This window comes from Syngnathus typhle, linkage group LG18, assembly GCF_033458585.1.
Source record: "Syngnathus typhle isolate RoL2023-S1 ecotype Sweden linkage group LG18, RoL_Styp_1.0, whole genome shotgun sequence".
In the NCBI taxonomy this organism is placed as follows: Eukaryota; Metazoa; Chordata; class Actinopteri; order Syngnathiformes; family Syngnathidae; genus Syngnathus; species Syngnathus typhle.
This window is the reverse complement of record NC_083755.1, coordinates 959913-1248270: the sequence shown is the minus strand read 5'-3', so window position 1 is coordinate 1248270 and position 288358 is coordinate 959913. Positions and strand designations below refer to the sequence as shown.

The 288358-nt window shown below is 44.5% G+C and overlaps 3 protein-coding genes across 21 annotated transcripts in view; 2 read left to right on the top strand and 1 right to left on the bottom strand.

The window, feature by feature from the left end:
• The window catches only part of LOC133171424 (protein FAM162B-like), a 69534-nt gene extending 50446 nt beyond the window's left edge, over positions 1-19088 (top strand). Inside the window, exons 4-5 of one of the 2 annotated variants that reach the window (XM_061304788.1) lie at positions 1273-2825; positions 4092-9037. In XM_061304788.1, the coding sequence (XP_061160772.1) occupies positions 1586-2825; positions 4092-4408 (1557 nt within the window). In that variant the 5' untranslated portion in view covers positions 1273-1585 and the 3' untranslated portion in view covers positions 4409-9037. Of the gene's footprint in view, positions 1-1272; positions 2826-4091; positions 9038-18244 lie in introns of those variants that run through there. The other variant, XM_061304789.1, reaches the window with a different exon arrangement.
• A 79976-nt stretch (positions 19089-99064) lies between these two features.
• Positions 99065-265708, bottom strand: trdmt1 (tRNA aspartic acid methyltransferase 1). Of its 18 annotated transcripts, none has more exons than XM_061304625.1 (14): positions 265526-265708; positions 264533-264607; positions 264007-264039; positions 261330-261439; positions 261170-261246; positions 252687-252758; positions 252426-252491; positions 238190-238259; positions 238048-238125; positions 214482-214810; positions 193345-193402; positions 187274-187403; positions 178922-179059; positions 99068-99090 (listed from the first exon to the last, which is right to left on the bottom strand). In XM_061304625.1, the coding sequence occupies exons 2-13, from the start codon at positions 264594-264596 to the stop codon at positions 178953-178955; spliced, it is 1194 nt and encodes a 397-aa protein (XP_061160609.1). In that variant the 5' UTR covers positions 264597-264607; positions 265526-265708; the 3' UTR covers positions 99068-99090; positions 178922-178952. The 18 variants fall into 18 exon arrangements, 10 of the variants coding, with proteins under 10 accessions (XP_061160609.1, XP_061160608.1, XP_061160607.1 ...); XM_061304624.1 differs by lacking the exon at positions 99068-99090 and adding an exon at positions 153215-154465; XM_061304623.1 differs by lacking the exon at positions 99068-99090 and adding an exon at positions 154501-156399.
• LOC133143074 (uncharacterized) lies at positions 109699-125106 on the top strand. Its single transcript, XM_061264828.1, has 7 exons — positions 109699-109807; positions 109889-110033; positions 110130-110243; positions 122804-122948; positions 123020-123168; positions 123252-123391; positions 124699-125106. Exons 1-7 carry the CDS (start codon positions 109708-109710, stop codon positions 124848-124850), a joined length of 945 nt encoding a protein of 314 aa, XP_061120812.1. The 5' UTR covers positions 109699-109707; the 3' UTR covers positions 124851-125106.
• Positions 265709-288358: the final 22650 nt, after the last annotated feature.

Genomic DNA, 288358 nt, shown 5'->3' with positions numbered 1-288358 from the left:
GATCCAACTGTTCACTAGCTGTCAGATCCAAATCTTTGATCGTGTTGAAGAAGGAGGACTTCCATGCTCTGTACGATTCAGGACGATCATCGAAGTTTGATAGGCCCGTGCAAACAAGTTCTTTGCGTGCCAGGTACTTTGCCATGTCCAACATAACTGAAGACTCTGGACTGGTTCGGTACATGTGAGATGTGTCAGAGTACTTTGGGAAAGTTAGCTTGGATGTGGGATTGGTGTTGTAAGTGTCTTTCTCTCTTTTGACTTGGAAATTCTCTTGGGTGTGCGGTTGGACTGATGATTTGGATTCATGTATTGCCTGAGAACTCTGAAGTGATGTTGGTCTCTGTTGAAGTTGAGGTGGGGCTGGCCAAGAATCTTTCATAATATATTCTTCTTCTTTGTGAACATATGGTGTTGGCGCGTTAAGGTGAGGCTCAATAGATCGCTCTGCGGTCTCTGAGAAACTACAGGTTCAGGGAGCTTGTCAAAACGTGTAGTTTGGTCACGAACATATTTGCTTACGCGTTCTTGTGTGTCTTGCTCCACGACAGGGAAGCTCCTTTTGCTACGGAGCTCCTCTTCCTCAATCTCCGCTGCTGCCTCTAAAGCTTCTGCCTGGGCATTAGCAGCTGCAGCTTCTCTTTCCAACTGCAAGGCATCGAGGCTGGCTTCTAGTCTTGCTTTGTTCACCTTGATACTGATTTCACGCTCTGCAAATGCTGCACGTGCACGAGCAGCCTCTGCTTTGGCTCTTGCCTTTGCAGCAGCAGCGCTGACTGATGATTTGGTTGAGCTAGAGCTTTTACGACTGACCGACGATCCACTTTGAGATGACTTGAAGCCTTTTGTTGTAGTAATTTTCTTCTGATCGTTGTCCATGTTCATGTAGTCTGCTGCTGTGTATTGTGTTGCCAGCTGCGTGTCGTCTTTTTACTTTCCTGCTCTCCTTGTGTGTGTTTCTAACACCAATTCAGCAGTAAGCCTAACTCCTGCTAAGGTAGACACTGAGTCAGGGTATAGCTTCCAAAGCTCCTTTTTATTGCAGTGTTCTCCCAAAACATGGAGTAAAACTGAAAAGCGATACGGAAAAAATACGACATAAACATTCATACTTACAATATAGACTCATAAATAATACGAAAATATGATAGAGCTTTAAAGTATAAATGGAAACTTACAGACGATGATGTCTGTTGAGAGATGCTCTCAATTATACATTCTTCTATTGTATGTTTTGTCATATGTTTAAATCGTATTATTTTCTTATGACAGCATCTTGATTTATTGTGATTGGAACCACCTGTGAAGAGCTGTTAAGTGGGCGTGTTTAATAAAAAGCCTTCCTGCATGCTGCACAGTGGGTCCCTACAAGCCAACGCCGCAGTAGAAGCAGTGAATGGTGTCCAACAGAGTTGATCGGCCTCCTCGTCTTTCTTTATTTTATTCCACCGAGTTTGGTGCAATTGGATTCCTCACAAGTACCTGCTGCTGTATGGCTACTCTGCCAACAGGTTATGGGCCCAGGTAAATCCAACACCGCATGTTCCCACCGACGTACTGGTGATGATAGCACGCTGTGAGCACCATGAGCGGACGGGCTGCAGAGAGGAACAGTTTTGCTAGCCGCTGGTCGCGGTTAATGTTCGACGGTGATGAAAAGAATTACGAATTATGGGAGGCAAAGTTTTTGGGCCACCTGCGATTGCAGGATTTGAAAGACGTTATCTTAAACGAGCCCACAACCGAGGAAGAAGACGAACTACAGCAAGACGCTAGAAAGAATGAGGAAGCGTATGCAGAACTCATTCAGTTTTTGGATGATAAAAGTTTGTCGCTGGTGATGCGCGATGCTGCAGATGACGGGCGAGGGGCCCTGCAGATACTAAGAAACTACTATCAAGGCAAAGGCAAGCCACGCATCATAAGTCTCTACACAGAACTGACATCACTACAGAAGTCTGAGAGTGAAAGTGTGACCGAGTATGTGATCCGGGCAGAGACCGCAATCACAGCGCTAAGAAATGCCGGTGAGACATTAAGTGATGGACTATTGGTAGCAATGGTGTTAAAAGGTCTGCCGGAGTCCTTTAAACCATTTGCAATCCATGTCACACAACGTGATGAGACGATGCAGTTCTCTGAATTCAAAACAAAGATGCGCAGTTACGAGGACACAGAGAAGATGCGGGCTGAAGCAGATGACAACGTAATGAACGTACGGCAGAGGAGAGCGAGACCTGACAGACCAGCTGACCGGGGAGCCGAGAGGAGCGCCGCGGAGGTGGTGTGCTTCAAGTGCGGCCTGAAGAGCCACATGGCCAGGGCCTGCCGACGTAAACTGTGGTGCAGTCATTGCAAGAGCAGCACACACCGGGACGCGACCTGCAGGCAGAAGCAGGGCGGCAACCGGGACGACGCACGGAGGGTCCACGGGGTGACGGAAGACCAGGACCGAGACGAGTACTTCTTCCGAGTGAGCGAGGGGGCAGCAAGAGTCGACGTGAGAGGCCTGATGGTTGACTGCGGGGCTACCTCGCACATCATAACAGACCTGGCGAAATTCAAGCGGTTTGATGACGGGTTCCAGGCCGAGACACACTGCGTGGAGCTGGCGGACGGCACGCGGTGCAAGGGCGTCGCGGAGCGCCGAGGTGATGCAGAAGTCTGCCTGATCGACAGCACAGGTAGACACCTGAACGCAACGCTGAGGCAGGCGCTGTACATCCCATCCTACCCACAAGACATCCTATCCGTGAAAGCAGCTACTGCCAGGGGAGCCACTGTGGTCTTCAAGGAGGAGAAGAACGTCCTCATCTACCAAGACGGTACGAAATTCCCCATCCATGTACGTGATAGACTATATTATTTGCATACAGTACATGATGATGATGATTGCGATCATGATCAGTGTAAAGGATGTCATGATATTCAGACGTGGCATGAGATACTGGGACACTGCAACTATAAAGACATTCAGAAATTACAAAATGTTGTTGATGGCATGAAAATTAAGGGGTCAATAAGCAAACCTCAACATTGTGAAGTGTGTACTAAAGGAAAGTTTTTCCAAACCAGGAACAAAGATCCTGATGTGAGGGCTAAGACCCCTCTAGAACTAGTTCACACAGATTTGGCAGGGCCAATCCACCCAGAATCTAAAGAGGGTTACAGATATGCAGTTTCATTTACTGATGATTTTTCCAGCACTGTTTTTGTGTATTTCTTAAAGAACAAAAGTGACACTGTTCAAGCTACAGAAAGGTTTCTGGCAGATGTAGCCCCATATGGCAAAGTAAAATGTATCCGATCTGATAATGGTACTGAATTTACAAGTAAATATTACCAGACTTTGCTCACTAAAAATGTGATTAAACATCAGAAATCAGCACCGTACTCTCCTCATCAAAAGGGTACTGCTGAGCGCAATTGGCGAACACTTTTTGACATGGCGAGGTGTATGCTCATTGATAGTGGTTTGCCAAAACAACTATGGACCTATGCAGTCCAAACTGCTGCTGTGATCCGGAACAGGTGTTTTAACAAAAGAACAGGTTAGACAGCCATCCAGATGTTGACAGGAAGAAGACCAAATTTGTCTAGGATGCAGAGGTTTGGTTCAGAGTGTTATGCCTATAAACAAGACAAGAGAAAGCTTGATCCAAGGTGTGAAAAATGTGTTTTTATTGGGTATGATAAAACCAGTCCTGCATACATTGTATATTCCCCTGTCAGTAAGAAAGTGCAAAAGCACAGATTGGTAAAGTTTGTGGCAAAATCAGGTGTAGAACAACAAACACAGACTGTCACATCTGAGGATGATGACTTTGTAAGAACCAAACCAAGAAGTCCAAATCTTGTGTTCGGAGAACAAAAACCTGAAGTCAGCCACCACCAACCACAACAAGAAAGAGCTGAAGTCAAACGTGAGCCTGATGGTAGCCGTTACCCTACCAGAGAGAGAAGGCAGCCAGACAGATACACAGATTGTAATGTGTCCAAATATGTGTCTGATGATGAAGAGACTGATCAAGTCCAGAGTAACATTGATTACTGTTATCGTGTAATGTTTAACATACCTGTGTCATTTTCAGGAGCTGTAGCCTCAGATAAGGCCAAAGAGTGGGTTAAAGCCATGGATGAGGAAATGCATTCACTTAAAGAAAACAACACATTTACCCTGACCAATTTGCCAGAGGGCAAGAAAGCAGTGGGGGGTAGATGGGTGTATGCCATTAAAACAGATGTTGATGGTTCTGAGAAGTACAAGGCCCGATATGTTGCTAAGGAATATAGCCAGAAGATGGGTGTGGATTATGGGGAGACATTTTCTCCTACAGCTAATATGACCAAGCCTGCAACAAAATTTAAGTTGGAAAAATTTGCTGGATTTATGTTTGGGTCTAACTAAAGGAAAATGGACTTGTTTTCTGACTAAAATGTCAAGGTAATCTTTTCTTTAGGTTTATAATGTGAGAGCAAGTGGGGGTGTTGAGAGATGCTCTCAATTATACATTCTTCTATTGTATGTTTTGTCATATGTTTAAATCGTATTATTTTCTTATGACAGCATCTTGATTTATTGTGATTGGAACCACCTGTGAAGAGCTGTTAAGTGGGCGTGTTTAATAAAAAGCCTTCCTGCATGCTGCACAGTGGGTCCCTACAAGCCAACGCCGCAGTAGAAGCAGTGAATGGTGTCCAACAGAGTTGATCGGCCTCCTCGTCTTTCTTTATTTTATTCCACCGAGTTTGGTGCAATTGGATTCCTCACAAGTACCTGCTGCTGTATGGCTACTCTGCCAACAATGTCGAAGGCACAAACAGAAACGAGGATGACCATGGACCACTTGACTAGCACTAGCTGCACACGGCTTGTTGTGATTACGACAAAAATGGCCGACGGCCGACTTCCTGCTAGACATCGCCTTCAAAATAAAAGTCTATCTGTCGAACGCAATATAAACCAATATAATACAGTCAAACAGACAAGTTTCGGGGCAGAACACCCAATTTTTCTTTTTTAAGTCCCAATGATCGTCACACACGCAGAAAGGCAATGGGTCCCATTTTTATAGTCTTTGGTATGGTCTTAACTAGGCTGGATGTATTTTTTTTTGTTGCCGTTGATTTCTCCGACTGCCCGTAAAGGCACCACCGCGATCAGATGAAAAAAGAGGAAAGTGACGTGCGGACATGTGAAAAAGGCGGCTCTGTATGGGAGAGACGTTGAAGAGGAATAAAAACACCCTTGGAAACCAAAACTTGCCCCTCGTCGTGACTCGGAGCCGCAACAAATGTTCCGGATTTGTGTAGGGTACATTGTGACAGCAAACGAGCAGGTGATCGAGCAAGCGTCTGATACGAGAGCATTGCGTTCGTATGGAGCGTGTTTGAAGTGAACAGCAGAGAAGAAGGAACAAGGCAAAGTGTTGTGAAATAAAATATTACCTGTAATACGGCATTTTCTTATTTGCTGATTGAAACTGCTGATTAAACTGTGAATTGAAACTAATGGGAAGAAAACTGATTTCTCACTCTTTATATAGCTGACGTGTCTTGCGCATCCGTTCTGCGCATCTGTAATGGCGGCCTCCGTATGATATCCGGTTTGCGATGGAGATTAAAAACCAAACAATATTTGACAATAACACACCATCAAGGATTGCACCATCGCATCAAACGATGTGTCGTCGATTATGAATTTTACTCACTAAGTGTGTTGGGCAGGATGGCTGAATGCGATGCGCGATTGACAACAAAGAAGAAAGGTGATTTCAAGTTTTATTTCGAGGGAGATTTGTCATGTCTCGTCCCCAGTTTTTCTATGTGTCTAGGTTGCCATAGTTTCTGTTCGCGTCGCCCCTCCCTTCCTGTGTCACCTCAATCAATGTAACGTGTTTTGTATTTAAGTCCTGTCTGCCCCTCGCTCATCGTCGGATCATTGCATGTGTTACTGTCATGATGTCTGTTTGGTTTCTGTTCCTGTCTTTGGTAATGTCACCCTGTCTTTTTGTTCCACGTCTTTGTCGGTCAGTCCTGTTGTTGGTTTTGTTTTACCATGATTTTCTTAAAAAAAAAAAAAAAAAAATTGTACCCATGTATAATGCGCACCCCAGATTTTAGGACAATAAATTAGTTACATTTTGCGCATTATACACGAAAAAAAAGGTATTTCTATAAAGGCTGGTCCGCAAAAATATTTCTGACGCGTAACCGGTCCGTGGCGCAAAAAAGGTTGGGGACCACTGACGGAGTACGTACCTCCGCCGCCATTGTTTTGTGTGGATTCTGCCACACAGACGTAATATACAGGCACTCGATAAACCAATCAGAGGACATACAATTTTTGATTGATTGATTGGTTGATTGAACTTTATTCATCCCACAGCAGGGAAATTCACTTGTCACAGCAGCGCAAATGAGTGCAAGAATAATACGAGTGCAAGACTAAAACAAGTGCCAAAATTTCAAAAAAGCGAAAATAACAGACAAGGACGTTTGCTCAAGTGCTGCTAGAGAAGAAACACATTAATTTTATCAGGTGCCACGCATGTTGTCTAACAGCAGAGCGAATGAAGGACCTGCAGAACCGATCCTTCCTACACCGAGGGTGCAAAAGTCTGCCGCTAAAGGAGCTGCTCAGGGACCGCACAATCTCATGGAAGGGGTGAGAGGTGTTGTCCATGATGGATTTAAGCTTAATCAACGTCCTCCTCTCCCCCACAACCTCAATGGAGTCCAGGGGACAGCCCAGGACAGAGCTCGCTCTTCTGACCATCTTATTCAGTACTGCCCCCACCCCGGCAGACCACAGCGTAGAGCAGGGTTCACCAACACGGTGCCCGCGGGCACCAGGTCGCCCGTGGGGACCGCATGAGTCGCCCGCAGGACGGTTCTAAAATTTGCTCAAATAGTTGCACTTGTCAGTGAGCTGCATCTATTTATTTTACAGTCAAACCTTGGTTTTCGAACGTCCGGGTTCTCGAAATAATGGGAATTCGACTAAAAAATTTAGACTTTTTTGCCTCGGTTAGCGAACAAAATTCGGAGGCCAAACCTCTCGTGGTGAGCCGGGAGGACCCGAGAAAACCCGACCGCGCGGCCCGGATGCCGACTGACTCCGTTGTTATTGTATTTTCGTAACTTTGAGGATTGTATTAACCCCTAATCATGCCTCCAAAGAAAGCAAGTGGGAGCAGTAAAGCCATCCTAAAACACAAAGACGCTCTTAAAGCAATGAGACAGTGACCGCCTGGTGTGCTGCAGTTGCGCAATCGGATCAAATTAAGCTCCCTGCGCACTGAGGTCCACTTAAAATTTTCAAAGTACATCAAGACTTATTAATATTTAAATATTTAATAAATTTTAGCGACGGCTCTGTCACAATAATGCGACCACCGTGGTGCAGTTGCGCGGTGGGTGACGCGCTACGGTTGTGCGTTCGGCGGTGCGTTGCAGTTGGGCGATCGGACAAAAATGCGCAAACGAAAAAAATGTTTCAAAAAGCGGGATTTTTTTTTCTTGAAACGAACTTATTTTTTCCAACACAGTGGAGCCTTGGTTTTCGAACGTCCCGGTTCTCGAACAAATTGGTATTCGAACAAAAAATTCGAGATTTCTTTGCTTCGGATGTCGGGCAAAATTTGGTTGTCAAACCTCGCGAGATGAGCCGAGAGGACCCGCATGCCAACTGACTCAGTTTGTTATTACGTTCTTGTTACTCTGAGGATTGGAGCAGTGGGAGCAGTAAAGCCATCATAAAACACAAAGATGCTCCTAAAGCAATGCGACAGTGAGCGCGCTGCGGTTGCGCGATCGGACCAAATTAAGCCCTCTGCCCACTGAGGTTCACTTAAATTTGGGAAATTCCATTAGGACTTTAAAAATATTTTCTAAAATTTAGCAACCACTCTGTCACAATAATGCGACCAGCGCGGTGCAGTTGCGCGGTCGGCGGCGCGCCACGGCTGCGCATTTGGCGGTGCGCTGCAGTTGCGCGATTGTACAAAAATGCTCTTTTTTTTTTTGCTTGAAACAGATTTTTTATTCCATTATTTGTAATGGGAAACCATGATTCGGAATTCGAACGATTCACTTCTCGAACAGCCTGGAATGGATTGTGGTCAAAAACCAAAGCTCCACTGTATTTGTAATGGGAAAAATAGATTCGGAATTCGACTGATTCACTTCTGGAACCGCCTTCTGGAACGGATTTTGGTAAAAAATAATAACACATAGTGAAAGCCAAATTGAGCAAATTGCCTATTTCAGAAGTGTGTGTCAAACTGGTAGCCTTTTGCCTTAATCAGTACCCAGGAAGTACCGTATTTTCCGCCCTAAAAGTCGACAGTGCGCCTTATAGTCCGGTGTGCCTTATATATGGATCAATTGATGAATTTGTTGATCCATACTGGTTGTACACAGTGCTCTGCCAAAATGTTTTAGTACGTTTTAGTACGACTAGTAAATTACAAGTTCGCATCGCTTTCCAACATTACGGTAACTAGTCAGGGGGCGTCACCAAATAGCTGTTGTACCCGCGAGGCTATTTCATTTTAAAATAGGCTGCTCCGTTAATGTTTCGAGTAAATCTACGGATTGATATGGAAGGGAAACATAGGTAAGTAGTACCAATGCGTTAGATCGAACTTTAGTCAGTTCTGATCATTTTATAGGAGATCGTTTGAGAAACGCGATTGTTTACACTTTGCTGAGGCTCATGGGAGATTGCGAGCTGAGGCTCATGGGATTTTGCGGATGGCTAATGCTATAACGATAGCTGCTATACGCGCGAGGCTATTTCATGTCAAAATAGGCTGCTCTGTTAATGTTTTGAGTAAATCTTCGGATCAATATGGAAGGGAAACAGGTAAGCGGTACCAATGCGTTAGATCAAACTTTAGTCAGTTCCGATCATTTTATAGGAGATCGTTTGAGAAACGCGATTGTTTACACTTTGCTGAGGCTCATGGGAGATTGCGAGCTGAGGCTCATGGGAAATTGCGGATGGCTAATGATATAACGATAGCTGCTATACGCGCGAGGCTATTTCATGTCAAAGTAGGCTGCTCTGTTAATGTTTCGAGTAAATCTACGGATCGATATGGAAGGGAAACATAGGTAAGTTGTACCAATGCGTTAGATCGAACTTTAGTCAGTTCTGATCATTTTATAGGAGATTGTTTGAGAAACGCGATTGTTTACACTTTGCTGAGGCTCATGGGAGATTGCGAGCTGAGGCTCATGGGAAATTGCGGATAGCTAACGCTATAACGATAGCTGCTATACGCGCGAGGCGGTTTGTTTATTACGGTTTCACTAAATCGCATATTTTTTCTCCAAAATAAAAAAAAATAAAATTCTCAATAAAACTTCTAATTTGGCGAATCATGGCATGAAAATTGCCCACACGCCACCAGAAGGCAGGGATTGCCCACACAATTGCTGTGTGTACACTTGTACCTTTTTATTAAAAAAAATGTTAGAATAATAAGAGTTCTAAAAAAACATTTACAGTGTTGTACCTTGTTATAGAAAAATTCTTATAATAATAAAAGAGTTCTAAAAACATATTTACAGTATGTACACTTGTATCTTGTTATAAAAAATGTTATAATAATAAAAGCTGTTCTAAAAACATATACAGTATGTGTTAAGAATTCTCCATGTTATGTTATTCAGTCGTGCTTTGATTTGAGGTAGGGTGCTTTATTTTGAAGGCCATTTTCAGGCGATCCCACTTCCTGTTTCACGTTCGTGTACATTAGTGATGTGCATTCCAGTTATTTTAGGTGACCTAAATCTTTAGAATCAGTTCACTCAAAAGATTCGTTCGGACGAATCGTTCAATGAATCCCCCCTAATCCTAGCGCCCCCCCAAACACACACACACAGTTATACGTTTTTTTTTTTTACATCCAGTGGAAACAACCCATACACAAACAATACACCTACACAACCCCCCCAAAGTATTATATATAATAATAATTGGCTCGGGTAATTAACACATTTCTTTCTTTAATACAACACTTACACACTGATCCGTTGGCAGCAGGGCAAACAGAGACAAACAACCATACGCACTCCCACTCACACCTAGGGACAATTTGGAGTGCTCAATCGGCCTACCAAGCATGTTTTTGGGATGTGGGAGAAAACCGGAGTGCCCGGACAAAACCCACGCGGGCCCCGGGAGAACATGCAAACTCCACACAGGGAGGGCCGGAGGTGGAATCGAACCCGCACCCTCCTAACTGTGAGGCGGACGTGCTACCCAGTGCACCGCCTGTGCTTGAATAAAAGCTTGAAAAAAAAAAACGTTATGCCGACATTTGTCAATTTTGGGGACACCAACTCATCCATCCATCCATCTTCTTCCGCTTATCCGGGGTCGGGTTGCGGGGGCAGCAGCTTCAGGAGGGACTCCCAAACTTCCCTCTCCCCAGCTACTTCATCTAGCTCATCCCGGGGGATCCCAAGGCGTTCCCAGGCCAGCTGAGAGACATACTCTCTCCAGCGCGTCCTGGGTCGTCCCCGGGGTCTCCTACCAGTGGGACATGCCCGGAACACCTCCCCAGGGAGGCGTCCAGGAGGCATCCTGGTGAAATGCCCGAGCCACCTCATCTGGCTCCTCTCAACGTGGAGGAGTAGCGACTCTACTCCGAGTCCCTCCCGGATGACCGAACTTCTCACCCTATCTCTAAGGGAGAGCCCGGACATCCTGCGGAGAAAACTCATTTCGTCCGCTTGTATCCGGGATCTCGTTCTTTCGGTCACGACCCATAGCTCGTGACCATAGGCGAGGGAAGGAGCGTAAATCAACCGATAAATTGAGAGCTTTGCCTTTTGGCTCAGCTCTCTCTTTACCACGACGGACCGGTACAGAGTCCGCATTACTGCCGACGCTGCACCGATCCGCCTGTCGATCTCGCGCTCCATCTTTCCCTCACTCGTGAACAAGACCCCAAGATACTTAAACTACTCCACTTGGGGCAAGATCTCATCCCCGATCCGGAGAGGGCATTCCACCCTTTTCTGATCGAGGACCATGGACTCGGATTTGGAGGTGCTGACCCTCATCCCGACCGCTTCACACTCCGCTGCGAACCGCTCCAGTGAGAGCTGGAGATCACGGCCTGAAGATGCCAACAGCACCACGTTGTCTGCAAAAAGCAGAGACGCAATGCTGAGGTCCCCAAACCGGACACCCTCAACGCCTCAGCTGCGCCTAGAAATTCTGTCCATAAAAATTATGAACATAATCGGTGACAAAGGGCAGCCCTGGCGGAGTCCAACCGTCACTGGGAACGAATCCGACTTACTGCCGGAAATGCGGACCAAACTCTGCCATCGGTGATACAGGGACTGAACCGCCCTTATCAGTTGGCTCGGTACCCCGTACTCCCGAAGCACCCCCCACAGAACTTCCCGAGGGACACGGTCGAACGCCTTTTCCAAGTCCACAAAACACATGTGGACTGGTTGGGCGAACTCCCATGCACCCTCAAGGATCCTGCTGAAGGTGAAGAGCTGGTCCACTGTTCCACGGCCACGACGGAAGCCACACTGTTCCTCCTGAATCCGAGGTTCGACCTCCCGACGGACCCTCCTCTCCAGCACCCCTGACTAGACCTTACCAGGGAGGGTGAGGAGTGTAATTCCCCTGTAATTGGAACACACCCTCCAGTCCCCCTTCTTAAAGAGGGGAACCACCACACCAATCTGCCAATCCAGAGGCACTATCCCCGATGTCCACGCGATGTTGTAGAGACGTGTCAGCCATGACAGCCCCACAACATCCAGAGCCCTCAAGAAATGCGGGCGGATCTCATCCACCCCCGGGGCCTTGCCACCGAGGAGTTTTTTTAACTACCTCAGTGATTTCGACCTCAGAGATTGGAGAGTCCGCCTCAGAGTCCCCAGGCCCTGCTTCCGCAATGGAAGGCGTGTAGGTGGAATTGAGGAGGTCTTCAAAGTATTCTCCCCACCCACACACGACGTCCCGAGTCGAGGTCAGCAGCACGCCATCTCCACTGTAAACAGTGTTGACGTTGCACTGCTTCCCCCTCCTGAGACGCCGGATGGTGGACCAGAATTTCCTTGAAGCTGTCCGGAAGTCATTCTCCATGGCCTCGCCAAACTCCTCCCACGCCCGGGTTTTTGCCTCAGCAACCGCCGAAGCCGCGTTCCGCTTGGCCACCCGGTACCTGTCAGCTGCCTCCGGAGTCCCGCAGGCCAAAACAGCCTGATAGGACTCCTTCTTCAGCTTGACGGCATCCCTTACCACCGGTGTCCACCAGCGAGTTCGGGGATTGCCGCCACGACAGGCACCAATGACCTTACGGCCACAGCTCCGGTCGGCCGCCTCAGCAATGGACGCGCGGAACAAGGTACACTCCCCCGGGACGTGAAAAAAGCTCTGCCGGAGGTGGGAGTTGAAGCTCTTCCTGACAGGGGATTCCGCCAGACGTTCCCAGCAGACCCTCACAGAGCGTTTGAGTCTGCCAGGTCGGACTGGCATCTTCCCCCACCATCTGAGCCAACCCACCACCAGGTGGTGATCAGTTGACAGCTCTGCCCCTCTCTTCGCCCGAGTGTCCAAAACATGCGGCCGCAAATCCGATGACACGACTACAAAGTCGATCATCGAACTGTGGCCTAGGGTGTCCTAGTGCCAAGTGCACACATGGACACCCTTATGTTTGAACATGGTGTTCATTATAGAAAATCCGTGTCGAGCACAGAAGTTCAACAAAAGAACACCGCTCGAGTTCAGATCGGGGGGGGGGGGGCGTTCCTCCCAATCACGCCCTTCCAGGTCTCACTGTCATTGCCCACGTGAGCATTGAAGTCCCCCAGTAGAACGATGGAGTCCCCAGAAGGAGCGCTCTCCAGCACTTCCTCCAGGGACTCCAAAAAAGGTGGGTACTCTGAGCTGCCGTTTGGTGCATAGACACAAACAGTCAGTCAGGACCCGTCCCCCCACCCGAAGCCGGAGGGAGGCTACCCTCTCGTTCACCGGAGTGAACCCCAATGTGCAGGCGCCCAGCCGGGGGGCAATAAGTATACCCACACCTAAGCGGACGTCAAACCCTGCGCGTTCGCTTCTCTTCGGGTTGCTAATGGGACGTCAAAGGCTGCGCGTTCGCTTCTCTCCCGAATGGGGGGGGGGGGGCTAATCGGATGTCAAACGCTGCATGTTCACTTCTCTTCCGGGGGGGTTTTAATGGGACGTTAAACGCTTTGTGTGGCGGGCTCCATCTAGTGTGGAAACTGAGAAGCTGAGCTCAAGCTTCTTGTGCGGGCCATATTCAATTATGTTTTCAGAATTTTCTACGAGCCAATAAAAACTGGACCGTTAGTTTGGACACCCCTAATTTAGAGCAAAGAACTGTGTAGTCTGCCTGATGCCATTGCCTTTGGTCTTTTCTGTTCCACATGTAGAGTTTTGTAGCTTGTTAAGTCAACCATAATATCGGATCGGTATCGGGTATCGACCGATACGCAAAGTCTCGGTATCGGTATCGAAACTGAAAATGTCGGATCGGTGCATCTCTAATTCAGACCCAAGTTATTTACGGAGAACCAGGTCGTGAGCTTCTGGACCTCCTCCCTATAGGCTGTCTCGTCACCATTCGAGATCATCCCGACCACTGTTGTGTCATCAGCAAATTAGACAATCATGCTGTCACCGTGGCCCGGACTGCAGTCATAGGTATACAGGACTCTCAAAAAATTAGAATATTGTGCTAAAGTTCTTTATTTTCTGTAATGTAATTAAAAAAAAAAAAAGTCAGACATTCTGGATCCATTACAAATCAACTGAAATATTTCAAGCCTTATTATTTTAATATTGCTGATTATGGCATACAGCTTAAGAAAACTCAAATATCCTGTCTCAAAATATTAGAATATCATGAAAAAGTATACTAGTAGGGTATTCAACTAATCACTTGAATCGTCTAATTAACTCAAAACACCTGCAAGGGTTTCCTGAGCCTTGAAAAAACAAGGGTCAGGAGGGTAAGACACAAAAAGAAATGTCTCAAAGAGCAAGCTGTTCACAGAGTGCAGTTTCAAAGCACAGCCACAAAAAATCTGTTGGAAGGGGGAAATGTGGCAGGAAACTCTGCACAACCAAGAGAGATTACCGCAGCCTTAACAGCATTGTGAAGAAGAGTCGCTTCCAGAATTTGGGGGAGCTTCAAAGAGTGGACTGAAGCTGTAGTCCAGGTATCAAAAGCCACTATTCACATGTGTCCGAGAAATGGGCTACAATAGCCGTATTCTCCTGGTCAAGCCACTTCTGAACTCAAGACAACGGAAGAAGCGTCTGACTTGGGTTATGGACAAGAAGCACTGGAGAGTTGTAGAGTAGTCCAAAGTCCTCTTTTCAGACGAAAGCAAGTTTTGTATTTCATTTGGAAGTCAAGGTGCCAGAGTCTGGAGAAAGGCTGGAGAGGAGCAAAATCCAAGTTGCCTGAAATCCAGTGTGAAGTTCCTACAGTCAGCGATGGTTTGGGAAGCCATATCATCTGCTGGTTTTGGGTCCACTGTGTTTCATCAAGTCCAGAGTAAATGCAGATTTTAGAGCATTACATGCTTCCGTCTGCTGAAAAGCTCTATGGAGATGATTTCATTTTCCAGCATGATCTGGCACCTGCCCATAGTGCCAAAACCACCAGTAAATCGTGTACTGACCATGGCATTACTGTCCTTGATTGGCCTGCCAATTCCCCTGACCTGAACCCCATAGATAATTTGTGGGGTATTGTGAAGAAGAAGCTGAAAGACACCAGACCGAACAATGCAAATGAGCTAAAGGCCGCTATTGAAGCATCCTGGGCATCTATAACACCTCAGCAATGCCACAGGCTGATTGCCTCCATGCCACGCCGCATTGATGCAGTAATCCGTACAAAAACATTCCCAACCAAGTACTGAGTGCATTAATGGACATTTTCAAATGTTTGATTTTGTTTTGCTATTATAATTTTTTTTTTACTTGGTCTGAGGAAATATTCTAATATTTTGAGATAGGATATTTGAGCTTTCTTAAGCTGTATGCCATAATCAGCAATAATAAAATAATAAAAGGCTTGCAATATTTCAGTTGATTTGTAATGAATCCAGATTGTATGACATTTTTGTTTTTTTAATTGCATATCAGAAAATAAAGAGCTTCATCACAATATTCAAATTTTCTGAGACTGTCCTGTATACTTTGTAAATAGTTTGAAAGGTAGAAAGGCTGTTTGCGCACGTTATTAAATATATAAATTATTTTTGCCACCATAAACACCTTTTCATTATTTTTGTTCCAGTTTTATTGAAGGGAAGGGCTGTTGAAATGTTTCAGATGTCATTTAACCAAAGAAATGTTTATTTCAAAGTTACTGGTGCCGAAAATAAATGTTTGCACAATTAACTTGTTTTCTCCTTAGTTACACATTATCTGAGATTGCTAGTTTGAGTGAAATCAAGCTATTTTCAAATTGTGAGTACTAAAGAACAGAATGTGGTAGAATAATGTTTGTCACCATCTTGCTCCACGGGAAGGCTGAGGGATTCATTTCTCCCCCATCCCGTGAGACTTTTTAACTCGTCGCGGAAGTTAGGGGTGCGTTCACGGTCACGATCTTGTTTATTTATATATCTCCATTTTCATCTGCTGTTATTTGTTCAATCGTAGGTATCTATTGCATCTACTGCAGATCTGTCCCTGGACGAGTCGATCTTTGTCCTTTATGTAAACAACCGCCGCGCTGCTGACGCGCCGTCGCGCTGCTGACGCGCGACCGCGATGTCACGCGTCACTCGATGGAGCTCTCTTTCACTTCCGTGGATTGAAGTCGGGCGCCGGCGCTCGGCCGGCTGGCTGTCCGAGGACGGTGGATGGGGCTCGGTCATGGCTTTTACGCACGCCCGGTCCTATTCTATGGATCTGTCTTTCACCTCCGTGGATGGAAGTCGAGGGCCGGCGCTCAGCCGGGTGGCTGTCCGAGGACGGTGGATGGGGCTCGGTCATGGCTTTTACGCACGCCCGGTCCTATTCTATGGAGCTCTCTTCCACTTCCGTGGCGGGAAGTCCACGCCGCCACACGCCTGTAAGTTTGTTTTGTTAAATAAAGAGCCGTTTACCAAACCCACGTCTTTCCTTGAACTTTGTTAACGCTACAAATAGTTATATAGTAGATCTGTGGAATAACTACGAGGCTGACGTCAGGGCGCACGCGCGGCGATGTTGACAAAGGACGAGCAATTTGATCGATGGATTTAATGATTTAGAGTGCACAAATGGTTTGATAACATTATTGCTTATATAATAGTTATTTGATATATAATTTATATATCGTTATATGGGTCTGTGGAATATTTTGAAGTGCAAGAGCCGTCAGCGGCGCGCACGCATTGTTGACAAAGGACGATTGATGGATTTAATGAATTGGAGTGACGCAGATGGTTTTATTAACGTGTTATTTATGTAATAGTTTTTTGAATAACTGAATTTTACGTCAGGGCCGTTCTCAGCTCTTAGTGTGTGTTTATGTCACATTAGCATACCTATCGTTTAGCCTGTTGTTGCTCGTTCATGACTGTTCTTGGTGTTGGATTTTGTCGAATAAATTGCCCCCCAAAATGCGACTTATACTCCGGAGCGACTTATATGTTTTTTTTTTCACTTTTTTGCGCATTTTATGGCTAGTGCGACTTATACTCCGGTGCGACTTATAGTCCGAAAATTACGGTATTTATTCATCACTCTTATTTATTCATTGTTTGTGCCTTCTTGTTTTTACTTTTTTGTGTTGTTTACTTGTAGTATGTATATTGTGTCTTGTCCCCGTGGGAACGTAATTTCGATTTCTTTGTGTGTCTTGGCATGTGAGAAGATTTACAATAAAGCAGACTTTGATCTATTTATCTATCTATCTATTTATCTATCTATCCTTCCATCCATTTTCTGTACCGCTTAGTCCCCACGAGGGTCGCGGACGTGCTGGAGCCTATCCCAGCTGTCATCGGGCAGTAGGCGGGGGACATCCTGAACCGGTTGCCGGCCAATCTCAGGGCAAACAGAGACAAACAACCATTCACACTCACACCTTGGGACGATTTGGAGTGCTCAATCAGCCTACCGAGCATGTTTTTGGGATGTGGGGGGAAACCGGAGTGCCCGGAGAAAACCCACGCGGGCCCGGGGAGAACATGCAAACTCCACACAGGGAGGGCCGGAGGTGGAATCTAACCCGCACCCTCCTAACTGTGAGGCGGTCGTGCTACCCAGTGCGCCACCGAGCCGCTCTATCTATCTATCTATCTCATACAATATTCTGTCTGCCTTGAAAGATGAGTGAAAATGCATAAAATGTACTATGTGTCCTCTCTGCATCCATTGCAGCCTGGTCATCCTGGATAAGGGACCTTCCCATCTGTGGTCTCTTCTCAAGGTTTCTCATTTCCCCTAGCTGGAGTTTTGAGTTTTTCCTTGCCCTTTTGGGAGTTTAAGATCAGGGGATGTTTGAGAATATTTTCCATTTTTCACATGTCCTGAGTGTTGTTAGATACCTAAATGTTGAACAGAGGGTGTGATTTACCGAAGTCAAATTTTTTGTTTGGCACGCTCAAACATGGCGAATAAAAAACTCTTGAATCTTGAATAAAATTGTGTGCAATTCTTGGTGTTGTCTTATTGATAACGCTTGGCATTGAAAGAATTAAGAGTGTCAATATCATCTTTGTCTTGTTGGATTTGTGCGAATCTACTGGTACCTTGTTTTTAACAATGAATAATGTACTCAAAACTTGTATTAATCGTTTAGTCACATAGCAATACTATTCTGAACACTATTGTACCATTTTTGTTCCTCTGTGACTGCTGTTTTGCAGTTGCCTTTTTTGTTTTTACAATGACTAAAGAAGTAAGTTTGTTAGCTTCAGGCACTTGCTGCAGAGTGGCATGCTGCCACATGCTTGTCAGCTTGTCTATTTTTTTAAAGTTTCATCTCTTTGTGTTGTAAAACTCTCAATGTTGGTCAGATTTTCGTGAATTAATTTGGATCGTCTGCGATTGCTGCCATACATTTGAGTCATCTGTTGAGAGAATGAAGCCTAGGTGTAGCTTCTTGCACGAGTTTTTTTGCATTATTAGATGATTTCATTGTTGATTGATGAATGATGAGGGGTTTGGATGTTGGCGCTTCCACTGTATTGTACCGTTAAGTCTTCCGTTCTTTTGTTTCAGGCTGCTGGCAGAAATGAGTCCTTGACAGGTCAGAACATGGAGAGGAAGGCCAAATGGAAGGAGGAACTACACAGAGAACAGGAAAGCACCATTGCCTTGCCGGATAAGGCTCAGTGATGCAGGGTGAATGTTGATTCATGAGAATCATCTAACCACCAAAACTAAACTAGACTCAAACAGTCATGTCCCTCTTTAAGCATATTTAAACTGAATAAATGTTCATGTCTCTGTTCAAACATATTCAAACTGAATGAGATGATTTGGATTGAAAATGTGTGCAAAAGCTCTTTTCATAAATACAGTGGAGTCTTGGTTTTCGAACACAATCCGTTCCAGAAGGCTGTTCGAGAAGTGAATCGTTCGAATTCCAAATCATGTTATCCCATTACAAATAACGGGGGAAAAAAAATCCGTTGCCAGCCCAAAAAAACCACGCCTTTAAGCATTTTTTCATTTGCGCATTTTTGTCTTATCGCGCAACTGCAGCGCACCGCCGAACATGCAACCGTAGCACGTCACCGACCGCGCAACTGCCCCGCGCTGGTCGCATTATTGTGACAGACCGTCGCTGAAATTTAGAAAATATTTCTGTCCTGCTGTACTTTCCAAAATTTAAGTTTAAATAAGGTATATTCCCTTACCAGTGTTTCCCAACCTTTTTTCAGTCACGGCACACCTTTTCATTGGAAAGAAATCTCGAAGCACACCACCAACAAAAATCTGTTAAGTGTTACACCAGCTTCTATATTAAAATCAGTTATATTGCAAAGAAAGACATAGACAAGTCCAATTCCTATATATGTATGAAGTCGAATAATTGAATAAAAATAAATACTAAATATTATTTTGATTGTATTTCTTTTTTTAAATAAAAGTGAGTTTTTTAAAAATGTTTAAGCAGGGACGCACTGAACCTTTGGCAGGGCATTCAGACCATCACGGACTACAAGCCCGCGCCGCAGAGCTGTGAAGGCGACATCCGTCTGCTCAATGACCTTAACCGCTTCTTTGCTCGCTTCGACGCTCAGAACAGCACTTGCCCGCTGAAGGCCACTCCCCCTTCACACGAGCTGCCCCTGTGCCTCTCTGCCGACAGCGTGAGGAGGGTGCTTGCCGCTATCTACATCCGTAAGGCGGCGGGCCCTGACAACATCCCGGGTCAAACGCTGAAGCACTGCTTCAAGATAAAAATTGCTCGCGATTGTCCAGTCGTTGGGGGCTTGGCATGCCCACTGGTGGAGGGTGAGCACGATTCTCACCCCCTTCGCAGATCTGCTCCGTCCGGGGAGAACTTGGAAATATCTGCTGCGTGGTCATTGTCTTCAGTGGCTCAGGGTGGACTACCTGGCCACCAAGGGGGAAGAGGATTATTCTGCCTCTGTATGAACTGGGGCGGGGAGTGTTGATGGCTGGTCTGGTTCCTTGCAGGAACCCTTCACTGGGGCGCACTGGGACAGATGATACCACGATCCTCCTTTGCCGGCCAGCTGGACGGCATGTGAGATGCGCTCCACCAATTTATAGGGTCCAGTCGACGCAGGCTCCGTCCCCCTCCTTCTTGGGACCTTCAGCCAGAACGTTCGGGTGATCTGGACCTGGATCCGCCACCGAAAGGACAGCAGCACGTCCGGAAAACAGCAAAAAACAGCACCTTTTCTGCAACCTTTGCATTAGTCATTTGAGATGTTTCTTCTGCTCCTCTCATCACTGTTTTGGTTGCCCTGGTTACAGAGGCGTTGCTACACCAAAGGGAGGGAAGATTGTGTCTGTAGCAACGTTGATTAGCTAAGGAATGTAGTGTGGTGTGAACTAGCACTTCATTGTCGGCCCGTGCCCCCGCAGAGTTTGTCCATCTGTTCTTCTCCAGTTGTTGGCCGAGTTGTCCGCGAGTGAGATCAGATAACTTCAATTGCCACTTTCCTGTGGAACAATGCAACTAGACCTTGGCTAGACTTTATCTACTTAGTAAATTAATACACAATAACAATAAGTAACTCGTCCTAAACACTAAAACAAATGTTAAGTAAATTAAGGTATGCAGTTCCTTAAACAAACATTGAGTAAATATAGGATAACTTGTACGCAACTACTTCAAAGTGTGTTTAACACTTAACAAAGAAAAACAGTTCTGATCAACAACAATCTATGAACCAAACCTACAGTTAACTAAAAGGAATGGAGTTTCTTTCAACCAAATAAGAACATTTTGCCTATGCAAATAAGCTCTGCTCATTGTTAGTGAAGGCCTCTTTCAGGGATCAAAAGACATCCCTGTCACTAAAGAGGAAGAACGTAGATAAAAGGAAAGCCATAAACTCGTAAAGACAAGGCCTACAGGTCTGGCAGGCCAAGGCTTCACTTAAATTATTTCAACATTTCCCTCCTGTTTATCACACATTTGCTAAATTTTTACATTACCAAAAACAACCACTTCTCTTGATTTTCAGTTGTCGGATCACAAGTATGCGCACAAATATTTCCACCAAAGAGGATAAATGTTGCGACATCATTATTCGGAAACACACAGATCTGGGAAAAAGTCTGTAAACTCAAGTGCAAAAACTGCATCATCATCATCGTTATCATCAACATGCTGCTGTTCAGACATTAGGCATACCCGGGCCATCTTATCGTCCATGGGCGAGATTGCTGTAGTGATAAGACGATTAAACAGAGCACGGAGACATGGAATACAACAACATCCACACAAGGTGAGTATAGCAGTAATTGAGGACACAAGGGCTTTATACTTCCCAAAAGCAGTCATCCACTTGTGCTCTTTCATCCTCCTGTTGAGGGATTGCAAGTTTGCAATTATCTTCGTCAGTCTCCCATCAGGGGCGGTGTCATTCTGGATGAAGGTGCAGCATTGTTCCCTGAACATTGCGCAGACCCTTCCTTTCCCAGACAACAACATAACAAGAGCATTGCGGTTCTGGATTGACATTAGGGAAGGCATGGCTAGCTGTTCGTGCACTGCCTCAAGTCCCGCTTGTGTCCGTTTGCCCAATTTCTGCATGTTGCAATGGATGTAATTTATCCTGTCAACGTCCTTGTTCGTCCACCAGCAGCAAATGGAGGACTCCCATCCCGCTTCAATTTGGTCAATTAATTCTTATTAATCAGGAACTCCTCTGGGGACTCTAATTGCATCAATTTCAGTCAGATCATCTTCGCCTCTCAAATTTAAAGACATTATGTTTTTGTTTTGTCCAGCTTTTTCCCAGATCTTGGCATGTCGGTACATATATAATTTTGGTTGACTACAGTCTCTAAAAGCAATGGTTTCTTTTCTTTTTCTTCCATTCAACGGATATTACCGTATTTTCCGGCCTATAAGGCGCACCGGACTATAAGGCGCACCTTCAGTGAATGGCCCATTTTCAAGAGATTCAAGAGATTCAAGAGACTGGCCAGTACTGGGACAACCAATGCCGTCGTCCCCCATCCCCCGCCAACCCAGCAAACAGCTACCCGCAGAGTCCAGAGCCCCACACCTACATCAGTCTCCCCCACAATCAAATTACAATATCAATCACCACAGGCTCCTACACCCTTTTCACACCACAATACCACACTCCCCCCTCCACAGTCCAGTCTAAGTGGAGACAATGGAAGGCAGGAAGGCACAGGTGAGACACCGTAGGAGCAAGCTCCAGCAGTCCTCCCACTAACCAATTACAACAAACAACAAAAGCACAAATCACTTACCGTTTTTTTCCGTGTATAGTGCGCAAAATTTAACGAATTTATTGTCCTAAAATCTGGGGTGCGCATTATACATGGGTACAAAAAAAATTTAATTTCTTTTTTTTTTTTTTTTAGAAAACAAAACCAACAACAGGACTGACCGACAAAGACGTGGAACAAAAAGACAGGGTGACATTACCAACGACAGGAACAGAAAGCAAACAGACATCATGACAGTAACACATGCAATGATCCGACGGTGAGCGAGGGGCAGACAGGACTTAAATACAAAACACGTTACATCGATTGAGGTGACACAGTTAGAGAGGGGCGACGCGAACAGAAACTATGGCAACCTAGACACATAGCAAAACTGGGGACGAGACGTGACAAATGTCCCTCGAAATGAAACTTGAAATCACCAAGTTTTGGTTTCCAAGGGTGTTTTTATTCCTCTTCAACGTCTCTCCCATACAGAGCCGCCTTTTTCACGTCCGCACGCCTCTTTCTCGTGCGAGCACGGAGCGCGGTGGTGCGTTATGGGCAGTCGGAGAAATCAACGCCAACAAAAAAAATTACATCCAGCCTAGTTAAGACCATACCAAAGACTATAAAAATGGGACCCATTGCCTCCCTATGATCATTGGGACTTAAAAAAAAAAAAAAAAAATCATAAAAATTGGGTGCGTATTATACATGGGTACAGGCTTTTTTCCAGCATCAGCATGCCATTTTTAGGGTGCGTATTATACATGGGGGCGCACTATACACGGAAAAAAACGGTATGTCTGTTTGGGAGGATCACAACAGCCAAACGTTACAAATGACAAACCACAAGACGCAGGTCTTGGAACCACATTGACGACCGCCAAACGCAAATGCCGGGTCAAGGACTGTTAAAGCAACCTTTATTTTTCTTTTGTTTGTATTTGAGTTTTTTTTTTTTTTTTTTCCTTCTTTCCTTTCTAGCATCTAACTTACTCAAAGTCGCTCAACTCATTTTCCATAGTATTCTCCAACAACTTCAACCATTCAACCTGTATTTTCCCTTCAGTCGGGCATTCAGTCATCAATGCTCATTTGCATCTCACACACAGTCTCCAAAAAGGAGTCTTACTATCACATTGGTCCCAATTCATCCAAGCACTCCACACAACAGTCACATACCATTTTCAACTCAAGGTTCCTGATAGAACAATCCACCAATCCAAAAAAACCTCAACACAAAAAAAACTGCTGGCAAACTAATCAGGATTTTTTTCATTGTTTTTAAATTTGATGAACTCAATCTCTCAGGTTCAGCTCGCATATAGAAGTTTGTTTAATCTTATAACACAACCAGTCAACTATTTCTACTAAATGTCAATGTCTTAAATTCACAATTTTGATTCTTCCAATTCCTGAAAGCATGTACTGTCGTTTCTTACTTAACATGCACTAGTGTGGATCAATTTTCTGCTCGCAAACAGATTTCTCTCTTTTCCTCTCATTCTTATCTTTCAATTGTTCCTGTTCTGCGGTGTAAATTGGATAGACCACAGTCTAGCAAATTTCTTTATACTAAAAGTTTAGCCAATTTTCATCATTTTAAACCACATGCACAGCTCTCGCGCGCGTAAGGTAGATCCCAGCACCAATGATTCGTCACAGGCTGGCCATTTCCTGTGGTCGATCATGAGCTAGTCCCTCCCACGCACGCGAGGACAGCACATTCTAATTTTTGATTTATCTTCTCGAAGCAAGTTACATTTATTTACCACTTGATTTGCAAATTTTAACTTCAGTGTACACACACAATTTGATCTCTGGTCATTTGTCATTGGGCATACAACAGCATTGCTATATTTCTCGTATGGACAGGAGCTCTAATAATCTAAAAAACGTTCTAATAATCTGACAATGACATGTTCTGCTGTCATAGGACATCTGTTACTTCTTTCTCTGCATGAGCATGAGGGGTCAAAGTGGAGGAAGCTTGTCATGCTGTAAATGTGACTTCTCCTCTGCCCCTTCCCCCACCCCTTGATTGGTTTTGTCTTGCAAAACGACACGCTCTTGCCACGTGTCCTCGTCTCCCACAGTTTCAACAGTTGTCAGAATCTGATGGGGGTTTCAAATTATATGGTGGCCTGCGACCTTGCTGGCCTCTACCTCTTCCTCTGGCCCGCTGGGACCCATGGAAGAACACTGTTGTATCTTCATCTAGGTCATCATCATCATCGTTGCCTAGATGAAATACATCAGAACTTTTGCCTCTTTTGATCACTTTTTCAGCATGTCTGGCCCATTGCATAGTTGTTGTCACACTTGCAACATCTACTTCCACCAAATGTTTTCTCACCCAGTTGCCGATTTCAGGGCGGAAATTCGTAAGGAGCGCATTTTTAAGCTGTTGCTGATAAGCACTCTCAGCTGCATCATTGAATGGGATGCCACTATGCACCCTGAATTCTTTTTCAAATCTTAAGCGAAAATCATCAGTATCTTCCCCAGGCTTCTGTTTAATTCCTGCCAAATGACCATCATGAACATCTCATCCTCTTCAAGAGCTAGGGATTTACCGGTTTTGCTTCCCATCTTAATTTGGTATTTTAGGTTTATACAATTATTTTTTATTTCTTTTTTTTCTTTTCTTTGAGGATCCTCAATGCAGGTTTAAATTGACCACTCACCAAATTCTCTCTGCAGTCAATTTATCCTACCAGTCGCACTCTCTCAACCACACAAACACAATGCTTTTTATACCTAAGCCTATCCAAGATGGGTGTAAAACCCTCCAACACAGCTTGGAAGAATGGACAAAAAAAAGAATCTACGCCCTTCTTCAATTAAGAAAAAGAAGCTCTGTTCTTTTTCTTAGCCCGTTCCTTCCTCTGGGACTTGAACCCAAGCTGTCTCCCGTGCTTTTTATTTCTAGGCCTATCCAAGATGGGTGTAAAACCCTCCAACACAGCTTGGAAGAACGGACAAAAAAAAATAATCTACGCCCTCCTTCAATTAAGAAAAAGAAGCTCTGTTTTTTCTTAGCCCGTTCCTTCCACTGGGACTTGAACCCAAGCTGTTCTTTGGCCGGAAAAACGTACAAAGAAAAATCTACACTCTTCTTTGACTAACAAAAAAGAAGCTCCGTGTTTCTTAGCACGTTCCTTCCACTGGGACTCTAACCCAAGCCAGATCCCTCAGCTTGGAAAAACAGACAAAGAAGAATCTACACACTTCTTCGATGAACGAAAAAGAAGCTCTGCTTTTCTTAGCCTGTTTCTTCCCCTGGGACTTGAACCCAAGCTGTCTCCCGTGCACCTTTTACGCGTTTCACAACAACACAATTGTTTAACTTACCTGACCCCTGGTCCGTTGCATTGCGGGAACCCGTCAATCCACCTCTGGCAGATGAAGGCTGACCTAAGATGCTGGCCCAGCGAAGAAATTCTCTTCCCAGGACTTTCTTTTCCAGGTCCCCCTAAAGGACGCTGGCTTGTCGACAATGCAGCACGTCCTCCTCCGTCAGCCAGATGGCGGGTATGAGGGTCCCGGGTTTCGGCACCAAAATGTTAGGGTGGTGCTCACTCTAACTTATTTTGCAAGAACCACACTGGAGTCAAGTTAGTCATTTTAGACACCTGAAGGCGGAGAGTTCACTCGTCGCTGTGCTTACAGCGATGGTCGAATGAAGTCTGACTCAGGCCTCGTCAGGCGCTTATTTATTGAGAGAAACAGAGTGGGGTTGAAAGTGGGGGTGTGGGAACACACAGGATAAGGTGAAGACGGTCCCCTGCTGATCAAAGCATAGCAGGGGACCTTTTACGACGTTCTGTAAACAAAGCAACTTTGATTGCTTCCTCTGCAGCTAGTCAATAAGTTGAAAAGATCTTACCACTTTGGTCAACTACTTTTGTCTAGACAGGACAAGCTAGTTAAATTATTACAGGTTACATTCCAACATAATCATACGATGAAGATATTCTGCAAACCCTAACAAGCACCTCTCCTTGATTCTTTGTCATCGCCCATTACAACTTCTTTCATCCATTCTCTCACACGGTCTTCCTTTCCTCTGCAAAGGTGCAGCTCCACACAAGGAGCATCAATCCTCTTCATCGAATGAGCAGTTTTTAATGTAACGCACGTCGTTGCTGTACAGATTTTCTATCAATTTCCCTTGATGCCAATCACCGTTAAAATGCCAAATCCCCTCATTCACACTCACTCTAATCCTATCTTTGACAATGGAGCCCGCCTTTATCAAAATTTAGAAAATCTACGTTCTTCCGGTATCCTCACATGCACATCTTAGAAACGCTTTTTGATATTATTTGCTACTATTAACCCTATAGCAGACCTTTAGCATAAACCCTCACTCAGCTCTGTTGTTTTCACTTTGCCATGTCGGTGCAGTCATTATTTGAGCCCAATCGCATTTATCATCTTGGTAACTGTCGCCTTGTTTGACTTCTATGTATAATTGTGTAATGGTCAAAAATTCCTATGGCCGTTACTCCTTGAACATATCCAAATTTCTGACCACGTAACTTCCACCACGGTGTAATTAACTTCTATTGTGTTGGGTAGGTATATTGAGCAACCTAGCTTCCTCTTGACTGAATTCAATTTAGTCAAAATGTCCTATTCTAAAATTTACATGACTAAATTTCTACTTCTTAAGCCTGACAAGCCAAAATATCTGATCCCACTCTTGCTTCCTAGCGTTTTAGCCCCTCTGTTTTATCCAAATCTATTAATCCGCAGGTTATGTTGCCTTTTCTTTGCAACTCTAAACATTATTCAATTTTTATCAAAACTCTTCAGTTATTCAAGATTCAAGAGATTCAAGAGTTTTTTATTCGCCATGTTTGAGCGTGCCAAACAAGGAGTTTGACTTCGGTAAAAACACACCCTCTGTTCAACATTTAGATGACTAACAACATTCAGGACATGTGAATAATGGCAAAAACAGTGTAGACAAATTCAAAAAGGTGTGAAGAGCAGGATGTTATTCCACAGTAATGTCTCTGACACTCTATGAGTGGTGTGAGTTCATCAGAGCAATAGCCTGGGGGAAGAAGCTGTCTCTGTGTCTGCTGGTTTTGGCGTACCGAGCTCTATAACGCCGTCCGGAGGGGAGTAGTTCAAACAGACTGCAACCTGGGTGAGAAGGATCTGTAGAGATGTTCCTTGCCCGATTCCTGGTCCTGGACAGGTACAAGTCTTGGATAGATGGGAGGTTGATTCCAATGATCTTTTCTGCAGTTCTGATTGTCCGTTGTAGTCTGTGATTGTCTTGTTTGGAGGCCGATCCAAACCAGACAGTGATGGAGGTGCAGAGGACAGACTGGATGATGGCAGTGTAGAAGGTCTTCAGAAGCTCTCGCAGCAGGTTGAACTTCTTGAGCTGTCTCAGGAAGTACAGCCTCTGCTGGGCCTTCTTACGGACAGAGTCTATGTGGCCGGTCCATTTCAGGTCCCGAGATATTGTGGTTCCCAGGAACTTGAAGGTGTCTGTGGAGAGAATAGTATTACTGCGGATAGTGAAGGGTAAAAGTGGTGAAGGGTCTCGCCTGAAATCCACTGTCATCTCCACGGTCTTGAGGGGGTTCAGCTCCAGATGGTTTTGACTGCACCAGTGGACCAGCCACTCCACCTCCTGTCTGTACGCAGTCTCATCACCGTCCTCGATCAGTCCGATGAGAGTGGTGTTGTCTGCATACTTCAGGAGCTTCACAGGAGAGTCACCTGAGGAGAAATCATTGCTGTAGAGAGAGAAGAGCAGTGGGGAGAGGACGCACCCCTGAGGGGCTCCAGTGTTGGTGGTCCGGGTGTCAGATGTGATGCCCCCCAGCCTCACACGCTGTCTCCTGCTGGTCAGGAAGCTGGTGATCCACTGACAGGTGGAGGCAGGCAGCGCAAGCTGGATGAGCTTCTGTTGGAGGATGTCAGGGGCGATGGTGTTGAGCGCCAAGCTGAAGTCCACGAACAGGATCCTGGCGTACATTCCTGGGGTGTCCAGGTGGTGCAGGATGTAGTGCAGTCCCATGTTGACCGCGTCATCCACTGACCTGTTTGCCCGGTAGGCAAACTGGAAGGGGTCAAGCAGGGGGCCCGTGACCTCCTTCAGGCTGTTCAGCACTAACCTCTCGAACGATTTCATGACCACAGATGTCAGTGCGACGGGTCTATAGTCATTCAAACCTGTGATGGCGGGCTTCTTGGCCACTGGAACGATGGTGGAGCTCTTGAAGCACGAGGGCACCTCACACAGCTCCAGAGAACGGTTGAAGATCCGTGCAAAGGTGGGCGCCAGCTGCTCAGCGCAGACTTTCAAGCAGGAAGATGACACGCCGTCTGGGCCCGGTGCCTTAATTCTGTCAGGTTTATTTCGCTGACTGAATAAGTGAATAGAAGAGCAACAGCAAACAAACCACAAGTGAGACAGAATATTAAGTCTTTTCTCGCAAGGAGTGCAGTACAGATAGTTCGAGACAATCTCTACACACACTAAAAATCTGTAGGCACTCCCGCTCTTTTTATTTGGATTTGCCCTACCCACAGTGTGAGACACTAGGTGTTTACATACTGATAAGAACATCTGGGAAGAGGAGTTGGAGTGGACTGGATACATAAGAAAAAAAAACTTTGACCTCTAGTTAAAACATAGCAAGGGAAGTTTTACGACATTGTGTAGGATGCAACAAGCTAAGTTATTTATTACTGGTTATATACTTTCCAACCTAATCCTACGATAAAGATAGTTAGGAAAACCCTGACTTTAATGGTCACTTGGAGGTTCATCTGGGGTGCAGGACAGCAATGAGGCATGTTGTCTAACAAAGTGGTCTTTGTTAGAAAGGAACTGTCCTTCTGTGGTACATCATAAAAACAGCAAGGCCAAACAGCAAGCATATATTGCAGTAATATTGCAGTAAGGCATTGATTAGAAAACGCATGATAACATATATATACATTTTTCTAACAATTCCCTCCTGTTTATCATAAGTTCTCAGAGACCATCTTATCACCTAAAAGCGGCCATTTCAAAAAGATTTTCAGCCGTAGGATCACAATTCATAAGAACAAATTTAAACCCGGGAGGAGATCGAACCTTAATAATCAATGTCAGAGTCGGGAAACAAATCGGACAGGTTTACCATAGGAGCTTCACAGATGGAGCCATCGGCAGAGCGACAACCCTCGCCAGTCGCAAAGTCTTCCCCTTGGAGCAACGGAAAAGTCTCAGCTGCTGGAGAGATAGCAGTTGTAATTAACCTGTTAATTAGAGACCGTAGACACGGAATACAACAACATCCACACAAGGTCAAAACAGCAGAAAAAACGGCAAGGGAGACTAGGACCGAGGACACCAGGGTACGGTACTTTCCGAACACGCTTAGCCAGTCGTTCCAAACCTCCGTGTTCACTCCCCTGTGTTCCTTCATTTTCCCATTCAAGGTCCTCAGGCCCTCAAGGGCCTGGGACAGGCTTCCGTCAGTGGCAGTATTATTTGGAATAAATGTGCAGCATTGCTCACCAAACATGGCGCAGACACCACCCTCTTTTGAGAGTAGCATGTCAAGGGCCATTCGGTTTTGGAAAGCCATGAGGGAAGTTGCAGCCAGTTGGGAGTGGACCGCCCTGAAACCCGCCTCGGTCCAATTTCCAAGCCTCTGCACGTTGTAATGGATGTAGTTGATCCTGTCAACATTTTTGTTAAGAGTACACCACCAACACAGGGTGGATTCAAAACCAGCTATCTGATTCACCAGCTTACACTTATCCGGCACTCCTCCGGGAAATCCAATTGCATCAATTTCGGTCAGATCATCATCGGCTGTCAAATTCAATTTTTTTTTTCTTTTCTTTTTCCAGATCTTGGGATGTTGATACATATACAATTTAGCTTGACTACATTCTCTGAAAGCAATGGCTTCTTTTTTCTTTCTTCAATGGATATTACTATATAGAATGCTCTGTCACACATCTTACAATCCAATCGACGTGATAGACTTCACACGATCTTTGATCAATGGTGACGGTAGAACATAAAGCAATGGTCGCAAACCCATACACATGACATATTCAATTGTCTTTACAGCTTGTTTTGCCATTAGCAATCAATTGTTTCGTTTAGCAGTTTATTCTTATACTATTTACTGAAACAAATTATCCACATTCACTTTTAGATATATTCATCCCATTCTTTAACATCTACAGCGGTTGTTGACAAAGTATACATATAAACATCATACTCTCATGGCAGTCCAGATCTGACACAGCAGATCATCCTGCAAAGATCAAATTGATCTTTTAAATTGCTACAATGCAGCATGATTAAAAATTTTTTTTGGAGTGATCAATATAAGTTGTTCACTCATCTCTCCCCTGCTCATTATGACTTAGTTCCCACAAATACCATATTGCTGAAGTTAACAAAGTGGCAACAAAGATAGCCACCTTACATGCAATAACGTCATTGTTCCATTTTCTTGTTCCCGGCATTTCTCTAAGAGGTAAGGCTCCCTTTGGGTCACTTTTTCCCGATTGAACGTTACCTCAAAAGAAATTACCCTTTTGTAATTTGCAAGGACTACCTCAACTGACCTTTCTGCTATTTTAATGGCAGTTGATGTAATTATCAATATTCAATGTGGCCCTTCCCCCTTGGAAGAACACCAGCGTTTTGTTTTCAATGCTCTTAATGAGAACGTGCTTTGTTCTTTTTGCCTTTAAAATATTAATTATAAATATAAAATGTAAATGCCAAATTTGAATCATCCTTAGTTTCCCACTTGGTTTTAAAACATGGTAATCTATATTGTCGCCCAAACAATTTTTCATACGGGGTTAAACCCACAGTACTTGTAATATTTATGTACAGTTTGACCAGGTCTAAACATTTTGTCCATGATCTTCCATTTTTCCCATGCACATTTTCACACTTTATACCAGTTCTGTCACGAGAATTAATTTTCAAAATCCCATATCTCGGTATTATTATTATTATTATTATTATTTTTACATAACGTTTTTGCCACTGTTAAGGCATTCAGTGTTTTTGTTTAAACCAAATCAAACCATTTTGAGAATGCATCTATTATGACCAGGCATTATAACCCTGTGGATTGTGTTTAGCACATGTTAAAAAAGCTCTACAATTGTTTTATTTATTTTTATTTTTTTTAAATGTTTTGAATATGAATCAAATCCGTATGTTGTATAAAGCTGACTGACCTGCCCCACTATCCCTCCTCTTGAGCCATGTGACACGCACTATGGCTCAATATTGCTGCCAATTGGTATAGGTTCTTTGGTAGGATAGGTCTGTCTTCTGGTCATTTATAGATGCCATTCTCTACTCTTGCCCCTCTTTTTGTCCATGATTGAATTTCAGTCTATGGACTTTGTCGCTGCACATCTTTAAAAATGTTTCAGTAATTCAATCCGCTTCTTGTGTGTATAAAATTTGAAGCGTCTTCTGCACCGCAGCTATGCGGTTCCGTCTGCAAGCTTGTTACCTCTTGACACCTAATCAGTCTCGTGCGTGCCCTGCACACGTGCATATAGCTATTTGTCGTGGCAATTGGACTGCTTCCACAACTAGCTTAGTTGTAGTTTCTCATCGTTTATCACAAGAATCTTAGTAATTTGAACAAAAATCAAAAAGTATGTTTTATTTTACTCAATTGTACGATTTAGAGAATCCATATGTAGTAAAGTGTTGTATTACTACATATGATTTCATCTTCATTTAATTTGACACACCTTTCAAAATGCTTTCCAGTGTCCCAGTGCACACGTTTTGCGTGTGTAACTGGCTGTCTCAACCCGTGTTCCACATCCTAATCTTTCCTCCCTCCAGGTGTCAAACCAATCAAGATAAAGATAAAAACTAACAAAATAACCGCCAGTAAATTAATATAATAGACAATTATTGTTGTTTCTTAACTTTAACTAACTCAATCACTCTCTTATCCTCAAATGTAAAAACTTGTGTAGTCTTTACACAACCAATCGACTATTTCTTCTAAATTTAGCTTTGAAATGTTATTTAATAATTTTGCTTCATCCAATTCCAGAAAGCAAGTTCTTTCCATCTCTCAATTTTTGTTTCATCAGGGATAGGCATTAATGCAGTGTGGACCAGTTCCTGCCCACAAAAAATTGCTTGCCTTTCTTTTCTTCTTATTTTCACAAAATTGCTTTTGTTTTGCGGTGCAAATCATATAGACTACAATCTAGCAAATTCTTTTGTGCACCTACATTAGCCAATTTTAACACATAACACTGACAGCACACAGACAACACAAAAACTTACAGCAGAGACACAGCTCACAAACAATACAAACAAACAACACTGCGCTAACGTCATCCTCTCTTTTGACATTTTGGTTATACTTTTGTTTTCTCATCAGTGCCTTTTATCCTTCATGCAAATATTGTCACATCTTCCTTAAGCATCACTCTCTGAGAAAATCACACTGTCCCTGCTTCGCCTGCAGCCACAGCACCGCTCGTGCGAGGGGGGGGGCGCAGCATCAATGTTGATTGGTCACAGGCTGGCCATTTCCTGCAACAACCATGATGCCGGCCCACCGCCCACACGAGCATAGCAAAGGCCCACGCGGACAGCCCCGCCCCGCGACAACGCGCGAGCGCAGGCACGCTTATCAGTTTCACCTTCTCAAAGGGCAGGCCAACTTTGCTGTTGCCCTCCCCCATCATGTTCACCTTCAACATCTTTCAGTCTTCTACACAACATTTGCTGTCTCTTATTCTCGTCCTATCAAGCCACCATTCTAGTCACTGTCTGCCACGCACGTCTTATTTTCTCTACTGCCACACACTGCTCATCTAAGTTTCTCCAACCAACTTAAACACATCATCGTCCACTTCTCAATTTCCCTATTATTGCTCAACAGCCTCCAGAACATTCTCCATTACTGATTTCTTCCATAGAACACACATCCCACTCGCACTCATACACACACCCATTCATGAGGATCCTCTGCGCGCACACACACACACACACCAGCACAAAAGGATGACGCACAACATATAAGAACACATAGAAGCACTAAGAACATCTTTTTGCTCGTATTACTCACTTTTAGAAACTATGTGTAATTCTTTTCTATTTATTTAGCAAATTTTAACTTCAATGTTTCTTTATCTTACTTTATCCTTTTAACATAAATATCTTTTTATATTTAAGCTAATTTCTCCTTAATTTTGGCAGCCAGGTTCCCACTTCATTACATGGAAACCTGATCTGATTTGATTTTGGCCTAGTCATAGTGTTTCTGTTAATTTGTGCAGTCACGTGCCATGTGACCGTTTTCTCCGAAACTCCAGCATTCTATTGGAGGTTGCACAACTCCTCTTCCTCAGCCTCTAAAGCCTTCTCTGTTGGGTATTGCTCGCCCTCTCTGGCCTTTCTGTCCTCTGCCTGCATTTTGGTAAAAGGTGTCACTATCCTGGTCTACCAAAAAAGTGTTTTTTGAAGCTTTCATTTGTTTTCGTTTTTGTTTGTCTATTACTACTCTTGCATGAAGGGCGTGATTTACCGTTTTTTTCCGTGTATAGTGCGCAATATTTTACTAATTTATTGTCCTAAAATCTGGGGTGCGTATTATACATGGGTACAAAGAAAAAAAAATTATTTTTTTTTTTTTTAATTTTTTTTTTTTTTTTAATAAAGTCATGGTACAACAAAACCAACAACAGGACTGACCGACAAAGTCATGGAACAAAAAGACAGGGTGACATTACCAAAGACAGGAACAGAATGATCCAACGGTGAGCGAGGGGCAGACAGGACTTAAATACAAAACACGTTACATCGATTGAGGTGACACAGGAAGAGCGGGGTGACACGAACAGAAACTATGGCAACCTAGACACATAGCAAAACTGGGGACGAGACATGACAAATCTCCCCCGAAATAAAACTCACCTTTCTTCTTGTTTGTTGTCAATCGCGCATCGCATTCAGCCATCCTGCCCAACACACTTAGTAAAATTCATAATTGACGACACATCGTTTGATGCGATGGTGCAATCCTCGATGGTGTGTTATTGTCAAATATTGTTTGTTTTTTAATCTCCATCGCGTACCGGACGTCATACGGAGGCCGCCATTACAGATACGCAGAACGGTTGCGCAAGACACGTCAGCTATATAAAGAGCGAGAGTTCAGTTCTCCACCTATTAGTTTCAATTCACAGTTTAATTAGCAGTTTCAATCAGCAAATAACAAAATGCGTATTACAGGTAATATTTTATTTCACAACACTTTGCCTTGTTCCTTTCGTCTCTGCTGTTCATTTCAAACACGCTCCATACGACCGCAATGCTCTTGTATCAGACGCTCGCTCGATCACCTGCGAGTTTGCCGTCTGTCACAATGTACCCTACACAAATCCGAAACATTTGTTGCGGCTCCGAGTCACGACGAGGGGAAAGTTTTGGTTTCCAAGGTTGTTTTTATTCCTCTTCAACGTCTCTCCCATACAGAGCCGCCTCTTCCCCTGCGCACGGAGCGCGGTGGTGCGTTTAGGGGCAGTCGGAGAAATCACCGCCAACAAAAAAAATGACATCCAGCCTAGTTAAGACCATACCAAAGACTTTAAAAATGGGACCCATTGCCTCCCTGCGTGTGTGACGATCTTTGGGACTTAAAAAAAAAAAAAAAAAAAATTAAAAAAAATTCATAAAAATTGGGTGCGTATTATACATGGGTACAAGCTTTTTTCCAGCATCAGCATGCCATTGTTAGGGGTGCGTACTATACATGGGGGCGCACTATACACGGAAAAAAACGGTATGTATTCCTCCCGCTATGATCTTTAGTTTTGAATTTGTAGCATGTGTTTTCTCTACGTGCTTCTCTACTTTCTCTAGACTTCTCCCTTCTTCTCTAACTCTGTAAATTTTGGTTTTCTCTTGCCTGCCTACTGTTAGGCCCAGTCTCATCATCTTCCTACCTGCAATACAGTGCTTTCTGAGCTCTCTCTTTTTCCCTCTCTCTTTCTCTCTCCGTCTCTCTCTCTTTCTCTCTCTCTTTCTCACTCTCTTTCTCTCTCTCTCTCCCAAAACACTACATCATCAGATGCCTTCTTTAATTTCTTTAAGATTTATTTAGGTTGTTTCGTTTATGGCACCTCAAAGTCCTAATAAGTTGGTTGTCCCTCAAATTTATATCTTTTAACCCATTTATCGAAATCTTTTTTTAATCGGTTGGGATCCTGCCTTTCAATTATTTTCCAATCTTTGCATTTTAGTTCATGTCGGGGTAGGGACTCTCGCTTACTATTTAAGAGGAGCGCTCAAATGAGATCACTCTCAGTCAAACCGTTCACAAGCATACCACGCGCGGTTTCTTTTTTAAGAACAGAGGAGTCTGCCCCTCCTGCTGCGGAATTAAACTAACATAAAACGTTAGGGGGCTCCACATCCACCCCTGCAGAATTTAACTGTTTCTAGTTGTACTTGATAGGGTCTAGAATTCTCAAGTTTTTTTTTTCTTTTTTTTAATAACAGAGGAGTCCGCCCCTCCTGCTGCAGAATTTAACTAGCTTGAAAGCTAGGGGGCTCCACATCCGCCCCTGCGGAATTTAACTGTTTCTATTTAGTAGAATTAATATTCCTACTCACGGTCTGCTGATTTTCTTCCTCGGAAGATCTCGTCAACCCTCCCAGTGTCCAGCCGGACTGATCGAGACAGTCCCGTCAAAGGGCTTTTGTCTACCACGGCCGAGGATTGTCACCTGCGTCGAAGAGCCCGCTGGAACCGTTCAGGGCGTGTTGAGATCCCGGACGAGCCCCCAATTTCTGTCAGGTTTATTTCGCTGACTGAATAAGTGAATAGAAGAGCAACAGCAAACAAACCACAAGTGAGACAGAATATTAAGTCTTTTCTCGCGAGGAGTGCAGTACAGATAGCTTGAGACAATCTCTACACACACTAAAAATCTGTAGGCACTCCCGCTCTTTTTATTTGGATTTGCCCTACCCACAGTGTGAGACACTAGGTGTTTACATACTGATAAGAACATCTGGGAAGAGGAGTTTGAGTGGACCGGATACAAAAGAAAAAAAACCTTTGACCTCTAGTTAAAACATAGCAAGGGAAGTTTTACGACATTGTGTAGGATGCAACAAGCTAAGTTATTTATTACTGGTTATATACATTCCAACCTAATCCTACAATAAAGATAGTTAGGAAAACCCTGACTTTAATGGTCACTTGGAGGTTCATCTGGGGTGCAGGACAGCAATGAGGCATGTTGTCTAACAAAGTGGTCTTTGTTAGAAAGGAACTGTCCTTCTGTGGTACATCATAAAAACAGCAAGGCCAAACAGCAAGCATATATTGCAGTAATATTGCAGTAAGGCATTGATTAGAAAACGCATGATAACATATATATACATTTTTCTAACAGCCTTCCTGGTCTTTTGTCTCCGGAACATCTGGCGCACTTCCTCCTCGCGGACCTGGAGTGCGGGCGCGGCCTCTGCAAGAGAGTGAGTGGGTGACAACGATATTAGAGGTGTGGACAGAGCAGTTGTGGGGAGAAGTGAGTATGTAGATTGTGCTGCAGGAGGTCCCGTTGTGTGGGAGGACCGATCAAACCTGCAGTAGAACTTGTTTAGCTGGTTAGCAAGCCTTGGGCTCTCTACAGGACGGGGGGTTCGTTTCTTGTAGCCCGTGATGCTCTGCAGACCTTTCCACACCGTTGAGGGATCAGGATTGGCAGAGAGGTGTCTCTTCAGGTTCTCCCCGTAACACCTCCTGGCTTTCCTGACCTCTTGGTTCAGTGTGTTTCTGGTCTGCCTGAACAGCTCGCGGTCACCGCTCCTCTAGGCCTCCTCCTTGACTTTGCGCAGCCTCCTGAGGTTCGGTGTAAACCAAGGTTTGTCGTTGTTGTACGTGCAGAAGGTCTTAGTCTGCACACACAGATCCTCACAAAAACTGATGTATGATGTGACAGTGTCAGTGAGTTCATGCAAGTCTGAAGTTGCAGCTTCGAAAGCTCCCCAATCGGTGCAGTCAAAGCAGGCTTGGAGGTCCTGCCTTGACTCCACTGTCCACTTCCTCACAGTCCTCACCACAGGCTTAGAAGTTTTTAGTTTCTGCCTGTAGGCCGGGATTAGATGAACTAGACAGTGGTCCGATAGTCCTAAAGCTGCACGAGCTGCAGAGTGGTATGCATCCTTGATCACGGTGTAGCAGTGGTCCAGAGTCTGTGCCCCTCTGGTGGAACACGTTACGTGCTGTCTGTATCTGGGGAGTTCGTGTGCGAGGTTCGCCCTGTTAAGATCACCCAGAACAATGATTAGTGAGTTTGGTAGAAGTTTCTCCATGTCTGTTACCTGGTCAGCCAGCATCTGCGTGGCTTCACTCGCACGTGCGTGTGGTGCGATGTAAACAGCCGCCATGACGATCGAGGAGAACTCCCGTGGTGAATAGAACGGCCGGCAGTTTATGAAAAGTGTTTCTAGGAGAGGGCTGCAAAACTCTTTCAACACCGTGACATCAGTACACCAACGTTCATTAATGTAGAAACAGACACCACCTCCCTTTGATTTTCCGGAGAGCTCCGCGCTGCGATCTGCTCGCATTAGCCTGAACCCGGCTAGCTCCATGGCGTGGTGGGGGGTTCGTTCGCTAAGCCACGTTTCCACAAAGCACAGCGCGGCGGATCTGCTGAAGTCCGTGTTCCTTGAAGTGAGGAGCAGCAGTTCATCCATCTTGTTCGCCAGGGAGCGGACATTCGCCAGATGAATTGACGGTAGGTCAGAACGGAACCCTTTCTGCCTCAGCCTTACGAGTGCGCCGGCTCGCTTACCGCGCCGCCGTCGTCGCACTAGCTTGTACAGCACCGCCGCTCCGGCTAGAATCTCCGACAAACAGTCTGAATCGGAGAGAACAGGAGAGAAAATACCAGAAGAAGTCTGTCCAATGTTTAACAGAGCTTCTCTGGTAAAAGTGATCCGGGATGGACAGCAGAAGACACAGAAAACACACAAAATAAGACAAATAAACAGAGAGCGACTCACCGTGGCTGCCATCCGCGGCGCCATCATATGAGTTATGTCAAACTCAGTGCCCAAGCAAGCTTCCATCCACTTTGACTCAAGCTCCACCAAGTTTGGGAACGCCTCAGCAAGGAGTGCGGTTTGGTTGTTGGACACTTGATGTCTCATGTGTCTTTAGCAGCACTCCATTATTCAAGATTCAAGAGTTTTTTATTCGCCATGTTTGAGCGTGCCAAACAAAAAATTTGACTTTGGTAAACACACCCTCTGTTCAACATTTAGGTGACTAACAGCACTCAAGACATGTGAAAAATGGCAAATATCCTCAAACATCCCCTGATCTTAAACTCCCAAAAGGGCAAGGAAAAACTCAAAACTCCAGCTAGGGAAAATGAGAAACCTTGAGAAGAGACCACAGATGGGAAGGCCCCTTATCCAGGAGGACCAGGCTGCAATGGACGCAGAGAGGACACATAGTACAAACGGTGTAGACAAATTCAAAAAAGCCTGGGGGAAGAAGCTGTTTCTGTGTCTGCTGGTTTTGGCGTACCGAGCTCTATTACACCGTCCGGAGGGGAGTAGTTCAAACAGACTGCAACCTGGGTGAGAAGGGTCTGTAGAGATGCTCCTTGCACGTTTCCTGGTCCTGGACAGGTACAAGTCTTGGATAGATGGGAGGTTGATTCCAATTATCTTTTCTGCAGTCCTGATAGTCTGTTGCAGTCTGTGCTTGTCTTGTTTGGAGGCCAATCCAAACCAGAGGTGCAGAGGACAGCCTGGATGATGGCCGGTCCATTTCAGGTCCGGAGAGATTGTGGTTCCCAGGAACTTGAAGGTGTCTGTGGAGAGAATCGTATTACTGCAGATAGTGAGGGGTAAAAGTGGTGAAGGGTCACGCCTGAAGTCCACTGTCATCTCCACGGTCTTGAGCGGGTTCAGCTCCAGGTGGTTTTGGCTGCACCAATGGACCAGCAGCTCCACCTTCTGTCTGTACGCAGTCTCGTCATCGTCCTGGATCAGTCCGATGAGAGTGGTGTTGTCAAGGTTTTCCAAAACTATCTTGATCATATGATTATGTTGGAATGTATGTAACCAGTAATGAATAACCTTGGTAGATTAGTTTTATGCTTATGTTGGTGTGTAACCAGTAATAAATAACCTAGCTTGTTCCATCCTACACAATGTCGTAAAACATCCCCTGCCCTGCTAATCTAGAGGTCAAGGGCATTTTTTACTTGTCTATTCAGTCCACTGTCACCCCCACCCTTTTTTTCCTAATAAAGATGGTCTTGTGGGAAGCGAGAGTCAGACGTCATTCGATCATTGCTGTACGCACAGTGACGAATGGACTCTCCGCCTGCAGGTGCCCAAAACGACTAACTTGTCTCTGAGTGGTTCTTGCAAAATAAGTTAGAGTGAGCACCACCCTAACATTTTGGTGCCGAAACCCGGGACCCTCATACCCACCATCTGACTGACGGAGGAAGACGTGCTGCATTGTCGACAAGCCAGCGTCCATTAGGAGGACCTGGAAAAGAAAGTCCTGGGAAGAGAACTTCTTCGCTGGGCCAGCATCTTAGGTCTGCCTTCGTCTGACAGAAGTGGTTTGACGGGACCCGGCGATGCAACGAACCAGGAGACACGTAAGTTAAAAAAAATATATATAAAAAAAATAATAATAATAATAAAATAAAATAATTTTTTTTTTTTAAAAAAAGCGCTGATACAGCTTTGGTTTGTCCGAGCTATGAGATTCAGCTTTGGTTTGTCCGAGCTATGAGATTCAGCTTTGGTTTGTCCGAGCTATGAGATTCAGCTTTGGTTTGTCCGAGCTATGAGATTCAGCTTTGGTTTGTCCGAGCTATGAGATTCAGCTTTGGTTTGTCCGAGCTATGAGATTCAGCTTTGGTTTGTCCGAGCTATGAGATTCAGCTTTGGTTTGTCCGAGCTATGAGATTCAGCTTTGGTTTGTCCGAGCTATGAGATTCAGCTTTGGTTTGTCCGAGCTATGAGATACGGCTTTGGTTTGTCCGAGCTATGAGATACAGCTTTGGTTTTTCCAAGCTAGGAAACAGCTGGGATTCTAGTCCTAGTGGAAGGAACGGGCTAAGAAAAAACAGAGTTTTTTTTCTTAATTGAAGGAGGGCGTAGATTCTCTTTTTGTCCGTTTTTCCAAGCTGTTTGGAAGGGTTTTTCATCCATCCTGGATAGGCCTAAAAATAAAAAGCGCTGGAGTTTGTGTGATTGAGAGTGACTGGTAGGATAAATTGACTAAATAGCAGTTCTAGCATTGATCCACGAAAATAATACAGGCTAGTAATTGTTCAAAGGTCAATTTAAACTTGCATTGAGGATCCTCAAAGAAAAAGAATAAATTAAAAAAAAAAAATTAATAATAATAATAATAATGATAATAATTGTATAAACCTAAAATACCAAATTAAGATGGGAAATAAAAACAGTAGATCCCTAGCTCTTGATGGAGATGAGAAGTACATGGCGAGTAAATTTGTTAATTGTATGCAATACATGCCGAAGTGGAAGAAAAAGTATGGAGTAGAAGGGAAGTTGAAAGTTGAAGTGTGGAAGATAGTGGTTGATGTCTTGGAGGAGAGTGTGAATAGGAAGTCAGAGGGACTGAAAAAGAAAGGAAAAGAGAGAGAGTTGAATTGTGCTAGACTGTGGTTGAAAGCTTCACAAGAGAGAAGAGAATAAATCCAAAAGACAGAAAGTTGAAAAGTGCTGCGACTATGTTTGTCAGGCCGGAAGACAATGAGGCCACAGTGCGCAGGCGCACTGTTCCGGCCACGGCTCCAGCCGCAGCTCAAGCAGAAAAGCAAGAGAGGCATTCCGCTCGTGTGCAAAACTTGTATACAACAACTATGCAGTGGGACAGGCATGCTGAAAAAGTTATCCAAAAAGGCAACTGTTCTGATGTATTTCATCTAGATGATGATAATGATCTAAATGAAGATACAACGATCTTCTTCCAAAGTTCCCAAAGGGGAGAGGAAGAGAGAGAGACCAACAAGGCCGAAGGCCACCATATAATTCAAAACCCCCATCAGATTCTGACAACTGTTGGAACTGTGGGAAACGTGGACACTGGTCAATAGAGTGTTTAAAAAAAATAAAAAAAATAAAAAAAACTGTGCCAGTCAAGGGGCAGAGGAAGAGGCAGAGGAAAAATTTAACATAAAAAATAAAACATTTACAGAATGACAAGCTTCCTCTCCTTTGACCCCTCATGCTAATACAGAGAAAGAAAGAATAGATGCCCATATGACAGCAAAACATGTCATTGTCAGATTATTGGAAAAAAATTTGGATTATTAGAGCTCCTGTCCATGCAAGAAGTATGACAATGCTGTTTGTATGCCCAATGACAAATTACCAGGGATCAAATTGTGTGTGTACACTAAAGTTAGAATTTGCAAATCAAGTGGTAAATGAATGCAACTTGAAGATAAATAAAAAAAATTAAAATGTACCGTCCTTGTGTGCGTGGGAGGGACTAGCTCATGATCGACCACAGGAAATGGCCAGCCTGTGACGAATCATTGGTGCTGGGACCTGCCCTACGCGCGCGAGAGCTGTGCATGTGTGTTAAAATGATGAAGATTGGCTAAACGTTTAGTGTAAAGAAATTTGCTAGACTGTGGTCTATTCAATTTGCACCGCAGAACAGAAATGATTTGGAAAGATGAAAATGAGAGGAAAAAAGAGAAATGTGTTTGCGAGCAGAAAGTGATCCACACTAGTGCATGTTAAGTGTCGAGCCCTCATGAGAAATTTGAAGAAAAAAAACGACAGAACATGCTTTCAGGAATTGGAAGAAGCAAAATTGTGAATTTAAGACATTGCAATGCTACATTTAATAGGAATAATTGATTGATGGTGTTATAAAATTATACAAACTGCTATATGCGAGCTAAATCTGAGAAATTGAGTTCGTTAAATCTAAAAGCAAAGAAAAATTCAGATTAATTTGCCAGTAGTTTTTATGAGTTGAGTTTTTTTTTGGATTGGTGGATTGTTCTATCAGGAACCTTGAGTTGAAAATGGTATATGGATGTTGTGTGGTGAGCTTGGATGAATTGAGACCAATGTGATGGTAAGACTCCTTTTTGGAGACTGTGTGTGAGATGCAAATGAGCATTGATGAATGATTGCCTTGAATGATAGGAAAATACAGGTTGAATGGTTGAAGCTGTTGGCGACTACTATGGAAATTTAGTAGAGCGACTTTGCTGAAAGAGTGGTTTTGAGTTGAATGCTAAAATGAAAAACATAGCTTTTGGATTAATAATTAACTAGAGAAAGAACTGGAGAACCAGTAACACATGCAGAAGATGTGTGAACTGGGAAATTGAGAAGCGTTTTGGAAAGAAAGTCGAATTAAATGATGGAATCATATGTAGTAAAGAACACATTCTCCCAAAAAGTTTGTCAGGGTGTGGGGCGTGGGCGTTGCCAAGCCTCAGACGGAGGGAGTGAATAGGACAGATAGTGGAAGATAATAATAATACAAACCTTTACGACATATGGATTTTCTAATACATTTAGTGTCATACTGTGGTAAAATTCTATTCTGGTATCATGCAATGTATATCTCACTAGTAAGCCTAAGTGTGACCGGGTCATGTTTCGGGTCAGGTTCGTGCGGGATTGTTTGGGCCTTGGTCCATGATCTCATTGGCACGAGACATCTGGTTTCCATTAACAACTGACAAGATATGCACCCGAGTTAGGAAAGGGAGGCTAACTCATAAATAATGAGGAGATATTGGGAGTAATCTGTTGGTCCTTTCTTTAAGACCCTTCCTGGTGCAGATAGGTTAGCAACAAGAGAGATTTAGAGGTTCAACAGAAAGACAGTTAAAAGAAAAAACAACATTATTAATTTGGATAGTTGCGGGCTAACAGGAGCATGAGAAAGAAGAGCTAAGAAGCGGGATCCAATTTGATCAGGGAGATTGGAAATTCACAACACCATATTCTAAGTCACATTTTTGAGCAAGCATGACACAGGTAATAACGTTTGAGAGGTCAAGACATAGATCAGGGCTAGATGTGGAACGCAGACCTCGTTGAGTTAATTTTAAATAATGATACTGAAGACAATGTACTGTCTCATTAAATAGGAACTATAGACGAAACGTAGCTCGAAAATAGGATGAGTTGCAGGACTTACAATATAAAGACGAGATCGCTGTTACTAGGAGAATTTGAAGTTTGGTAAGCAAACGTTACTAGCGAATTGATGGCAGCAGCTACATTTGGTTACAAGTTTGATGTCCCAGTCTGTCACTCTCAGTGCCAGGATCCCTGAAAACTCAATCCCGAGACTCTGCCTGCAGCCATGGACGTCTACAAAACGGTGCCTGGCTTTGAGGCACCTTTGACCTTTGGCAAGGACAAAGAAAGACTGTTGTTGTACTTGTAGGGGGACAAGTACACTCTGGAAAAAAGACGACATCCTCGGGGACGAGAAAAGACAGTGAGAAGTGGAGGAACTCACAATGTTGAAGAAAAAATGGACATTTGAACAATGGACTCATTCGAGAGTGATGGATGTGTTGGCTCTGAAGCAACAACAAAAGAACACCATCTTGAGAGGGTGAGGTGCGGCAAAAGATATGGACTTGAAATGTCCAACGGCCAAATCGCACTCCGTGCTGTGGCGGTGCTGAAACTTCGTGAGGCTTGGGGTAAAGTGGAAAGGAGCTTCGTTGTGCACTGGGTTTGACAGAACTGAGGAGATTTGATAAAAAAATTGAATAATGCGTAGAGCTACAGAGAAACGCATCATAATCGGAGACTGAACAGATTTGGATAGGACAAATAGGCTAAAACGGTAGGAAACAAGAGCGAGATCTGATGTTTTGGCTCATCAGGCATAAGAAGTAGAAATTGAGTTAGATACATTTTAGAATAGGACACTTGGACTAAAGTGAATTCAGTCAAGAGGAAGCTAGGTTGCTCAATGTACCTACTCAATAAAATAGTAAGTTCGTTGCACCACAGTGGAGTTTGGGTGGTCAAAAAGTTGGATACGTTCAATTTTTGACTTTCACACAATCATGCATAGGAGTCGCACAAGGCGACAGTTAACAAGACAATGACTGCAATAGGGATCACTTACAACTGCACCGACATGGAAAAGTAGAAGCAAGGGAGTTGAGTAAGGGATTATATGCAAAACAGTCCGCTATACAGTTACCAATAGGAGCTTCTATCAAAAGAAGCTACATGAGAGATGTATAGAATCCCTTTGTCTGTGTTCTGTGTTTGTGCGTAATCTCTGTAAAGTTGTGTCAGGCTGTTGTCGCTTGTCTGAGCCTTGGGTGCGCGCTCTGTGTGTGTGCGTTTATGTGCACAACCTGTGTGGGTGCGAACGTGTTAGGAAAAAGACGGCATGGATAAGGGAATCTCCTTTAAGACAGGAGGCAATAAATGGGAAAGCCCCGGTCATGAACGGTCTTTGGTTAGGAATCATTAGGATGTGCTCAAACTCTTCTTTCAAACACTCCTATCTGCCTCGTTAAAAAGGGCATTGCAATTGACTACAAGAGTTGCAAAAAGCAGATGAAGAACATAGGTAGCATGATCAGGGCCCTCAGGCTGAAGGATGTGTCAAATGCAAATTTACTGCCGCCTGATCTTTCCTCCTCACAGGTCGACAACCCCATCAATCCAGGAGACTGGGTCTACATCAAGGTCATCAAAAGAAAGAACTGGGCCAGCCATGGTGGGAGGGACCATTCCAAGTCTTGCTGACTACCCCCCTCCGCAGTGAAGATCGCTGAACGACCCAGCTGGATTCACCTTAGCCAATGCAAGCTACAAGGACTGCTGGACCCCTCATTTCGGGACGGTGGCGAAGTCTGCGAACAACAATCCCAACTCCGCTAGGCGGGGGTATGTCTCGGTGTTCCTGTCATCTTAGTTGCAACGGGGCTCCACATGCCAGGTGGATCCTCTGCTGCGTTGTGGTTGGAGCATGCTATAGTCTATGGACACATCTGAACAGACCAAGTGATAATGTTGACCGTGGGAAACGATGGTCACACGATGAGAACTTTGAGGACTGGTCATGAGACCCCAGAAACCCATGCGAAACCAACGCTTGGTACCGGTATGTGAAGGTCACTGTGAGAGCGCACACACAGGTGGGATGTTATGTGTGTGTTCAAAAACTCCCCTTGCTCCACACAAGTTCAATTGGAGGCCAGAGCAATGAATGTCACTGAAGCGAAATGTATGGCATACATGGGAGGAGATTGATATCAACACCGTACTGTCAGTCAGTGACACTACCCCTACCGCCCTGGAATGAATCTGTGATCAAACTATTTTGGATTAATCCCAATGTGACTGTTGGAGGACGACAGATGCCACAAGTGGCCTAAACCAGGACGCTACCTGGAATGGACTACACGTGTTTCATCCAAGAAAACAAGACCCACGGATGCATTCACGACAACTGCTCTCCAGGAGGGAACTGGATGGGAGCTTTGGACATCACCGCTGTGTGCCAGGATGGGAGAGCCATTTCAAGGTGTAAGGGCTCTCCTGCCAACATGGCTGTACCATTGGACGGGTCCTACTTCATTCGGAACGGATCGTGGCTTTATTTATATTTTCTTATTGATAGCATTCTGGTCGCCTAAGGCAGAGGGACCGTGTGAGACTTTTCCTGCGATTTAACATCGGCCAGCAGGTTTTTAGATCACACAATAAATTTAATCTGGAGTATTGAGGAAAGTCCTCATCTTCACTGGAAGTTGTTGCTATCATTGTTTGTTGTTTTTGTCATGTTTCACCCTACACGCTCCCCAGCCCATTTGCTGTCATCTCAGTTTTTTTTATTGATTTTTTTATTATTGTTTTTACTATTCTTCTTTATATTTTCTTACTTATGTTTTATTGATCTGGTTCACATAATCGTATGATAAAACAGGAGGGAGATGTCAGGGTTTTCCAAAACTATCTTGATCATATGATTATGTTGGAATGTATGTAACCAGTAATGAATAACCTTGGTAGATTAGTTTTATGCTTATGTTGTTGTGTAACCAGTAATAAATAACCTAGCTTGTTCCATCCTACATAATGTCGTAAAACATCCCCTGCCCTGCTAATCTAGAGGTCAAGGGCCTTTTTTACTTGTCTATTCAGTCCACTGTCACCCCCACCCTTTTTCTCCTAATAAAGATGGTCTTGTGGGAAGCGAGAGTCAGACGTCATTCGATCATTGCTGTACGCACAGTGACGAATGGACTCTCCGCCTGCAGGTGCCCAAAACGACTAACTTGTCTCCGAGTTGTTCTTGCAAAATAAGTTAGAGTGAGCACCACCCTAACAGGTGTTGTCTGCATACTTCAGGAGCTTTACAGGAGAGTCACCTAAGGAGAAATCGTTGGTGTAGAGAGAGAAGAGCAGTGGGGAGAGGACGCACCCCTGAGAGGCTCCAGTATTGGTGGTCCAGGAGTCAGATGTGATGCCCCCCAGCTTCACACGCTGTTTCCTGTTTGTCAGGAAGCCGGTGATCCACTGACAGGTGGAGGCAGGCACCGCAAGCTAGATGAGCTTCTGTTGGAGGATGTCAGGAGCGATGGTGTTGAACGCCGAGCTGAAGTCCACGAACAGGATCCTGGCGTACGTTCCTGGGGTGTCCAGGTGGTGCAGGATGTAGTGCAGTCCCATGTTGACCGCATCATCCACCGACCTGTTTGCCCGGTAGGCAAACTGGAGGGGGTCAAGCAGGGGGCCCGTGACATCCTTCAGGTGGTTCTGCACTAATCCGAGCAAAGGTGGGCGCCAGCTGCTCAGCGCAGACTTTCAAGCAGGAAGGTGACACGCCGTCTGGGCCCGGTGCCTTCCTGGTCTTTTGTCTCTGGAACATCTCCCGCACTTCCTCCTCGCGGATTTGGAGTCCGGGTGCGGCCTCTGCAAAAGAGAGAGTGGGTGATAACGTTGATAGAGGTGTGGACAGAGCAGTTGTGGGGAGAGGTGAGTATGTAGATTGTGCTGCAGGAAGTCCCGTTGTGTGGGTGGACCGATCAAACCTGCAGTAGAACCTGTTTAGCTGGTTAGCAAGCCTTGGGCTCTCCACAGGACGGGGGGTTCGTTTCTTGTAGCCCGTGATGCTCTGCAGACCTTTCCACACCGTTGAGGGATCAGGATTGGCAGAGAGGTGTCTCTTCAGGTTCTCCCCGTAACACCTCCTGGCTTTCCTGACCTCTCGGTTCAGTGTGTTTCTGGTCTCCTTGAACAGGTCGTGATCGCCGCTCCTGTAGGCCTCCTCCTTGACTTTGCGCAGCCTCCTGAGGTTCGGTGCAAACCAAAGTTTGTCGTTGTTGTACGTGCAGAAGGTCTTAGTCTGCACACACAGATCCTCACAAAAACTGATGTATGATGTGACAGTGTCAGTGAGTTCATGCAGGTCTGAAGTTGCACATTCAAAAACTCCCCAATCGGTGCAGTCAAAGCAGGCTTGGAGGTCCTGCTTTGACTCCACTGTCCACTTCCTCACCGTCCTCACCACAGGCTTGGAAGTTTTTAATTTCTGCCTGTAGGCCGGGATCAGATGAACTAGACAGTGGTCCGAGAGTCCTAAAGCTGCACAAGTCACAGAGTGGTATGCATCCTTTATTACGGTGTAGCAGTGGTCCAGTGTCTGTGCCCCTCTGGTGGGACACGTTATATGCTGTCTGTATTTGGGGAGTTTGTGTGCGAGATTCGTCCTGTTAAAATCACCCAGAACAATGATTAGTGAGTTTGGTAGAAGTTTCTCCATGTCTGGTCAGCCAGCATCTGCGTGGCTTCACTCGCACGTGCGTATGGTGGAATGTAAACAGCCACCATGACGATCGAGGAGAACTCCCGTGGTGAATAGAACATCCGGCAATTTATGAAAAATGTTTCTAGGAGAGGGCTGCAAGACTCTTTCAACACCGTGGCATCAGTACACCAATGTTGATTAATTAAGGAGGTGGAGTAAGGGGGGCCAACTCAAAATAATGAGTGGCCCTGTCAGAAGCAGATAGCACTCCACTAGGCCATCTGGCAACTATCGGGGAGATTAGAAAGCCAAGAGGTAATACGGGAAGAGCCTGGAGAAACACCTCTCTACCAATCCTGATCCCTCAACAGTGTAGAAAGGTCTCATCACGGGCTTCAAGAAACCAACCCCTCCTGTGGAGAACACAAGGCTTGCCAACCAGCGAAAGAGGTTTTACTGCAGGTTTAATCGGTCCAGCCACACAACAGGACCTCCTGCAGCACATTCAACATACTCACCTCCTCCCACAACCGCTCTGTCGACACCTCTATCACCGTTATCACCTACTCTCTCTCTTACAGAAGCCGCACCCGCACTCCAAATCTGCGAGGAGGAAGTGTGCCAGATATTCCGGAGACAAAAGGTCAGGAAGGCGGCGGGCCCAGACGGCGTGTCCCATCACCTCCTCAACCCCAAAAACCAAATACATACAGAATCAACAGTAGAACAATGCAACAGGTTCCTTGTCTTTTTCAAAGACAAGATCACTTCTGTTAGGGTTGATAAATTATCTTGATCGTATGAATATGTTGGAATGTAGACTAGAATTATTAACTTTGTTTAATCCTTTTACCTTTCCTTGATTCTAAAAGTTTAACCATTCAGTTGTTGAAATTTTCCAAATGGTGTAGAAACATTCTTGCTTAGTTAGTCATCTAAGATGCTCCACTAGTTTCTGTTTCCACGACCTTGTAAAACAGTGGTTCTCAAACTTTTTTCAGTGATGTACCCCCTTTGAAATATTTTTTCAGCCAAGTACCACCTGACCAGCGCAACACATTTCTGGTCGAAAAGAAAGAGGTACAGGATTGTTCCATCATTGTTTGATTTATTAAAGTTAAACAACTTGTAGCAATGTACCTGACAGACACAATTATGTTTCAAACATTGCAAATAGAAACAAAAACAAAAAACAGTAAACAGTGACCACTAAGAAGGCATAAACCTTTTCAAAACTCAAATACTGTATGCAGAACACTGTTAATTTATATGAATCTTTCTTGTAATAATCTCTTGCAAGAAAATAAAAATATACATAACTAAAAAAGTGTTCACAAAAATAAATTAACTTAATTATAAATAAATAATATCTTGTTTACAAAATAAATTGATAACTTAATAATAAATAAAGATTTGCTCGTAAAAAATAATTACCGTTTTTTTCCGTGTATAGTGCGCCCCCATGTATAGTACGCACCCCTAACAATGGCATGCTGATGCTGGGAAAAAGCTTGTACCCATGTATAATACGCACCCAATTTTTATGAATTTTTAAAAAAAAAAAAGTTAATTTTTTATTTTTTTTTTTTTTAAGTCCCAAAGATCGTCACACACGCAGGGAGGCAATGGGTCCCATTTTTAAAGTCTTTGGTATGGTCTTAACTAGGCTGGATGTCATTTTTTTTGTTGGCGGTGATTTCTCCGACTGCCCCTAAACGCACCACCGCGCTCCGTGCGCAGGGGAAAGAGGCGGCTCTGTATGGGAGAGACGTTGAAGAGGAATAAAAACAACCTTGGAAACCAAAACTTGCCCCTCGTCGTGACTCGGAGCCGCAACAAATGTTTCGGATTTGTGTAGGGTACATTGTGACAGACGGCAAACTAGCAGGTGATCGAGCGAGCGTCTGATACAAGAGCACTGCGGCCGTATGGAGCGTGTTTGAAGTGAACAGCAGAGACGAAAGGAACAAGGCAAAGTGTTGTGAAATAAAATATTACCTGTAATACGCATTTTGTTATTTGCTGATTGAAACTGCTAATTAAACTGTGAATTGAAACTAATAGGTGGAGAACTGAACTCTCGCTCTTTATATAGCTGACGTGTCTTGCGCAACCGTTCTGCGCATCTGTAATGGCGGCCTCCGTATGACGTCCGGTCCGCGATGGAGATTAAAAAACAAACAATATTTGACAATAACACACCATCAAGGATTGCACCATCGCATCAAACGATGTGTCGTCAATTATGAATTTTACTAAGGATGGCTGAATGCGATGCGCGATTGACAACAAACAAGAAGAAAGGTGAGTTTTATTTCGGGGGAGATTTGTCATGTCTCGTCCCCAGTTTTGCTATGTGTCTAGGTTGCCATAGTTTCTGTTCGTGTCACCCCGCTCTTCCTGTGTCACCTCAATCGATGTAACTTGTTTTGTATTTAAGTCCTGTCTGCCCCTCGCTCACCGTTGGATCATTGCATGTGTTACTGTCATTCTGTTCCTGTCTTTGGTAATGTCCCCCTGTCTTTTTGTTCCACGACTTTGTCGGTCAGTCCTGTTGTTGGTTTTGTTGTACCATGACTTTATTTAAAAAAAAAAAAAAAAAATTTAAAAAAAAAAAAATTAAAATTGTTTTTCTTTGTACCCATGTATAATACGCACCCCAGATTTTAGGACAATAAATTAGTAAAATATTGCGCACTATACACGAAAAAAAACGGTAACTTTACCTCCTTTGGGATAAAAAAAAGAAACTTTTTTTTTTCTTAAAATTGAACTGTTGCATTGAACATTTGATTTTGTTTTGACAAGCATTGAACAAACATTGAATACGTAGTCTTGAAGCTTGAATGAGTCTTTTGCACTCATCCTACATTTTAGTGAGAAACATGGGTTTGTACCTCACTTTGTCATCCTTGGTGCCAGGGAGGCAACTGCTGTGATCAAGTTCTTCTCCAGGCTCAGTCTGTTTCTTTGCTTTGTTTTCATCACAGTCATTGCAGAGAATGAGGTCTAACATAAATATGTGGAGGCAAAGGGCAGCAGCTGCTCCAAAGCTTTCTGTCCCAGCTCAGGGTGCTCCTGCCTCACACACACACAAAACTGTGTGAGAGTAGATGCGCCAAACTTCATCTGCAGGCCACGGTCAGATGCCACTTCCAACTGTTTTTCCTGGTGAGTGACAGGAAGCTTGCTTCTCTTTGCTTCAGACAAAAGAAATGGGTTTCTCACCCAATCCATCTGTGCAGATTTCTCCTCCATGTCAGCAAAGTAGCAATGAAAGACCTTTATCAAGTTACCCAAATGTCCCACTATGACTAACTTCACTGGAGCTGTCTCCACATCTTCATTGGAGGGATAAGCATCCACCTGAGGAAAGCAGGTGAAATCCTCCTGACCGCATGCCCTTTTCCACAGCTCCGTTTTCTTCAGGAAACCACCCACCTTGTCAGACAGGTTCAGGATGCTGGTGTCCTTGCCCTGCAGAGACACATACAGTTTGTTCAGTTTGCTGAATATATCTGCCAGATAGCAAAGCTTTGCAAGCCAGTCCGTGTTCTCGAACAAGGTGGCATGATCTGTCAGAAAGGTGTGTACTTCAGCTCGTAACTCCAACAACCTGTTGAGTATCTTACCTCGAGAGAGCCAGCGCACTTCTAATAATAATAATAATAATTCATTAAATTTGTATCGCGCTTTTCAAAAACCCAAAGACGCTTACAGGGAACAAGGCAAAGACATACAGGAGGGAAGGGGGAGGGGGACGGGGAAGAGACAATGGGATAAAATTAAGAAGAGGAAACCAGTTATGGGTAAGGTTGGTCATAGGCTTGAGAGAAGAGGTACGTTTTTAGACGGGACTTAAATATGGGGAGTGTGGGTGAGTCACAGACAGACTGAGGGAAAGAGTTCCAGAGTCGGGGTGATGTGCAGGAGAAGGCTCTGTCACCGAAGGATTTGAGTTAAGATTTTGGGACCGGAGGGGACGGTTGGGGCAGTAGGGGACAAGGAGGTCGGATAGGTAAGTGGGAGCCAGGTGGTGAAGGGCTTTGAAAGTGACGAGGAGTATCTTGAAGATGATACGCTCCTTAATGGGGAGCCAGTGAAGAGAGTGGAAAACAGGAGTGATGTGTTCACGGGACCCGGTGTCACAGGAGGTGAGACGTGACAGCAGCTGGGAATAATCCAGATAACATGCTAGATGTGGCTAGTAGCTGGTTAGCTAGAAGTTGGTAGGCAGTGAAATGCATGGAAGCAGCAGTGGACCGAGTAGTGATGATGGTCAGCAACAGCTTAAAAATGTGCTCATCACTGGGTGAGGAAACACTTGGTGGAAGTGGACACTGACGGAAACGTTTTGTGATCAAATCTTTCATAACGAGAATGATTTGAGTGAATTGATTTGAATGAATAATTGAGACGAAATTTCAGTTCTGAAGGCTCCTTTTGTCCCAAGCAAAGGGACAGATGGTGGGGAGGGGGGATAAAAATTGTAAAATCAATTCACTCAAATCATTCTCGTTATGAAAGATTTGATCACAAAACGTGTGTGGCTTTTTCTTAAATGAACACGTTTTACATTGCTATTGTGTCAGCTTTTAATTATATTGCGCTGTCATGTTAAAGCAAATTAATAAATGCAACAATATTAATTTGCTTTGAAAATACCTGAGTAATAAAATAAAATGGATGGATGGATGGATGAATGATGATCACAATTAGGTAAAAAGTCTCCTTTGTAATATATACTCCTTGTAGCCTGTACCCAAAAAGAGGAGTTTCTTTGCATCGATGTTAATGCAAAGAGCTCACGTGATTATATTGTTGCGTTTTGGTGAAGTGAATGAGTGTTCCGTCTGTACGACTGGTCTTTGGATGCACCCCGCTTCAATGGCAGAACGCGGATGGCATCAAATGAGAAGAATCCTTTATAAAAATTAAAATTGACTGACGCAAACGTAAGTTCTTCATGTTTTTATTGAAAACAACATAGTGCTGACGCCGTACGACATGGGTTTTTTGCTTTCCAAATAAGGGGTCGTCACTAATTATTTGTGTTTATTAGTTGTGCAAAAATCCGACCGAGTCCACAGCCCTGGTGCCTATGTGTTAAAATGATGAAATTGGCTAAACATTTAGTGCAAAAAAATTGCTAGACTGTGGTATTTTCACAAAACAGAAACAATTTTGAAGAATAAAAAAGAGAAGAAAAGAAAGAAATCTGTTTGTAGGCAGAAACTGGTTCACACGAGTGCTCATTAGTGTCTTGCCCTGATGACAAATTCGAAAGAAAGAAAACACGATTTCAGGAATTTGATTAAGCAAAATTGTGAATTTGAGACATTACAATGCTACATTCATGAGAAATAATAGAAAAAAATAGGATAAGGAACATGAGTTGAGAATGATATACAAATGTCGTGTGGAGAGCTTGGATAAATTGAGACCAATGTGATGGAAAGACTCCTTTTTGGAGACTGTGTGTGAGATGCAAATTAGCAAGGCGAATGATTACCTGAATGAAAAGGAAAATACAGGTTGAATGGTTGTAGTTGTTGGAGACCACTATGGAAAATTAGTAGAACAACTTTGAAGAAAAAGTGATTTTGAGCAAGTTAAATGCTAAGAAAAAAAGTTACTTCTGGAATGATAATTAACTAGAGCAGTGGTCACCAAACTACGGCCCGCGGGCCGGATACGGCCCACGGGACCGTTTAATCTGGCCCGCCAACCCTGAACAAATTGTATTATTAAACTTTTTTTTGTGGTCATTTTGCCTGCAATGACTGCGTTTCCCCAGTAGATGGGGAAGCGCTCGCCTGCGCATTTACTACCGGAAGCCGTGTCAGAAGGCTCGGTGCACACTCACAAGTGCGTGTACGTACTCAGTAGTACGGACATGGCGCACTCGCGCTCTATTTGTATCAGTCCCGAATTTAGAGCGTGGGCTGTGACGAAAAGCAAGGTGGACACAGTGCCGAGCGTTTAAAAGAGAGTGCCCAATTTGGCTAGACGTACGCGACGTGACGTTCAGCCACATGAGCGTCAACATCAACCCGTCACAGATCGAGGTAAACTGACCAACACCTCGGATCTTGCCTAAGAATTGCCACAACAAATTTTACTCCAGACTATGACGCACTAGCAAACTTTAACAAAAAAGACAGCGGTGTCTACAAGCCTACTGGAACCGACAAAAGGATTATAAGGAAGGAACACAAGAACTTTAAGAGACTGCTCATATGTGTCAGAGAGATTCTGCTCTGACAAGTCTGAGCTGAACTTTTATCTGTTAAGATTGTGCATGGCACAACAGAAAGTTAATGTTCCATGGCTTTTTTTTCTATGAAGAACCCAGAGAGAGTTTTTTAGTTATTTATTTCCTGTTTTTTCTGTGAAGAACTCAGAGAGGGTTATTTAGTTATTATTTATTTCATTAATAGTGTTATTATTTGTTTCCTGACTTTTTTTCTGCAAAGAACCTGGAAAGGGTTATTAAATAACCGTTATTTGGTTATGTGTGGCTTTCTGGAAAACAATAAATGTTTTAAGCTCCCCTACGATCGTCACACTCTTTCTGTTACAAACTGACACCGGCCCCCTATCAGAGAAGGGAAAAGTTATGTGGCCCTCACAGGAAAAAGTTTGGGGACCCCTGAACTAGAGGAAAAAAACTGGAGAACCAGTAACACATGCAGAAGATGTGTGAACTGGGAAACTGAGTAGTGTTTTGGAAAGAAAGTCAAATTAAATGATGCTGGAATCATATGTAGTAAAGAACACATCCTTCCAAAAATATTGTCTTAGTGATGCTGGACAAGGTGCGAGGCATGGGCATCGGCAAACGTCATAAGGGAGGGAGTAGGACAGATAGTGAAAGATAGTAATAATACAACACTTGGCTTCTCTAATACATTTGGTGTCATACCATTAATTTAAAATGTTCTCAAACTTTTCAAACTTTTGCTGTAAGCAATCGGAAAATGATTGAAAAGTGACTAAAGAAGCAATGAGGAAGAGGTGTAACTTTTGGAAGGGTACGCGTTTATGCACTTCCTTGATTAATCAAAGTTTTTTTGACTGATAAGGAGTTGGGCAAAGGAACCATCTAGTCCATTCCCCCAGTCCAAATCCAACCAAAATCAGAGAACCTCCTTTAAAACAGGAGGCAATAAATGGCATAGTTGACGGGCAAATACAACATCTCAGGCCTGTCAAATGTGATGATTTTAATGTGCTGCGGAAAGAAGATTGTGATAATGCTGATTAGCTGAACGTATTTTACAGAAACTTGATAAATGGTTTTTCATCAGGAGGAATCATTAGGAAGTCCTCAAACTCTTCTTGCAAACACTCCTATTTGCCTAGTTCTAAAGGGCAATAAAATTGACTGGCGAATGATACAAGATTTGCAAAAAGCAGACGAAGAACAGTCCTTGGCAGATAGCATGATCAAAGCACTCAAACTGAAAGATGTGTATGTTAGGGTGGTGCTCACTCTAACTTATTTTGCAAGAACCACACTTGAGACAAGATGGTTGAATGAGATCTGACTCAGGCCTCATCAGGTGCATATTTATTGAGAGAAACAGAGTGGGGTTGAAAGTGGGGGGGTGGGAAGACAGGATGGGGTCAAGCCCCTGGCCGGCTGATTAAAGCAAAGCAAGGGGTCTTTTACGACGTTGTGTAAACAAAGCAACTTTGATTGCTTCCTCTGCTAGTCAACCAGTTGAAAAGATCTTAGCACTTTGTTCTACTACTTTTGTTAAGACAGGACAAGCTAGGTAAATTATTACAGGTTACATTCCAACATAATCATACGATGAAGATATTCTGTAAACCCTAACAGTGTCATATGCATATTTACTGCCGCCTGATCTTTCTTCCCCACAGGTCAACAACCGCTCCAAGCCAGGAGACTGGAACGACATAAAGGTCGTCAAAAAGGACAAACTGGGCCAGCCACAGTGTGAGGGACCATTCCAAATCTTGCTGACTAACTCCACTGCACTGAAAATTGCTGAAAGGCCCAGCTGGAAAACACTCCTATTTGCCTAGTTCTAAAGGGCAATAAAATTGACTGGCGAATGATACAAGATTTGCAAAAAGCAGACGAAGAACAGTCCTTGGCAGATAGCATGATCAAAGCACTCAAACTGAAAGATGTGTATGTTAGGGTGGTGCTCACTCTAACTTATTTTGCAAGAACCACTGTTAGGGTGGTGCTCACTCTAACTTATTTTGCAAGGACCACACTGGAGACAAGTTAGTCGTTTTAGACACCTGCGGGTGGAGAGTTCACTCGTCGCTGTGCTCTCAGCGATGGTCGAATGAAGTCTGACTCAGGCCTCGTCAGGCGTTTATTTATTGAGAGAAACAGAGTGGGGTTGAAAGTGGGGGTTTGGGAATACACAGGTTGGGCTGGAGACGCCCCCCTGCTGATCAAGGCGTAGCAGGGGGCCTTTTACGACTTTCTGTAAACAAAGCAACTTTGATTGCTTCCTCTGAGTTTAGTCAATCAGTGGTAAACTAATTTTGTCTAGACGGGACAAACTAATTAAATTATTACAGGTTACATTCCAACATAATCATACGATGAAGATTTTCTGCAAACCCTAACATATCCCTCCTGTTTTATCATATGATTATGTCAAACCCGAACAATCAAACATAAGTAAGAAAATGAAATCAATGAAATGAAAACAATAACTTCATGTGAGGTTTTTCCCCCAATACTCCAGTCCAAAGTATGTGCAACTTAAAAACCTGCGGCCAGATTATGTGCAGGAAAAGAGTTACACGGTCCCTCTGCCTTAGGCGACCAGACTGTTATCAATAAAAAAATAAAAAGAAAAACACAGAAACGGTACATCATTGAATCCATCACTTGCAAGGCATTTCCGATGGTCAAATCATCAAGTTTCCGTAAAGCAATGCCGAGTCAAACAGCATCTACGCAATCCACGTTTTGAATTAGGGGTCTAGCACTCCTTGTAGCTTGCAGTGGTTGAGGTGAATCCAGCTGGGCCGTTCAGCGATCTTTACTGCAGTGGGGGTAGTCAGCAAGGCTTGAAATGGTCCCTCCCACCGTGGGCTGGCCCAGTTCTTTCTTTTGATGACTTTGATGTAGACCCAGTCTCCTGGATTGATGGTGTTGTCGACCTGTGAGGATGACAGACCAGGCGGCAGTAAATTTGCATTTGACACCTCTGTCAGTCTGAGCGTTCTGACCATGAAATCTGCCAAAGACTGTTCTTCATCTGCCTTTTGTAAATCTGCATGGAACACAGGTAGTCTATATGGCCTCCCGTGGATGATTTCAAAAGGTGTTAGCCCTTCTGAAGTGGGAGTAATTCTCATATAGAGCTTTACTAAGTCTAGGCACTCCGGCCAAGGTCTGCCTGTTGTTTCCATGCATTTCTTCAACCTGCTTTTGATAGTATAGTTTGCTCGTTCAACCAGGCCAGCGCTGGCAGGGTGATAAGCGCAGTGGTTTTTTAACGTCATCCCAAGGTGTACAGCCATGTTCTGTACCACTTGGTTCACAAAATGTGGACCATTATCACTGTAAATGGTTTGGGGAATGCCATGAGTCGGTATGATGGCTTTGCAAATGGCTTTTGCCACTGTTAAGGCATCTGCATGTTTAGATGGAACTATTTCCACCCATTTGGAAAATGCATCAATCATCACTAGGCAGTATTTGTGAGGTCCACTTTGTGTGAGCTCAATAAAATCCATGTGCATGATTTGAAATGGGTACGACGGTTTTGGAAATGAGCCTCTCTTAGGTCTCATGTTTCCTTGTGAATTATATTTCACACAAACGGGACATGCTTTACACATTTTTTTTAAGTAAACATCCAAACCAAAGGTAGTGAAATGTTGATGTATGATGGACCTCATCCCCTCCTGTCGACACATGGCACGGCCCATGCGTCGCAATTGCTGCTGCCTTAAAAAGTGATTTAGGTAAAACAGGTTTGTCATTGATGCGGAGGATACTATCTGTATCCGCTATCGCACCTTTTGTTGTCCACATTCGTTTTTCCACCATTGGAGCATTGCCCTGCATATCTGTCAGTATAGTCTTATCTATGAGTTGCGTGTCCTCTGAATCTATTAAAAAAAATTCATGGCCATGTTTCCCTGCCGCTGCTTCCTTAGCAATCCTGTCTGCTAACCTGTTTCCATTCGAGGCTTCATCTGTGCCTGTGGTGTGAGCAGCACATTTACACACAGCTAGTTTAGCAGGTAACTGAATGGCCTGTAAGAAGTCTTTTAACAAGGAGGCATGGGTAACCGGCTTACCAGTTGATGTTGTCATCCCCCTGCGCTCCCATTGTTTTGCAAAATAGAACAGAGTAGAAAACGCATACTGACCGTCTGTGTATACAGTGACTTCCTTATCTTCCGCCAATTCACAAGCTCTTGTTAGTGCAATCAGCTCAGCCGCCTGCGCTGAGTTGTTGTATGGAAGCTTCTCTGCTTCAACAATTTGGTCTGGCAATCTCACAATTGCATACCCACTTTGATTGTTCCCTCTAGGATCCTTTGAACATGACCCATCCACAAACCACTTTTCCCCTTTGTCAAGTGGTGTGTCAATTAAATCTTGTCTGGGCAGCTGTAGATGTTCTGTAGCATCCAAACAGTTATGTGGTGTACCATCCCCCCCGGCAACGGAATCAACGTTGCTGGGTTAAGGACTGTGCACCTCTTTATCACAATGTGTGGTTGTGACAGAAGCGTAGCAGTGTAGGATAGGTGTCTGGCGGGTGACAAAAAGTTCATCTTGCTTTGCAGTAGCAACACATCTACAGCATGCGGAACTAGCAACTCCATTTTGTGAAAGAGCACCACATCTGCAGATTGTCTCACTGCAAGCGCTGCCGCGCATACTGCTTGGACACAGTCTGGCAAGGATTGACCCACTGGATCCAATTTTTTCGAATAAAATGCAATTGGTCGTAGTTTGCTGCCATGTCTCTGCAGCAACACTGAGGTCATAAAACCATTCCTGCAGTCTGCTGTTTGTACAAAGGTTTTATTGTAGTCCGGCAAGATAAGAGATGTGGTTTCCATCAGAGCCTGTTTCAGCACTACAAAAGCATCGTCTGCTTCCGGAGTCCACATTAATTTTTCTGTCATTGCCATGGGGACTCTATGCGCAATATCTAACAGCGGTTGCGTCTTTTCCGCATAATGTGGGATCCATGCTCTGCAGTAATTGCAGAGCCCCAAAAATGGCATAATTTGTTTTTTCGTCTCCGGTTTTGGTGCATCTGCAATGATTTGCTTTCTGGTTTTCTGTATCTGTCTTCCAGAAGCTGTCAACGTGTGACCTAAATAGTTCACTTCCTGTCTGACCCATTGGAGTTTGTTCTTGTTCACTTTATTCCCTGTTTTGCAGAGATAGCGTAACAATGCTACGGAGTCTTCCCTGCAAGCAGCTTCAGTTTCAGAGGCCACCAGGAGATCATCTACATAAACTAGAAGTTGGCTTTTGTTTGAAATCTGAAAATCAGCCAAACAGGCCATGATAGCTTGCATGAAAATAGTTGGACTATCAGCAAATCCCTGTGGCAATCTGGTGTACGTATAACTTTGCCCTTTAAAGGTGAACGCAAACCAGAACTGTGAGTCTGGGTGAATTGGCACCGAGAAAAACGCATTGCTAAGATCAATTACCGTGAAAAACTTCTGGGTAGGTTTCAAAGTGTTCAGAAGTGTGTGTGGGTCAGGCACATTAGGTGCTCTTGTCTGTACTGCATCATTCACTGCTCATAAATCTTGTATCATTCGCCAATCAATTTTATTGGCCTTTCGAACTGGAAAAATAGGGGTGTTGCAAGGAGAATCCGAGCATTTCCTAATGATTCCTCCTGACAAAAGATCATTTATAACAGGGGCAATCCCGTTTATTGCCTCCTGTTTTGAAGGATATTGCTTAACTCTTGGACGCCACTCTGATCTTGGTTTGATCTGCACTGGCGGAATGGATGTTAACTGTCCTACATCAGATGGCCCCTTTGTCCACAGCTCGTCACGAAGCCCAGCCAATTCCCCCTCCTCCTTTTCATTCAAACAAATGTTAACTAGTCAGGGACGCGCATACGCGCCTGCCCTACCAACACCTACTTCACACACAGTTCGCGTCCACATGTCACAACTGGTACTGTAGCTCCACCCATCACCTTTATCCTCATAATCAGTGACAGAATCAGCAAGTTTAATCCGGCAACCCACATCTGCCCATGTTATACTGTGAGGTTTAAACAATGTAATGTGGGGTACAGCCGACAACTTGTATTTGTCATCCTGAGGAGCGGGTAGAAGCACAGCAGCAGCTGCAAATGACCTGCGATCAGTGTACAGAGCAGTGATTGTTAAAGTTACTTCTGTGTCACTGAGAAAACTTTCAATATAGTCATCATGTGGGTCAGTGAGGATATTCATGGGGACATGTAATTGATCACAAGGCATTTCTGATTCAGGTCGTGTCAATTGTTTTCGGGCTTCACTCAGCAAATCGCCTGGTAGCTTGGGATTCTGTTCAGCAGAGACGTCAAAGGAACAGAAAATCCGCTCACCTGCTTGTGCAGCATATGAGTCCACATCTCTCACTCTACATGCTCGCATGCCATCTTTTACTGGAATTATTGCAATTCCCAATCTAGTCATCAGATCTCGTCCCAGAAGGTTTATGGGACATTTTGGGGATAGCACAATGGAGACTGAAGCTATGACTCCCGTTTCATCATCTCTCACTACGACTGGATTGGAGATACTCTCCTTGTGTACCTGCCCATCAGCTGATTTTACCCAAATAGTATTTTGGGAGGCCTTAAGATTTGGGACTTTAGTTTTTATTACGGTCTTACACGCTCCGGTATCACACAAAAACTCTACTATACTTCCTCCAATGTTTAAGGTGACATATGGTTTTTCTTTCAATGCATTCAAAATGTCCCATGCTGCATGGACATCTACTATCTCTTCCTCTGTAGGAGGACAAGAGATCACAGGGGGGCAATCTAGTCATGCTGAGAATTTGGCTTTTCCTCTGCCATTTCCTCTGCCATTTCCTCCACCCTTTGATTGGTATTGTTTTGCAAAACGACACGATCTTGCCAAGTGTCCTCGTCTACCACAGTTCCAACAGGTCTCTGAATCTGGTGGGGGTTTTGAATTATATGGAGGCCTGCGACCTTGTTGGCCTCTACCTCTTCCTCTTGCCTGCTGGGACCCATGAAAGAAGACTGTTGTATCTTCATCTAGGTCAACATCATCATCATCGCCTAGATGAAATACATCAGAACTTTTGCCTCTTTTGATCACTTTTTCAGCATGTCTGGCCCATTGCATAGTTGTTGTCACACTTGCAACATCTACTTCCACCAAATGTTTCCTCACCCAGTTGCCGATTTCAGGGCGGAAATTAGTAAGGAGCGCATTTTTAAGTTGTTGCTGATAAGCACTCTCAGCTGCATCATTGAATGGGATGCCACTATGCACCCTGAACTCTTTTTCAAATCTTAAGCGAAAATCATCAGTATCTTCCCCAGGCTTCTGTTTAATTCCTGCCAAATGACCATAATTCGCTCGTCTTCGAAATAGAGTTCTCACTCTTTGCACAAGATCATTCCATTGTGCTGCATACTCCCCTACCAATTGATTTCCCCCACCGGGATAGGGAAAAGGCCCTTGATTATTTCTACCTGTATAATGACCTCTAACCTTTGCCCAGTCTTTTCCCAAAGAAGACATTGCAGCTTCTCCTGCCTCATGTCCATTCAGTCTATAAGAATGTATGATCCCAGCCATGTCTTCTGCCCATTTATCTGGGTCTTCAGCAACAGGGGTAACCCCTTCAACTGCTTTTCTTGCCTCTTCCAAAGTCCATGGCCGAAAAACATACGTATGTGGAGGTTGGCCTTCCCCTACAATAGGGTTTGGCACCTGTATCATTGGGCACACATCAACATTGTCCAAATTTTGGGAAAACCTAGCAGCAGTGGTCAAACTTCTTGTTTGTACAGGACTTCTAGCAATGTGACACTGACTTTTCTTTCTGTTATATGGGGGAGGGTGCAGGTCTGTTAAACCTGGATACAAGTTTTGCATACGAGCGGAAGATCTCTCTTGCTCCGCTTGAGCTGCATTTCCAGCTGCGGCCGGAGCCGTGGCCGGGACAGTGCGCCGGCCTCGTTGTCTTCCGGCCTGACAAACATAGATGCAGCCTCATCACTTCTCAACTTTCTATCTTTTGTCTTTTGGATTTGTTCTCTTCTCTCTTGTGAAGCACTCAACCACATTCTAGCACAAATCAATTCCTTCTCTTTACTACTCTTTTTCAGTCCCTTTGACTTCCTCTTCACACTCTCCTCCAAGACATCAACCACTACCTGCCAGACTTCCACTTTCAACTTTGCTTCTACTCCAAACTTTTTCTTCCACTTTGGCATGTATTGCATACAATTAAGAAATCTACTCGCCATGTACTTCTCATCTCCTTCAAGAGCTAGGGATCTACCGTTCTTATTTCCCATCTTACTTCGGTTTTCTAGGTTTATACAATTTTTTATTTCTTTTTTTTCTTTTCTTTACTTTGAGGATCTTCAATGCAGGTTTAAATTGACCTCTGACCAAATTCTCTCTGCAGTCAATTTATCCTACCAGTCGCACACTCAACCACACAACTTTCATGCAAACAGCTTGGAAAAACAGACAAAAAAAAAAGAGAATCTACGCCCTTCTTCAATTAGGAAAAAGAAACTCCCTTTTCTTAGCCCGTTCCTTCCACTGGGACTAGAATCCCAGCTGTTTCATAGCCCGGACAAACCAAAGCCGTAGCTCATAACTCGGACAAACCGAAGATGTATCTCATAGCTAGGACAAACCAAAGCCGTATCTCATAACTCGGACAAATCGAAGATGTATCTCATAGCTAGGACAAACCAAAGCCGTATCTCATAACTCGGACAAACCAAAGCTGTATCTCATAGCTCGGACAAACCAAAGCTGTATCTCATAGCTCGGACAAACCAAAGCTGTATCTGCGCTCTTTTCTATGACTTACTTGTCTCCCTTGGTCCGCTGCGCTGCCGGGTTCCCGTCAATCCACTTCTGACAGACGAAGGCAGACCTAAGATGCTGCCCCAGCGAAGAACTTCCTTCCCAGGTCTTTCGTTACCAGGTCCTCCAAGGACGCTGGCCCGTCGATGGTGTACAGCGCGTCGTCCTCCGTCAGCCAGATGGCGGGTATGAGGGTCCCGGGTTTCGGCACCAAAAATGTTAGGGTGGTGCTCACTCTAACTTATTTTGCAAGGACCACACTGGAGACAAGTTAGTCGTTTTAGACACCTGCGGGTGGAGAGTTCACTCGTCGCTGTGCTCTCAGCGATGGTCGAATGAAGTCTGACTCAGGCCTCGTCAGGCGTTTATTTATTGAGAGAAATAGAGTGGGGTTGAAAGTGGGGGTTTGGGAATACACAGGTTGAGCTGGAGACGCCCCCCTGCTGATCAAGGCATAGCAGGGGGCCTTTTACGACTTTCTGTAAACAAAGCAACTTTGATTGCTTCCTCTGAGTTTAGTCAATCAGTGGTAAACTAATTTTGTCTAGACAGGACAAACTAATTAAATTATTACAGGTTACATTCCAACATAATCATACGATGAAGATATTCTGCAAACCCTAACAACCACACTTGAGACAAGATGGTCGAATGAGATCTGACTCAGGCCTCATCAGGTGCATATTTATTGAGAGAAACAGAGTGGGGTTGAAAGTGGGGGGGGGTGGGAAGACAGGATGGGGTGAAGCCCCTGGCCGGCTGATTAAAGCAAAGCAAGGGGTCTTTTACGACGTTGTGTAAACAAAGCAACTTTGATTGCTTCCTCTGCTAGTCAATCAGTTGAAAAGATCTTAGCACTTTGTTTTACTACTTTTGTTAAGACAGGGCAAGCAAGGTAAATTATTATAGGTTACATTCCAACATAATCATACGATGAAGATATTCTGTAAACCCTAACAGTGTCATATGCATATTTACTGCCGCCTGATCTTTCTTCCCCACAGGTCAACAACCGCTCCAAGCCAGGAGACTGGGACGACATAAAGGTCGTCAAAAAGGACAAATTGGGCCAGCCACAGTGTGAGGGACCATTCCAAATCTTGCTGACTAACCCCACTGCACTGAAAATTGCTGAAAGGCCCAGCTGGAAAACACTCCTATTTGCCTAGTTCTAAAGGGCAATAAAATTGACTGGCGAATGATACAAGATTTGCAAAAAGCAGACCAAGAACAGTCCTTGGCAGATAGCATGATCAGAGTACTCAAACTGAAAGATGTGACAAATGCAAATTTACTGCCGCCTGATCTTTCTTCCCCACAGGTCAACACCCACTCCAAGCCAGGAGACTGGGATGACATAAAGGTCGTCAAAAAGGACAAACTGGGCCAGCCACAGTGTGAGGGACCATTCCAAGTCTTGCTGACTAACCCCACTGCACTGAAAATTGCTGGATTCACCTCAGCCACTGCAAGTTACAGAGAGTGCTGGACCCTATTTTCGAAGTGGTAGGGAAGCCTGACTACAAAGGGGCCTCGTCATTTAGGGTGGGGCGTCTCAATGTTAATGAGGAATTCAACGATCCCCACTCTGACAGGCAATGGGATATACCGGTGTCTCTGCCATCCTAGTAGCAATGGGGCTCCTTATGCCAGGTGGATCATCTCCTGCGTTGTGGTTGGAGCGTGCTATGGTCTATGGCAGGGGTGGGCAAACTACGGCCTGCGGGCCACATCCGGCCCACGGAACAGTTTAATCCGGCCCGCCAACCCTGAATAAATTGTATCATTAAACATTTCTTTTGGTCATTTTGCCTGCAATGACTGCGTTTCCCCAGTAGATGGGGAACAGCTCGCCTGCGCATTTACTACCGGAAGCCGTGTCAGAAAGCTCGGTGCGCACTCACAAGTGTGTGTACGTACTCAGTAGTACGGACATGGCGCACTCGCGCTCTATTTGTATCAGTCCCGAATTTAGAGCGTGGGCTGTGACGACAGCATTCTTGTAATTTGCACGCTGAGCTTTTAGATACAGTTTTACGCTAAAGCCACCCACAAACCTTCCCCTGGAATCCTTCTATTAAAATGAGTCGCCAAGGAAGAGCAAGGTGGACACAGTGCCGAGTGTTTAAAAAAGAGTGGCCAATTTGGCTCGACGTACGCGACATGACGTTCAGCCACATGAGCATCAACATCAATCCGTCACAGATCGAGGTAAACGGACCAACACCTCGGATCTCTCCTAAGAATTGCCACAACAAATTTTACTCCAGACTATGATGCACTAGCAAAAAAGGGAGACCAACAACACTGTTCCCACTGAAAATGAAGGGAAGGCTCTCAAGTTTGTTGTAAAAAAATGCATTTTGAATATGATTTGTACACATAGCAGGGATTGAAACTAGCGACCATTCTCATTTTCAAACAAGGCAGGATGCTCAAGGACATTGATGCACCACCTGTTTGCGACTATTCTTAACCTGTAAAGTTCTTAAGTTTCCCGTTTCCTCACCTCTGTTACCAGGTGTTTGTGAGTTAAAACTCTGCTCTGATGTTCAGATACCCCTCACTGTGTTGCCGTTTTGATTACTATTTGGAGGTGTGCTTTCACCGATTCTTCAAGATGATATATTTGGTCAGAATGTTTGCCGTTTTATGTGATCTCATAAGATAAACATCTTTCATTAATCTGACCTGCAGGCACTGAAGTGATGGAGACTGATTCATAATAACAGTGTCGTATTTTATGAGAATCACTGACAGCAGTTTTTTTGTGATTTTTTTTTTTTAATGCTGTTAATAAATGCATTTGTTTTCAAAAAACTTGTTTCGAATATCCATGCTTTACTACCTACTAAAAGCCAAAATCTTTTATCCAATGACCTTTACAGGTCGCTTATATTACTTCACACAAACACTACGTCCATCTGCTCCTGGTTCGGCCCTCCGGTCCAAATTTAGAACCCAGTTCGGCCCGCGAGTCAAAAGGTTTGCCCACCCCTGGTCTATGGGCTCATCTGAATAGACCGATTGACAATGTCAACCGAGGAAAAAGATGGTCACATGATGAGAACTTTGAGGACTGGTCATGGGACCCCAGCAACCCATACGAAACCAGCACTTGGTACCAGTATGTAAAGTTCACTGTGAGATCCCACACACAGGAAGGATGCTATGTGTGTTCCAAACTCCCCCCCTTCCTCCACACAAGTTTTTTGGGAGTTGCAGTCTTGGACTTAATGACACTCACGTCAACGACGCCATGAACTCACAGAAGAATTTACAGCAGGCCATGTCGGAGGACAAGGGCCCACATCAGTGAGATTTCTTTTCATGGCTATTTTCTGGCGCCTGGTGGCATCTGCTGTTGAAACTTGTGACTCCTGTTCTTGTTGTGCTGGTATTGTTGTGCTCATTTACAACCTGTGTTATCTCATATTTGAAGTCAGCTGTATCAAGATCTTTGTCTTCTACCGTAGTTGACGTGCAAACACAACATCTCGGGCATGTCGAATTTGATGATGTTAATGTGCTGCGGAAAGAAGGTTGCGATAATGCTGATTAGCTGAACGGGTTTTAAAAAAACTTAATGATTTGACCATTGAAAATGCTTCGCAAGTGTATACAATAATGTACTGTTTGTGTTTCTTTTATTTCTTCATTATATTTTCTTGCATTTGTTTGATTGGTTGGTTGGGTTGACATAATCATATGATAAACAGGAGGGATATGTTAGGGTTGACAAATTATCGTATGATTATGTTGGAATGTAGACTAGAATTATTAACTTTGTTTAAACCTTTTACCTTTCCTTGACTCTGAAAAGTTTAACTATTCAGTTGTTGAAACTTTGCAAATAGGGTAGAAACATTCTTGCTTAGTTAGTCATCTAAAATGCTACACTAGTTTCTGTTTCCACGACCTTGTAAAACAATGAGCTGGGACCATCGACACCGATTAACCAGTTGCTGCGGTGACCACCAAACATGTCCAATCTCACCCCCACCCTGCTTCTTTCAATAAACATGCTCTTGCAAGAATCCAAAGTCAGACTTCGTTCGAACATCGCTGTATGCACAGTGACGAACGATTTCTCCACTTGCAAATGCTCTATGGGCATACTGGCTCCCGTTAGGTTCTTGCAAATAAGTTAGAGTGAGCACCACTCTAAAAACGTTCATCTGATCTCAGCTCTGAGGCTCCCCAGCACCATCTTTTCAATCTGCCTGCCCTCAACCTCCACCTTTCAGCACCTTTGCTGCTGCCATTCAGTCCGAAGTTGAGAGTTCCATCAAAAAAATGAAACCCTCTACCTCCCCCTTGGACCCCATACCTATAACTCTCATAAAATATAACCTGTCTGCCATAAGCCCTCTTATCACACAAATAATAAACCACTCACTAAACTCAGGCCATGTCCCGCCATCACTCAAAACCGCCGTTATCAAGCCTCTCCTGAAAAAACCCAGCCTCGACCCAGAATGTCTTTCCAACTACCGGCCCATCTTTCTTCTTCCATTCCTGTCCAAAGTCCTTGAAAAAGCTGTTGCCACACAGGTCGAGTTTTGGACTTTGATGCGGGGACATTAAAGGAGCTCGGACTGCTACGTCCTGAAGCGTCGCCGGGCTCTTCTGCTATTCCTCCCCCAGTTGGGAAGCGTCGAAAGCTGTGTGCGAGGAGGCTGAAGAGGGCCAGGCTGGCGGCCAACCCTGCTCGTGCCTTCCATTCTTCTGGCGAATGTTCGATCGCTGGACAACAAAATGGATTACATTCGCTTGCTGCGATCTACAAACCGGACAGTGCGGGACTGCTGTGTGCTCGTGTTTACTGAGACTTGGTTGACCGTCAACATTCCGGACTCTGCCGTACATCTGGAGCGGCTAGCGTGCAATCGGGCGGACCGGGCCATTGTACAAGGGGGATAATCTCGTGGTGGTGGAATATGCGTCTACATCCGTGACGAATGATGCCGGGACTCTGTAGTGGTATGCATTACTGCTCGCCACTGGCAGAGTTTGTGATCATTAAGTGCCGTCCTTTTTAACTGCCAAGGGAATTTACCGCGATTCTGCTGGTCGCGGTTTACATCCCGCCTTCCAACATCGAAGGCGACAGGATCACGGCTCTTAGTGAACTGTACCAGGCTGTCAGTGAACAACAGACAACGCACCCTGACGGTTTCACCATCTTCGCTGGGGATTTTAATCATGCAAATCTGAAGTCTGTTTTTCCGAGGCTTCACCAGCATGTTAATTTTCCTACGCGTGGCGACAGCTTCCTGGACCTGGTCTACTCTTCGCATAAAGAAGCTTTCAAAGCCGCCCCCCTCCCCCATCTTGGCCTTTCTGACCATATCACTGTTATGCTTTTGGCCGCATACAGACAAATGGTGAGAGCATCCAGATCGGTTCGAAAGCGGGTACGGGTGTGGCCTAAGGGTGCCTCTGATGCGCTTCGTGACTGCTTTGGCTCTACTGACTGGGACATGTTTAGGAGGGCTGCCACTTGCGACGATCGGACAGACATTGAGGAGTATACTGACTCTGTTTCCTTCTACATCAGGAAGTGCATTGATGATGTGACTCACTCAAAATCCATCGTCACTCGGGCTAACCGGAAGCCATGGCTGACGGGGGCTGTCTTCAGGCTGCTGAGGGCCAGGGACAAAGCCTTTAGAGCGGGGGATGAGGCTGGCTTGAGGACTGCGAGGGCCGACCTGTCCCGGGGCATCAAAGAAGCAAAGAGGGCGTTCTCTTGCAAAATTACCACCCACTTCAAGGACAGCAGGGACGCACGGAGCCTTTGGCAGGGCATTCAGGCCATCACGGACTACAAGCCCGCAACGCGGGAGCTGTGAAGGGGACGTCCGTCTGCTCAATGACCTTAACCGCTTCTTTGCTCGCTTCGACGCTCAGAAGAGCACTTGCCCGCTGAAGGTTACTCCCCCTTCACACGAGCTGCCCCTGTGCCTCTTCGCCGACAGCGTGAGGAGGGCGCTTGCCGCTATCAACAGGCGGCGGGCCCTGACAACATCCCGGGTCGAGCGCTGAAGGACTGCGCTGGTGAGCTGACGGATGTCTTCACAGACATCTTTAACACTTCCCTGGAGCAGGTCGTCCCGTCATGTTTCAAAGCTGCCACCATCGTACCTGTGCAGAAGAAACCCGCTCCGTCCTGCTTCAATGACTACCGCCCCGTGGCATTACTCCCATCATCATGAAGTGCTTTGAGCGGCTTGTCATGGAGCACATCCGATCCGTTCTCCCCCCCACCGTTGACCCCTTCCAGTTTGTGTACCGAGCCAAACGGTCCTCTGAGGATGCTATCTGCTCTGCCCTCCACTCGGCGCTCACCCACCTGGAGAGAAGGGACTCGTATGTGAGATTGCTGTTTGTGGACTTCAGTTCTGCCTTCAACACCATTGTGCCACAACGCCTCAGCAGCAAACTTGACACGCTGGGCCTCAGTACCTACCTCTGCAACTGGCTACTGGACTTCCTCTGTCAGAGGCCACAGGTGGTACGTGTTGGCGACAAGATCTCCGCCAGCATCACGCTGAGCACAAGGTCCCCCCAAGGCTGCGTGCTCAGTCCGCTACTCTTCACCTTCCTGACGCATGACTGCATTGCAACCCACAGCGACAACCGCATAGTGAAGTTTGCTGACGACACGACTCTGGTGGGTCTCATCACCAAGGGAGACAAGACTCAGTACAGGCTGGAGGTTGACCTTCTGACCACGTGGTGCAGGGACAACAACCTCCTGCTGAACGTCGACAAGACTAAGGAGGTTGTTGTTGACTTCCGGAAGGGTCACACTCAACACCTGCCACTGACCATCGACGTGCTGTGGTGGAGAGAGTGAGCAGCGCCAGGTTCCTGGGGGTGCACATCAGTGAGGATCTCTCCTGGTCCACAAACACCGCATCACTGACGAAGAAGGCCCAGCGCCGCCTGTACTTCCTGCGGAAACTCAGGCGAGCGAGCGCTCCTCCGGCCGTCATGACTACATTTTACCGTGGCACCATTGAGAGCGTCCTCTCCAGCTGTATTGCTGTTTGGGGTGGCGGCTGCACTGACTACAACTTGAAGGCCCTGCAGCGCATAGTGAACACGGCTGGTAAGATTATTGGTGCTTCACTCCCCTCCTTGAAAGACATTTACATCTCCCATCTCACCCACAAGGCGACCACGATTGTGAGTGATGTGAGTCACCCCGCTCACTCTTTGTTTGAGCTTCTGCCCTCTGGGAAGAGGTATAGAAGCCTGCGCTCCCGCACCACCAGACTCAACAACAGCTTCATACTCCAGGCTGTTAGGATCCTGAACTCGCTTCCCCTTTCTGCGTAGCGTCCTGTACTTTTGCGCTACGCTTACTGTCTTTTGTATGCACACTGGCTCCGTTTTGCTCTCCTTATTTATTGTGTTATCTGTTTATTTATTATTTATTCATCATTCTTATTATTTATTGTTTGTGCCTTCTTGTTTTATTGTGTCGTTTACTTGTATGTCTATCGTGTAATATGTCTCGTCACCGTGGGATAGAGAAAACGTAATTTCTGTTTCTTTGTGTGTCTTGACATGTGAAGAAATTGACAATAAAGCTGACTTTGACAGGAACACCTTCAACACCACTCACTATTTGAAATCTTCCAGTCTGGTTTCCGCACTGCACATAGCGCAGAGACAGCACCGCAGAGGGTAACCAATGACCTCCTCATCTCCGCTGATTCTGGTTCTCCCTCCCTGCTCATCCTCCTTGATCTTTCAGTAGCCTTTGATACCGTCAACCATCTTCCTTAACCGTCTCCACACCAACATTGGTCTCCATCTCTCCACACTGGACTGGTTCATCTCATACCTCGCTGACAGGACAGAGTACGTCAGCCTGGGCTTCTCCAAGTCAAATACAGCCCCTGTCACGTGTGGTATCCCTCAAGGATCTGTCCTAGGACCCCTCCTTTTTATTCTGTACATGCTCCCCCTGGGTCAGCTCACCAGCCGACATGGCATCTCTTTTCACCGCTATGCCGATGACACCCAGTTATACCTCCGGACTGACCCCAATCCACGCTCCACTCCGGTGCCCTCATCATCACCCACACAGGCCCTTTCCAACTGCCTGGAGAAGATTAGGGCGTGGATGAGTTACAACTTCCTTCAACTGAACAGTTCCAAAACCAAAGCCATACAAATTGGCACCCCTCACCAGATCCAGTCATAACCCATAACCACCATCTCCTTCCATGGTCAAGATAACTCCCTCTCCACCTCTGTTACCAACCTCGGGGTGAAGTTCGACCCACATCTTACCTTTACCAACCACATCAAACATCTGTATAAAACCTGCTTTTTCCATATCAAAAACATTTCTAAACTCCGCCCTTTCCTGACCTTCTTTGATGCAGAAAAGCTCGTCCACGCCCTAATCTCCTCCAGGCTGGACTATTGAAAAAGTTGAAATTTGATATTTTTCACAAGTGGGAAGTTTTGGAATAGGTAGGCATAAGATGAACAGTTAAAGAATTGAAATGGGTTAAGTCAGTGAAAAAAAATTAATTAGAAATTAGAAGGGAATTTTTACCGCAATGTTGAAAGTGAAAATGTGAAATTTTAATCTAGAAAGTGAAAGAAGGTGAATTGGAAAGTGAAAGAAGGTGAATTGGAGGAATTATGTGGAAGAGAATGAGAAATATTGAAAGTGCGTTGAAGAATGAATGGTGAAATATTGGCTTAAAATTTGTAAATTTCTCGAAAACCGTAAATATTTAGAATATTTGGTATGAATATTTGGAATGTGTTAAAAGTGGAATGAAGTGAATCAGATGAATTCGTAGAAGTAGTTAAGTTAAATAAAATGAATAAATAAATAAAAAAGAGGCAGAAGAATGCAGAAGAAGTTGAATAATAATAAAGTCAAGGCAAGTCAAGTTTATTTACATAGCCCACAAGCAAGTCTCAAAGGGCTTCAAATGTACAAAAATTGACAATTTAAAGTACAGGAACAATAAGTGTGAGGGCCACAATGATGATCATGACAGCAAAAACATTTCTAATTGGTCTTGATAGGTACAAAGGGGAATTGTGGAAGAAGGTTTTCAAAATTTGTGATATAGCGTGACTCCATTATCAAGAGTAAGCATTTCCTTTTAATTCTAAGAATTGGCATCAACAAAAATGAGAACGATAATCTTCAAGGTGATAGCGTAAGTGGCAGGAGGAAACTGTGTATATATTTTTTAAACATTATTTTTGTTATCATTATTTTTTTTTAGGAGGGTCAGTTATGCTTGTGAGGAGATGAATGAAGGAACAAGGTAACAGTAAAAGGGAGTGCTCTATAAATTGTTGGTTCTTTGCCAGAGGTAGTTATTTGGAGGGATGAATTTAAACTGAAACCAAAATGGAACTGTTTAGTGGAAGAAATATGGGAAGGTGGAAATATTGAAGTTACAGCTCAACACAAAGTGTCAAATAGTCTAAGTGTGAGCTGTGAGCAAACTAAATGGGGAGTTAAATCATGTTCCAGCATTATGCATATTGGCAAACGATGAGAGGACAGGAGACCAGACAATTAGATATTAACTTTGAATTTAAAATAAAAAAAGGAAATTTTAATTGAGAAGAAAATTTTGCATAGGGAGGGTTCCTTTTACAATTTAATATTGTATGGGGTTTTATGTGTGTGTTAGTGTGTGGATGACAGTTTGTCTGTAATGGTGTATGAATGTCCAGACTGTGCTTGTGGTGTGGTGCTTGTGTATTGTGAATGGTTAACATAATTCAAGGTTGGGGTGATGTGATCACAGCAGAGGATAACATTCCTCTCACCTGAAAAATATAAAGATGCTACAGATTTGAAAAAGCAAGATTTATCAGGGCTAATTTTGTACTACATAAATAGGGGTTTAGGATTATTCAGGGGCACCATCGACAACAAAACAGTGAGATGTAGAAGGCCCATTTCAGTGATATGGTCAGACAAGACAGAACTAGTGTCGAACATCAAGACTTTGGACGATTTGACGTGTGACGACTTTGAGCTCACCCGACGGGGTGACGGACTAGGTGGACAGTGACCAAATGTTTGACGCTTGAGCTTGCTTGCGACAAGAGCACGCTCTGCTTTGTTTTTCTGTGTGACTTTAATTTTTTTATATATTTTTTTGCAGCAACAGCCACCAGCCAAGGAGCGGATTGCGCGCTGCTTGCGTAACTTGTTTTCGTTCTTGCAGGTTGTCGATTGTGTTCGTGGAAGGTTTGTGTTGAATTTACAAGAATATGTTAACCCTTGCCCTTTTGGTTTTTACGATTACCGTTTTTTTCCGTGTATAGTGCGCCCCCATGTATAGTACGCACCCCTAAAAATGGCATGCTGATGCTGGAAAAAAGCTTGTACCCATGTATAATACGCACCCAATTTTTAAAAAATTTTTTTATTATTTTTTATTTATTTTTTAAGTCCCAAAGATCGTCACACACGCAGGGAGGCAATGGGTCCCATTTTTATAGTCTTTGGTATGGTCTTAACTAGGCTGGATGTCATTTTTTTTGTTGGCGTTGATTTCTCCGACTGCCCCTAAACGCACCACCGCGCTCCGTCCGCACACGGGAAAGAGGCGGCTCTGTATGGGAGAGACGTTGAAGAGGAATAAAAACACCCTTGGAAACCAAAACTTGCCCCTCGTCGTGAATCGGAGCCGCAACAAATGTTTCGGATTTGTGTAGGGTACATTGTGACAGACGGCAAACTAGCAGGTGATCGAGCGAGCGTCTGATACAAGAGCATTGCGGTCGTATGGAGCGTGTTTGAAGTGAACAGCAGAGACGAAAGGAACAAGGCAAAGTGTTGTGAAATAAAATATTACCTGTAATACGCATTTTGTTATTTGCTGATTGAAACTGCTAATTAAACTGTGAATTGAAACTAATAGGTGGAGAACTGAACTCTCGCTCTTTATATAGCTGACGTGTCTTGCGCAACCGTTCTGCGCATCTGTAATGGCGGCCTCCGTATGACGTCCGGTCCGCGATGGAGATTAAAAAACAAACAATATTTGACAATAACACACCATCAAGGATTGCACCATCGCATCAAACGATGTGTCGTCAATTATGAATTTTACTAAGTGTGTTGGGCAGGATGGCTGAATGCGATGCGCGATTGACAACAAACAAGAAGAAAGGTGAGTTTTATTTCGGGGGAGATTTGTCATGTCTCGTCCCCAGTTTTGCTATGTGTCTAGGTTGCCATAGTTTCTGTTCGTGTCACCCCGCTCTTCCTGTGTCACCTCAATCGATGTAACGTGTTTTGTATTTAAGTCCTGTCTGCCCCTCGCTCACCGTTGGATCATTGCATGTGTTACTGTCATTCTGTTCCTGTCTTTGGTAATGTCACCCTGTCTTTTTGTTCCACGACTTTGTCGGTCAGTCCTGTTGTTGGTTTTGTTGTACCATGACTTTCTTTAAAAAAAAAAAAAAAAAATTTAAAAAAAAAAATTAAAATTTTTTTTTTGTACCCATGTATAATACGCACCCCAGATTTTAGGACAATAAATTAGTAAAATATTGCGCACTATACACGGAAAAAAACGGTAACTTGTTGATGACATGGTTTTCAGGACATGATCCGCGGGCGCCAGGATTCATTTTATGACTTTTCTAATTTTGATACTTGATGTCTGTTTTTGTGTGTACAAATGTCCGCTGTCAGCAGGGATATAAGCTCACTGACAGGAGTGCGATGATTTTTGTTTGTGTTGCCGAGTGTGTGGTAGACAGTCAGGTTTTAGGAACTTGGAGTGACGGTCCCGGGGCCCAGATGGGAGCTAGAGGTTCCGTGGGCCTGGCTACAATGAGTGTGGTGATGAGAGGGGACGCTTTGCAGGTTCCTTTTGATACGTAATAACACATTGGGTGAATGTGTAAAAAGGGGGAGTGGTAAAATAGAAATGGGTGAGTAGGTTGTAAAATAAAAATGGGTGAGTAGGTTGTAAAATAAAAATGGGTGAGTAGGTTTCAAATATGTAATTGTTATATACAAAGTTTTTTTTCCCCAAATTCACTTGTTTTTAAGCTTTAACAGGACATGCCAGAATTCAACTAGCAGTGATGGAAGGAGCAGAGGAAGACCAGTGACACCTGGTTGTGGTGTGGTGACAACAAATTATATGATCGCTTGCCGAAGGATGCATCAGGGATCTGTGCCCTCGTGTCTTTGATAATGCCTGTGGTGGTTGTCCCCATTGAAATACAGAATCTCAATTGGAACATGGAGTCCCCACTGGCAGGGCTCCTGAAGCGAGCCAAAACAGACCTTTTGCCCCCATGGTTGAGCGACAACGATCCAACATACGTATATTGATGCCATAGGATGCCCCGGGGTGTGCCAGATAAGTATAAACTCGTTAATCAAGTGTCCTCGGGATTCGAAAGAATTTTCCTATAGATCACCCCCAATAAAAATGTTGACCGTATTAATTACGTTCATTACAATGTCCAACGACTGGGTAATTATACAGCTAAATCATTTGCAGCGGTCCATGAACAATTGGCTGCGACGTCATTGATGTCGTTCCAAAATAGAATTGCGTTGGACATGCTATTGGCTAAGGAACATGATGTGTGCGGAATGTTTGGTGATGCATGCTGTACTTTCATCCCGAACACGGCACCAGGGGGCCGACTGACCCAGGCGTTGGAAGGACTAAGGACACTGAATAAAAAGATGAAAGATCATTCAGGTGTACACACCGATATTTGGTCAGATTGGATGAAAACGTTCGGAAGCTTGAAAGGCCCCGGTTGTTGCTGTATTTCATGTATTAGATCACTCACTGTCCGGTTGATCGAGAAAGCCGTTGGCCTGTTGTCACAGAATAGCCAATATACCCTGGTGACTAAACATGAGCCGCGGGGAGGGGAGAAAGGACCGACAGTGTGGTCGCTGCTTGCTAGAGTATGAGGTCATGAGAGGGAATAAAGGGAAATGTACTTTCGGCAGTTTGCAAACATATTTGATTAAGGCTGCGTTAGACATATATAATCATATCAATATAATTTCTAGTAGTAGTGTGGTCGCATAATAAGTGGGAAGGAATGTGCAGGCAACTGTATGAACTTTTTTCTACAAAGTATTGTGGAACAGAAGGTCCAGACAGGGAGGACATCTCAAGGCCGGTGAGGAACGCAAATAACAACTCGTCATGGTGGTCCAGACCCAACCGCCCACAACTGAGACCAGACACCTGCACTGAGCAGCGAATGACCATCGACCAATCACCACACTATATTTTGCATGCTTGAATATTCATATTGTGATTCTTTAAAACTGGGCAACCCGGAAGAATGTGTTGTCTCTTGATGGTCAGAAGAAAACACGAGCTTTAGTGTGTGAGGGACCCGGGGGACTCAAGCGCCTGTATTAGCTTGCTTTGTCAGGATTAAACAATTGGTAAATTCGGCCTAATTGATCTGCTGGTCTTCTCTTTGACAGAACAAACTCGCAAAATTGTTAGGTGCGGGAGTGTGTGGATTTGGACATAACTCTTGTGTTAAGTGTTGATCGCAATTTGGAGTCAGATCAATAACTAAAATCCGTAGCCTAACAATATGCAAACAAACAATTTTCAACTATGGATTTTCGGTCGAAGCAGGAGGTCATCAATAAAGGAAGACCAACTCCGGAGTTAAAAGGTTTGATTCGGACAATGGGACTTCGGAGCATGTCTTTTGAAACGGAGTGGTACGCACGATCAAAAACAAGTTTTTGATTCTATGTGCTTTATTGAGTGTTTTTATGTGTGAAGACTGCCGATATGGGGTTTTAATTAAAGCACTTCAAATTAAATAATAAATAAGCTACTCTAGAGCAGCGTTCCCCAACCTTTTTTTTTTACGCTATTAGGTGTCGGACAAATTTTCCCTGGGGGGGGTAAAGTCAGTGCCTCCTCAGTCATGAACCTCACCGCACGTCACTGGTTTGTGGGTACACTATTTTCAGCTACCCGTCAAGTGTATACACGCTAAGCTCCTTGCATCCTAAGAAGCAAGCAGACTGGCTGGGACCTGCCCACCTTAAGGGGGCAGTAGTTAATCAGTGGGACACGAAGGTCCCTCCCACTGTCGGCGGCACCACTAAACAAGAGCCACAACAACGCGCTACTCATTCACGGAAAAAAAAACTCGGCCAAGACAGACTTCAAGCCGAAACAACAATAGGCTCCACCTTGTCGCCAGTTTGTTATAACTTGGGGTACAGCGATTTAGCCCAGAATGAAGACACTGGAGGTGACCATCCGTACTCACAAGCTTGTATTGTAGTCCAACAACACACTTCAACAGCACACGTCATCATCCAACATTACCCAGCACCATGGCACTTTGCTAAGAAATGTTAGCAATCAACACGCAACAAATAGTTTGCTCAATTGTAAGCTACTTGAAAGCCAATCGCTTCCGTTTTGCCATTTTCTCTCACTGTCTAACTTCTTCCTCCATAACTGTACAACTTCATTCTTCGTTCTCCCATGTGGGGTGGGCTTACAGTTTACGTCACCTCGCTGAGCCAGCAAGAGCAACTCTGCCATCAAGTGGTCAGTTAAAAACTACAATGCCCTATAGATTTGATTTTGTTAGGTTTGTTCCCAGTTCTTTATCTTTAATACCCGCTATGCTAACAGTACTAGACTTCCTCTGTCAGAGGCCACAGGTAGTACGTGTTGGCGACAAAATCTCCGTCAGCATCACGCTGAGCACGGGGGCCCCTCAAGGCTGTGTGCTCAGTCCGCTGCTCTTCACCCTCCCGACGCATGACTGCACTGCAACCTACAGCGACAACCGTATAGTGAAGTTTGCTGACGACACGACTCTGGTGGGTCTCATCACCAAGGGAGACTAGACTCAATACAGGCTGGAGGTCGACCTTCTGACCACGTGGTGCAGGGACAACAACCTCCTGCTGAACGTCGACAAGACCAAGGAGATTGTTGTGGACTTCAGGAAGGGTCACACCCAACACCTGCCGCTGACCATCGACGGTGCTGTGGTGGAGAGAGTGAGCAGCGCCAAGTTCCTGGGGGTGCACATCAGTGAGGATCTCTCCTGGTCCACCAACACCGCATCACTGACTAAGAAAGCCCAGCGCCGCCTGTACTTCCTGCGGAAACTCAGGCGAGTGAGCGCCCCTCCGGCCGTCATGACTACATTTTACCGCGGCACCATTGAGAGCGTCCTCTCCAGCTGTATTGCTGTTTGGGGTGGCGGCTGCACTGACTACAACTTGAAGGCCCTGCAGCGCATAGTGAACACGGCTGGTAAGATTATTGGTGCTTCGCTCCCCTCCTTGAAGGAGATTTACACCTCCCATCTCACCCGCAAGGCGACCACGATTGTGAGTGATGTGAGTCACCCCGCTCACTCTTTATTCGAGCTTTTGCCCTCTGGGAAGAGGTACAGAAGCCTGCGCTCCCGCACCACCAGACTCTCAAACAGCTTCATACTCCAGGCTGTCAGGATCCTGAACTCGCTTCCCCGTTCTGCGTAGCGTCCTGTACTTTTACTGTCTGTGTGCACACTGGCTTTTATTCGTTGTGTTATCTATTTATTTATTATTTATTGTTACTCTTATTATTTATTGTTTGTGCCTTCTTGTTTTTTATATTTCGTTGTTTAATTGTATGTCTATCGTGTAATATGTTTTGTCACCGTGGGATAGGGAAAACGTAATTTCGATCTCTTTGTGTGTCTCGGCATGTGAAGATGTTGACAATAAAGCAGACTTTGACTTTGACTTTGAGTAATTACAAAGAGGCAGCTTTCACAGTTTAACTATTTAATGTATGCCAGAATGATCGATTTACAGCTGTGGAGTTTTCTCTGCGAGATGCAGAAGAAGGTCTAACTCCCACCACCAAGGTTCCTGCTCTTATACTACTCTGGGCCACCCTCCTGAAAGGATGCGACTCTGCCTAGCCTGTATGATAATGTGTGACCCTGAACAAATCTTAACGGAGAGTGACTTCTACGTACGTGCAAAGAGTCTCATAAAGAAGAAAAAGATAATGAAGCAAGAGAAGGGTTACAGCGATATAACGGCATAGCCCAAGCTACCTAGCTAATCAATTGGGCCAAAGAGGCCTATTCTAACAATTTTAAGTGAAAAGGTGACCGGGAGTCTTATCTACCCATTTATAAAATAAAACCAAGTTGACAAGAATACTCGACAGGGTCCTGCATCATTAATGTCAATGACGAGTATTCTCATCGCTGGCATACAAAGAGTTGATATCAAGCGTATAAAGCATTGCAGTGGTTAACTGTGACCACTTGAGGGAAGAGTTGTTCATGCTGGCTCATAAAGAGATGACATAAGCGGTGACCCAGCTCAAATACAACAATAGTGAGTGGTTGTGGAGTTTCGGAGGAAGAAGTCCAAGAGTAAGAGAACATGGCAAAACAGAAGTGATCAGCTCTCAAGCCGCTTACAATCGAGCAATCTGTTGCTCATTGTAAATGTGGAAGAGTAATATGATAGAGTGAATTTAGAGGAGGTGGCTATGACGACGTGACTGACACGGAGGTCCGCTTTAAAAGCCACCGGCTCGGGCAGACACTTAGTGATTGGCAGTTGTTTGTCCCACAGTTTGGATGAATCGCCGTCATCTGACGAATATTCTGATGCGGGATACAGCGACGCACAAATACATCCTTTGTAAATAGCAAAACACACACACACGTGAGCACACATGCAATAACATCTCTGTAAATAGCCCCAAATGTCATGACTCGTCCCCGGACGCCCTACTACGTGTCCATGTTGTCATGTTTTTTGTCCGCGTCTCTGTGTACTCTCCCCTTCCCTCCTGTCTGTGTCTGCCCACGATCAGTGTAATCACAGTCACCTGCTTCTCGTTACCTGTCGCGTATTTATTTCCTGTCTGCCTCTAACTCCCCTGTCGGATTATTCTCGTCGTTTATGACTTTCTGTTCATGTCTCTGTCTTTCTGTTCTGTGTCTGTTAGCCAGCCCTGTCGGTCGGTCGGTCCCGTTGTTTTGTTAGGAAATTAAGTTAGTTTGCCCGTTGTCCCTTCATCGTCCCTTCTAACTCATCTCAGTGGCCTAGTGGTAGAGTGTCCGCCCTGAGACTGGAAGGTCGTGGCCTCAAACCCCGGCCGGGTCATACCAAAGACTATAAAAATGGGACCCATTGCCTCCCTGCTTGGCACAGCATTAAGGGTTGGAATTGAAAAAGCTGTATTTGGTCATCCTGGCTCCATTTCCATCCGTGACACCAAATTTGTAAATAGGTTGTCAAATGTTAAAATAAATCAAATTTTCCCATTACAATTAATGGAAAAAAATTGAATCCGTTCCAAAACTTGAAAAAATGCCTTTTTAAAGCATTTTTTCAGTTGCGCATTTTGTTCCGATCGCACAACTGGAGCGCACCACCAAACGCGCAACCGTAAGGCGCCGCCGACCACGCAACTGCATCACGCTGGTCGCATTATCGTGACAGAGCCGTCGCTGAAATTTAGAAAGTATTTTTAAAGTCCTGATGTACTTTCCAAAATTGAAGTGGACCTCAGTGCGCAAGGAGATTAATTTGGTCCGATTGCGCAACCGCAACCGGGCGCTCACTGTTGCTTTAAGAGTGTCTTTGTGTTTTAGGATGGCTTTACTGCTCCCACTTGCTTTCTTTGGAGGCATGATTAAGGGTTAACACAATCCTCAAAGTAACGAAAATACAATAACGAACGGAGTCAGTCGGCATCCGGGCCGCGCGGTCGGGTTTTCTCGGGTCCTTTTGGCTCATCTCGAAAACCGAGGTTTGACTGTATGTATTGTAAACTCCGGACTATAAGCTGCAACCTTTTTTCCAAAATTTTGAACCCTGCAGTTTATACTCAGGTGCGGCTTATATAAGGATTTTATCGTGATTTTTGTGATGACTTGATCACTTAAAGATTCAAGATTCAAGAGTTTTTTATTCGCCATGTTTGAGCGTGGCGGCTCGGTGGCGCACTGGGTAGCACGTCCCTGTGTGGAGTTTGCATGTTCTCCCCGGGCCCGCATGGGTTTTCTCCGGGCACTCCGGTTTCCTCCCACATCCCAAAAACATGCTTGGTAGGCCGATTGAAGACTCCAAATTGTCCCTAGGTATGAGTGCGAGTGCAAATGGTTGTTTGTCTCTGTGTGCCCTGCGATTGGCTGGCAACCGATTCAGGGTGTCCCCCGCTTACTGCCCGATGACGGCTGGGATAGGCTCCAGCACGCCCGCGACCCCCGTGGGGACTAAGCGGTTCAGAAAATGGATGGATGGATGTTTGAGCATGCCAAACAAGTTATTTGACTTCGATAAAACACACCCTCTGTTCAACATTTAGGTGACTAACAACACTCAGGACATGTGAAAAATGGCAAAAAAAAACAAAAAACGTTTCACTTTTATACACTGCGGTATCTTGAAGAAAAGAACAACAACAAAAATACTATTTTGAAACACTACTATGGCTGCTGCTTATTCTGGCTGTGTTGCTTGTGACTATTATGAGCTTTAGTAGGAATGTACGCTGGGTGACCTGCGTCAAAGGGCTCTAAACCCTTTCTCTTACTCTGCCATGTGACTCAGAGATTACACAAAGCAGTGGTGCTGTTTGGACCATTAAAACCCAATCAATCAGCATTTAAAGTCAATTCTTCTGACAATTTGCTCACAAAAAACAAGTTGTACTTTTAATGCATTTTATTCAGAAGGTTACTTTGAACCCCGAGGCTTAAATGGCGCCGTTGTAGTGGGTTGACATAATTCACCCGGAACCTAAGTTCACGTTACAGAGTTCCGGTGGGACAGTTTACACGTGTGGGATTTTCCTGTTTAGAATAGGGTGTGTTAGGATCGTAAAGGGAAAAGAGTTTTTTACGGCCTCCGGGGCGCTCTAGCAGGAAGCAAGAGCGAGACAGACGAAGAAGAGATAATGCGGCGAAGAAGGCGTGCTAGTTTGTCAACACGGTTGCGTCACCTTTGTCTTTATTTCGTGGTCCCGTCGACTCTGGAGCGAAACGTGTCACTCGCTAGTTTAATGTAATTTAGCGCTTCCTGCATGAATAAAATTACCATGAACAGACCCTCATCACACTCGAAGAAATGCATAAAAGCGACGACGAAAAAGAGACTGAGTGAGGCGAAGGATATCTAACGCTATTCCAATCGGACGCTGAAGAGGAAGGCTTCGCCATTGCACAGGAGGAAGATGAACACGATGAAGCTCTTTTTTTTACATTTACTGGTATGTTTTTTAACGAGCCCTGTTGGTGCTGTACTACCGTGTTACCGCCGCGTCTCAGTGACTTTTACCGGGTATGTTTTCTTTAATCCAGCCCCATTAGTCTTGTGTTAAATGTTAAGGTATGTTATTAAAACTTTAAAAAAGCTTTCTGTGTCCAGTCTTTCTTTGTTAATAACTCGCGTTGGAAAGAAATGTTAAGGTATGTTATTAAAACTTTAAAAAAGCTTTCTGTGTCCAGTCTTTCTTTGTTAATAACTCGCGTGCACACTTCCTTGTTGCTGCGGTACTACTGCTGTGTCACAGGCAATGTTTAGAAAGACATGTTAAAGTATGTTATTAAAACTTTAAAAAGGCTATCTGTGAACAGTCTTTCTTTGTAAAAAACGCTTGTGGACGTGCGGCTTATAGTCCGGTGCGGCTTTTATAAGAAAAAAACTAAAATATCCCCCAATTTTAGCTGGTGCGGTTTATAATCCGGTGCGGCTAATAGTCCGGAATTTACGGTATTTCTCAAATGCATCTATCGTTTTGATCATTACTAGTCTTAATGTAGATTTTACAATGTTTCGTCCAAGTGCTTTGTATTTTTCCTTGATTTTTCAGTTGGTGAGCTCTCCATGCAATGTTGGTGATTTGCTTGTTTAGATTTTCAGTTATGTAGAGGATTGCCTCTTCGATTATTTTCTCAGTTTTAGTATAGCAACTTTGTGCTTGATATTTATAATCTCAATAGTACCACAGGATTTTCACTCACCCAACCTCCAGTTGCCATCATTTTGGGAATAAATCAGCAGAAATCCACAGTTGTCTTGTTGTGAGGAAATCCACCACTTGCTGGATTAATTTTCTACCTCATCTTCACCATTGGGCCCATTTTGATGTCTAGGCGAGATCTTGAGCCCAAAGATGATCACAACATTAATTTTATATTGTTGGTTGATATCTTTTACTCTGTCTTTCGGGTCTTTTTGGAATTCTCATCTTTGACAAATGCAATTTCTTGCATCTTGTTTTCTAATCCAATCAATTTCCATAATACTCTTAATATCTCTGGTCTCCCCCCAGTCTCTTGAAGAGTGTCCAGAGGTCTTTGATTTTTTTTAATTTCAGAGTTTCCAGCAGATATTTGATTTCTTCCAAAGCATCGGCCATTCCCTAATCCTTTTTTAACCCCATCACTCAAAACGACAACAAAAAATACTTCTGCTTTTCCCTTGTGCAAGTAAAGCTATTTTAAGTTAAGTACCATATTTTCTGCACCATAAGGCGCTTCGGGTTATAAAGCTCAATTCCGGGGGCTTTTCTGTATTTAATCCACACATAGGATATTATAGGACGCATACATGTAATGAATTGCGGTTAAAAAAAAAGTCACAGGAGTAAGGCAGTCAGTTTCATTGTACTTTATTCTACTATTTAATCATGTATTGTAGACTACTCACATTGTTAATCAATATTATTACGCAAAGCCATCAAAGTCCTCATCTTCTGCATTCAAATTAAACAGTTGGGAGAGTTCGCTATTAAACATGCCAAGTTCCCTCTCGTCATTGTCTCGTTGTCACGTTGCTCTTCTGTAATGATCCTGGCTTTTCAGGAAGCTCTAAATGTGCCTCATAAGAGGCCTAGTGGTAGAGTGTCCGCCCTGAGACTGGAAGGTTGTGGGATCAAACCCCGGCCGGGTCATACCAAAGACTATAAAAATGGGACCCATTGCCTCCCTGCTTGGCACTCAGCATTAAGGTTTGGAATTGGGGGGTTAGATCACCAACTGATTCCCGAGCGCGGCACCGCTGCTGCTCACTGCTCCCCTCTCCCCCAGGGGATGGATTAAAATCACACGGGGATGGGTTAAATGCAGAGGACAAATTTCACCACACCCAGGTGTGTGTGTGACGATCATTGGGACTTTAATCTTTAATAAGCATGTCTCTGTCGATGCCATTTGAGAGGGTCCTAATGCTGCTAGAGTTGCACCTACTATTAGTTATTTATCAATGGCAGCGGAGGTATGTACTCTACGTCAGCGGTCCCCAACCACCGGGCCGCGGACTGGTACCGGTCCATGGGTCACTTGGTACCGGGCCGTCAAGCCGCACATAAAAAAATTATAGATATATATTTTATCGACGATCAATTAATTCAAGTCAAGACGCTCGTCCCAGTCACGTGACATGTTTCCGCAGTAGAGCGTGCAAAGCTAGTAAAAACTAGTAATTTATTTTGAAAAATGTAAAAAATGGAGTGATTCTCTCCCAATTACATCCGTCGGTGCAGCTGTGTTTCTTGACACAGGTTAATTCAGGTCAAGACGCTCGGTCACGTGACATGTCACCCCAGTCGAGCTAGCAAAGCAAGCAAAAATGAGCAAGAAACAGAGATGTTTGGAAAGCTTCTTCGGAAAGGGAAAAAAGCCCAATGAGGAGACGGAAGAAGAAGAGGCTATGACTTCTACGAAAAGGAAAGCTGTATCTAAAAGAAAGTTTCTAACCCTAACCCTACTTTAAATATGGATGTATTGCCACAGGTGACTGACGCGCCAAGCCCACTTGGCATAATATGTGGCGACAAGCTAGCTAACGAGGCAATGAAGCCTTCAAAACTGCTTCGGCACATGGAGACCAAGAAACAGAGATGTTTGGAAAGCATTAAAAGACAAACTTGTAAATTTTGGAAAGAAAAAAATGTGAACAACAGCACACTTCAGGTGTAATTTTCTCAGATTACGCCAAAATGGGACCAGCTCGTTTCTGAGAGACATGCTCAATGCTAATTCAACGTAATGGTGAGTTTCTTTTTTATGTGATTTATATTTGTTTTTATGCCAGTCGTATCATTCTATTTCACCGTTTTTATATCCTGTATTTATTCTAATAATCGCGTGTGTTAGCGATGACATAAATAAAAAACATTGATACCTCTAATTATCGCCCATGCTACTAAGAATTCCCCCCCAAATTTACGTTTTCCTCCGCGACCGCATGCCGACGTCATTGCGCAAGTTTAAATATGACTGATTTGACAGCACGTCGAATGTTCCTTTTAAATTGTTTTTCTCCATAAACTATGATACAATTACTCGTCACTCCGCTACAATCTCCTCACACAATTACGTTACCGGGGCGTGCGCTCGAACAAGACGATCGCGATAACATGACGTGCGCGACATGTGATGTGCGACGGTCGCGTGTCTCATCGATGGAGCGTCAATTGACGCACCCGGCTGTTAGAGGTAGATCAAAACAGCCGCTGTTCTAGTGTTAAGAACACCAGTGAGAAACAGGTATTGCATACTAGATAAGGAAAATATACATATCGCCCATTTCAGTGCCCCTTGGCGATCGGACAAAAAGTGTTCTCTATTAATCGTCCACCCCCCTGTTGGACATAAACCAGAGATGGGCAAACTACGGCCCGCGGGCCACATCCGGCCCACGGGACCGTTTAATCCGGCCCGCCAACCCTGAATAAATTGTATTAAACTTTTTTTTTTTGGTCATTTTGCCTGCAATGACTGCGTTTCCCCAGTAGATGGGGAAACGCTCGCCTGCGCATTTACTACCGGAAGCCGTGTCAGAAAGCTCAGTGCACACTCACAAGTGCGTGTACGTACATGGCGCACTCGCGCTCTATTTGTATCAGTCCCGAATTTAGAGCGTGGGCTGTGACGACAGCATTCTTGTAATTCGCGCGCTGAGCTTTCAGATACAGTATTACGCTAAAGCCACCCACAAACCTTCCCCTGCAATCCTTCTATTAAAATGAGTCGCCCAAGGAAAAGCAAGGTGGACACAGCGCCGAGCGTTTAAAAAAGAGTGGCCAATTTGGCTCGACGTACGCGACGTGACGTTCAGCCACATGAACGTCAACATCACAGATCGAGGTAAACGGACCAACACCTCGGATCTCTCCTAAGAATTGCCACAACAAATTTTACTCCAGACTATAACGCACTAGCAAAAAAGGGAGACCAACAACACTGTTCCCACTGAAAATCACTGTGTTGCCGTTTTGATTACTTTATTTGGATGTATGCTTTCGCCGATTCTTCAAGATGATATATTTGGTCAGAATGTTTGCTGTTTGATGTGATCTCATGAGATAAACATCTTGCATTAATCTGACCTGCAGGCACTGAAGTGATGGAGACTGTTATTCATAATAACTGTCGTATTTTATGAGAATCACTGATAGCAGTTTTTTAGTGTTTTTTTTTTAATGCTGTTAATAAATGCATTTGTTTTCAAAAAACTCATTTGGAATATCTATGCTTTACTACCTACTAAAGGCCAAAATATTTTATGCAATGGCCTTTACAGGTCGCTTTTATTACTTCACACAAACACTACGTCCATCTGCTCCTGGTTCGGCCCTCCGGTCCAAATTTAGAACCCAGTTCGGCCCGCGAGTCAAAAGGTTTGCCCACCCCTGACATAAACCTTCTCTAATTATCGCCCTGGGCGATAATTAGACTACGGTATTTATTATAAATGTACTATTTATTTATATTAAGGCCGGTCCGTGAAAATATTTCTGACACGTAACCGGTCCGTGGCGCAAAAAAGGTTGGGGACCACTGCTCTACTTGTCACGTACAGTCCTCTGATTGATTTACCGCCCAGAACTACGTAAAACGTATTGTCATCGGTTCATCGGGTCTACATCTTACACCTGTATATTACGGAAGTCACACAAAACAACTTTATAAATTTTGGAATTTGGTCCACACGAAAGGCGGAGTTTATTAAAAGGCGCACCTTCGCCTTTTGAGAAAATTAAAGGCTTTTAAGTGCGCCTGGAGAGGAAAATACGGAAATGTATATTTTGCATGTGTGTATGGCGTTGCATCTCAGATTGCAAAAATAACCTTGAGAGGAAAACGAAAACGACTATTCTCTTGGCAGCCTAAACTGAACTTTTACCAATACACTGAGTGAATCCAAGTCCTTTACCAGTGTTGCACAAAGATATACTGAAGAGTGCTGTTTCCTTTACCATGTGAGCGTTTTGACGTGCTGATACGAGTGGCTGTTCTCCAGTGGCTGTGCATTCTGGAGGGGGAGGGGCTTCGCCTGGTGACGACAGTTTTGTGCCGGATGCTAGCGTTTTACCACAAGCAAACACACGAAAGAAAGCCGCTGCCAGACGCTTCTTGCATGTCAGCGAGTTCATTTTTTATGTACGAGTTGTGCAAACATCCATTTTTCTGTCAAAACCCCTCTATTGTGTTGATGAAAAAAATATACAGTTCAACAGCAGTTCCCTGCTCACAATTCTCCAAGCCAGCTCCCAATTACTTTTGTCCTTGATTTCTTACATGGATGTGTTGTGCCAATTTTTTCCATGTATAATGCGCAAAATTTACCGGGTTTTTTTTATGTATAATGCGCAAAATGTAACTAATTTATTGTCCTAAAATCTGGGGTGCGCATTATACATGTGTACAATTTATTTTTATTTTATTTTTTTTGAAGAAAATCATGGTACAACAATTTCTGAAGAAAATCTTCTCACGGATGGAGTCTGGAAAGGAGCGGGGCGACCAATTGCAGCTTGGACCAGGGTTTATTGGAGAACCTCAAAACACAGACTTGGTAAACTAATTGTGATAAATAACTGGAACATCACTCAAATATTGGTGATCCCGTTGAGTCTCACATATTTTTCGCTATCGAGTTTGCTACTGCATGCGCAGTGATACTGACCGGCAGAATAATCTTTTTTCTGAAATAATTTTACGTTTACGGACTTAAGTAGGAGTCAAAATTTGGGTGCGTATTATACATGGGTACAGGCTTTTTTCCAGCATCGACATGCCATTTTTAGGGTGCGTATTAGGGGTGTAACGATACATCGATACACATCGATTAATCGATATAATGCTCTACGATTTATTGGCATCGATGCTAAACGTAAACATCGATTTATATCGCCGTGTTTGACCTCGGACATTAGACGCAACTTTATTTTGAAATCCAGGTCATTGTTGCTTGCTTCCTCTTTCCGGGAGCAGTGTGCGCAGCGTTGTTGTGTTGTGAGCAGAGCAGGCACGTGAAAGGGGAGTCGACAACTAGTACGCGGCTCCTGGGCTGGTGCTATGGCTAGTGTCCAAAAAGACGAGGAAATTTGCTCCCCTTTAGGCTTCAAGTCATTCGTTTGGAAGCACTTTGGATTCCAAAGAAAAGATGGCTCAACGGACAAGACACGTGCAGTTTGTAAATCCTGCCATGCGGTGATCAAATATTCAGGGAGCACAAATCTCGCCGCACATTTAAAGAAAAAACACAACATCAAAGTTCAGTGTTAAAATAAGCACTTTGTATACTACAATACTCTTGTAATTTCCTAAATAAAGAGTTTGCAGTACCTTGTTGATTTTGCGTATGAATTGTTATAAATCAGATTATTGTTCTATATTTTTTATTTTAAAAAAAATATCGATCGTAGAGCACTATATCGCGATATATCGTGAATGAATCGCAGCAGGCTTTAAGATATCGGCAAATATCGTATCGTAGTTCTTTGTATCGATATTATATCGTATCGTGACAAACCCGCAATTTACACCCGTAGTGCGTATTATACATGGGGGCGCATTATACATGGAAAAAAACGGTCGTCCTCGGGCAGATCATCTTTTTCTGAATTTCTTTAAAACTCTTTGCTGGCATTTGGTTCTCTCCTTCCCCACATGGGTCACGCTGTACGTTCCTGAAGCTGATTGGTGTGAGGCGTAGCACAAAAAAGTTATCTTCACTGAATATGCAGCGGAGAGGCGGAATGAGCATTTTTGCATTGTACGTCCCTCACGCCAAACGCACCGCTCTGCACTCAAACATGCCCACACACAGGAACTTAATATTGTGATTGAAGCGCGTCTCCTCAAATGCAAGCAACATAATTGGTGTTAATGTATTCAGTCCCAAAGCCGCAATTACATTGTCCTAATGGTTTAATTTCACCAACCATCGCAAAAGTAGGCTAACTTTCACACAAATGTGTGCACACTCACTATCATGCATGCATGCACATGCACGCGTACATTAGTATGCACACGCATACACAATGTCACAAAAGGACACGAATGAGTCCACACAGTGTACGGCACCTCTAACCAACACCAAATATTGATTCACCAAACTCATTAGGTTTGACATGCACATGTGAAGTAATAATAGCACATACTCCTGTATTACTCACCTTTGACTTTGAACAAATCGATTCTGTTGAAATCTTTGCCATCAGGAAGTAACGCAGTCCTGAATTTGGGATCCCAACCTTAATTTTAGAATATAATCAGAAAATATGTACAAAACAAGCAGGCAGCTGAGGTTCTTCTTACACTTGTGGGAGAAACCATCACCTCCTGGAAAATGTAGCCACATTCCATCAGAATTTGGACAAAATACTGCCTGCAAAAACAGAAAATCACCACATTTTTACCTGTTTAACTACTGTATATTCCAGAATATAAACCACACCTAATTATAAACCGCTCCTAATTTTAAACCGCAGCAGATGAAATGATGAGGGGAGAATGTTTTTTTTTTCCCATATATAAGCTTTAGAGGACTATAAGCCGCAGGTGTTTTAAGGTTTAAATGCCATTTGTAAGAGAATATACAGAAAGAGGATTCTCAGGAAGATGATTTAGCATATTGTTTATTAACATTTTGTCAAATATTTTATTGGTACATATCTTCAGAACTTAATTAAGTATAACTACTAATTAAAAGGAAGTACAAAATGTGTATGAAAATAACCGACAGCATACCAGAAAAATATGATGAAAATAAAAAAAAACGCGTGTGCACGTGCGGCTTATAGTCCGGTGCGTCTTATATAAGAAAAAAACTAAAATATCCCCCAATTTTAGCTGGTGCGGTTTATAATCCGATGCGGCTAATAGTCCGGATTTTACGGTATATAAATATTTTTGCCATCAAAAATACATTTTTATATGACCAAATTTTCATAGGTCAAGGTGAAACGTGAAACCAGGACTGTTGCATTTGCTACTAGGGCCTTAATGATTTCTACAAAAACAATAGTAACCTCACTGCGGGACGACCACCCCGCCCAAAAAAAACAACCCTACAGAAGTTTCCCATTTAGCAAAATAGTCATTGAGATTTATTTATCAACTTTTGATAGTGTTTTTTTTTCCCAATAAACAAAGGTGGCTAAAGTTTGCCTGGATTTTTTTCACTTGTTTAAACACAATTATGTTAACACACGTATATCCACTATCGTCCTTCTCATCAATCAACTTTAATGAGTGATATATATTGATGGAAGGTGAAAAGGTCGGTATGTTATGTTTGACAACCCTTTTATGAGTGAGTTGCAGATATGTAAGGTACATGTGACTTTTGCCATTGTCGTAAACAAGCTAATCCATAAAATAGACCTTCTGCTATCTGCACTACAGTACAAGCCCAAAGTAGGGACGGCGAAAGGTATGCTTTATTTGACTTAACATATTTTGTGTGACAATTAATACTATTTTCTCAAGGGTTGTTTCTTATGATAGATATAGATAGATAGATAGATAGATAGATAGATAGATAGATAGATAGATAGATAGATAGATAGATAGATAGATAGATAGATAGATAGATAGATAGATAGATAGATAGATAGATAGATAGATAGATAGATAGATAGATAGATAGATAGATAGAGATAGATAGATAGAAATGTTGTTGTTTAAGATGGTGTGTTATTTATTATTTGAACAATTTATTATTTAATAAATAATTTATTTAAATAACAGTTGGATATAAATGTGATGAGTCATGAGAAATTAATTACAATGTATTTCATTACGTTTTTGTTTAAATAATAAGGATCAGAATCACAACCGCCTTCATTGTCATTGAATGAAGTGGTACAGGTGAGTCTAGCCACTGTTTCCTTTTGGGAATGGGGAAGAAGGTTGAGGTTTTCAGAAGGCCTCAATATTGCTCTGAGACAAGGAGTGTTTGAAGATTGAGATGAAGTGGGTTCCAGTACTCCATCGGGGCCTGCTGCCTTCCTGGGGCTCACCATGTTTGGCAGACATTTCAATCAAATTTTAGAGCCAATACTTGTTGAACTTCTACTATAGAATTTCTTTAATGAAAAGCACCTATACAAGGCAGATGAGCATGCTAATGGTTAACGTAGGTTGAACTTCTACGATAGAATTGCTGTAATCAAAATCACCTACATAAGTCAGATGGGCAATGCTAATGATTAACGTAGGTACTGTGTGTAGGCGTTGTTCCGATAATGTTATCTCACTAAGGCACTGGTGTCAAAGTCCGGTCCTGGAGGGCCGATAACCTGCTTGTTTTACATATTTCATTTTTCCAATACACCTGATTCAGTTTATCAGCTTGATGGAAAATTCAAAGGGAGTGCGCCAATTGCATCCCGCGGCATATAACTTACTCAATGCATGTTTGTTTTTCTTCTGTTTAAGGAAGGTATTCACACAGACATATTACACGATAGACATACAAGTAAACGACACAATATAAAAACAAGAAGGCACAAACAATAAATAATAAGAGTGATGAATAAATAATAAATAAACAGATAACACAATAAATAAGAGGAGCAAAATTGAGGCAGTGTGCATACAGCAAAGAGTATGCGTAGCGCAAAAGTACAGGACGCTACGCAGAATGGGGAAGCGAGTTCAGGATCCTAACAGCCTGGAGTATGAAGCTGTTGTTGAGTCTGGTGGTGCGGGAGCGCAGGCTCCTATACCTCTTCCCAGAGGGCAGAAGCTCAAACAAAGAGTGAGCGGGGTGACTCACATCATTCACAATCGTGGTCGCCTTGCGGGTGAGATGGGAGATGTAAATGTCTTTCAAGGAGGGGAGTGAAGCACCAATAATCTTACCAGCCGTGTTCACTATGCGCTGCAGGGCTTTCAAGTTGTAGTCAGTGCAGCCGCCACCCCAAACAGCAATACAGCCGGAGAGGACGCTCTCAATGGTGCCACAGTAAAATGTAGTCGGAGGAGCGCTCGCTCGCCTGAGTTTCCGCAGGAAGTACCGGCGGCGCTGGGCCTTCTTCGCCAGTGATGCAATGTTGGTGGACCAGGAGAGATCCTCATTGATGTGCACCCCCAGGAACCTGGCGCTGCTCACTCTCTCCACCACAGCACCGTCGATGGTCAGCGGCAGGTGTTGGGTGTGACCCTTCCGGAAGTCAACAACAACCTCCTTGGTCTTGTCGACGTTCAGCAGGAGGTTCTTGTCCCTGCACCACGTGGTCAGAAGGTCAACCTCTAGCCTGTACTGAGTCTCATCTCCCTTTGTGATGAGACCCACCAGAGTCGTGTCGTCAGCAAACTTCACTATGCGGTTGTCGCTGTGGGTTGCAATGCAGTCATGCGTCAGGAGGGTGAAGAGTAGCGGACTGAGCACGCAGCCTTGGGGGGCTCCTGTGCTCAGCGTGATGCTGGCGGAGATTTTGTCGCCAACACGTACCACCTGTGGCCTCTGACAGAGGAAGTCCAGTAGCCAGTTGCAAAGATAGGTACTGAGGCCCAGCTTGTCAAGTTTGCTGATGAGACGTTGTGGCACAATGGTCTTGAAGGCAGAACTGAAGTCCACAAACAGCAATCTCACATACGAGTCCCTTCTCTCCAGGTGGGTTAGGGCCGAGTGGAGGGCAGAGCAGATGGCATCCTCAGAGGACCGCTTGGCTCGGTACGCAAACTGGAAGGGGTCAATGGTGGGGTGGAGAACGGAACGGATGTGGTCCATGACAAGCCGCTCAAAGCACTTCATGATGATGGGTGTAAGTGCCACGGGGCAGTAGTCATTGAAGCAGGACGGAGCAGGTTTCTTCGGCACAGGTACGATGGTGGCAGCTTTGAAACACGACGGGACGATGGCCTGCTGCAGGGAAGTGTTAAAGATGTCTGTGAAGACATCCGTCAGCTCACCAGCGCAGTCCTTCAGCGCTCGACCCGGGATGTTGTCAGGGCCCGCCGCCTTACGGATGTTGATAGCGGCAAGCGACCTCCTCACGCTGTCGGCGGAGAGGCACAGGGGCAGCTCGTGTGAAGGGGGAGTGGTCTTCAGCGGGCAAGTGCTGTCCTGAGCGTCGAAGCGAGCAAAGAAGCGGTTAAGGTCATTGAGCAGACGGACGTTCCCTTCACAGCTCTGCGGTGCGGGCTTGGTAACAGAGGTGGAGAGGGAGTTATCTTGACCATGGAAGGAGATGGTGGTTATGGGTTATGACTGGATCTGGTGAGGGGTGCCAATTTGTATGGCTTTGGTTTTGGAACTGTTCAGTTGAAGGAAGTTGTAACTCATCCACGCCCTAATCTTCTCCAGGCAGTTGGAAAGGGCCTGTGTGGGTGATGATGAGGGCACCGGAGTGGAGCGTGGATTGGGGTCAGTCCGGAGGTATAACTGGGTGTCATCGGCATAGCGGTGAAAAGAGATGCCATGTCGGCTGGTGACCTGACCCAGGGGGAGCATGTACAGAATAAAAAGGAGGGGTCCTAGGACAGATCCTTGAGGGATACCACACGTGACAGGGGCTGTATTTGACTTGGAGAAGCCCAGGCTGACGTACTCTGTCCTGTCAGCGAGGTATGAGATGAACCAGTCCAGTGTGGAGAGATGGAGACCAACGTTGGTGTGGAGACGGTTAAGGAGGATGGTTGACGGTATCAAAGGCTACTGAAAGATCAAGGAGGATGAGCAGGGAGGGAGAACCAGAATCGGCGGAGATGAGGAGGTCATTGGTTACCCTCTGCGGTGCTGTCTCTGCGCTATGTGCAGTGCGGAAACCAGACTGGAAGATTTCAAATAGTGAGTGGTGTTGAAGGTGTTCCTGTCAAAGTCAGCTTTATTGTCAATCTCTTCACATGTCAAGACACACAAAGAAACCGAAATTACGTTTTCTCTATCCCACGGTGGCGAGACATATTACACGATAGACATACAAGTACCGTATTTTCCGCCCTATAAGGCGCACCTAAAAACCTAAATTTTTCTCAAAAACCAACAGTGCGCCTTATAGCCCAGTGCGCCTTATATATGGACCAAATTCCTAAATTTAAACTGGCCCAAAGCATTGTGTCATGAAATCAATCATAAGTGGCCCGCTGAAGACTATGAATCATGACTTAAAAAGACTATGGATCATTATTTTATGATTATAGAGTAATTTGTTTCCGTCTGAAGTTGAAATAAAAAAGATAAAATGGAGAATGATTTGATTTGGATTAAAAATCTGACATGATGCATTAATGGTGCGCCTTATAGTCCGGTGCGCCTTATATAAGGATAAAGTTTTAAAATGGGCCATTCATTGAAGGTGCGCCTTATAGTCCGGTGCGCCTTATAGGCCGGAAAATACGGTAAACGACACAATAAAACAAGAAGGCACAAACAATAAATAATAAGAATGATGAATAAATAATAAATAAACAGATAAGACAATAAATAAGGAGAGCAAAACGGAGCCAGTGTGCATACAAAAGACAGTAAGCGTAGCGCAAATGTACAGGACGCTACGCAGAAAGGGGAAGCGAGTTCAGGATCCTAACAGCCTGGAGTATGAAGCTGTTGTTGAGTCTGGTGGTGCGGGAGCGCAGGCTCCTATACCTCTTCCCAGAGGGCAGAAGCTCAAACAAAGAGTGAGCGGGGTGACTCACATCACTCACAATCGTGGTCGCCTTGCGGGTGAGATGGGAGATGTAAATGTCTTTCAAGGAGGGGAGTGAAGCACCAATAATCTTACCAGACGTGTTCACTATGCGCTGCAGGGCCTTCAAGTTGTAGTCAGTGCAGCCGCCACCCCAAACAGCAATACAGCTGGAGAGGACGCTCTCAATGGTGCCACGGTAAAATGTAGTCATGACGGCCGGAGGAGCGCTCGCTCGCCTGAGTTTCCGCAGAAAGTACAGGCGGCGCTGGGCCTTCTTCGTCAGTGATGCGGTGTTTGTGGACCAGGAGAGATCCTCACTGATGTGCACCCCCAGGAACCTGGCGCTGCTCACTCTCTCCACCACAGCACGTCGATGGTCAGTGGCAGGTGTTGAGTGTGACCCTTCCGGAAGTCAACAACAACCTCCTTGGTCTTGTCGACGTTCAGCAGGAGGTTGTTGTCCCTGCACCACGTGGTCAGAAGGTCAACCTCCAGCCTGTACTGAGTCTTGTCTCCCTTGGTGATGAGACCCACCAGAGTCGTGTCGTCAGCAAACTTCACTATGCGGTTGTCGCTGTGGGTTGCAATGCAGTCATGCGTCAGGAGGGTGAAGAGTAGCGGACTGAGCACGCAGCCTTGGGGGGGACCTTGTGCTCAGCATGATGCTGGCGGAGATCTTGTCGCCAACACGTACCACCTGTGGCCTCTGACAGAGGAAGTACAGTAGCCAGTTGCAGAGATAGGTACTGAAGCCCAGCTTGTTAAGTTTGCTGATGAGACGTTGTGGCACAATGGTGTTTAAGGCAGAACTGAAGTCCACAAACAGCAATCTCACATACGAGTCCCTTCTCTCCAGGTGGGTGAGGGCCGATTGGAGGCCAGAGCAGATGGCATCCTCAGAGGACCGCTTGGCTCGATACGCAAACTGGAAGGGGTCAATGGTGGGGGGGAGAACGGAACGGATGTGCTCCATGACAAGCCGCTCAAAGCACTTCATGATGATGGGCGTAAGTGCCACGGGGCGGTAGTCATTGAAGCAGGACGGAGCAGGTTTCTTCGGCACAGGTACGATGGTGACAGCTTTGAAACACGACGGGACAATGGCCTGCTGCAGGGAAGTGTTAAAGATGTCTGTGAAGACATCCGTCAGCTCACCAGCGCAGTCCTTCAGCGCTCGACCCGGGATGTTGTCAGGGCCCGCCGCCTTACAGATGTCGATCGCGGCAAGCGCCCTCCTCACGCTGTCGGTGGAGAGGCACAGGGGCAGCTCGTGTGAAGGGGGAGTGGCCTTCAGCGGGCAAGTGCTCTTCTGAGCGTCGAAGCGAGCAAAGAAGCGGTTAAGGTCATTGAGCAGACGGACGTCCCCTTCACAGCTCCCGCGTTGCGGGCTTGTAGTCCGTGATGGCCTGAATGCCCTGCCAAAGGCTCCATGCGTCCCTGCTGTCCTTGAAGTGGGCGGTAATTTTTCAAGAGAACGCCCTCTTTGCTTCTTTGATGCCCCGGGACAGGTCAGCCCTCGCAGTCCTCAAGCCAGCCTCACCCCCCGCTCTAAAGACTTTGTCCCTGGCCCTCAGCATTCTGAAGACAGTTAGCCATGGCTTCCGGTTAGCCCGAGTGACAATGGATTTTGAGTGACTCACATCATCAATGCACTTCCTGATGTAAAAGGAAACAGAGTCAGTATACTCCTCAATGTCTGTCTGATCGTTGCAAGTGGCAGCCCTCCTAAACATGTCCCAGTCAGTAGAGCCAAAGCAGTCACGAAGCGCATCAGAGGCACCCTCAGGCCACACCCGTACCTGCTTTCGAACTGGTCTGGAAACTCTCACCATTTGTCTGTATGCGGGCAAAAGCATAACAGTGATATGGTCAGAAAGGCCAAGATGGGGGATGATGAAAAGCTCCTTTATGCGAAGAGTAGACCAAGTCCAGAAAGCTGTCGCCACGCGTAGGAAAATTAACATGCTGGTGAAGCCTCGGAAAAACAGACTTCAGATTTGCATGATTAAAATCCCCAGCGAAGATGGTGAAACCGTCAGGATGCGCTGTCTGTTGTTCACTGACAGCCTGGTACAGTTCACTAAGAGCCGCGATCCTGTCGCCTTCGATGTTGGAAGGCGGGATGTAAACCGTGACCAGCAGAATCCAGAATTGGCAGGTAAAAAGGACGGCACTTAATGATCACAAACTCTGCCAGTGGCGAGCAGTGCTTGCATACCACTACAGAGTCCCGGCACCATTCGTCACGGATGTGACGCATATTCCACCACCACGAGATTTTCCCCCCTGTGCAATGGCCCGGTCCGCCCGATAACACGCTAGCCGCTCCAGATGTACGGCAGAGTCCGAAATGTTGACGGTCAACCGAGTCTCAGTGAACACGAGCACACAGCAGTCCCGCACTGTCCGGTTTGTAGATCGCAGTAAGCGAATGAAATCCATTTTGTTGTCCAGCGATCGAACATTCGCCAGAAGAATGGAAGGCACGGCCAGGCGAGCAGGGTTGGCCGCCAGCCTGGCCCGGACGCCCCTGCGCTTGCCCCTCTTCAGCCTCCTCGCACACCGCTTTCGACGCTTTCCAACCGGGGGAGGAATAGCAGACGAGCCCGGCGACGCTTCAGGACGTAGCAGTCCGAGCTCCTTTAATGTCCCCACATCAAAGTCCAGAACTCGACAAAACTCGCTTTCGCCGATGTCAAGCAGAACCTGCCTGCCGTACTTGTAGCACGACTCAGTACGACGAGGCGAACAAAAAAAAAATGCCGGACAAACACTCATTAGACGGACAAAACACCGTTCGGGCGGGACAGAGAGAGGTACCTGCGTATGCACGCGCCGCCATCTTGGAATCTTGATTTACAGTATGTATACTTGTACCTTGTTCTAAAAAGTTGTTATAATGAAACTGTTCTAAAAACATATTCACAGTTTCAAACTTAAGGCCCGGGGGGCCAGTTATGGCCTGCCACATCTTTTTATATGGCTCGCAAAGACAAATTGGGTATGGACTACATGTTACAATACTAAAAATTGTATTCACTTTGAAAAAAAATTGAAATTGCTAGCAATTCGTATTACTATTCATCTTTTTAGTTAATTTTTTACTAGTTTTGACTCGTCTATGATTTCAAAACTTGTTATTCATCAGTTTGGTGTGTAGCCTATACTGTATATAATGTAAGGTGTTGACAGTCGTAATGACCCTCCGAAGGAAACTATGACTATGATGCGGCCCGCGACACAAATGAGTTTGACACCCCTGATGTATACTTTAGCTACATCTACATATGTTACACACACACGTACGCACACACACACACACACACAACATATTTATATTATTTATACATTATTTTCTGTATGTCATTTATACTGAATACATTTATTTGAAACTATTATATAATGTTCTGATGATGACATATGCACTTATATGGTTTAATATACACTTATTGATGCACAAACAATGTACCGTTTATTTCGGGCTATAAGCCGCACCGTACTATAAGCTGCACCAGCTAAAACTCTGGATTTCTTAATATTTATATGTATATAATCCGCACGAGACTATACGCCGCACGTGAGCACGAGTTATTTACAAATAAAGACAGTACACAGAAAGCCTTTTTAAAGTTTTAATCGCATTAATATTTTGTTGTAAACACGGAAGTAATAGCACTAGCTGGGCTAAAGTTTCAACAGCATTAACATTTTGTTGTAAACACTGAAGTAACAGCACTAGCTCGGCTAAAGTATTTATAACATTAGCATTTTGTTGAAAACACGGAAGTAACAGCACTAATTAGGCGGGTAACCCTAACCCTAACGCTGCTCTAGAGTAGCTTATTCATTATTTAATTTGAACTATTATAATTGAAATCCCATATCATTAGTCTTCACACATACAAACACTCAATAAAGCACATGGAATCAAAAACTTGTTTTCGATCGTGCGTACAACTCCGTTTGAAAAGACATGCTCCGAAGTCCTGTTGTCCGAATAAAACCTTTTTACTCCAGAGTTGGTCTTCTTTTACCAATGACCTCCTGCTGCGACCGAAAATCCATCGTGGAAAATTGTTTGAGTTTGCATATGTAATGCTCCATTGTAAAACGAAATGTAAAATGTAAAAACGAAAAAAAATAAAATAAATGGATGACTGCTCCTCATTTGTTCACTGTAAATTTGAACTGGAGATCACTTATTCTCCAGCTGGGTGCATGAAGCATCCCGGGATCACTTGCACCCCCTGCCGTAAGGCCGTAGCCTTTTTTTCATCGCCTCCGTAAGGTCTCTTTTCGAAGCCGTTTTGTTCATCTAAAGAAACACGATGTTACAGACAGATGACAAAAAACACGAGATCATCAGCTTAACTACGGAAATTAGTTAATATAGCCACAGTGTTTGAACACTTAAACAGCGACATAGAAACAGACAGCAGTTCAGCCAAACTGCATAGCCTGTCAGCATAGACAGTTGTATGATTACGCAATTCTCAGAGGAGGCAAGGCAGGAAGTTGGCTTCTCCGAGCGAATCGTCTTAGGTTTTAAAATAACTAGAAATTCACAATTTTGGTTCAAAATGACACAAAACTACTGAAATTAAAAGGAAAATGACTTTATAATAAAAACAATTGAATTTGTTTTTCCCCTTTTCATGATGGCAGGGGAGGGACGGCCTCCCTTGCCTCTGTGGTGAATGGTCTTTGTTGTTTCGCTGGTCTCCAAAAAAAAACACTCGGTGGACAATGGCTGTCCCGGCAAAGCATTCCAGTGACTCACGGCTGATTAGGAAAAGATTTTTATTCAACCAATGTCAAAGTGATGTCTCTTCAAAAGTTTGAGTTTTCTTCAAAGATGTTTTAGCTCTCGACGACACAGATGTTCGCCCCAAAAAAGCCCTCGCGCTACTTGCTCTTGCCCCTTGCGCCCTCTCTCTATCTGTTCTCCCCCATCATTTGTACCTCGTAAGACAACAGCTGCGGTGCGAGTCTATCTATCTATATATATGTATATATATATATATCCATCCATTTTCTGAACCGCTTAGTCCCCACGGGGGTCGCGGGAGTGCTGGAGCCTATCTCAGGCAGTAGGCGGGGGACACCCTGAACCGGATGCCAGCCGATCGCAGGGCACACGGAGACAAACAACCATTCGCACTTGCACTCACACCTAGGGACAATTTTGGAGTCTTCAATCAGCCTACCAAGCATGTTTTTTGGAATGTGGGAGGAAACCGGAGTGCCCGGAGAAAACCCACGCGGGCCCGGGGAGAACATGCAAACTCCACACAGGGAGGGCCGGAGGTGGAATCAAACCCGCACCCTCCTGACTGTGAGGCGGACGTGCTACCCAGCGCGCCACCGAGCCGCCCTATATATATATATTAGGGGTGTAACGATACATCGATACACATCGATTAATCGATATAATGCTCTACGATTTATTGGCATCAATGCTAAAGGTAAACATCGATTTATATCGCCGTGTTTGACCTCGGACATTAGACGCGACTTTATTTTGAAATCCAGTTCATTGTTGCTTGCTTCCTCTCTCCGGGAGCAGTGCGCCCGGCGTTGTTGTGTTGTGAGCAGAGCACGCACGTAAAAGGGGAGGCGACAACTAGTATGCGTCTCCTGGGCTGGTGCTATGGCTAGTGTCCAAAGAGACGAGGAAATTTGCTCCCCTTTAGGCTTCAAGTCATTTGTTTGGAAGCACTATGGATTCCAAAGAAAAGATGGCTTAACGGACAAGACACGTGTAGTTTGTAAATCCTGCCACGCGGTGATCAAATATTCAGGGAGCACAAATCTCGCCGCACATTTAAAGAAAAAACACGACATCAAAGTTCAGTGTTAAAGTAAGCAATTTGTATACTACAATACTCTTGTAATTTCCTAAATAAAGAGTTTGCAGTACCTTGTTGATTTTGCGTATGAATTGTTATAAATCAGGATATTGTTCTATATTTTTTATTAAAAAAAAAAATCGATCGTAGAGCACTATATCGCGATATATCGTGAATGAATCGCAGCAGGCTTTAAGATATCGGCAAATATCGTATCGTAGTTCTTTATATCGATATTATATCGTATCGTGACAAAACCCGCGATTTACACCCCTAATATATATATATATATATATATGTATATATGCCGTAATTTTCGGACTATAAGTTACTCCGGAGTACAAGTCGCATCAGCCATTAAATGCCCCAGGATGGGAAAAAAACATATATAATATTAATAATAATAATAATTTTTATTTGTTCAGCACTTTTCATACAAGAAATGCGCTTTACAACAATGAAAGAAAAACATGAATACATAAAAAAAAATATTAATGTATGCATACACAATTAATAAAGTGAGTTTAAAATAGGAGCACGCTTTAATAAAATAAATAATATATCTTTAAAAAAAGGTAAAAAATTAAATAAAGATAAAGATAAAATTAGGCTTAAAATGAAATTTACAAAACGTAATTAGTTAAATGCTCGTGTAAAGAAATGAGTTTTAAGTTTTGTTTTGAAAATATCTAGCGACCTGGCCTCCCTGGTACCTACCTTAGGTGTGTTCCATAGTTTGGGGGCGTAATTAAAAAAGGCTGCATCACCGACCTTCTTTCTGCTGTTGCTGGGAGCCTCCAATAAACCAGCAGCAGATGATCGCAGGGTTCTTGGAGGTATATAGCTAACAAGAGAGTTTGCAATGTAGCTTGGTCCCTGCCCGTTGAGGGCTTTGTATAGAAGGAGAAGGATTTTAAAACTCTCTTGGTTTGCCTAACATTGCTATTGTTTAACCATGGGGAGATTCTGTCAGTACTTTTCCTTTTGACCTTTAGCGATGCAACAGTATTCCGAGCGGACAACAAGATACCATTGAAATGTTCAACTATGTCATTTAGAGAGCAGTCACAGTTGTATGGCTCAAATGACCTCATAATATCAGAAAACTCTGCTTCAGCCTGCTCATCTAGGAATCGCTTTTGAACTAAAATTTCCCTTTTAGTCTGGGTTAAGGTTAGCTTTACATTATAAAATACACAGTGATGGTCAGAGATAGGCAATTCACATACAGAGATATTATCAATGTCTATTCCTGTTGTTATTACTAAGTCCAAAGTGTTACCATGCTGGTGAGTGGCTTCATTAATGTGTTGGGTAAGATTAAAACTGTTTAGTAGGTTTACTAGTTCTAGGTTTGGAGTCTTCTAGGTTTGGAGTCGTTCTTTTTATTAATATGTATATTTAGGTCTCAATTCAGAATTAATCTGTCATAGTTAGTGATTCCAAGTGAAATCAGCTCTGAGAATTCCTGTAGAAATAATGATGAGTATTTTGGTGGCCGATATAATGTGATAATGAGTACTGGTAATTTTGTTTTAAGTTCAAGAGCAAGATATTCAAATGATGAGAATTCACCAAGGTCGATGTTATTACCCACAAACTGTGTAGAGAAAAGAGCTGCTATGCCCCCGCCCCTTTTTTCATGTCTGACAGACTGATGGAACTTGTAGTTTGGAGGACAAGCTTCCATAAGTGTTGCTACACCATTGTTATTGTTTAGTCAGGTCTCAACCAAACATATACAGTGCAGATTCCTTTCAATGATCAGATCATTTACCAAAAAAGATTTGTTAACCAAAGATCTAACATTCAAAAGAGCTAATTTCAGTTGTTGTGTTTCAATAACAGGGACTGGTTTTGGCTGGACATTAAGACATGTAAGGTTACTGAGACGAGTACCAGATGGTCTATGGTTACTGCGATGTGTTTAACCATACCACCGGCTGTTTAATATTACCGGTATGTTTAAAGAGGTGGCATGGGGTCTGTCTCATCTTTGTCTTATACCTGAGCGTCTGTTGTTGCTGCTGTTTAGTAGTCCATCAGTTTGACTGGCAGCTTTAACCAGTTCCTTAATTTGTGATTGTGGTGTGTGTGTGTGTGTGGGGGGGGATTTGTGATTGAGGGGGAGGTGGGCAGGGGGATCGTTGGGTCCTCGATAGGCACAGAGATCCTTTGATTGCCTTGGGTGATCTGGAGCAGTGGGTCTGGTGAGGTGGGATGTGATGGAGGGGGGGGTGCAGGAGGGGGGGAGTGTGTGCTGTCCTTGATGGCCCACGTGGGAGAGGGGGAAAGGAATCCTGTGAGGGGGGATGATTGCGTGCTGACGTCTTCGGTGGGCTATCCTTTGTGCGTCGCCAGCTGTCTTCTCATATCTTTGATATGGTGTCCCAACGGCGTAACAAATGTTGGTACTGAGTAGCCTGGATCCGTAGATGTTTGGATGTATCCCATCTGGCTGGAAGTGGTCTTTACAATTCCAAAAGATATTGAAATGATCAATAAACTGTATTCCATGTTTGAAGCACTCCGATGTCAGCCATGTATTTAGGCCAAGAAGTCTACTGAAAGATTCCGTTCCTTTGTTTAAGGTTGGAATGGGGCCAGAGATGTACACACACTGTGACTGATGGTCATCCAGTATGTTTAGCAACAGGGTCAAGTATTTTTTCAGAATCTCAGACCCAGTTTTCATTTGTAGAATGTCAAAAGACCCGGTGTGGATAATGATTCTCATAATTCTTGGGCATGTATTTAAGATAACTGGAAACAGTTCTGAAATTTCAGATAGTCGTGTTATCCATGCTAATGTTTTCAGTCTTTGGCATTTTAACAAATTTAGTTACGGAGTCTCCAATCAAGGGAGTGTGTGGTTCAGTTCTGGAGTTAGCAAAGATTCTTCTGGCCCTCGGCCTGTCCATGGCTTGGGGACTGTTCCTGGGGTTGTGATTAGCCTTAGCGCTAGCAGCGTGATTAGTATATGCGGCTTCATTACAGTTATTATCCAACATTTCATCCCTTGCCAATAGTTCATACCTGTTATGTAGTGGGAGATCAGGTGTAGGAGTGAGTGTTGATGCTTTCATATCTAATCTCTTGCCCGGTTTGCCTCTCGGGCTGACAGCTGGTGTTGATGTTTTTGGCCTGGCTCCATTGTGATGCTAGTAAGCGGTTGTCGTCGGAGCTTCTGCAGCTAATCCAGGGTTACGGACAACATCAGAGAGCATCCTGGGAGTTTCCACCACTAGTTCAGTAGTGTTAGGACATATCCAGGGAAGTGTGTCGGTCAGATCTGTAGCGGGAGCCTCCACGTTGATAGCCCCGTCTATAACAATCTGTGTCTGTCCGTTAGCATTTGGTGCTACTTTGGCTACATGATAAGCGTCAATGAGCTGCTCCACAGCTGCTACCGAGTCCGTGAATTTGTCATTTTCACATATCTGATGTAGTGTTTCAATCTGTATTCTAAGATGCGTTTCAAACTGGAATAACCCTCTGATTAAGTCGCTTACACTCCGTGCAGTTTACCGGTTTTGATGGCATTGAAGACATGTTGGAGAGATTTGAGGACACTCCTTCTGTAGGCTGCAGTAGCCTGGTGGCCTTTGCAGTCTGGGGGTAGCTAGTGTAGGCTACTGGTAGTAGAAGGGCTTCTGTAGTCCGAAGTTAAATACTGTAGTCTACAGCACCTTGGTGGTAGCTGGGCTTCTGTGGTCTGGTGGTAGCTACTGCAGGCTGCAGTAGCCTGGTGATAGCTATAGGCTGCAGGCTGCAGTAGCCTGGTGGTAGCTGGGCCTCTGTAGTCTGGTAATAGCTACTGTAGGCTGCAGTAGCCAGATGGTAGGTGGGCTGCTGTGTAGGCTGATGGTGGCTAGCACGGCTAACAGGTAGCAAGGCTAGCAAAGCTGGCTAGTGCTAGCAAGGCTGCTAGCATACCAGAGCACATGCTCCATAAAAGAGAATAGTCCACAGATAAAACAAAATTGGTTTTCTAACTAACCTTTACAATGATGGTACACTAGCATTTGGTAAAAGGTTAGAAAGTTCTCAAAAAAACACTAAAAACACTCTGGAATTGCAGGCAAGACTAGGAGCAAACAATACCGGCAGCCATCTGGAAAATGTTCAATATATAAGTCGCTCCGGAGTATAAATCACATTTTGGGGGGCAATTTATTCGACAAAATCCAACACCAAGAACAGTCATGGACGAGCAACAACAGGCTAAACGATAGGTATGCTAACGTGACATAAACACAAACGAAGAGCTGAGAACGGCCCTGACGTAACTTTCAGAGTTATTAAAAAAACTATTACATCAATAACACGTTTATAAAACCATCTGTGTCACTCCAAATCATTAGACCCATCGATCGTTCTTTGTCAACAATGGGTGCGCGCAGCTGACGGCGCTTGCACTTCAAAATTTTCCACAGGCCCATATAACGATATATAAATTAGATATCAAATAACGATTATATAAGCAATAGTATTATCAAGCCATCTGTGCACTCTAAATCATTAAATCCATCGATCAAATTCCTCGTCCTTCGTCCGTGCACCCTGACGTCAGCCTCGTCGTTATTCCACAGATCTACTATATAACTATATTGTAGTGTTAATAACGTTCAAGGAAAGACGTGGGTTTGTTAAACGGCTCTTTATTTAACAAAACAAACTTACAGGCGTGTGGCGGCGTGGACTTCCAGCCACGGAAGTGGAAGAGAATCCATAGAATAGGACCAGGCGTGCGTGAAAGCCATGACCGAGCCCCATCCACCGTCCCCGGACAGCAGCCCGGCCGAGCGCCGGCCCTCGACTTCCACCCACGGAGGTGAAAGAGAACTTGGTAGAATAGGACCGGGCGTGCGTAAAAGCCATGTCTGAGCCCCATCCACCGTCCCTGGACAGCCACCCGGCCGAGCGCCGGCCCCTGACTTCAATCCATGGAGGTGAAAGAGAGCTCTGGAGAGTAGGACCGGGCGTGGATAAGGGCCATAATAGTTTTTCAAACCTTCTGTGTCACTCCAAATCCTTAAATCCTTCAAACTCTTCGTCTGCCGTGTCACTTAGAAACAAAGCCGCTAATGATGCCGGTAGTACGTGGGGCCCTTCGTCATCTTAGTCATCCCGTGTTCAATCTTTGTCCATTATGTAAACAACCGCCGCGCCGCGTCGCGCTGCTGACGTCACTTGAAATTCAATTTACAGTAATCCCTTGCTACATCGCGGTTCGTTTATCGCAGTTTCAGACATACAAGTCGCTCCGTATTATAAGTCGCCCCCCCACCCACACTATGAAAAAAACGCGATATCTATCTATCTATCTATCTATCTATCTATCTATCTATCTATCTATCTATCTATCTATCTATCTATCTATCTATCTATCTATCTATCTATCTATCTATCTATCTATCTATCTATCTATCTATCTATCTATCTATCTATCTATCTATCTATCTATCTATCTATCTATCTATCTATCTATCTATCTATCTATCTATCTATCTATCTATCTATCTATCTATCTATATACCTATATCTATCTATATATGTATACACACACACACACGTATACACACATATATATACTGTTTTTTTCCGTGTATAATGCGCGAAATTTAACTAATTTATTGTCCTAAAATCTGGGGTGCGCATTATACATGGGTACCATTTAATTTTTAAATTAAAAATAAAAAATTCTTTTTTTTTTTCTTTTTAAGAAAATCATGGTACAACAAAACCAACAACAGGACTGACCGACAAAGACGTGGAACAAAAAGACAGGGTGACATTACCAAAGACAGGAACAGAAACCAAACAGACATGACATCATCCGACGGTGAGCAAGGGGCAGACAGGACTTAAATACAAAACACGTTACATTGATTGAGGTGACACAGGAAGGGAGGGGCGACGTGAACAGAAACTATGGCAACCTAGACACATAGCAAAACTGGGGACGAGACATGACAAATCTCCCTCGAAATAAAACTTGAAATCACCTTTCTTCTTGTTTGTTGTCAATCGCGCATCGCATTCAGCCATCCTGCCCAACACACTTAGTCAGTAAAATTCATAATTGACGACACATCGTCTTTCCGTCTCTGCTGTTCACTTCAAACACGCTCCATACGACCGCAATTCTCTCGTATCAGACGCTTGCTCGATCACCTGCTCGTTTGCTGTCACAATGTACCCTACACAAACCGAAACATTTGTTGCGGCTCCGAGTCACGACGAGGGGCAAGTTTTGGTTTCCAAGGGTGTTTTTATTCCTCTTCAACGTCTCTCCCATACAGAGCCGCCTTTTTCACGTCCGCACGCCTTTTTCACATGTCCGCACGGATCGCGGTGGTGCCTTTATGGGCAGTCGGGGAAATCAACGCCAACAAGAAAATTTACATCCAGCCTAGTTAAGACCATACCAAAGACTATAAAAATGGGACCGATTGCCTCCCTGCGTGTGTGACGATCATTGGGACTTAAAAAAAAAATAAAAATTGGGTGCGTATTATTATTATTATTATTATTTTTTTTTCAAAGTCTGCTTTATTGTCAACATCTTCACATGGTGACAAAACATATTACACAATAGACATACAAGTAAACAACGCAATATAAAAAACAAGAAGGCACAAACAATAAATAATAACAGTAACAATAAATAATAAATAAATAGATAACACAACGAATAAAAGCCAGTGTGCATACAGACAGTAAAAGTACAGGGCGCTACGCAGAATGGGGAAGCGAGTTCAGGATCCTGACAGCCTGGAGTATGAAGCTGTTTGAGAGTCTGGTGGTGCGGGAGCGCAGGCTTCTGTACCTCTTCCCAGAGGGCAGAAGGTCGAACAAAGAGTGAGCGGGGTGACTCACATCACTCACAATCGTGGTTGCCTTGCGGGTAAGATGGGAGGTGTAAATGTCCTTCAAGGAGGGGAGCGAAGCACCAATAATCTTACCAGCCGTGTTCACTATGCGCTGCAGGGCCTTCAAGTTGTAGTCAGTGCAGCCGCCACCCCAAACAGCAATACAGCTGGAGAGGACGCTCTCAATGGTGCCGCGGTAAAATGTAGTCATGACGGCCGGAGGGGCGCTCGCTCGCCTGAGTTTAGTACAGGCGGCGCTGGGCTTTCTTAGTCAGTGATGCGGTGTTGGTGGACCAGGAGATATCCTCACTGATGTGCACCCCCAGGAACTTGGCGCTGCTCACTCTCTCCACCACAGCACCGTCAACGGTCAGCGGCAGGTGTTGGGTGTGACCCTTCCGGAAGTCCACAACAATCTCCTTGGTCTTGTCGACGTTCAGCAGGAGGTTGTTGCCCCTGCACCACGTGGTCAGAAGGTCAACCTCCAGCCTGTATTGAGTCTCGTCTCCCTTGGTGATGAGACCCACCAGAGTCGTGTCGTCAGCAAACTTCACTATACGGTTGTCGCTGTAGGTTGCAGTGCAGTCATGCGTCAGGAGGGTGAAGAGCAGCGGACTGAGCACACAGCCTTGGGGGGCCCCCGTGCTTAGCGTGATGCTGGCGGAGATTTCGTCGCCAACACGTACTACCTGTGGCCTCTGACAGAGGAACTTTAGTAGCCAGTTGCAGAGATAGGCACTGAGGCCCAGCGTGTCAAGTTTGCTGATGAGGCGTTGTCGCACAATGGTGTTGAAGGCAGAACTGAAGTCCACAAACAGCAATCTCACATACGAGTCCCTTCTCTCCAGGTGGGTGAGGGCCGAGTGGAGCGGAGAGCAGATGGCATCCTCAGAAGACCGTTTGGCTCGGTACGCAAACTGGAAGGGGTCAATGGTGGGGGGAGAACGGATCGGATGTGCTCCATGACAAGCCGCTCAAAGCACTTCATGATGATGGGCGTAAGTGCCACGGGGCGGTAGTCATTGAAGCAGGACGGAGCGGGTTTCTTCGGCACAGGTACGATGGTGGCAGCTTTGAAACATGACGGGACGATGGCCTGCTGCAGGGAAGTGTTAAAGATATCTGTGAAGACATCCGTCAGCTCACCAGCGCAGTCCTTCAGCGCTCGACCTGGGATGTTGTCAGGGCCCGCCGCCTTACAGATGTCGATCGCGGCAAGCGCCCTCCTCACGCTGTCGGCGGAGAGGCACAGGGGCAGCTCGTGTGAAGGGGGAGTGGCCTTCAGCGGGCAAGTGCTGTTCCGAGCGTCAAAGCGAGCAAAGAAGCGGCTGAGGTCATTGAGCACAGCACAGCTCTGCGGCGCGGGCTTGTAATCCGTGATGGTCTGAATGCCCTGCCAAAGGCTCCGTGCGTCCCTGCTGTCCTTGAAGTGGGCGGTAATTTTGCACAAGAACGCCCTCTTTGCATCTTTGATGCCCCGGGACAGGTCAGCCCTCGCAGTCCTCAAGCCAGCCTCATCCCCCGCTCTAAAGGCTTTGTCCCTGGCCCTCAGCAGCCTGAAGACAGCCCCCGTCAGCCATGGCTTCCGGTTAGCCCGAGTGACGATGGATTTTGAGTGAGTCACATCATCAATGCACTTCCTGATGTAGAAGGAAACAGAGTCAGTATACTCCTCAATGTCTGTCCGATCGTCGCAAGTGGCAGCCCTCCTAAACATGTCCCAGTCAGTAGAGCCAAAGCAGTCACGCAGTGCATCAGAGGAACCCTCAGGCCACACTCGTACCTGCTTGCGAACTGGCCTGGACGCTCTCACCATTTGTCTGTATGCGGGCAAAAGCATAACAGTGATATGGTCAGAAAGTCCAAGATGGGGGCGGCTTTGAAAGCTCCTTTATGCGAAGAGTAGACCAGGTCCAGGAAGCTGTCGCCACGCGTACATGGGTACAGGCTTTTTTCCAGCATCAACATGCCATTTTTAGGGTGCGTATTATACATGGGGAGCATTATACACGGAAAAAACGGTACATACAAATATATACATACATACACACATACACACGCACACACACACACGTCTACAGTATATGAACTATGAACTGAAGAAGTGCATTAAAAATTGTGACGTGAACTTTGAACTACTAAATAAACTAGTAAATAAACTTTCCTAACACTGGTTATGTGTATTTTATTTTGAAGCAGTTGCCAACAATGGGGAAACACAATGCTGGACGCCTTGTTGCCATATTGTTGTCTATCGTGATCTATAGTGTCACTTTGGTGGTCAACGCTCTTTCTGTTATGGGAGTAGGTAAGCAAAAGCAAACACGACGTGGGATAAAGCTCATGTGACCGTTGCATTTGATGAACACTGCACCTCTAATTTGTACAGGACCCTTCAGTACCACCACAGGCAACGTGTCTGATGTTTTTGTGACGGAGGTCACCCCGTCGGGATGGACCTTCAGTATATGGAGCGTTATCTACGTGTGGTTGACATTCGTGATTATCTACTTCCTGGCTAACCTTTGCAGAAAGTACAAACATTTCAAAAATTTATTTACCAAAAGGCCATCTTGTCTTCACTATATTAAACATTTGTTGTTGTTGTTAATATTTTGTGTTTCTCACAGGAATGCTTATGGCTATGTTTACTGCAGTCCCCCAGTCTTTCCTTACGGATTCTTTATTTGCTGGTGTCTCAATCTGTGCTTCAATATCGCCTGGCTGCTTGTTTGGGACCGAGCGTAAGTTTTTTATAATGTGCAATTACATGAGCATGACTTCCAAGATGTTGTTGATGACATTACATTTGCAAGTTACAATGTGCTTTTCTCATGTTATATAGAAGTGATTATAATTACATTAAATCAAACATCTACCGTAATTTTCTGACTAAAAGTCGCACCGGAGTATAAGTCGCACCAGCCATAAAATGCCAAAAAAAGCGAAAAAAAGCATATGTAAGTCGCTCCGGAGTATAAGTCGCATTTTGGGGGGCAATTTATTCGACAAAATCCAAAACCAAGAACAGTCATGAACGAGCAACAACAGGCTAAACCAGGGATGGGCAAACATTTTGACTCGCGGGCCGAACTGGGTTCTAAATTTGGACCGGAGGGCCGAACCAGGAGCAGATGGACGTAGTGTTTGTGTGAAGTAATATAAGCGACCTGTAAAGGTCATTGCATAAAAGATTTTGGCATTTGGTAGGTAGTAAAGCATGGATATTCCAAACAAGTTTTTTGAAAACAAATGCATTTATTAACATCCATCCATCCATTTTCTGAACCGCTTAGTTCCCACGGGGGTCGCGGGCGTGCTGGAGCCCAGCCGTCATCGGGCAGTAGGCGCGGGACACCCTGAACCGGTTGCCAGCCAATCGCAGGGCACACAGAGACAAACAACCATTTGCACTCGCACTCATACCTAGGAAAAATTTGGAGTCTTCAATCGGCCTACCAAGCATGTTTTTGGGATGTGGGAGGAAACCGGAGTGCCCGGAGAAAACCCACGCGGGCCCGGGGAGAACATGCAAACTCCACACAGGGAGGGCCGGAGGTGGAATCGAACCCACACCCTCCTGACTGTGAGGCAGACTTGCTACCCAGTGTTCCACCGAGCCACCCATTTATTAACAGCATTATAAAAAAAAAAAAATTCACTAAAAAATTGCTATCAGTGATTCTCATTAAATACAACAGTCTCCATCACTTCAGTGCCTGCATCTCAGATTAATGAAAGATGTTTATCTTATGAGATCACATCAAACGGCAAACATTCTGACCAAGTTAATCATCTTGAAGAATCGGTGAAAGCATACATCCAAATAATCAAAACTGCAACACGGTGAGGGGTATCTGAAAATCAGAGCAGAGTTTTAACTCTCAAACACCTGGTAACAGAGGTGAGGAAACGTGAAACACTTCCTTAAAGTAAGCCTTAAGAACTTTACAGGTTAAGATTAGTCGCAAACAGGTAGTGGGTCAATGTCCTTGAGCATCCTGCATTGTTTGAAAATGAGAATGGTCCCTGCTATGTGTACAAATCATATTCAAAATGCCTCCCCTTCATTTTCAGTGGGAACAGTGTTGTTGGTCTCCCTTTTTTGCTAGTGCGTCATAGTCTGGAGTAAAATTTGTTGTGGCAATTCTTAGGAGAGATCCGAGGTGTTGGTCCGTTTACCTCGATCTGTGACGGGTTGATGTTGACGTTCATGTGGCTGAACGTCACGTCGCGTACGTCGAGCCAAATTGGCCACTCTCTTTAAAACACTCGGCACTCAGTGTCCACCTTGCGTTTCCTTGGGCGACTCATTTTAATGGAAGGATTCCAGGGGAAGGTTTGTGGGTGGCTTTAGCGTAAAACTGTATCTGAAAGCTCAGCGCGAATCACAAGAATGCCGTCGTCACAGCCCACGCTCTAAATTCGGGACTGATACAAATAGAGCGCGAGTGCGCCATGTCCGTACTACTGAGTACGTACACGCACTTGTGAGTGGGCACCGAGCTTTCTGACACGGCTTCCGGTAGTAAATGCGCAGGCGAGCGCTTCCCCATCTACTGGGGAAACGCAGTCATTGCAGGCAAAATGACCAAAAAAAAAGGTTAATAATACAATTTGTTCAGGGTTGGCGGGCCGGATTAAACGGTCCCGTGGGCCGGATGTGGCCCGCTGGCCGTAGTTTGCCCACCCCTGCTCTAGCTCCACCCCTAGGGTAAACGATAGGTATGCTAATGTGACATAAACACAAACTAAGAGCTCAGAACGGCCCTGACGTAAAATTCAGACTTATTCAAAAAACTGTTACATAAATAACACGTTAATAAAACCATCTGCGTCACTCCAATTCATTAAATCCATCAATCAACAATGCGTGCGCACCGCTGACGGCTCTTGCACTTCAAAATATTCCACAGGCCCATATAACGATATATAAATTATATATCAAATAACTATTATATAAGCAATAATGTTATCAAACCATCTGTGCACTCTAAATCATTAAATCCATCAATCAAATTCCTCGTCCTTTGTCAACATCGCCGCGCGTGCGCCCTGACGTCAGCCTCGTCGTTATTCCACAGATCTACTATATAACTATATTGTAGCGTTGACAAAGTTCAAGGAAAGACGTGGGTTTGGTAAACGGCTCTTTATTTAACAAAACAAACTTACAGGCGTGTGGCGGCGTGGACTTCCAGCCACGGAAGTGGGAGAGCTCCCTAGAATAGGACCGGGCGTGCGCAAAAGCCATCTTTGTCCTTTATGTAAACAACCGCCGCGCTGCTGACGCGACGTTGTGTCGCGCTGCTGACGTCAGCATGACCATTTCCCGTGACTCCCGGTTCAAGATGGTGGACAGGTCTGCACGTCGTCAATCAGCTAAAGCGATCATCTAGTGTTTCTATGTATCTCTATGAAGCCAAATCCCAAAGTAGTAGTAGAAGAAGAAGCACATGTGATTGGCGCTTTGCTGAAGGGCTGCTGACATCAGCAGCGCGACGTCGCGCGTCACTCGACGAAGCTCTCTTTTTCTCGTCAGCGTGTTGTTGCGACGCTGTGTCAGCAGTGCGGCGGTTGCTTACATAAAGGACAAACACTGACTCGACAGCTGCTGCTAACGCGACGTTGCGCTGCTGTCATCACTTGAAATTCAAATTACAGTAGTCCCTTGCTACATTGCGGTTCGTTTATCGCGTTTTTTATTTTTAAAAATATTTGAAAAAAACCCCATATATAAGTCGCTCCTGAGTATAAGTCGCCCCCCCACCCAAACTATGAAAAAAAACGCGATTTATAGTCCGAAAATTACGGTAAAACAATTCTAAAAAGGTTCACCAAGACAAATATACAAAAGCCTAAAAACCACAGCTTACAAGAAAACAAACAGAGTTGTTTCTACACTGGGATGGTTCTGTATAAACTGATTAACCAACCTGTATAGACAACCAAAAATAGGAGCATTATTAAAATAATTATGAACATTTTTAAACATTGTAATAGGGAGAAAATCAACATCAAAGTATTTACCAAATGATTTTATGAACAACAACGCAATGATTAACATGGATAGAGTGTTCAACAAATTCGATTTTTTTTTCAGTGGCAAACAATATTTAACAAACTCAGGGACAAAGAAAATTTGCTGAAAAGGAGTAACAGGTCAATACAGTCAACGTTTTAAGGCAAGGTGAAGGAGAATAAAATACTTCTAAATGTATGAAAACAACAACAAAATAGACAATCTGATTCAATGACTACCACCCCCGTGGCACTTACGCCCATCATCATGAAGTGCTTTGAGCGGCTTGTCATGGAGCACATCCGATCCGTTCTCCCCCCCACCATTGACCCCTTCCAGTTTGCGTATCGAGCCAAACGGTCTTCTGAGGATGCCATCTGCTCTGCCCTCCACTCGGCCCTCACCCACCTGGAGAGGAGGGACTCGTATGTGAGATTGCTGTTTGTGGACTTCAGTTCTGCCTTCAACACCATTGTGCCACAACGCCTCATCAGCAAACTTGACGCGCTGGGCCTCAGTACCTACCTCTGCAACTGGCTACTGGACTTCCTCTGTCAGAGGCCACAGGTAGTACGTGTTGGCGACAAAATCTCCGCCAGCATCACGCTGAGCACGGGAGCCCCCCAAGGCTGCGTGCTCAGTCCGCTGCTCTTTACCCTCCTGACGCATGACTGCACTGCAACCTACAGCGACAACAGTATAGTGAAGTTTGCTGACGACACGACTCTGGTGGGTCTCATCACCAAGGGAGACGAGACTCAATACAGGCTGGAGGTTGACCTTCTGACCACGTGGTGCAGGGACAACAACCTCCTGCTGAACGTCGACAAGACCAAGGAGATTGTTGTGGACTTCCGGAAGGGTCACACCCAACACCTGCCGCTGACCGTTGACGGTGCTGTGGTGGAGAGAGTGAGCAGCGCCAAGTTCCTGGGGGTGCACATCAGTGAGGATCTCTCCTGGTCCACCAACACCGCATCACTGGCAAAGAAAGCCCAGCGCCGCCTGTACTTCCTGCGGAAACTCAGGCGAGCGAGCGCTCCTCCGGCCGTCATGACTGCATTTTACCGCGGCACCATTGAAAGCGTCCTCTCCAGCTGTATTGCTGTTTGGGGTGGCGGCTGCACTGACTACAACTTGAAGGCCCTGCAGCGCATAGTGAACACGGCTGGTAAGATTGCTGGTGCTTCGCTCCCCTCCTTGAAGGACATTTACACCTCCCATCTCACCCGCAAGGCGACCACGATTGTGAGTGATGTGAGTCACCCCGCTCACTCTTTGTTCGAGCTTCTGCCCTCTGGGAAGAGGTACAGAAGCCTGCGCTCCCGCACCACCAGACTCTCAAACAGCTTCATACTCCAGGCTGTTAGGATCCTGAACTCGCTTCCCCGTTCTGCGTAGCGTCCTGTACTTTTACTGTCTGTATGCACACTGGCTTTTATTGTGTGAAGGCGAAGGCCTTCACACATATGTTATTCTACACCATTCACTTAATTATTATATTTTATTCCCGCCACTTTTTTGTCCCGCTTCTTCTTCCACATTTTTCCTCCGATTCACTCCATTCCACTTTTCACGTATTCCAAATATTCACGACATGAGCGCTTGTATTTTTCTCGTTCCGAAAATTTTCAGATTCCGCAAAATTCCCCAAATTCCGACAAATTTTTCCCCATTCATTCTCAATGGCACATTTGACATTTCACATTTACGTCGTTCCAATTTGAAATTCACATCATTCAGCACATTCTAATCACATTCGGAAGGATTTTCGACATTCCCAAAATTCCCAAATTCAAAAATTTCACGTTTTCACGTTAAAAATTCAGACAAATTTTCACAAAATTTCGTTTTTCACCTCTAACTTCTACATTTTTCAACCGATTCAACTCGTTCCAACTTTCAACTGTTCATCTTTTGCCTACCTATTCCCCGACGTCCCACTTACCAAAAACTTCACATCTTTTATTTTGAAATTCAACCAAAATTCTCTAAAATTTCGTTTTTCTACTCTAATTTCTACATTTTTTGACCGATTCAACCCATTCCAACTTTCAACTGTTCATTATTTTTCTACCGATTCCACAACTTCCCACAAGCTTCACATCTTTTATTTTGAAATTCACACCCAATTCCTTTTCCCTTCTCATTTCTACATTTTTCAACCGATTCAACCCATTCCAACTTTCAACTGTTCATCATTTTTCTACCTATTACACAATTTCCCACTTACCAAAAACTTTACATCTTTTATTTTGAAATTCACACCCAATTCCTTTTTCCCCTTCTCATTTCTACATTTTTCAACCGATTCAACCCATTCCAACTTTCAACTGTTCATCATTTTTCTACCTATTCCACAACTTCCCACGTCCCAAAAACTTCACATCTTTTATTTTGAAATTCACACCCAATTCCTTTTTCCCTTCTCATTTCTACATTTTTCAACCGATTCAACCCATTCCAACTTTTAACTGTTCATCATTTTTCTACCTATTCCACAACTTCCCACTTACCAAAAACTTCACATCTTTTATTTTGAAATTCACACCCAATTCCTTTTTCCCTTCTCATTTTACATTTTTCAACCGATTCAATCCATTCCAACTTTCAACTGTTCATCATTTTTCTACCTATTCCACAACTTACCAAAAACTTCACATCTTTTATTTTGAAATTCACCACAAATTCTCCAAATTTTCTACATTTCTCAAGTAATTCAACACGTTTCAACATCATTCGGCAGCATTCCCCGAAGAAGTTATTCATACATTTCGCCTTCACACGCAATTTCTCCAGAAATTGCAAAATTCTAGTTTATTATTACTCTTATTATTTATTGTTTGTGCCTTTTTGTTGATGATGTTTTTTACTTTTGCACTATGCTGGCTGGCTCCGTTTTGCTCCTCTTATTTATTGTGTTATCTGTTTATTTATTATTTATTTCACTCTTACTATTGATTGTTTGAATTTTTGCCTTCTTGTTTTTATATTGTGTCGCGTACTTGTATGTCTATCGTGTTATGTGTCTCGTCACCGTGGGATAGAGCAAAACGTAATTTCGGTCTCTTTGTGTGTTGTGACATATGGAGAGATTGACAATAAAGCTGACTTTGACTTTGACTAATTGACTCCATATAAAAATGCTAAACTTACTATTGATTACATACTGTGTTATATAATATATATACTGACTACAATCTATTTATAGCAGGGGGTTTTCCAGAGCAAATAAAACAGCCAATCCCTCTTTGAATCAGTATAATTGCTGTCACTTTTCCTGAAGGAATAAATGTTCAAAAATGTGCAAGTTTGATTGAAAGCAATTAAGTGAATGAGAGTTGGTTTGGTTATTGAACTAATAGAGGTACAATTTTAGCATTAATAAAAATATCAAATCAGAACAGCAAATGACATGAATAAATAAAGTATATGTACAAATAGTAGAGTCATTGATTTGAAAAAGGCATTTGACATGAAGATAAACCATTGAAATTTAAAACTCCAAATTGAGTAGGCTGAAGTTACTGATGGTGTGCCTGACTTGTGATTGGGCAGCGTGAGATCGATTCCCAATCAGTGGCGGTATGTGGGTGTGATTAGTTGTTGCGGTGTATATGTGCCCCGCAACACCAGTTCGAAGCATTGTTTGCCTTTCGCCCAATGTCAGCTGGGATATACTCCAGCACCCCCTGTGACGCTGAACAGGATAATCGGTGTTGAAATTGGATGGATGGAAGGATGGATGGATGGATGGTTAATCCGCATAAATACATCAAAGAACAAAATACTTATTTCCTGTAGCCAGCAGGGGGTGCAATCACTATAATGAAAAATAAGTGCATGGATGTCTTCAAGCCTGTACTGTTATCAAAACTTCGACAGGATGAGATCATGTTACTGCAGCTTTTAAAATCAAAGCTATGTTAAATTTCAAAGTACCGTATTTTTCCGTGTATAATGCGCCCCCATGTATAATACGCACCCTAAAAATGGCATGGTGATGCTGGAAAAAAGCCTGTACCCATGTATAATACGCACCCAATTTGTTTTATTTTTTTGTGTGTTTGTTTTTTTAAGTCCCAATGATCGTCACACACGCAGGGAGGCAATGGGTCCCATTTTTATAGTCTTTGGTATGGTCTTAACTAGGCTGGATGTATTTTTTTTTGTTGGCGTTGATTTCTCCGACTGCCCGTAAAGGCACCACCGCGATCAGTGCGGACATGTGAAAAAGGCGGCTCTGTATGGGAGAGAAGTTGAAGAGGAATAAAAACACCCTTGGAAACCAAAACTTGCCCCTCGTCGTGACTCGGAGCCGCAACAAATATTTCGAATTTGTGTAGGGTACATTGTGACAGCAAGCAAGCAGGTGATCGAGCAAGCGTCTGATACGAGAGCATTGCGTTCGTATGGAGCGTGTTTGAAGTGAACAGCAGAGATGAAAGGAACAAGGCAAAGTGTTGTGGAATAAAATATTACCTGGAATACGCATTTCCTTTTTTTGCTGATTGAAACTGCTAATTAAACTGTGAATTGAAACTAATAGGAAGAAAACAACTCTCGCTCTTTATATAGCTGACGTGTCTTGCGCATCCGTTCTGCGCATCGGATCCATAGTGCGCATGTGCAGTGATACTGCCTCCGTATGACGTCCGGTCCGCGATGGAGATTAAAAATCAAACAATATTTAACAATAACACACCAAGGATTGCACCATCGCATCAAACGATGTGTCGTCAATTATGAATTTTACTGACTAAGTGTGTTGGGCAGGATGGCTGAATGCGATGCGCGATTTACAACAAACAAGAAGAATGGTGATTTCAAGTTTTATTTCGAGGGAGATTTGTCATGTCTCGTCCCCAGTTTTGCTATGTGTCTAGGTTGCCATAGTTTCTGTTCACGTCGCCCCTCCCTTCCTGTGTCACCTCAATCAATGTAAAGTGTTTTGTATATAAATCCTGTCTGCCCCTCGCTCATCGTCGGATCATTGCATGTGTTACTGTCATGATGTCTGTTTGGTTTCTGTTCCTGTCTTTGGTAATGTCACCCTGTCTTTTTGTTCCACGACTTTGTCGGTCAGTCCTGTTGTTGGTTTTGTTGTACCATGATTTTCTTAAAAAAATAAATAAATAAAAATAAAAAGAATTTAATTTCAAAAATTTTTTACCCATGTATAATGCACACCCCAAATTTTAGGACAATAAATTAGTTATACACGGAAAAAAACGGTAAATTTAAAAAAACTGACTTTCTGTTGGATTATAGTTCCAAGAATCTTTTTACAGGAGTTTTTTGTTGTTGTGTTTTTAAATGAACACATGAGAGTAAAAGATACTTTTAAAAAAAATGACCTCAATAAAAGGCCAAAAGTGAGACAAAATCGCATAGGAAACAGAAAATGGTGGACTTCTTGTTGAGTTTAGATAAGAGCCCCAGAGACATTTTGTAGGTTTGGGCTGTATGTATCCAATTTTTGGTGGACCTTGGTGAAATTTGTAGAGGGCGCAACAAATCAATTTATTTTTTAAGGTGCAACAAACTCAGTGATATTTTTTAGTATGTGACCTCTATCAAAGGTCAATCAATTATTGAATTATCCAAATTACTTTAGTCTGCATTTAAAACACTTATTTGCTTATATACGGCAAGTGTTATCCAACACATCTTGTAACTTCATGTGTTACCAGCAAGTTGCACATATTTTTCCCTTCATAAGCGTTGAGTCAAAAGGTACAACATATTTGTGTAACTTCACTTTGTAACCAGTTCAGTGGCCTAGTGGTTATAGTGTCCGCCGGGTCATACCAAAGACTGTAAAAATGGGACCCATTGCCTCCCTGCGTGGCAGTCAGCATTAAGGGTTGGAATTGGGGGTTAGAAGGAAGGGAGCTCTTTACAAGCTTTGTCTCCCTCCTTGCACAGTTATTGATATAAAATGATGTGCTAAACAATAAACTAACTAACATACATTTCCATTATTACCTAACCTTTGCTACATATGAATCGAAGTGACAACAATTCTTAATCCGTGGGGTTTACAGTGTTGGTCCGTTTTGCATAAAAACAGCTACAGCTTTGGCCTTCCACAGTTGCTTCCCAAAATATCTACCGTTTTTTTCCGTGTATAATGCGCGAAATTTAACTAATTTATTGTCCTAAAATCTGGGGTGCGCATTACGTATACATGGGCACAAATTTATTATTATTATTTTTTTAAGAAAATCATGGTACAACAAAACCAACAGCAGGACTGACCGACAAAGTCGTGGAACAAAAAGACAGGGTGACATTACCAAAGACAGGAACAGAAACCAAACAGACATCATCATGACAGTAACACATGCAATGATCTGACAGTGAGCGAAGGGCAGACAGGACTAAAATACAAAACACGTCACATTGATTGAGGTGACACAGGAAGGGAGGGGCGACGCGAACAGAAACTATAGCAACCTAGACACATAGCAAAACTGGGGACGAGACATGACAAATCTCCCTCGAAATAAAACTTGAAATCACCTTTCTTCTTGTTTGTTGTCAATCGCGCATTGCATTCAGCCATCCTGCCCAACACACTTAGTCAGTAAAATTCATAATTGACGACACATCGTTTGATGCGATGGTGCAATCCTTGGTGTGTTATTGTTAAATATTGTTTGATTTTTAATCTCCATCGCGGACCGGACGTCATACGGAGGCAGTATCACTGCACATGCGCACTATGGATCCGATGCGCAGAACGGATGCGCAAGACACGTCAGCTATATAAAGAGCGAGAGTTGTTTTCTTCCTATTAGTTTCAATTCACAGTTTAATTAGCAGTTTCAATCAGCAATCACCTGCTCGTTTCCTGTCACAATGTACCCTACACAAATCCGAAACATTTGTTGCGGCTCCGAGTCACGACGAGGGGCAAGTTTTGGTTTCCAAGGGTGTTTTTATTCCTCTTCAACGTCTCTCCCATACAGAGGCGCCTTTTTCACGTCCGCACGCTTTTTTCACATGTCCGCACTGAACGCGGTGGTGCCTTCACGGGCAGTCGGAGAAATCAACGCCAACAAAAATAAATACATCCAGCTTAGTTAAGACCATACCAAAGACTGTAAAAATGGGACCTATTGCCTCCCTGCGTGTGTGATGATCATTGGGACGTAAAAAAAAAAAAAAAAGAAAATAAAAAAAAATTGGGTGCGTATTATACATGGGTACAGGCTTTTTTCCAGCATCAACATGCCATTTTTAGGGTGCGTATTTTACATGGGGCGCATTATACACGGAAAAAAACGGTAAGTCATTTTAAGGGAATTTCTGACCATTTGTCTTTAAGTTTATTGGTGAAGTTACACTGATGTTGGACGAGGGGACCTGGGTCTCAATCTGTGCTATAATTAATCCCAGAGGTTTTCTTTCGGGTTGAGATCAAGAGTCTGTGCAGGTAAATCAAGTTCATTTATTCATCTATCCATCCATATCTTTATGGCTCTTGTATTGTGCATTGATGCACAGTCACATTGGAACAAGAATCGTTCCCACAAAATTGAGAGCATTAAATTTTCCATAATATAGAGCGCATGGCATTTTCCAAAATTGTTAGTTCCTATTAGTTCCAATGAAAAGAACTTTGTCAGAAAGTCTTGGGATGCTCTGTTTATGTTCCATTCAGACATATAGACATGAATAAGAGTTTTGTGTGGCTGAATTTGACTATCCTACACTAAATCCTGACCTCAACCAAAAAGCACATATTTTGCCTGATTTGGATCCGATTTAGAGCTGGCCTTCTTGTCCAACATCAGTTCAACATCAGTGTGTGACCTCACAAACACCCTTCTGGAAAAATGTTAAAATAGTCATATATATTACCGTAATTTTCGGACTATAAGTCGCGTTCTTTTTCATAGTTTGGGTGGGGGGGCGACTTATAATGAGGAGCGACTTATCTGTGAATTTTTTCAAATTGAACCGCGATTTAGCAAGGGATTACTGTAATTTGAATTTCAAGTGACGTCAGCAGCGCGGCGCGGCACGGCGATTGTTTACAAAAAGGACAAAGATTGATCACAGGATGACAAAGATGACGAAGGGCCCCACATACTACCAGCATGATTAGCGGCTTTGTTTCTAAGTGACACGGAGGACGAAGAGTTTGAAGGATTTAAGGATTTGGAGTCTACGGAGCTCTCTTTCACCTCCGTGGATAGAAGTCAGGGGCCGACGCTCTGCCGGGTGGCTGTCCGGGGACGGTAGATGGGGCTCGATCGTGGCTTTTACGCACGCCCGGTCCTATTCTATGGATCTCTCTTTTACCTCCGCGGCTGGAAGTCCACGCCGCCACACGCCTGGAAGTTTGTTTTGTTAAATAAACAGCCGTTTACCAAACGCACGTCTTTCCTTGTACTTTGTTAACGCTACAATATACGTAGTTATATACTAGATCTGTGGAATAACGATGCGGCTGACGTCAGGGCGCACGCGCGGCGTTGCTGACAAAGGACGAGGAATTTGATCGATGGATTTAGAGTGCACAGATGGTTTGATAATATTATTGCTTATATAATAGTTATTTGATATCTAATTTAAAAAAATAGATTAAGCTTTTATATCTTTATGTTTGAAGCCTGAAATGTCGCGAAATGTTCAAGGGGGCCGAATACTTTCGCAAGGCACTGTATATATTGTTATTTGGGCCTGTGGAATATTTTGAAGTGCAAGAGCCGTCAGCGGCGCGCACCCATCGTTGACAAAGGACGATCGATGGATGTAATGAATTGGAGTGACACAGATGGTTTTATAAACGTGTTATTTATGTCATAGTTTTTTTTAATAACTCTGAATGTTACGTCAGGCCTGTTCTCAGCTTTTCGTTTGTGTTTATGTCACTTTAGCGTACCTATCGTTTAGCCTGTTGTTGCTCGTTCATGTCTGTTCTTGGTGTTGGATTTTGTCGAATAAATTTCCCCCCAAAATGCGATTTATACTCCGGAGCGACTTATATATGTTTTTCTTTACGTTATTGTGCATTTTATGGCTAATGCAACCTATATTCCGGAGCGACTTTTAGTCCGAAAATTACGGTACATACTCCTAAACTTTGTGGAAAGCCTTTCCAGAACAGTTGAAGCTTTTATAGCTGCAAAGAGTGGATCAACAACATGTTAAGGAGCAGAATGTCACTTACATTCATATGCGAGTCAAAGCATTTTAGTTAAGTATTGAATGTTTGACATTAGAATTGAACATTGGTTCTGATTACATGTTTTTGACACATTTCCAAAGGTGGATGATTGCCGCGCTTGTTTTCCTAATTCTGGTTGCTGGCACAAACTATGGCATGATCTCTTTTGCCTGTCATGGTCTTCACGTTTATGGAGCCTGGCTCAAGGAATACCACAAAGTGGACCTGTTGCTCATTCGCATACTGGTTCGTGGAACCTACATCGATCACATTCATTAAGGTAAATCACTAAATGTGACATTCTGATATGACTCCAGGTTCAAAATGGTGTGATGATCTACACAGCATGGACAACCATTGCCACGCTCATCAACTTGGCCATTGTGCTGACCTATACAGCAAATGTGTCTCCCACAAATGCTGCCACAGTGTGCTATTGTATTTTGACTTTCATGCTACTTGCTTGGTATGCATGATATACACAAACACACCACATACTATGTCTATTTGCTTTATGTTCTTCAAAAAGGATTTAAACAATTCTTTTAGGTTTTTCCTTCAGAATGTATTCCTTGACAAGCACATGCGCTACGTCCTCATTGACTACCCAGTTGTTATCTGGGCGCTGGCAGGAAATCTTGATAAAAACTACATTGCCGAATCCCCGAGCCGTAGTGGCATCTTCATTGGTAAGACAGTGTTTCACAATTACTCAGCATTATATTTATTAAGCGTTACGTGCCCATCTGGGGGAAAAAATGCAGTAATATGTAAATTTCTGGAATGGTGGCGCACTGTGTCCACCTCACACTTCAGAGGTGCATGATGTGATTTAGGCTCCGGCGTTCCTATGTAGGGTCTGCATGTTATCTCCGTGCCTCCGTGGGTTTTCACTGGGTACTCCGGTTTAATCCCACATTGCAAAAATATGCATGGTGGGCCAGCTCTATCTGAGAGATCCCAAGGCGTTCCCAAACCAGCAGGGAGACATAGTCTCTTCAGCATGTCCTGGGTTGTACCCAGGGCCTAACTCCCCGAACACCTCACCAGGGAGAAGTCCAGGAGGCATCCTAACCAGATGCCCTCGTGGATGACTGAGCTTCTCTCTATGCGAGAGCCCGGACCCTGCGGAGGAAATGCATTATGGCTGCTTGTATCTGGACATCTCGTTCTTCCGGTCATGACCCACAGCTTGTGACCATAGGTGAGGGTAAAAATGGAGACCAACTGGTAAATAGAGAGCTTTCCCTTTCAGCTCAGCTCCTTCACCACGACAAAATTTCAACTAAGCAGCGCTAGTTGTACGTTTCACCTAGATCTACGAATATTTGGTGGCACTGTTTACCTAACAGCCTAAGGTCTCTTGGAGCCATTTACTGGATCTAAAAATGTCAGTCAGCCATTTTGAATCAACTAGAGATGTTCAAGATACAAAATGCAAGCAAAGCTTTTCATTTTGGCCAACACTGTTGCCGTGGCAACACGGTGTTTGCAAAGAAAACTACATTGGTTTTGAGAAAACATACACAACTTACACATTACACTTAGGGAAATAATCATTATTTTACGAGTTTATTGTGTGAGGTGAAAAATTGCATTTTCGTGCCTTTTACACAGTTTGAACAAAACACTCCCGGTTGACAGTTTCACCAAAATCTATCCAAATTTGGAGTACATGCAACAACCCGAACTATAAGATTTCTCTGGAACTCTACAGGAATTTGGCCATTTTTTGCCACAATTACATTTTGCCACATTTTTTTAAATTTAATGTACTTTCTGATGTATTTTCACAAAATTCAAATTCAGGTGAGCCAGCATCCCAATGTGCCAGTACCCCAACGTTGCCAGGAATGCGGGTGCCCTTTATAGCTCCTCGCAGCTTTATTATTATTATTATTACTATTATTATTATTATTATATGAGCATGTGCTAAAACATTTAAATTTATGATTCTGAGGTTTGATGGATGACCTGTAATTCCTCCTACTTGTAGTTGTGCTGCTAGCAGCAGCGGTGTTGCTATACATCATCCGCCTTGTCCTGGTGATTTGGAGGCACTGCAAGCAGCCGCTGTACAATGGCATCAGCCTGGAATCCATGGACCCAATGGATATTAACCAGCAGCAAAAAAGGGCATTGAGATGAATTCCTTCTCATGTTGTGTATTTTTTTTACTAAAATTTACCACTGCTATCTGTTGTTGTTTTTTTACACACAGTTGGCCTCATGTACAAATGATGTTATGATGTAAATGATGATACGGAGTTAAAAATGTACACAAAATGATGATTCCATTAACTGACAGTATCTGTTAATATCCCTGGTTGATCTCTCACGGACTAACTAACTAACTGAAGCTTTTACAGTTCCTGCCTGCTGATAACAATATCCACAGACAATAAAGGTGTTGATGCCATCATATTCCAGCATTCCACATTTCTTGTGTGTGTATATTTATCAGGAAAAAAGAATATGCATGCAACAAACTTTTTAAAGTGCATTTTTTGGTGAAACGTAAAGAAAGACAATACTACATAGAGGACATAATACAATACGGACATAGAGGAGTATACTGACTCCGTTTCCTCTTACATCGCGAAGCGCATTGATGATGTGACCCACTCGAAATCCATCGTCACTCGAGCTAACTGGAAGCCATGGCTGACAGGGGCTGTCCTCAGGCTGCTGAGGGCCAGGGACGAAGCCTTCAGAGCGGGGGATGAGGCTGGCTTGAGGAGAGCGAGGGCCAACCTGTCTCGGGGCATCAAGGAAGCGAAAAGGGCGTTCTCTTGCAAGATTACCACCCACTTCAAGGACAGCAAGGACGCACTGAGCCTTTGGCAGGACATTCAGACCATCACAGACTACAAGCGCGCGCTGCAAAGCTGTGAGGGCGACATTCGTCTGCTCAACGATGTCAACCGCTTTTTTGCTCGCTTCGACGCTCAGAACAGCACTTGCCCGCTGAAGACCGCTCTCCCTCCACACGAGCAGCCCCTGTGCCTCTCTGCCGACAGCGTGAGGAGGGCGCTCGCCGCTATAAACACCCGTAAGGCGGCGGGCCCTGACAACATCCCAGGTCTGGTTCTGAAAGACTATGCTGGGGAGCTGATGGGTGTCTTCACGGACATCTTTAACATTTCCCTGCAGCAGGCCATCGTCCCTTCGTGTTTCAAGGCTGCCACCATCGTACCTGTGCCGAAGAAACCTGCTCCGTTCTGCTTCCATCATCATGAAGTGCTTTGAGCGGCTTGTCACGGAGCACATCAGATCCATTCTTCCCCCCACCATAGACCACTTCCAGTTTGCATACCGAGGCAAACGGTCCTCTGAGGATACCATCTGCTCTGCCCTCCACTCGGCCCTCACCCACCTGGAGAGGAGGGACTCGTATGTGAGATTGCTGTTTGTGGACTTCAGTTCTGCCTTCAACACCATTGTGCCGCAACGCCTCATCTGCAAACTCGACAAGCTGGGCCTCAGTACCTACCTCTGCAACTGGCTACTGGACTTCCTCTGTCAGAGGCCTCAGGTGGTACATATTCTGCCTTTTGTAATAAGTTTAAGTAGAAACACGTTTTACATGTAGCGCTTTACCTCCCTCTAAAGGTTGCAGTGGGAAGTTGTTTTTGAGAGCAAATACCGAATGGCAGCAAGCATTGTCGACTCGTGTGCATGTGTTGAAAGCTGATGTTTAAACCTTTATGTTGTGCCTTGGACAAGATTTGTCTGTGAGTATTATTCGAATTTTGAAACAATATTTTATTTTGGTTATATGTGATGTTTAATGCAAACCTATTCACCGTAAATGTGATGTAGCTTGTACGTGTTCAGCTAACGCACAATTTTACTTGTATTTTCTCCTAGTTTTACGACGGTCTTAAGAGGGCAATGGTTTGAGGCCATTCTACAAATAAATCAGCTAAAAGAAACCAAGTCTTATTATTTGGAGCGTCGTTAACTCGCTGTCTAGCTGGTGAAAAACTAGATGCTTCAGAGTCAGGACAGCACAGTAAAAAGACACTAGCGCGGCGGGCACAACCACGAGGAGCTACATCCAGCAAGATAACCATGAGCCTATGGTCAGGAAAGCTGTATCACCCAGGTCTACCAGAAGAAGATCTAATGCCAGACCCTACAGAATCAGGACAAGTGCACAACACAGACGATGTGGACAGCACGGAGAACAAGGGTAACGCAAGCTACACAGACACAAAGGTCAAGTCTTCACGCTCGCATACATCCAAACGTTCATCCGTAAGTTCTGCAGCGCTAAAAGCACGTGCACAAGCAGTTGCTGCACGAGCACAGCTGGAGTATTCATTCAAAGAAGCAGCCATAATGAAACAGAAAACTGAACTTGAGGCTAGTTTACATGTTTTGAGTAGTCAAAAAGCTGTTGCAGTTGCCGAAGCAGAGGCTGCTGTTTATGAAGAAGAGGAGGATCTCTCAAAGACTGAACTGAGTCATGTGTTTGTAAAACCACCTGCTAATCCAATGCAACGCACAGCAGAGTATATTCAGCAACACACAGACATTTGCCATGAAGGATTCACATTACGAGTTGATCCTCTCGCTTGCCACAATGCTGCACGTGAACAATGTAAAATGGCTCTGAATACAAAGATAGACAATAAAGGCATGTACAGCGTGGAAAAAACGGATGTTAAAGTAGAGCACGAAACACAGCAAGAACAGACGAATTCCCCCAAAATGTATCCGTACGACACTCCTCCGACATCAGTAGAAATAAGGGGTGTACAGGACATCGCAAGGTACCTAACAAGGAGAGAACTGTTAAGTACAGGACTTTTGCAGTTTGACGATCACCCAGAAAACTACTGGGCGTGGAAGGCTTCGTTTCAAAACACCATATAAGACTTGCATGCTACAGCGCAGGAAGAACTAGATTTAATGATAAAATGGCTTGGGGTTGAGTCTGGTCAGCAAGCTAAAAGAATTCGCTCAGTCTATGTTTTCAATCCAATCGCTGCTCTCAGCCTTGTGTGGCAAAGACTCGAGGAATGTTACGGGTCTCCTGAAGTAGTGGAAAATGCACTGTTGAAGAAGATCGAGGAGTTTCCCAAACTCAGCAACAGAGACAGCACAAAGTTAAGAGAGCTAGGTGACATTCTACAAGAAATCGAATGTGCAAAGGATGGAGGATACTTACCAGGCCTCTCATATTTGGACACAGCACGCGGAGTGAACCCCATTGTGGACAAACTACCCTACGCGTTACAAGAAAAATGGATTGCAACAGGAGCAAAGTATAAAGAGCAATACAAAGGCTGCTTTCCCCCTTTCAGCGTCTTTTCAAGATTTGTGAGACAACAAGCCAAAATAAGAAACGACCCAAGCTTTGTCATCACACCTCCAGCTAGCACAAGCTTCAAGAAAGACCAAGGTTTTAAAGGTAATTCCAGGCAAGTGATAACTGTGAACAAAACAGACATTCCCGCAGACAGTAGTTTTTCTCAGAACAGATACAGTCAGTTGCCAGAAAGCCCCGACGAGCTATGCCCAATACATAAGAAGCCTCATCCACTAAAAAAGTGCAAAAGCTTTAGAGCAAAACCCATAGAGGAGCGCAAGTCCTTTCTTAAAGAGAATAGAGTCTGTTTTAAGTGTTGTGGCTCTACTCAGCATTTAGCGAAAGACTGCAAGGTACAAATAAAGTGCACAGACTGTGGCAGTGACAGACATTTATCAGCGCTACATCCAGGTCCACCTCCTGTTCCAGCTGATAGCCCTGAAGCCGACAAAGAGGATGGCGGGGAGACAGAGGACAGTGCAACAATTTCAGTGGTCTCTAAATGCACAGAAATCTGCGGTAATGCAGACAGTCCACATTCATGCTCAAAGATAAGTCCGGTGTTAGTCTATCCAGATGGCAAAAGACAACAAGCACAAAAGATGTACGCAGTGTTTGACGAACAAAGTAACAAGTCTCTTGCTAAGTCACAGTTTTTTGAGCTCTTTAATATTAAGACACGCTCAGACGCTTACAAGCTCAGAACATGCTCCGGACTGTCAGATAATGTTAGCAGAACAGCATCAAACTTTGTGATTGAGTCAATGGATGGTAGAGTAAAACTCCCACTCCCAAATCTGATCGAATGTGACATGATTCCAGACGATAGGAGTGAGATACCGTCTCCACAAGTTGCTATGCAGTTCCCACACTTACAGACGATAGTTGACAAAATACCTCCTGTTGAAATACAAGTACCTGTCCTTCTACTCTTGGGAAGAGATATTATACAGGTACACAAAGTCAGAGAGAGAATCAACGGGCCGCACAATACACCCTATGCGCAGCGCCTAGACCTAGGGTGGGTAATTGTTGGTGAAGCCTGCCTAGGAAAGACACACAAACCCTCGAATGTGAATGTCCTAAAAACACATGTTCTTCAGAATGGCCGTGCTTCTTACCTCAGCCCATGTCCCAACATCTTTCAAGTAAAGGAGTCGAGTGGTTGCAGCTTCCAACCAAACACCACACCCGCTCTTCAAAAGGGCAGTGAAGATAAAAATTCTGATTTGCTGGGACAAACTGTTTTTGAGAAAACAAAAGATGACGACAAACCAGCGCTGTCGGTAGAAGATAAAGACTTTATTGACATTATGGAAAAAGAAGTGTTTCAAAACAAAGCCAACAGCTGGGTGGCACCGTTGCCATTCCGCTCACCCAGACCAAAACTTCCAAGTAACAGGGAGCAAGCATTCAAACGTCTTCAGTCACTCAGGAAAACACTGGACCGCAACCCTGAAATGAAAAGACAATACACAGAGTTCATACAAAACCTGCTGAACAATGACCATGCGGAGCTCGCTCTACCTCTGGACTCGGACAAAGAACACTGGTACTTACCATCTTTCGGTGTGTACCATCCTCAAAAACCCGACCAGCTGAGAGTAGTTTTTGACTCAAGTGCAGAGTTTCAAGGGCAGTCCCTTAACAAAGTCTTGTTAAGCGGACCTGACCTCAACAACACACTACTAGGTGTTCTTATGCGCTTTAGGAAAGAGCCAGTAGCATTTTCGACTGATGTGCAGCAAATGTTTTATTGCTTTGAAGTGAGAGAGGATCACAGGGATTATCTAAGATTCCTTTGGTATGAAAATAATGATCCGGATAAAGATATTTGTTGAATATAGAATGAAAGTCCACGTTTTCGGAAATAGTCCCTCCCCGGCCGTGGCTATTTACTGTATGAGGCGTGCTGCAGTCGAAGGAGAGGAAGAGCATGGACAAGATGCAAAGCAGTTCATTAAGAGGCATTTTTATGTGGATGACGTTCTTGCATCCACAACAACCTCAGAAGAAGCTGTTGAGATACTCACAAACGCACAAAACATGTTGGCACAATCCAACTTAAAGCTACACAAAATAGCCTCTAACAACCACAAGGTAGTGAAAGCATTTCCTGCTGCTGAAAGAGCAAAAGATCTGAAAGACTTGGATTTAGAGCCGGGCGACATACCTCTGCAGAGGAGCCTAGGGGTGCTCTGGAATCTTGAAACTGACAGTTTTACCTTTCATGTCGCCACCGAACTAAAGCCATACACCAGGAGAGGTGTGTTGGCCACAGTTAACAGTTTGTACGATCCACTAGGTTTTGTATCACCCGTCACAATGCAAGGAAAAGCACTTCTACGTGAACTGTCCACAGAACAAAAGGATTGGGATGAACCACTTCCTGTGGAAAGAGAAGAGGAATGGAACAAATGGAGATACTCATTAAAAGATCTTGAGCAGCTACAGATACCAAGATGCTACCTCCCATTCTCCCAATCTACAGTTGTGAGGAAAGAACTGCGCATATTCTCAGATGCCTCCACCATGGCCATAGGAGCAGTAGCGTATCTGAGAGCACTTGACAGTGAAGGTCAGTGGCACACGGGTTTTATCATGGGGAAGTCAAAAGTGGCCCCCCGTCCTGCCCACACGGTCCCGAGACTAGAGTTATGTGCAGCAGTTTTAGCTGTTGAAATGTACGAACTCATTAGGGATGAGATGGACATTGAAGTAGACACTGTCAGATTTTTTACAGATAGTAAAATCGTTCTTGGCTACATACATAACAACACAAAGAGATTCTACACTTATGTAGCTAATCGAGTGACCAGGATCAGAAAGTCCACACATCCTGCACAGTGGTGTTACATAGCTACTTGTGACAATCCAGCAGACAATGCAACCAGATCCATAGCAGCTTCTACACTAGCTCACACAAACTGGTTTAGTGGTCCTTCCTTTTTAACACAGCCCAATAAAGAGTCGACGCATTCAGATGATTTCAATCTGATTGACCCTGATACAGATACTGAGATCAGGCCTGAGGTGAAAAGTTTTGTCACTAAAACCTCAACTACGCAGTTAGAGTCAAGTCGCTTTGAAAGATTCTCTCAGTGGACGAGTTTGTATCAAACTATTGCATCACTAAAACGTGTCGCAGCATCATTCAAGAAAAAAAACTTGGGAAACAAAGGCTGGAAGTGTTTTAAAAACACCATCACTACCGATGAATTGTATAAAGCAGGGAAATTCATCATTCAAACTGTGCAACATGAAACATTCAAAGAAGAGTTCCGGTGCATAAAAGCTAACCAGCTACTACCAAAACAGAGCTGTCTTAAAAAGCTAAACCCTGTTATTGATGAAGATGGTCTTCTGAGAATAGGAGGACGCTTGGCAGCTGCTAATCTCACTAAGGAAGAGAAACATCCACTCATTATCCCACACGCTCATCACGTAGCAGTCCTACTTGTCAGGTACCATCACGAGAAGGTAGCGCATCAGGGGCGCCACATAACAGAAGGAGCGCTCAGAGCAGCCGGATTTTGGATTATCGGCAGTAAACGGCTTGTCTCTTCTGTCATTCACAAATGTGTTCTCTGTCGTAAGCTCAGAGGGCAATTTCAAACTCAAAAGATGGCGGATTTACCTGTTGATAGACTGTTGCCTATGCCACCATTCACCAGTGTTGGAATGGACATCTTCGGTCCTTGGACGGTTACCACACGTCGCACCAGAGGAGGAAGTGCAGACAGTAAACGCTGGGCTGTACTTTTCACCTGTATGTCCATGAGAGCTGTGCACATTGAGCTCATCGAATCAATGTTGACATCCAGCTTTATCAATGCGCTGAGAAGGTTTTTCAGCATTCGTGGACCCGCACAGATACTCCGCTCGGATAGAGGTACCAATTTTATTGGAGCATGCAACGAACTGAAAATTGATCACAAGGACACAGAATTGAACTCTTACCTGCAGGAAAAAGGATGTACGTGGCTGTTCAACTCCCCACACTCCTCACACATGGGTGGGTTGTGGGAGAGACTCATTGGAATTGCAAGACGTATTTTGGATGGTATTCTTTTGAAAGTCATACATATCCAACTCACACATGAGGTGTTAAGTACTTTCATGGCGGAAGTGATGGCAATAATGAATGCAAGACCACTCGTGGCGGTGTCAACAGATCCCGACAGACCAAATCTTCTCACCCCAGCAATGCTTCTTACCCAAAAGACCAATGCCTTATCTGCACCAACAGGAACCTTTGCACCTCCAGACCTCTATTCAAAGCAATGGAAGCAAGTACAGAGTCTGGCGGACACCTTTTGGAAAGAGTGGAAGAGTGAATATCTTTCAACTCTACAGCAAAGGCGAAAATGGACTGATGAAAAAATGAATGTAAAAGTCGGTGACATTGTATTACTGAAAGACGTGCTTGCACACAGAAATGACTGGTCCATGGGAAGAGTTGTGAAAACGTTTGAGAGTAAGGACAAAAAGGTTCGAAAAGCAGAAGTGAAGACTGCAAAAGATGGAAATGTGAAAGTGTTTTTGAGACCTATTACAGACATGGTTTTGCTGTTATCAGAAAAGTGAATGTTGCATTTTTTGTTATTTACATGTTCTAAAGTTTGATTTGTAGTGGCACAATTGTATTGTACCAGGCGGGGAGTATTCTGCCTTTTGTAATAAGTTTAAGTAGAAACACGTTTTACATGTAGCGCTTTACCTCCCTCTAAAGGTTGCAGTGGGAAGTTGTTTTTGAGAGCAAATACCGAATGGCAGCAAGCAATGTCGACTCGTGTGCATGTGTTAAAAGCTGATGTTTAAACCTTTTATGTTGTGCCTTGGACAAGATTTGTCTGTGAGTATTATTCGAATTTTGAAACAATATTTTATTTTGGTTATATGTGATGTTTAATGCAAACCTATTCACCGTAAATGTGATGTAGCTTGTACGTGTTCAGCTAACGCACAATTTTACTTGTATTTTCTCCTAGTTTTACGACGGTCTTAAGAGGGCAATGGTTTGAGGCCATTCTACAAATAAATCAGCTAAAAGAAACCAAGTCTGATTATTTGGAGCGTCGTTAACTCGCTGTCTAGCTGGTGAAAAACTAGATGCTTCAGAGTGAGGACAGCACAGTACATGTTGGCGACAAAATCTCCGCCAGCATCACGCTGAGCATGGGGGCCCCCCAAGGCTGCATGCTCAGTCCGCTGCTCTTCAACCTGCTGACGCATGACTGCACTGCAACCTACAGCGACAACCGCATAGTGAAGTTTGCTGACGACACGACTCTGGTGGGTCTCATCACCAAAGGCGACTCAGTACAGGTTGGAGGTTGACCTTCTGACCGCATGGTGCAGGGAAAACAACCTCCTGCTGAACGTCAACAAGACCAAGGAAATTGTTGTTGACTTCCGGAAGGGTCACACCCAACACTTGCCGCTGACCATCGACGGTGCTGTGGTGGAGAGAGTGAGCAGCACCAGATTCCTGGGGCTGCACATCAGTGAGGACCTCTCCTGGTCTGCCAACACCGCATCACTGGCAAAAAAAGCTCAGCGCCGCTTGTACTTCCTGCAGAAACTCGGGCGAACAAGTGCTCCTCCGGCCGTCATGACTACATTCTATCGTGGCACCACTGAGAGCGTCCTCTCCAGTTGTATCGCTGTCTGGGGTGGTAGATGCACTGAATACAACATATAGGCCCTGCAGCGCATAGTGAACACGGCTGGGAAGAGGGTTAGGGTGATAACTTATTTAGGATTTTAATGTCTGTTCATTATTATTGTTTGTGAAAGCCCGGCCAGTTGAGTGGGAACTGACGTCAAAGAGGGGACGCAAAGATTGGAAAGGCTGGGCGTGCACAGTTAAATTAAAACCCATAGCATAGTAATGTGTTTTTAATCGTGTCTAATGCTTCTACTGAGGTAGCAGCTCTGATATCTATTGGTAGGGCATTCCTTCGCTCTGGAGCCCAAATAGAAAATGCTCTTTTTGCCCTTGGGATCACTAAAAGACCAGCCTTTTGTGAACAAAGATTTGGGACGGAACGTAAGGCGTGCAAGTAGGGCGATGAGATACTATTGGTAGGGCATTCCTTCGCTCTGGAGCCCAAATAGAAAATGCTCTTTTTGCCCTTGGGATCACTAAAAGACCAGCCTTTTGTGAACAAAGATTTGGGACGGAACGTAAGGCGTGCAAGTAGGGCGATGAGATACGAAAATGTTAAGCCATGCAAAGTTTTATAGGTTAGTAAAATAACCTTAAAGTCACATCTTAAGTGGACCAGGAGCCAATGCAAGTTGGCTAGTATCTGGGTATTATGATCAAACGTTCTCATTCATGTGAGCAGTCTAGTTGGAGCGTTTTGCACTAACTGTAAACTTTTAATTCTAGACATAGGAAGACCAGAGAACAAAACATTACATTAACAAGGCGTTGTGGTGAATGGTCTTTGTTGTTTCGCTGGTCTCCAAAAAAACACTCAGTGGACGATGGCTGGTCCGGGTAAGGAAGCACTTCGGTGACACACGGCTGATTGGGAAAAGATTTATTCAACCGATGTCAAAGTGATGTCTCTCCAAAAGTTAGGGTGGCCCCAAGAGCAAAGATGTTTCAGCTCTTGACAGCACAGATGTTCGCCCCAAAAAGGCCCTCGCGCTTCTTGCTCTTGCCCCTTGCGCCCTTGCGCGCCTGCTCTTGTCCTTTGCGCCTTCCGCGCTCCTTGCCCTTCGCGCTCTTTCCTCCTTTCTATCTGTTCTCCCCCATCATTTGTACCTCGTAAGACCACAGCTGCGGTCCGAGTCTCACTCTACTGGTTACTACTAATGCCCTTAAAAGGGCATGGACAAAGGTCTTCCTGGTCACGGACGAATGGCCCTTCCATATTCTAAGTACCTACACATTGCTGAAACTAGATCTTCTCTGTACCGCAAAAATGGCTTAGGGTCTTCTCACTGCTGCAAGGTCGCCATTTAAGGTGACATACAGTTACGCATAGAATCCAAAATTTACCTCATTCCCCCCTCCGGGACTTTATAAATGTCCCGAAAACGGTCCAAAAAGAGATGAGATCGGTAAACATCCAAAAATCTTCACCCAACCAAATTTTCTGATCACGTCTACAATTTGGCCTATACCTGCACAGCCTATATCACGCTCAAGGCATGCTACGTAAGGTTATTTTAACTAGGAAAGCTCAAACTACTTTGGTATTCAATTGCTCCCTGACAGCAATCTGAGGCCTCTCAGGAACCACAAATAAAGAAAATTGAAGTCCACATTATTCAAATGACGATAACCACCCCCCTTAGGTAATATCTCCATACCGTTGATAATTAATGAAGCAATGAATTTGGTGTGGTCCGTTAGAAACCTCAAAAAGTTGCCGGCCCTCCCTCGAGAAAAAACCCTGTCAGTCTAATGAAACGGAAAAAGAGGGAGGCCCTTTCTAACATCCTCAGTGATTCCTTCCACCTGGCGTCAGCCAGGTACAAGGAGTCTTGGCACATATCACAATCCACAAAACAGTATGAGCTCACAAAACAGAAGGAAAATAAATGACAAGTTCACCGACCGCTAAACAGTCAAACTGCATTGTCAATGTTAACATGTGAAAAGTTAAATGAATAAGATAAAGTAATTGCAGCATGTAGTCATCAGATAAAGTACTGATTGATAAAATATTGACGCAATATCACAGCATACTGAAACGTTGAAGCGCCCTCAGTGTTGCCCCCCTTGCATATGTAAGTGCCTGTCGATGCAAAGTCCGTGCTCAGTAGTGAATTTGCGCCGGGATCGATGCTCAGGTCCTGCCGTCCATCCAAAATCTTTATGTCCACTTCACTGTCCTCAGAGTCTCTTTCCAGGCCCCGGTCAGCGTCCACGGGGTCTGCAATAATCGGGAGCCACTGCCAGTATTCAACGATGACAACAGCACAAAACCTTGAGTTGTAATGAAAAAAGCAGATATGCCCAGCGTAGGCCGGAAGTCCTCCCGGACCCCTTCGGTCACCCCCAGCAGACGACATCTCCATAACCCGTCGTCTGCAAACTAAATCTTCTCTTTTGGGGTTGATTGGGGCACGGGGACGACTGGTGGTCGTCGTCTCATCGAAGTGCTCAGTAGAACCTCCGAGGCGTTCTCGGCATCTACTCCTATGATCCAGAGGCCCACGTGATCCCTGAAACAAACAAACAAACAAACAAACAAACAAACACTCCCCCTAGGAGTTATGAACAATCCCCCTTATTTCTCGTTGTGTTGTCAGTCTCGCAAGATCCCTCCTGTAGCAGAGTAACTTCTGCCTGTTCAAGTTAGCCTTTCCTGCTGCAGCTGTCACTGTCTGAAGTCCTGTCAATCAGTCTTTGCAATCGCTCTTTCCCAGTCCAAATATTACTTTTTACTCCAAATTTTCTCTTTGATTCAAAACTTTCTCAGTCTTCCCAAATGGTATCAGTTCCATCAGTTTTGTTCACCCAATTTGTTTATGTACATTATCTTTGTCTCCCCTTCAAGTCACCTTACTGTTCAAATCAGTCGCCCTTTTGAATGGACCTGTAATCTTCCCAAAATGATTTAACTATTCAACTTTTTTCAACATTTGTTATGCAAATTAACCCTCTTAAAATGCGTTCTTAAATACGTTCCCTTCATTAGCAGCTTTAATACATTCATATGTTAAGAAATTATCCCTATTGCTTGTTTCTGGTCCAGTTTCCTATTTTATTTAATTACCTTTGAAACATTTGTTGTCTATTGCGCTGCAGTCTAATCCCTATTAGCTGTATGAGTTGTCATCATTCGTGCTTTTCCGTTGAAACACTTTAACTGTTACTGTCGCTAGATTGTTACCACGCTTTGCATCCATTCCAGATTGTTGTCTCCCAGTAACTCCTTTCCTTTCGAGCTGCTTCTTCTGCTCCTTCCATCACTGCCTGTTGAATTCTGGCACGTCCTGTTAAAGCCTCAAAAATAATTAAATCCGAAAAAACATTGAATGTCACAAATAGCTTTTATATCTACTTACTCATTTAAATGTAACTCCCCCCTCTGACACATTCACTCAATGTGTCATCAGGCATTCAAAAAGGAACCGGCAAAACGTCCTACCGCATCATCATACGTCCTGCAGCCAGTTTGTCGAACCTTTCACTCATCCAGAACCGTCATCCCCAAGTTTCTGAAAATGGACTGTTCACCCCACACTCGGCAACAAAACAACAATCATCACACTCCTGCCAGTGAGCATACAGCCCTGCTGACAGCGGACCCTTGTGCTCACAAAAAGTACACAGGCATCGAGTATCAAAATAAAACATAGACACACAACGAATCACGGCGCCCGGGGATTCTGTCCTGAAAATCCTCAATCATCACAAAAATCAAAAGGGTTAGGGTTAACATTTTCATGTGAATTCAATATAAACTCTCCAAGACTGCAATCGCCAACCTGCAAAATTATTACAAGTTATAAAACAGCCAGCAATCTGCTCCTTGGCTGGTGGTTGATGCTGCAATAAGTCAAGTGACGCACAGAAACAAAGCAAAGCTTGCACTTGCCACAAGCAAGCTTAAGTCTCAAATGTTTGGTTGGCATCCACATAGTCAGTCATCCCGTCGGGTGAGTCCAAGTCTGTCATGTCATATCGTCCATTGTGTTAGTGTTTGATATTAGTCCTGTCTTGTCCATTCGTGTTGCTGAAATGGGCCTTCTCCATGAACTATTTTGTTGTTCATGGTGCCTCTGATTAACCATCAGCTGTTGGTTAAGGTTACAACTCATCACTCATCAAACTTGGGTGTTCCAGTCTCATGTGAGAGGAATCTTACCCTCAACTGTGACCCTTTTACCCCAACTCCAAAATACTTTGGCCTTTCACCCTGACCCAGACACACATACACATTCTTAACCACACAAGTGCCAATTCAGTCACCTTCATCGCTCAGCTCTCATTCCACACCAAACAAATTTAGTATGTGTAAGTGAGTAGGCAATCAGTGAATATTGAAGGTAACACTTAATTTCTGGATGTTCTTCTTGATTAAATATTTCATACAATCGTACCTCACTTTTACCGTAAAACTGTCAATTAAATGCCTAACAAATTCAGTTATTTCTACTGCAGAGCCTGTTCAAGGGTGAGCATGGGGAAAGAAGCAGCCTCAGATGGTCCTTAAATAATTTTATCCTAATCAATCATTCTGATCGAACCGCTGGGTACAGATACTCAAAAGGGTCCCTCCGACAGTCTACTCCCCTATGGTGTTTTCACTTTGCCTTGTCAATGCATTTGTTATTTGAGTCCTATCACGTTTGTCATCTCGTTAACTGTCATTTTGTGTGACTCTTATGCCGCATTATTCTTAACTGTCAAAAGTTTCCATGGCTGTTATTCCTTGAACTTATCGGACTTTTTTTTTTTTTTTTTTTTTTTCAAAAATGTTTTTATTAGTTTTCACACAGAAATGACAACAGCATATGTTCTGGAACAATTCGCATGGAAACAGACATTGCATTGCATACAGCCTACTAAACAAGCATTTCACCCATACAAAACATCTCATTGTTACCTAATTAATAAAAACAAAATAATAAACAAAATTAAATTAAAAAAAAAAAAAAAAAAAGGAAAAAGGAAAGACAAGGGAGGGGGGTGAGAGTGGGCTATTACTCCAATAAGTTTGCATCAAACCCATCCTCATAATAATCCAGAAAAGGTTGCCATACAGTTCTAAAATTCTCCTTCTGAATTGTGGTTCTAACTTTTTCCAACTGGAGGACGGACATGGTCTCACTCACCCAGCGAGAGTGCCTAGGGGGCAATGGAGATTTCCAACACATAAGAACCAAACGTCGAGCGAGTAATGAGGAAAACGCCATCATCTGAGACTGAGCCTTCGAGACTCCTTTTGTCTGTAAAACCCCAAATACTGCCGTGACTGGATCTGGGTCAATTCTTCTCTTACAGATGTAGGAGAATGTGTAAAAAATTCGAGACCAAAATGTATGTAGTTTTGGGCATGTCCAGAACATATGCCCTAAGGATGCCTCAGCTTGCTTACAGCGGGTACAAGTAGGGTCCACGCTTGGAATCATTTTGGCCAATTTGGTCCGTGAATAATGTAATCGATTAAATACTTTAAACTGTATTAGCCTATGTCTGACACAAATGGATGTACTGTATATCTTACTGATGGCCTTTCGTCAAATTTCATCAGAAATGTTCAAACTCAAATCTCCTTCCCACTGGGTCTTCAAATGGTGAAGTGGCGGGCAGTTAATATCACAAATCATTATATACAGTTGGGACACACCGCCCGATTGTTGCAAATTTAATGTCAAACAGTCATCCAGGGGACTGGAATCCGGTTGTAGGGGGAATGATGAAAACTGAACTCGAACAAAATCTCGAACTTGGAGATATCGAAAAAATTGAGTACCAGATAAATTAAATTTCGTAATTAATTGTTCCCAAGTTGCAAAACTGCCCCCTACATACAAATTTCCCACGCATTTCACCCCATGTCTGGCCCAGGACAAAAAAGCAGTGTCAATCAGTGATGGTTTAAAAGCAGCGTTTTTAATCAAAGGCATAGATAGCAAGGGTTGTGTATATCGAAAGTGCTTACGAAACTGGGTCCAAATGCGAAGGCCCGATCTGATGATTAAATTGGTTGAATGCTCACCCACTGGTAGCGGGAGAGAGGCACACAGTAGCGATGCCAGAGAGACTGGAGAACAATCATGCTGTTCCATTAATAACCAAGATGGCCCATCTTCATCCGGATTCAAATTATACCAAAAAGCCATTTTAAAAATATTAGCAGCCCAGTAGTAGTACAAAAAATTAGGTAGCCCCAGTCCACCGTCTTCTTTACGTCTCTCAAGGACTGATTTCCGAACACGAGGTATCGATTTATTCCAAATAAAGCGGCTGATGTACCCATCGAGCTCCTTAAAAAATGATTTTGGCAGAAAAATGGGAATTGTTTGGAACAAGTACAAGATCCTCGGCAGAATCACCATTTTAACCGAATTAATACGGCCTGCCAAAGTTATAGGAAGCGAAGACCAGCGCAACAAATCCTCCTTGATTTGATACAAAAGCTTTTTGAAATTAGCTCCGAATAAACCTGTATGACTACTAGTGACTTTCACCCCCAAATATGTCATAGATCCTACTGCGGTCGTGAAAGGGTAAGAGTCATAGACGTGATTTTTCGCTATATTATTAATAGGAAATAAAATACTTTTAGTAGGGTTGATCCGATACCCCGATGACATACCAAAATGTTCCATTATGTCTAAACATTTCGGGATTGAGGTATCCGGATCTGACACAAACAGCAACAAATCATCCGCATACAACGAAACCTTATGAACTAAGCCTCCTCTCAAGATTCCCCGTACATCCGCACAATGTCTCAGGGCAATAGCAAGTGGTTCTATGGCCAGATCAAAAAGGAGGGGGGATAGAGGGCACCCCTGTCTTGTCCCCCGTTGAAGGGTAAAGTAAGACGAGATAAGATTATTTGTCCTCACCCTTGCTTGAGGTGAAGCATACAGTATCTCTATCCAAGAGACAAAAGTTGGACCAAATCCAAATTTGGTCAAAGTTTTAAAGAGATGTTTAGTTTTAGGACTTCGCTATAGACTATACATAATACAGGAGTTAATTTATTAGCAAAAGCCTTATAGAATTCAGGGCCGGGTGCCTTCGAATTCTTCATGGATTTGATAGCTTCCCCTATCTCGGCTTCAGATATGGGCAGTTCCAAAAAATCCCTGTCCTCTTCAGGCACCGTGGGAAAAGCTATATTATCCAGAAAGCTGTTGGAACGAGAATAGTCTGCTGTATAGAGAGACGAATAAAAGTATTTAAACTGGTCGTTGATATCTTTGGGATTAGATTTAATTTCTCCGTCTAGTGCCTGGATTCCCTCAATAAAATTAGTTGCCGAGCGCTGGCGCAGTTGGTGAGACAGAAGCCTGCCAGCCCGTTCTCCTTGTTCATAACAATTTTGCCTGGACTTCAAGAATTTTTCACTGGCCTCCTTAGAGGTCAGAAGATCAAATTCTGTTTGTAACGCTATTCTTTGTTTACGTAGATCGGCTGTTTGTGAAGAAGAATGCTGCAGATCTACATTTCTTATTAATTTGATCAACTTATCAAATCTTTCCCTACGGGTTTTATTGAGACGGGCATTGTATTCAATTATCTGGCCCCTAATGTAAACCTTAAAGGTCTCCCATAATATAAGAACATTCGTGCCCGGTAAATTATTCGTCTCCAAAAAGAAATCAACCTGTGATGAAATAAATTCCACAAAATTCTCATCCGACAATAAATACGTGTTAAATCGCCAATCATACTGTAAGGGCAGTCTACTTTGAAGGCAAAGTTCTAAGGTTACTGGGGCGTGGTCCGAAATTACAATACTATCATAATCAATTGATTTAGTTAGTGGGAGTAATTTTTGATCTATTAAGAAAAGGTCAATTCTTGAATACGTCTGGTGAACTGCAGAAAAAAATGAAAACGTTCTGGAGGTTGGATTTTTAAATCTCCATGGATCGACAGCTCCCAGAGATTGGCAAAAGGTCTTAATAGTAGATGCAGATTTAGAAGGGGGGCCACTTGAAACCCTAGATCGGTCAAGTGACGGCTCAAGAACCGTATTTAGATCCCCGCCCAGTACAAGATGGTGTGTCCCAAGATCCGGAATGCGCCCAAACAAATCTTTAAAGAATTTAGTGTCATCCCAATTGGGGGCATAAACACTAATAAGCACTACTGGAGTACCACAAAGCTTGCCCTGCACAATAACAAACCTCCCTTCTTTATCATCTATAGCCCTATAGAGAGTAAATTGCACATTTTTACCAATTAAAATGGCTGTACCGCGTAATTTGGAATTTAAGCCAGAATGATAAACCTGAGATATCGGTCCCCTCTTCAATTTATGGATATCGTTAATACGAAGGTGTGTTTCCTGTAGAAAAATTACCTCCGCTTTTAATTTATTCAGGTGAGAAAACACCTTACTCCTCTTCACTGGGTGGTTGAGACCCCTCACATTCCAGGTTACAAATTTTGCTAATCGTCCTTTCACATCACCGGAAGAACTCAGCATAAATTGAAGAAAAAATAATAGAGGATGGATGTAAAAAAAGGTTGCTCCACATCTCTAGCCCTTGGATAGGAAAAGGAAAGAAAGGGGAAAAGCAGAAAAAACAACAAAAAGAAAACACAGAGAAAAGGAAGAAAAAAAAAAAAACCCACAACAACACCAACACCCAAAAGGGTTTCACACCCAACACAAAACCTTTGTTGCCGGTCCCTCCCCAAATGAGAGACTGCACCCAGCCCACCTCCCAAGCCACTATGAAGCATCTGAATTGTTAAGGCTAATCCAGACACTTGTCACAAGTGGCTGCGACCCCACATGGACCTAACATTACACATTTAACCAAATATCTATACTATGAAACACCAACAAGACCCACCTACATACATATTCCCTCGTTAGGCCCATGGAAACAAACATATTGAAGTATAATAACTCAGCAAAGCAACAGATCGAGAGATACCAACGATGGTACCATAAACAAGCAGGTAGATGTAAACAAAAAAGATTCAAGGCGAGAAATGAATTGAGACATGTGTATGTGAAATATAAACAAGTAAGCAAAATTGCTTGCATGGAAAAAAAAAAAAGTATATATATATAATCGACATAACTCAATAATAATAATAATCCCTAAATAAATAAGCCTTAACATTAACCACAGTAATTAAGTTTACACATACACAATAGAACTGACATCAGTCAGTATAAATCATGAGTTATGAGAGAGATGTAGTAAGAATCCACTTACCAACCCAAATAGCTGTCCATGAAAACGTCTCATCCCAAATATGTAATTTTTAATGTCTCGAGAGTCCCCAAGTCATGCCGACATCAGACCTTTGGCAAACGCAATTGCCCTCACTGGGTCGGAGAACACTAGCTGCACGCCATCCGTGGTCGTTACCTTCAATCTCGCGGGGAACAAAAGTCCATATTTCACTCCCTCGCACTGTCTTAGTATCTGTCTCGCCGGGCCGAACTCCGCTCTCTGTCTTGCAACTCGCTGCGTGAAGTCCGGGAAGATTCGTATGACGTCCCCATCTTTAGAGACAAGCTTCTGGGAAGCAGCTTTCTTCAGAATGGCCTCCTTTTCCTGAGAGTAATGGAACTTCACTATGAAGGCTCTCGGTGGCTGATCTTGTCCCGGTTTGCCAGATTGTGGATTGGTGCGGTGGGCCCGGTCAACTACCGGTGTGGTTTCCATTTGCAGTAGCTGCTGTAGGAGTTCCGCAACAAAAGTGCTCACCCTTACACCAGATTCACGACCCTCTCTGACACCGAACACGCGCAAATTGTCTCTCCTCGACCTCGCTTCTAAGTCCTCTGTTTTCGCCGTCATGTCTGACATTACTTTCCGTAAATCGGACACTTGTTGTTCCAACTCGGTGATTCTGTCTGATTGAGCATTGGCACCCTCCTCCAAGCTAGCCGTGCGTTCCTCCAGGACGCCAACTCTGTTGCTAGCATGGTCGATAGCCGCCTTCAGTTCGTCTCCAAGACTGCTTATTTGTTTGGACAGCTCCTTCTTCTGCATTTCCGCCTTCTCGTCGATCTTGGTCAACAATTCAGCCCTCAAAGCGCCAATCGCCTGTAGGACAGCGGACTCTCCCGAGGCTAGGCTACTCTCTCCGGGCTCATTAGCTCTCAGCCTCGGCATTGTAAAGAAACTCCACAATATCGTCGAGAGAGGGAAAAAGGGAAGAATAAAACAACAGAAAATACTGTGTGTAATTGATTTAAGTCAAGTCAAGTTTATTTGTATAGCCCTAAATCACAATCAGTCTCAAAGGGCTTCACATAGACAGAAATTGACAATTATTCTCAAAGCATCCCCTGATCTTAAGCTCCCAAAAGGGCAAGGAAAAACTTAAAAACCCCTAGCAGGGGAAAATGAGAAGCCTTGAGAAGGGACCACAGATGGAAGGATCCCCCTTTCAGGATCACCAGGTTGAAATGGATGCAGAGAGGGCACAAATGATACAACATGAAAATCAATTAAATAAAAAGTGGATGTCCATGTCATAGCAGAGGGCTGCCGAAGGAGCCCTCAATTGTCCTGGCAGTGCTCTTCGAGGAGGTTGAGCTGCAGTTCCCCTATCCTGAAATTGGCCCACGAGAATCCAGATAGCCGCTGTCAGCATCTAACCACCTACCCGGCCGGGGAGGGGGGAGGGAGGGGGTGGAGAGGGAGAGAAAACAAACTCCAGCCGAATCGGCCACTACAGGTTAGTTAAAGGCCATGTCATAGAAATGTGTCTTTAAACGTGTCTTAAATGTTTCTACTGAGGTAGCAGTCCTAATATCCATTGGTAGGGCATTCCAAAGCTCTGGAGCCCAAATAGAAAATGCTCTAGAGCCTGCAGACATTTTCTTAGCCCTCGGTGTCGCTAAAAGGGTAGCGTTTTGCGAACGAAGGTTACGAGACGGAACATAAGGAACAACTAGGTCGACGAGATATGAAGGCGCTAAGCCATGCAGCAATTTATAGGTTAATAGAAGAACCTTGAAGTCACATCTTAAATGGACCGGGAGCCAATGTAAGTTGGCTAGTATTGGGGTAATGTGATCAAATTTTCTTGGCCGAGAGAGCAGCCTTGCAGCGGCATTTTGTACTAACTGTAGACTTTTGATGCGAGACTTAGGAAGACCCGAAAATAGTACATTACAGTAGTCCAGGCGCGACGTGACGAACGCATGTATAATAGTTTCCGCATCACCGGTCGAGAGGATCGGACGAATCTTTGCAATATTACGAAGGTGAAAAAACGCAATTCTGGTTATATTCTTAATGTGCTTTTGAAAGGAGAGAGTTTGGTCAAATATTACCCCGAGATTAGTTACAGTATCGCTTTGAGTGATAGTACGGTTATCTATAGTTATAGCGGTTTCCTTGAATAAGTGTTGATAACGAGTTGGACCAATTATCAACATCTCAGTTTTATCTGGGTTAAGACGAAGGAAGTTGAGAGACATCCATTGCTTGATCTCCGCAAGGCACTTCTCAAGATTACAACAATCCCGCGGATCTGTCATCGATAACGGCATATATAATTGGGTGTCATCCGCATAGCATTGAAAACTAATATTATATTTACGTATTATGTCCCCAAGCGGAATCATATAAATATTAAAAAGAATTGGTCCGAGAACCGATCCCTGTGGGACACCACATGTAACATTATAGAGCTCCGAGGACGCATTGCCATGGACCACTCGGTGCGTCCTGTTTGATAGATAGGAATGGAACCAGCCTAGTGCTGACCCTGAAATACCAACACAACTTTTAAGACGCCCTAATAAAATATCGAAGTCTACAGTGTCGAAGGCAGCACTAAGATCGAGTAGTAACAGTACAGACGAAATGTTTGAATCCATAGCTACGAGGAGATCATTAGTCACTTTAGCAAGTGCTGTCTCAGTGGAATGATTAGCTCTAAAACCAGACTGAAAAGTGTCATATCGATTATTGGCGACCATGTAATCAATAAGCTGCTGCGCTACTACTTTTTCAAGAAGTTTTGCTATGAATGGGAGGTTTGAAACTGGCCTATAATTACTGAGACAGTCCGGGTCAAGATTTGGTCGCTTAAGTAACGGTTTAATGATAGCGGTTTTAAAGGCTGTTGGCACTATCCCAGAGGAGACAGACAGATTGATTATATTTAAGACGGACGGTCCTAAAATTTGAAATAATTCTTTAAGTAGTTTGGCTGGAAGAGGGTCGAGTAAACATGTTGTTTGTTTAGCCGCACTAACAATTTGTGTAAGCCTTTCAAGAGACACGCTTTTAAAAGTTGAGAGGGTTGTTGCATGATCATCAGCGTTGGTAAACGGCGTGCTCGACCGAGCGATTGGAATGCTATTCTTGATCTCATCCCTAATGGATTCAATCTTTTGAGCAAAAAATTTCATGAACTCGTCAGCTGAGTGGAAGGAACTATCGGGGGTCGGCTGGCGCAGAGTCAGCTTTGCCACTGTATCAAATAGGTGTTTCGGATTGTTTTTATTGAGATTAATAACTTGCGAAAAATATCGAGTTTTTGCTAAGATAAGCGCATCTTTATATTTCAGGAGGCTATCCTGCCATGCCTGATGGAAAACCTCAAGTTTGGTTAGACGCCATCTGCGCTCATGCTTTCTACATAATTGCTTAAGCGTACGCGTTTCATCTGTGAACCACGGAGTAGGCACTCTACGATGAGTTTTCAGACGTAACGGCGCCACAGAGTCAATGGCATTTAACAATGTCGCATTGAATTCATTTGTAAGATTATCAACAGAGCCGGCGTATGTGAGAAAATTAGTGGTTGCCGGCGACAGTATTTCAGATAGCGCAGTTGCAGTCATGGAGTTGAAATGACGGCTCCTATAATGCTGATTGCTCTCTTGTCTTTGACAAGGAACTAGAATTTCAAACTTTATTAAGTAATGATCAGACAAAACAGTAGTGTATGGCAGTACTGCTATATTTGAGGTTACAAGTCCTCGGGATAATACCAGATCTATGGTATTTCCATTCTTATGCGTTGCTGCCTGTACAGCTTGCGTAAAACCAAAGGTATCAGTTAAAGTCTGAAACGCCGAAGTAAGTGGCTCTGACGGTAAATTCATGTGGATGTTGAAATCGCCCATGATAATTATATTATCCGCATTGGTTACTAGATCAGCCACAAATTCTGAAAATTCATCCAGGAAGCCAGAGTAAGCCCCGGGTGGACGGTAAATAACAACAAGATAAAATGACGGTAAAGCGGTGGATCGGACAATGAGAACCTCAAATGTTTTAAATACGTTGATCGAACGAGGCCTAAAACTAAGCTCGGAATTCGAGATGAGGGCGACACCCCCACCCTTTTTTCGAGGACGCGCCACATGCAAGCTCACAAAATTTGGAGGCGAGGCCTCATTAAGCGGCATCAGTTCATTAGGTTTTAACCAGGTCTCGCAGAGACCAAAAGCGCTTAGATTATGTTCTGTGATGAGATCATTAACGAGAATGGCTTTCGTATGAAGCGATCTAATATTCATAAAACCAAGTTTAAGTGTAATTGGTCGATCCGGGTGCGTATTTATCGAAGGATATTTATACGAAATGCGAGTAAGATTGTGTTCTCTAAGCCTGACATCACCTCTCAAATGTTTGTTAGCGCGGTGGGCTGATACGACCGTGGGAATCTGATAGTAAATATTTGTTACACGTGTAGAATTATCTGAAACCGGCACCGTTTCCTCAGCAAAACCGGTCGGGGTGGAGTGATTGGATTTGTCTACTACCCCAGTAGAAAGTGCGTTTATGTGTACTGTCGCACTATTCAAACTATCACGCTCTAGTCTACACAAGGAGCTATGTGCATGCTGGGAGTCTAGTCTAGCGCTAGTTAACTTTATCTGACTCCAAACCCATCCTGACAGGTGGTCTAATTACCTGTGACCCGGCCTGCTCTAAAGTGACCTGTCATGTGTGGCTCAAACAGTAATCTATATTCCTAGAAAAAGTGAAGGCGCCTTCACGGTTAGGGTGAAGGCCGTCCTTCCTCAGCAGGTCGGGGCGGCCCCAGAAGGAAGGCCAGTTATCTATGAAATACAGTCCCTGCTTCTTACAGAACCCAGCCATCCATCGATTAAGGGAGACTAATCTACTAAGCCTCTCATCAGTGCCTCTCCCAGGCAGGGGGCCAGAGACAAATACTCGATGCCGACTCATCTTTCTAGCGAGATCACAAGTCCTCGCTATGTTTCTCTTTGTGATCCACGATTTACAGGTGTTCCACGAGTAACAAATTATTTTTAAAAAGGGGTCTCGTTGGCATATTTTAGGTAAATGTGGGAGAGCTCAGACGACACGTCTACATATCTCCGAAGCTCAACCGGAAGTGTCAACTTATCGGACTTTCTGACACCAGAATTCCCTGTGAGGCGTAATTAACTTCTAATTTTATTAATTAATAATAATCAGGTCCATTGTACAATCTAGCCACCTCTTGACTGCATCCTATTGGGTCCTAATGTCCTATTTTCATCTCCAATTTGTCAATGACTCTATGTCTAATTGTTAAGCTGGATGGACTAAATGTGATCCTACTCTTTATTTCGTAAAATTTAGCCTATCTGTTTTATCCAAATTTATCCTCTGATTATGATGCTTTTACTTTTTCTGTAACACTACACCTTTTGTTCCCGATTTATTTATTTATCTTTTATCAAGACTCCTCAGTTGTGTCAAGTTCAGTGCCCAAGCAAGCTTCCATTCACTTTGACCCAAGCCCACCAAATTTGGTTACGCCTCAGCAAGGAGTCCCGTTTGCTTGTTGCACATTTCAGGTCTCATGGGTCTTTCGCCGCACCTCATTTTCAAGTTGTTGTCTTTAGTTGTAGCCTCAGAGCCAACTCATTCCTCACTCTCGGATGAGTCCATTTTCAACTGAGTCCATTCACATCTTGTAAGTTTCTTCACTCTCGCCTCAGAGGATGTCGTTTTCCTCCCGAGCGTTGTGCTCCCCCCAAGCACAAATATAGTCCTTCTTTGCTCTTGCAAAAGGTCAAAGGTGCCTCAGAGCAATGCACCGTTTTCTTGTTGTTCTCAGCTGTCGGTGGAGTCTCGGGATCGAGTTTCAGGGTCACTGCTGGATACTGGAAAAGACAGACTGGAAACCAAACTTAAATATCGTCTTCCAATTAGCCATTAATTACCTAGTACCTTTTGTTAATCAAACTTCCAATTCTCCTATTAACAACAATTTAATATATTTGAGAAAAACGTTGCCTTTCCTTCATGAGCTCTCGGCTGTATTGTGATGGACCTTATTTGAACAATTTTAAAGTGGCAGATTACCCCAAACTTAAAATTTCAAGTCTTAACTGTGATTTCTCTCAAGTATACTGTGATTTCCAGAAGCTCCTCCTAATTTCAGGCTACATTCTATTGTTTGTTTTCCTGCCTTTGATTTTATGCAATCCTCTCTATCATCTTTTCACCTTTCCTGATTTGAGCCTTCAATTTCAGACAAAGTTTCCCAATTTTGCGTACAGAATGTACATTATTCATAATTAAGTCATGTTCCAAACATTGCATCCTCTCTGGAGAGTTTGACCTCAGTATTATTGGTGTTATGCTCACTTACCGATATTACTGGACTATCTTGAATTTTTAATTCTCCGCCACTACATCGAAGGCCATTTCTCAGCTGTTCACTTTTCCCATGCTCCAGTTGGGCTCCATTACTCTAATCTAGAATGTGATTTTCATTTGAGTTTCTTGCTTTTGGACTTCTAAAATGCTCCTATCGCTAATTTATTTGTACCGAGCATACTTTTACAAGAGTATTAAAAGAACCAACCGATTACTACCAAATCCAATCTCTCCTCGTTGGCATCTCCTCTTCTATTTTGAACTTGCTGCTTTTGACCTGTGCGTCTTGTTACAGTGGGCACTGGTCAGCCTTGTCGGGCCAACGCAATTTACGAGCAGGCTTTCCATGCATACAATTCAGTCCTATGTCTAAATCCAGAAAATTCCTTTAATTCCAGCTGCTGCTGTGCAAGTGAGGACTTGATACCGCTCTTGCTCTCATAAATTAGTGTTGACCGGTTGAGTTTTCTTTAGACACTCAAATCACCTATATTTGTGTTGTAGTGGTTAGCCCTCGCATGCTCCTACTTCACCTGTTAGACGGCTGTTAAACATTAATCCTAAATTCATGCTGTGTCTCTATGTCCTCCTGGAGACAACGGATGTATCCGCCGTCTCAGGTTTTTTATGTAACAGAAAATGTTACAAAAAGTATTGAAGAGAGCCCCAAAGAAATGAGTATCAATAATTTGTTTTCAATTTTGTCATCCTTTCAGCAATATAAATTAATAAGTTGAGCTTTCTTCAGATCCAATTTCCTATTCCTCTCAGAATGCTAAAAGGAGCTTCAGCTGGCCTTAGAGGGGTCCCCCATTACGTATTTATGAGGGGGCCACACTCTTCTGCCACCGCTTGCTGTCGTCCCAGCATGTTTTTCTTTAGATACATCTATATTGGTGTCGTATTGGTTAACACACGCATGCTCCTATTTCTCCAGTTGGTCATGCATTATTTTGCTCCTTCAGCATTCCGTCTTCCATCATTTTGTCATAGTTCCTTTCGCTGCTGGCCACGCAGGCCCCTAAAATGGGCACAACTCCAGCCGTTCGCACCGCCCCGACGTCACCCGCGCGGGGAGGGGCCAGCCTGAAACACAGTGGGCAGGTACAGGTTGGCCACCCTGCCGCCCAGGGGGCCGGATCCCCCTCCCCGCGCGTGCAGCGCAGGCGGGCACGCGCCCCAAAGCAACGAGAGCACACCATCCTTATCCGTTCCTTTTGCTGCTTCTACAAGCACGCGCTCACACCCATGCGCGCTCATGAGCATAACCACACACACGCACGCACAAGCACGCACGCACACACACCCATTTATGCACGCACACACGCACGCATACTTCAAGCGTCCCATCGCGCGCAAGCTCAAACAGACAACGTTAAGCTGACAGAGTTCACAAAGATTACACACGGAAACAGAAGACATACAACGGGATTCGAATCCATTCCACATTTTGCTTCTTTCCAACTGCTGCTTAGCAGTTTGGTCATTTTAACTGTCATCAGAGCAGATGCACTGACAAATACGCACGTTTTACTTAACTTTTGTGTCGTTTCGTTTCGTTCCTAATAGCGCTGTATATTTCCCCTTTATTCTGCAGAATTTAACTTAAGTGTGCACACAAATTACTTTACCAATTATATCAATATTAAACCCCCCAGAGGCCTCTTTTCCACGTTTTCCATTTTCACACAGCAGCCGCACAAAACCTTCGTCCAATAGCGGTTTTGTCGCAGGCTCAAATTTATCAAACTTTGACAGACGTGCATGCTATTACAGTACGCCTCGACAAATCGGGATCGGACCGTTGCCGCGATAACGCACCAGCTGCCTCGGTATTCAAAAATGACAGCCCACCGAGTTTACTCTGCCATTTTCTTGCACCAGCGTTTAAATCGAGGAGCCTTGTAACCCACAAACACTTCTAATTCGATCAGTGTCCAAACGACGTGGCTTACGCGCGCTTTATTTTCCTCGGTACCCTTAAAATCTGACCGGATCTTGGCACCCATAACTGGGTCTGACCGGGTCACTTCCACATTCATGCTCACAGTTACGGATGCCAAGGCTGCGCACTTTTCCTATTTGCCAAACGCGGTCAGCGCAAGCCTCCCTTTTTTGTTGGACTTTTGACGGAGACTAACCCGGCCACCGAAAATCTCTACAGGTGCGCACTTGGCCCGTACGGCCACTGAGTGCCACTGCAGTGTCTCGGCTTTTCCAGGAACTACATCTGGGGCGGGTTGTTTCCTGTCGCAACAGTGTTCAATCGTATCTGTGTTTTCGCCTCATTCACACAGCTAAAATGTCTATCCTCCATCGGATCTGTCGCCACACTCAAGTCCACGTTTTATGGGACTTTCTACTATTCTTTTATTGTGACGGTCAACAGCGATGTCCCTAACAACCTGTCCCGTCACGAGCCACACTACTTCGGGCTTCTTTCTTTTTCATCATTCATCATTCTCACCAGACATGTCACTCACTCCGCTGTGCACATTCCCCATTAAGTTTTAAGTTACTGTTCACTTTTTATTTCTTATTTTCTATTTATTTTCCTATTTTTATTTTACTTTGCTGTTTCTATTTGGGGGCCACTCCCCCTTCAAAAGTCGAATTATGACGACTTTTGACTAGGAGAGACAACTTACTCCCGGGACAGCTCATGGCCACATCAGATTCGGTTGTAACTGCCCCCCTCAAGGGGCCAACCCCCCACCTTTCCAAGAATCGAGCATATCGCGGCGACTGTGGGCTAAGCATCTCACCTTAATGACAGCCGCTGGCCGACCGCTGGATTCTCGCTCAGGAAGCAGGCGCGAATTCCCCGGGGGAACACGAATCCTGTTCGTGACGCCGAAAATGTGGTGAATGGTCTTTGTTGTTTCGCTGGTCTCCAAAAAAAACACTCGGTGGACGATGGCTGGTCCGGGTAAGGAAGCACTTCGGTGACACACGGCTGATTGGGAAAAGATTTATTCAACCGATGTCAAAGTGATGTCTCTCCAAAAGTTAGGGTGGCCCCAGGAGCAAAGATGTTTCAGCTATTGACAGCACAGATGTTCGCCCCAAAAAGGCCCTCGCGCTTCTTGCTCTTGCCCCTTGCGCGCCTGCTCTTGTCCTTCGCGCCTTCCGCGCTCCTTGCCCTTCGCGCTCTTTCCTCCTTTCTATCTGTTCTCCCCCATCATTTGTACCTCGTAAGACCACAGCTGCGGTCCGAGTCTCACTCTACTGGTTACTACCAATGCCCTTAAAAGGGCATGGACAAAGGTCTTCCTGGTCACGGACGAATGGCCCTTCCATATTCGAAGTACCTACACATTGCTGAAACTAGATCTTCTCTGTACCGCAAAAATGGCTTAGGGTTTTCTCACTGCTGCAAGGTCGCCATTTAAGGTGACATACAGTGACGCATAGAATCCAAAATTTTAATTTTAAAAAGTTTTAATAACACCTTAACATTTCTTTCCAAACACTGCCTGTGACGCGGCAGTAATACCGCAGCAACACAGAAGTAACACAGCACTAATAGGGCTGGATAAAAAAACATACCGGTAAAAGTCACTGAGAGCTGTCTTCATCTTCCTCCTGTGCACTGAAACCATCCAAGTCTTCCCCCTCAGTGTTGGATTGGAATAGCGTCAGATATACTTCGCCACAGTCTCTCTTTTGTTGTAGCTTTTATCCATTTCTTCTAGCGTTTTACTTGATGAGGATCTGTTCATGCTAATTTTATTCATGCACAAATCGATAAGTTACATAAACTAGCGAGCTACATGTATAGCTCCAGAGAAGATGTGACTGGGTAATAAAGAAAGAAAAGGGTGACGCAACAAGATGTCATCAACAATAGCCGAGTGACCGGAAGAAACATCGACAGTGCATGTTAAGAGAAAATCGACTGGCTTTAACTTAAAAGCGGCATCATATTAATTTCTTTTGTCCCCCAAAACGAGGGTTTGTGTATAAAAGCTTCCTTTCTTCAGTAACGTCCGTCTTAATCTTGTTCTGTCTCTTCTTTGTGTCAATTATTTGGCACTATTTGCCTGCCGAATGGACATGCGATCAACACACTACTCTTCTCCCCAGTGTCACATATCCTTCCGCCCAGCAAAGCGGTGCTGCACAACAGTGTTAAATACCATGCAAGTCATGCAACAAAACATACATTAGGGAAACAGGCAGGTCATTCAGCATAAGAAAAAGGGAACATCAAAAATAATGCGAGAAGGAGACAGTAGGGAAATTTACACGGACACTAAAGACAAAGCAGAACAGGAAAATCTCAAATCAGCCATTACAGATCACTGCAGGAGAAATAATCACATCATGGACTGAGACATGGGGAAAATCGGAATCAAACAAACTAAAGCGTTGGATTAAAGAGGCCATAGATACCACTTGACTGAATTCAAGTGCAGGAGGTGGGAGCTGGCCACGCGTGAGGGAAGAAGCACCAACCAGAAGGAGTTAATATTGCACATCTGTTCTTTTATTTACTGTAAAGTACATGCACAGAACAGTGTGGGAATGGTTATTAACGGAATGAGAAAGGTTTATGTCACGTAAGAGTATTTGGGAGGGTTTAAAAATCTGTAATATTGTGTACTGGACCACAATGCAACAGGAGATGCATGCTTAATCGTGGCACACTTTGGTTTCGCTGTGCATGATGTCCCCCGGGTTAGTATAGATTGGTAATTCTGAAGATGGACACATTGCATTGCTTGGCAAGGAAAAAACTATCTTATTTGACCTGCAATACATCCATGTCGTCTAGTGGCCAACAAGAAACATCACACCACGTTTTGGAAATTTCTATACAGTAGTGTTTAACTTTCTAAATAATACATGTTTGTACGTTGCGAACTTTTGTTTTTCATGTGTAGTTCTGGAAAGCATCTCCCGTGAAAAACGGTGAAAAATTGATGTTAAAAGGAAACGTTTATTTTTGTTTTTGTACCGTATTCCATTGTACACCACTCCCTTGCCCCGGACTCGTCAGCGGCTGACAAACTTAGTGCCCTTCAACTTAGACAAACAGGTGGGCATTCCGTTTCCTTGGGCATCCCGATTTGAGAACAAAGGTATATACATTCCTGCTCGGCCGCTAACTGTAGTCGGGAGGCGCAGATTTCTCCAAGAACGGCATACCCTACAGGATCGTGTCGAAGGAGAAACCCTGCGGGCCAACAACACACCAAAAGGAGACAGTAGTCATCAAAGTCAAAGTCAGCTTTATTGTCAATCCATCCATATGTCAAGACACACAAAGAAACCGAAATTCCGTTTCCTCTATCCCACGGTGACAAGACATAGTACACGATAAACATACAAGTAGACGACACAAAATAAAAACAAGAAGGCACAAACAATAAATAATAAATAAATAATATGAGTGATGAATAAATAATAAACAAATAACCCAATAAATGCACTGCAGTCCTCGTTTCAATTCGCATTATCTTCTTTGCTTGTTACGCGACTTTCAAACACAGTGCAGACACGCCTCCTGGCCGCTCCCGACCTTCTTCCTCATTCTTTAAGCGACTTCTCACGCATGCGCACTTTGCATTCACTCTACAGCTGTCAGTCACACAAGCTGTCAGAATGACGGCAAGTATTTAAATAGAGAAGATAAAACTCCTTTAAGACCAAATGTCCTATGAATGTTTACTAAGAATGATGAAACCACTGCACCCTTATCTTTTCTCTCAGTCGCTGTCAAAAAATGAAAGCCATTTGCCCCAGAGAGAACAGCTTTAACGCCCGTCGTACATTATTTTCTTTAACAGCACAATAACCGATTCGGATTGATTCTACTCTGGCCTACAATGCAAAGTCAGATCCTGGTAAATATTTTACCGTATTTTCCGGACTATAAGTCGCTCCGGAGTACCATTCGCACCAGCCATAGAATGCATAATAAGGAAGAAAAAGACAAATACCGTTTTTTTCCATGTTTTTATCCGGATATGATATGGAGGCCGCCATTACAGATGCGCTTTCTTCTCTGGTGTTCACTTCAAACACGCTCCATACGAACACAATGCTCTCGTATCAGACGCTTGCTCGATCACCTGCTTGTTTGCTGTCACAATGTTATCTGTTTATTTATTATTTATTATTACTCTTGTTATTTATTGTTTGTGCCTTCTTGTTTTTTATATTGCGTCGTTTACTTGTATGTCTATCGTGTAATATGTCTTGTCACCGTGGGATAGAGAAAACTTAATTTCGATCTCTTTGTGTGTCTCGGCATGTGAAGACGTTGACAATAAAGCAGACTTTGACAATGTACCCTACACAAATCCGAAACATTTCTTCGCTATCGAGTTTGCTAGCGCATGCGCAGTGATACTGACCGGCAGAATAACATCCGGTTGTTCCCAAAGATTATCTTTTTTCTGAAATAATTTTAAATTTACGGACTTAAGTAGGAGTCAAAATTTGGGTGCGTATTATACATGGGTACAGGCTTTTTTCCAGCATCAACATGCCATTTTTAGGGTGCGTATTATACATGGGGGCGCATTATACATGGAAAAAAACGGTATATATATATATAAGTCGCACCGGAGTATCATTTTATAAATTTTGGGGTGAATTTATTTGATAAAATCACCAAGAACAGACATATCATCTTGACAGGCAATTTGAAATAAGAATAGGCAACAACCGGCTGAACGGTGCGGTACACTAATGTTACATAAATAAAGGAACTGAGAACGTGACTGATGTAACATATTAATTGTATTGATATGACTATAGCATAAATAACATGCTAACAAGTTTATTGAATCATCAGTGTCACTCCAAATCATTAAATCAAACAAAATAGTCATCCTCAGTGTCACTTATAAACATCGCCACTAACTTCGGAAGTAGCGTGGCTTACATCAAAGTTATCGTTGTCATCGTTGTAACGACTGATTTGACCCGCATGCAGAAAAAACAACTCAGATGTCCAGAATGAGTTAGGAGTGTTTATTGGAGGAGCTGCGGTGAGGTAGAGCGGGATGATCGGAGCCAGGAGCACGAAACGGGGCAGCAGTGCGGGGCGTGAGGAGTTCAGCCAGAACGGGGTGGATCTTGGTGGTGATCGGTGGAAGCAATCTGCAAGCAGGATGCACAAGACCTGGTCAGAGGAAACAACGTGACTGTGGCGGAGATCTTACTGCGAACCAGAGGAATCTGAAGAGCATGGCGTGGATGAGCAACGTGAGAACTAGGAGCAAGATCAAAGAGCAAGATCGAGGAGCTAAAGGCACAACCAGGGAGATGATCACACTGGTAGGGACACTCAGGCAACGAGCAGTCGACAGCATGCTCCTTAAGGAGCGGGTTAACGAGCCTGATGAGTCACACCTGGGCCCTCTGCACTCTGCTAACAGTTGCTCCCTGTGGATAAAAGAAACATGCCACCATGGGCCCTGACAACCCCCCCACCCCCACCCTGAACGGCCGCCCCCAGGCGGCCCAGAAGTAGGAATAAGGGAGTGACGACCAGTAGTCCGAGACGAGGGCAGGGTCGCAGATGTAGGAACAGGGCACCCATGTCCCAGTCGATGAGGTACTGCCACCCCCGGCCCCGCCGACGGGCGTCCACAATCCCGAGGACCGGATAGACCGGGTCCCCATCAAGATCCCGGGCAGGAGGCGCGGGCACGACCGGGGGAAGAAGCGCCCTGGACTCGACTGGCTTTATCTGAGAGACGTGGAAGGTGGGATGGACTCGGAGGCTCGGAGGAAGACGGAGACAGACTGCCGAGGGACTAATTACTGCCAGGACCTCATATGGCCCGATGAAGCGGGGGGGGGGGGGGGGGTCAGTTTCCGGGACACAGACCTGAGGGAGACATCCCGAGAGGAAAGCCAGACCTTCTGACCTGGGGAATGAAGAGGGGCAGGCGTGCGTCGTCAGTCGGCATACTTGCGGTTCTGTTCGATCGACCGACGAAGGGCTTTGACGGCGCTTGACCAAATACTCTTGCAGCGTCGGATATGATGGCGAACAGACGTGACCGCGATCTCTTTCTCATCGGCCAGGAACAGCAGGCCTCGATATGGCATTCTGACCAGTTGATCTGAGGGTTGTGTCTCTGGAGCCAGAGGAAACCAAGTACAAGAGCTTACTGTTTTATGGGGAAGACATAAAAGGAAATTACTTCATGATGGTTGCCAGAGATGACTAGCTCCACGGGTCTGGTGCATTAGGTTATGCAAGAGAACCCTCTCCCATCCAGAGCAGAGACAGCGAGAGGCGTAGGGAGGGGCTCCGTCTTGACTTTGGCTCAGGAGACAAAGTCCTGGTCGATCAAGTTTCTCTCGCACCCGGAGTCGACCAGCGCGGATAGCTCGTAGTGATGGTTGTGCACAGACATCATGGCGGGTAGGGAGAAGCAAGGAGACTTAACACTTGTCGGCTGGTCCGGCGGTCCTCCCCTCAAGACCGTCGGACCCGCTCTTTTGGTCGAACTGGACAGTAGGCAATGAAATGATCCGGGGAGCCGCAGTAAAGACACTGTCGAGACTTGCGTCGCCGCTGCAGCTCCTCCGGGCCCGACAAATCTGCATGGCCTTGGGTTCTGACCACGTGGTGCAGGGACAACAACCTCCTGCTGAACGTCGACAAGACCAAGGAGGTTGTTGTTGACTTCAGTAAGGGTCACACCCAACACCTGCCGCTGACCATCGACGGTGCTGTGGTGGAGAGAGTGAGCAGCGCCAGGTTCCTGGGGGTGCACATCAGTAAGGATCTCTCCTGGTCCACCAACACCGCATCACTGGTGAAGAAGGCCCAGCGCCGCCTGTACTTCCTGCGGAAACTCAGGCGAGCGAGCGCTCCTCCGGCCGTCATGACTACATTTTACCGTGGCCCCATTGAGAGCGTCCTCTCCAGCTGTATTGCTGTTTGGGGTAGCAGCTGCACTGACTACAACTTGAAGGCCCTGCAGCGCATAGTGAACACGGCTGGTAAGATTGTTGGTGCTTCACTCCCCTCCTTGAAAGACATTTACATCTCCCATCTCACCCGCAAGGCAACCACGATTCTGAGTGATGCGAGTCACCCCGCTCACTCTTTGTTTGATCTTCTGCCCTCTGGGAAGAGGTGTAGGAGCCTGCGCTCCCGCACCACCAGACTCACTAACAGCTTCATACTCCAGGCTGTTAGGATCCTGAACTACCTTTCCCTTTCTGCGTAGCATCCTGTACTTTTGCGCTATGCTTTTACTGTCTGCTGTATGCACACTGGCTCCGTTTTGCTCCTCTTATTTATTGTGTTATCTGTTTATTTATTATTTATTCATCACTCTTATTATTTATTGTTTGTGCCTTCTTGATTTCATATTGTGTCGTGGCCCCATTGAGAGCATCCTCTCCAGCTGTATTGCTGTTTGGGGTAGCAGCTGCACTGACTACAACTTGAAGGCCCTGCAGCGCATAGTGAACACGGCTGGTAAGATTATTGGTGCTTCACTCGGCTCCTTGAAAGACATTTACATCTCCCATCTCACCCGCAAGGCAACCACAATTCTGAGTGATGCGAGTCACCCCGCTCACTCTTTGTTTGATCTTCTGCCCTCTGGGAAGAGGTATAGGAGCCTGCGCTCCCGCACCACCAGACTCACTAACAGCTTCATACTCCAGGCTGTTAGGATCCTGAACTACCTTCCCCTTTCTGCGTAGCATCCTGTACTTTTGCGCTATGCTTTTACTGTCTGCTGTATGCACACTGGCTCCGTTTTCCTCTTATTTATTGTGTTATCTGTTTATTTATTATTTATTCATCACTCTTATTATTTATTGTTTGTGCTTTCTTGATTTCATATTGTGTCGTTTACTTGTATGTCTATCGTGTAATATGTCACGTCACCGTGGGATAGAGAAAACGTAATTTCGGTTTCTTTGTGTCTTGACATGTAAAGAGATTGACAATAAAGCTGACTTTGACTTTGGTTCTGGAGAGGACTGGCTAGGCGATCGCCTGGGCATACTAGGCCTGGTTTAAAACTGTGATCTCTCCTCCGTCCGCTCCCATCGGGAGCGTCTCCGTCTCTCCCTAACTCAATTGTCCAACCTAATGGCCAGGGAAATCAGGTCGTCCAAAGTCCCTGGTTCTTCCAGGACTGCGGGCAGCAGTGGCGGGGCGTGAGGAGTTCAGCCAGAACAGGGGGGATCTTGGTGGTGATAAGTAATCTGCAGGATGCACAAGACCTGGTCAGAGGAATCAACGCGACTGTGGCGGAGCTCTTACTGCAAACCAGAAGAATCTGAAGAGTGTGGCGTGGATGAGCAAGGCCAAGTCAAGTCAAGTTTATTTGTATAGCCCTAAATCACAAGCAGTCTCAAAGGGCTTCACATAGACAGAAATTGACAATTATTCTCAAAGCATCCCCTGATCTTAAGCTCCCAAAAGGGCAAGGAAAAACTTAAAACCCCCTACTGGGGGAAAATAAGAAACCTTGAGAAGGGACCAGAGATGGAAGGATCCCCATTTCAGGATCACAAGGTTGGAATGGATGCAGAGAGGGCACAGATGATACAACATGAACATCAATGAAATAAAAAGTGGATGTCCATGTCAGAGCAGAGGGCTGCCGAAGGAGCCCTCAATTGTCCTGGCAGTGTCTACGAGGAGGTTGAGCTGCAGTTCCCCCATCCTGAATTAACCCACGAGAATCCAGATAGCCGCTGTCAGCATGGGTGCCACCTAACCACCTCCCCGGCCGGGGAGGGAGGGAGTGGAGAGGGATAGAAAACAAACTCCAGCCGAATCGGCCACTACAGGTTAGTTAAAGGCCATGTCATAGAAATGTGTCTTTAGACGTGTCTTAAATGTTTCTACTGAGGTAGCAGTTCTAATATCCATTGGTAGGGCATTCCAAAGCTCTGGAGCCCGAATAGAAAATGCTCTAGAGCCTGCAGACATTTTCTTGGCCCTCGGTGCCACTAAAAGGGTAGCGTTTTGCCCACAAATGTTACGAGACGGAACATATGGAACAACTAGGTCGACGAGATATGAAGGCGCTAAGCCATGCAGTGATTTATAGGTTAATAGAAGAACCTTGAAACCACATCTTAAATGGACCGGGAGCCAATGTAAGTTGGCTGGTATTGGGGTAATGTGATCAAATCTTCTTGCCCGAGAGAGCAGTCTTGCAGCAGCATTTTGTATTAACTGTAGACTTTTAATGCGGGACTTAGGAAGACCCGATAATAGTACATTACAGTAGTCCAGGCGCGACGTGACGAACGCATGAATAATAGTTTCTGCATCACCGGTCGAGAGGATCGGTCGAATCTTTGCAATATTACGAAGGTGAAAAAACGCAATTCTGGTTATATTCTTAATGTGCTTTTGAAAGGAGAGAGTTTGGTCAAATATTACCCCGAGATTAGTTACAGTATCGCTTTGAGTGATAGTACGGTTATCTATAGTTATAGCGGTTTCCTTGAATAAGTGTTGATAACGAGTTGGCCCAATTATCAGGCGAGAAATAGGAGCAACATCAAGGAGCAAGATCGAGGAGCTAGAGCAGGGGTGGGCAAACTACGGCCCGCGGGCCACATCCGGCCCACGGGACCGTTTAATCCGGCCCGCCAACCCTGAATAAATTGTGTTATTAAACATTGTTTTTGGTCGTTTTGCCTGCAATGACTGCGTTTCCCCAGTAGATGGGGAACCGCTCGCCTGCGGCTTTACTACCGGAAGCCGTGTCAGAAAGCCACCCCGGGGCCCTGACAATCGTCAGTTGCAGTTCCAATTATTCCACAGGCCTGAAGCGCCCTCATGCGGTTTAATGTGAAAATAACATGTGAAATGATATAATGTGTTAACATAAGTCACTCCTGAGTATAAGTCGCACCCCTAGCCAAACTATGAAAAAAAACTGCGACTTATCAACAATTGTTGCGGGTATTGTGACAGCTGTGACTGAGCGTGAAAAAGTTCTGGAAGAGGAATGCGGGAGCGAGAGTGACGGTAAGATACAGGAGAGTTACTGGCAACTCCCTACCTTATTTTGCCATAAATTGTTTGACAGTGACAGCTGATACAGGAGAGTGACCGGTAACTCCTTACCTTGCGTTGCCTTGAATCGCTTGAGACACACAAGTACAAATTCTGCACAACGAAGGAAGTCCTTAACCCAGCGCGTCACAGGTTCAATCTTGCTATCGTTTTGCCATCCTCATTATTACTAATGTTATTTTTACTACATTAAAATAATTTGCAACTGTTTCATCAGATATTGTGGCGCTTATCCAGTACTAGAGATGCACCGATCCAACTTTTTCAATTCCGATACCGATGCCGTGGCTTTGCGTATCGGTCGATACCCGATACCGATCCGATATTATGGTTGACTTAACAAGCTACATAACTCTACATGTGGAACAGAAAAGACCAAAGGCAATGGCATCAGGCAAACTACACAGTTCTTTGCTCTAAATTAGGGGTGTCCAAACTAACGGTCCAGTTTTTATTGGCCCGCAGCAAATTCTGAAAACATAATTGAATATGGCCCGCACAAGAAGCTTGAGCTCAGCTTCTCAGTTTCCACACTAGATGGAGCCCGCCACATAAAGCGTTTGACGTCCCATTAACCCCCCCCCCCCCCCCCCCCCTGGAAGAGAAGCGAACACGCAGCGTTTGACATCCGATTAGCCTCCGCCCCCCTCGCACCCCACAACCCCCCCTCTTCCCCATTCGGGAGAGAAGCGAACGCGCAGCCTTTGACGTCCCATTAGCAACCCGAAGAGAAGCGAACGCGCATGGTTTGACGTCCGCTTAGCAACCCGGGGAAGAGAAGCGAACGTTCGCTCGGTGTTTGCGTTTGTTTAGAAAACTCTCGTGGCATGCGGCACACGTGCTGCTGACGTATGACGTAGCCCGCGTCCCAATAGATTAAGGAAAGTATCGGCTCACAGATTGGCTGTATTTTCCGATACCCGATCCATCTATTTTGTTGATATCGGGACCGATATCCAATCCAGACATCGGATCGGTGCATCTCTATCCAGTACCAATTGCACATATGCGACTGCATCGACTTCTGTATTTGCAAGGAAAGGGGGAAGTGACGTATGCTGTAAAGCAGGGGTGGCCAACCAGTCAGAGACTAAGAGCCAAAGTTTTTTACTGTGTACCGCAAAGAGCCAGAAGCCCATCCCCCCCCACGAAGCGAACATGCAGCGTTTGACGTCCCGTTAACTCCCCCCCTTCCGAAGCAAAGCGAACACGCCGCGTTTGACGTCCCATTAACACCCCCCCGAAGCGAACACGCAGCGTTTGACGTCCAATTAACACCCCCCCGAACGAAGCAAACGTAAAGGAGCCGCATGAAAACCGGCAGCGAGCCGAATGTAAAGGAGCCGCATGAAACCCGGCTCGCGAGCCTGCTGTAAAGCATATCAGCACATTTAAAGTTTTTTTTGTGTGGCAGGTCCACCTCAATTTTTATTTGTGCCAGTAATAGTACCGTTTTTTTCCGTGTATAATGCGCAAAATTTAACAAATTTATTGTCTTAGAATCTGGTGTGCACATTATACATGGGTACAATTTTTTTTATTTTTTTTAATTATTATTATTATTTTTTTTTAAGAAAATCATGGTACAACAAAACCAACAACAGGACTGACCGACAAAGACGTGGAACAAAAAGACATTACTAAAGACAGGAACAGAAACCAAACAGACATGACAGTAACACATGCAATGAGCAGTGAGCGAGGGGCAGACAGAAATTAAATACAAAACACGTTACATTGATTGAGGTGACACAGGAAGGGAGGGGCGACGCGAACAGAAACTATGGCAACCTAGACACATAGCAAAACTGGGAACGAGACATGACAAATCTCCCTCGAAATAAAACTTGAAATCACCTTTCTTCTTGTTTGTTGTCAATCGTGCATCGCATTCAGCCATACTGCCCAACACACTTAGTCAGTAAAATTCCTAATTGACGACACATCGTTTGATGCGATGGTGCAATCCTTGATGGTGTGTTATTTGTCAAATATTGTTTGTTTTTTAATCTCCATCGCGGACCGGACGTCATACCGAGGGAGTACAATCAGCAAATGACAAAATGCGTATTACAGGTAATATTTTATTTCACAACACTTTGCCTTGTTCTTTTCGTCTCTGCTGTTCACTTCAAACACGCTCCATACGACCGCAACGCTCTCGTATCAGACGCTTGCTCGATCACCTGCTCGTTTGCTGTCACAATGTACCCTACACAAATCCGAAACATTTGTTGCGGCTCCGAGTCACGACGAGGGGCAAGTTTTGGTTTCCAAGGGTGTTTTTATTCCTCTTCAACGTCTCTCCCATACAGAGCCGCCTTTTTCACGTCCGCACGCCTTTTTCACATGTCTGCACTGATCGCGGTTGTGCCTTTACGGGCAGTCGGAGAAATCAACGCCAACAAAAAAAATTACATCCAGCCTAGGTAAGACCATACCAAAGACTATAAAAATGGGACCTATTGCCTCCCTGCGTGTGTGACGATCATTGGGACTTAAAAAAAAAAAAAACGATTGGAATTTTTTTTATTATATATTAATATTGATACAGGCTTTTTTTCAGCATCAACATGCCATTTTTAGGGTGCGTATTATACACGGGGCGCATTATACGCGGAAAAAAACGGTAATAAAGACACCGGCAGGCCATCACAATGGTACAATTAAACTACAGTAATCCCTCGCTACATCGTGATTCGATTATCGCGGCTTCAGTACGTCGCAGATTTTTTTCCAAACAAAAAGAAGAAATTCACAAATTCAAAATAAATTGAGGAATTATGGAACAAAAGTTGCCCACACGCCAACAGAAGGCAGGGAGTGTCCACAGAATTGTAGTACGACCACTATAAAAAAATTATTAATAATAAAAGAGTTCTAAAACCATATTTATAGTATGTACCTTGTTATAAAAAAGTTGTTATAATAATAAAAGTTCTAAAAACATATTTTGTTAAAAACAAACAAAACATGTTTTTACATATTTACAGTGTGTATACTTTAGCTACATGTCTCACACACACACACACACACACACACACGCACACACGCACGCACACATACACACACACGCGTATAATGGTTATAATTTCAATATTTATACAAAAATGTTTATATGATATGATATATATATATATATATAAAATATGCACTTAAATGGTTTCATATACATTTATTGACACAAAAAATGTACAGATGAGCGGGTGACCCTACTTCGGTTATTGCGGGTGGTTTTTGGAACCAACAGCTTCATACTCCAGGCTGGTAGGATCCTGAACTCTCTCCACCCCCTCCACCCTCGGCTACATGACGTCCTGACCTTTTGGGCTACGATGGCTGTCTTGCACTCCTCCACTTGCACTACTCCTCCTGTACTTTTATACTGACTGTCTGCTTTATGCACAATTGCACCATTTCCACTAAGTTGCTCTTATTTATTCATTGCTCTTATTTATTCATTGTATGTGCCTTCTTATTTTTACTTTTTGTATTGTTTCCTTGAATGTGTACTATGTCTTGTCACCGTGGCATAGTAGGAAACGCAATTTCGATCTCTTTGTATGTCTTGACGTGAAGAAATTGACAATAAAGCAGGCTTTGACAAACGCACACGCGCGCGCACACACACGTATCATATTTATATTTATATTATTTATCCATTGTTTCTGTATGGGGCCGGACGCCCTCTTCCTTCTCAGCCCAGGCTCCCAATACTTTTCAGGCTTGGACGATCTTGTTTTCTCCAGCGTGGAACTTATCTCCCTGACTCTAAAGTAAGTTTGAATCTTTTATTACACTCTCGAATTTGTTTTTCACAGCCGGAGTGCCTGGGAGAGCAGAGGCTTCGTGGCCGTTTGTCTGCCGTCGATCATCGGACGCAAAGTATGGCTGCGGATCAAGAGGTTTGTGCGGCTTCGTGCACCAACTGCACGCTTCTCTTAGAGAGGTTGTCCCTGCTAGAGGGACGTGTCCGCCAGTTAGAGCAGAATTGCGCGATAACTTTAGATGTGGCGGATACAGACGCGGGCTGTAGTCAGCCCGCTAGCCCAGTTAGCATTAGCCCCAAGCGGCTTGCTAATCGCGATGAGTCAGGTAAGACGCATAGCCGTCCAAAGTCATCTCGGTCTACTGGCCCTCGCACTTTGGTCATAGGTGACTCCATTACCCGGAATATTACGCTTAAAAATCCAGCCACGGTAATGTGTATTCCTGGGGGCAGAGCACCCGACATAGAAGCTAATCTTAGGGAGCTGACTCGCAATAGGTCTAGTCAACAGCGTAGTTCCATCAACACTAGCTACTCGGACATAGTGATACACGTCGGCTAAAATGATGTTAGGATGAGGCAATCGGAGATCACAAAGAGAAACATAGCGAGGACTTGTGATCTCGCCAGAAAGATGAGTCGGCATCGAGTATTTGTCTCTGGCCCCCTGCCTGGGAGAGGCACTGATGAGAGGTTTAGTAGATTAGTCTCCCTTAATCGATGGATGGCTGGGTTCTGTAAGAAGCAGGGACTGTATTTTATAGATAACTGGCCTTCCTTCTGGGGCCGCCCCGACCTGCTGAGGAAGGACGGCCTTCACCCTAACCGTGCAGGCGCCTTCACTCTTTCTAGGAATATAGATTACTGTTTGAGCCACACATGACAGGTCACTTTAGAGCAGGCCGGGTCACAGGTGATTAGACCACCTGTCAAAATGGGTTTGGAGTCTAATAAGATAAAGTTAACTAGCGCTAGGCTAGACTCCCAGCATGCACATAGCTCCTTGTGTAGACTAGAGCGTGATAGTTTGAATAGTGCTACAGTACACATAAATGCACTTTCTACTGGGGTAGTAGACAAATCCAATCACTCCACCCCGACCGGTTTTGCTGATGAAACGGTGCCGGTTTCAGATAATTCTACACGTGTAACAAATATTTACTATCAGATTCCCACGGTCGTATCATCCCACCGTACTAACAAACATTTGAGAGGTGATGTCAGGCCTAGAGAACACAATCTTACTCGCATCTCGTATAAATATCCTTCGATAGATACGCACCCGGATCGACCAATTACACTTAAACTTGGTTTTATAAATATTAGATCGCTTCATACGAAAGCCATTCTCGTTAATGATCTCATCACAGAACATAATCTAAACGTTTTTGGTCTCTGCGAGACCTGGTTAAAACCTAATGAACTGATGCCGCTTAACGAGGCCTCGCCTCCAAATTTTGTGAGCTCGCATGTGGCGCGTCCTCGAAAAAAGAGTGGGGGTGTCGCCCTCATCTCGAATTCCGAGCTTAGTTTGAGGCCTCGTTCGAACAACGTATTTAAAACATTTGAGGTTCTCACTGTCCGATCCACTGCTTTACCGTCATTTTATCTTGCTGTTATTTACCGTCCACCCGGGGCTTACTCTGGCTTCCTGGATGAATTTTCAGAATTTATGGCTGATCTAGTAACCAATGCGGATAATATAATTATCATGGGCGATTTCAACATCCACATGAATTTACCGTCAGAGCCACTTACTTCGGCGTTTCAGACTTTAACTGATACGTTTGGTTTTACGCAAGCCGTACAGGCAGCAACGCATAAGAATGGAAATACCATAGATCTGGTATTATCCCGAGGACTTGCAACCTCAAATATAGCAGTACTGCCATACACTACTGTTTTGTCTGATCATTACTTAATAAAGTTTGAAATTGTAGTTCCTTGTCAAAGACAAGAGAGCAATCAGCATTATTGGAGCCGTCATTTCAACTCCATTACTGCAACTGCGCTATCTGAGATACTGTCGCCGGCAACCGCTATATTTCTCACATACGCCGACTCTATTGATAATCTTACAAATGAATTCAATGCGACATTGTTAAATGCCATTGACGCTGTGGCGCCGTTACGTCTGAAAACTCGCCGTAGAGTGCCTACTCCGTGGTTCACAGATGAAACGCGTACGCTTAAGCAATAATGTAGAAAGCATGAGCGCAGATGGCGTCTAACCAAACTTGAGGTTTTCCATCAGGCATGGCAGGATAGCCTCCTGAAATATAAATTATTTATTTTTTATTTTTCGCAAGTTATTAATCTCAATAAAAATAATCTGAAACGCCTATTTGATACAGTGGCAAAGATGACTCTGCGCCAGCCGACCACCGATAGTTCCTTCCACTCAACTGACGAGTTCATGAAATTTTTTGCTCAAAAGATTGAATCCATTAGGGATGATGTTAGGTCTAAATACCATCAGACATTAAACCACACACTGGAAGGAAGAGGAGAAAAGAACCAGAACAGGTTTACTCGCGAGGAGAACGATAGAGAGAGGAAACTCGGTTACAATCTCCATCAATTCTGAGTTCTCCCTCCACGTGCTCCTCTATTTAATGTTATGGTTTCCCTGGTTACAGAGGCGTTGCTACACTAAAGGGAGGGGAGATTGTGTCTGTAGCAACACTGATTAGCAAAAGAATGTAGTGTGGTGTGAATTAGCACTTCATTGTCGGCCCGTGACCCCCGCAGAGTTTGTCCATCTGTTCTTCTACAGTTGTCATGGCCGAGTCGTCCGCGAGCAAGATCAGATAACTCCTGTGGAACAATGCAACTAAACCTTGGCTAGACTTTATCTACTTAGTAAATTAACACGCAATAAGAATGAGTGACTTGTCCTAAACACTTTAACAAACATTGAGTAAATATGGGATAACTTGTAACCATCTATGAACCAAACCTACAGTTAACTAAAGGGAATGAAGTTTCTTTCAACCAAATAAGAACATTTCGCCTATGCAAATAAGCTCTGCTCATTGTTAGTGAAGGCCTCTTACAGAAACAAAAACACACAGATAACATAAGGACAGGAAGGATAAAATCCACAGGGATCAAAAGGAATCCCTGTCACTAAAGAGAAAAACTTAGATGAAAGTAAAGCCATAAACTAATAAATGACAAGGCTTTACTTAAATTATTCCAACATTTCCCTCCTGTTTATCACATATTTGCTCAATATTTACATCACCAAAAACAACCACTTCTCTCGATTTTCGGTTGTCGGATCACAAGTATGCGCACAAATATTTCCACCAAAGAGGATAAATGTTGCGACATCATTATTCGGAAACACACAGATCTGGGAAAAAGTCTGTAAACTCAAGTGCAATAATTGCATCATCATCATCGTTATCAACATGCTGTCGTTCAGACATTAGGCATACCCGGGCCATCTCGTCGTCCATGGGCGAGATTGCTGTAGTGATAAGACGATTAAACAGAGCACGGAGACATGGAATACAACAACATCCACACAAGGTGAGTATAGCAGTAATTGAGGACACAAGGTCTTTATACTTCCCAAAAGCAGTCATCCACTTGTTGTGCTCTTTCATCTTTGTGTTGAGAGATTGCAAGTTTGCAATCACCTTCGTCAGGCTCCCATCAGGGGCGGTGTCATTCTGGATGAAGGTGCAGCATTGTTCCCTGAACATTGCGCAGACCCTTCCTTTCCCAGACAACAACATAACAAGAGCATTGCAGTTCTGGATTGACATTAGGGAAGGCATGGCTAGCTGTTCGTGCACTGCCTCAAGTCCCGCTTGTGTCCGTTTGCCCAATTTCTGCATGTTGCAATGGATGTAATTTATCCTGTCAACGTTCTTGTTCATCGTCCACCAGCAGCAAATGGAGGACTCCCATCCCGCTTCAATTTGGTCAATTAATTCTTATTAATCAGGAACTCCTCTGGGGACTTTAATTGCATCAATTTTAGTCAGATCATCGTCGCCTCTCAAATTTAAAGACATTATATTTTTGTTTTTTCCAGCTTTTTCCCAGATCTTGGCATGTCGATACATATACAATTTTGGTTGACTACTTTCTCTAAAAGCAATGGTTTCTTTTCTTTTTCTTCCATTCAACGAATATTATATAGAACACTCTGTCACACATTTCACAATCAGTAAACAAACTATCCACATTCATTTTCGAGATATTGATTCCATTCTTCATTCATTCATCTACAGCAGTTGTTGACAAACTATTATTTCTTTACATAACGTTTTTGCCACTGTTAAGGCATTCAGTGTTTATTTTGAAGCCAATTCAATCCATTTTTAGAATGCATCTATTATGACCAGGCACTATAACCATGTGGATTGCGTTAAGCACATGTTAAACAAGCTCTTCAAATTTTTTTTTTATAACTGTTTAACTGTTTTGAATATGAATCAAATTCACATGATGTATAAAGCTGACTGAACTGCCCCATTATCCCTCCTCTTCAGCCATGCGACACACAACCATGGCTCAATATTGCTGCCCACTTGTATAGGTTTTTTGGAGGATAGGTCAGTCTTCTGGTCATTTATAGATACCATTCTCCACTCTTGCTCCTCTTTTCGTCCATAATTGAATTTCAGTCAATGGATTTTGTTGCTGCACATCTTTAAAAATATTTCAGTAATTTAATCTGCTTCTTCTGTGTATAAAATTTGAAGCGTCTTTTGCACTACAGCTATGCAGTTCCATCTGCAAGCTTGTTACGTCTTGGCACCTTATCAGTCTCGTGTGTGCCTTGCACACGTGCATATAGCTATTTTTCGTGGCAATTGGACTGCTACTAGCTTAGTTGTAGTTTCTTTTCAATCATTTTCTCATCGTTTATCACAAGAATCTTAGCAATTTGAATAAAAATCAAAATGTATGTTTTATGTAACTCAATAGTACAATTTAGGGAATCCATATGTAGTAAAGTGTTGTATTACTACATATGATTTCATCTCCATTCAATTTGACACACCTTCCAAAATGCTTCTTAGTGTCCCAGTAACCGGTTGTCTAAACCCGTGTTCCACATCCTAATTTTTTTTCCTTCCTCAAGGTGTCAAACCAATCCACTAATTGGAAAAGATAAAAATCAACAAAATAACCGTCAGTAAATGAGTATAATAGTTAATTGTTGTTGTTTCTTAACTTCAACTCGATCGCTCTCTTATTCTCAAATGTAAAAACTTAAAAGTCTTGACACAACCAATTGACTATACCCTTTAAATTTAGCTTCAAAATGTCATTATTTTATAATTTTTCTTCATCCAATTCCAGAAAGCAAGTTCTTTCCATCTCTCAAATTTTGTTTCATCAAGGCTAGGCATTAATTCCTAGCCTTAATGCTAGTTTCTAATTAAGTTTCATTAATATAGTTTCTGCCCATAACCTAATTGCTTGCTTTTTTTTTACTTCCTATTTTTACAAAATCGTTTTTGTTTTGCGGTGCAAATCATATAGACTACAATCTAGCAAATTCTTTTGTGCACCTACATTAGCCAATTTCCCCCTTTTAACACATAACACCTACAGCACACAGACAACACAAAAACAGTAGAGACACAGCTCACAAACAATACCAACAAACAACGCTGCGCAAACGTCATCCTCCTCTGACGTTTTGGTTATACTCTTTTTTTTTTTTTTTCTTTTTCATCAGTGCCTTTCATCCTTAATGCAAACATTGTCACGTCTTCCTTAAGCATCACCCTGCTTCAAATATTCAAACATTCTCTGAGAAACGCACACTTTCTCTGCTTCGTCCGCGGCCATAGCACCCCTCGTGCGAAGGGGGGGCGCAGCATCAATGTTGATTGGTCACAGGCTGGCCATTTCCTGCAACAATCATGATACTGGCCCACCGCCCACACGAGCATAGCACAGGCCCACGCGAACAGCCCCGCCCCGCGACAACGCGCAAGCGCAGGCACGCTTATCAGTTTCACCTTCTCAAAGGGCAGGCCAACTTTGCTGTTGCCCTCCCCCATCATGTTCACCTTCAACATCTTTCAGTCTTCTACACAACATTTGCTGTCTTTTATTCTCGTCCTATCAAGCCACCATTCTAGTCACTTCCTGCCACACACGTCTTATTTTCTCTACTTCCACACACTGCTCATCTTAGTTTCTCCAACCACCTTAAAACACATCATCGTCCACTTCTCAATTTCCCTATTATTGCTCAACAGCCTCCAGAACATTCTCCATGACTGATTTCTTCCATAGAACACACCTCTCACTCGCACTCGTACACACACCCATTCATGAGGATCCTCTGCGCGCACACGCACACACACACCAGCACAAAAGCATGACGCACAACATATAAGAACACATAGAAGCACTAAGAACACCTTTTTGCTCGTATTACTTGTCAGATTTATTCTCTATTTTACTTTTAAAAGCTATTTGTAATTCCTTTCCATTTATTTTGCAAATTTTAACTTAAGTGTTACTTTGTATTACTTTATCCTTTTAACACAAATATCTCCTGTATATTTAAGCTAATTTCTCTTTGATTTTGGCAGCCAGGTTCCCACTTCATTACACGGAAATCTGATTTGATTTCGGCCTAGTCATAACTGTCTTTGTTCATTTGTGCAGTCGCGTGCCATGTGACCGTTTTCCCCACAACTCCAGCATTCTATTGGTCTACCGGAAAAGTGTCTTTTGAAGCTTTCATTTGTTTTTGTTTTTGTTTGTCTATTACTACTCTTTCCGCATGGAGGGTGTGATTTATGTATACCTCCCGCTATGATCTTTAGTTTTGATTTTGTAGCATGTGTTTTCTCTACATGCTTCTCTACTTTCTCTAGACCTCCCCCTTCTTCTCTAGCTCTCTGTAAATTTTGGTTTTCTCTTGCCTGCCTACTGTTAGGCCCAGTCTCATCATCTTCCTACCTGCAATACAGTGCTTTCTGAGCTCTCTCTCTGTCTCTCTCTCTCTCTGTCTCTCTCTTTCTCTTTCTCTGTCTCTCTCTCTCTGTCTCTCTCTCTCTGTCTCTCTCTCTCTCTGTCTCTCTCTCTCTCTGTCTCTCTCTCTCTGTCTCTCTCTCTCTCTGTCTCTCTCTCTCTGTCTCTGTGTCTCTGTCTCTCTCTCTCTGTCGTTCTCTCTTCTCTTTCTCTCTTCTCTTTCTCTTTCTCTTTCTCTTTCTCTTTCTCTTTCTCTCTTTCTCTTTCTCTTTCTCTTTATCTTTCTCTCTCCATCATCAGATGCCTTCTTTAATTTCTTTTTCTTTCGTTTATGGCACCTCTAAGTCCTAATAATTTGGTTGTTTTTAGTTGTCCCTCAAATTTATATATATATATATATATTTTTTTTTTACCCATTTATCGAAATTTCTAAGTTGGTCGAGATCCTGCCTTTCAATTATTTTCGAATCGTTACATTTTAGAGTATCTCGGATTTTAGTTTTACTCTTCTCGTTCCCCATTTTAATCAATTTGGTCCCGACTGTAAAACCATAGGGGTTTCTAAAGTCGGGTGTTTCCAGTGGGATAACGAAAAGATCCTGTGGTGATTCTCACTTCTACCAGCGTTCTGGTGGCTGGTGGAGAATCCTTGCTTACTGCGTCCACAGAACCACGTTATGTGTTCCCCACTGCTTTAATATGGAGTACTATATCTAGTGATACGTATTCCCATTCACACTCTCAATCATACAGTATTGCGTGACTTTCGGTTTAACTTCCTGTTTCCCGCGGACTACGCTAACCCTTTTAAACGGACCTCTCCGCCGGACACCTCTGTCCTTTTATTTAAACGGACCTCTCCGTTTTGTTACCGTTAGAACGGACCTCTCCGTTTTGTAACTTTTCTTGGACACCTCTGTCCTTTTATTTCAACGGACTTCTCCGTTTTGGTACCTTTAGAACGGACCTCTCCGTTCTGTCCTAGGACTTTTATAGGGCACGACGAGCCCTCGGCCGCTCATTATTTTAAAAAACAAAACAAACTCACCCTCTGGTTCCCTTCACCTCTGCACCTCGGATTGCCTTCAACCTTTGGATCCCAGCCGGCGGAGCAGACAGCCAGCCCTTGAAAAGGATTCTAGGACCTCACCTAGGGAGGTCCTGCCACGCGCAGTCTTTCTGGATCTCCGCTGCCGCCCGCTGGAATCCTCAGGTGTATTGGCATCCGGCTCGAAGGACCAATTAAATGTTAGGTCTAAATACCATCAGACATTAAACCACACACTGGAAGGAAGAGGAGAAAAGAACCAGAACAGGTTTACTCGCGAGGAGAACGATAGAGAGAGGAAACTCGGTTACAATCTCCATCAATTCTGAGTTCTCCCTCCACGTGCTCCTCTATTTAATGTTTTGGTTTCCCTGGTTACAGAGGCGTTGCTACACTAAAGGGAGGGGAGATTGTGTCTGTAGCAACGCTGATTAGCAAAAGAATGTAGTGTGGTGTGAATTAGCACTTCATTGTCGGCCCGTGACCCCCGCAGAGTTTGTCCATCTGTTCTTCTACAGTTGTCATGGCCGAGTCGTTCGCGAGCAAGATCAGATAACTCCTGTGGAACAATGCAACTAAACCTTGGCTAGACTTTATCTACTTAGTAAATTAACACGCAATAAGAATGAGTGACTTGTCCTACACACTTTAACAAACATTGAGTAAATATGGGATAACTTGTAACCATCTATGAACCAAACCTACAGTTAACTAAAGGGAATGAAGTTTCTTTCAACCAAATAAGAACATTTCGCCTATGCAAATAAGCTCTGCTCATTGTTAGTGAAGGCCTCTTACAGACACAAAAACACACAGATAACATAAGGACAGGAAGGATAAAATCCACAGGGATCAAAAGGAATCCCTGTCACTAAAGAGAAAAACCTAGATGAAAGTAAAGCCATAAACTAATAAATGACAAGGCTTTACTTAAATTATTCCAACAGATGAGATCAAGAATACCGTTCCAATCGCTCGGTCGAGCTCGCCGTTTACCAACGCTGATGATCATGCAACAACCCTCTCAACTTTTAAAAGCGTGTCTCTTGAAAGGCTTACACAATTGGTTAGTGCGGCTAAACAAACAACATGTTTACTCGACCCTCTTCCAGCCAAACTACTTAAAGAATTACCGTTTTTTTCCGTGTATAGTGCGCAAAATTTTACTAATTTATTGTCCTAAAATCCGGGGTGCGCATTATACATGGGTACAAAAAAAAAAAAAAAAAATTTTTTTTTTAATTTTTTTTTTTTTTTTTAAGTCCCAATGATCGTCACACACGCAGGGAGGCAATGGGTCCCATTTTTATAGTCTTTGGTATGGTCTTAACTAGGCTGGATGTAATTTTTTTTGTTGGCGTTGATTTCTCCGACTGACCGTAAACGCACCACCGCGCTTTGTGCGCGCACGGGACAGCAAACGAGCAGGTGATCGAGCAAGCGTCTGATACGAGAGCATTGCGGTCGCATGGAGCGTGTTTGAAGTGAACAGCAGAGAAGAAAGGAACAAGGCAAAGTGTTGTGAAATAAAATGCACAGAACGGATGCGCAAGACACGTCAGCTATATAAAGAGCGAGAGTTGTTTTCTTCCTATTAGTTTCAATTCACAGTTTAATTAGCAGTTTCAATCAGCAAATAACAAAATGCGTATTACAGGTAATATTTTATTTCACAACACTTTGCCTTGTTCCTTTGGTCTCTGCTGTTCATCCTAAAACACAAAGGCGCTCTTTAAGCAATGCGACAGTGAGCGCCCGGCGCGCTGCACCAAATTAAGCTCCCTGCGCAGTGCGCACTGAGGTCCACTTAAATTTTAGAAAGTACATCAGGACTTTAAAAATATCTTCTAAATTTCAGCGACGGCTCTGTCACAATAATCGACCAGCCCGGTGCAGTTGGGCGGTCGGCGGCGCGCTACGGTTGAGCGTTTTCTAGCGCGCTCTCTCTCTCGCTCTCTCTCGCACACACGCAAACCGGATATCATACGGAGGCCGCCATTACAGATGCGCAGAACGGATGAGCAAGACACGTCAGCTATATAAAGAGCGAGAGTTCAGTTCTCTACCTAAATCCGTATTACAGGTAATATTTTATTTCACAACACTTTGCCTTGTTCCTTTCTTCTCTGCTGTTCACTTCAAACACGCTCCATGCGCACGGAGCGCGGTGGTGCGTTTACGGGCAGTCGGAGAAATCAACGCCAACAAAAAAAATTACATCCAGCCTAGTTAAGACCATACTAAAGACTATAAAAATGGGACCCATTGCCTCCCTGCGTGTGTGACGATCATTGGGACTTAAAAAAAAAAAAAAAAAAAAAAAAAATTTTTTTTAAAATACATAAAAATTGGGTGCGTATTATACATGGGTACAAGCTTTTTTCCAGCATCAGCATGCCATTTTTAGGGGTGCGTACTATACATGGGGGCGCACTATACACGGAAAAAAACGGTATTTCAAATTTTAGGACCTTCCGTCTTAAATATAATCAATCTGTCTGTCTCCTCTGGGATAGTGCCAACAGCCTTTAAAACCGCTATCATTAAACCGTTACTTAAGCGACCAAATCTTGACCCGGACTGTCTCAGTAATTATAGGCCAGTTTCAAACCTCCCATTCATAGCAAAACTTCTTGAAAAAGTAGTAGCGCAGCAGCTTATTGATTACATGGTCGCCAATAATCGATATGACACTTTTCAGTCTGGTTTTAGAGCTAATCATTCCACTGAGACAGCACTTGCTAAAGTGACTAACGATCTCCTCGTAGCTATGGATTCAAACACTTCGTCTGTACTGTTACTACTCGATCTTAGTGCTGCCTTCGACACTGTACGTAGACTTACCGTTTTTTTCCGTGTATAGTGCGCCCCCATGTATAATACGCACCCTAAAAATGGCATGCTGATGCTGGAAAAAAGCCTGTACCCATGTATAATACGCACCCAATTTTTATGAATTTTCTTTTATGATTTTTTTTTTTTTTTTTTTTAAGTCCCAATGATCATAGGGAGGCAATGGGTCCCATTTTTATAGTCTTTGGTATGGTCTTAACTAGGCTGGATGTAATTTTTTTTTGTTGGCGTTGATTTCTCCGACTGCCCATAAACGCACCACCGCGCTCCGTGCGCGCACGGGAAAGAGGCGTGCGGACGTGAAAAAGGCGGCTCTGTATGGGAGAGACGTTGAAGAGGAATAAAAACACCCTTGGGAACCAAAACTTGGTGATTTCAAGTTTCATTTCGAGGGACATTTGTCACGTCTCGTCCCCAGTTTTGCTATGTGTCTAGGTTGCCATAGTTTCTGTTCGCATCGCCCCTCTCTTCCTGTGTCACCTCAATCGATGTAACGTGTTTTGTATTTAAGTCCTGTCTGCCCCTCGCTCACCGTCGGATCATTGCATGTGTTACTGTCATGATGTCTGTTTGCTTTCTGTTCCTGTCTTTGGTAATGTCACCGTCTTTTTGTTCCACGACTTTGTCGGTCAGTCCTGTTGTTGGTTTTGTTTTCTAAAAAAATAAAAATAAAAAAAATAAAAAATATTTTTTTTTTGTACCCATGTATAATGCGCACCCCAGATTTTAAGACAATAAATTCGTTAAATTTTGCGCACTATACACGGAAAAAAACGGTAGATATTTTATTAGGGCGTCTTAGGCCAGCTCAGTGGCCTAGTGGTAGAGTGTCCGCCCTGAGACCGGAAGGTTGTGGGTTCAAACCCCGGCCGGGTCATACCAAAGACTTTAAAAATGGGACCCATTGCCTCCCTGCTTGGCACTCAGCATTAAGGGTTGGAATTGGGGGGTTAGATCACCAACTGATTCCCGAGCGCGGCACCGCTGCTGCTCACTGCTCCCCTCTCCCCCAGGGGATGGATTAAAATCACACGGGGATGGGTTAAATGCAGAGGACAAATTTCACTACACCCAGGTGTGTGTGTGACGATCATTGGGACTTTAATCTTTTAATCTTAAAAGTTGTGTTGGTATTTCAGGGTCAGCACTAGGCTGGTTCCATTCCTATCTCTCAAACAGGACGCACCGAGTGGTCCATGGCAATGCGTCCTCGGAGCTCTATAATGTTACGTGTGGTGTCCCACAAGGATCGGTTCTCGGACCAATTCTTTTTAATATTTATATGATTCCGCTTGGCGACATAATACGTAAATATAATATTAGTTTTCAATGCTATGCGGATGACACCCAATTATATATGCCGTTATCGATGACAGATCCGCGGGATTGTTGTAATCTTGAGGCGTGCCTTGCGGAGATCAAGCAATGGATGTCTTTCAACTTCCTTTGTCTTAACCCAGATAAAACTGAGATGTTGATAATTGGGCCAACTCGTTATCAACACTTATTCAAGGAAACCGCTATAACTATAGATAACCGTGCTATCACTCAAAGCGATACTGTAACTAATCTTGGGGTAATATTTGACCAAACTCTCTCCTTTCAAAAGCACATTAAGAATATAACCAGAATAGCGTTTTTTCACCTTCGTAATATTGCAAAGATTCGTCCGATCCTCTCGACCGGTGATGCAGAAACTATTATTCATGCGTTCGTCACGTCGCGCCTGGACTACTGTAATGTACTATTATCGGGTCTTCCTAAGTCCCGCATCAAAAGTCTACAGTTAGTACAAAATGCTGCTGCAAGGCTGCTCTCTCGGGCAAGAAAATTTGATCACATATACCCCAATACTAGCCAACTTACATTGGCTCCCGGTCCATTTAAGATGTGATTTCAAGGTTCTTCTATTAACCTATAAATCACTGCATGGCTTAGCGCCTTCATATCTCGTCGACCTAGTTGTTCCTTATGTTCCGTCTCGTAACCTTCGTTCGCAAAACGCTACCCTTTTAGTGGCACCGAGGGCCAAGAAAATGTCTGCAGGCTCTAGAGCATTTTCTATTCGGGCTCCAGAGCTTTCGAATGCCCTACCAATAGATATTAGAACTGCTACCTCAGTAGAAACATTTAAGACACGTCTAAAGACACATTTCTATGACATGGCCTTTAACTAACCTGTAGTGGCCGATTCGGCTGGAGTTTGTTTTCTCTCCCTCTCCACTCCCTCCCTCCCCGGCCGGGGAGGTGATTAGGTGGCACCCATGCTGACAGCGGCTATCTGGATTCTCGTGGGTTAATTAAGGATGGGGGAACTGCAGCTCAACCTCCTCGTAGACACTGCCAGGACAATTGAGGGCTCCTTCGGCAGCCCTCTGCTCTGACATGAACATCCACTTTTTATTTCATTGATGTTCATGTTGTATCATTTGTGCTCTCTCTGCATCCATTCCAACCTGGTGATCCTGAAAGGGGGATCCTTCCATCTGTGGTCCCTTCTCAAGGTTTCTTATTTTCCCCCAGTAGGGTTTTTTAAGTTTTTCCTTGCCCTTTTGGGAGCTTAAGATCAGGGGATGCTTTGAGAATAATTGTCAATTTCTGTCTATGTGAAGCCATTTGAGACTGCTTGTGATTTAGGGCTATACAAATAAACTTGACTTGACTTGTATGTAATTTACACTACGTATTAATATACGTAGTATTTACTTGTTTGAAACTATTATTTAATGTTCTAATGATAACATATGCACTTATATGGTTTAATATACACTTATTGATACACAAACAATTTATGTATGTTAAAAAAAGGGTGACACTACTTCGCGGATTTTCACATATTGGCGGGTGGTCTTGAAACAAATTATCCACGATAAACGTGGGATTACTGTAGTTCTAAATCGAGATTTCATCAAAAGAGTTACAAATACATTTTATGGAAGGTCCAAATTCTTGACAGTGCTGCTTTAAATAATACCTGGAATGGCAACTTTATTTGCCTCCATTGCTCACCACTTGGAGAGCAGCTGGTGTAGCAGTCTTGTCACCACCACAACATTGAGGCTGTTTCCTAGAAGTTTGTAACGCTGCCTGGTGGGGATTTGATCTGGAAAAGCTACATAAAGACATTAAAAAGACAAGTATTATTTCAACATGTGGTACACAACTGTACATATACAGTACAACATACAAATGATTTCTCATTGTTACGTACAAAGAAGTAATGGAGTCAGGAATGTTGGGGATGTGTTTACTACAAGCTAAGTATGAGATTAAACAAGCAACTAAAGCTTTATGATACTGCAATGTCAAAGAGCTATTAACAGCTAAACGGCTTAAACCCACTTTTTTTCACAGTTTATTTTCTTGTTGTAAAATGACATTGCAGTGGTTCATCGTTTCATTCTGTCCATCAGAGTGTCGACGTGAAGTGGTGACAAAGGGCAGGTTGCTTTAGCTCAGCATTCACTGCAAACAAGACTGAAATTAGATGGCCATAGCATTGTCATTAAACCCATTGAATATTGTGGTGATGTGCGGCAAGAGGCTGTCAGCTGTGACGGCAAGACACCTTGAATAAAATGTTGTTTTTGAGAACATAATTCTCAGGCCTTTTAGTGGAGTGTCCCTATGTAGGATGTTATATTGCGGGTCTACATGACACATGCATTCTGATCTGAAGAAAAGGTGTTTAGCTTAGTTCTACTACTGGTATTAAAGTCAAATTGTACTTGCTGGAAGTCTGACTAACAGCCTGATACTCTCTCCTGTCCAGTATTCAGAAACCCCTATGCAATTTGGTGTGCCCAAGAACATTGCAGGAAAGCAAGTACAGTGCTTTTAAAGAGCCTAAATCATTTGGATAATCGTATTGCCAAAGAATGGCTGAATTCAATGGACAGCCGGACTCGGACTCGGACTCATGGCCAAAAGGCCGGACTCGGAGCAAAAATCCGACCGAGTCCACAGCCCTGATGGTATGCAATCATACCGTAATAAATAAAAATAACAAAGGTGTTTAAACTAGATTAATTGAATTAGTGTAGAGTTAAAAGTAATTTAATTGTCCGTCGAGCGCGGGCCCATTCCTATTTTTGTCGGGCCGCGTTAAAAGCTAAATTGGACAACTTTAGTAATTAAATTGCCTTCATAATTATTTGAGGGATGTGCATCTCGTTAAACATTTAATTCGTTCAAATATTGGCTTTACTTGAGTAAAATAACAAAGGTGTTTAAATTCGATTATTTGGATTAGTGGTAGAGTTATAATTAGTAAATGTCCGTCGGGCGCGTGCCCGTTCCTATTTTTGTCGGGCCGCGTCAAAAGCTACATTGGACGATTTGAGGGATTAATTTGCCTTCAAAATTAATTGCAGGATAATTACAATTTGTGTAAATCATTTTGATTCGTATTAAGAAAAATATTCTTTTTAAACAATCGAGTTCGTTAAAACATTCCAAAGCTTAAGTGTTTACCGTTTTTTTCCGTGTATAGTGCGCCCCCATGTATAATACGCACCCTAAAAATGGCATGCTGATGCTGGAAAAAAGCCTGTACCCATGTATAATACGCACCCAATTTTTATGAATTTAAAATTTTATTTTATTTTTATTTTTTTTTTAAGTCCCAATGATCGTCACACACGCAGGGAGGCAATGGGTCCCATTTTTATAGTCTTTGGTATGGTCTTAACTAGGCTGGATGTAATTTTTTTTGTTGGCGTTGATTTCTCCGACTGCCCATAAACGCACCACCGCGCTCCGTGCGCGCACGAGACAGCAAACGAGCAGGTGATCGAGCAAGCGTCTGATACGAGAGCATTGCGGTCGCATGGAGCGTGTTTGAAGTGAACAGCAGAGAAGAAAGTGTTGTGAAATAAAATATTACCTGTAATACGGATTTAGGTAGAGAACTGAACTTTATACTGAGCTCTTTATATAGCTGACGTGTCTTGCGCATCAGTTCTGCGCATCTGTAATGGCGGCCTCCGTATGATATCCGGTTTGCGTGTGTGCGCGTGTGCGTGTGTGCGAGAGCGAGAGCGCGAGAGAGAGTGCGAGAGAGAACGGTCAACCGTAGCGCGCCGCCGACCGCCCAACTGCACCGCGCTGGTCGATTATTGTGACAGAGCCGTCGCTGAAATTTAGAAGATATTTTTAAAGTCCTGATGTACTTTCTAAAATTTAAGTGGACCTCAGTGCGCACTGCGCAGGGATCTTAATTTGGTGCGGTCACGCAACCGCAGCGCGCCGGGCGCTCACTGTCGCATTGCTTAAAGAGCGCTTTTGTGTTTTAGGATGAACAGCTGAGACCAAAGGAACAAGGCAAAGTGTTGTGAAATAAAATATTACCTGTAATACGCATTTTGTTATTTGCTGATTGAAACTGCTAATTAAACTGTGAATTGAAACTAATAGGAAGAAAACAACTCTCGCTCTTTATATAGCTGACGTGTCTTGCGCATCCGTTCTGTGCATTTTATTTCACAACACTTTGCCTTTCTTCTCTGCCGTTCACTTCAAACACGCTCCATGCGACCGCAATGCTCTCGTATCAGACGCTTGCTCGATCACCTGCTCGTTTGCTGTCCCGTGCGCGCACGGAGCGCGGTGGTGCGTTTATGGGCAGTCGGAGAAATGAACGCCAACAAAAAAAATTACATCCAGCCTAGTTAAGACCATACCAAAGACTATAAAAATGGGACCCATTGCCTCCCTGCGTGTGTGACGATCATTGGGACTTAAAAAAATAAAATAAAAAAATAATAAAAAATTTAAAAAAATAAAATTAAATTTTTTTTTTGTACCCATGTATAATGCGCACCCCAGATTTTAGGACAATAAATTAGTTAAATTTTGCGCGATATACACGGAAAAAAACGGTATATATATATATATATATAATGTTAGAATTAACAATTTAATGCATTAAATTCCTACTCAAATACTATTATCGTTATACTTCCACTAATTTGATTTTTTTTCAAATAAAGAGAAGTAGGCTCGCTACTTCCGCAACAAAGTAGAGCAGATCCATACCAAAAGTTACTTCGGCAAAACTAGTGCAAGGGTGCGCTACAACAACAAATCCTGAGGTCTTAACAAAGGCATCTAAAAATATCCGTAACATAACACAAGCCATTATTATGGCGCGGTCATTTCGACGACTCGCCTCGAATTGAGTTACTCGGCTCGCGCGTCGGATGACTTGAGAGGGATTGGCGTCATAAGGAAAGTAGTTTGATTCTGGTAGAATTAATTTAACTCGGGTGCTTAGATATGGACGAGTCTCTTCACCCCGGCTTATCGAACCCGTTACCGGTGAGCCGGTGGCATTTTGATAAAAAGTGCGCGTTTGACACCGGGGACGGTGGATGGGGCTCGGTCATGGCTTTTACGCACGCCCGGTCCTATTCTATGGATCTCTCTTCCACTTCTGTGACTGGAAGTCCACGTCGCCACACGCCTAGAAGTTTGTTTTGTTAAATAAAGAGCCGTTTACCAAACCCACGTCTTTCCTTGTACTTTGTTAACGTATCATACTAGATCTGTGGAATAACGACAACGCGACGTCAGGGCGCACGCACGGCGTTGTTGACAAAGGACGAGGAAATTGATCGATGGATTTAATGATTCAGAGTACACAGATGGTTTGATAATATTATTGCCTATATAATAGTTATTTGATATCTAATTTATATATCATTATATAGGCCTCTGGAATATTTTGAAGTGCAAGTGCCGTCAGTGGCGCGCAACCATTGTTGACAAAGGACGATCGATGGATTTAATGAATTGGAGTGACATAGATGGTTTTATAAACGTGTTATTTATGTAATCGTTTTTTTTAATAGCTCTGAATGGTAAGTCAGGCCCGTTCTCAGCTCTTTGTTTGTGTTTATGTCACGTTAGCATACCTATCGTTTAGCCTGTTGTTGCTTGTTCATGTCTGTTCTTGGTGTTGGATTTTTTCAAAAAAAATTCCCCCCCAAAATGCGATTTATACTCCGGAGCGACTTATATATGTTTTTTTTCACGTTATAGTGCATTTTATGGCTAATGCGACCCATATTCCGTATTTTAGTCCCAAAATTACGGTACTTAAATTTCTCATTCATCACTTATACAGTTTACTTAGTGTAGTTGATAGAACTCGAGAGGGGCTGGACTCTCTTCCACTCTGGAGTTGCCCACGGCGAGAGGCGTGGAGCAGGTGTGGGTATACTTATTGCCCCCCGGCTGGGCGCCTGCACAATGGGGTTCACCCTGGTGAATGAGAGGGTAGCCTCCCTCCGCCTTCGGGTGGGGGGACAGGTCCTGACTGTTGTTTGTGTCTATGCACCAAACGGCAGCTCAGAGTACCCACCCTTCTTGGAGTCCCTGGAGGAAGTGCTGGAGAGCGTTCCTTCTGGGGACTCCATCGTTTTACTGGGTGACTTCAATGCTCACGTGGGCAATGACAGTGAGACCTGGAAGGGCGTGATTGGGAGGAACGGCCCCTCGGATCTGAACCCGAGCGGTGTTCTATTATTGGACTTCTGTGCTCGACACAGATTTTCTATAATGAACACCATGTTCAAACATAAGTGTCCATGTGTGCACTTGGCACCAGGACACCCTAGGCTGCAGTGCAATGATTGATTTTGTAGTCGTGTCATCGGATTTGCGGCCACATGTTTTGGACACTCGGGCGAAGAGAGGGGCGGAGCTGTCAACTGATCACCACCTGGTGGTGGGTTGGCTCCGATGGTGGGGGAAGATGCCGGTCCAACCTGGCAGACCCAAACACTCTTAGGGGTGTAACGATTCATCGATACACATCGATTCATCGATATAATGCTCTACGATTTGTTGCCATCGATGCTAAACGTAAACATCGATCTATATCGCACGTTTTTGACCTCGGACATTAGACGTGACTTTATTTTGAAATCCAGTTAATTGTTGCTTGCTTCCTCTTTCCGGAAGCATTGCGCGGCGTGTTGTGTTGTGAGCACAGCAGGCACATGAAAGGGGAGCCGACAACTACGCGGCTCCTGGGCTGGTGCTATGGCTAGTGTCCAAGAAGACGAGGAAATTCGCTCCCTTTTGGGCTTTAAGTCATTCGTTTGGAAGCACTTTGTAATTTCCTAAATGAAGAGTTTGCAGTACCTTGTTGATTTTGCGTATGAATTGTTATAAATCAGGATATTGTTCTATATCGATCGTAGAGCACTATATCATGATGTATCATGAATGAATCACAGCAGGCTTTAAGATATCGGCAAATATCGTATCGTGGTTCTTTGTATCGATAATCTTGAGGCATGCCTTGCGGAGAGCAAGCAATGGATGTCTCTCAACTTCCTTCGTCTTAACCCAGATAAAACTGAGATGTTGATAATTGATCCAACTCGTTATCAACACTTATTCAAGGAAACCGCTATAACTATAGATAACCGTACTATCACTCAGAGCGATACTGTAACTAATCTCGGGGTAATATTTGACCAAACTCTCTCCATTCAAAAGCACATTAAGAATATAACCAGAATTGCGTCTTTTCCCCTTTGTAATATTGCAAAGACTCGTCCGATCCTCTCGACCGGTGATGCGGAAACTATTATATATACATGCGTTCGTCATGTCGCGCCTGGACTACTGTAATGTACTGTTCTCTGGTCTTCCTAAGTCTCGCATCAAAAGTCTACAGTTAGTACAAAATGCTGCTGCAAGGCTGCTCTCACGGACAGGAAAATTTGATCACATTACCCCAATATTAGCCAACTTACATTGGCTCCCGGTCCATTTAAGATGTGACTTCAAGGTTCTTCTATTAACCTATAAATCACTGCATGGCTTAGCGCCTTCATATCTCGTCGACCTAGTTTTTCCTTATGTTCCGTCTCGTAACCTTCGTTCGTAAAACGTGACCCTTTTAGCGACACCGAGGGCCAAGAAAATCTCTGCAGGCTCTAGAGCATTTTCTATTCGGGCTCCAGAGCTTTGGAATGCCCTACCAATGGATATTAGGACTGCTACCTCAGTAGAAACATTTAAGTCACGTTTAAAGTCACATTTCTATGACATGGGCTTTAACTGTAGTGGCCGATTCAGCTGGAGTTTGTTTTCTCTCCCTCTTCACCCCCTCCCCGGCTGGGGAGGTGGTTAGGTGGCACCCAAGCTGACAGCGGCTATCTGGATTCTCGAGCGCCAAATCAGGATGGGGGAACTGCAGCTCAACCTCCTCGAAGACACTGCTAGGACAATTGAGGGCTCCTTCGGCAGCCCTTCGCTCTGACATCCACTTTTTATTTCATTGATTTCCATATTGTATCTTTTGTGCCTTCTCTGCATCCAGTCCTATCGGACCGTTTTGGCCTGCGGGACTCCGGAGGCAGCTGACAGGTACCGTGTGGCCAGGCGGAACGTGGCCTCGGCGGTTGCTGAGGCAAAAACACGGGCGTGGGAGGAGTTTGGCGAGGCCATGGAGAATGACTTCCGGGCGGCTTCGAGGAAATTCTGGTCCCCCATTCGGCGTCTCAGGAGGGGGAAGCAGTGCAATGTCAACATTGTTTACAGTGGGGATGGCGTGCTGCTGACCTCGACTCCCGAGTCCTAATATCCTAATATCTGACGTTGTGTGTCAGTGGGGAGAATACTTCCTCAATTCCACCTACACACCTTCCATTGTGGAAGCAGGGCCTGGGGACTCTGAGGCGGACTTTCCAATTTCTGGGGTCGAAGTCACTGAGGTACTTAAAAAACTCCTCAGTGGCAAGGCCCCAGGGGTGGATATGATCCGCCCGGAGTTCTTAAGGGCTCTGGATGTTGTGGGGCTGCCATGGCTGACATGCCTCTACAACATTGCGTGGACATCAGGGACAGTGCCTCTGGATTGGCAGACTGGGGAGGTGGTTCCCCTCTTTAAGAAGGGGGACCGAAGGGTGTGTTCCAATTACAGGGGAATTACACTCCTCAGCCTCCCTGGTAAGCTCTATTCAGGGGTGCTGGAGAATAGGGTCCGTCGGGAGGTCGAACGCCGGATTCAGGAGGAGCAATGTGGCTTTCGTCCTGGACCAGCTCTTCACCCTCAGCAGGATCCTCGAGGGTGCATGGGAGTTCGCCCAACCAGTCCACATGTGTTTTGTGGACTTGGAGAAGTCTTTCGACCGTGTCCCTTGGGAGATTCTGTGGGGGGTGCTTCGGGAGTACGGGGTACCGAACCAACTGATAAGGGCGGTTCCCCTATCACCGATGCCAGAGTTTGGTCCGCATTTCCGGCAGTAAGTCGGATTCGTTCCAAGTGAGGGTTGGACTCTGCCAAGGCTGCCTTTTGTCACAGATTCTGTTCATAATTATAATGGGCAGAATTTCTAGGCGCAGCCGAGGCGTTGAGGGGGTCCGGTTTGGGGACCTCAGCATCGCGTCTCTGCTTTTTGCAGACGACGTGGTGCTGTTGGCATCTTAAGGCCGTGATCTCCAGCTATCACTAGAGCGGTTCGCAGCAGAGTGTGAAGCGGATGAGGGTCAGCACCTCCAAATCCGAGTCCACTGTCCTCGATCAGAAAAGGGTGGAATGCTCTCTTCGGATCGGGGATGAGATCCTGCCCCAAGTGGAGAGGTTTAAGAACCTTGGGGTATTGTTCATGTGTGAGGGGAAGATGGAGCGCGAGATCGACAGGAGGATCGGTGCAGCGCGGCAGTAATGCGGACTCTGTACCGGTCTGTCGAGGTAAAGAGAGAGCTGAGCCAAAAGGCAAAGCTCTCAATTTACCGGTCGATTTACACTCCTACCCTCACCTATGGTCACAAGCTATGGGTCGTGACCGAAAGAACGACATCCCGGATACAAGCGGCCAAAATGAGTTTTCTCCGCAGGATGTCCGGGCGCTCTCTTAGAGATAGGGTGAAAAGCTCGGTCATCCAGGAGAGACTTGGAGTAGAGTCGCTACTCCTCCACGTTGAGAGGAGCCAGATGAGGTGGCTCGGGCATCTCATCAGGATGCCTCCTGGACACCTCCCTGGGGAGGTGTTCCGGGCATGTCCCACTGGTAGGAGACACCGGGGACGATCCAGGACGCGCTGGAGAGACTATGTCTCTCAGCTGGCCTGAGAACGCCTTGGGATCCCCCGGGATGAGCTGGATGAAGTGGCTGGGGAGAGGGAAGTCTGGGAGTCCCTCCTGAAGCTGCTGCCCCCGCGACCCGACCCCGGATAAGCGGAAGAAGATGGATTGATGGATGGATGGATGGATATGAGTTGGTGTCCCCAAAATTAATAGTTGATAGAACTATGTTAGTCTTTTTTTTTTAAACCATACAACAGTGGTGATGGTTTTCATACTTACAAAAGCTTTTTGGGAAGCCCATTATGTTGGCGACTTCTCTTGGGGTAAAATAACGAAGCTTCAGTCCCTGCAGTTGTTGAAGTTTTTCTTCTTCCGAGAATTGGTCCAGATTTTTAAACACACTCTCGATCTACAGAACAACAAAGTGAAACATTAAGATTCTAAAGCAGGGGTGGGCAAACTACGGCTCGCGGGCCACATCCGGCCCACGGGCCCGTTTAATCCGGCCCGCCAACCCTGAACAAATTGTATTATTAAACTTTTTTTTTTTGGTCATTTTGCCTTCAATGACTGCGTTTCCCCAGTAGATGGCGAAGCGCTCGCCTGCGCATTTACTACCGGAAGCCGTGTCAGAAAGCTCGGTGCACACTCACAAGTGCGTGTACGTACTCCGTAGTACGGACATGGCGCACTCGTGCTCTATTCGTATCAGTCCCGAATTTAGAGCGTGGGCTTTGACGGCAGCATTCTTGTAATTCGCGCGCTGAGCTTTCAGATGCAGTTTTGCGCTAAAGCCACCCACAAACCTTCCCCTGGAATCCTTCCATTAAAATGAGTCGCCCAAGGAAAAGCAAGGTGGACACAGTGCCGAGCGTTTAAAAGAGAGTGGCCAATTTGGCTCGACGTGCGCCGTGTGACATTCAGCCACATCAACATCAACCCATCACAGATTGAGGTAAACGGACCAACACCTCGGATTTCTCCTAAGAATTGCCACAACAAATTTTACTCCAGACTATGACGCACTAGCAAAAAAGGGAGACCAACAACACTGTTTTCAAACAATGCAGGATGCTCAAGGACATTGATGCACCACCTATTTGCGACTAATCTTAACCTGTAAAGTTCTTAAGGCTTACTTTAAGGAAGTGTTTCTCGTTTCCTCACCTCTGTTTACAGGTGTTTGTGAGTTAAAACTCTGCTCTGATTTTCAGATACCCCTCACCGTGTTGGTTTTGATTACTGTATTTGGATGTATGCTTTCACCGATTCTTCAAGATGATATATTTGGTCAGAATGTTTGCCGTTTGATGTGATCTCATAAAATAAACCTCTTTCAATAATCTGACCTGCAGGCACTGAAGTAATGGAGACTGTTATTCATAATAACAGTGTCGTATTTTATGAGGTTCACTGATAGCAGTCTTTTAGTGAATTATTATTATTATTTTTTTAATGCTGTTAATAAATGCATTTGCTTTCAAAAACCTTGTTTGGAATATCCATAATTTACTACCTACTTAAGGCCAAAATCCTTTATGCAATGACCTTTACAGGTCGCTTATATGACTTCACACAAAGCCTACGTCCATCTGCTCCTGGTTCGGCCCTCCGGTCCAAATTTAGAACCCAGTTCGGCCCGCGAGTCAAAACGTTTGCCCACCCCTGTTCTAAAGATTATATTATGAATTACTTCAATTAGAAATATAATAAAATAAAATAAAAATGGCCTCCATGTTTATTTCTACAAAATCCCAACTCAAAGGGCAGAACTTTTGAAATGTGCTACATGTTGTTATGACTTGTGTTAAGGCCCTACTATCCTGAACCCAATTGAAATTTCCAACGACGTGTATGAGGGTGTTGGCATCATAGATGTCTATGGAATCTGAAATTATAACATCATGATCACAGCATGCATGATGTCATGAGGGTGCTCACAAACCCACCTCTTTGGAATCAATTACTCGGGGACCAGAGACAAAAATCATTCTAACAACCCAAATAAATGGGTGGGTGTAGTCGCTGTAATGGCGGCAGTGTGGGCCTTGCGTTCAGCACATTTTCTCTGGGCCTTTGTGTTGCTGGGAAAAAATCTGCGATGTACTAAAGACGCAATAATCGAACCGCAATGTAGCGAGCTCCAGTCGTAAGCCTGCATCGCCAGTTTGCCCCAACTCCAGAGAATGCATCGCTCAGCTGTTGGTGTCAATGCTGAGGTCTCTGAGGGAAGCTTTCAGGCTGTCTTTAAAGCGTTTCTTCTGTCCTCTCACGGTCTGTTTGCCCTGGCACAACTCGCCATACAACAGCTGTTGCGGCAGTCGGCTGTCAGGCATCCTCGTTTCCAGCCCATCTGACCTGTGCTTTCTGTAAGAGGGTATAGACACTGGGAATGCCGGCTTGCTCAAGAACCTTTGTGTCAGGGATTTTGTCCTGCCATCTGATGCGGAGGAGTCTGCAGCGGCAACTCGGGTGAAGATGGTTGAGCTGTCGGGTGTGTCTGCTGTAGACCATCCAGGTCTCGCTTGCATGGAGAAGGGTGGTAAGAACCACTGTGCGGAATTAGATGAGACAGCGCATTTTAGCTGCAGAGAGGCTGCTCAGTTCTTGCTCTTAAATCAACCATGGTCAGGCTAATCTTTTTAATATGGTGAAGTAGTCATAGGTAGAGATGTCCATGTAAATTTCAGCAATTGATAGCTGTTTTCGGACAGTTTAAGCGATAGTCTGTACAATGATTTCCAATTATCATATATGTGTCAATTTTTCTTTACCGTCCTATCACGTCTCGTCTCCGCTCCTCCTCGTTTTTGTGTGTGTCAGTGTTGTCATAATTTCCGTTCGCATCTCTGTCCCGCCTGTGTCCTCCTACCAGTAATCACTGTCATTGCCGTTACCTGCCTCTCATTACCAGTCTTGTATTTAAATCCTGTCTGCGTGTCACTCCCTTTCGGATCGTTCTGTTAAGCCTGTCTCTATTAGCCCGTCCTGTTTGCCAGTACTGTCGCCTTCCCTGTTTGCTCCTGCCTTTTTCCCGGTTTGCCAGTTTGTTCCTGCCCGTTTGCCTCTCTGTTAATCTTGCTATGTCCTCCAGCCTCTTTGTTCCCCTCATCCTCTACTTCACCACCCTTTTCCCTTCAATAAACTGTGGTCCAAGCTGCATTTGGCCGCCCTGCTCCATTCCGCACGTGACACGTCCATTTAATGTATTTCTTTTTCTGCATTCTCTAAGAGCTCATCCAAATTCTCACCATGGCACAAGTGGGTTGTGTCATCTGCAAATAGCATTGTTTTGAGGGTTTTTGATGTTTCACAAATGTTGTTTATGTATAGTATGAACAATAATGGACCTCGTACTGATCCCTGAAGCTCCCCACATGTATTTTTCTGCAATTGCGATTTAAAGGTTTGTGTTTGTACATATTGATGTCTATTGTGTGGCTTGCCATGTCAGTGCTGTCCCGCTAATGGCATATATTTGCCATTTCCTGAGTAATAGTCTGTGATCTACGGTATCACGTGCCTTTTTCAAATCTAGGAATACTTTTTATTTTCTATTGCAGTTGTGATTTCTTTGACAAATTTGATGAGTGAAAATGGTGTTCTTCCTCAATATTCTCAGACTTCAAGTGCAACACGCTCAGGATCGCCTGCAGTTTGTATACCAGCCAGGTGTGGGAGTGGGGGATGCCACCCTCTACCAACTACACTGAGCCCACTCACACCTGGACTAGAGGAAAGCCACAGCAAGAACTCCTTTTACGAACCCTTGACGCTGAATAGACAAGTTGTGGAGCAGGTCAACATTTTTAAATATCTAGGGGTCCTATCGGATAACCACCTATCTTTCTCCCAGCACACAGACACTGTGTACAAGAAGGCACAACAATGTCTGTTTATGCTTCGCAAACTAAGAATCTTTCAGGTTAATCAAGACATACTAACAGCTGCCTACAAACCTCTCATTGAACCCATAATCTCATATAACATCACATCTTGGTTTAATTTTGTCACTGTCAAAAATAAATCCAAATTAACACTCAAGCAAACAAGATAACGGGGCAACCTCAAGCCAGTCTCACTCAACTCCACAGCCAAGCAAAGGGCATCTCAACTGATTCCTCCGATCCTCTGAAGAAGTCCTTCCAGCTCTTTCCATCATGATGTCGCTACAGGGTCCTTCATGCCAGGAAAAACTTCTACAATGTGATGTTGCGGATGTTTTAGCAATCTGTTGTGTCAAGCTCCATCTTCTTTGTGGTGGCATGGGGGGGGGGGGGGGATAGCGTCAAGAAGAGGGGTGCCTCCTGCCTGGACAAACGGGGAGAAGGTGGGTTCTGTTGTGGGCACGAAGCTACTTGATCTGGGGGGTCTGTGTCAGAACAGAGGGTGTTGGCCAGGCTACTGTCCATTAAAGACAACCCTGAACATCCACTGTAAAGCACCGTCACCGGGCAGACGAGCAGGTTCAGTGACAGGCTTTTGACACCGTCTTGCTCCATGGAAAGGCTTTATGGAGCATGGCCCCCCCCCAAAATTATGTTTCTTTTAACAGACAATAAAGCTTTTGAGTTAGAATTCCTGGACTTTTCCAGTGCCTTCCATACCATCTTATTCCTAACTGCACACTTTCATCTTTGTTTTAACAATGCTCTCATTTGTACTATTTCTGTGTGATACTGGAACCAGAATTTGCTGAGGGAGCAATCCCAAGGGATCAATAAAGTTGAGTCTAAGTTTAAGTCTAAGCCATATTGTTACTAGTACGGTATATTATGATTCGTGATAAAGTGCTCCAATCTTGTGAATACCGTTTTTTTCCTTGTATAATGCGCAAAATTTAACTAATTTATTGTCCTAAAATCTGGGGTGCGCATTATACATGGGTACAAAAATAAAAAAAAAAAGTTTTTATTTAAAAAGAATTTTTTTTAATTTTTTTTTTTTTTTCAAGAAAGTCATGGTACAACAAAACCAACAACAGGACTGACAGACAAAGACGTGGAACAAAAAGACAGGGTGACATTACCAAAGACAGGAACAGAAACCAAACAGACATCATGACATCATCCGACGGTGAGCGAGGGGCAGACAGGACTTAAATACAAAACACGTTACATTGATTGAAGTGACACAGGAAGAGAGGGGCGACGCGAACAGAAACTATGGCAACCTAGACACATAGCAAAACTGGGGACGAGACATGACAAATCTCCCTTGAAATAAAACTTGAATTCACCTTTCTTCTTGTTTGTTGTCAATCGCACATCGCATTCAGCCATCCTGCCCAACACACTTAGTCAGTAAAATTCATAATTGACGACACATCGTTTGATGCGATGATGCAATCCTTGATGGTGTGTTATTGTCAAATATTGTTTGTTTTTTAATCTCCATCGCGGACCGGACGTCATACCGAGGCAGTATCACTGCGCATGCGCACTATGGATCCGATGCGAATAGTCCTCTTCTCTTCTTGACTAACAATGAATGTGATAGTTTAATACAATCAGCAAATAACTAAATGCGTATTACAGGTAATATTTTATTTCACAACACTTTGCCTTGTTCCTTTCGTCCCTGCTGTTCACTTCAAACACGCTCCATACGACCGCAATGCTCTCGTATCAGACGCTTGCTCGATCACCTGCTCGTTTGCTGTCACAATGTACCCTGCACAAATCCGAAACATTTGTTGCGGCTCCGAGTCACGACGAGGGGCAAGTTTTGGTTTCCAAGGGTGTTTTTATTCCTCTTCAACGTCTCTCCCATACAGAGCCGCCTTTTTCACGTCCACACGCCTTTTTCACATGTGCGCACTGAGCGCGGTGGTGCCTTTATGGGCAGTCGGAGAAATCAACGCCAACAAAAAAAATTACATCCAGCCCAGTTAAGACCATACCAAAGACTATAAAAATGGGACCCATTGCCTCCCTGCGTGTGAGACGATCATTGGGACTTAAAAAAATATATATATATATATTTTTTAAATTAAAAAAATATGGATGCGTACTATACATGGGTACAGGCTTTTTTCCAGCATCAACATGCCATTTTTAGGGTGCGTATTATACATGGGGGCGCATTATACATGGAAAAAAACGGTATTTTCTCAAGTATTTTGAAAAACGGCTGTAATAGACAAATACGTCTAAAGTAGGGCTGCACGATTTGGGCAATTTGGAGTGGTTAATCATGCATGTTTTTGGAATGTAGGAGGAAACAGAGTACACAGAGGAAACCCATACAAACAAGGAAAAAACATGCAAACACCACACAGGAAGGCTAGAGCCGGAATCAAACTCACAACCTTTGTTTTGTTTCAAATGATAAAATAATTTCAAACATACCTCTGTCTCCAGGTCGCATTGCAATATTGAGCCAGTTCCTTCCACATACCGTCCATAGCTTTTAATTAAAACACAAAAAAGAAAATCATTACATGTTAAATGACATGCAAAAAAAAACAGGGCCTTTATTTTTAAACTGTGGAACAAGTCGTCTCCTGAGATACAATAAAAAGCCACAACTCTAATTCTAAAATATTTGGGGTTAGTTGGCAAACTAAACTTTGCCAATAACCACCATTTAAGACACACTGTTTAGACTCAGAACTGATGGTAGCAATGTGGGTGGTAATGGGATTGGATCAAAACAAGTGATCAATATCAATTGTATAAAAATTAATGTAAGTTAGGGTTGGCTTGGTTAATCAAATTTTAATCATTTTACTATTTTAGCTCCAGACGATCTAAAAATTCATATAATCGAGGAAAAACAATTATTTGGTATTTCTGTTCTGAGATGTGCATGCGCAACTCAACTGTTACACCTCCGTGTGTGTGTGTGTGAGGAGTGAGATCCAGGCTATATTTAACAGGCAGTGTTGTACCTGAATGCGTTCAATGAACGCAGATTCAGATTTTGGTTGAATGTAAACTGAACGTAGTGCACTGTTATTCTGTGAACATTTTTGTGAATGCACACATTTTGGAGCCAATGAACGATTTTGAATGACAGTTCACTTTCATTCAAGGATGCCAGGTTTTCTCAAAATAAAACCCCACTAAACACACCATAAACACGGTGGGAGAAAAGAGATTTGGCAACTCCCTCCCTCCCTCCCTCCCCGGCCGGGGAGGTGGTTAGGTGGCACCCATGCTGACAGCGGCTATCTGGATTCTCGTGGGTTAATTCAGGATGGGGGAACTGCAGCTCAACCTCCTCGTAGACACTGCCGCGACAATTGAGGGCTCCTTCGGCAGCCCTCTGCTCTGACATGGACATCCACTTTTTATTTCATTGATGTTCATGTTGTATCATTTGTGCCCTCTCTGCATCCATTCCAACCTGGTGATCCTGAAAGGGGGATCCTTCCATCTGTGGTCCCTTCTCAAGGTTTCTTATTTTCCCCCAGTAGGGGTTTTTAAGTTTTTCCTTGCCCTTTTGGGAGCTTAAGATCAGGGGATGCTTTGAGAATAATTGTCAATTTCTGTCTATGTGAAGCCCTTTGAGACTGCTTGTGATTTAGGGCTATACAAATAAACTTGACTTGACTTGACTTAACTCTGGTTCAGACTACCGTATTTTCCTCACTATAAGGAGCACTGGATTATAAGGCACACCTTCAGTGAATGGCTCATTTTAAAACTTTGTCCATATATCAAGTGCACCGGATTATAAGGCGCACCTTCAACGAATGGCCCATTTTAAAACTTTGTCCATATACAAGATATATTATACATTTGGCCTGCGGGCCGGACTTTGGATACGCCTGCTGTAGTGGCTCAATATTGGTCCATGTATAAGGCACACCTGATTATAAGGCGCATTGTCGGCTTTTGAGAAAATTGGAGGTTTTTAGGTGCACCTTATAGTGCGGAAAATACGGTAAAATAATAAATACAGTGATCCCTTGTTTATCACGGGAGATGCGTTCCAGAACCACGCACAACCAATAAATATCCACGAAATAGAAACGGTATAGTATGTATTTATGTATGTAGTTATAAACTTTTGAACTTTACAACACATAGTGTTTCTTGTTGGCCGCTAGAGGGCATTAATGTATTGTAAATGAATTTGAAGTGTGGTTTACCTTGTCAAGTGATGCAAAATGTCTACCTTCAGGATTAACACACTACACTAATCCGGGGGACATCATGCACAGCGAAAACAAAGTAGTAAGTCATGGTTGGGCATGAATTTCCCGTTGCATTGTGGTCCTATACACAATATTACGGCTTTGTAAACCATCCCTAATACTTTAAAACTGCATATACTTTTCCCATTCCCTTAATAACCATTCCCACTGTTCTGTGCATATGCTTTACAGTAAAAAGAACAAACACATACCGTATTGGCCCAAATATAACATTACCCTGATTATAAGACGACCCCCTCTTTTTCAAGACTCAAGTTTGAAAAAACACTTTTTGAACACCAATTTTAATTTTTATACAAATTATGCAAAAACTGTCTATCACATCTTAATATATTAACATTTAAATTTGTAAACTAAAGTGCAATCACATTTGTAAATGAATGGCTTTTGGTTTTTGAAATGTAAATAAACCAATCTAGTGTGATAAAACAACAACATGGCAATAACTGCATTAACCATCAAAGTGAAATCTAACTGTAACTTGTAGTCTTGAAACAAATTTGAATAAGGAAAAACATTGCAATAAAATAATGCAAACTGGTATAAACTTGAGAGTAGCTGAGATCTGTTTAATGCTGAACATTACTCCTCACAAACATCCTCTGCCTCGCTGTACTCAGTGTCACTGTCCTCACTCCCATCCTCTGGCTCCGCTGGCTCCACCCATAGCACGTCATCCTCACTGCCGTCCAGGGCAGTTGATAAGCAACATTTTTTTTTTTTTTTTTTGTTTTCAAAATGTTTTTATTAGTTTTCACACAGAAATGACAACAGCATATGTTCTGGAACAATTCGCATGGGAACAGACATTGCATTGCATACAGCCTACTAAACAAGCATTTCACCCATACAAAACACCTCATTGTTACCTAATTAATAAAAACAAAATAATAAACAAAATTAAATTAAAAAAAAAAAAAAAAAAAAAAAACAAGAAAAGGGAAGGACAAAGGGGGGGGGGGGAGTGGGCTATTACTCCAATAAATTTGCATCAAACTCATCCTCATAGTAATCCAGGAAAGGTTGCCATACAGTTCTAAAATTCTCTTTCTGAATTGTGGTTCTAACTTTTTCCAACTGGAGGAAGGACATGGTCTCACTCACCCAGCGAGAGTGCCTAGGGGGCAATGGAGATTTCCAACACATAAGAACCAAACGTCGAGCGAGTAATGAGGAAAACGCCATCATCTGAGACTGAGCCTTCGAGACTCCTTTTGTCTGTACAACCCCAAATACTGCCGTGACTGGATCTGGGTCAATTCTTCTCTTACAGATGTAGGAGAATGTGTCAAAAATTCTAGACCAAAATGTATGTAATTTTGGGCATGTCCAGAACATATGCCCTAAGGATGCCTCAGCTTGCTTACAGCGGGTACAAGTAGGGTCCACGCTTGGAATCATTTTAGCCAATTTGGTCCGTGAATAATGTAATCGATTAAATACTTTAAACTGTATTAGCCTATGTCTGACACAAATGGATGTACTGTATATCTTACTGATAGACTTTCGCCAAATTTCATCAGAAATGTTCAAACTCAAATCTCCTTCCCACTGGGTCTTCAAATGGTGAAGTGGCGGGCAGTTAATATCACAAATCATTATATACAGTTGGGACACACCACCCGATTGTTGCAAATTTAATGTCAAACAGTCATCCAGGGGACTGGAATCCGGTTGTAGGGGGAATGATGAAAACTGAACTCGAACAAAATCTCGAACTTGGAGATATCGAAAAAATTGAGTACCAGATAAATTAAATTTCGTAATTAATTGTTCCCAAGTTGCAAAACTGCCCCCTACATACAAATTTCCCACGCATTTCACCCCATGTCTGGCCCAGGACAAAAAAGCAGTGTCAATCAGTGATGGTTTAAAAGCAGCGTTTTTAATCAAAGGCATAGATAGCAAGGGTTGTGTATATCGAAAGTGCTTACGAAACTGGGTCCAAATGCGAAGGCCCGATCTGATGATTAAATTGGTTGAATGCTCACCCACTGGTAGCGGGAGAGAGGCACACAGTAGCGATGCCAGAGAGACTGGAGAACAATCATGCTGTTCCATTAATAACCAAGATGGCCCATCTTCATCCGGATTCAAATTATACCAAAAAGCCATTTTAAAAATATTAGCAGCCCAGTAGTAGTACAAAAAATTAGGTAGCCCCAGTCCACCGTCTTCTTTACGTCTCTCAAGGACTGATTTCCGAACACGAGGTATCGATTTATTCCAAATAAAGCGGCTGATGTACCCATCGAGCTCCTTAAAAAATGATTTTGGCAGAAAAATGGGAATTGTTTGGAACAAATACAAGATCCTCGGCAGAATCACCATTTTAACCGAATTAATACGGCCTGCCAAATTTATAGGAAGCGAAGACCAGCGCAACAAATCCTCCTTGATTTGATACAAAAGCTTTTTGAAATTAGCTCCGAATAAACCTGTATGACTACTAGTGACTTTCACCCCCAAATATGTCATAGATCCTACTGCGGTCGTGAAGGGGTAAGAGTCATAGACGTGATTTTTCGCTATATTATTAATAGGAAATAAAATACTTTTAGTAGGGTTGATCCGATACCCCGATGACATACCAAAATGTTCCATTATGTCTAAACATTTCGGGATTGAGGTATCCGGATCTGACACAAACAACAACAAATCATCCGCATACAACGAAACCTTATGAACTAAGCCTCCTCTCAAGATTCCCCGTACATCCGCACATTGTCTCAGGGCAATAGCAAGTGGTTCTATGGCCAGATCAAAAAGGAGGGGGGATAGAGGGCACCCCTGTCTTGTCCCCCGTTGAAGGGTAAAGTAAGACGAGATAAGATTATTTGTCCTCACCCTTGCTTGAGGTGAAGCATACAGTATCTCTATCCAAGAGACAAAAGTTGGACCAAATCCAAATTTGGTCAAAGTTTTAAAGAGATGTTTATGTTCAATTGAATCAAATGCTTTGTGCGCATCTAATGATATAACTATTTCTGGGGAGTTTCCAGTAGACGTAGAGTAGATTACGTTAAAAAGCCGCCTAATGTTGTGAAATGGTTGACGGCCCTTCAGAAACCCCGTTTGGTCCGGATGTATGATCTTTGGCACTATGGACTCCAACCTTGATGACATAATTTTAGCAAGGATCTTATAATCACTTGTAAGCAAACTTATTGGACGATAAGAATCACATTTGGTTGGGTCCTTGCCCTTTTTAAGAAGAACTGAAATGGTGGCCTGGGTCATGGAAGTTGGAAGCTTTTTCTGTTTTAGGACTTCGCTATAGACTATAGATAATAAAGGAGTTAATTTATTAGCAAAAGCCTTATAGAATTCAATTGGGTAACCATCCGGGCCGGGTGCCTTCGAATTCTTCATGGATTTGATAGCTTCCCCTATCTCGGCTTCAGATATGGGCAGTTCCAAAAAATCCCTGTCCTCTTCAGCCACCGTGGAAAAAGCTATATTATCCAGAAAGCTGTTGGAACGAGAATAGTCTGCTGTATAGAGAGACGAATAAAAGTATTTAAACTGGTCGTTGATATCTTTGGGATTAGATTTAATTTCTCCGTCTAGTGCCTGGATTCCCTCAATAAAATTAGTTGCCGAGCGCTGGCGCAGTTGGTGAGACAGAAGCCTGCCAGCCCGTTCTCCTTGTTCATAACAATTTTGCCTGGACTTCAAGAATTTTTCACTGGCCTCCTTAGAGGTCAGAAGATCAAATTCTGTTTGTAACGCTATTCTTTGTTTACGTAGATCGGCTGTTGGTGAAGAAGAATGCTGCAGATCTACATTTCTTATTAATTTGATCAACTTATCAAATCTTTCCCTACGGGTTTTATTGAGACGGGCATTGTATTCAATTATCTGGCCCCTAATGTAAACCTTAGAGGTCTCCCATAATATAAGAACATTCGTGCCCGGTAAATTATTCGTCTCCAAAAAGAAATCAACCTGTGATGAAATAAATTCCACAAAATTCTCATCCGACAATAAATACGTGTTAAATCGCCAATCATACTGTAAGGGCAGTCTACTTTGAAGGCAAAGTTCTAAGGTTACTGGGGCGTGGTCCGAAATTACAATACTATCATAATCAATTGATTTAGTTAGTGGGAGTAATTTTTGATCTATTAAGAAAAGGTCAATTCTTGAATACGTCTGGTGAACTGCAGAAAAAAATGAAAACGTTCTGGAGGTTGGATTTTTAAATCTCCATGGATCGACAGCTCCCAGAGATTGGCAAAAGGTCTTAATAGTAGATGCAGATTTAGAAGGGGGGCCACTTGAAACCCTAGATCGGTCAAGTGAGGGCTCAAGAACCGTATTTAGATCCCCGCCCAGTACAAGATGGTGTGTCCCAAGATCCGGAATGCGCCCAAACAAATCTTTAAAGAATTTAGTGTCATCCCAATTGGGGGCATAAACACTAATAAGCACTACTGGAGTACCACAAAGCTTGCCCTGCACAATAACAAACCTCCCTTCTTTATCATCTATAGCCCTATAGAGAGTAAATTGCACATTTTTACCAATTAAAATGGCTGTACCGCATAATTTGGAATTTAAGCCAGAATGATAAACCTGAGATATCGGTCCCCTCTTCAATTTATGGATATCGTTAATACGAAGGTGTGTTTCCTGTAGAAAAATTACCTCCGCTTTTAATTTATTCAGGTGAGAAAACACCTTACTCCTCTTCACTGGGTGGTTGAGACCCCTCACATTCCAGGTTACAAATTTTGTTAATCGTCCTTTCACATCACCGGAACACCTCAGCATAAATTGAAGAAAAAATAATAGAGGATGGATGTAAAAAAAGGTTGCTCCACATCTCTAGCCCTTGGATAGGAAAAGGAAAGAAAGGGGAAAAGCAGAAAAAACAACAAAAAGAAAACAGAGAAAAGAGAGAAAAAAAAAAGAAAAAAAACCACAAAAAACAACAACACCAACACCCAAAAGGGTTTCACACCCAACACAAAACCTTTGTTGCCGGTCCCTCCCCAAATGAGAGACAGCACCCAGCCCACCTTCCCAAGCCACTATGAAGCATCTGAATTGTTAAGGCTACTCCAGACACTTGTCACAAGTGGCTGCGACCCCACATGAACCTAACATTACCTATTTAACCGAAGATATCTATACTATGAAACACCAACAAGACCCACCTACATACATATTCCCTCGTTAAGCCCATGGAAAACAAACATATTGAAGTATAATAACTCAGCAAAGCAACAGATCGAGAAATACCAACGATGGTACCATAAACAAGCAGGTAGATGTAAACAAAAATGATTCAAGGCGAGAAAGGAATTGAGACATGTGTGTGTGAAATATAAACAAGTAAGCAAAATTGCTTGCATGGAAAAAAAATATATATATATATATATTAGGGGTGTAACGATACATCGATACACATCGATTAATCGATATAATGCTCTACGATTTATTGGCATCGATGCTAAAGGTAAACATCGATTTATATCGCCGTGTTTGACCTCGGACATTAGACGCGACTTTATTTTGAAATCCAGTTCATTGTTGCTTGCTTCCTCTTTTCGGGAGCGCACTGCGCGTGTTGTGTTGTGAGCAGAGCACGCTCGTGAAAGGGGAGGCGACAATTAGTACGCGGCTCCTGGGCTGGTGCTATGGCTAGTGTCCAAAAAGACGAGGAAATATGCTCCCCTTTAGGCTTCAAGTCATTCGTTTGGAAGCACTTTGGATTCCAAAGAAAAGATGGCTCAACGGACAAGACACGTGCAGTTTGTAAATCCTGCCATGCGGTGATCAAATATTCAGGGAGCACAAATCTCGCCGCACATTTAAAGAAAAAACACAACATCAAAGTTCAGTGTTAAAGTAAGCAATTTTTATACTACAATACTCTTGTAATTTCCTAAATAAAGAGTTTGCAGTACCTTGTTGATTTTGCGTATGAATTGTTATAAATCAGGATATTGTTCTATATTTTTTATTTAAAAAAAAAAAATCGATCGTAGAGCACTATATCGCGATATATCGTGAATGAATCGCAGCAGGCTTTAAGATATCGGCAAATATCGTATCGTAGTTCTTTATATCGATATTATATCGTATCGTGACAAAACCCGCGATTTACACCCCTAATATATATATATAATCGACATAACTCAATAATAATAATCCCTAAATAAGTAAGCCTTGACATTAACCACAGTAATTAAGTTTACACATACACAATAGAACTGGCATCAGTCAGTATAAATCATGAGTTATGAGAGAGATGTAGTAAGAATCCACTTACCAACCCAAATAGCTGTCCATGAAAACGTCTCATCCCAAATATGTAATTTTTAATGTCTCGAGAGTCCCCAAGTCATGCCGACATCAGACCTTTGGCAAACGCAATTGCCCTCACTGGGTCGGAGAACACTAGCTGCACGCCATCCGTGGTCGTTACCTTCAATCTCGCAGGGAACAAAAGTCCATATTTCACTCCCTCGCACTGTCTTAGTATCTGTCTCGCCGGGCCGAACTCCGCTCTCTGTCTTGCAACTCGCTGCGTGAAGTCCGGGAAGATTCGTATGACGTCCCCATCTTTAGAGAAAAGCTTCTGGGAAGCAGCTTTCTTCAGAATGGCCTCCTTTTCCTGAGAGTAATGAAACTTCACTACGAAGGCTCTCGGTGGCTGATCTTGTCCCGGTTTGCCAGATTGTGGATTGGTGCGGTGGGCCCGGTCAATTACCGGTGTGGTTTCCATTTGCAGTAGCTGCTGCAGAAGTTCCGCAACAAAAGTGCTCACCCTTACACCAGATTCACGACCCTCTCTGACACCGAACACGCGCAAATTGTCTCTCCTCGACCTCGCTTCTAAGTCCTCTGTTTTCGCCGTCATGTCTGACATTACTTTCCGTAAATCGGACACTTGTTGTTCCAACTCGGTGATTCTGTCTGATTGAGCATTGGCACCCTCCTCCAAGCTAGCCGTGCGTTCCTCCAGGACGCCAACTCTGTTGCTAGCATGGTCGATAGCCGCCTTCAGTTCGTCTCCAAGACTGCTTATTTGTTTGGACAGCTCCTTCTTCTGCATTTCCGCCTTCTCGTCGATCTTGGTCAACAATTCAGCCCTCAAAGCGCCAATCGCCTGTAGGACAGCGGACTCTCCCGAGGCTAGGCTACTCTCTCCGGGCTCATTAGCTCTCACCCTCGGCATTGTAAAGAAACTCCACAATACCGTCGAGAGAGGAAAAAAGAGAAGAATAAAACAACAGAAAATACTGTGTATAATTGATTTACAGGTGTTCCACGAGTAACAAATTATTTTAAAAAAGGGGTCTCGTTGGCATATTTTAGGTAAATGTGGGAGAGCTCAGACGACACGTCTACATATCTCCGAAGCTCAACCGGAAGTCGGGCTGCCATAAGCAACATTTTTTAAACCCGTGGATGATGCTCTCCATGTGTGGAGGATCCACTCACAGACCAAAAGTATCGGAGGCTTCTGAATCTTTCCTGTCGGTGTGAGTGCGTGATCACCAGACAGGAGCCACTCTGTCTATTTCTTTTGCAGATTGTCTTTAAATGTGTGTTGGGATGTCAAAAAACACAGGTGTCTGATCAGCATTGCCAATCTGATCTAGTGGGTAGAGTGGTTTTTCCTTAAGTTGATCACAGCGCTGACAAGACAACAGATTCTCTGCAGAGACAGAGGGCAGGCGCTGGGCTAGACTTGTTCTGCGTCACAGCGTTAGTCCGTTTCACCGCATCATTAGTCCGTTACACCGCATCATTAGTCCATTACGTCGCATCATTCTTTTACACCAGCCGAGGCTTGCTTTGAAGTCAGCGGTGGGTATGTTTAGATCTTTGGCTATTTCCACGGCCTTGAGCTGAATGGCAGCTCTGCTGATGGCCATCCCGTCCTTTCGATTCTCGTCCGCGTACGCGCACACCCTCCTGTCGAGCTCTTGAAAGCGGCCGCTCTAAGGACACCACGAAGAGCTTTTCTCTGATTGTGAGCATTTATTAGGTGATCTTTTTGAGCTCTCCATCTCCGTACATTACACTCTGTAACACCCTGCACATGTTCACGCTGGCCCTCGTGTTCTCAGTACTGTGCCCCGGCTTGGTACCGTAGCCCTAATGTCAAGAAGTTGAACATTGCTTTTAACAGCACCCTGCGGACTGTCTCGGGATACCTGCGAGCCACCCCAGTAAACCAACTGCCCATCCTTGCAGGCATCGCCCCGACAAGAAGCGGCCACGCTGGCCTTCTCCCGAAAGGCACAGACCAGTGAATACCACCTCCTCCATAAGATGGTCACAGAGACACCACAACGCGTGCGCCTAAAGTCACGACGCCCCTTTGCCATCCAAGCCCATGAGCTGCTCCGCACAACATCAGCTGACACTTCCAAGGCCACCAGGGTCAAGACCAAATGGAGAGAACAGTGGAAGTCAGGACAACCATCTAGGCTGCATCACTACGTCAATGACCCCACAGACGTCTCTGGCCAGGACTTGCCCCGGAAACAGTGGACAACCCTCAACCGCCTGAGGACAGGCGTTGGACGCTATGGAGCTGCAATGAAGAGGTGGGGATTTGCAGATATTGCCTCCTGCGAGTGTGAGGACCCAGTCCAGACGGTAGACCACATCATCAGCAGTTGCCCCAAACACCGGCCACCGAATGGCAAACAAGGCCTGATTGATCTGGACGACGACACGTTGACCTGGTTTGCCTCAACAGAGCTGCAAGTCTGAAGTCATACGACAGAAGAAGAAGAAGCGCATGACAGGTGGAAGTTAGCGATTGATTGGCGGGTAGGTGTGGTGCACGGTTGGGCGCCGCGTTCTTCCCTGACCCCCTCGAACACCTCACAGGCGAGTGGGGTGTTCCGGGTGCCGGCGACGAAAGTCAGCGATGAGTGCCGAATCCAAGATCTTCCTAGGAGCCAGGAGCGGGCTGGGTCGTTGTAGCCCTCCCAATTCACAAGGTACTGAAGGCCCCTGCCGCAGCTTCGGGACTGGAGCAGGGCGTGGACTGCGTATGCCTGGTCCCCATGGATGAGCCGAGGAGGCGTCAGAGCGGCCGCAGGGATCAGGGGGCTCCTGTGAACCGGCCTCACTTGTGAGACATAGAACGTGGAGTGAACCTGCATTGATCTCAGGAGACGGAGTCGTATGGCCGCGGGGCCTATTACCTTCTTGACGGGGAAGGGTCCCACATAGTGTGGCGCCAGTTTGCGGGATTCGACCCGTAGAGGTAGGTCGCGCGCCGAGAGCCACACCTGTTGCCCGACCCGGTACGTTGGGGCCGGAGTCTGGTGCTTGCTAGCCCGGCGGATATAGCTGGAAACAGAACGAAGGAGGAGGCCCGGGCCTGGCCCAAGCCCGGTGGCAGCGGAGCACGCAAACCAGCGCAGATGGACAGACGGCGCTCCACTACTGTTCCTTAAAGAGAGGCGCCTGGTATCCGACGACACAGTGAAATGGCGAGAGACCCGTGGCAGAGCTGAGGAGCGAGTTGTGAGCGCACTTCACCCATGGAAATTACTGGACCCATCCGTGCTAATTACTTGAAGAAATGTACTGTGTTGTGTTTATTACTGTGTTGTGTGTTTATTTATTATTTATTCATCACTCTTATTGTTCATTGTTTGTGCCTTCTTGGGGTTTTTTTTGCGTTGTTTACTTGTATGTTTATTGTGTACTGTGTCTCGTCACCGTGGGATAGGGGAAACGTAATTTCGATTTCTTTGTGTGTCTTGGCATGAAGGGTTTGACAATAAAGCTGACTCTGACTCTGAAATGCAGCGGAGGGACTTACTCCTCCCTTGGTTGAGGCGCTTTGCTTGCCCGTTGTTAGTGCCACCGTCTCTAAGCCATACAACATAGCTGTGCACAGTACTGCCTTGTAGACTTTCCCCTTCAGTCTTGCAGATATTCTTCATTCACAAATCACTCCTGCCACCTTTGTCTACCCATTACACACTCCCTGCACTCTCTTCTTCATCCCTCTGCTATACTGTCCATTACTTTGGAAAGTTGGCGAAGTGATTGCTAGATCAACATCATTGGAATCAACCTCCCATCTATCCAAGACTTGTACCTGTCCAGGACCAGGAAACGTGCAAGTAACGTCTCTACAGACCCTTCTCACCCAGGTTGCAGTCTGCTCAAACGACTCCTTTCCGGGCGGCGTTATAGAGCTCTGTACGCCAAAACCAGCAGACACAGCGACAGCTTCTTCCCCCAGGCTGTCGCGCTAATGAACTCACACCACTCTGAGTCATTGCTGTGCAATAACATCCTGCTCTCCACACCTTTTTTGAATTGTCTACATTATTTGTACTATGTGTCCTCTCTGCATCCATTGCAGCCTGGTCATCCTGGAAGAGGGATACTCCCATCTGTGGTCTCTTCTCAAGGAGATGTTTTAGAATATTTGTCATTTTTCACATGTCCTGAGTGTTGTTAGACACCGAAATATTGAACGGAGGCTGTGATGTACTGAAGTCAAATTCCTTGTTTGGCACGCTCAAACACGGCGAATAAAAATTCTTGAATCTTGAATCAAATCAAGGACCTTGCAAAGTAGTTTGATAATTCACTTATCGAGAGGTACAGCGTTACCAGTACAGAGAAGCACAGAAGAATGGCTGAGGATGATTGGAAAGTCAGGGCTCTAATGCAGCATGGCTTTATCAGCACGGATTGTTGCCAAAACCCGTGGCTATTGACAACGTATGAAGTTGCCATGACGTCCTGAGTTAGAGCAGAATTGCGCGATAACAGTAGATGTGGCGGACACAGGCCCGGACTGTAGTCAGCCTGCTAGCCCAGTTAGCATTAGCCCCAAGCGGCTTGCTAATCGCAATGAGCCAGGTAAGATGCATAGCCGTCCAAAGTCATCTCTGTCTACTGGCCCTCGCACTTTGGTCATAGGTGACTCCATTATCCGAAATATTACGCTTAAAAATCCAGCCACGGTAATGTGTATTCCTAGGGGCAGAGCACCCGACATAGAAGCTAATCTTAGGGAGCTGACTCGCAATAGGTCTAGTCAACAGCATAGTTCCAACAACACTAGCTACTCGGACATAGTGATACACGTCGGCTCCAATGATGTTAGGATCAGACAATCAGAGATCACAATGAAAAACATAGCGAGGACTTTTGGTCTCACCAGAAAGATGAGTCGGCATCGAGTATTTGTCTCTGGGCCCCTGCCTGGGAGAGGCACTGATGAGAGGTTTAGTAGATTAGTCTCCCTTAATCGACGGATGGCTGGTCTCTGTAAAAAGCAGGGACTGTATTTTATAGATAACTGGCCCTCCTTCTGGGGCCGCCCCGACCTGCTGAGGAAGGACAACCTTCACCCTAACCGTGAATGCGCCTTCACTCTTTCTAAGAATATAGATTACTGTTTGAGCCACTCATGACAGGTCACTTTAGACCAGGCCGGGACACAGGTGATTAGACCACCTGTCAGGATGGGTTTGGAGTCTGTCAAGCTAAAGTTAACGAGCACTAGGCTAGACTTCGAGCATGCACATAGCTCCTCGTGTAGACTAGAGCGTGACAGTTTGAATAGTGCTACAGTACACATAAACACACTTTCTACTGGGGTAGTAGACAAATCCAATCACTCCACCCCGACCGGTTTTGCTGATGAAACGGTGCCTGTTTCAGATAATTTTACATGTGTAACAAATATTTACTATCAAATTCCCACGGTCGTATCGTCGCACCACAAACATTTGAAAGGTGATGTCAGGCCTAGAAAACACAATCTTACTCGCATCTCGTTTAAAAATCCTTCGATAGATACGCACCATGATCGACCGATTACACTTAAACTCGGTTTTATGAATATTAGATCGCTTCATACGAAAGCAGTTCTCGTTAATGACCTCATCACGGAACATAATCTAAATGTTTTTGGTCTTTGCGAGACCTGTTAAAACCTAATGAACTGCTGCCGCTTAACGAGGCCTCGCCTCAAAATTTTGTGAGCTCGCATGTGGCGGGTCCTTGAAAAAAGGGTGGGGGTGTCGCCCTCATCTCAAATTCCGAGCTTAGATTTAGGCCTCCAGGGCTCGAAGCTTATTTTTTGCCTAAGTTGCCCTCGGGCAAGTTGGAGAAAATTTTACTTGCCCGAAACAAAATTTTACTTGCCCGAATTTTTTTGGAGTGGATTTTTACTTTCCCGACACGGAAACAAGCTCTGCTGGTGCGCAGGCGCAGAAGAGCCAGGGACGGGTGAGGGAGCATGCATTTAATTACGAAGCGCTTTGCCGTTATCAATGTATTGCAGACTTACACGAGAAACTAACCGCTCCCTGGAAAACAAAATGTCGGACCAGAAGCGGCAGAAGTTGCGAGAAATTATGCACAAAATCGTCTTTTTACAGCTTGAAAACATGGTATTATGGCAGGGCAAGTTCGGGCAAGTGAGGAAAAATTCTACTTGCCCGTCTGCCATCGCTACTTGCCCCGGGCAATCGGGCAATCGTTAGTTTCGAGCCCTGGCCTCGTTCGATCAACGTATTTAAAACATTTGAAGTTCTCACTGTCCGATCCACCGCTTTACCGTCATTTTAGCTTGCTGTTATTTACCGTCCACCCGAGGCTTACTCTGGCTTCCTGGATGAATTTTCAGAATTCGTGGCTGATCTAGTGACCAATGCGGATAATATAATTATCATGGGCGATTTCAACATCCACATGAATTTACCGTCAGAGGCACTTACTTCTGCGTTTCAGACTTCAACTGATACGTTTGGTTTTACGCAAGCCGTACAGGCAGCAACGCATAATAATGGAAATACCTTAGATCTGGTATTATCCTGAGGACTTGCAACCTCCAATATAGCAGTACTGCCATACACTGCTGTTCTGTCTGATCATTACTTAATAAAATTTGAAATTTTAGTTCCTTGTCAAAGACAAGAGAGGAATCAAAATTTTAGGAGCCGTAATTTTAACTCCATGACTGCAACTGCTCTATCTGAGTTACTGTCGCCGGCAACCGCCATATTTCCCGCATACATCAGCTCTATTGATAATCTTACAAATGAATTCAATGCGTTATTGTTAAACGCCATAGACTCTGTGGCGCCGCTACGTCTGAAAACTCGCCGTAGATTGCCTACTCCGTGGTTCACAGATGAAACACGTACGCTTAAGCAATTATGTAGAAAGCATGAGCGCAGATGGTGTTTAACCAAACTTGAGATTTTCCATCAGACATGGCAGGACAGCCTGAAATATAAAGATGCGCTTATCTTAGCAAAAACGTGTTATTTTTCGCAAGTTATTAATCTCAATAAAAACAATCCTAAACACCTATTTGATACAGTGGCAAAGCTGACACTACGCCAGCCAACCCCCGATAGTTCCTTCCACTCAGCTGACAAGTTCATGAAATGTTTTGCTCAAAAGATTGAATCCATTAGGGACGAGATCAAGAACACCATTCCAATCGCTCAGTCGAGACCGCCGTTTACCAGCGCTGATGATCATGGAATAACCCTCTCAAATTTTAAAAGCGTGTCCCTTGAAAGGCTTACACAATTGGTTAGTGCGGCTAAACAAACAGCATGTTTACTCGACCCTCTTCCAGCCAAACTACTGAAAGAATTACTTCAAATTTTAGGACCGTCCGTCTTAAATATAATCAATTTGTCTGTCTCCTCTGGTATAGTGCCAACAGCCTTTAAAACTGCTATCATTAAACCGTTACTTAAGCAACCAAATCTTGACCCGGACTGTCTCAGTAATTATAGGCCAGTTTCAAACTTCCCATTCATAGCAAAACTTCTTGAAAAAGTAGTAGCGCAGCAGCTTATTAATTACATGGTCGCCAATAATCGATATGACGTCTATCTCGTAGGGAATGCCCTACCAATGGATATTAGAACTGCTACCCCAGTAGAAACATTTAAGACACGTTTAAAGACACATTTCTATGATATGGCCTTTAATTAACCTGTAGTGGCCGATTCGGCTGGAGTTTGTTTTCTCTCCCCCCCCCTTTCAGCTCCAACTTTCTCTGTCATCCATGGTGGAAGAACTGAAAGTAGCAAAGTGCTTAGGCACAATGACATACGGGACGAACAAGTCAGACATGTAGCCATCCTCACAAGATCTGGACATGAGTGGGCAGCCGACTTGTCTGTCGCACAAGCTGAAAGTATGTTGAAGCTACGTGGGAGAACCCATTGTGCAAGCTTTGTGGGGAAAGGGCTACCAGAGAACACATCGTGTCAGGGTGTAAAACGGCACTCGTCCAAGGAAGATACAGTCACGACAAGGTTTTCATGAGACTTGGAGCACCTTGGAACAGGAGAGATGCAAGAAAAGACAAACACATAGGAACATTGTACCATCTATTACGTTTGTTTGGCAAGGACAAAAGCATAGCAACAAGAATCAACCTGCTCCAAAAGGCCTAATTATGGGAAATGAAGGTTGACTCAGGGGAAAGACTTGTCCAGACAATCTTGAGACCAGATGTGGTTCTGTGGTCTGAAGAGGCAAAGAATATCCTCCTCATAGAACTCACAGTCCCATGAGAAGAGGGTTGGTTGTGAGCAGGCTTTCAATAGAAAGAGCACCACATACCAGAATCTCTTGCATGACTGCAGGGGAAACAGATGGGAGGCATGCTCCCAGTCGAGGTCGGGTGTAGAGATTCCCTGCCCAATCAGGAATAACAGGGAGGGAGAGAAAAACAGCAGATCGCAGGATGGGGGAGGCAGCAGAGAGCCTCTTGCTGGTTATGCAGCAGGACTGATTATCTTAACTGGGAACCAGGAGGAGGAGATGGGCAGTGATTTGGCCACCACTTCCGGCCCACAAATGGTTCTGGGTTCTGCTCTTGCTGGCTCATAAAGAGGTGATGTAAACTGTAAGCCCATCCCACATGGGAGAACAATGGAGAATGTACCGTTTTTTCCGCACTATTAGCTGCACTTATTGACTTAAATTTTACTCAGAAAAACAGTGCACCTTGTAATGCAGAGTGCCTTATATATGGATCAATTGATGAATTTGTTGATCCATACTGGTTGTACACAGCGCTCTGCCAAAATGTTTCAGTACGTTTTAGTACGACAAGTAAATTACAAGGTCGCATCGCTTCCCAGCATTACGGCAACCGTGGTCAGGGGCGTCACTGAATAGCTGTTGTACCCGCGAGGCTATTTACCGTATTTTCCGCCCTATTAGGCGCACCGGGGTATAAGGCGCACCTTCAATGAACGGCCCATTTTAAAACTTTGTCCATATATAAGGCGCACCAGCCTATAAGGCGCATAAAATAGAAGCTTTACTGCAACAAACTGAGGTTGACTAGGGTTGCGGTATGCACACACTAGCCAATAACCAACGAGTCCTCTTTAAACAATCGCGTTTCTCAAACGATCTCCTATAAAATGATTGGAACTGACTCAAGTTCAATCTAACGCATTGGTACTACTTACCTATGTTTCCCTTCCATATCGATCCGTAGATTTACTCGAAACGTGAACGGAGCAGTCTATTTTGACATGAAATAGCCTCGCGCGTATAGCAGCTATCGTTATAGCATTAGCCATCAGCAAAAAACCATGACCCTCAGCTCGCAATCTCCCATGAGCCTCAGCAAAGTGTAAACAATCGCATCTCTCAAACGAGCTCCTATAAAATGATCAGAACTGACTAAAGTTCGATCTAACGCATCGGTACTACTTACCTATGTTTCCCTTCCATATCGATCCGTAGATTTACTCGAAACATGAACAGAGCAGCCTATTTTGACATGAAATAGCCTCGCGCGTATAGCAGCTATCGTTATAGCATTAGCCATCCGCAAAAAGCCATGACCCTCAGCTAGCAATCTCCCATGAGCCTCAGCAAAGTGTAAACAATCGCGTCTCTCAAACGAGCTCCTATAAAATAATCAGAACTGACTAAAGTTCGATCTAACGCATTGGTACTACTTACCTATGTTTCCCTTCCATATCGATCCGTAGATTTACTCGAAACATTAACGGAGCAGCCTATTTTGAAATGAAATAGCTTCGCGGGTACAACAGCTATTCGATGACGCCCCCTGACTACAGTTACCGTAATGCTGGGAAGCAATGCGACCTTGTAATTTACTAGTCGTACTAAAACGTACTAAAACATTTTGGCGGAGCACTGTGTACAACCAGTATGGATCAACAAATTCATCACTTGATCCATATATAAGGCGCACCTTTATAAGCAACACCAATGTGTTGAATCAGTCTTTAGTCGGTTCCGATCACTTTTACGGGAGAGAGTTTGAGAAACATGATTGTTTACAGGGGGCCGCCATGACACTTTGCTGAGGCTCATGGGAGTCTGCGTCTCTGCGGGCTGAGGGTCATGGGAGTTTGCGGGTGGTTAATGCTATAATGATAGCTGCTATACGCACGAGGCTATTTAATTTCAAAATAGGCTGCTCCGTTAATGTTTCGAGTAAATTTACGGATCGATTGGGAAGGGAAACATAGGTAAGCCGTACCGATGTGTTAGATCGAACTTTAGTCAGTTTCGATCATTTTATAGGAGATAGTTTGAGAAACATGTTTGTTTACAGAGGGCTGCCACGACACTTTGCTGAGGCTCGTGGAAGTCTGCGAGCTGAGGCACATGGGAGTTTGCGGGTGGCTAATGCTATAATGATAGCTGCTCTACGCACGAGGCTATTTCATTTCAAAATAGGCTGCTCCGTTAATGTTTCGAGTAAATTTACGGATATATATGGAAGGGAAACATGGGTAAGCAGTACTAATGTGTTAGATCGAACTTTAGTCATTTCCGATAATTTTATAGGAGATAGTTTGAGAAGCGCGATTGTTTACAGAGGGCTCATTGGTTATTGGCAAGTGGATGCATAGCGCAACCCTAGTCAACCTCAGTTTGTTGCAGTATAGCTTCTATTTTATGCGCCTTTTAATCCGGTGCGCCCTATGTATGAAATCATTTCTGAAATAAAAAATTCAATGTGGGTGCGCTCTCTAATCCAGTGCGCTTTTTGGTGCGAAAAATACGGTAGTTCTAGAGTTACGGAGGAGAGTGAGCGAAAATGGCGAAACGGAAGCAATCGGCTTTCCAATAGCTTACAATTGAGCAAATTATTGCTCTTTGTGATAGCGGTAGAGCAAAAACGATGGAGCAAATTGTTGTCTGTGAGGACGCGACAGACGCGGAAGTCGCCATTGCAAGCCACTGGCTTGGTCATACACGTAGAGTGTGCTTTGTGCCATTGGTCAAATGAATTACCGTCATCTGACGAGTATTCTGATGCAGGATACAGTGACGCACAAATACAGTAATCCCTCGTTTATCCAGATAATTGGTTCCAAGACCACCTGCGATAGGTGAAAATCCGCGATGTACAGAAAATCAATTGTTATAGAAGCCATAAAATACTTTTATGAACCTTTATTGTATATTTATTTTTGTATTTCTAAACACAGAAAATGAATATGAGTAAATATTGTTACAATATCCACACAAGACTTTTATTAACCTTTTTTAAAGTGTAAACGTGTCTGGCTCCTCTCTGCTCTTGCGTGCTGGCTGACTGACGCACCCCTGCGGCCCAGCACGAGTGCATCCACACAAGACTTTTGTTTTTCATTTTTATACACTCTATTGTACTTTTAAATACGTTATTGTATTTTAAACACGTTTTAAAACATTTTGAAGTGTCACGGATCCCTTCTGCACTTACGTATGTGTGTGCTGGCCGACTGACATGCCCCCGCGGCCCAGTGCGAGCGCATCTGCACAAGACTTTTATTTCTAAACACTGTAATGTACTTTTAAATGTTATTGTATTTGAAACACTTTTTAAAACATTTTAAAGTGTCGCGGCTCCTCTCTGCTCTTCCATGCTGGCCGACTGACGTCCCCCCGCGGCACAGCGCGAGCGCACTTGCACAAGACTTTTATAATTTTACTTTTATACACTATTGTACTTTTAAATACGATATTGTATTCTAAATTTTTTTTTTAATTTTTTAAAGTGTCACGGCTCCTCTCTGCACTTGTGTGCTGGCCGACTGACACTGTATTGTACTTTTAAATACGTTATTGTATTTTAAACACTTTAAAGAAAATAATAATTGAAGTGTCACGGCCCCTCTCTGCTCTTGTGTGCTGGCCTTTTATAATTTTATTTTTAAAAACTTTAATGTATTTTTTTAAACACTTAAACATTTCAAAGTGTAAATGTGTCACGGCTCCGCTTTGCTCTTGCGGTGCTGACCGGCTGACGCACCCCGGTAGCCCAGCGCGAGGGCATCCACACATTGCTCAGAGGCATGCCTTGTGCTTAGTGCTCATTGCCGGTCGCTATCCCAAATCCTGGACGACAGTGCTTTTTTCCTCGACAGTGCATGGGCAGCTCTCGTTCCTTCGATAAGAGCCAAATCTACCTCTAAAGCCGGAATATTGCAGAATAGATTTTAAACTTAAAAGCGGCATCATATGCATTTCTTTTGTCCCCCGTAATAAGGGTTTGTGTATAAAAGCTTCCTTTCTTCAATAATGTCCGTCTTGATCTTGTTCTGTTTCTTCTTTGTGTCAATTGTACGTCACAATCTGCTTGGCGGATGGACATGTGATCAACACACCACTCTTCTCCCTAGTGACCGTGGCACATTTCCCTCCACCCAGCAAAGCGGTGCCGCACAACAGCGGTCCCACAGCCTTTTTATGAGTGTTTAAGTGTATTAGTCATCACAAAAATCACGAAAAATCCATAGATACGCCACACCAGCCGACAAGCCGCAGGGTTCAAAGCTTGTGCAAAAAGTAGCGGCGTATAGTCCGGAAATTACGGTATTATTTCGAAAACTACATTTTGGTTCCCCCAGTTGATTTCCCAGTCTTTTCAGTTTGAAGTCAATTGGGTTAACCATCTGCAAGTATGACCCCTGTAAACGTGCAAACATGGGCCAAAATATGACGTTAAAAAAAATTATAGCTCACTTCCTGTTCATTTGAAACTATGACTGCAATGGACTTTTTTGTATGTCTTGGGGTGCTCCACGTGCTTGCCACATTTTGTAAGTCTAGGTAAAACATACCGGGATTGGTTTCCGATTTTCCCTTTTTGTAAGTGCTACAGAGACATTTTGTTTTCATTGCTTATGTTAACTTGAATATATCAAATTTTTAAAAATGGCCAGTGAAGAGAATATAACCACTACTTAATTTGAGGTGAACAACATTTATTGTTTAGTGTCTACCAAAATGAGATGTGATCCTTTCTCCGCCTGCAGAAAGAGAGCAAGAGATAAAATGAACTATAAATGTACTTACCCTTTAGTGAAGCAGATCGACCTCCGGCAGATGGGTTTGACAATATCCAGGATTAAAGCATAACGCAGCAATACATAAGATGGAACAAGATACTGATCCATGTCATCATTCTCCTGTGGTTCAAGGAAGTCTTGGATCTGCCTGATGGACAAATTCCTATTTTGATTCAACTTTCTCTGAGCATCATTTGTTGTCTCAAGCTTATAAAGGACACGATCTTCCATCTCTTCCTCTTTTTCCAGGGAACTAGTAACTGGCTTTTGAGGACTTGAAAGCGAAGGCTCCACCGAGGACTCAGTTTCAGCAGGGAGCAGTGACATTTGTAAATCCTAAAATATAAAATATTGTATTAAAAATCACATCAGAACTTCTTATCACGTTGAACAAGTTTAACAAATATTTCTTAATCAAAACCCAAACATTTATGAAAGGGGGAAATTCAAAAGCCACCCTATACCGGTTAGTATCAAATATCAAAGCTGTTCACAAAATGATCTCAAGAAGCATGCTCAAGTCAAATACTGAAACATTGACCAATTTGGACAGTCAATAATTTTTCCTTTAACAATAAATCATCAGATTTCACTGCTGATAATATAGCATACATAGCTACTGCAGCGATAAAATAGACAACCAAAATGAAATTTGTTCTGGCGTTTGTGTCAATGTATAAACCTGCAAAGTAGCGCATTTGCGAAAGATGAAGCACGAATAGGCAAGGGATTACTGTATATCTGTTTAAGGTTTTTACCTCATACTTCTACTACCTCATCTACTTTAACAATTTTTTTACGGCAAGTACAACACACTTATTACAACTTCATTTCACATTTTGTTTTACATGACTTGTCGAAAAAGGAAGCGGGTTGAAGCAATTCTGCTTATCTAGTCCCGACCCGATTACAACCAAGGGTTTAACTGCCAGACACAGACTCTACATTACTACAGTCATCATCATCGGTGGTCACTCGGGACGAGTATGACTGTCTTCTTCTCAGGGTCGTCTACTTGTGGGTCCGCAGGTGGGCGTAGAGGCCGATCCGGGATCCACATATTTTTGTGCAGTGTGGGCAGGGGAAAATGGTGGTGGGTTGTGGTCGTGCTGGAGCCTGTTTTTGTCTTTCCTTTCGGAGTTGTCGTTTGATTTCTGCAACACGGCGGAGTTCCTTTTCGTGATGTGCTGCACCTTCTTGCACCGCTGCCCTCCAGCAGTTCCTCATCAAGGCAATACGCTCTCAGTCCCAAATGTTATTTGGAATTTCTTGAGATTGGTCTTGAGGTTGTCCTTAAATCGTTTCTTTTGCCCACCCGGGGCTCGCGGACCTCTCTCCAGCTGGGAGTATAACATCTATTTGGGGAGGCAGGTGTCAGCCATGCGGATGAGATGTCCTGTCCATTGGAGTTGGTGCTGCATTATTAAGGTGGTGATGCTTGGTATCCTGGCTTCCTCCAGAACGCTGATGTTTGTGCGTCTGTCCTCTCATTTGATCCAGAGTATTTTCCTCAAGGTTCTCTGGTGGTGTTGTTCAAGAGCTCTTAGGTGCCTGCTGTATGTTGTCCATGTTTCTGCCCCATAAAGTAAGGTGGGGAGAACCACAGCTTTGTAAACCAGGAAGTTGGTGTCAACCCGGAGGTCTCTGTCATCAAAGACTCTTTTCCGGAGTCTGGCATACGCTCCACTGGCACAGCTCAGGCGATGGTAGACCTCAGAGTCAATGTCCACTTTGGAGGAGAGAAGGCAGCCGAGGTAGGGGAAGTGGTGAACATATTCAAGTGCAGTGTTGTCCATATTTATGATGGGCGGAGTAGATGGCTGGTTGGGTTGGGGTTGATGTAGCACCTGGGTCTTCTTGATGTTCACGGTCAGACCCAGGGCTCTGTATGCCTTAGCAAAGGAGTTCCGGATGCCCTGGAGGTCTTCTACAGAGTGTGCTGCAATGGCATTATAGTCTGCATACTGGAGCTCCACGACCGTGGTGCTTTTGATCTTGGTTTTGGCTTTGAACCTGTTAAGGTTCAAGAGCCTGCCAACAGTTCTGTACCATATTTGGATTCCGTGTGGTAGTTCTTTATTGATGAGGTGGAGTATGGCGGCAATAAAGACAGAGAACAGGGTGGGTGCAATAATGCAACCCTGTTTGACCCCTATCTATACAGTGAAAGGCTCAGTCAAGGAGCTGTGTTTGAGCACTGTGGCTGTCATTCCGCCATGTAATAAACGCAGTATTCTGACGTATTTGTCCGGGTGGGCAACCGTACCTCAGAAGGATGCTCCATAGGGCGTGGCGATCCACCATGTCAAAGGCTTTTGTCAGGTCTATGAAAGCCATGAACAAAAGCTGTTTATGCTCACGGCATTTCTCCTGGAGTTGGCGTGCTGTAAAAATCATGTCTGCAGTGCCTCTAGATGGGCGAAAACCGCACTGCGATTCTGGGAGAATTTCCTCAGACAGTGGCAGTAGGCGATTGGCAAGAACACGAGCAAGTACTTTGCCAACTGTTGAAAGGAGCGAGATGCCCCTATAGTTTCCGCAATCCGCTTTGTCCCCTTTCTTGAAAATGGTCACTATGAGAGCATCCCTGTGCTCCGAGGGGAGTACTTCTTTTTCCCAGACCTTCAGAAAGAGGGAATGGAGGTGGCGCTCAAGCTCTAGTCCACCTTCCTTTAGGACCTCAGCTGGGATCCCATCTGGCCCAGAGGCCTTGTTGTTCTTCAGGCTTCTGATGGCATCTTGGACCTCTACTAAAGTGGGGGGTTCACCCATGTCTTTCCCGATGGGACTGTGAGGGATGTGACTGAGGAAATCTGACTGAGTGTAATATGTCTTGTCACCGTGGGATAGAGAAAACGTAATTTCGATCTCTTTGTATGTCTCGGCATGTGAAGACGTTGACAATAAAGCAGACTTTGACTTTTGCTGTCACGGTTGAGGAGTTCCTGAAAGTGCTCTCTCCACCGGTTGTTTATGGACTCATTGTCCTTCAACAGCTCCTGCCCGTCTTTAGAGCGTAGGGTTTTTTGGCCGCGATGGCTTGGGCCGTAGACAGCCTTAGTAGCGCTGAAAAAGCCTCTGGTGTCACCAGTCTGCCAAACTATGGATTTCCAGTGCCCTTTCTGTCCACCAGGAGTTTTTAATCTGTCTCACCCGGCTCTGGACGTCAGCCTTGGCTCTGGAGTGAGCCTGTCTCTTTGCTGTGCAGGTGATGTCATTTTGCCAGACACGAAAGGTTTCCCTTTTCTTGGAGATGAGCTGTTCTATCTCTGTGTCGTTCACATCAAACCAGTCCTGATGCTTTCTGGCCTTGTACCCGAGTGGCGAGGATGGAAGACTTGAGCAGGCTCCAGTGTTCTTCAATGTCCTCAGGGTATTCCTGATTGAGGCTTTCTCCAAGAGAGGCTTGAAACAGCTGCAGGGCGGCAGTGTTCAGGGTCTTGAGGTTTAGTCTCTGCCGGCTAGGCTTCTTTTGCAGTCTCCTCTTGAGTCTGATGGACATCGTGGATCGTATCAGGCGGTGATCTGTCCAGCAGGCCTCTGAATCCATCATGGCTTTTGTGATGCTCACGTCGCACTGATCCCTGGCTCTGACAATGACATAGTCAATAAGATGCCTTTGTTTTGAGCGAGGGTGTCTCCATAAACCCTTGAGTTTGTTATTCTGGCGAAAGATGGTATTGGTGATGGTAAGGTCGTATTGAGCACATTTGCTAAGAAGCAAAACCCCGTTGAAGTCGATGTTTCCAATGTCTTCCTTTCCAATGGTGCCCTTCCAGAGGTGATGGTCACTTGCCCACTCTGGCATTGAAATCTCCCAATATAATAATCTTGTCCTCCTTGGGGATTTTTGACAATACCTCATCCAGACAGGCATAGAAGGCCTCTTTTTTGTCCTCATCGGAAACGAGGGTAGGTGCATAAGCACTAAGGACTGTTGCCGTCTGGTTGTTGGCCAGCACCAGACGGAGGGTCATCAGGCGCTCACTGATTCCCACAGGGGGTTCAGAGAGCTGACTTATCAGTTGGTTCTTGATGGCGAAACATACCCCATGGATCCTAGGCTCATCTGTGGCCTTTCCTTTCCAGAAGAAAGTGTATCCACCCTTTTCCTCCTTCAGATGACCTTCCTCTGCCGGTCGGGTTTCTGAAAGAGCAGCTATGTCAATCCGGCATCTTCTCAGTTCCCTGGCAATGATGGCGGTTCTCCTCTCCGGCCTATCACTGGTTACACTGTCCATTAGTGTGCGAGCATTCCATGCTCCACAATTCATGTTTCTGTGTTTTCGACCGCATATTGGTGATCCCTCTGAACGCGGTAATCCAGTCGGGAGGTTTGAGGCAGGCTATGTTTAGGGCACCTTTTCTAGCCCCTTCCCCCACAGGGGTGAGCAGAGTGGATCCTAAAAAGGGCTGCTCAGTCGTGGATGCAGCTACCAAAGAGCTCTTTCTGCCTTGGTCCAAGAGCCCAACGATCATCTAACATCCACCGCCTGATGTGCCAGGTTGTGACTAGGGGCTTCCAGACTTCACAATCCTGCCCCCGTTGCCACTTACTGGTTGCCACAGGACTTTAATCCGGGATGTAAAGTGGATTCCCTGAAAAAGACGCCTGTGCGTGACTTTGTTTCTTTGACAGATCGGGGTCAGAGTCCAGTGGCAAGGAGACCAAGACGACTGGTGACCCTTTTCTGCTGCAGCCTTTATCCGCCTTCCCAGCCGTTGTGACGCTACCCCTTAGGTCAGCCTTCATCCTCCGCCTGGTCTACCGTTGAGGTCTTCACTATTTACCCATAGCTGGAGCTGTTTACCTACAGCGGTTGATGGGCAGTAGGGCGTGTCCACACACCGATGGGCCTACATGCTGCATCTCTGGGGCCCACTGCTGCTCCGAGATCCTGCACAACTTAGCCTTACTACAGTACTACCTATAACACTAGCATAATCAAGAGAAACAAAAGAAAACAGAAATTTGACCAGGATGACATGATTTGACTACAGCAATAACAAAGTGGAAGTTTGAATATGATTTGAACACAGCAATAATTTGAATACTGTCACGTCTCGTCCCCAGCCGTGTTACTATGTGTCTCTTGGTTTCTTGTCTGTGTGCTCACCCCTCCCCTCCTGTGTGCCCATGATTAGTCTGATTATTCTCACCTGCCTCTTGTTACCTGTCACATATACAAGTCCTGTCTGCCACTCACGCCCCGTCGGATCTTTGTGTGTTGTTGTTGTCTTGATGTATTTTGGTTCTTGTTGTCGTTTAAATGTCTTCACGTCCTTTGTTTCACGTCCCTGTCAGTTAGTCCTCTAGTTATTTTGTTAAGTCATGTCAGTTTGCCGAGTCTGTTTTTGTTTCCTCCAATAAACCCTGGTCCAAGCTGCATTTGGTCGCCCTGCTTCATCCGCTCCGTGACAGATACAGCAACATAAATGAACTGGAAGTTTGAATGTGATTTGAATACAGCAATAATAACTGAAAGTTTGCACGACAATTGATAACAATTTGTTTTTAATACAGCAATGATTTGGTTAGGTTTTTACAGTTTGATTTCAATACAACAGTGACAGTTTAATCAATTTCAAGAGAGTTGGCGTCACAATCACGAAGGCATCGTCCACAGCGACAGGAGGTACTTGTACCAAGCGATCACTCAGGTCATCATCTCCTATGCTGGCCTTTTGTAGCTTGACCATTTGCTTATTTTGTTCAGACATATCAAGACGGAGCAATGCCATCATCTGGCCTCTCTGACCTCAGCTTGCTTTTCGAAGCTGGAAGTCCTTCGTTTCCAAGGACGCCGAACTTCTTTCTTTTCAGCTTACTTCAATGTCGAGTGGAGATACGTGGTCAATTGCACTGAAAACTCATATTAGGAGATCCATAGCTAATAATAGTTGGGGAAGTGCTTGTTCCTGCCGCTAGGAGATCTGCTCGAGATGCACCCTCAAGACTGCAAATCCCTCTCATTTATGTATTACACGCTCAGCAATTCAACATTCTACAATATCGGCCCTCACCCACCTGGAGAGAAGGGACTCGTATGTAAGATTGCTGTTTGTGGACTTCAGTTCTGCCTTCAACACCATTGTGCCAGAACAATTCATCAGCAAACTTGACAAGCTGGGCCTCAGTACCTACCTCTGCAACTGGCTACTGGACTTCCTCTGTTAGAAGCCACAGGTGGTGCGTGTTGGCGACAAAATCTCCGCCAGCATCACGCTGAGCACAAGGGCCCCCCAAGGCTGCGTGCTCAGTCCGCTGCTCTTCACCCTCCTGACGCATGACTGCACTGCAACCTACAGCGACAACCGCATAGTGAAGTTTGCTGACGACACGACTCTGGTGGGTTTCATCACCAAGGGAGACGAGACTCAATACAGGCTGGAGGTTGACCTTCTGACCACGTGGTGCAGGGACAACAACCTCCTGCTGAACGTTGACAAGACCAAGGAGATTGTTGTTGACTTCCGGAAGGGTCACACCCAACACCTGCCGCTGACCATAGATGGTGCTGTGGTGGAGAGAGTGAGCAGCGCCAGGTTCCTGAGGGTGCACATCAGTGAGGATCTCTCCTGGTCCACCAACACCGCATCACTGGCGAAGAAGGCCCAGCGCCGCCTGTACTTCCTGCAGAAACTCGGGCGAGCAAGTGCTCCTCCGGCCGTCATAACTACATTTTACCGTGGCACCATTGAGAGCGTCCTCTCCAGCTGTATTGCTGTTTGGGGTGGCAGCTGCACGGACTACAACTTGAAGGCCCTGCAGCGCATAGTGAACACGGCTGGTAAGATTATTGGTGCTTCACTCCCCTCCTTGAAAGACATTTACACGTCCCATCTCACCCGCAAGGCCACCACAATTGTGAGTTATGTGAGTCACCCCGCTCACTCTTTGTTTGATCTTCTGCCCTCTGGGAAGAGGTACAGGAGCCTGCGCTCCCGCACCACCAGACTCACCAACAGCTTCATACTCCAGGCTGTTAGGATCCTGAACTCGCTCCCCCTTTCTGCGTAGCGTCCTGTACTTTGCGCTATGCTTACTGTCTGCTGTATGCACTCTTGCTCAGTTTTGCTCCTCTTATTTATTGGGTTATTTGTTTATTATTTATTCATCACTCATATTATTTATTTATTATTTATTGTTTGTGCCTTCTTGTTTTTATTTTGTGTCGTCTACTTGTATGACTATCTTGTACTATGTCTCGTCACCGTGGGATAGAGGAAACGGAATTTCAGTTTCTTTGTGTGTCTTGACATATGAAGGGATTGACAATAAAGCAGACTCTGACTTTGACTTTTGATATTGTTTGTCTTTCTGTATCAATGTTTGACAAGTTTTGAATAGTTTTTGTAACACAATTTGCACACAGCAGCAGCACAGGCAACAGCCTGTATTATATAATACAAGAGACTTCTGTTTCAGTATTTGACACCAGCCACTGGTAGTGTGTAGCTCCTGCTTACACCGTGTTCCAAATTATTATGCAAATGATATTTATCTCAGATTTTCCTAAACAGTCGATGCAAATGAGTCAGCATAATTTTCAAGTCATCAACCATTAGTTTAATGAATTCGAATGTTATTGAACAAACCTCCCAATGATAACAGAATTTTTCAAAAATAAAAACCTTAAAATGCACTGTTCCAAATTATCACGCACAACAGAGTTTTATAACATTTTATAGGTTGTTATGAACTGAAATGCTCATCTTTAGAATTTACAGCATTAGGAGGTCATATTTACTGAAATCAAAAGCTATTTCAATCAAAAACATCTTAACAGGTCAAGTTACATTTTACCCTTTATTTGATAGCAGCTTCACAATTCTTGCATCCATTGACCTTGTGAGTTTTTGGAGAGTTTCTGCTTGAATTTCTTTGCAGGATGTCAGAATAGCCTCCCAGAGCTGCTGTTTGGATGTGAACTGCCTCCCACCCTCATAGATCTTTTGCTTGAGGATGCTCCAAAGGTTCTCAATAGGATTGAGGTCAGGGGAGGATGGGGGCCACACCATGAGTTTCTCTCCTTTTATGCCCATAGCAGCCAATGATGCAGAGGTATTCCTTGCAGCATGAGATAGTGCATTGTCATGCATGAAGATGATTTTGCTACGGAAAGCACGGTTCTTCTTTTTGTACCATGGAAGAAAGTGGTCAGTCAGAAACTCCACATACTTGTCATTTTCATACCTTCAGGGACCCTAAAGGGGCCAACCAGCTCTCTCCCCATGTTTCCGGCCCAAAACATGACTCCGCCACCTCCTTGCTGACGTCGCAGCCTTGTTGGGACATGGTGGCCGTCCACCAACCATCCACGACTCCATCCATCTGGACCATCCAAGGTTGCACGGCACTCATCAGTGAACAAGACTGTTTGAAAATTAGTCTTCATGTATTCCTGGGCCCACTGCAGCCGTTTCTGCTTGTGAGCGTTGTTTAGGGGTGGCCGAATAGAGGGTTTACGCATAACTGCAAGACTGGAGGATCCTACACCTTGATGTTCGTGGGACTCCAGAGGCACCAGCAGCTTCAAATATCTGTTTGCTACTCTGTAACGGCATTTTAGCAGCTGCTCTCTTAATCCGATGTTTTTGTCTGGCAGAAACCTTCCTCGTTGTGCCTTTATCTGCACGAACCCGTGTGTGCTCTGAATCAGCCACAAATCTCTTTACAGTACGATGATCACGCTTAAGTTTTCGTGAAATATCTAAGGTCTTCATACCTTGTCCAAGGCATTGAACTATTTCACGCTTTTCGACAGCAGAGAGATCCTTTTTCTTTCCCATGTTGCTTGGAAATGGTCATCTGCTTAATAATGTGGAATGCCATTCTTAAGTAGTTTTTCCTTAATTGGGCTCACCTGGCAGACTAATTATCACAGGTGTCTGAGATTGATTTCAGTGATCCAAAGAGCCCTGACACACAATACCGTCCATGAGTTTAATTGAAAAACAAAAAATGTAATCTTTATGACACTTAAATACAATTTGCATAATATTTTGGAACACTGTGTATTTGCAGTTGTTGAAATATCAAGTCTTCTAAGCTCAGGGTTAGTATTTTGTCTTAGTCTGAATATAATTTGTATTTTAGGGGGCATGTCAAGTGTGTCCTCAGTCTGGCATTTTTTTCTTCAATCCATGACTTCTGTACGGTGCGAGTCACATTTGTTTTCATGGTCACAGATAGAAAAATGGAAGAAAATCAACTCTAACACATTCACAAATGTTTTCATTCACCATTGATGTACTAAGAAGCAGGGCTGTGTACTCGGACTCGGGGACTCGGACTCGGTCGGACTTGGTAATTTTTGCCGGACTCGGACTCGGTGCTGATTTTGACCGAGTCCAACAATAAAAAAAATAAACATTTGTGTTTCTTTTTCGTGCGTATTTGCTTCGCTTGAGTTCAATATGGTTTTTGGTCAAACGCGCATGTGCGTGAGGGGAAATCCCGCAAAGGAGGAGGGACAAACAGAGCGATTGGTTTTGCTGGCTTTTTAATGAATGGCGACTGTGACTACGGGGGCCCATTAGGTCCAGAAAGGCTGACAAGACGCTTGCCAAAATGGCAAGGAAAAATTGCACAGCTAAACGAATATATGACGATGAACACAGGACGTTTTTAACAGAGTTAAAGTTGTTTTTTGTTGAACGCTATGGCAAGCCATTCTCCCTGATATGTCGGACGTCATTGGCGCATTTAAAAGCTTCAAATGGTCAGCGCCACTTCAGCTCACTTCATACCAATATCGATAAGGACTTTGCAAAAGGGACTGAATTTTGCAAGCACAAGTTTGGAGACTTTGAAAAGTCAGGCAGAAAATAGGTAGTTTTTCAAAAAAATTACGAAGCACTCAGAGACTGTCACACTTGCAATGCTTCAACTGGCTTGGAACATTGCACGGGCTAAAAAGCCAAACAATGAAGTGGAGTTCGTTAAAATATGCCTCAGTGACGTTATTGAATTTTATTTTCATCATGCTGCTGAGAATGCGCGTAGGAATACTGTCCACAGACCTGCTTGCTTGTTATGAAGACAAATTTAATTGTTGCGTGCCCGCCCGCGCCTGCCTGCGTGCGTGCACGTACAAGACCCACAATGCCCCGCACGCAGCCAAGATGGAAGAACCCTGGAGCAGCGAGAAAACAATGTTTTGCCTCTAGATTTGGGGGGGCAACGGAGCGCAAGTTACAATCAATGCGGCCACGTTAAGTTGCACTTAGGCTAATGTTTACATTATGTACCAATGTCAAGGACGATTATGTCACCCAGCTTATATCATTGATGTGTTTCGATAGTTGTGGGGTCGTCACTAATTATTTGTGTTTAGATAACTGTCTGAGCTATAATGGTGTAATTAATGATTAAAACTTGAAAGTATCTGTTTATTGTATTCGTTTATATGTTTAATAAAGACAAAGCCATAACAAAACTGTTATTTAATTATTAATTATTTAGATTTTGATCTAAATTAGCCTTGAATAAAGACTAAGCAGTCACATGAATTAACAGAAAAAATGGACAGCCGGATTCGGACTCATGGTCAAGAGGCCGGACTCGGAGCAAAAATCCGACCGAGTCCACAGCCCTGCTAAGGAGTGTTTCAGAAACAATGTCTTCAATGTAGAGTTCTACTCCACCATCTGTTCTGTTGCTTCTGCATCTGTGAACCTATATCCACTGAGGTGGAAACTCGTTGACTCTGTATTTTCTTTGATCCACATTTTCAATATTGCAGTGACGTTGAGATGTTTGTCCAATGTCTAAAGATAGTCCTGTATTTTTCAAAGTTGGCTTTTAAATCCTGTTAAATTGATCTTCCAAGTAGTATCCACATTAGTCCTAATTTGTGTACCGTAAATTCCGGACTATAAGCCGCAACTTTTTTCCAAAGTTTTGAACCCTGCGGCTTATATAAGGATTTTTTCGTGATTTTTGTGATGACTTGATCACTTGAAGATTCAAGATTCAAGAGTTTTTTATTTGCCATGTTTGAGCGTGCCAAACAAGGAATTTGACTTCAGTAAAACACACCCTCTGTTCAACATTTAGGTGACTAACAACACTCAGGACATGTGAAAAATGGCAAAAAATAAAATTCACTTTTATACACTGCGGTATCTTGAAGAAAAAAACAACAACAAAAATACTATTTTGAAACACTACTATGGCTGCTGCTTATTCTGGCTGTGTTGCTTGTGACTATTATGACCTTTAGTAGGAATGTACGCTAGGTGACCTGCGTCTTACTCTGCCATGTGACTCAGAGATTACACAAAGCAGTGGCGCTGTTTGGACCATCTGCATTGTATTAAAACCCAATCAATCAGCATTTAAATTAAATTCTTCTGACATTTTGCTCACCAGAAACAAGTTGTAATGAACGTGAACTTTTAATGCATTTTATTCAGAAGGTTACTTTGAACCCCCGAGGCTTAAATGGCGGCGTGGCATATTTATGTTTTTTACGGCCTCCAGGGGGCGCTCTAGCAGGATTGCTTCGCAAGACAGACGAAAAAGAAATAATGCGCCGAAGAAGACGTGCTAGTTTGTGTTTTGAGCATTTCGCGCATCATGCACACACCCTCATGGAAAACACGAAGAAATGCATTTGATGCAGCTTTTAAGTTAAATGCAATCGATTTGGCTGTCAAAGAGGGAAATAGAGTTTAAATGGCGGCGCGGGGTATTTATGGATTTTTACGGCCTCCGGGGCGCTCTAGCAGGAAGCAAGAGCGAGACAGACAAAGCAGAGATAATGCGCCGAAGAAGACGTGCTAGTTTGTCAAGACGGTTGCGTCACCCTTTTCTTTATTTCGTGGTCCCGTCCGTCTATACGTGTCGCTCGCTAGTTTAATGTAATTTAGCGCTTCGTGCATGAATAAAATTAACATGAACAGACCCTCATCAAACTCGAAGAAATGCATAAAAGCGACGACAAAAGAGAGACTGAGAAAGTGTGAGGCGAAGGATATCTAACGCTATTCCAATCGGACGCTGAGGAGGAAGGCTTCGATGGTTTCAGTGCACTGGAGGAAGATGAAGACGATGAAGCTCTTTTTTTACTTTTACTGGTATGTTTTTTAACGAGCCCTGTTGGTGCTGTACTACCGTGTTGCTGCTGTGTTACCGCCGCGTCTCAGTGACTTTTACCGGGTATGTTTTTTTTAATCCAGCCCTATTAGTCTTTTTAGTGTGCCCGTTTCTTGTTTTCTTTTCTTTTATTTTCTCGCCTTTTTCTCCTGCCCACGAGCTCTGCTCGCACCTCTCCGCACCTCTCCGCACCTCTCCGCTCCCGCTCCCTCTGACTACGAGCTACGCTAGCCAGCTAGCCAACCCACCACCGTCCCCTCCTACCTCCCGGCTCTGAGCCTGTAGCTGCTTGCTCTTGGCTCGGCAAGCAGCTCCAACCCAACTTGCTGGCCACTTGGCCGGCGCCCTCGGGGGGAGCACCCGCTCGCTGCGAGCTCGCCGGTCGTGGCTCGGCTGTGTGCCGCCATGACACACCGGGGCGTGCCGTTTGCACGGGTACAGTCGGGATTGACCAACACCACCACCCACTCCACCAACATCACGACTCGGTCCACTGCTGCTTCCATGAATTTCACTGCCTACCAACTTCTAGTTAACCAGCTACTAGCCATTTCTACCATTTTATCTGGATTATTCCCTGCTGCTGTCACGTCTCATCTCCTGCATGAACTATCACTTCTGCTACTCCGGGCTTCCATTCCACTAACTTCTCGTCCATTTGTCTACACTGCTGCTGATCTTCACCATTTCAACAATAATCACCGTCTCCCTGCTGCTGCCGCCTCAGCTGCCAGCAAGGCTGGGATCCTCCGCCGTCGCCGCTACATCCACCGTAGCTCCGGACTATCTTTTAAACGACATTTCCCTGATGGCTCACCCATCCCCTCTTTCTGGACTAACTCTCGCCCCCCCGTCACCCCCACCTTCCGTACTGTGAACTTCAACAATCTCCGTTCCCCCACCCCCGCTCCTTCATCCATCTCCCTTGCACTGCTGAACTGTCGCTCCCTCTCCAACAAATCACTAGTTATTTTCGAACTAATATTGGACAATAATTTGGATCTGCTCCTTCTCTGTGAAACATGGCAACAGCCCCTGGACTATTTTTCTCTCAACCAAGCCACTCCGTCTAACTACAGCTACATCGCCAAACCCCGCCTCTCTGGGCGAGGAGGTGGTATTGCTGTCTTCCATAAGCGGTCCCTATCAATCACTGAATTGGACCTCAACCTCCCATCTATTTCATCCTTTGAATATCTCACTTTTTTCCCTCCCCAACTCTACCACTGCTGTTCTTATCTACCGCCCCCCCAAGTCACATCCGTCTTTTCTCTCTGAACTCTCTGAACTTCTCACCATCGTATCCTCAGTCTCCTATCGCCTCCTACTAATCGGTGACTTCAACATCCACATCGACCAGCCAACTGCTCCACTGACATCTGACTTCATCTCCGTTCTGGACTGCTTTCATCTCACCCAACACATCAACTTCCCCACCCACACCAAAGGCCACACCCTGGATATAGTATGCTCTTCCTTTCCACTCACATCCAACCCCCGTCCTCTCACCTTTCCACTGTCAGATCATCTCTGCATCCTCTTCTCCGCCCCTCTACCCTCGCCTCATAAATCCACAAAGCGCACCATCTCCTACCGCAACATCAAGACTGTAAACCCAATCACGCTTTGCCAGCTCTTATCCTCTGCTCTTCCCTCCGACCCCACTTCTTCCTCCCCTGATGACCTTGCCACCACGCTCAACAACATCCTTTCTGACTCCCTTGATTCCCTAGCCCCCTGGAAAACTTCCTCTGTTACATTCACTAACTCTGCCCCTTGGTACACACCGGAACTCCGCACCATGAAACAAACTGGCCGTCAACTCGAACGCCTCTACAAAAGAACCCGCCTCACCGTCCATGCCGAAACCTTTGAACAACACATCTCCTCCTACCGTGATGCCCTTCTTGCTGCCAAATCGGCTTACTTCTCATCTGTCATTAATAACACCAACCGAAACCCCCGCATACTCTTCTCCACCATCAACAAATTGCTCCAGCCACCGGTCACCAAGCCAACCTCCTGACCCGCCCTCTGTAACTCCTTCCTTGTCAACTTCAACAACAAAATCGCCCAAATCAACAGTTCTCTGACCGACACCATCAATAACTCCTCCCCTGCCCTCCTGCCCCCACTCCCTGACCGCCCGCCCTTTCCCTCTCTCACTGCCTTCTCCCTTGTTGACTCCTCCACTATCCTAGACATCATTACCTCATCCAAGACAACCACCTGCTCTCTTGACCCTCTTCCAACGACCTTAACTAAGGCCTGCCTCCCTGTCCTCCTCCCCTACCTCACCACTCTTTTTAATCAGTCTTTACCCCTTGGCCACTTTCCCGCTGTCTATAAACTTGCAGCCATCACCCCCATTCTCAAAAAGCCCACCTTGGACCCACTCAACCTCTTCAACTACCGTCCCATCTCCAACCTTTCATTCCTTTCCAAAACCCTTGAACGCATTGTCTCCGCCCAACTCCACACCCATCTCCAGTCCAACAACCTTTATGAACCCTTCCAGTCCGGGTTCCGCCCACTTCACAGCACTGAAACAGCTCTAGTTAAAGTCACCAACGATCTCCTCATTTCTGCAGACTCTGGTGCCCTCAACATCCTACTACTACTTGACCTTAGCGCAGCCTTTGACACTGTGAACCATTCCATCCTCCTCCAAAGGCTGCGCCAACTAGGTGTTGAGGGCACCACTCGACTGGCTCACCTTCTACCTCACCAACAGAAACCAGTTCATCTCTCTCTCCGGTCACACATCCATCCTCTCCCCAGTTACACAAGGGGTCCCCCAAGGGTCAGTTCTTGGCCCCCTCCTATTCATCTGTTACCTCTTTCCCCTTGGTACTGTCATCCGCAAACTCAATCTGGACTTCCACTGCTACGCTGATGACACCCAGATCTATATACGTACGACACCAACCCGTAACCCTTCCCTCACCCATTTTGAAACCTGCATCTCTACAATAAAAGCATGGCTGACCCACAACTTTCTCAAACTCAACAGTGACAAAACAGAGCTCCTCCTCATAGGCACCAAATCCTCCCTTAATAAAACTGGATCCATCACACTCACCATTGACTCCTCAAACATCACTCCTTCCCCTCTGGCACGCAATCTTGGCGTTATTTTTGACCCCACACTGTCCTTTCAACCTCATGTTAGCTCAGTTGTCAAGACCTCCTACTTCCACCTCCGACGCATTGCTAAAATCTGGCACTGCCTTTCTCTCCCTGCCGCTGAATCTCTCATCCACGCCTTCATTTCATCCCGGCTTGACTACTGCAACTCCCTTCTCACTGGAATCACTGCTCACTCACTCCATAGACTTCAACTAGTCCAAAACTCTGCTGCCCGCCTCCTTAACCACACCCGGTCCCGTGAACACATCACTCCTGTTCTCCACTCTCTTCACTGGCTCCCCATGAAGGAGCGTATCATCTTCAAGATACTCCTCCTCACCTTCAAAGCCCTTCACCACCTGGCTCCCACTTACCTATCTGACCTCCTTGTCCCCTACTGCCCCAACCGTCCCCTCCGATCCTCCAATACTTCACGTCTGACAGTTCCAAAATCCAAACTCAAATCCTTCGGTGACAGAGCCTTCTCCTGCACATCACCCCGACTCTGGAACTCTCTCCCCCAGTCTGTCTGTGACTCACCCACACTCCCCATATTCAAGTCCCGTCTAAAAACGTACCTCTTCTCCCAAGCTTATGACCTCCCCTACCCATAACTGGTTTCCTCTTAAGTTTATCCGAATGTTTTCTTTCTTTGTAAAAAACGCGTGTGCACGTGCGGCTTATAGTCCGGTGCGGCTTTTAGAAGAAAAAAACTAAAATACCCCCCAATTTTAGCTGGTGCGGTTTATAATCCGGTGCGGCTAATAGTCCGGAATTTACGGCATTTCTCAAATGCATCTATCGTTTTGATCATTACTAGTCTTTATGTAGATTTTACAATGTTCCGTCCAAGTGTTTTGTATTTTTCCTTGATTTTTCAGTTGGTGAGCTCTCCATGCAATCTTGGTGATTTGCTTGTTTAGATTTTCAGTTATGTAGACATCAAGAGGATTGCCTCTTCGATTATTTTCTCTGTTTTAGTATAGCAACTTTGTGCTTGATATTTATAAATCTCAATAGTACCACAGGATTTTCACTCACCCAACCTCCAGTTGCCATCATTTTGGGAATAAATCGGCAGAAATCCACAGTTGTCTTGTTGTGAGGAAATCCACCACTTGCTGGATTAATTTTCTACCTCATCTTCACCATTGGGCCCATTTTGATGTCTAGGCGAGATCTTGAGCCCAGAGATGATCACAACATTGATTTTATATTGTTGGTTGATATCTTTTACTCTGTCTTTCGGGTCTTTCTTGGAATTCTCATCTTTGACAAATGCAATTTCTTGCATCTTGTTTTCTAATCCAATCAATTTCCATAATACTCTTAATATCTCTGGTCTCCCCCCAGTCTCTTGAAGAGTGTCCAGAGTTCTTTGATTTTTTTTTATTTCAGAGTTTCCAGCAGATATTTGATTTCTTCCAAAGAATCGGCCATTCCCTAATCCTTTTTTAACCCCATCACTCAAAACGACAAAAAAAAATACTTCTGCTTTTCCCTTGTGCAAGTAAAGCTATTTTAAGTTAAGTACCATATTTTCTGCACCATAAGGCGCTCCGGGTTAAAAAGCTCAATTCCGGGGGCTTTTCTGTATTTAATCCACACATAGGACATTATAGGACGCATACATGTAATGAATTGCGGTTAAAAAATAAATCACAGGAGTAAGGCAGTCAGTTCCATTGTACTTTATTCTACTATTTAATCATGTATTGTAGACTACTCACATTGTTAATCAATATTATTACGCAAAGTCATCAAAGTCCTCATTTTCAGCATTCAAATTAAACAGTTGGGAGAGTTCGCTATCAAACATGCCAAGTTCCCTCTCGTCATTGTCTCGTCGTTGTCACGTTGCTCTTTTGTAATGATTCTGGCTTTTCAGAAAGCTCTAAATGTGCCTCATAAGAGGCCTAGTGGTAGAGTGTCCGCCCTGAGACTGGAAGGTTGTGGGATCAAACCCCGGCCGGGTCATACCAAAGACTATAAAAATGGGACCCATTGCCTCCCTGCTTGGCACTCAGCATTGAGGGTTGGAATTGGGGGGTTAGATCACCAACTGATTCCCGAGCGCGGCACCGCTGCTGCTCACTGCTCCCCTCTCCCCCAGGGGATGGATTAAAATCACACGGGGATGGGTTAAATGCAGAGGAAAAATTTCACCACACCCAGGTGTGTGTGTGACGATCATTGGGACTTTAATCTTTAATAAGCATGTCTCTGTCGATGCCATTTGAGAGGGTCCTAATGCTGCTAGAGTTGCACATACTATTAGTTATTTATCAATGGCAGCGGAGGTACGTACTCTACGTCAGCGGTCCCCAACCACCGGGCCGCGGACTGGTACCGGTCCATGGGTCACTTGGTACCGGGCCGTCAAGCCGCACATAAAAAAAGTATAGATATATATTTTATCGACGATCAATTAATTCAGGTCAAGACGCTTGTCCCAGTCACGTGACATGTTTCCGCAGTAGAGCGTGCAAAGCTAGTAAAAACTAGTAATTTATTTTGAAAAATGTGAAAAATGTAAAAAATGGAGTGATTCTCTCCCAATTACATCCGTCGGTGCAGCTGTGTTTCTTGACACAGGTTAATTCAGGTCAAGACGCTCGTCCCGGTCACGTGACATGTCACCCCAGTCGAGCTAGCAAAGCAAGCAAAAATGAACAAGAAACAGATGTTTGGAAAGCTTCTTCGGAAAGGGAAAAAAGCCCAATGAGGAGACGGAAGAAGAAGAGGCTATGACTTCTACGAAAAGGAAAGCTGTATCTAAAAGAAAGTTTCTGGGGTCCTACTTTAAATATGGATGTATTGCCACAGGTGACTGACGCGCCAAGCCCACTTGGCATAATATGTGGCGACAAGCTAGCTAACGAGGCAATGAAGCCTTCAAAACTGCTTCGGCACATGGAGACCAAGAAACAGAGATGTTTGGAAAGCATTAAAAGACAAACTTGTAAATTTTGGGAAGAAAAAAACGTGAACAACAGCACACTTCAGGTGTAATTTTCTCAGATTACGCCAAAATGGGACCAGCTCGTTTCTGAGAGACATGCTCAATGCTCCCACTAATTCAACGTAATGGTGAGTTTCTTTTTTATGTGATTTATATTTGTTTTTATGCCAGTCGTATCATTCTATTTCATCATTTTTATATCCTGTATTTATTCTAATAATCGCGTGTGTTAGCGATGACATAAATAAAAAACATTGATACCTCTAATTATCGCCCATGCTACTAAGAATTCCCCCCAAAATTTACGTTTTCCTCCGCGACCGCATGCCGACGTCATTGCGCAAGTTTAAATATGACTGATTTGACAGCACGTCGAATGTTCCTTTTAAATTGTTTTTCTCCATAAACTATGATACAATTACTCGTCACTCCGCTACAATCTCCTCACACAATTACGTTACTGGGGCGTGCGCTCGAACAAGACGATTGCGATAACATGACGTGCGCGACATGTGATGTGCGACGGTCGCGTGTCGCATCGATGGAGTGTCAATTGACGCACCCGGCTGTTAGAGGTAGATCAAAACAGCCGCTGTTCCAGTGTTAAGAACACCAGTGAGAAACAGGTATTGCATACTAGATAAGGAAAATATACATATCGCCGATTTCAGTGCCCCTTGGCGATCGGACAAAAAGTGTTCTCTATTAATCGTCCACCCCCTGTTGGACGTAAACCAGAGATGGGCAAACTACGGCCCGCGGGCCACATCCGGCCCACGGGACCGTTTAATCCGGCCCGCCAACCCTGAATAAATTGTATTAAACTTTTTTTTTTGGTCATTTTGCCTGCAATGACTGCGTTTCCCCAGTAGATGGGGAAACGCTCGCCTGCGCATTTACTACCGGAAGCCGTGTCAGAAAGCTCAGTGCACACTCACAAGTGCGTGTACGTACATGGCGCACTCGCGCTCTATTTGTATCAGTCCCGAATTTAGAGCGTGGGCTGTGACGACAGCATTCTTGTAATTCGCGCGCTGAGCTTTCAGATACAGTATTACGCTAAAGCCACCCACAAACCTTCCCTTGCAATCCTTCTATTAAAATGAGTCGCCCAAGGAAAAGCAAGGTGGACACAGCGCCGAGTGTTTAAAAAAAAGTAGCCAATTTGGCTCGACGTACGCAACGTGACGTTCAGCCACATGAACGTCAACATCAACCCGTCACAGATCGAGGTAAACGGACCAACACCTCGGATTTCTCCTAAGAATTGCCACAACAAATTTTACTCCAGACTATAACGCACTAGCAAAAAAGGGAGACCAACAACACTGTTCCCACTGAAAATCACCGTGTTGCCGTTTTGATTACTTTATTTTGGATGTATGCTTTCGCCGATTCTTCAAGATGATATATTTGGTCAGAATGTTTGCTGTTTGATGTGATCTCATAAGATAAACATCTTGCATTAATCTGACCTGCAGGCACTGAAGTGATGGAGACTGTTATTCATAATAACAGTGTCGTATTTTATGAGAATCACTGATAGCAGTTTTTTAGTGTTTTTTTTTTAATGCTGTTAATAAATGCATTTGTTTTCAAAAAACTAGTTTGGAATATCCATGCTTTACTACCTACTAAAGGCCAAAATATTTTATGCAATGGCCTTTACAGGTCGCTTTTATTACTTCACACAAACACTACGTCCATCTGCTCCTGGTTCGGCCCTCCGGTCCAAATTTAGAACCCAGTTCGGCCCGCGAGTCAAAAGGTTTGCCCACCCCTGACATAAACCTTCTCTAATTATCGCCCTGGGCGATAATTCGAATACGGTATTTATTATAAATGTACTATTTATTTATATTAAGGCCAGTCCGTGAAAATATTTCTGACACGTAACCGGTCCGTGGCGCAAAAAAGGTTGGGGACCACTGCTCTACTTGTCACGTACAGTCCTCTGATTGATTTACCGCCCAGAACTACGTAAAACGTAATGTCATCGGTTCATCGGGTCTACATCTTACACCTGTATATTACAGAAGTCACACAAAACAACTTTATAAATTTTGGAATTTGGTCCACACGAAAGGCGGAGTTTATTAAAAGGCGCACATTCGTCTTTTGAGAAAATTAAAGGCTTTTAAGTGTGCCTGGAGAGGAAAATACGGAAATGTATATTTTGCATGTGTGTATGGCGTTGCATCTCAGATTGCAAAAATAACCTTGAGAGGAAAACGAAAACGACTATTCTCTTGGCAGCCTAAACTGAACTTTTACCAATACACTGAGTGAATCCAAGTCCTTTACCAGTGTTGCACAAAGATATACTGAAGAGTGCTGTTTCCTTTACCATGTGAGCGTTTTGACGTGCTGATACGAGTGGCTGTTCTCCAGTGGCTGTGCATTCTGGAGGGGGAGGGACTTCGCCTGGTGACGACAGTTTTGTGCCGGATGCTAGCGTTTTACCACAAGCAAACACACGAAAGAAAGCCGCTGCCAGACGCTTCTTGCATGTCAGCGAGTTAATTTTTTATGTACGAGTTGTGCAAACATCCATTTTTCTGTCAAAACCCCTCTATTGTGTTGATGAAAAAAATATACAGTTCAACAGCAGTTCCCTGCTCACAATTCTCCAAGCCAGCTCCCAATTACTTTTGTCCTTGATTTCTTACATGGATGTGTTGTGCCAATTTTTTCCATGTATAATGCGCAAAATGTAACTAATTTATTGTCCTAAAATCTGGGGTGCGCATTATACATGTGTACAATTTTTTTTTTTTTTTTTTTTTTTAAGAAAATCATGGTACAACAATTTCTGAAGAAAATCTTCTCACGGATGGAGTCTGGAAAGGAGCGGGGCGACCAATTGCAGCTTGGACCAGGGTTTATTGGAGGAACTCAAAACACAGACTTGGTAAACTAATTGTGATAAATAACTGGAACATCACTCAAATATTGGTGATCCCGTTGAGTCTCACATATTTCTTCGCTATCGAGTTTGCTACTGCATGCGCAGTGATACTGACCGGCAGAATAACATCCGGTTGTTCCCAAAGATGATTTTTTTTCTGAAAAAAAATTACGTTTATGGACTTTGAGTTTGCTACTGCATGCGCAATGATACTGACCGGCAGAATAACATCCGGTTGTTCCCAAAGATGATCTTTTTTCTGAAATAATTTTACGTTTACGGACTTAAGTAGGAGTCAGAATTTGGGTGAGTATTATACATGGATACAGGCTTTTTTCCAGCATCGACATGCCATTTTTAGGGTGCGTATTAGGGGTGTAACGATACATCGATACACATCGATTAATCGATATAATGCTCTACGATTTATTGGCATCGATGCTAAACGTAAACATCGATTTACATCGCCGTGTTTGACCTCGGACATTAGACGCAACTTTATTTTGAAATCCAGTTCATTGTTGCTTGCTTCCTCTTTCCGGGAGCAGTGTGTGCAGCGTTGTTGTGTTGTGAGCAGAGCAGGCACGTGAAAGGGGAGTCGACAACTAGTACGCGGCTCCTGGGCTGGTGCTATGGCTAGTGTCCAAAAAGACGAGGAAATTTGCTCCCCTTTAGGCTTCAAGTCATTCGTTTGGAAGCACTTTGGATTCCAAAGAAAAGATGGCTCAACGGACAAGACACGTGCAGTTTGTAAATCCTGCCATGCGGTGATCAAATATTCAGGGAGCACAAACCTCGCCGCACATTTAAAGAAAAAACACAACATCAAAGTTCAGTGTTAAAATAAGCACTTTGTATACTACAATACTCTTGTAATTTCCTAAATAGTTTGCAGTACCTTGTTGATTTTGCGTATGAATTGTTATAAATCAGATTATTGTTCTATATTTTTTATTTAAAAAAAAATATCGATCGTAGAGCACTATATCGCGATATATCGTGAATGAATCGCAGCAGGCTTTAAGATATCGGCAAATATCGTATCGTAGTTCTTTGTATCGATATTATATCGTATCGTGACAAAACCCGCGATTTACACCGTAGTGCGTATTATACATGGGGGCGCATTATACATGGAAAAAAACGGTAGTTCTCGGGCAGATCATCTTTTTCTGAATTTCTTTAAAACTCTTTGCTGGCATTTGGTTCTCTCCTTCCCCACATGGGTCACGCTGTACGTTCCTGAAGCTGATTGGTGTGAGGCGTAGCACAAAAAAGTTATCTTCACTGAATATGCAGCGGAGAGGCGGAATGAGCATTTTTGCATTGTACGTCCCTCACGCCAAACGCACCGCTCTGCACTCAAACATGCCCACACACAGGAACTTAATACTGTGATTGAAGCGCGTCTCCTCAAATGCAAGCAACATAATTGGTGTTAGTGTATTCAGTCCCAAAGCCGCAATTACACTGTCCTAATGGTTTAATTTCACCAACCATCGCAAAAGTAGGCTAACTTTCACACAAACGTGTGCACACTCACTATCATGCATGCATGCACATGCACGCGTACATTAGTACGCACACGCATACACAATGTCACAAAAGGACACGAATGAGTCCACACAGTGTACGGCACCTCTAACCAACACCAAATATTGACTCACCAAACTCATTAGGTTTGACATGCACATGTGAAGTAATAATAGCACATACTCCTGTATTACTTACTAGGGGTGTAACGATACATCGATACACATCGATTAATCGATATAATGCTCTACGATTTATTGGCATCGATGCTAAAGGTAAACATCGATTTATATCGCCGTGTTTGACCTCGGAATTAGACGCGACTTTATTTTGAAATCCAGTTCATTGTTGCTTGCTTCCTCTTTCCGGGAGCAGTGCGCCCGGCGTTGTTGTGTTGTGAGCAGAGCACGCTCGTGAAAGGGGAGGCGACAATTAGTACGCGGCTCCTGGGCTGGTACTATGGCTAGTGTCCAAAAAGACGAAGAAATTTGCTCCCCTTTAGGCTTCAAGTCATTCGTTTAGAAGCACTTTGGATTCCAAAGAAAAGATGGCTCAACGGACAAGACACGTGCAGTTTGTAAATCCTGCCATGCGGTGATCAAATATTCTCGCCGCACATTTAAAGAAAAAACACGACATCAAAGTTCAGTGTTAAAGTAAGCAATTTTTATACTACAATACTCTTGTAATTTCCTAAATAAAGAGTTTGCAGTACCTTGTTGATTTTTTGTATGAATTGTTATAAATCAGGATATTGTTCTATATTTTTTATTAAAAAAAAAAAAAAAAAAAAATCGATCGTAGAGCACTATATCGCGATATATCGTGAATGAATCGCAGCAGGCTTTAAGATATCGGCAAATATCGTACCGTAGTTCTTTATATCGATATTATATCGTATCATGACAAAACCCGCGATTTACACCCCTATTACTTACCTTTGACTTTGAACAAATCGATTCTGTTGAAATCTTTGCCATCAGGAAGTAACGCAGTCTTGAATTTGGGATCCCAACCTTAATTTTAGAATATAATCAGAAAATATGTACAAAACAAGCAGGCAGCTGAGGTTCTTCTTACACTTGTGGGAGAAACCATCACCTCCTGGAAAATGTAGCCACATTCCATCAGAATTTGGACAAAATACTGCCTGCAAAAACAGAAAATCACCACATTTTTAGAATATAAACCACACCTAATTATAAACCGCTCCTAATTTTAAACCGCAGCAGATGAAATGATGAGGGGAAAATGTTTTTTCTTCCCCATATATAAGCTTAAGAGGACTATAAGCCGCAGGTGTTTTAAGGTTTAAATACCATTTGTAAGAGAATATACAGAAAGAGGATTCTCAGGAAGATGATTTAGCATATTGTTTATTAACATTTTGTCAAATATTTTATTGGTACATATCTTCAGAACTTAAGTATAACTACTAATTAAAAGGAAGTACAAAATGTGTATGAAAATAACCGACAGCATACCAGAAAAATATGACCAGCCTACCTTTTGGGCTAAACTGCAGTACACGGCTTTATCAATAACAAAGGCCAGTTATTCATTGCCATTGTTGTCTTCTTCCTGTGCACTAAAAACATAAAAATCCTCTTCTTCAGTGTTGGAAACAAAAAGGCTCAGGATGGTTTCGTAATCCACTCTCCCAGTCGCTCCTTCCTTGTAGCTCTCAAAACCAAAGAACTCCTCGTTGTCAGTGTCTGAATCAAACATCCTCTAAGGGGTCATGGCGGTGTCCTCCTCTTCTCAGCAGCAGTCCCACCCTTTAAAATCAGTTGATCGTGGATGATTTGATACTCATGTGATGATCCACTGGCAGACTTGAGCAAAATGACTATTTATTTAAGTGAATAACTTATCGCTGCTGGTCATCCATGCCTCCCATTGAATGTGTAATGATACTTTAAAAGCATGATTAACAGAGATACCGAGTGGCTACAGTTGCTTTGTTTTGCCTCTATTTATCACAGCTGGAATTGAGTTTGTTCTCTTAATGCAGGGGTGGGCAAACTACGGCCCGCGGGCCACATCCGGCACACGGGACCGTTTAATCCGGCCCGCCAACCCTGAACAAATTGTATTATTAAACTTTTTTTTTGTGGTCATTTTGCCTGCAATGACTGCGTTTCCCCAGTAGATGGCGAAGCGCTTGCCTGCGCATTTACTACCGGAAGCCGTGTCAGAAAGCTCGGTGCACACTCACAAGTGCGTGTACGTACTCAGTAGTACGGACATGGCGCACTCTCGCTCTATTCGTATCAGTCCCGAATTTAGAGCGTGGGCTTCGACGACAGCATTCTTGTAATTCGCGCGCTGAGCTTTCAGATGCAGTTTTGCGCTAAAGCCACCCACAAACCTTCCCCTGGAATCTTTCCATTAAAATGAGTCGCCCAAGGAAACGCAAGGTGGACACAGTGCCGAGCGTTTAAAAGAGAGTGGCCAATTTGGCCCGACGTACGCGACGTGACGTTCAGCCACATTAACATCAACCCGTCACAGATCGAGGTAAACTGACCAACACCTCGCATCTCTCCTAAGAATTTCCACAACAAATTTTACTCCAGACTATGACGCACTAGCAAAAAAGGGAGACCAACAACACTGTTCCCACTGAAAATGAACGGGAGGCTCTCAAGTTTATTGTAAAAAAAATGCATTTTGAATATGATTTGTACACATAGCAGGGATTGAAACTAGCGACCATTCTCATTTTCAAACAATGCAGGATGCTCAAGGACATTGATGCACCACCTATTTGCGACTAATCTTAACCTGTAAAGTTCTTAAGGCTTACTTTAAGGAAGTGTTTCCCGTTTCCTCACCTCTGTTACCAGGTGTTTGTGAGTTAAAACTCTGCTCTGATTTTCAGATACCCCTCACCGTGTTGCTGTGTTGATTACTTTATTTGGATGTATGCTTTCACCAATTCTTCAAGAATTCAAGAATATTTGGTCAGAATGTTTGCCGTTTGATGTGATCTCATAAGATAAACATCTTTCATTAATCTGACCTGCAGGCACTGAAGTGATGGAGACTGTTATTCATAATAACAGTGTCGTATTTTATGAGAATCACTGATAGCAGTTTTTTAGTGAATTATTATTATTATTATTATTATTATTTAATGCTGTTAATAAATGCATTTGTTTTCAAAAAACTTGTTTGGAATATCCATGCTTTACTACCTACTAAAGGCCAAAATCTTTTATGCAATAACCTTTGCAGGTTGCTTATATGACCACACAAAGCCTACGTCCATCTGCTCCTGGTTCGGCCCTCCGGTCCAAATTTAGAACCCAGTTCGGCCCGCGAGTCAAAAAGTTTGCCCACCCCTGTCTTAATGGCTGCTTTCACGGAATCTGTGGTATGGGCTCTCATTCTGGACCAATACTTTTTGGGGGCAAAGGAATCCTCTGGGTTGCTTCCCATAACATTCTTCCAGACACTCCTGCATTACGCTTTTCATCATCCACCCTCTCTTGTTGACTTTAACAGAGATAAAGACAAGAAAATTTGATCACATTAGCCCAATATTAGCCAACTTACGTTGGCTCCCGGTCCATTTAAGTTAAAGTTAAGTTAAAGTCCCAATGATCGTCACACACACATCGGGGTGTGATGAAATTTGTCTTCTACATTTAACCCATCCCCATGTGATTTTGATCTATCTCCTGGGGGAAAGGGGAGAGGGGAGCAGTGAGCAGCAGCGGTGCCGCGCTCGGGAATCATTTGGTGATTTAAGATGTGACTTCAAGGTTCTTCTATTAACCGATAAATCATTGCATGGCTTCGTGCCTTCATATCTTGTCGACCTAGTTGTTCTTCACGTTCCATCCCGTAACCTCCGCTTGCAAAACGCTAGTCTTTCAGTGACCCGAGGGCCAAAAAAATGTCTGCAAGGTCTAGAGCAGGGGTCACAACACGGTGCCCGTGGGCACCAGGTCACCGTGAGGACCGCATGAGTCGCCCGCAGGACTGTTACAAAATTAGCTCAAATAGCATCACTTCACAAATCGGAATTCGATCAAAAAAAAAAAAAAAAAAAAACGAGATTTTTTTGCTTTGGTTGTAGTGAAATTTGGATTCTGTACGCCTTTGTATGTTGCCTTTAGGTGATAAACTAGCATCAGTGAGAAGACCATAAGCTATTTTTCCTGGCCAGAGATGCTTTAGTTTCAGCAATGTACAGCAACTTAGAATATGGAATGTCGCAGCTGCTGTTATTCAGAGAAAGAGTATTCTACATGCCCTTTTTAAGACAACGAGTAGACTGAAACGCGAACGGCAGCTGTTACTCCAAGCCATGACATCAACGGTTTGGGCAGGAATAAGATAGGCTTGTCTGTCAGCAAGGGGGGCGAACATCTTTGCTTTTGGGGCTGCGAACATCTTTGCCTTTGGGGCCACTCGAATTTTGGGAGAGACATCACTCTGACATCGGTTGAATAAAATATTTTCCCAATCAGCCGTGTGTCACTGGAGTGCTTCCTTCCCTGGGCCAACCATCGTCCACCGAGTGTTTTTTGAAGACCAGCGAAGCAACAAAGACCATTCACCACATTGTCGAACACAATTCGGAGGTTGAACCTCGCGAGATGACCCGAGAGAACCCGAGGAAAACCCAACCGTGCAGCCCAAAAGCCGACTGACTCCATTGTTATTGCGTTCTCGTTACTTTGAGGATTGTATTAACCCCTAATCATGCCTCCAAAGAAAGCAAGTGGGAGCAGTAAAGCCATCCTAAAACATAGACGCTCTTAACGCAATGCGACAGTGAGCGCCCGGCACGGCTCACATTACCCCTTATGATGAAAATAATTATTGGATCTCGTTTTCCCTCGCCTGGATGCGGGTCACCAGGCCCCCCCTCTGGAGCCAGGCCTGGAGGCGGGGCTCAAAGGCAAGCATCTGGTGGCCGGGCCTTCGCCCATAGGGCCCGGCCAGGCACAGCTCGAAAAGGAAACGTGGGTCCCGCTTCCCATGGGCTCACCACCTGAGGGAGGGGCCAAAAGGGGTCGGGTGCAGTGCGAGCTGGGCGGCGGTCAAAGGCAGGGACCTTGGCGGTCTGATCTCCGGCTGCAGAAGATGGCTCTTGGGACATGGAATGTCACCTCTCTGGCTGGAAAGGAGCCTGAGCTGGTGTGCGAGACAGAAAGGTTCAGACTAGATATAGTCGGACTTGCCTCCACGCACAGTTTGGGTTCCGGTACAAGCCCTCTCGAGAGGGGCTGGACTCTCTTCCACTCTGGAGTTGCCCACGGTGAGAGGCGTGGAGCAGGTGTGGGCATACTTATTGCCCCCCGGCTGGGCGCCTGCACATTGAGGTTCACTCCGGTGAACGAGAGGGTAGCCTCCCTCCGCCTTCTGGTGGGGGGACGAGTCCTGACTGTTGTTTGTGTCTATGCACCAAACGGCAGCTCAGAGTACCCACCCTTCTTGAGTCCCTGGAGGAAGTGCTGGAGAGCGCTCCTTCTGGGGACTCCATCGTTCTACTGGGTGACTTCAATGCTCACGTGGGCGATGACAGTGAGACCTGGAAGGGCGTGATTGGGAGGAACGGCCCCCCTCCGATCTGAACCCGAGCGGTGTTCTATTGTTGGACTTCTGTGCTCGACACGGATTTTCTATAATGAACACCATGTTCAAACATAAGGGTGTCCATGTGTGCACTTGGCACCAGGACACCCTAGGCCGCAGTTCGGTGACTTTGTAGTCGTGTCATCGAATTTGCGGCCGCATGTTTTGGACATTCGGGCGAAGAGAGGGGCGGAGCTGTCAACTGATCACCACCTGGTGGTGGGTTGGCTCAGATGGTGGGGGAAGATGCCGGTCCGACCTGGCAGACCGAAACGCTCTGTGAGGGTCTGCTGGAAACGTCTGGCGGAATCCCCTGTCAGGAAGAGCTTCAACTCCCACCTCCGGCAGAGCTTTTCCCACGTCCCGGGGGAGGCGGGGGGCTTTTAGTCTGAGTGGACCTTGTTCCGCGCCTCCATTGTTGAGGCGGCCGACCGGAACTGTGGCCATAAGGTGCCTGTCATGGCGGCAATCCCCGAACCCGCTGGTGAACACCGGCGGTAAGGGATGCCATCAAGCTGAAGAAGTCCTATCGGGCTGTTTTGGCCTGCGGGACTCCGGAGGTAGCTGACAGGTACCGGGTGGCCAAGCGGAACGCGGCTTCGGCGGTTGCGGAGGCAAAAACCCGGGCGTGGGAGGAGTTTGGCGAGACCATGGAGAATGACTTCCGGACGGCTTCGAGGAAATTCTGGTCCACCATCCGGCGTCTTAGGAGGGGGAAGCAGTGCAACGTCAACACTGTGTACAGTGGAGATGGCGTGCTGCTGACCTCGACTCGGGACGTCGTGTGTCGATGGGGAGAATACTTTAAAGACCTCCTCAATTCCACCTACACGCCTTCCATATGGGAAGCAGGGCCTGGGGACTCTGAGGCGGACTCTCCAATCTCTGGGTTCGAAGTCACTGAGGTAGTTAAAAAACTCCTCGGTGGCAAGGCCCCGGGGGCGGATGAGATCTGCCCGGATTTCTTAAGGGCTCATGGCTGACACGTCTCTACAACATCGCGTGGACATCGGGGACAGTGCCTCTGGATTGGCAGATTGGGATGGTAGTTCCCCTCTTTAAGAAGGAGGACCGGAGGGGAATTACACTCCTCAGCCTCCCTGGTAAGGTCTATTCAGGGGTGCTGGAGAGGAGGGTCCGTCGGGAGGTCGAACCTCGGATTCAGGAGGAATAGTGTGGCTTTTGTCCTGGCCGTGGAAGAGTGGACCAGCTCTTCACCCTCAGCAGGAACCTCGAGGGTGCATGGGAGTTCACCCAACCAGTCCACATGTGTTTTGTGGACTTGAAGGCTTTCGACCGTGTCCTTTGGGAGATTCTGTGGGGGGTGCTTCGGGAGCAAACTGATAAGGGCGGTTAGGTCCCTGTATCACCGATGCCAGAGTTTGGTCCACATTTCCGGCAGTAAGTCGGATTCGTTCCCAGTGAGGGTTGGACTCCGCCAAGGCTGCCCTTTGTCACCGATTCTGTTCATAATTTTTATGGACAGAATTTCTAGGCGCAGCCGAGGCGTTGAGGGTGTCTGGTTTGGGGACCTCAGCATCGCGTCTCTGCTTTTTGCAGACGACGTGGTGCTGTTGGCTTCTTCAGGCCGTGATCTCCAGCTCTCACTGGAGCGGTTCGCAGCCGAGTGTGAAGCGGTCGGGATGAGGGTCAGCACCTCCAAATCCGAGTCCATGGTCCTCGATCAGAAAAGGATGGAATGCCCTCTCCGGATCGGGGATGAGATCCTGCCCCAAGTGGAGGAGTTTAAGTATCTTGGGGTCTTGTTCACGAGTGAGGGGAGGATGGAGCGCGAGATCGACAGGCGGATCGGTGCAGCGTCGGCAGTAATGCGGACTCTGTACCGGTCCGTCGTGGTAAAGAGAGAGCTGAGCCAAAAGGCAAAGCTCTCAATTTACCGGTCGATTTACGCTCCTACCCTCACCTATGGTCACGAGCCATGGGTCGTGACCGAAAGAACGAGATCCCGGATACAAGCGGCCGAAATGAGTTTTCTCCGCAGGATGTCCGGGCTCTCCCTTAGAGATAGGGTGAGAAGTTCGGTCATCCGGGAGAGACTCGGAGTAGAGTCGCTACTCCTCCACGTTGAGAGGAGCCGGATGAGGTGGCTCGGGCATCTCATCAAGATGCCTCCTGGACGCTTCCCTGGGGAGGTGTTCCGGGCATGTCCCACCGGTAGGAGACCCCGGGGACGACCCAGGACGCGCTGGAGAGACTATGTCTCTCAGCTGGCCTAGGAACGCCTAGTGATCCCCTGGGATGAGTTAGATGAAGTGGCTGGGGAGAGGGAAGTCTGGGAGTCCCTCCTGAAGCTGCTGCCCCCGCAACCCGACCCCGGATAAGCGGAAGAAGATGGATGGATGGATGTATTATTTATTTATTTATATAAATGTATTATTTATTTATATAAATGCCGGTCCGCGAAAATATTTCTGACATGTAACCGGTTTGTGGCGCAAAAAAGGTTGGGGACCACTGTTATAAGGTTCACATCCACCATCAGAGGACGCTGGCATGAGTGCCTCTCATAACATTTGAAATGTACTTTTTATTTATTTTAATATGTGTGATGTTTGTTTTTTACCCTGTGGGCAAAGAGCCTGTAATAAAGTTTATTATTATTGCTCAGATATTCCCTTTTTCTTGCTGCTACTCGGCCATGACCTAAGGAATGCATAATTACACAGCTTCATTACAGTATGTTTATCCAATTGCTAGTTTCTAATAATTAAATTGTTCACATATCTACAATTATAATATATCATTACTACCGTTTTTTTTCCGTGTATAGTGCGCCCCCATTTATAGTACGCACCCTAAAAATGGCATGCTGATGCTGGAAAAAAGCTTGTACCCATGTATAATACGCACCCAATTTTTATGAATTTTTAAAAAAAAAAAATTATATATATATATATTTTTTTTAAGTCCCAAAGATCGTCACACACGCAGGGAGGCAATGGGTCCCATTTTTATAGTCTTTGGTATGGTCTTAACTAGGCTGGATGTCATTTTTTTGTTGGCGTTGATTTCTCCGACTGCCCCTAAACGCACCACCGCGCTCCGTGCGCACACGGGAAAGAGGCGGCTCTGTATGGGAGAGACGTTGAAGAGGAATAAAAACACCCTTGGAAACCAAAACTTGCCCCTCGTCGTGACTCGGAGCCGCAACAAATGTTTCGGATTTGTGTAGGGTACATTGTGACAGACGGCAAACTAGCAGGTGATCGAGCGAGTGTCTGATACAAGAGCATTGCGGTCGTATGGAGCGTGTTTGAAATGAACAGCAGAGACGAAAGGAACAAGGCAAAGTGTTGTGAAATAAAATATTACCTGTAATACGCATTTTGTTATTTGCTGATTGAAACTGCTAATTAAACTGTGAATTGAAACTAATAGGTGGAGAACTGAACTCTCGCTCTTTATATAGCTGACGTGTCTTGCGCAACCATTCTGCGCATCTGTAATGGCGGCCTCCGTATGACGTCCGGTCCGCGATGGAGATTAAAAAACAAACAATATTTGACAATAACACACCATCGAGGATTGCACCATCGCATCAAACGATGTGTCGTCAATTATGAATTTTACTAAGTGTGTTGGGCAGGATGGCTGAATGCGATGCGCAATTGACAACAAACAAGAAGAAAGGTGAGTTTTATTTCGGGGGAGATTTGTCATGTCTCGTCCCCAGTTTTGCTATGTGTCTAGGTTGCCATAGTTTCTGTTCGCGTCACCCCGCTCTTCCTGTGTCACCTCAATCGATGTAACGTGTTTTGTATTTAAGTCCTGTCTGCCCCTCGCTCACCGTTGGATCATTGCATGTGTTACTGTCATTCTGTTCCTGTCTTTGGTAATGTCACCCTGTCTTTTTGTTCCACGACTTTGTCGGTCAGTCCTGTTGTTGGTTTTGTTGTACCATGACTTTCTTTAAAAAAAAAAATAAAAAAATTTTTAAAAAAAAATAATATATTTTTGTACCCATGTATAATACGCACCCCAGATTTTAGGACAATAAATTAGTTAAATATTGCGCACTATACACGGAAAAAAACGGTATATTATGTACTGCCATGGCTGGCATCTTCTCAGTTTCGCTCTACTGGCTGTGACTCAACGGAATGGACATAACCAGCAGTCAGGTAGCGATATCGTTTGTATATGGACTTGAACAATCTATCAAATAGTTGTAAATGTCTGGATATGTTACTGGCGGAAAAGTCTCCTTATCAGAGGACCAAACGCTTGCTGTGCCAGCTCCTGCTACACTTGAGCTTGAGTTCTTTTTTCAACTTTTCAATGTATCACTTCCGGCTTTCTTGGTCCAACTGGACGAAATAATCACTCATGACTCCCACCCAGGCCACCATCCTCACAAGTCTAGTGGCAGCGGACGAGGCTTTTTGCCACCCAAACAATAATGGCCGCCCTGATCTGTGACAATGTACGGTAATTTTCGGACCATAAGTCACGTTTCTTTTTATAGTTTGGGTGGGGGGGACTTATAATAAGGAGCGACTTATATATGTTTTTTTCAAAAATGTCCCCCCCCCCCCAAAAAAAAGTGAAACCACGATAATCGAACCGCGAATTTGAATTTCAAGTGACATCAGCAGCACGACGCGGCGTGGAGCGGCGGTTGTTTACACAAAGGACAAAGATTGATAACGGGATGACGAAGATGACGAAGGGCCCCACGTACTCCCGGCATCATTAGCGGCTTTGTTTCTAAGTGACACAGCGGACGAAGAGTTTGGGGGATTTAAGGATTTGGAGTGACACAGAAGGTTTGAAAAACTATTATGGCTTTTACCCACGCCCGGTCCTACTCTAAGGAGCTCTTTTTCACCTACGTGGATTGAAGTCGGGGGCCGGCGCTCGGCCGGGTGGCTGTCCAGGGACGGTGGATGGGGCTCGGACATGGCTTTTACGCACGCGCGGTCCTATTCTTGGGAGCTCTCTTTCACCTCCGTGGATGGAAGTCGAGGGCCGGTGCTCGGCCAAGTGCTTGTCCGCCGACGGTGGATGGGGCTCGGTCATGGCTTTGACGCACTCCCGGTCCTATTCTATGGATCTCTCTTCCACCTCCTTGGCTGGAAGTCCACGCCGCCACACGCCTGTAAGTTTGTTTTGTTAAATAAAGACCCGTTTACCAAACCCACGTCTTTCCTTGTACTTTGTTAACGCTACAATCTAATTATATACTAGATCTGTGGAATAACGGCGAGGCTGACGTCAGGGCGCACGCGCGGCGTTGTTGACAAAAGACGTGGAATTTGATCTATGGATTTAATGATTTAGAGTGACACAGATGGTTTGATAATATTATTGCTTATATAATAGTTATTTGATATCTAATTTATATATCGTTATATGGGCCTGTGGAATATTTTGAAGTGCAAGCGCCGTCAGCGGCGCGCACCCATTGTTGACAAACGACGATCGATGGATTTAATGAATTGAAGTGACACAGATGGTTTTATCGACGCGTTATTTATGTACCGTATTTTCCGCCCTAAAAGGCGCACCTAAAAACCTACATTTTTATCAAAAATCAACAGTGCGCCTTATAGTCCGGTGCGCCTTATATATGGATCAAGTGATGAATTTGTTGATCCATACTGGTTGTACACAGTGCTCTGCCCAAATGTTTTGGTACGTTTTAGTACGACTAGTAAATTACAAGGTCGCATCGCGTCCCAGCATTACGGTAACAGTAGTCAGGGGGCGTCACCGAATAGCTGTTGTACCCGCGAGGCTATTTTATTTCAAAATAGGCTGTTCTGTTCCTGTTTTCGGGTACGTTTATGGATCAATATCCAACGGAATCATAAATAAGCAACACCAATGTGTTATATCAGTCTTTAGTCGATTCCGATCACTTTTATGGGAGAGCGTTGCGAAACGTGATGGTTTACAGGGAGCTGCCTTGACACTTTGCTGAGGCTCATGGGAGTCTGCGAGGGCCGACCTGTCTCGGGGCAACAAAGAAGCAAAGAGGGCGCTCTCTTGCAAAATTACCGCCCACTTCAAGGACAGCAGGGACGCACGGAGCCTTTGGCAGGGCATTCAGACCATCACAGACTACAAGCCCGCACCGCAGAGCTGTGAAGGGGATGTCCGTCTGCTCAATGACCTTAACCGCTTCTTTGCTCGCTTCGACGCTCAGAACAGCACTTGCCCGCTGAAGGCCACTCCCCCTTCACACGAGCTGCCCCTATGCCTCTCCGCCGACAGCGTGAGGAGGGCGCTTGCCGCTATCAACATCCGTAAGGCGGCGGGCCCTGACAACATCCCGGGTCGTGCGCTGAAGGACTGCGCTGGTGGGCTGACGGATGTCTTCACGGACATCTTTAACACTTCCCTGCAGCAGGCCATCGTCTTGTCGTGTTTCAAAGCTGCCATCATCGTACCTGTGCCGAAGAAACCCGCTCCGTCCTGCTTAAACGACTACCGCCTCATGGCACTTACGCCCATCATCATGAAGTGCTTTGAGCGGCTTGTCTTGGAGCACATCCGATCCCTTCTCCCCCCACCATTGACCCCTTCCAGTTTGCGTACCGAGCCAAACGGTCCTCTGAGGATGCCATCTGCTCTGCCCTCCACTCAGCCCTCACCCACCTGGAGAAAAGGGACTCGTATGTGAGATTGCTGTTTGTGGACTTCAGTTCTGCCTTCAACACCATTGTGCCACAACGCCTCATCAGCAAACTTGACACGCTGGGCCTCAGTACCTACCTCTGCAACTGGCTACTGGACTTCCTCTGTCAGAGGCCACAGATGGTACGTGTTGGCGACAAAATCTCCGCCAGCATCACGCTGAACACGGGGGCCCCCCAAGGCTGCGTGCTCAGTCCGCTGCTCTTCACCCTCTTGACGCACGACTGCACTGCAACCTACAGCGACAATCGCATAGTGACGTTCGCTGACGACACGACTCTGGTGGGTCTCATCACCAAGGGTGACGAGACTCAATACAGGCTGGAGGTTGACCTTCTGACCACGTGGTGCAGGGACAACAACCTCCTGCTGAACGTCGACAAGACCAAGGAGATTGTTGTGGACTTCCGGAAGGGTCACACCCAACACCTGCCGCTGACCATCGACGGTGCTGTGGTGGAGAGAGTGAGCAGCGCCAAGTTCCTGGGGGTGCACATCAGTGAGGATCTCTCCTGGTCCACCAACACCGCATCACTGGCAAAGAAAGCCCAGCGCCGTCTGTACTTCCTGCGGAAACTCAGGCGAGCGAGCGCGCCTCCGGCCGTCATGACTACATTTTACCGCGGCACCATTGAGAGCGTCCTCTCCAGCTGTATTGCTGTTTGGGGTGGCGGCTGCACTGACTACAACTTGAAGGCCCTGCAGCGCATAGTGAACACGGCTGGTAAGATTATTGGTGCTTCGCTCCCCTCCTTGAAGGACATTTACACCTCCCATCTCACCCGCAAGGCAACCACAATTGTGAGTGATGAGAGTCACCCCGCTCACTCTTTGTTCGAGCTTCTGCCCTCTGGGAAGAGGTACAGGAGCCTGCGCTCCCGCACCACCAGACTCTCCAACAGCTTCATACTCCAGGCTGTTTGGATCCTGAACTCGCAAAGTACAGGACGCTACGCAGAAAGGGGGGTTTCTGCGTAGCGTCCTGTACTTTGCGCTATGCTTACTGTCTGCTGTACGCACACTGGCTCAGTTTTGCTCCTCTTATTTATTGGGTTATTTGTTTATTATTTATTCATCACTCATTTTATTTATTTATTATTTATTAGTTATTGTGCCTTCTTGTTTTTATTTTGTGTCGTCTACTTGTATGTTTATCGTGTACTGTGTCTCGTCACCGTGGGATGGAGGAAACGAAATTTCGGTTTCTTTGTGTGTCTGGACATATGAAGGGATGACTTTGAACTTTTGAACTTTTTTCTTACTTGACTATTGTGACGTTGTCTATCATAATGCTCCAAAATCTGTTCTAGCCCCATTAAACACTGCTTACACTAGAATTTGTAGATTTGCTCTCAGCTGTGCGTTACATACACACCACTGTGTATTGTATCAAAACCTCAATCTCCCTTCCCTTGATTTGAGAAAAAGTATGCACTGGCATGAATTCTTATATATAGAAGTTTAAACTTTGGTTACCCCTAGCCCATATTTGAAACACTATCTCTCCCGTATTACATAAACCCACCAAGTTAGACATACTTTCCCCTTCAATTAACAAGGCCTTTAAGTTCATAGCTCCTGCTGATTGCAATAATTACCTGCCAACATCAGATCTCTCCCTACTCTTACTCTATTCAAGTGTGCACTGTTATCTCATTTTAAGATTGAATACTCATGTATGGGTGGCTCGGTGGCGCACTTGGGTAGCACGTCCGCCTCACAGTTAGGAGGGTGCGGGTTCGATTCCACCTCCGGCCCTCCCTGTGTGGAGTTTGCATGTTCTCCCCGGGCCCGCGTGGGTTTTCTCCGGGCACTCCGGTTTCCTCCCACATCCCAAAAACATGCTTGGTAGGCTGATTGAACACTCCAAATTGTCCCTAGGTGTGAGTGTGAGTGCAAATGGTTGTTTGTCTCTGTGTGCCCTGCGATTGGCTGGCAACCGGTTCAGGGTGTCCCCCGCCTACTGCCCGATGACGGCTGGGATAGGCTCCAGCACGCCCGCGACCCCAGTGGGGACTAAGCGGTACAGAAAATGGATGGATGGATACTCATGTATGACCTGAAACACGTGACTGTTCGAGGGTTATTGAGGCTCCACCTTATTTCACCATCTCCTCATAAGATGAATCATCTGTTGCCCATTTCTGAGTCTGTAATCTTATAATTCTGTATGTATACTACAACTATTTTACCTCATAAAATGATATACATTCAGTGTAATGCCTGTAATAGTTCACTATATCCAAAATGCTAATGCTGCAATGTCTGTAATGTTCAGAATACTCCTCCTATTAATTTGTTATTTATCTGTTTACTTCTTCCACTTTTCCTGTTTTTTATTTTTATCTGGGACCCTCTCGAAAAAGAGGTGATAGACCCCAAGGGGTCAATTCTAAAAAATACATTGGAACACACAGACATCGGATCAGGCAGCTCTGCGCACACAACAGAACCCGCCTTCCACACCAGTTAGTCCAGGTGGGAGGCATCCCTCTTCTTGATGCTGCCTGCCCCTCCAGCCAAATCACCAAATCATTTGTAACTCCAATAATTTTCTGGAAGATATTGAGCATTATCTGACAGAATTGCAGGTACATATGCCGTTGGCCAGCACTGTATATCCATATACAGGGGGTCCTCGGATTACGACGGACTCGAGTTACAGTGTTTTGTTTTTACGACACACGTCTCGTATATTTAAAGCCTTTTTTCGACCTAGCGTCGTAAGATTCCTAACGCCCGCGGCGGAAGAATAATCCACGAGAGAGGCTGTAGACCGAGGAAGACGGCGTTACCCACTCACATGATATACACCATTTTGGTCTGTTGCGTCCTCTCTCTCTTGCAATGCCCCTTCTGGTGTGCAAGCCAACCACAGGAACGTTGCTATACTGTGTGTATATAGTTATTCTCATGTATTTCTCATTTAGGGTGTATATATAGGAAAGGGAATCGAACAGCGGTCACTGGTCGCTTATCCAGGGCCACCCCAAGGAATAGACAGATACAGTAGATCAATAATCAATTTTGAGGTTCATCCCTGATAAGAATATGAAAATATTACCTGACTGAGGAGCTCTCAAAACCTTTGACATTCTCGAGCAGGATAAAGCGGGGAAGCGGACTCAGCCTTTCCACGGTGACATACACATACAATAAAGACACATGGACACGATAACTTGTAATAAGCAAAAGTCAAGAAAACTCAGCCATATTTAAACAACTGAGCAATATCATTTTAACAACTAAGCAGTTTAAACAGTACTTAACCCTGCTACCTGTACTGACAATACATGTAAGTACAAAAAAACAGAGGAACAAATACCTTGGCAGAAGATTAAGAATGTAGAGAAAGCTCTTTGTTCTAGGGTCAGCAATACCTCGTTGGCGTCCCAACCTACAAAGATAGATACAAATTCATAAAATCTAAACATTTTATTGTGACCTGATGACCGTGATTAACACCTTCATTTAGTCGTTGAAGAAATTCCTGCTCACATCACAAATGTGTTGAAGGTAGTTAAAATTATCACATTATAGTTAGGAAAATGTAATGTGACAAATTATGCAAGTCGACCCAACTCCACAGAAAGACACTTCATATGTATAGTTACAGTGATCCCTCATTTTGTCGTTGGAGATGCGTTCCAGAACCAACCGCAGAAAAATGAAAATTCGCAAAGCAGAAACTGTATAGCCAATGTATCATTTAGAAATTTGAACACCGGCGTATTGGAATTTCTTGTTGGCCGCTAGAGGACATGTGTGTATTGCATGTCAATTTGAAGTGTGGTTTACCTTGTCAAGCTAAGTGTCCACCTTCAGGATTAACACACTACACTAACCTCGGAAAGATCATGAATCGCAAAACCAAAGTGAGTCACTGTTGTGCATGAATCTCCTGTTGCACTGTGGTCCTATGCACAATATTAAGGCTTTGTAAACCCACCCCAATACCTTTACGCTATATAAGCCTTTCCCATTCCCTTAATAACCATCCCCACACTGTTCTGTGCATGTATTCTAGCTTAACAGTAAATAAAAGAAAAAACACGTAACATTGTCACATGTCCCAAACTCTTTCTGCACCAGTTGGTGCTGTTCCCTCACGCATGGCCGGCCTCCGGTCTCATGCCCTTGTTCTCAGTGACGTCCGCAGTGACGTGCTCAGAGGCACGCCCTGCGCGATTGGCACTCATTGCTGCTGTCCCGACTCCTTCTGCACCGCGCAAGTGCATTTTTCCTTCGTGCGGAGCTTTGTCACGTCTCTGCTCCGGTCTTCACATGCTGGCCGTCTAACGGGCTTTTTGCGCTAGACTGCACACCTAACTGTGTGTACTAATCAGCACTGATCGCCGTCACCTGTCCTGTGTTACTCGCTGATTGCGGCATGTATATAAAGACGTCGTGCGCCAAGCAGTGCGCACCGGTCAGTCTGCCTTGACATGCGTACGCCTGCCACTTGATTCCCGTTTGCCAGAGCCACTGTGTAGGCCGGGCTGGTTCATCTGCCTTGACACACACACGCACGCCTGCTCTTATTCTTTAGGTAGCACAGTACGTCTGGCCGGTTTGTCTGCTTTGACACTGGTACGCCTCCCACCTGATTCCTGGCTGATTCATATGCCTTGACACATGCAGCCCTGCCACCCGTCCCTGCTCTTATCCGCTGTGTAGCACTGTACACCTGGCCAGTTTGTCTGCTTTGACACGCGTACGCCTTCTGCCGGTCTTCGACCACAAGCTTGCTTTGCCTCTCTACCACCACCACGCAAGCTCGCTGACCAGTTTGTCTGCCACCTCGTGAACATACTTTGCTGGCATTCCAGCTTCCCTTTTCCCATTCTCTAAATAAAGAGTCTGTGTTGCACATGGTTGTCCTGCCTCATTTGTGCGTGGCCGGCGGCTGCGCTTCCCGCGCTTGCCCGCAGTGATGCAAATTGCACACCCTGCGCTATCAGCGTGTATTTAAACGCCGTTCTCTCGTCAATTAAAAACCTGTGAAATATCGAATCTACAATTGGTGAAGCGCAAAGTGTTCTTCACGGATAACTGGTTGTAAGACCACCCGCAATAGGTGTAAATCCACAAAGAAGGGACGATATGTTTTAATTCGGAATCTAATCACCATTGTATTAAAATTTCTATCATGTGGTGTTTTCTGTTGGCCACTAGAGGGCATGGATACATTGCAGGTAAATTAGAAGAGTGGTCTGTCCTTACCAAACAATGCAACATCACTAACCCGGGGGACATCACTGAAACGTTTGTTATACAGTGGTTTTAGGTTTTTAGGTGCGCCTTTGTTGGAATAATTTAGGTAAAGCCTTGTGATTTATGAGTTTATGGCTTTCCTTTTCATCTAGGTTCTTTCTCTTTTAGTGACAGGGATTCCTTTTGATCCCTGTGGATTGTATCCTTCCTGTCCTTATGTTATCTGTGTGTTTTTGTTCCTGTAAGAGGCCTTCAGTAACAATGAGCAGAGCTTATTTACATAGGCGAAATGTTCTTATTTGGTTGAAAGAAACTTCATTCCCTTTAGTTAACTGTAGGTTGGGTTCATAGATGGTTACAAGTTATCCCATATTTACTCAATGTTTGTTAAAGTGTTTAGGACAAGTCACTCGTTCTTATTGCGTGTTAATTTACTAAGTAGATAAAGTCTAGCCAAGGTTTAGTTGCATTGTTCCACAGGAGTTATCTGATCTCGCTCGGGGACGACTCGGCCAACAACTGGAGGAGAACAGATTCAAGTCAAGTCAAGTTTATTTGTATAGCCCTAAATCACAAGCAGTCTCAAAGGGCTTCACATAGACAGAAATTGACAATTATTCTCAAAGCATCCCCTGATCTTAAGCTCCCAAAAGGGCAAGGAAAAACTTAAAAACCCCTAGCAGGGGGAAAATGAGAAACCTTGAGAAGGGACCACAGATGGAAGGATCCCCCTTTCAGGATCACCAGGTTGAAATGGATGCAGAGAGGGCACAAATGATACAACATGAAAATCAATTAAATAAAAAGTGGATGTCCATGTCACAGCAGAGGGCTGCCGAAAGGAGCCCTCAATTGTCCTGGCAGTGCTCTTCGAGGAGGTTGAGCTGCAGTTCCCCTATCCTGAATTGGCCACGAGAATCCAGATAGCCGCTGTCAGCATGGGTACCACCTAACCACCTCCCCGGCCGGGGAGGGGGGAGGGAGGGGGTGTAGAGGGAGAGAAAACAAACTCCAGCCGAATCGGCCACTACAGGTTAGTTAAAGGCCATGTCATAGAAATGTGTCTTTAAACGTGTCTTAAATGTTTCTACTGAGGTAGCAGTCCTAATATCCATTGGTAGGGCATTCCAAAGCTCTGGAGCCCGAATAGAAAATGCTCTAGAGCCTGCAGACATTTTCTTAGCCCTCGGTGTCGCTAAAAGGGTAGCGTTTTGCGAACGAAGGTTACGAGACGGAACATAAGGAACAACTAGGTCGACGAGATATGAAGGCGCTAAGCCATGCAGCGATTTATAGGTTAATAGAAGAACCTTGAAGTCACATCTTAAATGGACCGGAAGCCAATGTAAGTTGGCTAGTATTGGGGTAATGTGATCAAATTTTCTTGTCCGAGAGAGCAGCCTTGCAGCGGCATTTTGTACTAACTGTAGACTTTTGATGCGGGACTTAGGAAGACCCGAAAATAGTACAGATGGGCAAACTCTGCGGGGGTCACGGGCCGACAATGAAGTGCTAATTCACACCACACTACATTCTTTTGCTAATCAGCGTTGCTACAGACACAATCTCCCCTCCCTTTAGTGGAGCAACGCCTCTGTAACCAGGGAAACCAAAACATTAAATAGAGGAGCACGTGGCGGGAGAACTCAGAATTGATGGAGATTGTAACCGAGTTTCCTCTCTCTATCGTTCTCCTCGCGAGTAAACCTGTTCTGGTTCTTTTCTCCTCTTCCTTCCAGCGTGTGGTTAAATGTCTGATGGTATTTAGACTCAACAGCCTTATAGGGCGGAAAATATGGTATATCGTTATATGGGCCTGTGGAATATTTTGAAGTGCAAGCGCCGTCAGCGGCGCGCACGCATTGTTGACAAAGGACGATCGATAGATTTAATGAATTAGAGTGACACAGATGGTTTTATAAACGTGTTATTTATGTAATAGTTTTTTTTAAATAACGTTAAATGTTACGTCAGGGCCGTTCTCAGCTCTTCGTTTGTGTTTATGTCACGTAAGCATACCTATCGTTTAGCCTGTTGTTGCTCGTTCATGACTGTTCTTGGTGTTGGATTTTGTCGAATAAATTGCCCCCCAAAATGCGACTTATACTCCGGAGCGACATATATGGTTTTTTTTTCACTTTTTGGGGCATTTTATGGCTGATGCGACTTGTACTCCGGAGCAACTTATAGTCCGAAAATATCGGTATTTGCAAATGATGGTGGAAAAAAGGTATTTGAAATTACGGTAAATGCAAATACTGCATACTGGACTATCTCAAAGTCACACTTTTTGCCTTATGACTGTGTAAAACACAGACAACAAAAGATTTATTTTTGCTTTTTCAAACCTTTATAACAAAACATAAATCTCACTTTATTCTTGACCTCCGAGCTTTGCTGATTTTCTACACTTGCGAAAAATATCCCAGAGAAGACAGAAAAAGTCAAGCAAACAAATTGTTGTATGCTTCACTCGTCATTACTTTCTGGTGCGATTAATGTTTTCCGACTATGTGAGAAGTTATTGAACACACCTCACGCAGAATGCGAAAAAGAACTTGAAAAATAAAATAAACCTACCTTCTAAAGATGGAAATTTACAAACGCAGAATTCTTTTAGGTTTGAGTAAGTGGAATTTAAGACCTTTCTAAGACCTCTTAAGACCATTATGCATATACATTTAAGACCAACATCAACCCAGAAAGATTGTAATTGTCATATTACAAGGATGAGAATGGCAAATATGGAAAACACTGAAAAGTAGCCAGCGTTCAGGGGGGGGGGGGGTGATGATATATATCAGATGTTGATATATACAGGACTATCTCAGAAAATTGGAATATTGTGATAGAGTTCTTTATTTTGTGTAATGCAATTTAAAAATCAAAAATGTCATACATTCTTGATCCATTACAAATCAACTGAAATATTGCAAGCCTTTCATTATTTTAATATTGTTGATTATGGCATACAGCTTAAGAAAACTCAAATATCCTATCTCAAAATATTAGAATATCATGTAAAAGTATACTAGTAGGGTATTCAACTAATCACTTGAATGGTCTAATTAACTCGAAACACCTGCAAGGGTTTCCTGAGCCTTGAAAAACACTCAGCTTGGTTCAGTAAACCAAATGACAAGTATGGGGAAGACTGCTGATCTGACTGCTGTCCAGAGGACAATCATTGACACCCTCCATCAGGAGAGTAAGACACAAAAAGAAATTTCTCAAAGAGCAAGCTGTTCACAGAGTGCAGTTTCAAAGCACATCCACAAAAAGTCTGTTAGAAGGGGGAAATGTGGCATGAAACGCTGCACAACCAAGAGAGATAACGGCAGCCTTAACAGCATTGTGAATAGTCGCTTCCAGAATTTGGGGGAGCTTCAAAAACAGTGGACCGAAGCTGGAGTCCAGGTATCAAAAGCCACTGACACAGACGTGTCCGGGAAATGGCCTACAATAGCCGTATTCCCATGGTCAAGCCACTTCTGAAACGTCTGACTTGGACTATGGAAAAGAAACACTGGACAGTTACAGAGTGGTCCAAAGTCCTCTTTTCAGACGAAAGCAAGTTTTGTATTTCATTTGGAAGTCAAGGCGCCAGAGTCTGGAGAAAGGCTGGAGAGGAGCAAAATCCAAGTTGCTTGAAACCAGTTTGAAGTTCCTACAGTAAGCTATTGTTTGGGGAGCCATGTCAGCTGCTGGTGTTGGTCCACTGTGTTTCATCAAGTCCAGAGTAAATGCAGATTTTAGAGCACTACATGCTTCTGTCTGCTGAAAAGCTAGATGGAGATGATGATTTCATTTTCCAGCATGATCTGGCACCTGCCCAGTGCCAAAACCACCAGTAAATGGTGTAAAACTATGGCATTACTGTCCTCGATTGAACTGCCAATTCCCCTGACCTAAACCCCATATAAAATTTGTGGGGTATTGTGTAGAAGAAGCTGAAAGACACCAGACTCAACAATGCAATGGAGCTAAAGACCGCTATTGAAGCATCCTGGGCATCCATAACACCTCAGCAATGCCACAGGCTGATTGTCTCCATGCCACGCGGCATTGGATGACGTAATCCGTACAAAAGGATTCCCAACCAAGTACTGAGTGCATTAATGGACATTTTCATACGTTTGATTTTGTTTTGCTGTTATTTTTTTACTCGGTCTGAGGAAATATTCTAATATTTTGAGGTTATTTGAGTTTTCTTAAGATGTATGCCATAATCAGCACTATTAAAATAATAAAAGGCTTGCAATATTTCAGTTGATTTGTAATGAATCCAGAATGTATGACATTTTTGTTTTTATAACTGCATTACAGAAAATAAAGAGCTTTATCACAATATTCTTGTCCGAAAGTCTATTGATCCGACACCGACTTTTCCGAGGTGCACTTGAACGCCTCCTCAGAAAGCGGGACACTTATGAGAATGCTGCACGCTCCTTTTCTGGTCTCGCGCTTAGGGAGGAAAACCGACTTACGAACCCCTTTTTCCTGTGACATTTGTGTGCGTTTATGAAACCCCAGGTGAGTTATGCAGACTGGCCTGTACACTTGGGGGAGCAAACATATCTTTGTTTACTTCCTGTTGCTGGTACGAGCGGATATAACTTGTATAGGATAAGTGCGTGGTTAGTGGCTTCGCACGGGGTGCCGCCATGTTGTCTGCGTACTATCGTCATATGTTTGTCAAACGTGTGCCTATAGCGTTAGAAATGTATTACTGTGTTTAGTTCAGTTGTGTACTATACGTTGTTATTACTGACACCGAGTGCCGTCAGCCAGCAGTGCACGTCTTAAAGCGGCAGTAACACACTTATTGCAGTAGTCAAGTTTATTGCCCTGTATATCAGTTGTTATTGCTTGCATTGTGCTATTGTAGTGAAGATACCCTACATAGCTGTTTATGCATATGTTTATTAGATGATGTAATTTGACTGTCATAATCTAATTACATTATTTCTCTTTGTTTTCCTTCTGTATAGACCACACATATACAACACACGCATACACACACACACATATACACACATGTATACACACCCACACACACCCACACAAGTACACACTCAAACCCACTAACATACACTCCTGGAAACCTGTACACTCACTGCTGTTGAGAATAAAGTTGATGCAAGATTCTCTAACCGGACTCGTCCATAGTGCTCCATCCCTCACCACTAATCCACATCTTTACAATTCAAATTTTCGGAGACAGTCCTATATATACATCCCGGTTCTCGAAAAAATCGGAATTCGAACGAAAAATTTGAGATTTTTTTGCTTCGGCTGTCGAACAAAATTTGTAGGTTGAACCTCGCAAGATGAGCTGAAAGGACCCTAGACTGCGACTTGTGACTGACTCCGTTCTTAATTGTATTTTCGTTACTTTGAGAATTGTATTAACCCCTAATCATGCCTCCAAAAAAAGCAAGTGGGAGCAGTAAAGCCATCCTAAAACACAAAGACGCTCTTAAAGCAATGCAACAGTGAGCGCCTGGCGCGCTGCAGTTGCGTGATCGGACCAAATTAAGCTCCCCGCCCACTGAGGTCCACTTAAATTATGAAAAGTACATCAGGACTTTAAAAATATTTTCTAAATTTCAGCGACGGCTCTGTCACAATAATGCGACCAACGCGGTGCAGTTGTGCGGTCGGCAGCGCGCTACGGTCGCGCGTTCGGCGGTGCGCTGCAGTTGCGCGATCGGACAAAAATGCGCAAATGAAAAAATGCTTAAAAAAGGCTTTTTGTTTTAGTCTTGGAACGGATTAATTTTTTTTCCATTTTTTGTAATGGGAAAAATAGATTCGGAACTCGACCGATGCACTTCTCGAACTGCCTTCTGGAACGGATTGTGGTCGAAAACCGAGGTTAGAGCTATCTAACTAAATAAGTGACGAAAACACAATCGCAAATTCACATTTTTGCTCCTCTTATTTATTGGGTTATTTGTTTATTATTTATTCATCACTCATTTTATTTTTTATTTATTAGTTATTGTTTGTGCCTTCTTGTTTTTATTTTGTGTCGTCTACTTGTATGTTTGTCGTGTACTGTGTCTCGTCACCGTGGGATGGAGGAAACGGAATTTCGGTTTCTTTGTGAGTCTGACATATGAAGGGATTGACAATAAAGCTGACTTTGAACTTTGAACATTGTGGGGGTGTAAAAACACTTAATTCTCCGCACAAGTTCAGTTTACAAGTGGAAACGATGTGACGAAAGTAGCGGCAAAATGCTGCCGAAAATAAGGCGGATGTTGTCGCATCACTGCTGCCAGATAGTTCGGTTTACAGAGGCAAGCCGATTTCTGTAAGATGCCGTCGCGGCGAATGCTCGCGATTCGCCGAGGCTAATGTTGCCCGGCCAGCTGGCCGGCCGCTTCCCTACACCCACCTCCCCCCATATATTAACATTTTCTCAACAGATTTACACAATTCATGAAAATGATACTTTTGACGGAAAAAAACACAGACATCCGCGGATCCGCGGAAAATTCTCACCCCTGATAGATAGGCCCATAATACAGAAAGACGGTATTTTAAAGGTTTTGTGCTGTTAGAATAAATAAGTAGATCAGGGCATACCTGGTAAAAGGTTGACAAGGAGGACTCATCAAAATCATGTCAAACTGCAAATTTTGAAACTCATCAAGCGATATGCCCTAAGAAAGAAAAATAAAGAAGGGCTCATGTGAAAAGAATTATATTTCAGACCTAACTTTCTAATGATTTGAGTGCTACCTACCTCAATGGTTCTGTTCCAGAGTGGGGTGCCCGGGAAATTGTGCCTGTAGACCTGATTTGCAGTTGTGTTTATGTCAATGGCTGCCACTACCTGGCCAGATATTCCAGACTCTAGAGAAATAAAACATATTTTTCAAAATATTATATACACAGGTGACCCAAGCACTTGTCTCTTAGACTGCTTTTAGACAGCCAGTAAAAGTAAAATTTTTAGCCCATCCACTTTGAAAATGGATGGCTCTTGTGTAGTCTGGACAATCACAAAGCACATACAATTCGTTTTTTGAGAGATATACAGGACGCATTTCAGTCTGAACTGCTCCAAACACAAATCCAGTTTGACTCCTAAAGCTGAACGTTTTTAAGAAAAAGAAAAAAAAAGAAATTTCTGAGAGATTTTGATAGAACTCATGGCGCACTCATGACTTTACGTTAACCAGGATGTTTGTCGACTTCAACCATCTCATGATCTACTCGTGACTAGCTAACCAAAGAGTTTATTGTTTGACGCTACTCATGACTCCAATCATGTGTTCCTCAGCCAGCCACACACTCCCAAGTCATGAGCACAAGGTCAAACTGTCATATACTGAAAAGATTTGCCACACTTAGATACATAGAATATAATGATAATATATGACATACACCGCTCAAAAAAATTAAAGGAACATTTTTTTATCAGGGTATGGCCCGAATTCAATTAGACCTTTCTGATAAGGTTTTGGTCAGGTACGTGGCAGAGGGGGTTGTTAATCAGTTTCAGCTGCATTGGTGTTGATGGAATTAACAACAGGTGCACTAGAGGGGCAACAACGAAATGGTCCCAAAACAGGACTGCTTTTGCAGGTGGAGGCCATTTCCTCCTCTTGATCTTTTTTAACAGTTTTTCCACAAGTGTTGGCTACAGCTAGAGTCGTTATCACGACTGGGAGCATGAGGCGATTTCTTAAACCTCCTGAAGTTGCGCAGATTGTCCAACTCCTCCAGGATGGCACATCCATGCGTGCTGTTGCAAGAAGTTTTGATGTGTCTCCCAGGACAATCTCCAGAGCATGGAGGAGATTCCAAGAGACAGGCAGTTATTCTAGGCGAGCTGGACAGGGCAGGGCCGTAGACGGTCCTCATTCCATCAGCAGGACCGATATATGCTGCTTTGTGCAAGGAGGAACAGGTTGAGCACTGCCCGAGCCCTACAGAATGACCAGCAGGCTACTGGTGTGAATGTCTCTGCCTAAACAGTCAGAAACTGACTTCACGAGGGTGGCCTCAGGGCACAACATCCTGTTGTGTGCCCTGTGCTCACACCATGGAGCTCGATTGGCATTTGGCATAGAACACCAGAATTGGCAAGTCCGCCACTGGCGCCCTGTGCTTTTCACAGATGAGAGCAGGTTTACCCTGAGCACCTGTGATAGACGAGAAAGGATCTGGAGAAGCCAAGGAGAGCGCTATGCTGCCTGCAACATCATTCAGCATGACCGGTTTGGTGGTGGGTCAGTGATGGTCGGGGGGGGGGGGCATTTCCATGGAGGGACAAACAGACCTCTACAGGCTATAGAACGGCAGTCTGACTGCCATTAGGTATCGGGATGAAATCCTTGCACCCATGGTCAGACCCTACGCTGGTGCAGTAAGTCCTGGGTTCCTCTTGATCCACTACAATGCTCATGTGGCAAGAGTATGCAGACAGTATCTGGAGGTTATTGCTAAGATTCGTCCAATCCTCTCAACCGGTGATGCGGAAACTATTATACATGTGCTCATCACGTCCCACCTGGACTACTGTAATGGATTATTCTCTGGTCTTCCTTTGTCCCCCATCAAAAGTCTACAGTTAGTACAAAATGCTGCTGCAAGGCTGCTCTCACGGACAAGAAAATTTGATCACATTACCCCAAAATAAGCCAACTTACATTGGCTCCCGGTCCATTTAAGATGTGACTTCAAGGTTCTTCTATTAACCTATAAATCACTGCATGGCTTAGTGCAGTGATTCTTAACCGCACCCTAGGGGTGCGAGAATGCTACCTGCTTCATGCTGCTTGTGATTTAGGGCTATACAAATAAATTTGACTTGACTTGACATGGATGAAGGAATTGACACAATTGAATGGCCCTCACGATCACCTGATCTAAACCCGGTAGAACACCTCTGGGACATAATGTTTTGGTCCATATGATGCTGCCAGGTTGCTCCTCAGACTTTACAGAAGCTCACTGATGCCCGTAGACAGGTCTGGGAGGACATCTCACAAGACACCATTTGTCGTCTCATTAGGAGCATGCCGCGACGTTGTCAAGCATGCTTACAAGCTCGGGGGGCCACACGAGATATTGAAAAGAATTTTGAGTTGCAGAAATTGAATTTGGGCAAAATGGCCGAGCCTGCCATATCATTTTTTCACTTGGATTTCTGGGGTGTCTATATACTGAGCCCTCTGTAGGCTGAAAACTTTTATTTCCATCAAAATATGTGGCATCCTTTTGTTCCTGAGACATTAAACTGTCCATGTCAGTATAGATATCCAACTTTTTTTTTCCACCATTGAAATTTGATGTGTTTTCAAAGTGTTCCTTCAATTCTTTTGAACAGTGTATTTCCAGTAGAGCGCCTGCGGAGCCATTTCAGGGGATATAACATGATGTTGTGGAAAAGTTGCAGTATTAGACAAATATACCTGAGTGTGATTTTGCAGAAGCTTTTGAAGAATCTTCAAAACGTATGTAGATGAGGTACACAGGGTGTGTCAAAAGGTTTGGGGTACACAAAACAAAACACTCGGACAATTTAATTTGTTAGTACTAATTTGTTATGAACAAAATACTCATTATATGCTCATTAATGCCATGTGTTTCATTGAAGTAAAATAATTCATAAAATATTCATATTGAAAAAAAGTTGCAAAATATACACTCTTGCAGCTCGATCACATCTGGTTCCCAAAACGAGCTACAAATCTCAAAAACTAAAAGGAACAAGTCAGTCCATGGTCGTCTTAAACTAAGTTAAATATAATGCGTTACTGAGTACTCAGCGTCTTACTAAGCCACTCGGAGTCTAATGTAGCCTCTGGACGTATTCATGTTCGATTTTCTAGAAGTTTGAGTAGAGGATAATTCTTCCTCCGCTTGTAGCAACTGCAGCAGATCGCCATTGACGATGGTCATACAGGAAGGGAATGAACAATGTAATACATCACTTACGTTTTAGAGCATAATGCATCCCACCTATTCCACTGTAAAGCTCAAGCACTCGCAGAGTTTCCATTTGTCGTTTTCAAGATTCAAGATTCAAGAGTTTTTTTTTTTATTCGCCATGTTTGAGCGTGCCAAACAAGGAATTTGACTTCGGTAGAAACACACCCTCTGTTCAACATTTAGGTGACTAACAACATTCAGGACATGTGAATAATGCAAAAACAGTGTAGACAAATTCAAGAAGGTGTGAGGAGCAGGATGTTATTGCACAGTAATGTCTCTGAGACTCTATGAGTGGTGTGAGTTCATCAGAGCAACAGCCTGGGGGAAGAAGCTGTCTCTGTGTCTGCTGGTTTTGGCGTACCGAGCTCTATAACGCCGTCCGGAGGGGAGTAGTTCAAACAGACTGCAACCCGGGTGAGAAGGGTCTGTAGAGATGTTCCTTGCCCGATTCCTGGTCCTGGACAGGTACAAGTCTTGGATAGATGGGAGGTTGATTCCAATGATCTTTTCTGCAGTTCTGATTGTCCGTTGTAGTCTGTGCTTGTCTTGTTTGGAGGCCGATCCAAACCAGACAGTGATGGAGGTGCAGAGGACAGACTGGATGATGGCAGTGTAGAAGGTCTTCAGAAGCTCTCGCGGCAGGTTGAACTTCTTGAGCTGTCTCAGGAAGTACAGCCTCTGCTGGGCCTTCTTCCGGACAGAGTCTATGTGGCCGGTCCATTTCAGGTCCCGAGAGATTGTGGTTCCCAGGAACTTGAAGGTGTCTGTGGAAAGAATAGTATTACTGCGGATAGTGAGGGGTAAAAGTGGTGAAGGGTCTCGCCTGAAATCCACTGTCATCTCCACGGTCTTGAGCGGGTTCAGCTCCAGATGGTTTTGACTGCACCAGTGGACCAGCCGCTCCACCTCCTGTCTGTACGCAGTCTCATCACCGTCCTGGATCAGTCCGATGAGAGTGGTGTCGTCTGCATACTTCAGGAGCTTCACACGAGAGTCGCTGTCTTCTTTTACTTTATGTCAAAACATGGAAAATTCATTAAAGTCCAAATATATCGCCCGATGTGTGGAGCGTCTAAGGTCTCTTTGACAAAGGGGAAACAAAATCAGTAAAGTTTGGCTCAGTTAATTCCCACTCAGTTTACACGTTCTTCTCGGCTCACAGTCGTCACGTTATAGTGACGTTGGCGGCAACTAAAGATGACGTCACGTTAACGACTACCGTCATTAGTATTCGAGAGCAACAAAATTCAGTTTTGAATAAGAAGAAACTGTGTCCAAATTCACATTAGCGTCATCCAAAGGTCTTGTTTTGTATTGACACATCAAGTTACAACAGATGCATCATTCACAAAACGTAATAGACAGTGAACTATGTCTATCATATCAAGTCAAGTTTATTTATACGTATTGCCCTAAATCACAAGCAAGTCTGAAAGGGCTTCACATGTACAAAAATGTAAAAAAAAAACCTGATCTTAAACTCCCAGGGAGGCAAAAAAAAAAGAAAAAAAAGCTCATGGGGGAAAAACGAGAAACCTTGAGAAGAGACCACAGATGGGAGGATACCACTTCTAGTGTTGGCTTGTGAGTGAACAATTCGTTCAAAATGATTTTTTTCAGTGAGCGTGACTGAATGGATCACTTCTTGAAGTGATTCGTTTTTTTTCAGTTCATGAGACTTCAACCAACATGCACCCTGTGAGCATTTTGACGTCTAATTCAAGAGTTTTTATTCACCATGTTTGAGCGTTCCAAGCAAGGAATTTGACTTGACGATTGTCGCCTTGACATCTGTGGTCATGAAATCTTTAGAGAGGTTAGTGTTGAACCACCTGAAGGATGTTACGGGCCCCCTGCTTGACCCCCTCCAGTTTGCCTACCGGGCAAAGCTTCTTACCCCAGACTGTCGCTCTGATGAACTCACACCACTCTTAGAGTCACAGAGTCATTGCTGTGCAATAACATCCTGCTCTCACCTTTTTTGAATTGTCTACATTATGTGTACTATGTGTCCTCTCTGCATCCATTGCAGCCTGGTCATCCTGGAAGAGGGATCCTCCCATACTGGTCTCTTCTCAAGGTTTCTCATTTCCCCAAGTAGGAAATTTAAGGTTTTCCTTGTCCTCGTGGGAGTTTAACATCAGGGGATGTCTGAGAATATTTGTCAATTTTCGCACGTCCTGAGTGTTGTTAGTCACCTAAATGTTGAACAGAGGCTGTGATATACCGAAATCAAATTTTGTCGTGCTCAAACATGGCCAGTAAAAATTTTTGTGTCTTAAAAACTCAATTTTTGCTACGTGAACTCTCAATTACATATGCTCAAAAGTAATTTCCCTTGAAGTGAGATGTATGCACTTCAAGTCCCTGTTTGGGCGCCAATTTTCTTTCTCCTTGTAACGATTACAAGGGCACAGGGTACTGATAGTGGTTTACTATCATCTACTTTAATTATCAATTGTTTCTGGGACTGAAGTGCAACAGTCACCTCACCAACAACACAATACACATATCCCAACACACTAGTACCGTAATTTTCGGACTGTAAGTCACGTTTTTTTTCATAGTTTGGGTGGTGGGGCGACTTATACTCAGGAGCGACTTATATATATATATATATATATATATATATATATATATATATATGGGGTTTTTTTCAAAAATTTTCAAAAAGTGAAACCGCGATAAACGAACCGCAACGTTGCAAGGACTTACTGTAATTTGAATTTCAAGTGACGACAGCAGCGCAACGTCGCGTCAGCAGCAGCTCGTCGAGTCAATCTTTGTCCTTTATGTAAACAACCACCGCGCTGCTGACGCAGCATCGTGCTGCCTCGTCGTTATTCCACAGATCTACTATATAACTACCGTTTTTTTCCGTGTATAGTGCGCAATATTTTACTAATTTATTGTCCTAAAATCTGGGGTGCGTATTATACATGGGTACAAAGAAAAAAAAAATTTTTTTTTTTTTTTTTAATTTTTTTTTTTTTTTTTTTTTTTTAAATAAAGTCATGGTACAACAAAACCAACAACAGGACTGACCGACAAAGTCATGGAACAAAAAGACAGGGTGACATTACCAAAGACAGGAACAGAATGATCCAACGGTGAGCGAGGGGCAGACAGGACTTAAATACAAAACACGTTACATCGATTGAGGTGACACAGGAAGAGCGGGGTGACACGAACAGAAACTATGGCAACCTAGACACATAGCAAAACTAGGGACGAGACATGACAAATCTCCCCCGAAATAAAACTCACCTTTCTTCTTGTTTGTTGTCAATCGCGCATCGCATTCAGCCATCCTGCCCAACACACTTAGTAAAATTCATAATTGACGACACATCGTTTGATGCGATGGTGCAATCCTCGATGGTGTGTTATTGTCAAATATTGTTTGTTTTTTAATCTCCATCGCGTACCGGACGTCATACGGAGGCCGCCATTACAGATACGCAGAACGGTTGCGCAAGACACGTCAGCTATATAAAGAGCGAGAGTTCAGTTCTCCACCTATTAGTTTCAATTCACAGTTTAATTAGCAGTTTCAATCAGCAAATAACAAAATGCGTATTACAGGTAATATTTTATTTCACAACACTTTGCCTTGTTCCTTTCGTCTCTGCTGTTCATTTCAAACACGCTCCATACGACCGCAATGCTCTTGTATCAGACGCTCGCTCAATCACCTGCGAGTTTGCCGTCTGTCACAATGTACCCTACACAAATCCGAAACATTTGTTGCGGCTCCGAGTCACGACGAGGGGAAAGTTTTGGTTTCCAAGGTTGTTTTTATTCCTCTTCAACGTCTCTCCCATACAGAGCCGCCTCTTCCCCTGCGCACGGAGCGCGGTGGTGCGTTTAGGGGCAGTCGGAGAAATCAACGCCAACAAAAAAAATGACATCCAGCCTAGTTAAGACCATACCAAAGACTTTAAAAATGGGACCCATTGCCTCCCTGCGTGTGTGACGATCTTTGGGACTTAAAAAAAAAAAAAAAAAATTCATAAAAATTGGGTGCGTATTATACATGGGTACAAGCTTTTTTCCAGCATCAGCATGCCATTGTTAGGGGTGCGTACTATACATGGGGGCGCACTATACACGGAAAAAAACGGTATATTGTAGCGTTAACAAAGTTCAAGGAAAGACGTGGGTTTGGTAAACGGCTCTTTATTTAACAAAACAAACTTACAGGCGTGTGGCGGCGTAGATTTCCAGCCACGGAAGTGGAAGAGAGCTCCATAGAATAGGACCGGGCGTGCGTAAAAGCCATGACCGAGCCCCATCCACTGTCCTCGGACAGCCACCCGGCTGAGCGCCGGCCCTCGACTTCCAGCCACGGAAGTGGAAGAGAGCTCCATAGAATAGGACCGGGCGTGCGTAAAAGCCATGACCGAGACCCATCCACCGTCCTCGGACAGCCACCCGGCTGAGCGCCAGCCCTCAACTTCCAGCCACGGAAGTGGAAGAGAGATCCGTCTTCTCTCACTGCACTTCTGCAGTCTGCTTGCTGCTTCTGGCTTCTGAAACTTTTTTTGCTTTCACAAGTGCATCGATATTAGTTGTCAAATTCTGAGTAGCAGCACATTTAACAATGTCATTCAACTATTTATTTGCTCACCTTGAGCGAGTAGGCAGCATTCACATGCAATACTATAACATGTCTTCTCCTCGGGCTAACTGGATATTTGTCTGCCCTATTTCGTCTGCTTTGTTTTAATATTGTTCATGCCAGAGAACTCCTGTTCCCAAAGATAAGTAGTCTCAAACATAGATAGAACCTTTGCAGCCATGGCTGTTAATTTTGTCAGCCTCAGAGCAGGAAGAGGACTCGAATGCAGAGTTCGAAAGTTCAAGGAGTTTATTTCCTCTGCGGACGACAGCTCCAAGTACAAAAAGCGCCTCGCGATGAGGGAAAAAGGGAACAAACAAAAGTGCCTCAACACGAGGAAAAAAGGGGATAAACAAAAGCGCCTCAACACGAGGGAAAAAGGGCATAAACAAAAGCGCCTCTACACAAGGGAAAAAAAGGGCTGAGAACAGCAAACAACAAGCGCCTCACACTGTGGGAAAAACGAAGGCAAGCTCGCACGGGCAAAGCACGGGAAATAGCTGTGGCTATGGAGTCGCTGGTGGTCATGGCTAGCAAGACGCACTGGCACAAGGTGAGGGGAAGACGCAGACTAAATACACATACAGAGGAGGGAGGACACAGGTGCAGACAATCAGGGCGGGCGACACAGGTGCACATAGTTATCATCATGGGGAGGTCAAGCGGACGGTCATGCAGGGGAAGGACCCATGATCTGTACAAAATAAAACAGGAAGTGATAACGCGAGGGACCAGACAAAACAAAACAATCTACAAGACCCGACAGCATGACATAACCCCCCCCCCCCTCTAGGCCCGGATCCCAGACGGACCAGGAGCATTGGGGCGAGCAGCGTAGAAGGCCTCCAGCAGGCCGGGATCCAGGATATAACTGCGCAGGACTCATTGCCGCTCCTCTGGCCCATAACCCTCCCAGTCAACCAAGTACTGCCAGCCCCAACCCCTCCTGCGCACGTCCAGCAGTTCCTTGACCGTGTACGCAGGCCCACCCCCTACAGTTCGCGGAGGCGGCACGGGAGCCGGCATCATCCCGCTTTCCCTGACCGGCTTGATCTTCCCCACGTGGAAGGTGGGATGCACGGCGAGGGACCGGGGCAGGCGAAGTCGTACAGCGGCTGGATTTACGACCTTGGATATAGGGAATGGCCCCACAAACCGGGAGGCCAACTTTCTGGAGCCCACCTGGAGTCGAAGGTCCCGGGTGGACAGCCAGAGCCGTTGGCCCCGCTGGTAGGTGGGCGCCGGCCGTCGTCTCCGGTCGGCCAACCTCTTTACTCTGTCCCCCTGGCGGACCAGCGTCGTTCGTGCGGCCGCCCAGATGCGACGACATCTCACCACGGCGCGCGCCGAGGTCACCAACACCTCTGGCTCATTGTCAGGGAAGACCGGGGGCTGATAGCCAAATACGCACATGAAAGGGGACATCCCAGTAGACGTCGTCGGAAGGGAGTTATGGGCGTAATCAACCCAGGTCAAATTTTTGCTCCACGTGGAGGGGTTCTGGGTCACCAGGCAGCGGAGGCCTGTCTCCAGTTGTTGGTCGATGCGTTCCGCCTGGCCGTTAGCCTCCGGGTGATAGCCCGTCGTGAGGCTCACGGTGGCCCCTACGGGTTTACAGAACTCCTTCCAGAATGTGGATGCAAACTGGGGACCCCTATCTGACACAACGTCCCGCGGGAACCCGTGTATTCTAAAAACGTGGTCCATGAGGACTTCGGCCGTTCGCTTAGCTGAGGGTAACTTGGGCAAGGCAATGAAGTAGGCCATCTTAGAGAACCGGTCCACTACTGTGAGTATTGTCGTCTTCCCCTTGGACTCGGGAAGTCCTGTGACAAGGTCCACAGAGATGTCGGCCCAACGACAAGAGGGAATGGGGAGAGGTTGCAGCAACCCTACCCGGGTGCCGGGGGTGTTCTTGTTGCGCGCACAGACGGAGCAGGCTGCCACGTAGTCCCTGACGTCGGCCCCCATGGAGGCCCACCAGAATCGCGGCTGGATGACGTACAGGGTTCTTCGCACGCCGGTATGGCAAGAGAGCCGGGAGGTGTGGGCCCAGTGGACGACTTGGGGACGCAGCCTGGGCGGCACAAAAAGTCGATTCGTCAGGCAGTTACCAGGGGGTGGTGCGTCGCCGTTGGCCTGCTTCACTTGGTCCTCTATGGGCCAGGTTACGGCCCCCACCAGACAGTGAGGACGAAGAATGGGTTCAGGCTCCTTGGCCTCCGGATCTGGACTGTAGACGCGCGACAGTGCATCGGGCTTGACGTTTTTGGCCCCCGGTCTGTAGGACAAGGTGAAATTGAAACGGTTAAAAAAAAGAGACCAACGAACCTGGCGTGAGTTCAGCCGTTTTGCGTTCTTGAGGTACTGTAGGTTTTTATGATCCGTCCACACTAAGAAGGGTTGTAGGGCCCCCTCCAGCCAGTGTCTCCATTCCTCGAGAGCATGCTTCACCGCCAACAACTCTCGATCTCCTACGTTGTAGTTCTGTTCGGCAGGGGTCATCCGTCGGGACAAGTAAGCGCACGGATGAAGCTTGTCGTCCACTGGTGACCTTTGGGACAGGACGACGCCGATTCCTCGACTGGAGGAGTCTACCTCCACCACTAACTGCCGAGATGGGTCGGGTAGTGTGAATCGCCTCTTTAGTTCCTGGAAGGCGGCCTCTGCCTCCGCCGTCCAACAGAACGGGGCTGTTGGAGAAGTCAGAGCATGCAGCGGGGCCACTGTGGCGCTGAAGCCTCTGATGAAACGTCTGTAGAAATTAGCAAAGCCAAGAAATTGCTGCACTTTCTTGCGATTATCGGGTCTAGGCCATATATACGGTCACCGCGCTTACTTTTGCTGGATCCATTTGTACTTTACCGGGGGTTATGATGAACCCAAGGAAGGATATAGTTTCGACGTGGAACTCGCTCTTTTCAGCCTTGACGTAAAGGTGATGGTCCAGGAGGCGTCGCAGGACCGACTTAACATGGGTCTCATGGGTCTCCGTATCCGGCGAATAGATTAGAATATCATCCAAATAGACATAAACAAAACGATCTATAAAGTCTCCCAGAACATCGTTAATCATAGCCTGAAAAACGGCGGGGGCATTGGTGAGACCAAATGGCATAACAAGGTACTCAAAGTCTCCTCGAGGAGTGTTGAACCCTGTCTTCCATTCATCTCCCTACCGGATGCGCACGAGGTGGTAAGCGTTACGCAAATCTAGCTTGGTGAAAACCCGGGCTTGCTGCAACTGATCGAATACCGTCGCCATGAGTGGAAGAGGATATCGATTTTTAATAGTGATCTGGTTGAGGGGGCTATAGTCTATGCAGGGGCGTAGGGTACCGTCCTTTTTGCCCACAAAGAAAAACCCAGCCCCTGCAGGGGAGGACGAGGGTCTGATCAATCCCGCCTTGAGCGACATGTCTATGTACTCATTTAGAGCTTGCTTTTCGGGTTCTGAAAGGGAATAAAGCCTCCCCTTGGGTATCGTAGCGCCAGGCAGGAGCTCTATAGCGCAGTCGTATGGACGGTGGGGCGGTAGAGAGCTAGCCTTAGCTTTGCTAAATACCTCCGCGAGTTGGTGGTAACATACGGGTACCCCTGTCTGGTCCGGGGTTTCGGGGTCTGGGTCACGAGGAACGGAGTCGGGGCTGGAGTCGCCGGTAAGGGTGATCGGGGAATTAGGTACGATACACGACCCTTGGCAACGGGGTCCCCATCCCCTTATCTCGCCGGACTCCCAGTCCTCGGCGGGGTTGTGGCGTGATAGCCACGGGTACCCGAGGATAATCAGATTCATGGGAGAGGTTACCACATGTAGTCTGATTTCCTCATGATGGTTCCCGAAGGACAGTGCGAGGGGTTCAGTTACTTGGTAGATATCGAAGACCGCCTGCCCATTGAGTGCCTTGGCTTTCACGGTCGTGGCTAGTGGTTCGATCTTTATCCCCAATCGCCGGGCAAAAGCCCAGTCGATCAAGCTCTCGTCTGCCCCGGAGTCAATTAACACACCAAGTTTGGTGCTTTTCCCGAGACACGCAAGCGTGCCAATGGGTAGGTTCCGACCCTTCTGCTGGCTACCGGAGAAGGTGCTTACCTTCATGTTCCTTTTCTCGGGGCAGGAGAAGACAATATGTCCCAGTGCACCGCAGTAATAGCATCGACCTTCCTGGCGTCGGCGCTGCTTCTCCTCGTCGCTCAACTTGGCTCTGCCGAGTTGCATTGGTTCCGCCCCGGGCGGTAGCAGGGCCGTGTTCGATGGTTGGTGGTGCGTCTCGAGGTGCGGTGACGCAAACCCTGCCACGGGGGGAAGATGGTCGCGCTCCGGCTTGCGCGGTGCTTCTTCCTGTCCTGCAGGCGATTGTCCGTGCGGATAGCCAGCGCAATGAGAGCGTCGAGGTCAGCGGGAACATCGAGAGGAATGAGTTGGTCCTGGATGGTCCCGGAAAGACCCTTGAGAAACACATCATACAGGGCCGTCGGATGCCACCCGCATTCCGCGGCCAGCGTGCGGAAGCGGATCGCGTAGTCGCAACAGCTGGCAAAGCTCACGCGCCTTTTCACGGTCCGAGGAAACTGGATCGAATATCATGCGCAGGGCCTCGACGAACGCGGAGAGAAAGCGACAGCTAGCGGAATCTCGGGCCCATTCTGCCGTTGCCCACGCCCGGGCTCTTCCCGTCAAGTACGAGAGCATGGATGCCACCCGGGAGCGTTCGGTGGGGAAATCGCCTTTCGCACTTTGTGACGTATCGTCCAGCGTATCGTTCAGGGGGAGCCGACCTGACCCCCATTGCCATGGGCGCGGGAACCGGCCGATCGACCGAGGAAGGGCACTGGGGGACTGGGTGTCGCTGTGGGTCCAGCGGTCAGCAGCGTGAGAACGTCCTGCATCTGTCGGCTCAGTGCTCCCACCTGGGCGGCCACCGCCGCTCTGAAGTCTTCTTGAGCTTTCCGGATTTCGTGGACATCCACTCCCAGGGCATCGACCTGCTGCTGGTGTTGGACTAGCGTCGATGCCTGGGAGCGCACAGCGGCGACCAGCTGTTCCTACTCTGCCGAGTCCATGTCTGGCCAGTGCGTACTGTCAGGCTCAGAGCAGGAAGAGGACTCGAGTGCAGAGTTTGAAAGTTCAAGGAGTCTATTTCCTCTGCGGACGACAGCTCCAAGTACAAAAAGCGCCTCGCGATGAGGGAAAAAGGGAACAAACAAAAGTGCCTCAACACGAGGAAAAAAGGGGATAAACAAAAGCGCCTCAACACGAGGGAAAAAGGGCATAAACAAAAGCGCCTCTACACAACAAAAAAGGTCTGAGAAGAGCAAACAAAAAGCGCCTCACACTGAGGGAAAAACTAAGGCAAGCTCGCACGGGCAAAGCACAGGAAATAGCTGTGGCTATGGAGTCGCTGGTGGTCATGGCTAGGAAGACGCACTCGCACAAGGCGAGGGGAAGACGCAGACTAAATACACATACAGAGGAGGAGGACACAGGTGCAGACAATCAGGGCGGGCGACACAGGTGCACATAGTTATCATCACGGGGAGGTCAAGCGGACGGTCGTGCAGGGGAAGGACCCATGATCTGTACAAAATAAAACAGGAAGTGATAACGCGAGGTACCGGACAAAACAATCTACAAGACCCGACAGCATGACAAATTTAGGGTAACTTGGCACGAAATATTGATAAAACGTATCCAATCGCACGGACCCAAATTTATCCTTCATAGCGGAATCGCACAACAAGTCAATAAGCTTGAGTTGAATGTCAACTGGCATATCAGAAAGCTTCACTGTAAATGGCGAGTGAAAAAAGCCAAATTTGTTCTCAAGTTCACTGAATACCTAAAACCTCTGCTCAAACTCTCGCAGCAAATCTGTTATGTTGCCTTTATATTAATCCAAATCATTATTGGGACAACCCGGTGCCTTCAGAGCATCATCTTGAACGCACTTATGCTATTATAATATTGGGTGACAACTCTGTTACGGCCCTGCAATGTAGTGTTAAGTCCATTCAAGTGTTGTGTACTGTCAACCAAAAACGCATGATCCTCACCCATTTCTTGCATTTAAGTTCCTTTACTGGGCGTCCCTTTTTCTCCATGAACTGTTCAATTTCTCCTTGTAGCTCAAAGAAGCGCTTGAGTACTGCACCTCTGCTTAACCACGGCATGTTAGTGCGGTATGGTAGGCCAGCATTGATGTCATTATCACTGAGAAATGCATCAACTGATGGTGATTTAGCACTCTGATGAAATTGACAGTTTTCACAACCACACTCATAACATGGTCCATTTGCAGTGTTTTGCAATATAACGCCTCTTGATGCAAAATACAATCTTCTTCTTATCGTGTCTACAAGGCAGTTAGTTACAAGGCTTGGCTAGATGTGGTTCAGCCACAGCTGAACACATTTCTGTCCCTTCTCATTAAACTCTGCTAAGTCCGATCCTGTGCAGGGATGTTCCAGCAGGGGGCATATGAGGAGGTGTTGCATGGTCTGTGGTTCAGTGCCACAGTCACACTCAGCGTTCCGATTATTCAGATGTCCCCATTTGGCGAGAGTGACTTTTGCATGTCCAACACCAGATCTTAATCCATCTAGGCATTTCTACGTTGCATAGTTGGTGTCTGCTACTGGGGGCAGTGCCTCGTCTTAAGCTCCATTGTAGTTTCTGGTGGAAGAATGTCAAGTCTTTCTTTCCACCGAGTGACTCTTTCACTGCTTATGCTCGGTGTTCCGAGGGGTGGGACACTTTTGAGAAAACGTTTCCTGGACTTAAGGCAGCTTTTGGCTGGTACATGGCCGAAGAGAGGATGTCTTTGGTCAGTGGACTGTTGTTGCCGCTCTTCCTTGCTTGCTGTTTGTCTACGTATCTCTGGTGGGGCTATTCCTGCCAGGATGTACAGGCGCTCTGTAGACGTTGGTTTTAGACAGCCAGTGATAAGACGGCAGGTAGCATTTAGGGCGGGGTCCAGCTTCTTGGCATGGGCTGCTCGCTCTCATACTGGGCAGGCATACTCTGCAGCTGAGTAGCAGAGAGCAAGTGCAGTTGTCTTGAGAGTCTGTGGATTAGCACCCCATGTTGTGCCGGTGAGCTTGCGGACAATGTTGTTCCTCGCAGCTACTTTGCACTTAGTCTTCTCAATGTGGGTCTTAAAGGAGAGGCATCTATCCAGGGTTACCCCTAGGTATACTGGGTGCTCAAAGTGTTCAACGGAGGTTCCTGACCAGCTGACCTTCAGTTGGCGCTTAGCTTCACGATTTCGCAGGTGGAAGGCACGCACCTGTGTCTCAGATGGGTTTGCACGTAAATGGTTTTCTTCATAGTAAGGTGTTAGCTCTGTCAGAGCAATAGAGAGTCTGTCTTCCACGATTTTGAAATTAGTGGTTTGTGCACCTATGCCAAGATTGTCTGCATAGATGAAGCGACGTGTGTCTGCACTGTCGAGTTACATGGTGGATAGGATGGTAAAGGATGGTGCATGAGTGAGTATTGGATTTGGCCCAGATGTATTGGTGAAGATGAAATTCAAAATTTCAAAGCTTGACATGGAAGACCTGAAGAAGGGGGCCTGAGTAGGGGTTACCGTATTTTCCGCCCTATAAGGCGCACCTAAAAACCTAAATTTTTATCAAAAGTCAACAGTGCGCCTTATAGCCCGGTGCGCCTTATATATGGATCAAGTGATGAATTTGTTGATCCATACTGGTTGTACACAGTGCTCTGCCAAAATGTTTTAGTACGTTTTAGTACGACTAGTAAATTACAAGGTCGCATCGTTTCCCAGCATTACGGTAACTGTAGTCAGGGGGCGTCACCGAATAGCTGTTGTACCCGCGAGGCTATTTCATTTCAAAATAGGCTGCTCCGTTAATGTTTCGAGTAAATCTACGGATCAATATGGAAGGGAAACATAGGTAAGTAGTACCAATGCGTTAGATCGAACTTTAGTCAGTTCTGATCATTTTATAGGAGATCGTTTGAGAGACGCGATTGTTTACACTTTGCTGAGGCTCATGGGAGATTGCGAGCCGAGGCTAATGTTTTTTTGCGGATGGCTAATGCTATAACGATAGCTGCTATACGCGCGAGGCTATTTCATGTAAAAATAGGCTGCTCTGTTAATGTTTCGAGTAAATCTACGGATCGATATGGAAGGGAAACATAGGTAAGTAGTACCAATGCGTTAGATCGAACTTTAGTCAGTTCTGATCATTTTATAGGAGCTCGTTTGAGAGACGCGATTGTTTACACTTTGCTGACGCTCATGGGAGATTGCGAGCTGAGGCTCATAGGAAATTGCGGATGGCTAATGCTATAACGATAGCTGCTATACGCGCGAGGCTATTTCATGTCAAAATAGGCCGCTCTGTTCATGTTTCGAGTAAATCTACGGATCGATATGGAAGGGAAACATAGGTAAGTTGTACCAATGCGTTAGATCGAACTTTAGTCAGTTCTGATCATTTTATAGGAGCTCGTTTGAGAGACGCGATTGTTTGTTTACACTTTGCTGAGGCTCATGGGAGATTGCCAGCTGAGGGTCATTGGTTTTTGCGGATGGCTAATGCTATAACGATAGCTGCTATACGCGCGAGGCTATTTCATGTCAAAATAGGCTGCTCTGTTCATGTTTCGAGTAATTCTACGGATTGATATGGAAGGGAATCGTAGGTAAGTAGTACCAATGCGTTAGATCGAACTTTGGTCAGTTCTGATCATTTTATAAGAGCTCGTTTGAGAGACGCGATTGTTTGTTTACACTTTGCTGAGGCTCATGAGAGATTGCAAGCTGAGGGTCATTGGTTTTTGCGGATGGCTAATGCTATAACGATAGCTGCTATACGCGCGAGGCTATTTCATGTCAAAATAGGCTGCTCTGTTCATGTTTCGAGTAATTCTACGGATTGATATGGAAGAGAATCGTAGGTAAGTAGTACCAATGCGTTAGATCGAACTTTGGTCAGTTCTGATCATTTTATAGGAGCTCGTTTGAGAGACGCGATTGTTTGTTTACACTTTGCTGAGGCTCATGGGAGATTGCAAGCTGAGGGTCATTGTTTTTTGCGGATGGCTAATGCTATAACGATAGCTGCTATACGCGCGAGGCTATTTCATGTCAAAATAGGCTGCTCTGTTCATGTTTCGAGTAATTCTACGGATTGATATGGAAGGGAATCATAGGTAAGTAGTACCAATGCGTTAGATCGAACTTTGGTCAGTTCTGATCATTTTATAGGCACTCGTTTGAGAGACGCGATTGTTTACACTTTGCTGAGGCTCATAGGAAATCGCGGATGGCTAATGCTATAACGATAGCTGCTATACGCGCAAGGCTATTTCATGTCAAAATAGGCCGCGCTGTTAATGTTTTGAGTAAATCTACGGATCGATATGGAAGGGAAACATAGGTAAGTAGTACCAATGCGTTAGATTGAACTTTAGTCAGTTCCAATCATTTTATAGGAGATTGTTTGAGAAACGCGATTGTTTACAGAGGGCTCGTTGGTTATTGGCTAGTGGGTGCAGACCGCAACCCTAGTCAACCTCAGTTTGTTGCAGTAAAGCTTCTATTTTATGCGCCTTATAGGCCGGTGCGCCTTATATATGGACAAAGTTTTATAATGGGCCGTTCATTGAAGGTGCGCCTTATACCCCGGTGCGCCTTATAGGGCGGAAAATACGGTACTTCAAAGTTAGTTCTTCAAAATTAACTATTGTTTGTTGGTTGAACCAGTAAACCTCCATTCTCGTTTCAAATTTTACCAGAAGATGGTCCCAAAGTCAGATTGACCTAAAATAGTAAATTAATAGTTTAAAAAGTCATCGATTAGATGAAGATTTGTTCTGAAGCACAGCAACACACAATTTTGGATTATGTTATATTATTTTGTTTTGCTATTAAGTATTTTATATTTATATTTATTGCTATACATATTTTTTGCTATTAAATGTTTTGCTTGAATATTTTAATTTGCTAACTAGGAAAGCCCATGCTCATCGTTAGGTAATGAGAATGAGACATGTTAATAACAGTTAGAGTAAGCTGCAATATACTTTATTTTATTTTGCAATATTGTATAGTTAGTAGCAACTTGAGCAGCATCATAGTACTGATGTTTCATTTACACATGAATGTATTAAGAGTTGAGTAAGGACAAGGGACTGACAGTGGTACCGTGGGTGGAAAAAAGTCAAAGAAGTCAAAGTCTGCTTTATTGTCAATTTCATCACATGCCAAGACACACAAAGAAATTGAGATAACGTTCCCACTATCCCACGGTGACAAGATATAGTACACAATATGCATACAAGTAAACAACACAACAAATAAAAATAAGAAGGCACAAACAATTAATAAATAAGAGTGATGAATACATATTAAATAAATAACATAGTAAATAAGAGGAGCAAAAATGGAGCAAGTGTCAGAATAAACCACAAAAGTACAGGACGCTACACAGAAGGGGGGAGAGAGTTCATGATCCTAACAGCCTGGAGTATGAAGCTGTTGGTGAGTCTGGTGGTGCGGGAGCGAAGTCCCCTGTACCTCTTCCCAGAGGGAAGACTGCAATCCCACGCTTGAGCTTGACCTCAAGGTCACCAGCTTGTCAAAATACGTTTTGAAGAAGCTTGAGTGTTTTAACTTGCTAACTAAGAGAATCCACGATCATAGTTAGGATTATGTGTTAAATTGACTATTGTGAAAGCATGTGTTATTATTGTCACGATGTTTGATCAGTATCAAACATGTATGTAATATTGATGTTCCATTTACACATGAATGTATGAATGTAAGCGAAGACAAGGAGGCGGAAAGGGTTAATGGTGATACTAAGTGGTGGAAGACTGAGGTCCCACATATGAGTGTGACATCGGTCACGTTCATCCAGTTGAAGCCTAAACAAAATGCTGTTTGACGGAACAGAAGTCAGAGAAAAAACATTTGCAAATGTCACGTTGATGGACAGTTGACAAGATTTGGGAGTGGTAAACAGGATGAAACATCCCTGAGAAAATTGTTACTTCCATGAGAACATGACCATGTTTGACCTCATCTGGTTGAATCCGGTTGAGATTCCGGTGTAGGCTGAGATGCAGGTGTAGTCTATTCTGGAAGCATTTGGGTCGTCTGAGGCCAATGTATGACGTCATGGAAAAAAACTGGTACGTGACCAAGCAGGCATAGTACCCACGAACTGGACTGGTATAAAAGGTTCGTTCGGACAAAGAGCATCGCTCTCTCTCGCCTGGTGAGCTTTCCCCGTTAGGGGTATGGCCCCTGCGGCTACTGCCGTGGGTCGAGAACGCCTATTAGACAAAGATAGATTTAATTCTTTCTGAGATTAACCCTATTTCCGTTAAAATGAATTTATACTATCTTCAAATTGGACTTTGTCAAATTTTAAGCTCAAAGACAGGCTAGAAGATGCAGACCTCGGTGCAGGAGAGAGGAGTCATTTTTAGGGCGTCGTCATCTCCATTCTTTAGGCCAGCCTGTTCTTTTAAACAGAATTCGGATTTTGGAACAAGGAGAACTGATCACTCGACTTTTCCACCAAACAGCGTTTTAGGCCTCTAGCCTTTTACCCTGTTTTACTGTATGTTTGAGTTTTCAATCGAAAAAACTTAGAGATTAATAATAATTAATTAGAGAATAATTTTTGCTCTATTGGGAATGATGAGTGGAAATGATTTAGTTGTTCGAACAATTGAAACTTGTAATTCTCTTTCTTGCTTATTCATTAAATTTCTACTTTATGATCATTTAATTTCGATTAATGATTATTTTGATCTTTTATGCTTTAAATCTCTTTTGTTTCTCTATCATAGTCATACTTTAAACCCTTCAGTTCTTTTTTAAATGAAGACAGCTTTAATCGTTGACATCAGGGACGGTCAGAATCTGGTTCGAAACCGTTAACTTAAGCTCAGCTAGTGTGAGTGTACGCTAGTGAAAATAAACGAGTTCCCGCGGGCTTAACAAAGACAGCTAAACTATTCCGAGCGGATAACAAAAGCAACAGTTTTAATAGAAAAGGAGAGCCGCTGAAACGGCCGCAATCGAGGAGATCCTAGGTCTCGACAAAGTAGCGGGACTGGCGTCCGGAAATGACTGAATTAATCTAACAATAAATTAATTAACTAAACAGTGGTTAGACTCGGAACGAATCTCCATTCTTTACCGGCTTAAATCAATTCTCATCTCCCCTACAGACTGCGTTACTGCAGAGGGGCTAAAGTACAGAATTTTACCCTTTAAACAGAGAGCCGGATACTTACATCAGATAAGTGCACGATTGACAGCCCTGCACATTAGTCTGTGCCCAACGACTTTTACACCCGCGCAATGGAACCTCATGTTGCTCGTGTTGTGGCGGCGCAGCCTGTCCCTCGTCAGGAAAGATGGTGCCTCGGGCATTTGTCCACTGACGGCTTCTTCTTCAAATGCAGAGGCCCGTGTGGCCACTATCAAGGACACCACGCCCCCCCGAGGCTCTGTTTACGAGTGTGATGGCCCTTGCTATGGGATGCCTGATGACCAATCGCCGGTTGAGTCCCCCGCTAACCCCGCCCGGCCGGCGGACGAGAATTTGGAGCAAAATTCCGCGGCCGACGGCGAAGAGGACAACTGGAACTTTTACGGCGACAGTGGCCGTTTGGGTGAAGATACACCTCCAGAATTGAGAGCCCTGGCTGAGGGATCCGGTGACACCAGCAACAACGACACCAGCGACCAGTACGTTGGCGCGTTCGGTCAGGACCGCATGGAGCGCTTGCTTCAGGCCCTGGCACGAATTATTGAAGAGGGCTGTTTCACCCCGCGCGACGGACTGCTCCCTGTTTCTTCTGCCGGGAAAGTCGTGAACATTTTTTACTCTGAAGACGAGATGCCAATGTAGCTCCCGAACATGGTGCGGGGCAAGGCGGTTTTGTCGCCTGGTCCTAAATCCAAGAAAGGGGTATCAAGTTACGTACATGGAGGGTTGGATGGTACAAGATGGTGCGTGAATGTGTATTGGATTTGGCCCAGACGAAATTCCAAATTTCACCAGAAGATGGTGACAAAGCTTGACATGGAAGACCTGAAGGAGGGGGCCTGAGTATAAGTTAGTTCTTCAAAATTAACTATTGTTAAACTGGTAAAGGGGAGTTTGTTGGTTGAACCAGTCATCCTTCATTCCCGGTCAAAATTTCACCAGAAGATGGTGCCAACGTCAGATTGACCTAACAGTAAATTAATAGTTTAAAAAGTCATCGACTAGATGAAGACTTGTTCAGTTTTAATCCTTGACATCAGGAAGTCTCAAATCTGGTTCCAAATAGTTATCTTAAGATCAGCAAGCGTGGGTGCACGCTAGTGGAAATAAACGAGTCCCTGCGGTCTTAACAAAGACAGCTAGATCTATTCCGAGCGGTTAACAAGAGCCTCAAATCTTATAGAGCCGCTGAAACAGCCACGATCAATTTGAGCCCCGGTTTCGACCAAGTAATTACTCAACACCAGGGTCTTTTTGATATGAAAGGGACTGGCGTCCGGAAATGACGGAATTATCTAGCAATAGATTACCGTTTTTTTCCGTGTATAGTGCGCCCCCATGTATAGTACGCACCCCTAACAATGGCATGCTGATGCTGGAAAAAAGCTTGTACCCATGTATAATACGCACCCAATTTTTATGAATTTTTTTAAAAAAAATTTAAATTTTTTTTTTTTTTTTTTTTTAAGTCCCAAAGATCGTCACACACGCAGGGAGGCAATGGGTCCCATTTTTAAAGTCTTTGGTATGGTCTTAACTAGGCTGGATGTCATTTTTTTTGTTGGCGTTGATTTCTCCGACTGCCCCTAAACGCACCACCGCGCTCCGTGCGCAGGGGAAGAAGCGGCTCTGTATGGGAGAGACGTTGAAGAGGAATAAAAACAACCTTGGAAACCAAAACTTGCCCCTCGTCGTGACTCGGAGCCGCAACAAATGTTTCGGATTTGTGTAGGGTACATTGTGACAGACGGCAAACTCGCAGGTGATCGAGCGAGCGTCTGATACAAGAGCATTGCGGTCGTATGGAGCGTGTTTGAAATGAACAGCAGAGACGAAAGGAACAAGGCAAAGTGTTGTGAAATAAAATATTACCTGTAATACGCATTTTGTTATTTGCTGATTGAAACTGCTAATTAAACTGTGAATTGAAACTAATAGGTGGAGAACTGAACTCTCGCTCTTTATATAGCTGACGTGTCTTGCGCAACCGTTCTGCGCATCTGTAATGGCGGCCTCCGTATGACGTCCGGTCCGCGATGGAGATTAAAAAACAAACAATATTTGACAATAACACACCATCGAGGATTGCACCATCGCATCAAACGATGTGTCGTCAATTATGAATTTTACTAAGTGTGTTGGGCAGGATGGCTGAATGCGATGCGCGATTGACAACAAACAAGAAGAAAGGTGAGTTTTATTTCGGGGGAGATTTGTCATGTCTCGTCCCCAGTTTTGCTATGTGTCTAGGTTGCCATAGTTTCTGTTCGTGTCACCCCGCTCTTCCTGTGTCACCTCAATCGATGTAACGTGTTTTGTATTTAAGTCCTGTCTGCCCCTCGCTCACCGTTGGATCATTGCATGTGTTACTGTCATTCTGTTCCTGTCTTTGGTAATGTCACCCTGTCTTTTTGTTCCATGACTTTGTCGGTCAGTCCTGTTGTTGGTTTTGTTGTACCATGACTTTATTTAAAAAAAAAAAAAAAATTTAAAAAAAAAAAAAAAAAATTTTTTTTCTTTGTACCCATGTATAATACGCACCCCAGATTTTAGGACAATAAATTAGTAAAATATTGCGCACTATACACGGAAAAAAACGGTATCTTATCTTATCTTATCTAACCAGTAATAAATAACCTAGCTTGTTCCATCCTACACAATGTCGTAAAACATCCCCTGCCCTGCTAATCTAGAGGTCAGGGCTTTTTTTACTTGTCTATTCAGTCCACTGTCACCCCCACCCTTTTTCTCCTAATAGAGATGGTCTTGTGGGAAGCGAGAGTCAGACGTCATTCGATCATTGCTGTACGCACAGTGACGAATGGACTCTCCGCCTGCAGGTGCCCAAAACGACTGACTTGTCTCCGTGTGGTTCTTGCAAAATAAGTTAGAGTGAGCACCACCCTAACAATGCGCATGGGATGTACTCTGGTCAGTAAATGAACATGGCTCACAGAGTCTGAATGTGAGAAGTTTTCGGGTCATTTTATACGCCTTTAAAGTACTACATGGTATCTGCCCTCGGAAGTTCTACAGCTTTGAGGGTGGTGAGCCTTCTTAAACGTCCTCCTCTGACAAGAAAGTATGAATCTCTGAATGAATATTTACTAAAGACGTTTGAACTGTCTAGCACTGAGAGGGCCTGTAGGCATTTCTCTCTTCAGGGGCTCGGTGACAGTAAGCCCTCAGAACTAATGCACTGGATGCTCGATCTGCTGAGTGACATCAAGCCGGATTTCCTTTTCCTCTACCCTTTCCTGCGCCAACTGCCTGCTCATGTGAGAGCTGCTTTGGAAAAGACTGCCAGCACGGATTGCAGAGATGTGGCATCTGAGGCTGACTAGTCCTCCCTACTGGTCTTGGATCTGATGTACTGGATGGTCACACGCTCGTCGCAGCAGGGACAAGGCTTTTGCGGACGCTAAGACTGCCCTGGCTGTTGGCCCATCCCGCCTCCTCTGTCCAATCGCACTTACCACAGATTCCTCAGACTACGCAGTTGGTGCGGTTTACAAACTGTGGGTGGGTAATGCTTGGCAGCCGCTCGCCTTTTTCAGAAGGCAGTTATGTCCCAGTGAACCGAAGTACAGCACCTTCGACCGGGAGCTACTTGGTGTGTACCTCGCCATCCGACACTTTCGTTCACTGCTGGAGGCACGCTGGTTCACTGTTTTTCTGAACCGCGAGCCTTCGAATTTCACAATGTCCAAAGTCGTTCAACTATGCTGTGGCAGGTAACAGCGGCAGCTGACTTACATCTCGGAATTCACGATGGTCATTGCACACCTTTCTGGAAAACACAACCAGGTTTCAGACTGCCTCTACCGTGGTGTTTCGGGAACGGTCCACCTCGGCCTGGACTACGGCAGCATCACAACGGCTGGTGGAAACCAAGTACCGTTTTTTTTCGTGTATAGTGCGCCCCCATGTATAGTACGCACCCCTAACAATGGCATGCTGATGCTGGAAAAAAGCTTGTACCCATGTATAATACGCACCCAATTTTTATGAATTTAAAAAAAAAAAATTTTTTTTTTTTTTTTTTAAGTCCCAAAGATCGTCACACACGCAGGGAGGCAATGGGTCCCATTTTTAAAGTCTTTGGTATGGTCTTAACTAGGCTGGATGTCATTTTTTTTGTTGGCGTTGATTTCTCCGACTGCCCCTAAACGCACCACCGCGCTCCGTGCGCAGGGGAAGAGGCGGCTCTGTATGGGAGAGACGTTGAAGAGGAATAAAAACAACCTTGGAAACCAAAACTTGCCCTTCGTCGTGACTCGGAGCCGCAACAAATGTTTCGGATTTGTGTAGGGTACATTGTGACAGACGGCAAACTCGCAGGTGATCGAGCGAGCGTCTGATACAAAAGCATTGCGGTCGTATGGTGTTTGAAATGAACAGCAGAGACGAAAGGAACAAGGCAAAGTGTTGTGAAATAAAATATTACCTGTAATACGCATTTTGTTATTTGCTGATTGAAACTGCTAATTAAACTGTGAATTGAAACTAATAGGTGGAGAACTGAACTCTCGCTCTTTATATAGCTGACGTGTTTTGCGCAACCGTTCTGCGCATCTGTAATGGCGGCCTCCGTATGACGTCCGGTCCGCGATGGAGATTAAAAAACAAACAATATTTGACAATAACACACCATCGAGGATTGCACCATCGCATCAAACGATGTGTCGTCAATTATGAATTTTACTAAGTGTGTTGGGCAGGATGGCTGAATGCGATGCGCGATTGACAACAAACAAGAAGAAAGGTGAGTTTTATTTCGGGGGAGATTTGTCATGTCTCGTCCCCAGTTTTGCTATGTGTCTAGGTTGCCATAGTTTCTGTTCGTGTCACCCCGCTCTTCCTGTGTCACCTCAATCGATGTAACGTGTTTTGTATTTAAGTCCTGTCTGCCCCTCGCTCACCGTTGGATCATTGCATGTGTTACTGTCATTCTGTTCCTGTCTTTGGTAATGTGGACAGGACACTACGGTGGTCTGAGGCTGTTCCTCTGTCATCTAAAACATCAGCTGCTGTGGCAGGGGCATTTATTGGCTCCTAGGTGTCCCGTTTTGGCACCCCATCGGACATATCAGACCGTGGCGTTCAGTTCACTTCTGAACTTAGGAACACTTCCTGGGCTCACAAGCTACCCCATGGGTCATGCTGGGTATCAGGACTGCACCAAAGGAAGACCTCCAGGCCTCCTTCGTAGAGCTGGTCTATGGTCAGCCACTACGGGTGCCTGGGGAGTTCGTCCCCAGCATCATGACCTTTTGGTCTGCCGCACTCCAACTCTCCAGCATGTTGGACAATGCCGGGCTGTTTGCTCCGTTTCCTACCTCCTGCCATGGTTTGCCACACTCTCACGTCCCCAGTAGCCTTCGGTTTGTTGGGTATGTCTTTATTCCAGTTCACAGCCACTGCGGAACTTTCCGTCCGCCTTAAGAAGGCCCTGTCCGTGTCGTGGAAACAGGGGACAAGCACTTTGTGGTAAACATTGGGGGCAAGTCAGAGTGTGTGTCTGTGGACCGCCTTAAACCAGTTCACCTACATCTGGCCAGGCCTGTTGAGTTGGCGCATCCCCTGAAACGGGGTCAGCCTTCCCGTTCTTCATGTCCCTCGGCCATGCCGCAGGGGAGCCCTACAGATAGGCACGGAGGGGGCGGTTCCGCCTTCTCTCGTTCAGCCGCACTAGAAGTTTGATTTGCTCCCCACGCCGTTGATCATCGATTTTTTTCTTTTCTCAGGTTTTCTTTTAATGTGAATTCTGGCGGGGGGGGGGGGGGGGGTTATCTGTAGTGATTTCTCCAAGTCCGACATAATTCACTTCATCATATGTGTGTTATATGTTATGACATTCTGATTAAATTTATAGTTGCGGTCCCTTTAAGAATTCCAGTGACGTTTACCGTTGCTGGCTTTTTCTGTCATGCATATGTAGTTCGGTCAGTTAATAAACACGGCTCACAGAGTCTGAATGTTAATCATTTTCGGCTCGTTTTCTACGCCTTTAAAGAGACGTCCACAATGTCTTTATTTTTATCCCCAAATTTCTCACAAGATCAATAACATCACCATCAGCTCCACCAGCCATCATGACCACATTCTACCGTGGCACCATTGAAAGCATCCTCTTCAGCTCTATCGCTGTCTGGGGTGGAAGCTGCACTGAATACAACAGGAAAACCCTCAACCCATAGTGAACACAGATGGAAGGATTATTGGTGCTTTACTCCCCTCCCTGAAGGCCACCTCCCACCTCACCCGCAAGGCGACCACAATTGTGAGTGATGTGAGTCACCCCGCTCCTGATTTGTTTGATCTACTGCCCCCTGGAAAGAGGTACAGAAGCCTGCGCTCCCGCACCACCAGACTCACCAACAGCTTGTGTTACCGCACTGCCAGACTCACTAACAGCTTCATACTCTAGGCTGTTAGGATCCTGAACTCTCTCTCCCCTCACCCCCCTCCACCCTCGGCTGCTTAACGTCCTGGTCTTTTGGACCTTGCACTACTCCACTTGCCCTACTCTACTCTGCGCTTTTATACTGACTGTCTGTATGCACACTGGCTTTTATTTGTTGTGTTATCTATTTATTTATTATTTATTGTTACTCTTATTATTTATTGTTGTGCCTTCTTGTTTTTTATATTGCGTCGTTTACTTGTATGTCTATCGTGTAATATGTCTTGTCACCGTGGGATAGGGAAAACGTAATTTCGATCTCTTTGTGTGTCTCCGCATGTGAAGATGTTGACAATAAAGCAGACATTGACTTTGACTTTGACTTTGTATGCGCAATTGCACCATTTCAACCAAGTTGTTCCTATTTATTCTGTTTATTATTTGTATGTGCCTTCTTATTTTTACTTTTTATATTGTTTACTTGAATATTTTGTTTGTCTGTGGACCAAATGGGCGTAATATGTCTCGTCTCCACCTT

Excerpts from the sequence above, each read along its gene's own strand:
- LOC133143074 (XM_061264828.1), top strand. The coding sequence starts at position 109,708 with ATGGGGAAACACAATGCTGGACGCCTTGTTGCCATATTGTTGTCTATC. Across the intron at positions 110,034-110,129 it reads CTGGCTAACCTTTGCAGAAA|GAATGCTTATGGCTATGTTT; the intron begins GTACAAACATTT and ends TGTTTCTCACAG. Across the intron at positions 123,392-124,698 it reads CCGTAGTGGCATCTTCATTG|TTGTGCTGCTAGCAGCAGCG; the intron begins GTAAGACAGTGT and ends TCCTACTTGTAG.
- trdmt1 (XM_061304625.1), bottom strand. The coding sequence starts at position 264,596 with ATGGAAACTCTGCGAGTGCTTGAGCTTTACAGTGGAATAGGTGGGATG. Across the intron at positions 261,247-261,329 it reads TCTGGAACAGAACCATTGAG|GGCATATCGCTTGATGAGTT; the intron begins GTAGGTAGCACT and ends TTTCTTTCTTAG. Across the intron at positions 238,260-252,425 it reads TTTGAGAGCTCCTCAGTCAG|GCAGTATTTTGTCCAAATTC; the intron begins GTAATATTTTCA and ends CTGTTTTTGCAG.